The sequence below is a fragment of the Phocoena sinus genome, chromosome X (assembly GCF_008692025.1).
Source record: "Phocoena sinus isolate mPhoSin1 chromosome X, mPhoSin1.pri, whole genome shotgun sequence".
Lineage (NCBI taxonomy): Eukaryota > Metazoa > Chordata > Mammalia > Artiodactyla > Phocoenidae > Phocoena > Phocoena sinus.
The window spans coordinates 24,255,025-24,543,382 of record NC_045784.1 but is presented as its reverse complement, the minus strand read 5'-3'; the positions used below and the strand labels follow the sequence as shown (position 1 = coordinate 24,543,382).

The window sequence follows — 288,358 nt, the reverse complement described above, 5'->3', positions numbered from 1 at the left end:
CTTGATCCCCAGGAAAAAATACAATGTAAACATAAAAATTTAAAAGTTTTCAACATGGGAGGAGACATCAAGTTGGCCATTGGTAACTTTTCATAGAAAATATATTACTACAATGACCAAAAATAAAATTAATGGAATTTATCATGTAAAGAAAGTGTGTGGGGGTTTCCCTGGTGGCGCAGTGGTTGGGAGTCCGCCTGCCGATGCAGGGGACACGGGTTCGTGCCCCGGTCCGGGAAGATCCCACATGCCGCGGAGCGGCTGTGCCCGTGAGCCATGGTCGCTGAGCCTGCGCGTCTGGAGCCTGTGCTCCGCAACGGGAGAGGGCACAACAGTGAGAGGCCACAATAGTGAGAGGCCCGCGTACCACACACACACACACAAAAAGTGTGGTGAATCATTATATGACTCACTAAAAGGCAATATAAACAGCCACCTTTTAACATGGAGGTAATTATTTTGTAATTTTGGGTTTTCTAAGAGTGAAGAAGCTGTTTGCTTCTGCCTTCTGATAAAAGCTGATGATATTAATTTAGCACTTCAGAAGATCATGCTCTTGGTTGCATTCCAGTTAATCTGTCTTGTGGGCACTGATTCAGCAGTTGAAGTAACTGTGGCATTTAAGTTCATAATAATTTGACCTTCAATACTAGGTGTCTCCAATGAAGTGTTTCCATTTATGGAATTCATTTTTTCTCCTGAATTGGTGAAAGCTAGATCTATTTTAAAGCTTGTAACCTCCATATCCATCATATTATTCAGAGATGTAAGTGTGTGATGGATCAGAATGTTAAAGAGTACTGTTTTATAATTTAAAGTTGGTTGATGTGATAGGCTGAATAATGGCTCCTAAAGATACCAAGTCTTAATCTCTGGAACCTGTAAATATGGAAAAGGTGTTTTTGTGTATGTGATTAAGTTATGGATGTTGAGATGGGGAGATTATCCTGGTTTATCCAGGTGGAAACTAAATGTAATCAAATGTATCCTTAGAAAGAAAGCAAAGGGAGATTTGATACAGACAGAAGAGAAGGTAGCATTCTAACTATGGAGGCAGAGATTGGAGTGATGTAGCTGCAAGCCCAGAAATGCCCAATGAATTCTAGCAGCCACGAGAAGATGGAAGAGGTAAGGAATGGATTGTCCCCAGAGACTCCAGAGAGAGTGTGATCCCATCAACACCTTGATTTCTTCCTAGTGATAGTGATACTAATAAAAAAACATTAAAAGATATCTGAGCCTTTTTATTCACACAGAATATTTTCAGACTATTTATGAAGTTATTTCTCATTTAGGCCCAAGGTTTTACCCCTTGAAGTTGTTTCCCACTTTGTCTCTTAAATTTTTTTTTAAATTGTTGAGGTATAATTGACATATAACTTTATATTAGTTTCAGGTGTTCAACATAATTTGATATTTGTATATATTGTGAAATGATCACCAAAATGTCTAGTTAACACCCATCAGCTGACACAGTTACAAAAATTATTTTCTTCTGATGAGAACTCTCTTAGCAACTTTCAAATATGCAATACAGTATTATTAACTGAAGTTACCATGCCGTACATCTCCATGACTTATTTTATAACTAGAAGTCTGTACCTTTTGATTCCCTTCACGCATTCACTCACCTCCCTCACCTCTAGCAACCACCAATCTTCTGATCTTCTGTATCTACGAACTTGTTTTCTTTTTTAGATTTCACATATAAGTGAGATCATACGGTATTTGTTTCTCAGACTTATTTCACTTAGCATAATGCCCTCAAGGTCCATCCATGTTGTCAGAAATGGCAAGATTTCATTATTTTTTATGGCTAGATAATATTCCATTGTGTATATACATGGATATACACAATTGATACATCTTTATCCATTCATACGTCAGTGGACACTTAGGTTGTTTCCATATCTTGGCTATTGTAAATAATGCTGCTATGAACATGGGGGTGCAGATATATTTTCAAGTTAGTGTTTTCATTTTCTTCAGATAAATACCAAGAAGTGGAATTGCTGGATCATATGGTAGTTCTATTTTTAGTTTTTTGAGGACCCTCCATACTGTTTCCATAGTGGCCGCACCAATTTACATTCCCACCAACAGTGAACAAGGGTTTCCTTTTCCCCACACCCTCTCCAGCATTTGTTATTTGTAGACTTTTTAATGATGCCCATTCTGACTGGTGTGAGGTGACAACTCATTGTAGTTTTGATTTGCATTTCTCTAATAATTAGTGATGTAGAGCATCTTTTCATGTGCCTGTTGGCCATCTGTATGTCTCCTTTGGAGAAATGTCTATTTAGGTTTTATGCCCATTTTTTGATTGGGTTGTTTTTCTGTTATTGAGTTGTATGAGCTGTTTGTATATTTTGGAAATTAAGCCCTTGTTGGTTGCACTGTTTGCAGATATTTGCTCCCATTCTGTAGGCTGTCTTTTAGTTCTGTTTATGGTTTCCTTTGCTGTGAAAAAGCTTGTAAGTTTGATTAGGTCCCTTTTGTTTATTTTTGCTTTTATTAGGACTCAGAAGCTCTTGTATTCACAGTTATGATTTACTATAGCAAAAGTAATACAGATGATAGTCAGCAAAGGGAAAAGGCTCATGATGTGAAGTCCAGCAGAAAGCAGGTGCAAGCTGCCAAGTCTCTCCACATTTCACCCCCCACCCCCGTTGGAGTTGCACGTGATGTGCTTAATTCTCCCAACTCGTAACAACACATACAAAGTTGCACCAATCAGGGAAGCTCACCTGAAGCCTTGGTGTTCACGGTTTTTATCCAGGGTCACTGACGTAGGCACGTAGTACCTGCACATCTGACTTCAGCTACTCAGACTCCACACTCTCAGAGCAGAAACAGGTGTTTACTGTAAATCACACTGTTAGCATTAACTATAGGGTCAAAATGTACAGGTAGAACATTCAGTTCCCAGAGCTCAGATCCCAGGAGCTGGCCATGGGCCAGTCCTGGAAACAGGCCTTTCTTCTGAATGTGCAGAGTTTGAACAATTCAGACCTACTGAGTTAGTTCTTTCCTACACAGGAACACATCCTGTGACTACTGCTTTTGGAAACAACTTCATGAAGAACAATCCCCTAAATACTTAGCTCTTTCTTCTTCTGAGTTCTGTTTTCATCTTTCTTTAAACATCAAAAAGCAAGAACAAAAAAGAAGAAGGGCATTATCACTCAGCTCTATGAAACCCTATCACTATCATTCTTCTATAAACAGGGATGTGTAATTAATCTTCTTTTAAACAAGAGAAATTACCTCCTCTTCCTCAGAAGGGTAACTGTTTGTCACCTAAGTTGTACAATCACTAATGTAATTATGTCTGTCCTTTTAGCAATCATTCTGTTATGGTATGACATATTAAATTGTTTCTGTTATTATCCATACAGTTTAAATACTAGAAACAATTTTGTGAAAAAATAGTTCTCTTTTAAGCCAGGGCTTGAAACAACTCTGCATAAAACTCACTGACTTCAACTGCATTTTTAAATCAGCTTTTTAAAATGTTTGTGTATATGTGTCATTTCTTTGATTACAGAATTCAAACATCACGAAAGAGTAAAAATTTTGAAAAGTATAAATAGTGCCTTTGCCTCTCATCCGACTCTTGAGACTTAACACTTGTATCAAGGATGGGTTGCCTAACTTTAAAAATAATAGTAATAATAATAACACCCCCCCCAAACCCCCCCTAGGTGGTAGCTTAAATATCCAGGGATTTAATTATCTTTCAAAGCGAAAAACAGAGGTAGGTATCTAAGTACTGGTGCTGTTGACATAGGATGCCATGAGAGGCCAAGCACATTATTCTTTTTCTTACTCTATTGTGTTGGTTCTAGTCCTTAATGCTTGCTACCTCATGGTCACCAAATGGCTGCTTCACCTCCAGGCTTCAGAGTGGTATTCCAGGCAGGGTAAAACAAGAGGAAGAGGCAGCAGTAGTAGACTTCTGATTATAGATTATTAGCCATAACTGTTTCACATGCTCAACCTTAGCTGCAAGGGAATCTGGGAAATCAAGTTTTTATCTTTTACAGCCTCCACAGGAGAGGTAGGTAGAAGAGTTGAAAATGAGGTCAGATAAGCCAACATACAATGACAGCTATACAGTTTCTGTATATAGCTTCTACATGCTATACACACAATGAACACATGTAGATACATGTATTTAAATATAGGACTTATTCAAATGATAGCATACAATATATAATTTTATAACTTGGATGGACCCTTAAATATTAGACATCTTTCCTAATTGGCCACATGCAAATTTTCTTCATGCTTTAAAAGGCACAGATTATATGGATATATCATAATTATTTTAACCAGTTCCTGATTGATGGGCATTTATACATTTAGATATCAGTACTATTATCAATGTGCTATAGTGAACATCTTAGGACATATATCCTTTTGCACTTGTGTGAGTATATCTTCAATATAAATTTCTTGAAGTGTAATTGCTAGATTAAAAGGTGTGCACATTTTAAATTTTAAAGAGAGAGAAAACGTGGTTTCACAATTATAATGGGAAGTAATATGTCCAATTTTATATTAGCTACAAAGGGCAGTTTCTAGTGAAAAATTCAGTAGCTTCTAGTATAACCTTGCATAGTGAAAAATGAAATGCAAGTTGTTTCAAAACGTAAAATTCTGGGAGACATAAGGATGATATAAAGTGGTAGGGGGAATATGGGTTGCAGGAGGAGCTTATTTATGACAGATTTAGAGAATGCCAACATATCTGTCTCGGGTATTGGTCTTTTAGCCCAGACTTTAAGATGCATACAAATCACCCGTTAAAATTCAGGCTCTGAGCCTGTAGGTCCAGAATATGGCCTGAGATTCTGCATTCCTAACAAGCTCCCAGCTAATGCTGATGCTGATGCTGCAGGGGACAAGGCTTTAGCCAACCTTCATGGATCAGAAGTTGAGTTCTAAGGCAAGAGGAATACTAAGCACAAATTGTGGTTTGCTCAAGGTAGCTCTCTGGGGAGCACCACGTCAGGTAGGGGCCCCAAGCTACACACACCTCATTTTGTCACTGACACAGTGCCAACTCTAGATCACATTGATTGATATCAGCACCAGCATTAGGAAATGACAGTGGTAACAGTGGCTTATGTGTTCATATAACATAATAGGCTTCTTGGGCTTAGGGTGAGATGTCATTGAAGCAAGAGGGGAAGGACTTGGAAGATACTCTGTGATTGCTGACAGAGTACTTGCATAATCTCACATAGAACAGCCATATGGAACTACCATATATAACTTGGGGTAGGGGGAGATGGTGGAATTTGTAGCAGGGTGGATGTCTATCATAGCAGCTTGTGGAAAGCGTTATAGAAATATGAGTAGTTACTGTTTTTCTGATACCATTTAAACCCTGGGCAAATATGACTTCAAGAAACACAGGTTATTCTCTCCTTGGAAACCTGTGTCTGAAATTCATTAATTAGGGGTTCCATTTAGCACAAACATTTATTGGAAAAGGAGAGTCAAGGTGTGGACATCACTTTCTGGAACTGAATTAGGAATACTTAAGGATGTACCTTAACTTCTCATTGCTCCTACTAATTCCCTCTCAGTGCCCTCATTTACTGTTACCAAAATATTGAGAATGGACAAAGTTTTGTCAGATATAGGCTCTCTTTACTCAAGCATTCCAATGGAAATACAACACAGGGAATAACAAAAGTCAGAGGATATTGTATCCCTCATTATATTTGGACAAACCCATGTAGACTTTCTCTACCCCACTGACATGTTCATTACTGCTGATCTAAGGAAATTAGACATGTATGCTCCATTATTCTGGCTTATAAGCCATTAATTTTAATTGACGTCACAAACTGGCAACCAGATAGGGCCTACAGTCCTCTTATTTGGCCAGTATAATTTATTTTTTAATTTGCATTTGTAATCAACTTTTAGAAATGTGGATAGGCCACATGAGCATCTAAATTTTTACATTCTTTTTGAAAAATAGTGTATCTGACAACATTGTGTTTGTATACCTACATGATAATTAGCTAAGGGAAAAATGATAGCTGTCTCTTTCGGCTGGGGCATTTTTACCACAGTCTCCACCACTCCTTATCCTTCACTCTATGGTGAGATTCACTCACTTAAGTGAAATGCCTAGCCTGGGTAAGCAATTAAATTTGTGGCACACTTTATATGTTCTAAATTCAGCTCTTTATGTGTGTTACATCCTCTTATTGAGTACCTTTGTATAAGGTACCTTTACTTATACCTGTGTATACTTCTGTTCAAAAGAGCCTCTTTGTTTTCACTCCACCAGTCGTTAAATAATTACAATACATGCAGCGTATGCTTACGTTTTAAAGGCACATATCTTGGTTGAAAAATGTGCTGAATATTCATACATTCATTTGTACAACATACATGTGTATGTTATATCTTTTGGTTAATACTTTAATTAGTGAAGATAAGTTTAACCAACTTGAACCCAGGAAAGGATAAGAAATTGACCAAAAGTTTCTCTGTACACACAAAATGGCATGTAGCATATATGTATTATATGTATTACTTATCTGTGTTTTTTCCTTTCCCCCTTGAATCTTTTTTTTTTAACATTTTATATTGGACTATAATTGGTTAACAATGTTGTGTTAGTTTCAGGTGTACAACAAAGTGACTCAGCCATACATATATCTATTCTTTTTCATATTCTTTTCTCAATTAGGCTGTTAAAGAATATTACTTATCTGTTGCTGAATGCATTACCATAACCTTAGCAACTTAAACCCATTTCTTATTTCACAGTTTCAGTGGGGCAGGAATCTGGGCGTGGCTTAGCTGTGTCCTCTGCTCAGGGTCTCACAAGGCTGCAATCAAGGTGCTGACTAGGGTTTTGGTTTCATCACAAGGATGACTGAAGAAAGATCTGCTTCCAACCTCCTTTGGGTTGTTGGAGAAATTCATTTTCTCCCCGCTGTAAGACTGACAGCCCCAGCGTTTTTGCTGGCTGTGAGCTACCCTACGCCCTAGAGGCTGCCCGCAGTTCCTCGCCACATGGGCACTCACACTATAGGCCCTTTCACAACATGGCAGCTTGCTTCTTCAAAGCCAGCATTGGAGAGAGAGCCTCTAACTTCAGAGAAGGCCAAGTCCCTCTCATAAGGGATTTCACCTGATTAAGTCAGGCTCATCCAGGATAATCTCCCTTTTGATAGCTCAGAATCAACTGATTTATCGTCTTTAATTACATCTATAAAATCCCTTCACAGCACATTAATGTAACCTAATCAACGGAGTGGCTTCCTGTCACCTTTGTCATAATCTATTGTTTAGAAGTAAGTCACAGGTTCTGCTCACAGTCAAGAGGAAGGGAATATACAAAGACTTAGATACCAAGGTGCAGGGATCATGAGGGCCCCTTCAGAGTCTGTCCACCACAGTATGAGTTTATGTGTTTATGAGAATTCTCACTCAGAGGCACTTTTAGATATCTTTGTAATGAGTTTGGTTATCTAATTTCCAAAGTCACATAAGATTAGAAGCACAGGGTTTCAGCTAGAGGCAGGCACAGTGGCAGGATCAAGATCATACAATATGATACTAAGAAACAAAAGGGAAAAATCTATGGAAAAAATATACAAAGCCCTAAAGGTAAACATCCTGAGAACATGCAGTATAGGGACAATTTTTTCTACCAACTCCCACAAACCCTGACGGCATCAACCCATAAGAACACAATACAATAATTTCTTTTAATAATGGTGATAACCTACAGCCATTGAGTAAAATATAAACTATGTTCAGAATACTCTATTTAAGATGCTGAATTTCTATTTAATATAAAAATATTTCCTTAAAAATGTACATAATTTTGATTCTAAATTACTCCATGACACTAAACATTTGAGATGTTAATGCACATGATTCTGTTTGTATAAATATACTTACTTCAGAATGTAGTAGTATATAGAGAAAGGAAATGATCCTTTGACACACAAGAGGGTACCAAAGGGTAGAAGTTACAGGAAAGCTAATTTCTGGTCAGCGTAAGCTAGCATTGTCTAGTAACTGAAAGTATGAAACAATGAAATGAGGAACTGAACTCGTCCTCTCTGGAAAAGTACAATCACTGGTGGGTTTCTCACCTTCCTGGAATGTGTAAATTCAGATGTTAGTTTTGTTGGGTGGTTAGACTAGATGAGCTCTTATAGCCCTTCTGACTTTTAATCCCATTGTCGAAATGTTTGCCTTAGCAGTCCTTATAGATTGCAAAATTCCTTGGGGCAGAGGCCTGATTCTCTTGTACACTTTAGGCTACCTGTCTGGTACGTAATGGAGTTTTAGAGACCACAGGTGATAAAAACTACAGCTACACTTGGGAATGTCCAAGGCACTATAAAATGATTTTATATGGTCCAGGAGAAAATAAAGAATTAGGAAAGAATTCCATTAGCAGAGAAGGCATATTAGTCTTTCAACTGATTTCAGAGCATCAGAAGACAAGGAAATGGGCAGAAAGCAGAACCCAGTTGAATAGCCATTTTTAACCCAATTTCTATACCTCCTCCCTTTTCTCTTGAGCTGCTAAGAGGGCAGCCTGAGCATATGGAAAGGCAATATAGTATCTCCAACAAATTGTCTTGCTAATTTGGAGGAATCTAGATACATTTTATGATATTTTTGGCAAGACTTAGGAATACAATTTCCAGTCTCTCTGTGTAATTTATCTATATTGTAATGCATGAGTCTGGCCTTTTAATTTATTTATTGTCACTGTGTAAAATACACACATATAAGTTTCCTCTGCACTGTGCTCTGCCTTCTTTCTCTCTGCCACGGATGGCACACAAATGTCACAAATGTGGGAATTTTTGGAAACACACTTAAAACCAGTACATGCTTACAAACAATATCTCCCTTTGTAGCGTTCCACATCGTATGTGTATCTCAGAGTTGAGAATATTAACTGTGAACTTTAAATTTTTATGTTTTTATTTCTGTTTTTTGGACTACATAAACGGTTTAATGAAGAGAGAGCTTAGTTTCACTTAACTGTGTATTTATGAACCCATATATTTTCATGCATATACTGTTTACATTCCCATGCACTGAAGGCTCATCATTGCTACTGCTTTGCAAGGCTTGTCACTGTGAAATAAGTTAAACTCTGTGTGCTTTTTGGCTTAAAGAGTAAAGGGACAATCAAGTTTAACACTTCAGACTTTCTTGCTTTTAATATTAGTAAGATGAATAAAACTGGGACTTGGACAATTATCATATTACCAACATTTGGAAAATATTCAACTATATTTGATTTTCAGTCCTAAACAATACAAGTTAAAAACAAAATTAAGCAAACAAAGCTATTCTCCAAAGACAGAAAGCTCCTTGTCCCTGAAAATAGCATTTGTTTCTGATGTATTTTTATCATTTCTCAGTGTCTAGCATAGTGCTAGTACACAGAGTTCATTTTCATAAATTCCTTTTGGGAAATTTCTAAATATTTATATCTGAATTTCATGGGTGATTGCTTACTTGAATGAAAGAAAAGTGAGTAAGCCCATTTATTTCAACGTAAATTTTATTATGGGGGAAGAATGTTTAAAGATAAAGATAGAAAGATTGTGACTGGTTGGTACAAGTTTATTAAGAATCCATTACAGAGTAAGGAGTTTCAGCAAAGGATGGATAACTGAGGAGGACTAGTAGCAGGGAAACCAGTTGGAAGGCTATTGCAAACCAAGATGGGTATAAACAGTAATTTATGCATTGCAGATTTTAGGCCTGGTTCTATGCTATGTATTTTACAGGTATTATACCTCCATAAAATATTTCAGGTAATCATTATTATCTCAATTTTGCAGAAATGCAAATGAACAAAGAAATAAACAAATACACCCTGAGGCATAGAGAGGTGATGTAACTTGCTCAAGGTCACACAGCTCCTACGTGCCAGAATGAGATTCTAGTATTTGTCCATTAGACTCCTCAGCCTGTGCTTCTCCCACCTCACTCTGCTCCCTCCTATGAACTGTGAGTTTGCAGAGATGCAGGGGAGAGACTCTGTGAGCTGGCAATTATAGTACTTTGGAAGAACTATTTTGGCTTTTCATTTTTCTTGATTAAATTATTTTCAGATACATATTAGTGTCTTCTTTTTGTACAGAAAGCTAACATTTGACCCTTTCTAGGGTCTGAGACATTTTGAAAGCTTGCAAGTACAATCCTGAAGCAACAAGAGAAAGTTTTTAAATTGAATTTGCAAATTGTAGTAAAATAAAGTGTACATTATAATATCAAAAAGTGATTTTAATGGCTCAATAAATTAAGAATAAGGCAGACATACGAGTGCTTTATCACTACATAATGTTTTAAGAACACAAAGTCTGTGTTCATAATACTAAATTTATCTAGATGTTCTGTAATCACAGAGAGTACTTGGTGGTATTAAAATAATTCAAGTAGACAGGATGCTTACAGAGTTATCGTTTATGATATACAAATATGAGAAATCTTCAAATCAACTGGGGAGAATATTTGTGATCAGTAGACAGATTGGATTCCACTCCACCACTCGTTTTTAAAATCAAGTATAAAATTTGGAATTAGAGACAAAAAATTAAATAAATGAGAGATTCTAAGAAATGTTCAACCTATTTTTCCTAACACATGGCAGCTACTGGTATAAAAAGAATCTTTGAAAATGTATTAATATACTCCTATTCAATAAAGGATGCTTTTTAATTGAAGTATAGTTGATTTACAATGTTGTATTAGTTTCTGATGTACAGCAAAGTAATTCCATTATGCATATATGTATATATTCTTTTCCATTATAGGTTAGTACAAGATATTGAATATAGTTCCCTGTGCTATACAGTAAATCCTTGTTGTTTATTTTATATATAGTGGTGTGTATCTGTTAATCCCATACTCCTAATTTATCTTTCGCCACACTTTTCCCTTTGGTAACCATAAGTTTATTTTGTATGAGTCTGTTTCTGTTTTGTAAATAATTTCATTTGTATCATTTTTTTCTTTTAGATTCCACATATAAGTGATATCCTAAGTGTTTTTCTCTGACTTACTTCACTTAGTATCATATTCTCTAGGTCCATCCATGTTGCTGCAAATGGCATTATTTCATTCTTTCTTATGGTACCACATCTTTTTTTTTTTTTTTTTTTTGCAGTACGCGGGCCTCTCACTGTTGTGGCCTCTCCCGTTGTGGAGCACAGGCTCCGGACGCACAGGCTCAGCGGCCATGGCTCACGGGCCCAGCCGCTCCGCGGCATGTGGGATCTTCCCGGACCGGGGCACGAACCCGTGTCCCCTGCATCGGCAGGCGGACTCTCAACCACTGCGCCACCAGGGGAGCCCGAGGTACCACATCTTCTTTATCCATTCACCTGTCAGTGGACATTTAGGTTGCTTCCATGTCTTGGCTATTGTGAATCATGCTGCAATGAACAGTGGGGTGCATGTGTTTTTTTCAAAATGAATTACGGTTTTCTCCGGATATATGCCCAGGAGTGGGATTGCTGGATCATATGGTAGCTCTACTTTTAGTTTTGTTTTTTTTTTTCCGGAACGCCGGCCTCCCACAGCTGTGGCCTCTCCCGTTGCGGAGCACAGGCTCCGGACGCACAGGCTCAGCAGCCATGGCTCACGGGCCCAGCCGCTCTGCAGCATGTGGGATCCTCCTGGACCGGGGCACAAACCCTCGTCCCCGGCATCGGCAGGCAGACTCTCAACCACTGCACCACCAGGGAAGCCCTACTTTTAGTTTTTTAAGGAACCTCCATACTGTTCTCTGTAGTGGCTGTACCAATTTAAATTCCCACCAGCAGTGTACGAGGATTAAAGGATGCTCCATTAATTGGGGAAAACAAGAGCAGTAATAAGTGGTTATTTTACACACACCAAAATACCTATCTATCCACCCCCACAAACATATATAGCATATAATGTATAACATGCAGTAATATGTTATAATGTACAACAAATGAACTAATATGTTAACTTATAAGTGATATTAAAAATACAAATTATACGGGCTTCCCTGGTGGCGCAGTGGTTGAGAGTCCGCCTGCCGATGCAGGGGACACAGGTTCTTGCCCCGGTCCGGGAGGATCCCACATGCCGCGGAGCGGCTGGGCCCGTGAGCCATGGCCGCTGGGCTTGTGCGTCCGGAGCCTGTGCTCCACAACGGGAGAGGCCACAGCAGTGAGAGGCCCGCGCACAGCAAAAAAAAAAAAAAAACAAATTATGATATATAGTAATAAACAATTATATACCATACAGTGAATAATATATATTAATGAATATTATGTAATACTGTATATTTAGTATATAAAATTCGTCTATAATTATATGCACTATTTCATATAATGTATATAGTGATATACAAAATAGTACATTTTATAAAATGTATTCTACTTTTGTAATCATAATTTTTAAATAATCAGATCATAGTATATATTTTTCTCTAGAAACATTATTGGAAGATTATTTTCTCATTCTCTCTTTCACTTTAACTGACATTATATGAAAAGAATCCTAATCACATTTCACTTCAAAGTTTTTAGACCGCCTCTGCATTTCGAAAACAGTCTTAAATTCTAAATTGTTCCAGCTTTTAAATAGTCATACACACAGTTACTCTTTCAAACAATCCACAGAGTGTTACTGATGAGACTGAAAGAGAACAAGATATTTGAGCACCAGTTACCTGCTTGGTGATTTATGTAAGTAATCTTAGAATCCTCGCATCAATCCTGTGAGAGACATACCATTTAACCCTTTATAAATGGGTTATAATTACTTGGAAAATTACCTTTCTAAGTCTTGACAGGATTTGAACCCAAATGTGTTTACCTCAAATACGATTCTCTTTGCACTGTATTATATTGTTATCCTAGCATGGTTTATGTAACGTTTACTTTTATATATGAGGAATAACGCATAGCAGATCTTTCCCAAAATAAGCACGAAATAAATAATTTTCCAGACTGGATAAAGGAAAGCATTTCTACAGCACTGTCGACTAAAATTCTGAAGAAATACAGTATCTAAGGTGAGCTTACTTATACTCCCAGCACAGTAATTAAGCTGAGTTGTATGCTATTTGTCTATGAAGACTTTGCCTAATTTGTGAGTTTTATATTTTATCCGTAATTTGAAGAAATCAAGAGGAAGCTATAGATTCTCCCATTACCTTGAGTCATTATCATCCCATATTATTACGAAGAAGAATCTCAGAGATTCATATTAAACCTAAACTTTCTAACCTTGTGTTTTCATCATTACATAAGATTGATATTGAAGGCAGTTTTGAGAACTATCCAACCTTGTAATAGAAGGTTATTTTAGGAAGGTACGCTGTATTAATCCCAGCATGGGTTATTGATGTTAACGTCAGGGAATGGGGAAATTTAGGTAGGCATGACCTTAAGATAAAATGACCCCTCTGCTGCAAAGGGAATACCCTAGCAGAGCTCTTGCTTTAGGGATAATTACTGTGTAGAATAAATGATCTTGGTTTTAACCTTATATTCAGCTTTCATGAACTGTACTGCCCTTTATTTAGAAAACCAGAATAATAGTAAGTATCACAATTTAGGACCTGGCATCATATGAACATTTTCAATAAACTGTAGAAATGACAATCATCCCTTCATCATATTTGTATTGATAAAAACGAGGGGCTTTTAGAAACTTTGCTGCATTTCATTGTTCCCTTTGTGATGGTCTCAGTGTTTTTCAGATAGTTAACTTTAAAATATTCTAGTGATTTAATACCAATAATAAACTGAATTTTCCTATCGCTAACAGATTTTATAACCCCAAATCTATGTAATCACACTGATTAATTAATAGTTGAATAAACATTTATTATCTAAGTATTTCTTTTAGAAGTTAAAGGATAGGAGCTCTTTCAGTTTATAGTTGATTTATAAAATAAATTAGTTTTTCGAGATTATTTCTTTTTTTTGCTCCTTTACTTCTCCTGAGATTTTGAGCTCAGATACTCCCATCACTATCTGCTTTCATTCGTTCTTATGCACAGGTATAAAAGTGCAATGAATGGAGGCAGATGATAGATAGGTTTGTAGAATCATTATCAAACACACTGGCATTTTAAGATAGAGTTTTATTAAAAATTTTTTTTTAAAAATTGGAGTATAGTTGATTTACAATGTTGTGTTAATTTCAGGTGTACAGCAAGGTGAATCAGTTATACATATAGTCATTCATTTTTTAGATTCTTTTCCCGTATAGGTTATTACAGAATACTGAGTTCCCTGTATTATACAGTAGGTCCTTATTAGTTACATATTTTATATATAGTAGTGTGTACATGTTAATACCAATCTTCTAATTTATCCCTCTCCTCCCTCCTTTCACCTTTGGTAACCATAAGTTTGTTTTCTACATCTGTAACTCTATTTGTTTTGTAAATAAGTTCATTTGTACCATTTTTTAAGATTCAATATATAAGCAATATCATATGAAACTTGTCTTGCTCTGACTTACTTCACTTAGTATGATAATCTCATGGTTCATCCATGCTGTTGCAAATGGCATTACTTCATTCTTTTTTATGAGTGAGTAATATTCCATTGTATATATGTACCACATCTTCTTTATTCCTCTGTCGATGGACATCTAGGTTGCTTCCATGTCCTGGCTATTGTAAATAGTGCTGCAGTGAACACTGGGGTGCGTGTATCTTTCAAATTATGGTTTTCTCTGGATATATGCCCATGAGTGGGATTGCTGGATCATAAGGTAGTTCTAGTTTTAGTTTTTTAAGGAAACTCCATACTGTTCTCCATAATGGTTGTACCAATTTACATTCCCACCAACAGTGTAAAAGGGTTCCTTTTTCTCTGCACCCTCTCCAGCATTTACTGTTTGTAGATTTTTTGATGATGGCCATTCTGACTGGTGTGAGGTGATACCTCACACGTCACTGCAGTTTTGATTTGCATTTCTCAAATAATTAGTGATGTTGAGCATCTTTTCATGTTTTTTGGCCATCCGTATGTCTTCTTTGGAGAGATGTCTATTTAGATCTTCCACCCATTTTTTTTTTTTTTTTTGACATTGAGCTGCATGAGCTGTTTGTATATTTTGGAGATTAATCCCTTGTCGGTTGCTTCGTTTGCAAATATTTTCTCCCATTCTGTGGGTTGTCTTTTCGTTTTGTTTACGGTTTGCTTTGCTGTGCAAAAGCTTTTAAGTTTAATTAGGTCCCATTTGTTTATTTTTGTTTTTATTTTCATTACCCTAGAAGGTGGATTAAAAAAAAACATTGCTGCGATTTATGTCAGAGAGTGTTCTGCCTATGTTTTGCTCTAAGAGTTTTATAGCATCCGGCCTTACATTTATGTCTTTAATCCATTTTGAGTTTATTTTTGTGTATGGTATTAGGGAGTGTTCCAATTTCATTCTTTAAGATGGAGCTTAATTCTGTGAAATTATCTTAGAAATGTAACTCTGTTTTTTATTGAGGTATAATTGATGTACACCAAAAACTAATATAATATTGTATAACATAATGATTCAATATTTGTATATTTTGTGTAAATGATAACCACATTAAGTCTAGTTAACATCTATCACCATACATAGTTACACTTGTTTTTCTTGTGATGAGAACATTATAGATTTACTCAGCAACTTTCAAATATGCAATATAGTACTATTAACTACAGTGGCCATGTGGTGCATTACATCCCCATGAATTCTTTATTTTATAACTGGAAGTTTATACCTTTTGACTCCCTTCACCCATGTTGCCCACCCTACCTCAAAATCCTACCTCTGGGAACCACCAACCTGTCCTCTGTATCTGAGAGTGGTTTATTTTTTTTCTTGATTACACATATAAAAGATATCATATGGTATTTGTCTTTCTCTGACTTACTTCACTTAGCATAATGCCTTTGAGGTCTATCCATGTTGTTGCAAATGGCAAGACTTCCCTTTTGGGTGGCTGAATAATATTCCACAGTATATATAAACTACAGTTTGTTCATCGATTCATCCATCAGTGGACATCTAAGCTGTCTCCATATCTTGGCTATTGTAAATAATGCTGCAGTGAACATGAAGTGCTGGTACTCCTTCCAAATAGTTACTTTATTTCCTTTGGGTATATATCCAGAAGTGGAATTGCTGGATCCTATGGTAGTTCTATTTTTAATTCTTTGAGAAACCCCCATACTGTTTTCACAGTGGACATACCAACTTACAGTCCCACCAATAGTGTACAATGGTTCCCTTTTCTCCACATCCTCACTTATGTATGCAATTTCTTGTCTTTTTGATACTAGCCATTCTAGGAGGTGTAAGGTGATATTCCATTGTGGTTTTGATTTGCACTTACCTGACTAGTGATGTTGAGCATCTTCTCATGTACCTCTTGGCCACCTGTATATCTTCTTTGGAAAAAAGTCTATCCAGATTGTTCACCCATTTTTCACTTGGATTATTTTTTATCTGTTGAGTTGTATGAATTCTTTATGTATTTTGGATATTAACCCTTATCAAATATATGATTTGCAAATATCTTCTCCCATTTGGTAGGTTTCCTTTTCATTTTGTTGATGGTTTCCTTTGCTGAGCAAAAGCTTTTTATTTTGATGTAGTCCCACTTGTTCATTTTTGCTTTTCTTGCCTATGCTTTTAGTATTAATTCCAAAAAATCATCGCCAAGACTGATGCCATGAAACTTACTACTTATGTTTTCTTCTAGGCATTTTATGTTTTCAGAGCTTACATTCAAGTCGTTAATCCATTTTGAGTTATTTTCTGTGTATGGTATAAGATAGTGGTCTAGTTTCATTCTTTTGCATGTGGCTGTCCAGTTTTCCTAACACCATCTATTGAGGAGCCTGTCTTTTCCCCACTGTATATTCTTGGTTCCTCTGTCATAAATTAATTGACTATATATGTGTGGCTTTAATTCTGGGCTCTCTGTTCTGTTCTACTGACCCATGGATGTTTTTATTCAAATACCATACAATTTGATTACTATAGTTTTGTAATATAGTTTGAAACCAGGGAGCATGATGCCTCCAGCTTTGTTCTTCATTCTTAAGATTGCTTTGGCTGTTCAGGGCCTTCTGTGGTTCCATACAAATTTTAGGATTATTCTATTTCTGTGAAAAATGCCATTGGAATTTTGATAGGCATTGTGTTGACCTGTAGATTGCTTTGAGTAGTATGGACATTTTAACAACATTAATTCTTCCAGTCTGTGAGCATGGAATAGCTTTTCACTTATTTGTGTCTTCTTGGATTTGTTTCATCAGTGTCTCACAGTTTTCAGTGTACAGGTCTTTCACATCCTTGGTTTAATTTATTCCTAGGCATTTTATAGTTCTTTATGCAATTGTAAGCAGGATTGTTAATATCTCTTTCTGATTGTTTTTAGTGTACAGAAATGTAATAGATTTCTGCATGTTGATTTTGTGTCCTGCAACTTTACTGAATTCATTTATTCTAACAGGATTTTTTTTGGTGGAGTCTTTAGGGTTTTCTATATATAATATCATGTCATCTGCAAATAGTGACAGTTCTACTTCTTCCTTTCCAATTTGGATGCCTCTTTATTTCTTTCTCTTGTCTAACTGTTCTGGCTAAGACTTGCAGCGCTGTGTTGAATAAAACTGGCAAGAGTGGGCAACCTTATCTTCTTCCTGCTCTTAAAGGCAAGGCTTTCAGCTTTTCACTGTTGAGTATGATATTAGCTGTGGGTTTGTAATGATGGCTTTTATTATGTTGAGGTATGTTCCCTCTATACCTGCTTTGTGGGGTATCACACTGATTGATTCGTGGATGTTAAACCATCCTTCCATCCCTGGGATAAATCCCACTGCATCACGGTGTACAATCCTTTTAATGTATTGTTGAATTTGGTTTGCTAATATTTTGTTCAGGATTTCTGCATCTTTGTTCATCAGGGATATTGGCCTATAATTTTCTTTCCTTGTGGCATCCTTGTCTGGTTTTAGTATCACGGCTGTGCTGGCCTCCTACAGTGAGTTTGGAAGTGTTCCCTCATCTTCCTCTTTTTATTAGAATTTGAGAAGGATTAGTGTTAATTCTTTTTTGAGTGTTTGGCAGAATTCACCAGTGAAGCTGTCAGTCCTGGACTTCTGTTTTTGGAAGTTTTTGATTACTAACTCAGTCTCCTTACTAGTAATTGGCCTGTTCAGATTTTCTATTTCTTTATAATTCAGTCCTGGTTGGTTGTATATTGCCAAAAATATTTATCCATTCCTTCTAGGTTTTCCAATTTGGTGACATTTATTCATAGTAGTTTCTCTGGATCCTTTGTATTTCTGTGATATCAGTTGTAACTTCTCTTTAATTTCTGATTTTATTTGAGGTTTTTTTTTTTTTGGCGAGTCTACCTGAAGACTTCTCAGTTTTATCTTTACAAAGAAAGATTTTAGTTTCATCAGTCTTCTCAATTGTCTTTTTAGTGTCTTTTTCATTTGTTTCTTCTCTAATTTTTATTATTTCCTTCCTTTTACTAACTTGGGCGTTCATTTGTTGTTCTTTTTCTAGTTCTGTGAGGTGTAAAGTTGAGACTTTTCTTGTTTCATGAGGTAGGCATGTATCACTATGAACTCCCCTCTTATAACTGCTTTTGCTGCACCCCCCAAATTTTATTATGTTGTATTTCCATTTTCATTTGTCACAAAGTATTTTTCAAATTTCCCTTTGGATTTCCTCTTTAACCCATGGTTGGTCCACTGGCCTGTGTTCCCTAAGAGGAGCTCCACAGGCCCCTACTGATGTGCCAAAACAGAAGCCTGCCCCTAAGGACAGTACCATGGTACCCAGTAATGCAAGCCCCCAGGCAGCAGAGCTAGGTGATCAAGGGGGTGGGCCCTGGGTGGCATCTGCTAAAACAAGGTAACCAGATGTAAAAACCAGGGCACCAGACGTGTGTTGAAGCTCCTCTCCAAGAGATACTGGCAGAGGGACAGCATGGAGATGGCACTCACGGGCTGCAGCAAAGTACAGGTGAATTGTAAAGATGGCACTGGTTGGAAAAAGGAAAAGGAAAAAAAAGATGGTGCCTGCAGCTTTAGCAAGGCAGAGAGCAGGAAGATGGTCCCCACCAGCATCGACCCCCAGAGTATCCCAGCAGGCTTTGCCTCTCAGACCAATGCTTTAAAATTAGCAAAGGACCTTTTTTCCCATAAAACCTGGGTACATTTCAAAGAACTGCTTCTGTGCTGTGCCCTGGGGTGGGAGAGTGTGAATTCAGGCATTTAAACAGTTTCTCCTCACTTTGCCATAGCCTGGTGGGCTTACTGGGTGTGAGCCCCATTGGTCTTCAAAGCCAGATGTTTTGGGGGCTCAACTCTCATGTGCTGATGTTAAAAGTTGGGGTACCTAACGTTGGGTACAAAGCCAGAGCTGTTCAGGGAGAGGCTCTGGGTTTTGAGTTCTCTCCCAACTGTGGGTTGCTGTACCAGGGATGAGGTTTATGGCAAGACTGCGGGGCTCACCATTTTCTACCCACTTCAGTGTGATTTCCCTCTCCCTTGCTCAAAGTGAAGGGGTGGCTCTGCCAGGTTTAGTTTTTTTCCCAGAGGAAATTTTTCCATATATAGCTATAGATTTGGTGTGTCCGTGGAGAATGTGAGTTCAGGATCTTCCTATGTTATCATCTTGAACAGGAACCCTCAAAATGTACTTCTTTTTACAGGTGTATTTTAGATTGTTTTTAAGTAAAATTTGAATGTAAAGGAATTTTAATATTTTCCCAAAGAAACTTAAAAAATCACTTTTGAAGAGGCCAAAGAACCTTATAAAGAAGCCAAAATCATGTTTTGTTTTTTAATTAAAACTTTTTTCCAGTTTTATACAGAAATAATCGATGTTTAATTTTAAAGTGTACAGTATGATGGTTTAATTTACATATATTGTGAAATGATTACCACAATAGGTTTTGTTAACATCCAGCATCTCATATAGATACAAAAAAAGAAAAAACCAATTCTTGTGATAAGAACTCTTAGGATCTACTCTCTTTAAGAACTTTAAGTATCATACAGCAGTGTTAACTATAGTCATCATGTTGTAAATTACATCCCTAGTACTTATAACTGGAAGTCTGTACCTTTTGACCACCTTCCCCTGATTCCCCCTACCCCTACCCCAAGCCTCTGGTAACCATAGTTCTTTTTCTCTGAGTTTGGTGGGGTGTTTTTGTTCATTTTAGATTCCACAAATAAGTGAGATCATATGGTATTTGCCTTTCTCTGATTTATTTCACTTAGCATAATGCCTTCAAGGTCCATCCATGTTGTTGCAAATGGTAGGATTGCCTCACTTTTTTATGGCTGAATAATATTCCATTGTGTGGGTGTGTATAATATATATTTTATATATAGTAGTGTGTGTCTGTTAATCCCAAACTCCTAATTCATCCCTTCCCACACCTTTCCCCTTTAAGTAAACATAAGTTTGTTTTCAAAGTCTGTGAGTCTGTTTCTGTTTTGTAAATAAGTTCATTTGTATCATTTTTTTAGATTCTACATATAAGTGATATCATATGTCTTTCTCTTTCTGACTTACTTCACTTAGTATGATAACCTCTAGGTCCATCCATGTTGCTGCAAATGGCATTATTTCATTCTTTTTTTATGGCTAATATTCCATTGTGTGTATGTATGTATGTATGTGTGTGTATATATATATATATATATATACACACACACACACACACACATATACCACAACTCCTTTATCCATTCATCTGTCATTGGACACTTAGGTTGTTTCCATGTCTTGGGTATTGTAAATAATGCTGCTATGAGCACGGGGATACAGATATCTTTTCAAGGTAGTGTTTTTGTTTCCTTTGAATATATTCCCAGAAATGGAATTGCTGGATCATGTGGTAGTTCTATTTTTAATTTTTTGAGGAACCACCATATTGTTTTCCACAGTGACAGTACCAATTTATAATTCCACCAACAGTGCACGAGGGTTCCTTTTTCTCCACAACCCTGCCAGCATTTATCTCTTGCCTTTTTATAACAGCCATTCAAACAGGTAGTTGGTGACACCTCGTTGTAGTTCTAATTTGCGTTTCCTTAGTGAGTAGTGATCTCAAGCATCTTTTCATGTATCTTTTGGCCATTTGTATATTTTCTTTGGAAAAGTGTCTATTCAGGTCCTCTGCCCATTTTTTAGTTGGATTATTTGGGGCTTTTTGCTATTGAGCTGTATGAGTTTTTATGTATTTTGGATGTTAACCCCTTATCACGTATATCATTTGCAAATGTTTTTTTTTCCCATTCCATAGGTTGCCTTTTCACTTTCTTGATGGTTTTTCTTGTGTAGCTTTTTAGTTTGATGTAGTCCCAACTTAGTTCTGATTTTGCTGCTTGTACTTTAGATGCAATTTCCAAAAACATCATGACCCATCAAGGAGCTTTTTTCCTATGTTTTCTTCCAGGAGTCTTGTGGTTTTAGGTCTTCCATTTAAAAGACCTAAAACCACAAAGCCTTTAATCCATTTTGAGTTATTTTTTGTGCGTGGTGTAAAACAGAGTTGTAATTTCACTGTTTTGCATGTGGACATCCAGTTTTCCCCACACCATTTATTGAAGATGCTATGTTTTCCCCTTTGAGTATCGTTGGCTTCCTTGTCAAATTCTCTGGATTTTGTTCCACTGGTCTCTGTGACTGTTTTATGCAAGTACCACACTTTTGATTACTACAGCTTTGTAATATAGTATTAAATTAGGTAGTGTGATGCCTCCCACTGTGTTTTTCTTTCTCAAGATTTATTTGGCTATTTGTAATCTTTTGTGGTTCAACATAGATTTCTGGATGTTTTTTCTATATCTGTAAAAAATTCCACTGGGATTTTGATAGTGATTACATTAAATCTGTAGATTGATTTGGGCAGCATGAATGTTTTAACAATATTAGTTCTTTCAATCCATGAAAACAAGATACCTTTCTATTTATATATGTCTTCAATTTCTTTCCTCAACATTTTATAGTTTTTAGTATACAGATCTTTCACCTCCTGAGTTAAACTTATTCCTAAATGTCTTAGTCTTTTTTTTTTTTTAACATCTTTATTGGGGTATAATTGCTTTACAATGGTGTGTTAGCTTCTGCTTTACAACAAAGTGAATCAGCTATACATATACATATGTTCCCATATGTCTTCCCTCTTGCATCTCCCTCCCTCCCACTCTCCCCATCCCACCCCTCCAGGCCGTCACAAAGCTCCGAGCTAATATCCCTGTGCCTTGCGGCTGCTTCCCCCCAGCTATCTACCTTACTACGTTTGTTAATGTGTATATGTCCATGACTCTCTCTCGCCCTGTCAAAACTCACCCTTCCCCCTCCCCATATCCTCAAGTCCGTTCTCCAGTAGGTCTGCGCCTCTATTCCTGTCTTATCCCTAGGTTCTTCATGGCATTTTTTTCCCTTAAATTCCATATATATGTGTTAGCATACGGTATTTGTCTTTTTCTTTCTGACTTACTTCACTCTGTATGACAGACTCTAGGTCTATCCACCTCATTACAAATAACTCAATTTCATTTCTTTTTAAGGCTGAGTAATATTCCATTGTGTATATGTGCCACATCTTCTTTATCCATTCGTCCGATGATGGGCGCTTAGGTTCTTTCCATCTCCGGGCTATTGTAAATAGAGCTGCAATGAACATTTTGGTACATGACTCTTTTTGAATTTTGGTTTTCTCAGGGTATATGCCCAGTAGTGGGATTGCTGGGTCATATGGTAATTCTATTTGTAGTTTTTTAAGGAACGTCCATACTGTTCTCCATAGTGGCTGAACCAATTCACATTCCCACCAGCAGTGCAAGAGTGTCCCCTTTTCTCCACACCCTCTCCAGCATTTATTGCTTCTAGATTTTTTGATGATGGCCATTCTGACTGGTGTGAGATGATATATCATTGTAGTTTTGATTTGCATTTCTCTAATGATTAATGATGTTGAGCATTCTTTCATGTGCTTGTTGGCATTCCGTATATCTTCTTTGGAGAAATGTCTATTTAGGTCTTCTGCCCATTTTTGGATGGGGTTGTTTGTTTTTTTTGTTATTGAGCTGCTTGTAAATTTTGGAGATTAATCCTTTGTCAGTTGCTTCATTTGCAAATGTTTTCTCCCATTCTGAGGGTTGTCTTTTGGTCTTGGTTATGGTTTCCTTTGCTGTGCAAAAGCTTTGAAGTTTCATTAGGTCCCATTTGTTTATTTTTGTTTCTATTTCCATTACTCTAGGAGGTGGGTCAGAAAGGATCTTGCTGTGATTTATGTCATAGAATGTTCTTCCTATGTTTTCCTCTAAGAGTTTGATAGTTTCTGGCCTTACATTTAGGTCTTTAATCCATTTTGAGCTTATTTTTGTGTATGGTGTTAGGGAGTGATCTAATCTCATACTTTTACATGTACCTGTCCAGTTTTCCCAGCACCATTTATTGAAGAGACTGTCCTTTCTCCACTGTACATTCCTGCCTCCTTTATCAAAGATAAGGTGTCTGTATGTGCGTGGGTTTATCTCTGGGCTTTCTATCCTGTTCCACTGATCTATCTTTCTGTTTTTGTGCCAGTACCATACTGTCTTGATTACTGTTGCTTTGTAATATAGTCTGAAGTCAGGGAGCCTTATTCCTCCAGCTCCTTTTTTTGTTCTCAAGATTGCTTTGGCTATTCGGGGTCTTTTGTGTTTCCATACAAATTGCGAAATTTTTTGTTCTAGTTCTGTGAAAAATGCCAGTGGTAGTTTGATGGGGATTGCATTGAATCTGTAGGTTGCTTTGGGTAGTAGAGTCATTTTCACAATGTTGATTCTTCCCATCCAAGAACACGGTATATCTCTCCATCTATTTGTATCATCTTTAATTTCTTTCATCAGTGTCTTATAATTTTCTGCATACAGGTCTTTCGTCTCCTTAGGTAGGTTTATTCCTAGATATTTTATTCTTTTTGTTGCAATGGTAAATGGGAGTGCTTTCTTGATTTCACTTTCAGATTTTTCATCATTAGTATACAGGAATGCCAGAGATTTCTGTGCATTCATTTTGTATCCTGCTACTTTACCAAATTCATTGATTAGCTCTAGTAGTTTTCTGGTAGCATCTTTAGGATTCTCTATGTATAGTATCATGTCATCTGCAAACAGTGACAGCTTTACTTCTTCTTTTCCGATTTGGATTCCTTTTATTTCCTTTTCTTCTCTGATTGCTGTGGCTAAAACTTCCAAAACTATGTTGAATAAGAGTGGTGAGAGTGGGCAACCTCGTCTTGTTCCTGATCTTGGTGGAAATGCTTTCAGTTTTTCACCATTGAGGATGATGTTTGCTGTGGGCTTCTCATATATGGCCCTTATTATGTTGAGGAAAGTTCCCTCTATGCCTACTTTCTGGAGGGTTTTTTATCATAAATGGGTGTTGAATTTTGTCGAAAGCTTTCTCTGCATCTATTGAGATGATCATATGGTTTTTCTCCTTCAATTTGTTAATATGGTTTATCACATTGATAGATTTGCGTATATTGAAGAATCCTTGCACTCCTGGAATAAACCCCACTTGATCATGGTGTATGATCCTTTTAATGTGCTGTTGGATTCTGTTTGCTAGTATTTTGTTGAGGATTTTTGCATCTATGTTCATCAGTGATATTGGCCTGTAGTTTTCTTTCTTTGTGACATCCTTGTCTGGTTTTGGTATCAAGGTGATGGTGGCCTCGTAGAAGGAATTTGGGAGTGTTCCTCCCTCTGCTATATTTTGGAAGAGTTCGAGAAGGATAGGTGTTAGCTCTTCTCTAAACGTTTGATAGAATTCACCTGTGAAGCCATCTGGTCCTGGGCTTTTGTTTGTTGGAAGATTTTTAATCACAGTTTCAATTTCAGTGCTTGTGATGGGTCTGTTCATATTTTCTATTTCTTCCTGATTCACTCTTGGCAGGTTATGCATTTCTAAGAATTTGTCCATTTCTTCCAGATTATCCATTTTATTGGCAGAGTTGCTTGTAGTAATCTCTCATGATTTTTTTTATTTCTGCAGTGTCAGTTGTTACTTCTCCTTTTTCATTTCTAATTCTATTGATTTGAGTCTTCTCCCTTTTTTTCTTGATGAGTCTGGCTAGTGGTTTATCTATTTTGTTTATCTTCTCAAAGAACCAGCTTTTAGCTTTATTGATCTTTGCTATCGTTTCCTTCATTTCTTTTTCATTTATTTCTGATCTGATTTTTATGATTTCTTTCCTTCTGCTAGCTTTGGGGTTTTTTTGTTCTTCTTTCTCTAATTGCTTGAGGTGCAAGGTTAGATTGTTTATTCGAGATGTTTCCTGCTTCTTAAGGTGGGCTTGTATTGCTATAAACTTCCCCCTTAGAACTGCTTTTGCCGCATCCCATAGGTTTTGGGTCGTTGTGTCTCCATTGTCATTTGTTTCTAGGTATTTTTTTATTTCCTCTTTGATTTCTTCAGTGATCACTTCATTATTAAGTAGTGTATTGTTTAGCCTCCATGTGTTTGTACTTTTTACAGATCTTTTCCTGTAATTGATATCTAGTCTCATGGCGTTGTGGTCGGAAAAGATACTTGATACAATTTCAGTTTTCTTAAATTTACCAAGGCTTGATTTGTGACCCAAGATATGATCTATCCTGGAGAGTGTTCCATGAGCACTTGAGAAAAATGTGTATTCTGTTGTTTTTGGATGGAGTGTCCTATAAATATCAATGAAGTCCATCTTGTTTAATGTATCATTTAAAGCTTGTGTTTCCTTATTTATTTTCATTTTGGATGATCTGTCCATGGGTGAAAGTGGGGTGTTAAAGTCCCCTACTATGAATGTGTTAGTGTCGATCTCCCCTTTTATGGCTGTTAGTATTTGCCTTATGTATTGAGGTGCTCCTATGTTGGGTGCATAAATATTTACAATTGTTATATCTTCTTCTTGGATCGATCCCTTGATCATTATGTAGTGTCCTTCTTTGTCTCTTCTAATAGTCTTTACTTTAAAGTCTATTTTGTCTGATATGAGAATTGCTACTCCAGCTTTCTTTTGGTTTCCATTTGCATGGAATATCTTTTTCCATCCCCTTACTTTCAGTCTGTATGTGTCTCTAGTTCTGAAGTGGGTCTCTTGTAGACAGCATATATAAGGGTCTTGTTTTTGTATCCATTCAGCCAATCTGTGTCTTTTGGTGGGAGCATTTAGTCCATTTACATTTAAGGTAATTATCGATATGTATGTTCCTATTTCCATTTTATATATTGTTTTGGGTTCGCTACTATAGGTCATTTCCTTCTCTTGTGTTTCGTGTCTAGAGAAGTTCCTTTAGCATTTGTTGTAAAGCTGGTTTGGTGGTGCTGAACTCTCTCAGCTTTTGCTTGTCTGTAAAGGTTTTAATTTCTCCATCAAATCTGAATGAGATCCTTGCTGGGTAGAGTAGTCTTGGCTGCAGGTTCTTCTCCTTCATCACTTTCAGTATGTCCTGCCACTCCCTTCTGGCTTGTAGGGTTTCTGCTGAGAGATCAGCTGTTAACCTTATGGGGATTCCCTTGTGTGTTATTTGTTGTTTTTCCCTTGCTGCTTTTAATATGCTTTCTTTGTATTTAATTTTTGACAGTTTGATTAATATGTGTCTTGGCGTGTTTCTCCTTGTATTTATCCTGTATGGGACTCTCTGTGCTTCCTGGACTTGATTAACTATTTCCTTTCCCATATTAGGGAAGTTTTCAACTATAATCTCTTCAAATATTTTCTCAGTCCCTTTCTTTCTTTCTTCTTCTTCTGGAACCCCTATAATTCGAATGTTGGTGCGTTTCATGTTGTCCCAGAGGTCTCTGAGACTGTCCTCAGTTCTTTTCATTCTTTTATCTTTATTCTGCTGTGCAGTAGTTATTTCCACTACTTTATCTTCCAGGTCACTTATCCGTTCTTCTGCCTCAGTTATTCTGCTATTGATCCTATCTAGAGTACTTTTTATTTCATTTATTGCGTTGTTCATCGTTGCTTGTTTCATCTTTAGTTCTTGTAGGTCCCTGTTAACTGTTTCTTGCATTTTGTCCATTCTACTTCCAAGATTTCGGATCATCCTTACTATCATTATTCTGAATTCTTTTTCAGGTAGATTGCCTATTTCCTCTTCATTTGTTAGGTCTGGTGGGTTTTTATCTTGCTCCTTCATCTGCTGTGTGTTTTTCTGTCTTCTCATTTTGCTTATCTTACTGTGTTTGGGGTCTCCTTTTTGCAGGCTGCACGTTCGTAGTTCCCGTTGTTTTTGATGTCTGTCTCCAGTGGCTAAGGTTGTTTCAGTGGGTTGTGTAGGCTTCCTGGTGGAGGGGACTAGTGCCTGTGTTGTGCTGGATGAGGCTGGATCTTGTCTCTCTAGTGGGCAGGTTCACGTCTGGTGGTGTGTTTTGGGGTGTCTGTGGCCTTGTTATGATTTTAGGCAGCCTCTCTGCTAATGGGTGGGGTTGTGTTCCTGTCTTGCTAGTTGTTTGGCATAGGTTGTCCAGCACTGTAGCTTACTGGTCGTTGAGTGAAGCTGGGTGCTGGTGTTAAGATGGAGGTCTCTGGGATATTTCCACCGTTTAATATTATGTGGAGCTGGGAGGTCTCTTGTTGACCAGTGTCCTGAAGTTGGCTCTCCTACCTCAGAGGCAGAGCCCTGACTCCTGGGCTGGAGCACCAAGAGCTTTTCATCCACACGGCTCAGAATAAAAGGGAGTAAAGGAAAGAGAATTGGTAGAAGTATGAGGAAAGAAAGAGGGAAAGGAGGAAAAGAAGGAAGGAAGAAAGAAGCAAAGAAGGAAAGAAAGGAGGGAGGGAGGAAGGAAGGAAGGAGGGAAAGAAGGAAAAAAGACAGAAAGAAAGAAGATACAGTAAAAATAAAATAAAGTATAATATAGTTATTGAATTAAAAAATATTTAGAAAAAAAAAAAGGGACGGATAGAACCTTAGGACAAATGTTGGGAGCAAAGCTATACAGAGAAAATCTTACACAGAAGCATACACATACACCTTCACAAAAAGAGGTAAAGGGGGAAAAATCATAAATCTTGCTCTCAGAGACCACCTCCTCAGTTTGGGGTGATTCGTTGTCTAAAGGAGGGAGGGAAGGAAGGAAAGAAAGAAAGAAAGAACGAAGGTAAAGTATAATAAATTTATTACAATTAAAATTAATTATTAAGAAAAAAATTAAAAAAAAAAACCATGGCCGGATAGAGCCCTAGGACAAATGGTGGAAGCAAGAGTATACAGACAAGATCTCACACAGAAGCATACACGTACACATTCACAAAAAGAGGAAAAGGGGAAAAAATCATAGATCTCGCTCCTAAATTCCCCCTCTTCAATTTGGGATCATTCCTTGTCTATTCAGGTATTCCACAGATGCAGGGTATATCAAGTTGATTGTGGAGCTTTAACCCGCTGCTCCTGTGGCTGCTGGGAGAGATTTCCCTTTCTCTTCTTTGTTCTCACAGCTCACAGGAGCTCAGCCTTGGATTTGGCCCTGCCTCTGTGTGTAGGTCGCTGGAGGGCGTCTGTTTTTTGCTCCGACAGGACAGGGTTAAAGGAGCCGCTGATTCGGGGGCTCCAGCTCACTCAGGCCGGGGGTTGGGGGATGGGGGAAGAAGGGGCACTGCGTGCGGGGCGGGCCTGCGGCGGCAGAGGCGGCGCAACGTTGCGGCAGAGGCCGGCGTGACGTTGCACCAGCCTGAGGCCCGCTGTGCGTACTCCCGGGGAAGTTGTCCCTGGATCCCGGGAACCTGGCAGTGGCGGGCTGCACAGGCTCCGCGGAAGAGGTGTGTGGAGAGTGACCTGTGCTCGCACACAGGCCCCTTGGTGGCGGCAGCAGCAGCCCCAGCGTCTCCCGCCCGTCTCTGGGGTCCGCGGTCTCAGCCGCGGCTCGCACCCGCCTCTGGGGTTCGCGCTTTTAGCCGCGGCTCGCGCCCGTCTCTGGAGATCCTTTAAGCAGCGCTCTTAAACCCCTCTCCTCGCGCACCAGGAAACAAAGAGGGAAGAAAAAGTCTCTTGCCTCTTCGGCAGGTGCAGGCCTTTCCCCCGAACTCCCTCCCGGCTAGTCGTGGTGCACTAACCCCTTCAGGCTATGTTCAAGCCGCCAACCCCAGTCCTCTCCCTGAGCTCTGTCCAAAACCGAAACCCGAGCCTCAGCTCGCAGCCCCGCCCGCCCCGGCGGGTGAGCAGACAAGCCTCTCGTCAGCCGGTCAGCACCGATCTTCTGCGCAGGAATCTCCCCGCTTTGCCCTCCGCACCCGTCGCTGTGCACTACTCTGCGGTCCCGAAACTGCCCCCTGCTCCTCCCGCAGTCTCCGCCCGTGGAGGGGCTTCCTAGTGTGTGGAAACTTTTCCTCCTTCACAGCTCCCTCCCACTGGTGCAGGTGCCGTCCTTATTCTTTTGTCTCTGTTTTTTCTTTTGCCCTACCCAGGTACGTGGGGAGTTTCTTGCCTTTTGGGAGGTCTGAGGTCTTCCGCCAGCCTTCAGTAGGTGTTCTGTAGGAGTTGTTCCACGTGTGGATGTATTTCTGGTGTATCCGTGGGGAGGAAGGCGATCTCCGCGTCTTACTCTTCCACCATCTTCCCCAGGATCTGTCTTAGTCTTTTTGATGCTATTGTAAATGGGATTATAGATTTTGATATGACTTTTTATATGGCAGGTGGACAAAAAAGCAATAATATATCAGGAAAAGTGCTAACAACAAGCTTGATCTATTGAACAGACACAGAATTCTCCATCCAACAATAAGAGAAATCACATCCTTTTTTAGAACCCATGCAGTATATTCTAAACTGGTGATTTTCGAAAGATTAGGGATATTTTCTGTGCATTTTGATCTCTATAAGTAAAGTTAATAACAAAATGACATAAAAGCCCCCAACATTGGAAATTTAGCATAATGCTAAACAATCATAAAATTATAATGGAAATTTTAAATAAAATAGATAAGTAGTAATGAAAATACTACACAGCAAAACAACATAAGGCAGTGAAAAGTGCCGTATTGAGGGAAACTGAAAAACTTTGAAACTCATAAGAGAACACAGGCTCAAAACTAAGAAGGCAGAAAATAGTATTATGCTAAGTGAAGTAAGTCAGAGAAAGACACATACTGTATGATATCACTTATATGTGGAATCTAAAAAATACAACTAGTGAATATAACAAAAAAGAAGCAGACTCACAGACATAGAGAACAGACTAATGGTTACCAGTGGGGCAATATAGGGGTTGGGGGGTGAGAGAGGTACAAACTATTGGGTGTAAGACAGGCTACAAGGATGTATAATATTGGCTTGGCCAAAAAATTCGTTTGGGTTTTACCATGAGAGGTTACGGAAAAACCCGAACGAACTTTTTGGCCAACCCAATACAATACAGGGAATATGGCCAATATTTAATAATAACTGTAAATGGCGTGTAACCTTTAAAAATTGTATTAAACATTTTTAAATAAATAAAAAGGTAGATGATGAACAAGAGAATATCTTCAAAAACAGAAGGAAGCAGTTATTTTATAATAGAATAATTCAATGAAAGAGTAAAACAGAGAAATCAGTTTTTAAAAACCTGAAGTTCTTTAGAAAAAATAAAAACTTCTAAAAGACTGATTGAGAGAGGACACACACAAAAATATTATGATTAAAAAGAAGACCTAATTATAGATAGTGTAGAAATTGAAGTGATAGTAAGAGAATTCTTCCCACTGCAATATGTCAACAATTATGAAAATGTGGACAAAATCTGTACAAATTATTACTTCTATAATAATTAAATCAAAAAAGTATTTCAGGAAAAACTTTACCAAACATTCAAATTTATGTCAATCTTGATAGGTAACCAACAAGGACCTACTGTATAGAACAGGGAATTTGGCTCAGTATTAGGTAATAACCTAAATGGGAAAAGAATTTGAAAAAGAATAGATACTTGCATGGGTATAACTGAATCACTTTGCTGTACACCTGTAACTAACACATCATTGTTAATCAACTATACTCCAATATAAAATAAAAATTTAAAAAAAAGGAATAGAGCAAAACAGAACAAAATAAATTCATGTTACTCTTAAGCAAAATCTTCTGAGAGTAAAAGGGTTATCAGTCCTTACCTAATTTTACAAAACCAGGATAATCTTCAGGCCAAAACCAAACAAACAAAGGTATTACAAGTAAACAAAGTTGTTAGGCCTTTTTTCACTCTTGTAAAATCCTAAAAGCTATATTAACAAATCAATTCCAACAGTTCATAAAAATATATACATACTGTGTATTCAACCTGGTTTTATCTTGGATATATAATGATTTAATTTTGGACAGCCAATTTATTGATGGATTGGAAATGAAAACAATCACTGTTTAAATAGATGCAGAAAAATATACTTGATGAAATTCAACATAAAATTTTAATAAGTCAGTAAATTAAGAATAGAAAGTAATTTCTATAACTTGATAAAGATATTTTTTAAAAAACTAGACAACAGTTACTTTGGGTCAATTTTAGAAACATTCCTTTTAAAACTCACTATTACCACTTCAATTCAATATTGTGCCGTAAGTTGTAGTCAGCAAAATACAGCAGTCAAGAGATATTAGTGACAAAAGTCTTAGAGAGGAAGAAATACAACTGCCATTATTTAGACGTGATATAATTAATTATTTTACAGAAAACTGCCATTATTTAGACGTGATATAATTATTTACAGAAAAAATTCAAAAAGTCTTCAGATGACTTAGAAAAAATAGGTGAGTTTAGCAGTTAGCTTGATATAAGATTAATTTACAGAAGTCAATCACACTGCATATATAAAAAACTCAAAAATGTATTTTTAAAAATATATATTCAAAAATATATGCTACTTACACTAATATCATACAATATCACATATGTAGGACTAAAAATGCAGAACTTTTACAGAAAATAATTATAAAATTATTAAGTGACATTAAATTAGACCCAAATAAATGGAGAAATATGCTATATTCATGGTTAGGAAGAGAGTATCATTAAAAAAAAAAAGTTCTTTAGTTCGATTTCTAGATTCAAGGGAATTCCCACCACATCCCAACAGCAATTTCAAATAAATTCTTTCAGAGATTTTCACAGAATTTAATAACCTGATTATAGTATTTATAGAAAAAGACATTGCTGAAAATGAGAAGTTAAAGCTTGCTCTAACATCTCGTTAGTCATTACAAACCTATATTAATTAAATATATTAGTGGCATGGGGATAGACGTGTTCACCAGTAGAGTCAAACAGAAAGTGCAGAAACCGAACACTCTTGAACGGAACTTTGGTATATCAGAGGTCTTAGACTAGATCAGATTATAGCAGAGTGACTACTCAATAAATGGAGCTAAAAAATGTATCCACATATGATAAAAAATAAAATTGCATTCCTACCATACACCGTTTAAAAACAAATGAACTCCACATAGATGAAGGATTTAAATGTCCAAAATAAAACTTAAAGCCCTTAGTAAAATACAGTGGTAACGATTTACTAGACCTTGGAAAAGAAAAGGATTTCTTTGCAAACAATACAATCACCCATAACAACAACGAAGGTAAGATTTTTCAGTCAGGATAAGCTAGGATTTAAACAACACACTAAATTTGTCCAGTTTTGCAAAAGAGCTGTGCTCCTTACTCAGGGACCCAGGCTGACCAAAGCTTCATCTTAATTATAAGGGCAGGGAAAAGAAAACAAGTTTAATTTCATGCTGCCTCTTAAATATTCTGCATGGAGTGACAGATGTCACTTCTGCTCTCAGCTGACTGAAATAAATCACACGACAATGAGTAAATTCACCAGGATAGTGATATATAATCCTTTCACTTGAAGGGCATCAAGTATTTGGGAAAATAATGTAGTTTCTTACAAATACTAACTATATATTTGACTATATTAAAATTATGATGTTAAAATTATGCAAAAGTAAAATAATTAAGGGATAGCTGTACCACATTAAAATATGACATAAGCCTAAATTATCAAAGAGCATGGTACCAGTACATGAATACATAGATTAATGAAAAAAATAGTCCAGAAATGTATGAGCAACACCTCCAAGTAGCAAAAAGCACAATACCAGATCTTGATTTCTAAATACCATCCTTCATGAAAAGGAACCAGATCTTTATGGAGAAATGGATTATTATAGGTCTTGGTCATGGAAGTGTAAGGTAAGCCTCAGATTCCTTTTTAGCCAAAACCAAAGAAATGCTCAAAGTCTAATGGTCTCATGTCAAAAGACAAATGGTGACTTGGATGAGCTTCTACTAACCTAATTTGGAACAATTTGAAAACTGAAAGGTATACTAAACTAATAACAGAGGATCAAACTACACAAAAACTGATAGAACTGCAAGGAGAAAAGGATGAATCCACTATCAAAGCTGGAGAATTCAACACCCCTCTATTAGAAATAGATCCAGCAGGCAGAAAACCAGTAAGCAAAAAGTTGAACTCAACAATACAATCAACTGAATATGGCTGACATCTATAGACTATTTCATCCAACAACAGCAGAATTCACATTTTTCTCAAGCTCACTAGGAACATTCACCAAGAGAGACAACATTCTTGGCAATAAAACAACCTGAGTAAATTGAAAAGAATTGAAATTATACAGTGTCTGCTTTTGGACCACAATAGATTAAATGAGAAATCAGTAACAGTGTGACGGCTGGAAAATCCCCAAATACGTGGAGATTAAACAACACACTTCTAAATAACACACAAGTTAAAGAATAAATCTCAAGAAATTTTAAAATATTTGAACTAAACGAAAATAAAATCAAAATTTATGGGATTCAGTGAAAGCAGTGCTTAGAGAGAAATTTATAGCGTTGTATGCATTCATTAGAAAAGATCTAAAATCAATAATTAAGTTTCCACCTTAGGAAACTATAAAAGAAGAGCAAATTCAAAGTAAGAATTAGAGCAGAAATCAATGAAGTTGAAAACAGGAAATCAACAAAACCAAAAGCTGGTGTTTTGAAAAGATCGATAAAAACAATAAGACATTAGCCAGGCTAACTAAGAAAAAAACAGAGCCACAAATGATTAAAATCAGAAATGAAGGAGGGGACATCACAAAAGATTCCATGGACATTAAAAGGATAATAAAGGAACACTAATAACTCTATGCCCCAAAATTTGATAACCTAGATGAAATGGACCAATTTCTTGAAGGACACAATCAGCCAAAATTCATGCAAGAAGAACTAAACAATCTTAATAGGTCTATATCTATTAAAGATATTGAATAAATAATAACTTTCCAAAACAACATGAACCAGGCTCAGATGGGTTCACTGGTGAATCCTACCAAACATTTAAGAAAGATATTATTCTTATTCTCTACAATCTCTTTCAGAGGATTAAGCAGAGGGAATACTCACTAACCCATTCCAGGAGGCCAGCATTACCCTAATAGCAAAACAAGATAAAGACCTTAAAACAACACTACAGACCGATATCTCTCATGAACACAAATGCAAAAAACCTCAACAAAACATTAGCAATCAAATCCAAAAGAGTATGAAAAGAATTATACACTACAACCAAGTGGGATTTACTACAGTTATACAAGGCTGGTTCAACATTTGAAAATCAATTAATGAAATCCATCATATCAACAGACTAAAATCACATGGTCATATCAATGATGCAGAAAAAATATCTGAAACAAGTCCAACATTCATTCATGATAAAAATTCTCAACTTCATAAAGAACATCTAAAAAACACCTACAGCCAATGTCATACTTAACAGTGGGAAATGTAAAGTTTTCCCGCTAAGATCAGGTACAAGGCAAGGATGTACCCTCTTGCCAATCCTTTTCATCGGCATATTGGAAGCACCTGCTAATGAAATAAGGCAAGAAAATAAAAGGTGTACAGATGGGTAAAGAAGACATAAAATTATCTTTGCAAATGACATGACCACATGCAGAAATCTGAAAGAATCAGCAAAAAGCCTCTTGGAAACTAACAAGTGATTATAGCAAGGTTCCATAATACTGAGTTAATACACAAAAGTCAATTGCTTTCCTATATTGCTTTCCTATATTGCTTTCCAACACTGAACAAGTGGAATTTGAAATTAAAAACAATACCATTTACATTAGCACCCCAAAAAATGAATACTTAGGTATAATCTATATACAAGATCTGTATGAGAAAACTACAAAACTCTGATGAATAAAGTAAAAGAGCTAAATAAATGGAAAGAAAGACTCAATATTGTCAAGATGTTAGTTCTTCCCAACTTGAGCTATAGAATCAATGCAATTGCAATAAAAACCCCAGCAAGTTGTTTTATGGATATCAACAAACTGATTCTGAAGTTTACATGGAGAGGCAAAAGACTCAGAATAACCAAATAATACTGAAGGAGAAGAACAAAGAAGAACAAAATCTTAACTTTGATGTTTTGACTGATGCTTCCTGACTTCAAGACTTACAGTAATAAAGACAGTGTGGTATTGGTGAGAGAACAGACAACCAGATCAATGAAACAGAATAAACAGCCCAGAGATAGACCCATGTAAATATAATGAACTGATATTTGCAAAGGAGCAAAGGCAATACAAGGGAGCAAAGACAGTCTCTTCAACAAATGGTGCTAGAATACTGGACATCCATGTGCAAAAAAATGAACCAAGACACAGCCCTTACACTGTTCACAAAAATTAACTCAAAATAGATCATAGACCTAAATGTAAAACACAAAATTATAAAACTCCTACTAGAAGGGAGGCATAATAAAAATGGCAGAGTAGTAGGACATGAGGCTCACCTTCTCCCACAAATGCATCAAAAATACATCTACATGTGGAATGATTCTCACAGAATATCCACTGAATGCTGGCATAAGACCTCAGGCTGCTGAAAGGGCAAGAAAATCACCATGTAACCTGGTAGGAAAAAAGAAAAAAAAAGTAAGTGAGAAAGGAATCAGGATGGGACCTGAGCCCCTGAGAGGGAGCTGTGAACAAGGAAATGTTCCTGCACCCTGGGAAGCCCCCTCAGGAGTGGGGAGATCGGCCCAGATAGAAGGGGAGCTTCAGAGCCTTGGAGGAGAACACAGCAGCTGGCTTGCAACAGCCAGAGTGGAGGGAGAACTGCACAGTCAGTCAGTGCTGCCGCCCTGCACTCCCCAGTCTGAGGTGTGGGTCCGCTGGTGCAGGTGGGGGCTGGGTGCTGTAACTCGGGCTTCAGAGATCAGACCCGGGGACAGGACTGGGGTTGGCTGTGCAGAAAACAACCACCACCGCCCTCCTGGATGCCAGGATTGGTTGTGATCCACCACTGTCACCCGCCTGGACTCCAGAAGTGGTTGCAAGCTGCCTCCACCCCCATCATGTGCTCTGGGGGCACGCCTGAGCTGCCACCACTGCTGAGAACCCCAGGACCAGGAACTAGATGCTGCCTCTGTACACCCTCTATTGAAGGGATAACAATCAGCACATGCTGAAGAAAGAGGCAACAGTTATCCATACTAAAAACAGTCCTTTCATCAAATATATTAAACTCACACAAGCTACACAGGGATGCCCCCCACATATAAATAGTCCTCCAAGACCACAGTAGATAATTGTTTCTCCTAAACTCACAGAGTAAGAGAAATATAAGTAAAATGAAGAAGCAGATGAACCACTCCCAGTTAAAAGACCAAGAGAATTCCCCTGAAAGAACAAAAAATGAAACAGACCTCTTCAGTCTAACAGACACTCATTTCAAAAAGGAGATAATGAAAATACTGAAGGCATTAAGAAAGGCTATCGACAGAAATGGGGAGTACTATAAAAAAAAGAAACTAGAAATTATAAACAGGAACCAAGAAAATTAGAAAACTCATTGCAGAGACAAAAGCTGAGCTAAAGGCAATGAATAGCAGAATGAATAATACAGAAGAAAGAATAAGCGACCTGGAAGATAGAATAAAAGAAATCACCAAATCAGAAGAGCAGACAGAAAGCCAAATGAAAAAAAAAATGAAAGCAATATAAAAGACCTATGGGATAATATAGAGCATGCCAATTTATGCATACTAGGGATTCCAGAAGGGGAAGATAGAGAAAGGGGGATTGAAAATGTATTTGAAGAAATTACGGCTGAAAACTTCCCAAACCTAAAGAAGGAAACAGATATCCAGGTACAAGAAACACAGAGGGTCCCAAATAAGATAAACCCAAACAGACCTACACCAAGACATATTATAATAAAAATGGCAAAAGTTAAAGAGAGGATTCTAAAGGCAGCAAGAGAAAAACTAAGAGTTAATTACAAAGGAACCCCCATAAGGCTATCAGCTCATTTCTCTACAGAAACATTGCAGGCCAGAAGGGAGTGGCAAGATATATTCAAAGTCCTGAAAGGGAAAAATCTGTAACCTAGGATACTCTACCCAGCAAGATTATCATTTAGAGTAGGAGAGAGAAAGAATTTCTCAGAGAAGCAAAAACTAAAAGAATACATCAATACTAAACCTATGCTAGAGGAAATATCGAAAAGTTTTCTCCAAACAGAAAAGAAGAATCTACAAGAAAGAGAAAAATCACAATTGGAAGGTAAATCACCTAAATAAGCCAGTACGCAGATTAAAAAGAAAAATCAAAATATTTCTGCGAAAGTGATAATAACCACAATGAACAGCAGAAGTATGAACATGAAGCTGTAAAAGAGGATATCAAAAAAAAAAAAAAAAAAAAAAAAAAGAGGATATCAAAATCATAAAATGTGGGGGATGAGACTACAAAAGCGTAGGGTTTTTTTCTCTAGAATGTGTTTGAGCCTATATGACTACCAGTCTGAGGCAAGTAGATACAGGGAGGGGTTAACGTACTTGAAAAACAGGGTAACCACAAATCTAAAACATACAATAGATTCACAAAAACCAAAAAAGAGGAGAACATAAGTATAATACAAAAGAAAATCATCAAACCACAAAAGGAAAAACAAAAAAAGGGACAATGAAGAAATATAAAATCAATGGGAAAACAAGGTTTAAAATGGCAATAAATACATATCTATCAATAATTACGTTAAATGTCAATGGACTAAATGCTCCAATTGAAAGACACAGAGTGGCAGACTGGATAAAAAAACAAGAGCCTACAATATGCTGCCTACAGGAGACCCGTTTTAGGGAAAAGGACACACATAGATTGAAAGTGAGGGGATGGGAAAAGATATTTCATGGAAATGGAAATGACAAGAAAACGGGGGTTGCAATACTCATATCAGACAAAATACACTTCAAAACAAAGGCCAGAAAGAAAGATAAAGAAGGACACTATATAATGATAAAAGGATCAATACAAAAAGAGGATTTTACACTCATCAACATACATGCAGCTAATATAGGAACATCCAAATACATAAAACAAGTACTAACAGACATAAAAGGAGAAATTGACAGGACACCACACTCACATCAATGGACAGATCTTCTAGACATAGAATCAATAAGGCAACAGAGACCCTAAATGATACAATAGAACAGTTAGACTTGACTGATAATTTCAGGACATTACATCGAAAAAAACTAGAATACACATTCTTTTCGAGTGCACATGGAATATTCTCTAGGACTGACCACATACTAAGGCACAAAACAAGCCTCAACAAATTTAAGAATACAGAAATTATCTCAAGCATCTTTTCTGACCACAATGACATGAAAGTAGAAATGAACCAGACAAAAATAAGAAAAAAACGATTACAGGGAGACTAAACCACATACTACTAAAAAACCAATGGGCCAACGATGAGATCAAAGAGGAAATTTAAAAATACCTTGAGACAATGACAATGAAAACACAACCATACAAAATCTATGGGATGCAGCAAAAACAGTTCTTAGAGAGAAGTTCCTAGTAATACAAGCCTTCCTCAAAAAACAAGAAAAATCTCAAACAACCTAACCTACCACTTAAAAGAATTAGAAAAAGAAGAACAAACAAAACCTAAAGTCAGCAGAAGGAAGGAAATAATAAAGATCAGAGAGGAAATAAATAAAAGAGAGATTTTAAAAAAACTATAGAAAAAAATCAATAAAAGCAAGAGCTGGTTCTTTGAAAGGATAAACAAGATTGACAAACCTCTGGCCAGGCTCACCACTTATATGTGGAATCTAAAATATGACACAAATGAACCTATCTATGAAACAGAAATAGAATCACGTACATAGAGAACAGACTGGTGGTTGCCTGGGGGAGGGGGTTGGGGGCAGGATGGAGCAGGATATTGGGGTTAGCACATGTAAGCTTTTATATATAGAATGGATAAACAACAGGGTCCTACTGTATAGCACAGAGAACTATATTCAATATCCTATGATAAACCATAATGGAAAAGAATATTTTAAAAAAGTATATGTGTGTGTGTGTGTGTGTGTGTGTATATATATATATATATATATATATATATACACACTTTTTAAAAATATTCTTTTCCATGATGGGGTGTGTGTGTGTATGTATGTGTGTGTGTGTGTATATATATATATATATTAAACAGAATCACTTTGCTATACAGCAGAAATTAACACAACATAGTAAATCGACTGCACTTCAGTAACAACGAAAACCCTAAAAAACTCCTAGAAGACAACATAGGAGAAAACCTAGATGACCTTGAGTATGGTGATGCTTTTTTAGATAGAACACCAAAGACATAACCCATGAAAAAAATAACTGATCAACTGGACTTTATTAAAATTAAAAACTTACGTTTTACCAAAGACAATATGAAGATAATTAGAAAACAAGCTGCAGACTTTAAGAAAACTTTTGCAGGACACATGTGATAAAATACTGTTATCCAAAATATGCAAAGAACTCTTAAAACTCAACAAGAAAACAAACAACCCAAGTAAAAAATGGGCCAAAGACTTTAACAGATACCTCACCATAGAAGACAGACGGATGGCTAATAAGCATATGAAAAGATATTCCACCTCATATATCATGAAAACAATGCAACACAAAACAATGAGATTATCACTATGCACCTATTACAAGGGCTATAATCTGAAACACAGAGAACGCCAAATGCTGGCGAGGCTGTGGAGTATCAGAAACTCTAGTACATTGCTGGTGGGAAAGCATAATGGTTCAGCCACTTTGTAAGAAACTGCCAACCTATCGTCCAAAGTTAAACATTCTCTTACCACACAATCTAGCAGTTGCACTCCTTGGTATTTACCCAAAGGAGCGGAAAACTTACAGAGAAACAAAAACCCACATGTGGATGCCTGTATCAGCTTTATTTATAATTGTCAAAACCTGGAAGCAAACAAGATGTCCTTTAGTAGGTGAATGGAAAAACTAAGTGTGGTACATCCAGATGATGGATTATTCTTCATCACTAAAAAGAAATGAGCTATCCAGCCATGAAATGACAGGAAAGAACCTTAAATGCTTAATAAGTAAAAGAAGCTAATCTGAAAAGGCTATATATTGTATGATGACATTCATTTCCAGTACGTGACATTCTGGAAAAGGCAAAACTATGGAGACAAGAAAGATCAGTGGTTTCTAGGGGAGGGAGAACAGAGAACAGGGAAAGCACAAAGGATTTTTACAGCAGTGATATTATAATGATGCATATATGTCATTATACTTTTGTCCAACCCACAGAATGTACAACATCAAGGGTTCACCCTGAGGTGAACTATGGACTTTGGATGACTATGACATGTCAATGTAGGTACATCCTTAGTTAAAAACAAATGCTACAGGCTTCCCTGGTGGCGCAGTGGTTGAGAGTCCGCCTGCCAATGCAGGGGACACGGGTTCGTGCCCCAGTCCGGGAAGATCCCACATGCCGCGGAGTGGCTGGGCCCGTGAGCCATGGCCGCTGAGCCTGCACGTCCAGAGCTTGTGCTCTGCAACTGGAGAGGCCACAACAGTGAGAGGCCTGCGTACCGCAAAAACAAAACAAAACAAAACAAAAAACAAATGCTACCACGCTGGTAAGTGATATTGATAATAGGAGAGGCTATGCATGTGCAGGGGCAGGGGGTATATGAGATATCTCTATACCTTCCTCATTTTTGCTGTAACTCAAACTGCTCTAAGAAATTAAGTCTTCAAGTGCTAAAGGAACTTCTCTAGGCAGGAAACACAAGAGAAGGAAAAGACCTACAATAATAAACCCAAAACAATTAAGAAAATGGTAATAGGAACATACATATCGATAATTACCTTAAATGTGAATGGATTAAATGCTCAAACCAAAAGACATAGATTGGCTGAATGGATACAAAAACAAGACCCATATATATGCTGTCTACAAGAGACCCACTTCAGACCTAGGGACACATACAGACTGAAAGTGAGGGGATGGAAAAAGATATTCCAATCAAATGGAAATCACAAGAAAGCCGGAGTAGCAATACTCATATCAGATAAAATGCCCTTTAAAATAAAGACTATTACAAGACAAAAGAAGGACACTACATAATGATCAAGGGATGAATCCAAGAAGAAGATATAACTATTGTAAATAATTATGTATCCAACATTGGAGCACCTCAATACATAAGGCAAACTAATAGCCATAAAAGGGGAAATTGACAGTAACACAATCATACTAGGGGACTTTAACAGCCCACTTTCACCATTGGACAGATCATCCAAAATGAAAATAAATAAGGAAACACAAGCTTTAAATTAATTGATATTTATATGACACTCCATCCAAAAACAGCATAATACATATTCTTCTCAAGTGCCCATGGAACATTCTTCAGGATAGATCATATCTTGGGTCACAAATCAAGCCTTGGTAAATTTAAGAAAATTGAAATCGTGTCAAGTATCTTTTCTGACCACAACGCTATGAGATTAGATACCAATTACAGGAAAAAAAAATCTGTAAAAATACAAAAACATGGAGGCTAAACAATGCACTACTAAGTAACCGAGAGATCACTGAAAAAAATCAAAGAGGAAATCGAAAAATACCTAGAAACAAATGACAATGAAAACACAACAACCCAAAACCTATGGGATGCAGCAAAAGCAGTTCTAAGAGGGAGGTTTATAGCTATACAAGCCTACCTTAAGAAACAAGAAACATCTCAAATAAACAACCTAACCTTACACCTAAAGCAATTAGAGAAAGAAGAACAAAAAACCCCCAAAGTTAGCAGAAGGAAAGAAATCATAAAGATCACATCAGAAATAAATGAAAAAGAAATGAAGGAAACGATAGCAAAGATCAAGAAAACTAAAAGCTGGTTCTTTGAGAAGATAAACAAAATTGATAAAACATTAGCCAGACTTATCAAGAAAAAAAGAGAAGACTCAAATCAACAGAATTAGAAAAGAAAAAGGAGAAATAACAACTGACACTGCAGAAATACAAAGGATCATGAGAGATTACTACAAGCAACTCTATGCCAATAAAATGGACAACCTGGAAGAAATGGACAAATTCTTAGAAATGCACAACCTTGTGAGACTGAACCAGGAAGAAACAGAAAATATGAACAGACCCATCACAAGCACTGAAATTGAAACTGTGATTAAAAATCTTCCAACAAACAAAAGCCCAGGACCAGATGGCTTCACAGGTGAATTCTATCAAACATTTAGAGAAGAGCTAACACCTATCCTTCTCAAACTCTTCCAAAATATAGCAGAGGGAGGAACACTCCCAAACTCATTCTACGAGGCCACCATCACTCTGATACCAAAACCAGACAAAGATGTCACAAAGAAAGAAAACTACAGGCCAATATCACTGATGAACATAGATGCAGAAATCCTCAACAAAATACTAGCAAACAGAATCCAACAGCACATTAAAAGGATCATACATTATGATCAAGTGGGGTTTATCCCAGGAATGCAAGGATTCTTCAATATATGCAAATCAGTCAACGTGATACACCATATTAACAAATCGAAGGAGAAAAACCATATGATCATCTCAGTAGATGCAGAGAAAGCTTTTGACAAAATTCAACACCCATTTATGATAAAAACCCTGCAGAAAGTAGGCATAGAGGGAACTTTCCTCAACATAATAAAGGCCATATATGACAAACCCACAGCCAACATCATTCTCAATGGTGAAAAACTGAAACCATTTCCACTAAAATCAGGAACAAGACAAGGTTGCCCACTCTCACCACTGTTATTCAACATAGTTTTGGAAGTTCTAGCCACAGCAATCAGAGAAGAAAAGAAATAAAAAGAATGCAAATAGGAAAAGAAGAAGTAAAGCTGTCACTGTTCGCAGATGACATGATACTATACATAGAGAATCCTAAAGATGCTACCAGTACTAGAAAAGTACTCGAGTTAATCAATGAATTTGGTAAAGTAGCAGGATATAAAATTAATGCACAGAAATCTCTTGCATTCCTATACAATCATGATGAGAAATCTGAAAGTGAAATTAAGAAAACACTCCCATTTACCATTGCAACAAAAAGAATAAAATACCTAAGAATAAACCTACCTAAGGAGACAAAAGACCTGTATGCAGAAAATTATAAGACACTGATGAAAGAAACTAAAGATGATACAAATAGATGGAGAGATATACCATGGTCTTGGATTGGAAGAATCAACATTGTGAAAATGAGTATACTACCCAAAGCAGTCTACAGATTCAATGCAATCCCTATCAAACTACCACTGGCATTTTTCACAGAACTAGAACAAAAAATGTCACAATTTGTATGGAAACACAAAAGACCCCAAATAGCCAAAGCAGTCTTGAGAAAGAAAAACAGAGCTGGAAGAATCAGGCTCCCTGACTTCGGACTATACTAGAAAGCTACAGTGATCAAGACAGTATGGTAATGGCACAAAAACAGAAATATAGATCAATGGAACAGGATAGAAAGCTCAGAGATAAACCCACGCACATATGGTCACCTTATCTTTGATAAAGGAGGCAAGAACATACAGTGGAGAAAAGACAGCCTCTTCATTAAGTGGTGCTGGGAAAATTGGACAGCTACATGTAAAAGAATGAAATTAGAACACTCCCTAACACCATACACAAAAATAAACTCAAAATGAATCAAAGACCTAAATGTAGGGCCAACACTATAAAACTCTTAGAGGAAAACAAAGGCAGAACACTCTACGACATAAATCACAGCAAGATCCTTTTTGACCCACCTCCTAGAGAAATGGAAATAAAAACAAAAATAAACAGATGGGACCTAATGAAACTTAAAAATCTTTTGCACAGCAAAGGAAACCATAAACAAGACGAAAAGATAACCCTCAAAATGGGAGAAAATATTTGCAAATGAAGCAACTGACAAAGGATTAATCTCCAAAACATACAAGCAACTCATGCAGCTCAATATCAAAGAAAGAAACAACCCAATACAAAAATGGGCAGAAGAGCTAAATAGACATTTCTCCAAAGAAGAAATACAGATTGCCAACAAACACATGAAAGAATGCTCAACATCATTAATCATTAGAGAAATGGAAATCAAAACTACAATGAGATATCTCACACCTGTCAGAATGGCCGTCATCAAAAAAATCTACAAACAATAAATGCTACAGAGGGTGTGGAGAAAAGGGAACCCTCTTGTACTGTTGGTGGGAATGTAAATTGATACAGCCACTATGGAGAACAGTATGGAGATTCCTTAAAAAATTAAAAATAGAACTACCATACAACACAGCAATCCCACTACTGGGCATATACCCTGAGAAAACCATAATTCAAAAAGAGTCATGTACCAAAATATTCACTGCAGCTCTATTTACAGTAGCCAGGACATGGAAGCAACTGAAGTATCCATCAACAGATGAATGGATAAAGAAGATGTGGCACATATATACAATGGAATATTACTCAGCCATAAAAAGGAACGAAACTGAGTTATTTGTAGTGAGGTGGATGGACCTAGAGACTGTCATACAGAGTGAAGTAAGTCAGAAAGAGAAAAACAAATACCATATGCTAACACATATATATGGAATCTAAAAAAAAAAAAAAAGAAAAGAAAGAAAATGGTCAAAAGAACCTAGGGGCAAGACTGGAATAAAGATGCAGACCTACTAGAGAATGGACTTGAGGACATGGGAGGGGGAATGGTAAGCTGTGACAAAGTGAGAGAGAGGCATGGACATATATACACTACCAAATGTAAAACAGACAGCTAGTGGGAAGCAGCCGCATAGCACAGGGAGATCAGCTCGGTGCTTTGGGACCACCTAGAGGGGTGGGATAGGGAGGGTGGGAGGGAGGGAGACGCAAGAGGGAAGAGATATGGGAACACATGTATACGTATAACTGATTCACTTTGTTATAAAGTAGAAACTAACACACCATTGTAAAGCAATTATACTTTAATAAAGATGTTAAAAAATTGTCTTAAAAAATATTGAGAATAATTGATATCACATTAAATATTTAAAGAAAATAGATAAGCTCATAATGATATATGTTTTTAAATGTGGTTGGGGTGAAGGTTTTGTTTTCTTTTTTTCTCTTTTTACAGAAGTTGCTAGCTAATAAATTTAGAAGGAATAATATAATTAAGAAATCACCAACTCGCAACATCTAATATAGTAACTATAAGAAGTGATTGATGCTAAAACCACTGGGGTTATTTAGTACTGAAGTACAACTATTATCATTATCACAGATTATTTACTAAATGCAAAGAGAAAGGTATTATTGTTACAGTGGAGCCATCTGGTCAACAATTCACTGACTAGGCAGAACGGAGGGTGCTATAACAGATAACAGACTAGATTCTTCAAAAATTTAATACTATGAGAAACAAACAAATGTAAAAAATAAGCAACTAGACAATCAAAAAGGCAGAACTGTTTGAGATTAAAAATGACATAAAAACAAAAATAAATTTGTGAACTTTGGATATTTAAAATCTCTAGAGGACAACTTGAGGACAACTGGGGATATCAGAGTATTGCCACTATATTATGTAATATTACAGAAATATATTTCTGTTATTTTAAAAGTAATAATAATGGTATTGTGGTTATATAGGACAATGTCCTTATTCTTAAGAGATACATGGTGAAGCAGTTAAGGATGAAGTATGATGTCAACAACTTTCTTTCAAGTGGCTTGGCAAAATAATATACACATAAACATATATGTTAACACAGAAAATGTGGCAAAATGTTAAAAACTGATGAATCTAGGTGAACAATGGTGAACAACTGGTATCCACTGTACTATTCTTTTAACTCTTCTCTAGTTTTGAAAATGCCATCAAGAGATACCAAAAAGAAGTAGTCAAGTTACAAACTGGGAATGTATTTGTCATCACACAAATGACAAACAATAAATATTAGCAATATGTAAAAAACTTCTACAAATCACTAAGGAAACCAGAAACAGAAAAATGAGGGAAAATAAAGAACAGGCATTTGACAGATGATAAAAAACTGTGCTAATAAATTTGAAAATATGTGTTCTAATAAGTGAAATGCAAATCAACATCAAAGTGAAATATAACTTTTTTCCATTTAGACTGGTATAAATTCAAATAAAATTTCTAGCAATACCACATGTTGGAGCGAATATATTGGGTTGGCCAAAACGTTCATTTGGGTTTTTCCATACCGTCTTAACGGAAAGCCCGAATGAACTTTTTGGCCAGCCCAATACATGACAGTATTTCTAATAGATGGCAGTAAGAGTCTAAATTGCTACAACTACTTTGAAAAACATACGGCACTCTCTCATAAAATTGTACACACAGACATTATCTATGACTCAACAATTCCACTCCCAAGAGAAACTCATATACTTACATTCAGAGACGTATGTTGGAACATCCATAGTGACACCATTTTTAGACAGCAAAAACCTGGAAACAACCCAGTATGCATCAAGAGAATAGATGAATGAACTGTTTATGTTCCCACAAAGAAATATTGTACAGCAGTTAAAATGAATAAATTACATCAAGATATGACAATATATGTAAAACTCAGAATTTTTAAGTTAAAAAATCCTAAAAGATAACAAATATGCATATTTATAAAATACATATAAATATCTATAAAAATCTAAAACTCTATATATCCTTGCATACAATTTTTAGGAATACATATAGTTTATGCAATTTAACCTAAGGAAATGATGAACACAGGATTCAGATGGCAATTCCATTATGTGAGTGGCGGGCAGGAGAATGGTTTGTATAAAATCAAATACGTAAATTTATCATCCAGGTTCTGTTTTTCACAGTGATGATTTCCCAGGTTCTTATTATATTATAAAACATAGATAAATTAAAAAACAGACAAATAGAAACATATGCATATCTAACTAAGTGAATAATAAAAGAAGGTCATGCCTGGGCCAACAATGATTGAACCAAGGATGAAGATTAATCCTTAATCTTGTGCCTCTGCAATTAGGTGGTATGATAAGCATTTGCTGTGTGAAGCCCATATGCATTGCTATCAGCAACAGGCAGTAGGAATACTGAGAAAGTCCGATGGCAAACTTTAAAGAACACTGGGGGTGAATTAAGTAGTTCTTTGTCTTTACTGTGTACCTCCTTAAATACTTTATTGATACTTTGCTCTTTATTAATTCCATAAGGTTCACTGAATATCACTTTGCCTCAAACTTCTGCAAAAATCTACTGGCTGTGTGGGTTGATCTATTCCTGGGAGTATCAACACTCTAATAAACCTGGATGTTTTGAGCTGTTTGTAAGAGCAATTGGGCATGGTTTGAAAACCCTGGAGGAGGAAAGAGCAAATTAAGTTTAGAAGGTATTATTACCTTTTTTCTCCAAGTACAACTCCTAGACTATGAAGGAGTCAGATACTTCATCTTCCTTCCCACTTTCCTGGGTGATGAGGAAAATTTAAAGTGTGTGTCTCAAAACAAAGCTTTTTCTTTTAAAAAGTTTAGGTAATTCTCTGGGAGGTAACATACAAAGGTAGATGTATTTCTGTAGAATAACAAGCATTCCTAAAACTATTCGTGAAATAAAACTATTTGTGCAATAATTATCATTGTAGATAGCAACTAGAAAGGTGATTTTATTCTGGAAAATTTTCATATTTTAAAACTCAGAGAGATAAATAAAAGATACATGCTTTTATTCATACCATTCCTCCAATCTACTTGTTGGATTATTATTCATCCTTTTGAGTGTAATGCTCACAGGTGCAAGGTCAACTGTGGACTGGCTAGACGGCTGTGTTGAACTTACCTGTGTTTAGTCACGTCCGGAATCAGCTGACTCTTCACTAGGGCGACTACTCTCATCCACATTTCTCATCCTGCAACAGGCTGGCCAGGGCATGTTCCCATGGTGACAACAGAGGCCTAAGAGGAAAGCAGAAATACGGAAGACTCAGTGGCGGCACACCAACAGCTGGCAAGTCACATGGCCAAATGCAGCATTAATGGAGAACAGCATGACAATGTGTAGATACAGGAAGAGGAAATAATTGGGGCTAGTTTTGCAGTCTACCGCTGGCACTTATGTCTGTAACCTTAACCAGTGGTCTTTGAATAATAAGGCCAATTTTTGCCACCTCACATCCCTTCCCACTTCATCATAGTAGTTTAGGTTCTCTCACCTAATCCCCATGAGAGTTGTTTCACCCTCAAGGCCTGAGGGAAAGAATTCTAGCAGTGTGTTGGCTAGGTTGGTAAATACTGGCATCTATTTCTAACTCGACAAGCATCACTTAATTTTTGTATTATGGGTGGTCATTATTTCAGATAAGTATGTCTTCTTCAGAAATGATATATCTTGAGGTTAATAATATGTTTTAAATATCTGAATTTTTCTCATAGAATTTAACTTGCTCATAGTAGGTGCTCAATAATCAGCAGTTGTTTAATGGATATGTCACTTCTGAGGTGAGCAAAGAATCTTTTATTTCAAGGATAAAAGTCCAGGCTAAAGACAGAGTATTCAAATATGGACTTTCTAGAGGCAGTACAGAAACATATTGGTTAAGAAAAAAGACTAAAGCATTTAATTATTAATTTCTTTTTTTCTCGATGGAACACTTTTTTAATTGACCTAGCAGAAGCTTATTATGAAGCTTAGAAAAAGCAACTGCAGTTATTTTAAAACAGTGGTAGTCTATGCTGGCTTCAAATTATACTCACCTGGGGAGGTTTTTAAACAATACCAATGCCGGGGATTCACCCTAGATCAATTAAATCAGTACTTCTGGAGGTGAAGTCTAAGGATGGATATATTTAAAAGCTCCCTAGATGATTCTAATGTGAAGCCAAGGTTGAGGACAGATGCTTTGAACTCTTCTAAAAATACCAACAAGAAAGTTTGGAAATTGAGCAATACACCTGGAAGCAACACATGGCTGTTAACTTGGAGACTGCTAAACAATCCTGGCAGATGAAACAGTATCCTAATTAATTGGTCTTCCTAAGTCCATTATGGGCCTTCACCTGGCAGCATTTTCAAAACACAGATTTTGGAAATGCTGAATTTCAGTTATTATAAAGTAGTTCATAGATGCTGGCCAAGCAAACTTACAATTTGACTTGTACTGTGATATAAAATTGATTTGATATCACTGGGATGTACATCTCCTGATGAGAGCTGACAAAGGCCAGCTGAGGCTTTAGCTAAATGATGTGAGAGCACTGGAAGACAATTGGAAACTAACGAGATGATAAAAGCTTTCAGGTATGTGAGTTTATCAGCTACCTGCTGAGACGCTCTCACTGTAGAAGAGAACTCCCTGGCTCAAGGCCCTCTCTTCCATCTTAGGTGCAATCAAGGGAAGTGATATTCTGTTAAGTATCGTCTCCGCTTATTTTTGGAGGTGAAGTTGGAGAAAAGTGGGGGCCAGTAGGTGTATCTTCCATCCCACATTTATATATACTCTGGTCTAAGAAGTATTCTTATTCTCACTTGCATATAGTGGCACAGGCATGATTTATTAAGGGAGTTTGGGCCATACCTTGAAACCCTGTGGCCACATGGGATTGTACTTACTGCTCCATAAACTGCTGACCCTGACTGAAATTCCCTGACCCCATCTCTGGCCAAACCTGGCCACATTCTACCTTTTACCCAGAGCAGAGTGGCTGTGGTAGGAGAAACGAGGTATGAGGCTATACTTTAAAGTCAAGGTAAAATCAGGTTTTAAATTCTAAAAAATTCAATTGGATTTGGCAGTTCCAACTTCAGGGAATTCAAAATACCTTATGATGAGACGGTATCAGACTGGAATGGAATATTTTGGCAAAATATAAGTGCGTAAATAAAACAATCAAGGGTTATTGAGCTATTGAAAAGTGTGAACAAATTAAATATTCCACTAAGACTGGACTAGAGAAATGATTCTCCACATCAGCCTCAAGAAATTCTCCAGAGAACAAATGTCCCTATGTCATATACATATAGAAAATGCTGCAAACCACACCCCCTTCTTAGAGTGTCACTGTATAGATGATCAGAGTAAAGGCCCAGAGATATAATACAGTAAATAAGAAGGTTTGAGCTTGCTTATTCCGGAGTTTAAAGTGAGAGCACTTTGTCATATGCTGATTACATCTTGGAGAGCACTGAACTGGTACTGTTCATGTAATTAATCACAGAGAGGTATATAACTTAAATGAACTACAAAGCCACACACTATGAGTAAAATTGGATAATTTACCCTTTTTTGAAATTCAGCAACAAATTTTAGGTGTGGAGATTATTTCATTCTTTTAGTTTTCACCATCCACAAGAATATAGCTACTAAGCTACACTGCTAGATTTAAATCTAGGTATAGTTCTCAGGCAGTTCTTAGGGCAGAAATTCAAGAGTATGATATACAGGGCACCACCTTTGAATGTAATCCAGGTTTTCAGTGTCACTTGGCAAATATGGCACTTAGAATTTTACAATACTCTTTGTGCAGTTAAGCCAGAACAGGTCATCCATAATACAACTACAGTTGTCTGGTATCTGCAGGGGATTGGTTTCAGGACCCACTGTGGATACCAAAATCCACATATGCTCAAGTCCCATAGTCGACCCTCCATCTGTGAGTTCCACATCCACAAATTAGACCAACCACAGATTGTATATTAAGTTTGTGATCTGTGGCTCGTTGAATACATGGTTGTGCAACCATGGATATGGAGAGCCGACTGTATATCAAAAAAACCCCAAAAATCCACACATAGGTGGACCCATGCAGTTCAAACCCATGTTGTTCAAGCGTCAACTGTATTTCTTTCTATAAAATAGTTTTTTCTCTCTCTATCCCTTCCTTTTTTCTTTCATTCTTGTACCCCTTCTGGTTTCCTTTCTTTCATTATTTTATGTCTTCTTTCTTTCTAAAAATAACCTATTTTACAACATCCTAATTCAAATCCTTTAGGCTCAAATCCTTTAGAAATAGGTTCATTTAGATTCTGTTTTACTCGAAACCTGTTATTTCAAAATACAACTGTTGATACTAAAGTGGATTATTATAGTGTTTCTGTAACACTTAGCTTACTCCACGTGTTACCACTAGAAATAATTACTTAATATTGATGTAATTTCACTAATAGCATTTGAATATGAATGTGTAGTAAATTCTTTTACCTTGCAGATAAAGAATGAGGTTCCAGCTCAAGATGGTGACTAGGAAGATCCTGAACTCACCTCCATCCCTGGACAGACTGGGTGTACAGCTACCTATAAAACAACTTCCTCCTTAAAAAACCTAAAGGCTGGCTGAGTGATGACAATACACCAGGTAGATGAAGATGAACAACAAATCAAAGTCGGTAGGAGAGGCTGGAACCCAATCTCACCATAAACCCCACCCCCTGGCATGGTGACCCACAACCAGGAGGGAACGCAAAACCCAGAGCTTCTCCCCGAGGAGGGAAAGGTTTGAACCTCACATGGGGCACCTCAACTTTTAAGATCTTCACCTGAGAGACAAGCCCCAGAGTTTTAAAACCAATGGGACTTATGTCCCAAGACATATAAGACTCTAGTGATCTCAGAAGCTGCTCTTACAGGGTTCGCATGCTCAGACTCACTGACCCCAGGGCCCAGCTCAGAAGCAGCTGATCGTGCCCAGACCTAAAATGAAGAAGGCTCATGTGCTCATATTAAAGTGTCGGCCTCAGGGGCACACATCTAATTAAAGAGACACATCTAGGAGCCTGCTGGAACACTCTCCAGGACAGAGATTGGCAGGTGCCATCTTTGCACTCTCCCTTTGCTGTATCTCCTGGTAGGGAGCTTTTACATATCTGGTGTAATGATTTTTGTGGCTGCCACCCAGGGGACACCTCTAGACCATCTGATCCTGGAGGTCAGGGAGCTTGCATTCCTGGTCTCATGGGATTGTAATAATCAGTATCACAGAGAAAGGAGTTCATACCCCTGTCTGGTGCCCCGATTTTTGCGGTTGCTGCCAGGGGATACCTCTACATTGCCTGGCTCTGGTGGCCAGTGGGGCTTACGCTTGTGGGTCCAGTAGGACTGCAACCAATGGAGAAAAGGTTCTTAAACAGCTACCATCCCCAGGCCACAACAAGAGGAAAGAGACCCAAGAGCTCTGTCTTTCTGTGAGAAAGGCCTATTAAGTAATCATGGCTGTTGCCTGAGGGTCAGGCTTCAGTTTTGGCACACACTGGTGAAGCCGCTGTGGAAAACAGTATGGAGAATTAAAAATAGAACTACCATATGATCCAGAAGTTCCACTTCTGGGTATTTATCCAAAGAAAACAAAAACACTAACTCGAATAGATATCTGTAGCCCCATGTTCACTGTATCATTATTTATAATAGTCAAGATGTGGAAACAATCTGAGCTACCATTGATGGATAAAGTAATTATATTACATACACACACACACACACACACACACACACACACACACACACACACACAGTGGAATATTGTTCAGCCATAAAAAAGAGAATGAAACTTGCCATTTGTGACCACATGGATGGTCAGTGAGGGGATTATGGCTAAGTGAAGTAAGTCAGGCAGAAATAGACAAATACCATATGATGTTTATGTGTAGAATTTAGGGGAAAAAAACCCCAACCTCATAGATACAGACTGGTGGTTGCCAATATCAGGGGTGGTGGGTGGGAAAAGAAAAGAATCCTATAAGTCTCACTTATTTCATTTCTAGCACTCCATCCTAGGGAAAAAAATGATGAGAAATGTTTTTACACTAGACTATCTATTATACATATCTACATTATCACTTCAACAGGGCAGTTTTGATAATAAACCACTCTTCGGATGTTATTTAGAGGAAGGGGTATTATAAAAGGCCATGGGATGACTTTTTAATGTCTGACAGAGTGGCATCAGTCAACAGGCAGAGCATAAATAAGTCTTTCTAAATGAATGTTAGGCAAAGGTAAAAATATAAGATGTGTATATAACATCATAGTAGTATACACACACACATCATTGATAAAAGTGATTTCTGATTTAATATGTTTCTAATAAACACTATTCCTTTGGTAAAAAGTATATGATAACATCGAGAACTAATACACTTGTACAAACTACAAGCCTGACACTGTTTCAGATGCTTGGCATGTAATAGTTTAATATCCAAAATGCTTTTATGAGCTATAAAGAATATCAGTCCCCTGGCATCGCACCACTAGTCTACGCCAGTAGTGGTAGCAAAGATTTTTGGTGTGACCCCCTAGGTGGGACCTGAATGCAGACATAATAAATCCATAGACCATAAACTCACCCACTACACTATACTAGCTTTTGCTTTGAAAGTATATGAAGGATACAGACCTACCATTAAACACCCCAGCCATTGCTTCCGTAACTATACTGGTACTTGTAATCACATCTCAAATTCTGTTTCCAAAATGTCACAATATGCGAAGAAATGTTTCTCTGCCTGCAGCTTTTACTGAAAGCGATATTTATATTGGTGCTTAGTCATGGTGACGCTGCAACCAACAATTTTATATAGGTACAAAACACTGAAATATATTTCGGCTGAAATCTCAAGAAATAAGGGACTTATATTACTTGAGTGGAAGATATGTTACATTTTATGATCAAACCCAGAAATTTTACATACACAAATTACATTAGTTTTTAGGAAAAGGGAATTTTTGATTTCTATAAATATCTAGAAACTTATAAAACTCTGGGTTGTAAAACTGCAATTTTATGAAACAAATGTGATTTAATTCATAAAGACAAAACAACAGGAAAATTCATTTTGCTTGTAAATGTGGTAATTGAGAGAAATTTTGGCATGAATGATAAAAATCCCTTGATAGCAAGGTATTTAAGTCACTGGTATGTGAAACAAAAAGATTCTCTTTGGACTTTAAGGCTCTTTAATCAGAAGGCAGGTAATATAATACAATTAATGAAAAAATTTGGTAGGAAAATGTATTTGAATCAAAATTAAAGGAATTGACTGAAACATTTCACATAAGAAAGTAGAATTCACTGGTTTGAAAATGTATATGTTAAAGAATATGTTGCTTATACTTTAAACATTCTATGATTCTAGGACTGGGAACATTTTAAAAATCTGTATGGTAATAAAGTTTTTAAAAATCCAAAACATGTTTTCCTACTGATAATGAGAGTTATTTAAAGAAGAATACATGGAAATACATTTGTCTTAGCATAAAATGAAACTTAGAACTATTAATGCACAGATCATTTATAAACAAATGCCTGTAGATTTTGAAAAATCCTAATTTTCTGATTATAATGATTCTTTATTCTGCAATGACTTGATGAATTCTACTACTGAATTAGTGAAACACAAATAATTTAGATAAGCGAAGTTTTTGGTCTCAGTATATTTTCTTATCTGTCCCAATTTCCAAATTCCCTATAAATTCAATGCTGAAAGACTTTCCTCCAGACTCTACCTTCTTAATTTCAATTAAGATACTTTGATTTATATATAAAGACAAACATTTATACAGTGAACCTACTTTTTAAAAAAGTTTCCTAAATAGTACAGTTTTAAAAATTATAAAATGATAAAAGCCATCCCTCATTGTTTCAAAAAATATGAGAAAATCAAAGTAGTCAATAAAATATTGACCATCATTTCTCAAATCTACCAAATTGATGAAATAATTTGAGGAAGACTGAATCATTTTATTAAATGACATATCCTTTCATAATTTAATGGAAGACTACTATAACATGAAAAATGAATACTGATGGAAATCCTGTCAATGAAGCTCCAAGAAACTATGGTTTGTATTTACAAAATACAAAATAATGCAATTATCTTTAAAAACTAGTCATGGAGGGATAAAGATAGAATTTTCCAGAAAATGGCATGGTCTCCAAACTTTTCTAAGGTCCCTAGCCTGTCAGAAAGTGACCTTTCTTACTACCTGTGAGACTGGGACCTTATAAACCAGATACCAAGTCAGTTTTCTTAGGAGGGCTTCGTAGTCATTTGGTCAACATATGAAGTCAATACTTGTTCTTTAAGAGTGGGCTTATTATGCCTGATTTGATGAGAGTCACTTGCAAATATGATGTTCTAAGTATGGCCATGATTGCACAAGCAATTTGTTCAATTATATATCTGGGAATAAAGGAGGACAAATTCTTATTGAACCTGTACAAATAAATAAATAACATTGCTATGAAAGGTAAGGGCACTCAAGTAAAAAGTACTATTTGTTTCTGAACTGTGAGAGGCCAGTGAGAATCAAATAACATTAAAACGTTTCATTTTGCTTTACAGAAGCACAGTCTACTAGATTAAGTGTTAGGAACAGCTTAAGAAAAAAATGCATGAGACTTCCTTCCATAACATTAAAAATGAAACATTAAAAAAATAATTCCAATAATATTCCAAACAAATAACTATAATAAGATTGTTTTCCTCAGTCTTAAATGATGAATTTTGTTTCATTGGGACTCAAGTCAGCAATCTGCTTTCACAAAGTCTGTTTGCTTCTGGACTAAAAAGGGTCCTAGAAATCCTGACTTACTCCATAGCATAAACTCAAAGTTGTTAAGCAATGCCAACTGGGCAGCTTGTAACCAAAAGTCTATTCTCTGATGTATCAATAGTTCAGAGTACCTGTTAGAATCCTTTCCAAGAGGCTCTAAGACTGTCCTTCTTTGTTGAAGACACAAATTTTAGCTTCTAGATTATACCAGAGACTTGAGGCAAACACCTAGGAGCAGAAAAGCATTTGATGAGACTGAGAGGCTGTGGTTAATTTAACACAATGCTAATAATATCATAGTTTTCTATTGGGGTACAGTAAATATTTCATAAAGATTTAATCAATAGTTCCTCTAAGCATAAGAATGCATTATGGCAGCATAGGCATTGGCAAATCTCTAAGCCTTCCCATAAAATGTAAAATCTCTATAATATTTACATTGATAATATTTTAACTATAAAAATTTAACCTTAGGAAAACCAAGTATCTCTTCTGATTTGACAGTTTTGTTCACATAATTCTTACAATAATGTTAATTAAGATGGAGTTATAAAACAAACCTATTTATAGCATCTTTTCTTTTATAAGGTAAATAATAAATCCTTGTGATTTTCCAAGGGCCTCCTGGAGAATCTGTAAGATCTCTTTAAATATGAATGTTAGACTTGAAGTTTTTTTGTTTTTTTTGCGGTACGCGGGCCTCTCACTGTTGTGGCCTCTCCGTTGCGGAGCACAGGCTCCAGACGCGCAGGCTCAGCAGCCATGGCTCACGGGCCCAGCCACTCCGCAGTATGTGGGATCTTCCCGGACCGGGGCACGAACCCGTGTCCCCTGCATCGGCAGGCAGACTCTCAACCACTGCGCCACCAGGGAAGCCCCCAGAGTTGAAGTTTTATTTATTTTTTCTCAACTTAGATCCTATCTTGGGCAAGTAAAATCAAAGGAATTGTCAAGATCTGATCAATTGTTTAAGATAGGATGATGGATGCCTGAGAAACAATACCTGGTTACCTATTTAATCAAAGTGAGTAAAATATTTTTAAATAATTATTTAAGAAGGTAACACAGTTGTAAGGAACTTTATCTTTTTGACAATTGAAGAATCTGTGCTGCTTTCGTTGTTAATTAAATAATAAAGCAAAACGAAACTATTTTGGTGAGACAGGGATTACCTACAGAAGGTAAATAATAACCTTTATCACTTCCTGTTAAGATCTCTAACACACCTTAATCATTTTAACAAAGGTAAAAGTCACAGTATACTCTTGCATTTACATTTTGGGCAGCAGAAGTTTCAATGTTCTTTTTTTGTATAAATAACCTCATCTAAAATGAGCCAACTTTGGCAAAATTTTAATACATTTCATTGTTCCTTTTCATGCTGAATTATTATAAACTAAGTTGAGTAAAAACTACCTTTCTTTAAACCTTCTACAATTTTCTATATCTGTTAAGATTTTGTCACTCACTAAACCGTTTGACATTCTGGAACAACTGGAACCTTTAAAACAAAATGACCCTCTTTTTCTCTTGATAAACAAAACCACATCCTATTACCATACATACTAAGTATATTTATCTTGGTACTCTTCCTCCTAATATAGTCTCAACCAACCAAAATAATCGTAACTTTTAATAAAGAAAATGAACTTCTATTTCACAGAAAAATACTGAGAGGTCTATTATTTGAGAACTCTCTATCAAATACCTTAGCAGACTAAGAAAACTCATTCCCTGCAGCCACACATAGCACTTTTACACCTTCATAAAGTACCTTAAATGAACATGTTTATTAACATTACCCAAAGATATAGCCACTGTAAGGCATATAAAATAATAAGTAACAGAATATAAACTTAAAATTATGTTTAGTAAGCAATGTTTGAGTATTCACTTTTACTTAGAAATTATCTAGGCATCTAATCATTAGCTATTAATTAACTCAATTTAATGTTAATCCAAATTTGTAAATTATATTTAAACTGAAACACTACAACACATAATCACTGTTGATATAAAAAAGTGTCAGAATAATAATTCAATTTAGCCACACACAAACTAATCTCTTTCATAATTGTAAATGTTTTCCAGGAGTAATATTAACTTATTTGATCAGTAAACCAATAATAAGAAGCCTAGAAGTTCAGATCAACTTGTCACTTCAAGAGAAAGCAAATCCAAACAAAAACAAAAACAAAATGCTTGGATTATAAAGCATACTGATAGATTCAAGGAAAAGACAAGAGAGTTACTATTTATTATTTTAGCCAAAACTACTAACCCAGTCTAATTTGTCTAAAGATTCATCTTAATTATGTAAACTTAGATTAAAAATGTTTTTAAGCCAGCAATTTCTGTATTTTTCTGGTGTGCATTGCACATTTAGAGTTATTAGGTCAGGTGTTTTTTTCTTCCTATGATTTTAAGGAAGAACATTAGATTTATATAAGGGCTCTTTTACCTCTATAAACAAATCAGAATAGAATTCCTTTAAGTTTAAGGGACATAATAATAGAACTTATTAATTCTCTATTGAAGTAGGAAAACATTTCACACTGACTTCATGAAAGATAAAGTCCTTTTATCAAGTACAGATGCATAGACACAGAGAGTACCTATAGCTTCTGTTCCATAACTTCAGCCACAGGGGAACATTAAACACCAAAACTCCCCAGTTAAAATCTCAGAGAGATGTTTTTCCTTCTAATTGGTACAAAATTCTTAATTGACATAAGCTCACAAACAGACAAACAAAAACCCAAAAAGATTAACAAACTATATTCTCCATTATCTCTCTCACATCAGAGAATACATTTCTATCATTGATCTAACCTATATCACCAAATGATCAGACCATAAGACCAAATTTCCAATCGCTGCTGTCACCAAGAGAAAATAACTTATCAGTTGAGTGCAAAACAGAAACAAATATAAAAACACAAAATCAACAGAAAGGGAAAAAAAGCAACTTAGAAAAATCGAGAGTCAGCAAAGTGGAAGTACTATTGTTATTTGGAATCCAATCCAGGAGTCAGGAGAAGACAGGCCTGGAACTAACCAGCCCACATGGTTTAGTTTACTTGTCTCCATCAGGTCAGTCCACTGGGGCATCTCAGTGAAACCTCCAACATGGTTCAGGTATAATTTTCAAAAAGATAAAATCATTAATCTAAGGCAAATAGCCCAAAGATCATTTGAAAAGTTAGAAAGATAGGCAGTTTACCAAAGAAATGATAGAATTAGATTCTTGGGTGAGATACGAAGCTTGTTAATGTCTAACATGGCCATAAACCATTAGGGATTATCTGTTCCAACAGACAGAAATGACTTTCATCTCTACCAGTTAACCTGCTCTACAAAACTATAAAATAGCCCAGATGACAGAAGGGCAAGCCCCGTAATATCTTTTCCCCATTTTCAAATTTCAGAGAATTTTCCTGACAGATTTCACCTATGTTTACCTCCACTGGTTGAGAAGAGAGTTAATATAATTTCAGGAAAGAAGCCAATGAAGCATGGGGCATGAGAACTTAGGGTAACTGTCTCTATCTAAAGCCAAGTTACCAAGGCTCCACCTGGATTTGAAGGAACAATTTACAGCATGTGAGGAATACCCTCACACAATTCTTAGAGCTAACGATCGGCTGAGCTAATTAAAAGAAGACTAAGACATTTTACAAACTAACTTACTCTCTTTAGAGTTAAAGAAAGTTAAGGAAAAAATAATGTCTATAAAAGTCCTAGAACATCAAGTCTACCTTCCTTGGACCTATAACAAAAATAATATACCCCCATATATTATATTTCTTCAGAAATTTTATGCATTGAAATATTAACCTCCTCACAACTCCCAACACCACCACTACTTGCTAAGGTCATCTAGAAAATTATGATACACTCAAGACCTATACCAATTCCTGGAAGCTTCTGGCCCTCTTTCTCTGGCCACCACTATATCTGAAAGGTAACTGGATTAGAAAAAAAAAATGTGAACATTATACTTAGTATATAGCTCTCATATAGAAACTCTGTGACAAGCAGGTCTCAGATATATTGGGAAAGAATCAAAGATCATTCATACACATTAAACGAGAGCAAATAGATGGTATTCATGGAACTTCCCACTACCTTACTTGTGGATAAGGTGAAATGAAATATATATGCAAAAATCAAAAAAATTGGAAATTCAGGAGCATAATTTGAAAAAGAGGGGAAAAAGAGAAATAAAAATTATGACATAACCAACCAGCCAACCCAACAAAATCCCCAGAATAAATGATCTGCACTACAGAATAATTTTTACGAGCTTTACCAAGGCATAATTAACAAAAAAGGTATATATTTAAAGTGTATAACAAGATTTGACATACATAGACCTTGTGAAATATTTACTAGAATCACGTAAATTAACACATACATTACCTCACATTTCCCATTTTTGTGTGTGTGATTAGAACACTTAGGATCTACTCTTTTAGCAAATTTCAATTATACACTATTATTAACTATAGTCACCATGCTGTACATTAGATACTTAGAACTTATTCGTATTCTAGTTTCAGGTTTGTACCATTTGATCAACATTTCCCAAGTTCCCCCAACCCTCAGCCCCTGGAAACCACCATCCACCATTCTACTGTTTCTCATAGGAAAAGAGATGAGATTTGTGGTTATCAGAAGTGGGGGGTTGGAGGAGGGGGAATTGGGGGAAGGTAGTCAAAAAGTACAAACTTCCAGTTATAAGATAAAGAAGTATTAAGGATGTAATGCAGAACATGATGACTATAGTTAATACTGCTGTATGATATACAGGATAGTTGTTAAGAGAGTAGATCCCAAGAGCTCGCATCAAAAGGAGACTTTTTTTTTCTTTTTATTGTATCTATACAAGATGATGAGTGTTAACTAAACCTATTGTGATAATCATTTCACAATATATGTAAATCAAACCATCATGCTGCATACCTTAAACTTATACAGTGATGTACATCAATTACTTCTCAATGTAACTAGAAAGAAAATAAAAATAAATAAAATATTAAAAAAAATATCAAGATCACAGTACAGAGTTTAACAAATGCTTAGTGAAGACTGAAGATAAATGAGGGATCGGGAGGTTAAGGCCTAAGGATAATATGAAGAACACAGAGAGAGAAATTTATCTCAGAAACAATAAAGTACAATTAGAGTTGCATTTGTTTACATTTTTGGAAAAGAATAAGTCCCAGTTTCACCTAAGTATTTGAGTGACCTATTTAAAACTGTAGAAACATTTTCTATGTGATATCTCAAGTCTCTAACTTAAATACTGTATTGGAAGTCACCCATATTATAATCATGATTCCTTTAATTTTTATTTGATTTGTCTATCAATTCTCTGATTTCCACTGCTACCAATTATCTTCCATGTGATTGATCTAAAATACTTACAGCTTAGCAGATTTTATGTTGTTACTGAATATGTATATAACTTTTATTGCAATTTATTTTTTTTAAATCTTGTTTCACTGTTTTACAAAGAATTTTAACTTTTAAGCATGTCTCAATGTTTCATTTGTTTTCACTTACAATAAGATATACTAATGTCAGGTATATCTTTTGTAGATCAAAAGCAAAGCTAGATAATTAATGCATCCATCACCTCATTCAACAATGTCTATCAAATCATCACATTATACACTTTAAATATATACAATTATATTGGTCAGTTATTCCTCAATAAAGAAAAAAGGGGAAAAGTAAAACATTCCAGACACAAAAAAGCTAATTAAAAATAACAATTTAAAAAGCATCTCACGGGACTTCCCTGGCAATCCAGTGGTTAAGACTCCACACTTCCAATGCAGGGGACACGGGTTCGATCCCTGGTCAGGGAACTAAAGATCCTACATGCCACATGCGTGGCCAAAAAAATTTAAAAATTAAAAAAAAAATAAAATAAAAAATAAAAAGCACCACTGAAACTATAGCCTACCAAACACTGTATCTTACCATGCAGTGCTTTTTCCAAATTTGGTACCTTGGGTTTTATCTAAATTATGAGTTGCCTGAATGCATTAATAAGCACAAAAACCATGAATAGTTCCTCTCTAACATTAGGCACACTTCAGATGTGTTTCTTTTAATGGTAGTGTCAAATGTATAGCAATACTAATCTTACTTTTTACCTTTATTTCTTAAATAAAGACCTACAGAAACAAATCCCAAATAATTAATGAAATGGCAGTAAGAACACACATATTGATAATTACCATAAACATAAATCTATTATATGCTCTAACCAAAACAAACAGACTGGTCAAATGGATACAAAATCAAGACCCATATATATGCTGTCCACAAGAGACCCACTACAGATCTAGGGACACATACAGACTGAAACTGATGGGATGGAAAAAGGTATTCCATGCAAATGGAAATCAAAACAAAGCTGGAGTAGCAACACTCATATAAGACAAAACAGACTTTAAAATAAAGACTGTTACAAGAGACAAAGAAAGACACTACATAATGATCAAGGGATCAATCCAGGAAGAAGATATAACAATTGTTAATATATATGCATCCAACATAGGAGCACCTTAATATATAAGGCAAATACTAACAGCCTTAAAAGGAGAAATCGACATAACACAATAAAAATGGGGGACTTTAACACCCCACTTTCGTCAATGGACAGATCATCCAGACACAAAATCAAGAGGAAACACAGACCTTAAGTGACACATTAGACCTCTTGGACTTAATTGATATTTATAGAGCATTCCATCCAAAACCAGCAGAATACACATTCTTGTCAAGTGCACATGGAACATTCTCCAGGACTGATCACATGCTGGGCCACAAAGCGATCCTCGGTAAATTTAAGAAAACTGAAATCATATCAAGGATCTTTTCTGACCACAACTCTGTGAGATTAGAAATCAACTACAAGAAAAAACCTAAAAAAAACACAAAAATGTGGCGGCTAAACAGTATGGTACTAAACAACCAATGAAGAAATCAAAGGAGAAATCAAAAAATACCTAGAGACAAATGAAAATGACAGGATGATGATCCAAAACCTATGAGACGCAGCAAAAGCAGTTCTAAGAGGAAGGTTTATAGCAATACAATCTCACCTCAGGAAACAAAAAAAATCTCAAATAAACAACCTAACCTTATACCTAAAGCAACTAGGGAAAGAACAACAAACAAAACCCAAAGTTAGTGGAAGAAAAGAAATCACAGAAATCAGAGCAGAAATAAATGAAATAGAGACAAAGAAAACAATAGAAAAGATCAATGAAACTAAAAGCTGGTTCTTTGAAAAGATAAACGAAATTGATAAACCTTTAGCCAGACTCATCAAGAGGAAGAGGGCTCAAATCAATAAAATTAGAAATGAAAAAGGAGAAAGTTACAATGGACACCACAGAAATACAAAGGATCATAAGAGACTACTACAAGCAACTATATGCGAATAAAATGGACAACTTAGAAGAAATGGACATATTCTCAGAAAGGTACAATCTCCTAAGACTGAAGAAATAGAAAATATGAACAGGCCAATCACAAAAGTATTGAAATTGGGGGGCTTCCCTGGTGGCACAGTGGTTGAGAATCTGCCTGCCAATGCAGGGGACATGGGTTCGAGGCCTGGTCTGGGAAGATCCCACATGCTGCGGAGCAACTGGGGCCGTGAGCCACAACTACTGAGCCTGCGCGTCTGGAGCCTGTGCTCCGCAGCAAGAGAGGCCCACGCACTGCAATGAAGAGTGGCCCCCACTTGCTGTAACTAGAGAAAGCCCTCATACAGAAGTGAAGACCCAACACAGCCAAAAATGAATAAATAAATAAATAAAAATTTTAAAAAGTATCGAAATTGAAACTGTTATTTGCAAACTTCCAACAAACAAAAGCCCAGGAACAGACGGCTTCACGGTCAAATTCTATCAAACATTTAGAGGAGAATTAACACCTATACTTCTGAAACTATTCCAAAAAACTGCAGAGGAAGGAATATGCCCAAACACATTCTATGAGGCCACCATCACCCTGATACCAAAACCAGACAAAGATATAACAAGAAAAGAAAATTACAGACCAATATGACTGAGGAACATAGACGCAAAAAACCTCAACAAAACACTTGCAAACAGAATCCAACAACACATTAAAAGGATCATACACCATGACCAAGTGGGGTTTATCCCAGGGATGCGAGGATTTTTTCAATATCCACAAATCAATCAGTGTGATTCACCACATCAACAAATTGAAGAATAAAAACCATATGATCATCTCAACAGATTCAGAAAAAGCTCTTGACAAATTTCAACACCCATGTATGATGAAAACTCTCCAGAAAGTGGGCATAGAGGGAACATACCTCGACATAATAAAGGCCATATATGACAAACCTACAGCTAACATCATACTGAATGGTGAAAAGCTGAAAGCATTTCCTCTAAAATCAGGAACAAGACAAGGATGTCCACTCTCACCACTCTTATTCAACATAGTTTTGGAAGTCCCAGCACCCACAATCACAGAAGAAAAAGAAATAAAGGGAATCCAAATTGGAAAAGAAGGAGTAAGACTGTCACTGTTTGCAGATGACATGATATTATACATAGAAAATCCTAAAGATGCTACCAGAAAACTACTAGAACTCATCAATGAATCTGGTAAAGTTGCAGGATACAAAATAAATACAAAGAAATCTGTTGCATTTCTATACACTAACAACAAAAGATCAGAAAGAGAAATTAAAGAAACAACCCCATTTACCACTGCATCAAAATGAATAAAATACCTAGGAATAAACCTACCTAAGGAGGCAGAAATCTGTACTCTGAAAACTATAAGACCCTGATGGAAGAAATCAAAGACGACACAAACAGATGGAAAGATATACCATGTTCTTGAATTGGAAGAATCAATATTGTCACAGTGACTATACTGCCCAGGGCAATCTACAGATTCAGTGCAATCCCTATCAAATTAACAATGGCATTTTTCACAGAACTAGAACAAAAAAATCTTAAAATTTGTATGAAGATACAAAAGACCCCAAATAGTCAAAGCAATCTTGAGAAAGCAAAACAGAGCCAGAGCAATCAGGCTCCCTGTCTTCAGACTATACTAAAAAGCTACGGTCATCAAAACAGTATGGCACTGGGACAAAAACAGAAATATAGAGCAATGGAACAGGACAGAAAGCCAGAAATAAACCCACGCACCTGTGATCAATTAATCTATGACAAAGGAGGCAAGACTATACAATGGAGAAAAGACAGTCACTTCAATAAATGGTGCTTGGAAAACTGGACAGCTACATGTAAAAATATGAAATGAGAACATTCCTTAACACCATACACAAAAATATACTCTAAATGGATTAAAGACCTAAATGTAAGGTGGGATACTATAAAACACTCAGAGGAAAATATAGGCAGAACATATTTGATATAAATTGAAGCAATATCTTTTTTGATCCACCTCCTAGAGTAATAAAAATAAAAACAAAAATAAACAAATGGGACCTAATTAAAGTTAAAAGCTTTTGCACAGCAAAGGAAACCATAAACAAAATGAAAAGATAACCCACACAATGGGAGAAAATATTTGCAAACGAAGCAACCAACAAGGGTTTAATCTCCAAAATTTACAAACAGCTCATGCAGCTCGATATCAAAAAAACAAACCATCCAATCAAAAAATGGGCAGAAGACCTTAATACACATTTCTCCAAAGAAGACATACAGATGCCCAAGAGGCACATGAAAAGATGCTCAACATTGCTAATTATTAGAGAAATGCAAATCAAAACTACTCACCTCATATCAGTCAGAATGGCCATTGTCAAAAAGCCTACAAAAAATAAATGCTGGAGAGGGTGTGGAAAAAAGGGCAACCTCTTACACTGTTGGTGGGAATGTAAATTGGTACAGCCACTATGGAGAACACTATGGAGGTTCCTTAAAAAACTAAAAATAGAGCTACCATATGATCCAGCAATCCCACTCCTGGGCATATATCCACAGAAACCCATGGTTTGAAAGGACATGTGCACCTCAATACTCACCGCAGCTCTGTTTACAATTGTCAACATGGAAACAACCTAAATATCCATCAACAGATGAATGGATAAAGAAGATGTGGTACATATATACAATGGAATATTACTCAGCCATTAAAAAGAATGAAATAATGCCATTTGCAGCAACATGGATAGACCTGCAGACTATCATACTAAGTGAAGTAAGTTAGATAAAGACAAATATCATATGATATCATTTATATGTAAAATCTAAAAAGAATGCTACAAATGAACTTATTTACAAAACAGAAACAGACTCACAGACTTAGATAACAAACTTAGAGTTACCAGGGGGAAGGGTGGGTGGGGAGGGATACATTGGGACTTTGGGATTGACATGTACACACTGCTATATTTAAAACAGATAACCAACAAGGACAGGGAACTCTGCTCAATACTCCTTAATAACTTAATACTCCTTAATAACCTAAATGGGAAAAGAATTTGCAAAAGGATAGATACATGTATATGTATAACTGAAACACTCTGCTATACACCTGAAACTAACACAACATTGTTAATCAACTATACTCCAATGTGAAATAAAAATTTAAAAGATAAATAAATTTTTTAAAAAAGTCCTAAAACTGACATTTAGGAACCGACATTTGGGAGATCTATTAAGAAAATGTGGACTTGACATCTGGAAGCCCAAGAGTTAAGCTAACCAAAAGACAGGCTTTTGTAGTGTCTCACTCTTAATTTAAAACAACTGCCCCAAATTAGTAGGCATTTGATGAGTCTCAATTTTGGAAGTAAAAAAAAGAAGAGAAAATCGGAGGAAACAGAGACAACATATACAGAAAAAGAAAATTGAATATATTAATATCCACAGAGCACAAGATATTTCATCCAAAAATTAAAAACAGAATTCTATTAAAATAGGAAAAAAGTTAGAGAACTTGATAATTACAAAGAGTTCTTCATAATAATAAGATATTAAGAATTAAAAATTAAACAGAAGGGCTGAAATATAAAGTTGAGAAAAATCTCACAAAAAATAGAATGAGACAGAGATGGAAAATAAGATACTAAAAATAAAAAAATAGGTAAACAATTGACTCATTCTAACATATGACTAATTGCGGTACCAGAAAGAGAGAATAGAGAAAACAGATGGAGGTAAATTATCAAAGAGTGAAATTTCCAAAACTGAATGATAAATCTCCAGATTTAAATGGCTCTCCAAGAGCCTAGAACATGAATGAAAGGGACTTGTGTCATGTCAAATCATTAGGAATGTTCAGGATTCCAGGAAAAAGAGAAAATCCTAAAAGCCTGCAGTAGAGGTCACACGTAAATTAATTGTAAATAAGTAAATATATTAAGAATATGAAACAAGAACAATCCTGAATTCAGTAGAATTATTAGGGCATAAAATCTATGATCATTGAAATATGGAACACAATGGGTGTGTTTATGAGGTAGAACAACAAAGAGAATTACCTTTCCTGAAAACAGAAAGAATAGAGAGCATGTGCAAAAGAAAAGTTTAAAAATACAGAATACAGAATAGTAGCAACACATACCAGGAGAAGCAGAGGAAAATTTTTAGAGAGAGAGAAAAGAGAGGAAGGGACGAGGGGAGGAGGAGGAGGGAAGCGGGAAGAAGTAAGGTAGAAAGGGAGAGAGAGATTTGAAGAAATAATAAAGATAAAATTGCCAAATTAAAGGTGAAATCATCCACAGATTATAAATACTACACTTAGATTGAAAAGGTACATAAAAGGCCAAAGGAAAAAAGATAAATGCCAGGAAAAATGAAGATGAACTTCAAAGAACCAAGAACCAGATTGATATCTTAGTGTATTTGGATGTACAAAGACAAGAGAATGATGTGATATTTTTAAGGTACTGAAGAAAAAGATTTTTTCATCTAGATATATATAACCAAATTGAAATTCATATGTAAGAGTATAATACATCATTAGGCATTTTAAAAAATTAATTAATTTTTTAATATATTTATTTTTGGCTGCGCTGGGTCTTCGTTGCAGTGCGCTGTCTTTCTCTCGTCGTGGTGAGCAGGGGCTACTCTTCGTTGCGGTGCGTGGGCTTCTTTGTTGCGGAGCATGGGCTCTAAGCACACGGGCTTCAGTAGTTGTGGCACGCAGTCTTCAGTAGTTGTGGCTTGCGGGCTCTAGAGTGCAGGCTCAGTAGTTGTGGCACACGGGCTTAGTTGCTCCGCGGCATGTGGGATCTTCCTGGACCAGGGCTCAAACCCATGTCTCCTGCATTGACAGGTGGATTCTTAGCCACTGCACCACCAGGGAAGTCCTCATTAGGCATTTTTTAAAAGCTATAGAAGGTTTGTTACAAAAAGCCCCACATTAAAGGGGGGGAAAAGTTTGGGAGATGCTAAAAGCCATATGGGACTTATCACAGTCCCTGACAAGAATAGGTTCTCTGTAAATGTTTGCTTAACTGATGTAAACTGAGGTGGTGTTAATGGAGAAAGCGTCCTGAGCAATTGGAAAGCTCTGGAATTGAAAGCATAGGGACAAAGTAAAAAGTCCAGTCTAACGGAGGCATCTTTGCAGGTTAAGGTCTTCTCATCCTCTAGTCCAATATGACTTTCTTTATTGATATACACAATGATTTACATTCCAGCTAGGGAAAATGTCTGTGAGATTTACAGAGAGGAATAAAAGGATATCAAATACCCAAGACACCAAAATCTCTTTTGCATCAAACACACAAAAACTGCTAACATATCAAAGGCATATGTTTTTATTAGTTCATAGGTGGAAAGCCATTCATGGAAACGAACTTTGCTTTTAAAAGGGATTGATAAAGGTCTGCCTACATTCTCAAAGAACTAATCACTTGTGGAAGAGCTACTACTCTAATGAATACAAAGATAAGTCCCTGAACAGAAAAGAAAGGGTCTAATTATCTCATCTGCCTACAGCTTATATTCATTCCTTCATATTATAACAATGTGTCTTCAGCTTTCCGAGGTCTGGAATCAATTAAGATAAACCTGGACTCTTTTTATAATGGGTTCTAGGGAATAATAGCTTATTTCCTTTCTTCCTAATGGTGAATATATGAAGAAACGTAAATTTTCCCAACCGTCTTAATGAGTAATCTTTTTATTATTTTATTTTTATAAACCTTGAAGATACAGTATTCATTGATCAGATTCCTTTCTTATATATGCATAAACTCAACTTGAATTAACTTAAGCAAAAAGGCTAACGCACAAGTTCAGTTAGCCACTATGATAAAAATTAAAAATAGAACTATCATATGATCCAGCAATTTCCTTTGGGACTATATCCAAAGGAAACAAAAACATTAACTTTAAAAGATATCTGTACCCCCATGTTCATGCCAGCATTATTTACAATAGCCAAGACATGGAAGCAACCTAACTGTCCATTAATGGATGAATGGATATGAAGTTCTGGTATGTGTGTGTACACACACACACATATACATACTATGGAATATTATACAGCCATAAAAACGAAGAAATTCTACCATTTGCAACAACATGGATGGACTCTGAAGGCATTACATTAAGTGAAATAAGTCAGACAAAGACAAATACTGAATGATCTCAACTTATGTGTGGCATCTAAAAAAAACAAAAATAAAAATAACCAAACTTATAGAAAAAGAGATCAGACTCCTTGTTACCAGAGGTGGAGGGTGGGGGAGGAGGGGGAATAGGAGGAAAGTGGTCAAAAGGTACAAAATTCCAGTTATAAGATAAATACTAGGGATGTAATGTACAACAGGATGGCTATAGTTAACACTGATGTATGATATATGGGAAAGTTGTTCAGAGAGTAAATCCTAAGGGTTCTTATCACAAGGAGAAAAAATTTATTTTTTCTTTTGTTTTCTTTTTATTTTATCTATATGAGAAGATGGATATTAGCTGAACCTATTGTGGTAATCATTTCACAGTACGTGTAAATCAAACCATCAGGCTGTATGCCTTAAAATTATAAACTGATGATGTCAATTATTTTTCCATAAAACTGGCAAAATATTTTACAAAAGTAAAGTTGCACTTAATGTAAAGTTTTATTTAAAATAAGGTTCAAGACTGTGATAACAGAGAATTAACCCAAGTATGGGGCCCTGCTAAGTGAAATGCCTTGTGCAACTGCACAGGCTGTACACCCAAGAAGCTGGCTCTGCTTCTCCTTGAGGCAAAGGTGCTTCAAGGAGATGTGATATCACTGAAATCTACTGTCCATGCCTGGCTTCCCTGGATCCATGGAGGAGGGCAATTACCTTAACCTTCTCCCCTTCCTGTAATAGCATCATTATTTAGAAAACTTTGCAGGCAATCCAGTTCAATTCTGTGCGTGCCTGAATATGTTCTAAAAAGGCCAGATCCAGGATTTCTGACTCTTAAGTTTCCAAAGGCCACTGTCTTATGAGACAGTCTTCCAGTTTTGTATGATTGTACTCCTGCCTCCTGAAAAATCTTTACCAAATTTACTAAGTATGTTCTGTTTTAAACATCTGTTACCCTAACACTTACGTTTAATATAATTCATAGTTCCTGTAGCACCTTTTGCTTTGAGATTACTAATGTTCACTAACTCATCACATTTGAGAGAAATATTCAGCCTCTGTCATTATTACTCTCTTTCTCTAAGTGAAATGTTCAATAGCCGTGGGGTCTTGTACAGCAACAAGGTATAGTCAGCCTCTTCTTTCCACATAGCTTATCTTTGAGGTGCTCATTTCCCAACTCCGTAAGCTGCCTCAGGTCCAAAAGTTCTGCAGCTTTCCTGCCATGTTTGGTACACATCTTTCCCCAAGACTATATGCGTAAAATTTAGAAAGCATGGTTCAACTTCTTCAACAAACATGAGAAAACCATATCAATATGATGGGGAAGAATACATTACTGTTATTTTGCCTTCAACAGCATTACTGTTTGCCCTGACTCTTCATAGCAGAATCAAACTAAAATGAGTCACTGCACACTAACTTTTACAACACCCTTTTCACCTGAACTCTAACCCCATGCTTGCTATTTCCTCATTATCCTGATACTCTGAATATACTGCTTTTATTTGCTAAAATAGAACACCCGGATACCTCAGGAACCTTAAGAGCCCACACAAGGCACATCAACTTATGACTCCCGCTATCCATTTTCCATTACTCCACTCTTTCCACAGGCCAACTTTGGTCATTGGTTCACATGGAACAATCATGAGAACCACCTGAAACGTGCTAACATGTGGCAGGGCCTTACACTGGGCAAACCTGAGAAAACACTTAATCTAGCTCAAAGGAGAGGATAAGCCCTTCTAGTCTAGGCTTCTTTGACTGAGACTCCGTGTTGAGATAGGTCTATGGTAGAAGGGACTTTAAATGGATTAATTTTTCATCTCCTCCTCCTCTTCTTCCTTACTCTAACAAACTTTTTTGAACACTTATTCTTTTTCAGATACCACTGAACATGACTTTAGTTGGATTATCTTATCTCAGAATGATACCAAATCTATGCGAAAGGCATTATAATTTCCTCCATTTTTCAGATGAAGAAGAAAGGCACTGATAGGTCAAGTAGCTTATATAGGAAAAGGTGGGTCTGAGATTCACTTAAACCCCAAAGTCAAGCACAAGTTGATGTTGTCTGTCTGCACAGCTTTTTAAATTATAAATCTAATTACATATATATATGCTTATTGTAAAAATCCAAACAATGTACAAAAGAGTAAAGAGGCAGGTGAAAATTCCCCCAACTCTGACAGTCCGACAGAAAACTGTTAGCATGAGGATGAATATCATTCTTGATGTGCTCATGCATATATATACGCATAGAAATAGCTGTCTAAAATATATTTGTATAATTCAGATATATAGTAGATATACTGCTATCAACATCATAGGATATCAAAATAATATTCTGTTCTATTATCTCCCTTTTCACTCTCTAATATGTGTAGCTGCATAGTAATTCAAGGTATGGGTATACTATAATTCTTATCATATTGCATTATAATTTTATGATGTATGTGCCCTTCTCACAAGACAAGTATTTATTGAGAACAGAGAATTCTAGACGTATTTGTTTTTAATAGATCTGTTTTTTTAATAGCTCCCCCAGAATGAACACAGCACCTAGTAGATGGAAAAATATTTGAATGGATGGATGGACAGAAAGAAAGGTGAGAAGTATGGTGGATGTCTAAAGAAACAAAGAACTATTGGGTTATTATTGACACAGTTCATGTGAGAAGAGTAAAGTAATAAGAGCCTAAAGTAGGGTATCAAACATAGTAATGGAAGGAGGTGAAGGGTCAGTAAAGCTATTTTGAATAGCTATTTTTTGCTTTTAAAAACATTTATCTCAAATTTTTAAGAACATGGCTTTAAAGTAACTAAATAGTACACTGGTTTCCTGTGGGTTATTGACTTTTATATTTTATCTTCAAATTTTGACTTACTATTGAATTTTGTCAGGGTTTCATTTGTATATTGGATAATTATATTACGTATTCCTTTGACTACCTTTCCCACCATGATTCTAAGTTTAATTGTGTGGTGACTCACCAACATTGATTCTTGCAGGAGTTTCTGTTCATCATCCAGCACAATGTTCCTCATAGGTTCTAGAAATAATTGCTACAGAAAAATAATTCCTTTGAGCAAAACCTTTACTCCATTTCTTATTCCAAAGAAACATTCTATGATTGAAGAATAATAATGATAATGATTTATTGAGTGTCTACAATGTCATATACAACAATAAGTGATATATACAAGTATTATTTTAAAAATAATTTAATCCTCACAACTATGAGGAAGTTAATAACATGACAAAGTGGCCAGGTCATCGTATAAAACCGGTTCAATATGACCTCAAAGCTTATTCTTTCCTTTCCTGGGAGGAAATATTACTCTATAGCCTCTTTTTATGACCATCTTCCTCAAATCTGTAGGGTTTTGACCTTCATTTAAAACTTTAGCTTAGTTCTGTTTCCCTGGTCAGGTAACTTGTAAAGTGGCAATGATCAGACAAAACATAAAAGGTCTTTCCTCTACTTAAGTCTACTTCACTGTGTGGGTTCACTGCTCTCCTGCTTGCCTGTAAGGGGGCCTAATCCTGTGTCATTTCTTGAACAAATATGTGCTTACTGGCCAGAGTATTGAGTCTCTATACATCCCTCACTTTTTCCTTCAGGCTGTCCTCAGGCTGCTTTGGGATTGAGTCCACAGTGTTTGGTAACTGAACTAGCAAGGATGTCCCTAATTCCCTTACTTTAACAAACATCTGGAAAGTAAATCTGATTTTATCTTCCACCATACACATCAGTATTGTGTCCACTTTCTGTGGGGTGACTGAAAGGCCCACTAAAATGTGGTCACTACCAACTTCTCACCTTTTTCTCCACTTGTACAGTCCTCCTGCATAGTAGCTGAATTTCCTAATCAGCCAACACCCTTTCTGAAGTCTGATTTGCACACGTGGCTCCCCACAACTTGATTTTCTTTTACCTACAAAGTGTCTCCTTGGTGAATGCCAACTCATTTCAAAATATTTCATCTTTGGGAATGTTGTCTGACATGTTTAGGTAGAGTTGAATACCTCAGGGAACAAACCTCTACTTGACGTCAGACTTCAGTTGACATGAGTCACAGCTGAAGATTGCTACATCACCCCTTGGAATGAGTTTCCCAGCAGTCCTACCTGCTCCCCACTGTAGAGCAATGATTTTGTGCCAGCTCTATCTCTTTAAGAGAGTGATTGTCAAACCTTGCCCCAAATACTGGAAACCACCAAGGCCAGAAGGCAATGGGATTACATATTCAAAGTGCTAAAAGAAAAAGACTGTCAACCAAGAGTCCTATATTTGGCAAAACTATTCTTCAGAAATGAAGAAGAAATTACAACATTCCCAGATAAACAACAACTAAGAGAATTAGTCACTAGGAGACCTACCCTATAAGAAATACTAAAGAGAGTCCTTCAGGCTGAAATGAAAGAACACCAGAGAGTAACTCAATTCCACATGATGTGTTGATTAAAGGGTACACAGTTTTACTTACGCTCACAAAGAAAAAAAAATGACAGGGAGAAAAATTTTAGAAGTGATAGTTCAGTTTATGGTATTGTATATGGTGATGGTTTCACAGGTGTATGTTTATCTTCAGACTCATCAAGATGTATATATTAAACATGTGCAGCCTTTCTGTATGTCAATCATACCTCAATACAAAAATAAAAAGCACAAGGTAAATCAGTAAATATAAAAGACAGTATAAATGTATTTTTCTTAATAACTCTTTTCTTCTCCTATATGGTTTAAAAGACAACAGCATAAAGCAATAATTATAAAATTGTATCAATGAATTTGTAAGGTATAGTAAATATAGTGTATAACATATGCATAGTATATAATGCATAATAAAGGTGTAATTTGTATGACAATAACAGTATGAAGGAGGAGGTGGGAAAGGAGCTATACTAGAGCAAAGTATACTATTGAAATTAAGTTAGTATTAATCTGAATTAGGTTGTTTTAAATTATGATGCTAATTTTAATCCCCAGGGCAACCAGCAAGAAAATAACTCAAAGCAATATTGTACTGCTAAAGGCTAGATTGTACTATCTGGAGAATAAAAAAGATTATTGACTACAGCTGAAAGCAGAAAGAGAACTATTCTTTCTATATATGTAATTTCTCAATTTGTAAAAGATTGTGGCTTTAACTCTGTACATGAATTAGGTAGCATCTACACAGTAGAAAAACATCTAGGTTAATTGTTAATTTAGTCAAATAACAGTTAAAAACCACAGTATACTGCCCCAAAGTAACAGAGTCATTTTATTTCACAGACCTGTTCTGTTGTTTACGCATATACAGTTGACCCTTGAACGACATGGATTTGAAATGTGCAGGTCCGTTACATGCAGATTTTCTGCAGTAAATACAGTCAGCCCTCCATATCTGCAGGTTCTGCACCTGGGCAGATGCAGAATCCATGGATACAGAGGGCTGACTATGGAACTTGAGCATCCAGGGATTTGGTATCCATAGTGGGTCCTGGAACCAGTACCCTGCAGACTAATAGACAACTGTAGTCACATTCCTGATCAATTATGTCCCTAATTATTTATTTTGTTTAAGCATTTCCAGTGGCTGCAAATTACCTCTTAGTCTAGAATATATATTTGTATTACAAAAAGAGAGTACTTGACTCTGATGATGTAATCGCTTTCTGAAGTGTTTTATAAGATTAATAGAAGAGAATACTGAGCCGTATGTGGGCTATATTGATAAGGTTCATGTGCAAATGAAATAATGTTAAGGCAAAAAACTAAAAAGCTGGACACACAGAGTGGCTATCATCAAAAAGTCTACAACTAGAGCTCACTTCAGCAGCACATATACTAAAATTGGAATGATACAGAGAAGATTAACATGGCACACAAATTCGTGAAGCATTCTGTATTTTTAGACCTAAATTTAAGACCGGACACTATAAACCACTTAGAGGAAAAGAAAAGAAGAACACTCTTTGACATAAATCACAGCAAGATCTTTTTTGACCCACCTTCTAGAGTAATGGAAATAAAAACAAAAATAAACAAATGGGACCTAATGGAACTTAAAAGCTTTTGCACAGCAAAGGAAACCATAAACAAGATGAAAATTCAACTCTCAGAATGGGAGAAAACATTTGCAAATGAAGCAACTGACAAAGGATTAATCTCCAAAATATACAAACAGCTCATGCAGCACAATATCAAAAAATCCAAACAACCCAATCCAAAAATGGGTGGAAGACCTAAATAGACATTTCTCCAATGAAGACATACAGATGGCCAAGAAGCACATGAAAAGCTGCTCAACATCGCGAATTATTAGAGAAATGCAAATCAAAACTTCAGTGAAGTGTCACCGCATAGCAGTCAGAATGGCCATCATCACAAAATCTACAAACAATAAATGCTGGAGAGGGTGTGGAGAAAAGGGAACCCTCTTGCACTGTTGGTGGCAATGTAAATTGATACAGCCACTATGGAGAACAGTATGGAGGTTCCTTAAAAAACTAAAAATAGAATTACCATATGACCCATCAAACCCACTATTGGGCATACACCCAGAGAAAACCATAATTCAAAAAGACACATGCACCCCAATGTTCACTGCAGCACTATTTACAATAGCCAGGACGTGGAAGCAACCTAAATGTCCATCAACAGAGGAATGGATAAAGAAGATGTGGTACATGTATACAATGGAATATTACTCAGCCAGAAAAAAGAACAGCAACATGGATGGACCTAGAGATTATCATACTAAGCGAAGTTAAGTCAGACAAAGACAATTATTATATCACTTATATATGAACTCTAAAAAATAATGCATATGAATCAATATACAAAACAGAAACAGACTCACACACATAGAAAAAAAACTTATGGTTACCAAAGGGGAAAGGAGGGGGGAGGAGGATAGATTAGAAGTAGGGGATTAACAGGTACACACTACTATATATAAAACAGATAAACAACAAGGATTTACTGCATAATATTTTTAATATCCTTTAATAACCTATAATGGAAAATAATCTGAAAAAATATATATAATTGAAAATAATCTAAAAATATATATATAACTGAATCACTGCTGTACACCTAAAACTAACACAATATTATAAATCAACTATATTTCAATTAAACAAAAGCTGGACACAAAATGAAATGTGTACATTAATAACAATTATGTAAAAGTACTGTACATATTAGTGAAAAAATAAATGAACTCAGAGGGTAAAAATAAACACTAAGGGAACTCTAGATTCATATGACTAAAAAACTGTGAGTGAGAGTTTGATTATTATAGAAGAAGGAACAAAGCCATTTTGGACAGAAGGAAAATGATAAGAAAGTGAGGGTAGAAAGAAGAAAACAAAAAACATGTAAAATTTCAAATAAACAACCTAACCTTCCATCTAAAGGAATCAGAAAAAGAAGAACAAAGAAAGCCCTAATTCAGCAGAAGGAAGGAAATAATAAAGGTCATAGAGGAAAGAAAGAAAATAGAGAACAAAAAAAAGAAAGAAAAAGAAATCAATGAAACCAAGAGCTGGTTCTTTGAAAAGATAAGCAAAATTGACAAACCTTTAGCCAGACTCATCAAGAAGAAAGTTTATCTTATTATAAACAAAATAAGAAATGAAAGAGGAAAAATAACAATTGATACCACAGAGATACAATTAATCAACTATGAACAGTTATATGCCAACAAAATGGATAACCTAGAAGGGACAAATTTCTAGAAAAATACAACCTTCCAGGACTGAATCAGGAAGAAATACACAATCTGAACAGACTGATCACTAGTAGTGAAACTGAATTTGTAATTAAAAAAAAACTCCCAGCAAACAAAAGTCCAGGAATGTATGGCTTCAGAGGGGAATTCTACCAAACATATAAAGAATAGCTAATACCTATCCTTCTCAAACTATTCCAAAAAGCTGAAGAGGATGGAATACTCCAATATTCATTCTACAAGGCCACCATTACTCTGATATCAAACGCAGACAGATACTACAAAAAATAAAATTATAAGCCAACATCTTTGATGAATGTGGATGTAAAAATCCTCAACAAAATATTAGCAAACAGAATCCAATAATACATAGAAAGGATCACACACCATGATCAAGCGGGATTTATTCCAGGGATACAAGGATGGTTCAATATTCATAAATCAATCAATGTGATACACCACATTAACAGAAGGGATAAAAATCACATGATCATCTCAATGGATGCAGAAAAAGCATGTGACAAAATCCAACTTACATTCATGATAAAAACTCTCATCAAGGTGGGTACAGAAGGAACATATCTCAAGATAAAGACCATTTTTGACAAACCCACAGCTAACATCATACTCAACAGTGAAAAGGTGAAAGCTTTTCCTCTAAAATCAGGAACAAGACAAGGATGCCTACTCTCACCACTTCTATTTAACATAGTACTGGAAGTCCTAGCTAAAGCAATCAAACAAGAAAAAGAAATAAAAGGTATCCAAGATGGAAGGGAAGAAGTAAAACTATCACTATTAGCAGATGACATAATACTATAGAAAGAAAACCTTAAAGTCTCCACCAAAAAACTATTAGAATAAATGAATTCAGAAAAGTTGCAGTATACAAGATTAATATACAGAAATCTGCTGCTTTTCCATACACCAATAATGAACTATCAGAAAGAGAAATTAAGGAAATAATTCCATTTACAATCATATCAAAAGGAATAAAACACCTAGGAATAAACTTAAATAAGGAGGTGAAAGACCTATACTCTGAAAACTATAAAACATTAATGAAAGAATTTGAAAATGATACAAAAAAGTGGAAAGATATCCCATGTTCTTGGATTGGAAGAATACTGTTGAAATGTCCATACTACCCAAAGCAATCTACAGATTTAATGCAATCCCTATCAAAATACGCATGACATTTTTCACATAACTAGAACAAATAATCCTAAAATTTATATGGAGCTATGAAAGACCCCGAACTGCCAAAACAATCTTAAGATAAAAGAACAAAGCCAGAGGTATTGTGCTTCCTGACTTCAGGTTATACTACAAAGCCACAATAATCAAAACATCATGATACTGGCACAAAAACAGACACAGAGATCAATGGAACAGTATAGAGAGCCCAGAAATAAGCCCACCTGTTTATGATCAATTAATCTTCAACAAAGGAGGCAAGAATATACAATGGAGAAAAGACAGTCTCTTCAATAAGTGGTGCTGGAAAAACTGGACAGGTACAAGTAAAAGAATGAGATTAGAACATTTCCTCATGCCATAAACAAAAATAAACTCAATATGGATCAAGGACCTAAATGTAAGACCTGAAATCATAAAACTCCTAGAAGAGAACACAGGCAGAACACTCTTTGACATAAATCGTAGCAATATTTTTTTTTGATCTGTCTTCTAAGGCAAAGGAAATGAAAGCAAAAATAAACAAACAGGATCTAATTAAACTTAAAAACAAATGTTGGTGAGGATGTGGAGAAAAGTGAACTCTAGCACACTACTGGAGGGAATGTAAACTGGTTCACCCACTATGTAAAACAGTATGGAGATTCCTCAAAAAACTGAAAATAGAACTACCATATAATCCAGCATTTCCAAGGCTGGGTATACATCCAAAGAAAACAAGAACACTAATTAAAAAAGATACATGCACCTCAATGTTCATAGCAACATTATTTACAATAGCCAATTATGGAAGCAATCCAAGTGCCCATCAACAGTCTCCCACTGATGTGTAGCATGAGGGCTGGGTGGACGTGTATGCTCAGTTTCTCACTGGACCCCACTGACACCACCCTGACAAAAGTGGGGCACTGACTCACACTGCCTCATGAGAGATGGGTGTAGTATAAGTTCAGCTTCCCCCTTAAACTCTAATGACTCCTTCCTGGCTAAAGTTGGGCCACGGAGACTTTGAAGTTGTTGTCTTATCCTAGGCTATTCTGATTCTAACTGCATTACCTTATTAGATGTCAATCTCCTAAGCAGAGAAAACCAAGAGAGATACGATTTCCAATTAGGAAATGAAAAAACTAAACGAAGTAAATTTACTTTCAGCTTTCAAGAAACATTTTACCTAACAAATCTTTATTAATTATCCACTGTACACAATGCAGTTTTCATTAACTGGTTTTACTCGATTTATGAGTTTATTTTTCATCACATACAAGGAAGACGAAATTAATTTCCTAACTTCACATGGGTCCACCTCATGTGTTAGAATAAAAGTTGATTAACAGAATACAACATGAATAATAAAACATGAGTAAAAATCGAGATATTTTATCATTTCAAATGTATTGACTTGCCAAATATATGATATAGATTAGTTATTGCATGTTTCAAGTTTTCTGTCTACTCTTATTCATTGAACTTACTATATAGATATTTTTGAAATGAATAAATTATGTACTTATAAGAACTGAATTTTTTTGGTTATATTGTATACCTTTGAGCCTAAGTCTTTTTATTTATTTATTTTCTGACTTAGAGGAGAAATAATATACCTCCAACCTTAGAAAAGATGATCTTCCTTTTATATACTTCCCAATCCTAAGCAATTTGCTTTTGTAGCAGAACTGGCTAGTACAAAAGATATTTGAACAACTCCTCCTATCTTATTCTAGGTTCATAGCTTTTTGGATGGGACTGATTGTGAGTGCAGATTTCCCCAGCCCTGACATATGAGACGTTTTCCTATTGCTAAACTTTAGTCAAAAGGTACCAGTGATTTGTGGGGCTAACTGACCTACATATCTAACATTGATTTAATTAAATTCAATCCTGCTAATGACTCTGTTATGTGGATCAACCCTAGAAAAATAATTGCACGGGGTCAGCATATTTACTTTTCTCTACTCTTCTCCTGCTTTCTATTCCTTTCCAGCACCCCTTCCTCACCCCAAGGGACCACTGTTCTCTCAATGTTTTATGACAGTAAATGGAAAAAGCACTGGGCCGGAGTCAGAAGTCTTAGGGATTAGTTCTGGACTTGTGCTTAACTAGGTGTGTGAGTCTTAACTAAGCCTCAATTTTATCATCTGTAAAATGCACTGTTTGGACTAGATGATGTTTCATTTTCCTTCTAATCGTAAATGTCCTTCTAATATTAAGTTTCTAGAACTGTAATTTATTTAAAATGGAAAATAGACAAAACTAAATCATACTAAGTTTTTATTGTTTTAATGTACCACTCTTTCTAAAATAATCTGCATTAAAATAGGCTTGGAAAAGGCCATGTTTATAATAAAGAAACATTTCATCACAGAACTTTAGGCAATGCTATTTAGGATGATATTTTGGGGTTACAGGAGCTCTCATACCTCATGTAGACTGTGTCCATCATCTACATGAAAGGACAAGATTATTCAGGCCAAATGTTAGAGACACATGGGTTAGAAACACATGGGAGCCCTGCCAGTATAGAGTGGTATTGTACCTGTTTGTGTTAATTTGAGAAAAATGGGACTCATCCCACCTTCCATCAGCCACATGCCCATTCTCCTCTCTGTCACATCCAATCTTCCAAGCATGAGCAGGGTCTACACATGAGCCCTTAACCACTTTATTCCCTATGGAGAAACCAGATAATTCATTTTTTAACACTTTGCCTTAGAGTCCTCCACTAAGTCCCAATAATGGAATCATGGACCCTTCCATCCTTGACAAAAAAAATCAATGTGGGAAAAGAGGCCAAAGACTGTATTTTCCAATGGTATAAAGCTTATTTTCCACAATACTCATCCTGCACTGATAATAAAATAGATTTAAGAATAGGGAAACCCAAATAAATGTGCCTGTGAAGGAATTCTATAAAAAAATTAGGACAGTTGTGACAGAGTTTGTAGAGAATTTTATAACTAATGTACATGATTCTAAGTATTATTATTAGAGGAGAAGTGAGTATATCAATATTCATTTAATTCACATTTTATTATGCATTCTTGGATATAGATAAATTTTAAGTAGAAATTAATTCAAAATCAAGTTTTCTAACATAAATTTATCTGTTATCTAGGACTGACCTTATTTAATCCGGGAGCTATCACAGCGACTGACCTTATTTAAACTGGGAGTCATCACTGCTTAAATTCATACCTTTTAAATGTAAATATAAAATGCTAATCACAACATATAAGCAATCACTACTGTCTGCTGCAGTTACTTTTTTCTAAAGTGCACTTCATTTTGCAGATGGTGAGAGTTCTACTAACACATCTATTGTTAGCATGAAAGTCAAGCGATCATCTGTGTAGGTGGTTGTGTGGGAGCAATGCTAAGATTTACAAGGATTTCTCCCACATTGGCAATCCGCACTGAACAGAGAGCCATATGAAACAATCTTCTGTTCTCTGGCATTGTTAATCATTCACCTAGTTTGTAATAATATAAAAATTCTCAATAAAGGGTTGCCATTTTTCCACTCAGATATTTTCTTCAGTTTTTAGAAGTATATTTTCTTTTTGTAATTTTTAAATTGGGTATCTATCTATTGAGGAAAAAAACTTTGAAAGTTTATCAAAGGTAGAAATTCTGGGAAGAAATTAGTAATTATGTTCATCTTGTCAGTTCTAAGATTAAAAACTTTCTTAGGCATTTATATCAATAATTATGTACTTGGACTTAAAATTTGAAGGGGAAGATTTTTAAGAGATATTGCTCATCAGTTTTATAACCCTCCTATATAAATCTGTAGAAGAAATGCACAATAATTCTAACATCTTATTTTTTCATTATTAATATATTTGTCCCAATTTAGTTATTAATTATCTCAAGGGAAAGAGCCATATATTAAAGCCCCACATTAAAAAAATTCTAGTACAGGAGTCTTAGAGTATCCAGTTATTAAGCCATAGCAGACAAAAATTCCATTGGGTAAACTTGCCTTTTTTCTTTGTAAGGCTCCTCCCACCACATTTTTTTCTCTTCCTGCTTTGGTGTCACCAATATTTGGACACAGGACAAAACCATGGCCGATTTGATTCTCTTAGAACTAGAGTGTCTGTGATACAAAGTTTAAAGAAATCTTTGGGATTTATTGGCTCTAGTGGTGAAGGATGTAGAGCCCATGCTCTGCAACAAGAGAAGCCACTACACTGAGAAGCCCACACACTGCAACGAAGAGGAGCCCCCATGCACAGCAACGGAGACCCAACGCAGCAGTATAAATAAATAAATAAAGCAAGCAAGCAAGCTAGCTAGCTAGCTAGAAACCAGATTCCAGTCTGGACCACACCTGGTTCTTTGCCTTTCCCTTCAAGACACTGAATTCTTCCAGTATCCTTCCAATGCATTATACTTAGGTGATCCCACTTTTTAAAACTTCTTTCAGCAAAAAAAATCCATGGCTGGTATAGTATTAAATAAAGGTAATCTATTTGATCTGGGGGAAGCGTCTTTAGAAATTTATCAAATCCCTTTTATTAGAGTGAAAAATACCCAGGCCTAGAATTAACATGACTTGCCCAATGAAACTAGCAAACATGGCATTGGAACTGAGCCTCAAAAGTCTGGTCTTTCAACATAAAATTCATTGACAGGCTAATCAGGCTAATTTGATTTATTTCTAGGAACTCATGATATCTTTCTTTTGCATTCAGGTCCCTGAAAATTAGGTAAGTTTTTTTTTCCTGATATCTCAGTATTTTTAGAATTTTCATTCCTGCATTCCTCAAGTAGCTGCACTTAACAACATTCTTGAATTAAAAAAAGAAATCTTCTGCTTAAACTTGACTTTTGCATTTTTCCTTTGTGACTTTTCCATTGTGACCTTTAGCAAATTACTTAACCACTTTTTGACTTTTTTCCCACTGTTGTGAGGATTACATGAGTTAGTGTACATGAATACTTAGAACAGTATAGAGCTCATGATAAATGCTACACAAATGGTACCTAATAACACTATTATTGTTGTTGTTGCTATTGTTATTTAATAGTGTAACCATATAAATCACTATTCCTCTTCCCTTTTGGTGTTATTCTCCTCTTACCATGTTTTTTTTTTTTAACTTAGACTATGTTTCTGAAAATATTCTCTACTTTGAAAAATGAAAAAAACTATTGTAGCTGGTAAGATAGATAATTCAGTTTTATACAAATAATTTGGAATGGGGGAGGACAAACAATCAGCTTAGCAAACAAACAAAAAACTTATCACCAAACAAAAGTAATAACAAATGAAGGGTGACAAAAGCAAAATTGAAAGATTTTAAGGATGGTTTATGTGGAAACACCATTCATATTATATTTTGTTTTAACTCAGATATACTAGTACGATGGGAAATAGGAATTTAAGATTATAATAAATAAAAACTGAAGTCAATTTAAAAATCAAATTACTATCACCCTTTTTGTTAGACTGACTCTTCCAAGGTTGACACAGACAATAAAGCTACCAGTTTGGGACTTCATTGAAAGATATATACAGTCTCAGTTGATTTAGAAGCGTTTGATTTTATCACTAAAAACAGTCTATAAAAGAACCTTACCTTAATTTTGTGACTTATATCCTGAATTCACTTAGCTTTACATCTGCAAACGTCCAAATAAAATTTCAGTATTTATTAATAAACAATTAAGATGGATTACATTAAAATAATAATAATAATAAATATGTAGAATAGATAAATCACATTTCCTTCTTTATTTGGGCATTAGAATTACTGAAGGGATGGCAACTTTGTGATTCCTGGCCCCAAAATATAAGACTAAATAGCTCTTAAAATAGTCAGGTACTCCATATTAATGTAATTGAAGCCGCCATAGCTGTGTCTCCTTTCCAGGTCAGTTCAGAAGTGATCCCTCAATTCAAGAGCCTAGTTTATATCATCGCTAAAAGTAACAGCATAACTTTTTCTCCCTAAAGTCGATTTAGGGAACAAATGTACTGTAATAATTACAGCCATTATTTGTGACAATTTTCCTGAAATGTCCTGAAATGAATGCAAATATTTAGGAACAGGGATCATCGAGTCATCCTGGAGAACTATCTGACACTTTGACTTTGGAATGCAGTATGCTGTTTTTCACTTTAGTTGGTGTTATGTTAGAATGGAGGACAATATAAATAAGGATTCATCTAAAAGTTACAATTGTAAGAAAAGGATAGGAAAAGCTATCAAATATAGAAAAAACTATCCATTATCTCAGGTGAAATCATATTGCAGTGTTCATCAATGCAAACAAAAATTGGTATTTGGATTATTATCGGGGGGGACCTTGAAGATGGCGGAAGAGTAAGACGCGGAGATCGCCTTCCTCCCCACGGATATACCAGAAATACATCCACACATGGAACAACTCCTACAGAACTCCTACTGAAGGCTGGCAGAAGACCTCAGACCTCCCAAAAGGCAAGAAACTCCCCACGTACCTGGGTAGGGCAAAAGAAAAAACAGAGACAAAAGAATAAGGACGGCACCTGCACCAGTGGGAGGGAGCTGTGAAGGAGGAAAAGTTTCCACACACTAGGAAGCCCCTCCGCGGGCGGAGACTGCGGGAGGCGGAGGGGGGAGTTTCGGCACCGCGGAGTAGTGCACAGCGACGGGTGCGGAGGGCAAAGCGGGGAGATTCCTGCACAGACGATCGGTGCTGACCGGCACTCACCAGCCCGAGTGGCTTGTCTGCTCACACGCCGGGGCGGGCGGGGCTGCGAGCTGAGGCTCGGGTTTTGGTTTTGGACGGAGCTCAGGGAGAGGACTGGGGTTGGCGGCTTGAACATAGCCTGAAGGGGTTAGTGCACCACGACTAGCCGGGAGGGAGTTCGGGGAAAAGCCTGCACCTGCCGAAGAGGCAAGAGACTTTTTCTTCCCTCTTTGTTTCCTGGTGCGCGAGGAGAGGGGTTTAAGAGCGCTGCTTAAAGGATCTCCAGAGAAGGGCGCGAGCCGCGGCTAAAAGCGCGAACCCCAGAGACGGGCGCGAGCCGCGGCTGAGGGCGCGAGCCCCCGAGACGGGCGCGAGCCGCGGCTGAAAGCGCAAACCCCAGAGACGGGCGCGAGCTGCGGCTAAAACCGCGGACCCCAGAGACGGGCGGGAGACGCTAAGGCTGCTGCTGCCGCCACCAAGGGGCCTGTGTGCGAGCACAGGTCACTCTCCACACCCCTCTTCCGCGGAGCCTGTGCAGCCCGCCACTGCCAGGTTCCCGGGATCCAGGGACAACTTCCCCGGAAGTACGCACGGCGGGTCTCAGGCTGGTGCAACATCACGCTGGCCTCTGCCGCAACGTCACGCTGCCTCTGCAGCTGCAGGCCCGCCCCGCACGTAGTGCCCCTCCTACCCCCATCCCCCAACCCCCGGCCTGAGTGAGCCGGAGGCCCCGAATCAGCGGCTCCTTTAACCCCGTCCTGTCTGAGCGAAAAAACAGACGCCCTCCAGCGACCTACACGCAGAGGCAGGGCCAAATCCAAAGCTGAGCTCCTGTGAGCTGTGAGAACAAAGAAGAGAAAGGGAAATATCTCCCAGCAGCCACAGAAGCAGCGGATTAAAGCTCCACAATCAACTTGATATACCCTGCATCTGTGGAATACCTGAATAGACAAGGAATGATCCCAAATTGAAGAGGTGGAATTTAGGAGCGAGATCTATGATTTTTTTCCCTTTTCCTCTTTTTGTGAATGTGTACGTGTATGCTTCTGTGTGAGATCCTGTCTGTATACTCTTGCTTCCACCATTTGTCCTAGGGCTCTATCCGTCCATGACTTTTTTTAAAAAATTCTTTTTCTTAATAATTAAGTTTAATTGTGATAACTTTATTATACTTTACCTTCGTTCTTTCTTTCTTTCCTTCCTTCCTTCCCTCCTTTAGACAACGAATCACCCCAAATTGAGGAGGTGGTCTCAGGGAGCAGGATTTATGATTTTTCCCCCTTTACCTCTTTTTGTGAAGGTGTATGTGTATGCTTCTGTGTAAGATTTTCTCTGTATAGCTTTGCTTCCAACATTTGTCCTAAGGTTCTATCCGTCCCTTTTTTTTTTTTTTTCCTAAATATTTTTTAATTCAATAACTATATTATACTTTATTTTATTTTTACTGTATCATCTTTCTTTCTGTCTTTTTTCCTTCTTTCCCTCCTTCCTTCCTTCCTCCCTCCCTCCCTCCCTCCCTCCTTTCTTTCCTTCTTTGCTTCTTTCTTCCTTCCTTCCTTTCCTCCTTTCCTTCTTTCTTTACTCATACTTCTACTAATTCTCCCTACTTTTTCTCCCTTTTATTCTGAGCTGTGTGGATGAAAGGCTCTTGGTGCTCCAGCCAGGAGTCAGGGCTCTGCCTCTGAGGTAGGAGAGCCAACTTCAGGACACTGGTCAACAAGAGACCTCCCAGCTCCACATAATATTAAACGGTGGAAATATCCCAGAGACCTCCATCTTAACACCAGCACCCAGCTTCACTCAACGACCAGCAAGCCACAGTGCTGGACAACCTATGCCAAACAACTAGCAAAACAGGAACACAAACCCCACCCATTAGCAGAGAGGCTGCCTAAAATCATAATAAGGCCACAGACACCCCAAAACACACCACCAGACGTGAACCTGCCCACTAGAGAGACAAGATCCAGCCTCATCCAGCACAACACAGGCACTAGTCCCCTCCACCAGGAAGCCTACACAACCCACTGAAACAACCTTAGCCACTGGAGACAGACATCAAAAACAACGGGAACTACGAACGTGCAGCCTGCAAAAAGGAGACCCCAAACACAGTAAGATAAGCAAAATGAGAAGACAGAAAAACACACAGCAGATGAAGGAGCAAGATAAAAACCCACCAGACCTAACAAATGAAGAGGAAATAGGCAATCTACCTGAAAAAGAATTCAGAATAATGATAGTAAGGATGATCCGAAATCTTGGAAGTAGAATGGACAAAATGCAAGAAACAGTTAACAAGGACCTACAAGAACTAAAGATGAAACAAGCAACGATGAACAACACAATAAATGAAATTAAAATCACTCTAGATAGGATCAATAGCAGAATAACTGAGGCAGAAGAACGGATAAGTGACCTGGAAGATAAAGTAGTGGAAATAACTACTGCAGAGCAGAATAAAGAAAAAAGAATGAAAAGAACTGAGGACAGTCTCAGAGACCTCTGGGACAACATGAAACGCACCAACATTCGAATTATAGGGGTTCCAGAAGAAGAAGAAAGAAAGAAAGGGACTGAGAAAATATTTGAAGAGATTATAGTTGAAAACTTCCCTAATATGGGAAAGGAAATAGTTAATCAAGTCCAGGAAGCACAGAGGGTCCCATACAGGATAAATACAAGGAGAAACACGCCAAGACACATATTAATCAAACTGTCAAAAATTAAATACAAAGAAAGCATATTAAAAGCAGCAAGGGAAAAACAACAAATAACACACAAGGGAATCCCCATAAGGTTAACAGCTGATCTCTCAGCAGAAACCCTACAAGCCAGAAGGGAGTGGCAGGACATACTGAAAGTGATGAAGGAGAATAGCCTGCAACCAAGACTACTCTACCCAGCAAGGATCTCATTCACATTTGATGGAGAAATTAAAACCTTTACAGACAAGCAAAAGCTGAGAGAGTTCAGCACCACCAAACCAGCTTTACAACAAATGCTAAAGGAACTTCTCTAGACACGAAACACAAGAGAAGGAAATGACCTATAGTAGCGAACCCAAAACAATATATAAAATGGAAATAGGAACATACATATCGATAATTACCTTAAATGTAAATGGACTAAATGCTCCCACCAAAAGACACAGATTGGCTGAATGGATACAAAAACAAGACCCTTATATATGCTGTCTACAAGAGACCCACTTCAGAACTAGAGACACATACAGACTGAAAGTAAGGGGATGGAAAAAGATATTCCATGCAAATGGAAACCAAAAGAAAGCTGGAGTAGCAATTCTCATATCAGACAAAATAGACTTTAAAATAAGGACTATTAAAAGGGACAAAGAAGGACACTACATAATGATCAAGGGATCGATCCAAGAAGAAGATATAACAATTGTAAATATTTATGCACCCAACATAGGAGCACCTCAATACATAAGGCAAATACTAACAACCATAAAAGGGGAGATCGACAGTAACACATTCATAGTAGGGGACTTTAACACCCCACTTTCACCCATGGACAGATCATCCAAAATGAAAATAAATAAGGAAACACAAGCTTTAAATGATACATTAAACAAGATGGACTTCATTGATATTTATAGGACACTCCATCCAAAAACAACAGAATACACATTTTTCTCAAGTGCTCATGGAACATTCTCCAGGATAGATCATATCTTGGGTCACAAATCAAGCCTTGGTAAATTTAAGAAAACTGAAATTGTATCAAGTATCTTTTCCGACCACAACGCCATGAGACTAGATATCAATTACAGGAAAAGATCTGTAAAAAATACAAACACATGGAGGCTAAACAATACACTACTTAATAATGAAGTGATCACTGAAGAAATCAAAGAGGAAATAAAAAAATACCTAGAAACAAATGACAATGGAGACACAACAACCCAAAACCTATGGGATGCGGCAAAAGCAGTTCTAAGGGGGAAGTTTATAGCAATACAAGCCCACCTTAAGAAGCAGGAAACATCTCGAATAAACAACCTAACCTTGCACCTCAAGCAATTAGAGAAAGAAGAACAAAAAAACCCCAAAGCTAGCAGAAGGAAAGAAATCATAAAAATCAGATCAGAAATAAATGAAAAAGAAATGAAGGAAACGATAGCAAAGATCAATAAAACTAAAAGCTGGTTCTTTGAGAAGATAAACAAAATAGATAAACCACTAGCCAGACTCATCAAGAAAAAAAGGGAGAAGACTCAAATCAATAGAATTAGAAATGAAAAAGGAGAAGTAACAACTGACACTGCAGAAATAAAAAAAATCATGAGAGATTACTACAAGCAACTCTATGCCAATAAAATGGACAATCTGGAAGAAATGGACAAATTCTTAGAAATGCACAATCTGCCAAGACTGAATCAGGAAGAAATAGAAAATATGAACAGACCAATCACAAACACTGAAATTGAAACTGTGATTAAAAACCTTCCAACAAACAAAAGCCCAGGACCAGATGGCTTCACAGGTGAATTCTATCAAACGTTTAGAGAAGAGCTAACACCTATCCTTCTCAAACTCTTCCAAAATATAGCAGAGGGAGGAACACTCCCAAATTCCTTCTACGAAGCCACCATCACCTTGATACCAAAACCAGACAAGGATGTCACAAAGAAAGAAAACTACAGGCCAATATCACTGATGAACATAGATGCAAAAATCCTCAACAAAATACTAGCAAACAGAATCCAACAGCACATTAAAAGGATCATACACCATGATCAAGTGGGGTTTATTCCAGGAATGCAAGGATTCTTCAATATACGCAAATCTATCAATGTGATAAACCATATTAACAAATTGAAGGAGAAAAACCATATGATCATCTCAATAGATGCAGAGAAAGCTTTCGACAAAATTCAACACCCATTTATGATAAAAACCCTCCAGAAAGTAGGCATAGAGGGAACTTTCCTAAACATAATAAAAGCCATATATGACAAGCCCACAGCAAACATCATCCTCAATGGTGAAAAACTGAAAGCATTTCCACTAAGATCAGGAACAAGACAAGGTTGCCCACTCTCACCACTCTTATTCAACATAGTTTTGGAAGTTTTAGCCACAGCAATCAGAGAAGAAAAGGAAATAAAAGGAATCCAAATCGGAAAAGAAGAAGTAAAGCTGTCACTGTTTGCAGATGACATGATACTATACATAGAGCATCCTAAAGATGCTACCAGAAAACTACTAGAGCTAATCAATGAATTTGGTAAAGTAGCAGGATACAAAATTAATGCACAGAAATCTCTGCCATTCCTATATACTAATGATGAAAAATCTGAAAGTGAAATCAAGAAAACACTCCCATTTACCATTGCAACAAAAAGAATAAAATATCTAGGAATAAACCTACCTAAGGATACGAAAGACCTGTATGCAGAAAATTATAAGACACTGATGAAAGAAATTAAAGATGATACAAATAGATGGAGAGATATACCATGTTCTTGGATGGGAAGAATCAATATTGTGAAAATGACTCTACTACCCAAAGCAATCTACAGATTCAATGCAATCCCTATCAAACTACCACTGGCATTTTTCACAGAACTAGAACAAAAAGTTTCGCAATTTGTATGGAAACACAAAAGACCCCGAATAGCCAAAGCAATCTTGAGAACGAAAAAAGGAGCTGGAGGAATAAGGCTCCCTGACTTCAGACTATATTACAAAGCAACAGTAATCAAGACAGTATGGTACTGGCACAAAAACAGAAAGATAGATCAGTGGAACAGGATAGAAAGCCCAGAGATAAACCCACGCACATATGGACACCTTATCTTTGATAAAGGAGGCAGGAATGTACAGTGGAGAAAGGACAGCCTCTTCAATAAATGGTGCTGGGAAAACTGGACAGGTACATGTAAAAGTATGAGATTAGATCACTCCCTAACACCATACACAAAAATAAGCTCAAAATGGATTAAAGACCTAAATGTAAGGCCAGAAACTATCAAACTCTTAGAAGAAAACATAGGAAGAACACTCTATGACATAAATCACAGCAAGATCCTTTCTGACCCACCTCCTAGAGTAATGGAAATAAAAACAAAAATAAACAAATGGGACCTAATGAAACTTCAAAGCTTTTGCACAGCAAAGGAAACCATAACCAAGACCAAAAGACAACCCTCAGAATGGGAGAAAACATTTGCAAATGAAGCAACTGACAAAGGATTAATCTCCAAAATTTACAAGCAGCTCATGCAGCTCAATAACAAAAAAACAAACAACCCCATCCAAAAATGGGCAGAAGACCTAAATAGACATTTCTCCAAAGAAGATATACAGAATGCCAACAAACACATGAAAGAATGCTCAACATCATTCATCATTAGAGAAATGCAAATCAAAACTACAATGAGATATCATCTCACACCAGTCAGAATGGCCATCATCAAAAAATCTAGAAACAATAAATGCTGGAGAGGGTGTGGAGAAAAGGGGACACTCTTGCACTGCTGGTGGGAATGTGAATTGGTTCAGCCACTGTGGAGAACAGTATGGAGGTTCCTTAAAAAACTACAAATAGAATTACCATATGACCCAGCAATCCCACTACTTGGCATATACCCTGAGAAAACCAAAATTCAAAAAGAGTCATGTACCAAAATGTTCATTGCAGCTCTATTTACAATAGCCAGGACATGGAAACAACCTAAGCGCCCATCATCGGATGAATGGATAAAGAAGATGTGGCACATATACACAATGGAATATTACTCAGCCTTAAAAAGAAATGAAATTGAGCTATTTGTAATGAGATGGATAGACCTAGAGTCTGTCATACAGAGTGAAGTAAGTCAGAAAGAAAAAGACAAATACCGTATGCTAACACATATATATGGAATTTAAGGGAATAAAATGTCATGAAGAACCTAGGGGTAAGATAGGAATAAAGACGCAGACCTACTGGAGAACGGACTTGAGGGTATGGGGAGGGGGAGGGGTGAGTTTTGACAGGGCGAGAGAGAGTCATGGACATATACACACTAACAAACGTAGTAAGGTAGATAGCTGGGGGGAAGCAGCCGCAAGGCACAGGGATATTAGCTCGGTGCTTTGTGACAGCCTGGAAGGGTGGGATGGGGAGAGTGGGAGGGAGGGAGACGCAAGAGGGAAGACATATGGGAACATATGTATATGTATAGCTGATTCACTTTGTTATAAAGCAGAAACTAACACACCATTGTAAAGCAATTATACCCCAATAAAGATGTTAAAAAAAAAAAAAAAAAAATTGGTATTTGCTTGCTAACTGTAGAAGCAGTCAAAATCCCTGGAAAACACTGTTATAAAAATACCAGCTGATAATCATTCCAGAAATCCTGGGATGTAATAAAAACTGTGTAAATATTGAAACTATATGCACAGAAGTTAAAAATATTATCGACTTACTAACTTTAGATGGAAGAATAAAATTGGAACAGATATGAGTTGTTCAGTATTCACTCTAGCATAGAAAGGTGCTTAATGTTTTTAAACAAATAAAAATATATATCATGATATATAAATAACATATATATGACATATAAATCTTAAGGTCAATAAAAGACTTTTGGACTACCTCTATGTCTTTGTGTGGAAGTTTCCGTGTCTCTCACAATAAATGCCAAGGCTTTATGGTCTCAAAACAGGTACTTTTTTTTCCCCCTGAAAAACTAAGGAGTCTACTTCTAGAGAATTTGTCAGCAAGATTATCTGACATTCTTTATCATTGTGAATTAGCGTGGACCTTTTAATCGCTTCTCTTGAGTTCCTTTTCAGTCCACTGCCTTTTCTCCTTTTCATTGTTTTCAGATAGCACAGCATATGGGAATCTGGTTTACACCTACAGAAAATTAGTGTTTATAGAATCATTTGCCAAAATCTAGGAAGTGGCTAAGCAGGCACTGACTGAAAGTCACAATCTTTAAGAAGCAAAAAGTCCTGGATTAAAAGCAAATTTAGAAAGGGAAAGGCTTCTAAGAAAGAAATTGGAATTAATTAATAATGTGCTTTTCCTGTAGTAGGTGCTCAACCAATATTTTGGAATGTTGAAGGCATTAGGCTCAAAAATATCTTCTTTATCATTAAGGGAAACATTAGGTATTAAATAAGATAGTGACCCAAATTCTGACCTTGCCCTCATAGCGTCTCAAACAAGTTAAGTTTTTCAGAGAATCAAGTGAAATGTAATAGTCGGGAAGGCTATTTTAAAAACAGATATATTAATGCCGCCTGACCAGGATGTCATGCAATCAAATCGCCCAACTTATAATCAAATGTCTGCCTTTATAAAGTTTCCCAAGCCCATCTTGTGAAGGGGCTTGCTGCTCAAACACAAGCAAGCTATTAGATTTCCTATTCCTTGTGGATAAGAATATTTAAATTGTATTAGAAATTTATTTCTCCTTGAGGCACAAAAAATTTTTTCTATGTGCCATTTCATTTTGAAGTATATGTTACTTCCTACATTCTCTCAATGTGAGGAGACTTTGTTCAGTTTTAGTACTCTTCCTAGTTAAAGAAGTGAGGGAATAAATGCAGTATTACACTAAGATAAATATTTTTTGCATAACTGAAACTGTTATTAAACTTATAAACAAAACACAGTGAAATACATCGGCCCTTTTGTGTAAGTCTTTCCATATTCTGCCAAAGTTAAAACATTTAGTTTGGAGGTTGTGAATGGAGGAGGATAGCAAAGAGGGAAGGGACTTGTGAAACAATTTTTGAAACTTATCAAATACTAAAAATCAAGGAGTAATTAAGAAAGTGAGTGGACCACATATTTTTAAGATTTATGTATCTGTACCATAAAAGTGGTACTAAAACTTTTGAGTCAAGGTGGACGACTGAGCACATGCATTAATTTCTCTCTCCAATTCCAAATACACAAGCAAAGATCAGAATTCTCAGAGTGTTGGAAATAAAGAAAGTAACACAAAACAGACATTGGAAGCTATGGTGTTAATGCCTGCTTCATGATAAAAATGGAGGCCACAAGCCCCAGTGCTGCTGGAAGTCAGAACAGAATTCCCTGCAGGAAGCCGAAGCCCAGTCTATGCTTCTTGTTCCTGAGAAGTAACCTGCAAATCTCTGCCAATTAACTGAGTGGCTTATTTGCCAATCAAAAGCTACCTGCCCCATATCATGGGTGAAAAAAATCATCTTTGGATGAATGGGAATTTTAAGTTTGTGACAATGCTGTAGGTGTGGCCCAGCAAGTACTGTCCACTTTGTGTGGAAATGCAGGCCTGAAATATAAAAAATTGAATTTCTGGGTATTTCCAGCTACTCCCATAAAAAGATTCCCACTCAGATCACACAAAGGAGAAAAGTTCTGTAGAATGATAACTTTAGCGGAAGTTGAGCTCACTGACAAGAACAGTAACAGATGTGGGGCTCAATGCCACTAAAGAAATTCTGCAGACCCAAAAGTTCTATTAGTGTTTGTATCAATAAAGAGTACGTCTACAGCAGCACGTTTTTAAAATGGATATCACTTAAGTCATCTGTGTATTTTACTTTTGTCAGAGAATATTTATATCATGCATGTTAAAGATGCATATATATACTTATTTTGTGACTCTGGAGAAGTTATTTATCTTTTCTGTAGGTCACTTTCCTTATCTGCCAAAGGGCCTTTGTGAAGATTAAATAAATGACCATATTTGAAGCATTTTAATAGCTTCTGGAGCATGGTAAGCAATGTGTAATGTACAATAAATGTAAGTAATTAGATAGACAAAAACTGTTAACAATTATCTCAAGAAGACGGGCTGTGGCAGAAGGGGACTTTTAGTTCTTACTCTTTGTCCCTTATATGACTGCTTTAATTCTTTTCGTTTTGTGCAAGTTTTATTACTTTATAATTATAAACAATCTGGTTAAAAATAAAAAGAGAATCACAAAACAAAGAAAGAAAAACTCCTCCCACTGTACACTTCCATTTCACAGTTAATTAAGGGAGAAGTTAAAGGAAGAAAAGGAAGGTAACTGGGGAGAAACAAAGAGGGTGACTGCTGGCCCTATAAGGACACGTGGATAGAGTGAAGATGGAAGACAAGTCAGACAGTGAGGCTGACAAAAAAAGAAGTCAGTAGGCTCTGCAATGTTGGTAACACTGTGGTCATGAACAACTGTTCACTAGAGCTGTTTGTTTCCCTATTCTCACACCTGAACAGAGTACTTTGAACTAGTAGTTAGTCATAGCACATATCGGTTCTAACTCTTCCTTATCTTTAAAGTCTCGAGCTATTTGACAGAAACAGAAAAGGGATTTTTAAGTCCAAAAATATCAGAGGCAGCAGAGAAGGCACATCTCTGCACCAATAAAAAAAAAAAAGAGCAGGTAAGTTTCTAGATGTCTCCAATAATGGCCAAAGGGGCCTGGACATTGGGACAGTTACAAGAAATACTGAAAATGTTGAAAGGGCTCAGCAGGTAAGTGCCAAGGAGGAAAGGGTGTCCGTTGTTTTGACAGGCAAGTTTGCTAATCTTTGTTGGAGATGTTGAGGACTCCAGCCTTGAAACTCATTTCTAAAAAGTAAAAACTCTCCTTGACACTATTTCCACCTTCACTGGCAGTTTCTTCTCAGTCTTACAATTTCTTCCTTCTCTTCCAGACTTCAACAGAATGGGCCTTCCTTAGGTTTAGCCCTGGACACTGCCTCAACTCTATCTGCCGTGTTTCCCAAGATTTAATTCTTTAGTCCCATGGCTTTGAATGTTGTCACTAATGTGACAACTTCCAAATATACATCAAAATCCCTGACCTCTCTCTGGAGCGCTAGCTCTATAGAGGCAACAACCCACTTCACATCTCCACTTTGTTATCTAATTGGTATGGGCTTGCCAGAAATAGCAATATTTGGGGCACACTTACACTAAAAAAATTATTCATCATTTATTTGAAAGCCTAATTAAACTGGGCATCTTGTATTTTAATTTGGCAAACCTAAACAGGCATTTCAATCTTAATATACCTAAATCAAATTTCTCACCTGTATTAATAAGAGCTCTTGGTTACATGCAAGAGAAACCCAACTCATATCATCTCAAGCATACAAAAACTAATTTTTGGAACAGATAACTGAAAGTTCCCGGAGCCAATTTCGCTTCAGGCATGGGGCTTTAGGGGATTAAAAACACCATCAGGACTTGGTTTCTCACTCTACCATTTGGCCTGGTTTGCCTCTGCACTGGCCTCATTCTCTGGCATGCTCTCCCAGTGTGATAACCTCTAGTTGTTCCAAAATGAAATCCTCCTAATTTACCATTCACTTTGGAAAAAGAGCACCTTCTCTCTTTTAGCTCAATCCAAAGTCTCAGGGTTGCATCTGACTGGGCCAAATGTGGTCACTAAGTCAATCACTTTGATGGAAGATTTGAAAACACTGACTAGCCAAGCTTGCATCTCATTACCCATATCTGAGCTAGGAAATGGGGGAACGCCCATACAAATAACATGATTCAGTAGGAGGAGGGAGAATGCTCAATGAAAAATCAGGATGCTATATTTAAAAGTGGGAGTGGAAGTTGAATGGGGAAAAAAGTAATGGTTATCCTCTACATTTCCCCAAAGTACATGTGTCAGTAAGAGGCACGGTTCTTTAACTAATTGCTCAAGTAAAAAATTTAGCCATCTTTTTGTATTCTTATGTTTTATTTACCCAGTAAATCAATCCATCTACAAATGCTATCTATTCTACTTCCAGCATTTATCTCAAATGAGTCCAACTCTCTCCTAGTCTAGGTGACCATCATCTTATTCCTGAACAATTGCCACAACCTCTTATTGGGATTCCTGCTTCCATGCCCTAAAATCCATTCTTCTTATAGCAGTATGAGAAATTTTTTGATAACATAAATTCAATTGTATCATATTCTTGCTTAACATCCTCTTATGACTTCCCTTTATACTCTAAGACCCTATGTGATCTGGTTTTGGTCTAACCCTAGACATCCTGCTTACTACCCCCTAGACACACTGGCCTTCTTAATGTTCCTGAATATGCCTAGAGTATCCCTTCCTTAGAGCCTCTGCATTTGCTAGTTTCCTCTACTTAAAAAATTTCCTTTTTCTGTAGCTGACTTTTCTCATCCCTCAACTCTAAGATCAAAGACCACCTCTTCAGAAATGCCTTCCCTAAACAACCTATATAAAGAAAATGTTTAGTCACTATCACATTTCCCTGTATACGCTACACAATACATAATTGCAAGACATCTTGTCTATTTAGTTTTCCATTTTTTGTTATTTACCTTTAACTACTGGAATGTAAGTTCCAATGTGGGAAACTTGTTTTGTTTTTCTCAACACTGAATCTCCAGACTAAAACTAGAGCCTGTTCTGTAGCAAGACTTGAAAAAGTATTTGAATAGGCACATTAATAAATGAGTGTAAGAACTACAGTTAAATTGATATTTTGCATTTTGTGTGTTGGTCATATATCAAAATAGGATGGGTTCCTGCAACATTAATTTGGAAGAGTGCTCTAAGAAAAACTTAAACTGACAAATCCAAATGTGTGACTTGATGATACAGGTGGCCTAGCAATGTGTTACAAAATAAAGGAAAAATTTCCCCTAAATTTCACTGTGAAATATCCAGTGTAAACCAGAGGACTGTGATTCTATTAATCTATTTACTCAGCAGAAGATAAAATGGGAGAATAGGAGTTAGGACTATAAATTAGTAAAACTGGTTGCTGAAAAATATGTGACATTATATAAGTGATCTTCAAAGAAGATTTATCTCATGATGTTGCAAAGGAGATAAAGTTATGAAGAGAATAAATTCTGTTGCAAACTACTTTATTATCCAACTAGTAGAGATTTACGTAAAGATGCAATTCATTAACTCAGTAAGGTTGGAATCCTTTTGAATATGCTCTTGTATGAGGGTCAAATGCAAGAGTTAAGTACTGGGTAATTAACCTAAAGGAAGTAACCTTGACAGAGATTAGGGATCAGTTGAGTGTGCCCCCAATTATAAACATTTTCTGATAAAATTGGGGTCAGTACTGAGGCAAGAAATCTTTCCTATTTAGAAGAGCATCCCAGACCTTAGAAAACATAATGTAGATAGTGCACCCTCCATAATTATTTCTAGGAGAGAGGGCTGTATATTTTAGAATATTAATGAGAGCAGGTCTTATAAATTTGGTTAAATTCTTCCTTGTTTCAGAAAAGTAAACAAACAAACAAATAACATGACAAAAAGATTGGGTAGAGAAGTCTAGTATACTTACTTATTATCAATCAAATTGAAAATTATAACTATTAGACTTTAGGAGTTAGAAGCTTTATACAAAAGAGAGAAGCAAAATACAAAATTCTATGTATGATAAATAAAACTAAAGCTATTTGACAGTTTCTCTTGATCTCACTGAGTAATTCACTTATTCTCTGTAGAATAAACTTTTATTGATTGCCTAGGATCTGGGGGCACTGTGCTAGGGCACAGAGGAAGAAGGTTAGAAGAATGACAAAATTTCTGTACTCAGGATCATTTACACCACAATGGAAGACACGTATAAGCAAATAATTGCAATGAAATAATACATCTAGGCTCAGAATAGAGTTAAGACCTTTTTCTGGGGATTTGGGGGAAATATTAAAGGAAACTGTGCCATTTGAATAGAACCTGTCTTCAAGGATTTTAGAAAAGAACATTATATACAAACGGAGAAATTTATGTTAAAACTCACAAGGAAAAACATAGTATTGTGGCATGTATTGGGGAACATACTTTAATTTGATCTTTTGAAAAATTTTTACTCAACACTTAACTATGTGTCAGGCACTATTAGAAGTCCCAAGGACAAAGCAGAGACTATTATAGATGTGAGGCATTCAACATTAGTCAGCCATCTCAGTGGGACATAATGACACAATGGAAGTGGGATGGGAGGGAAAAGACAAATGAAGGATGAGCTCAGTCACAACAGCAAGAGTAGTTTTCTGGGAAGAAGTAAAAATGGATCACAGTTCTATTTAGCTTTGTTACTAACCTCTACATTTGGTATATCAAAAAGTCAAATTACTCTTTCTATAATTAACACATTCCTACTAAAATTTAAAAATTATAAATAGCACCATACTCTCATTTTTATTTTTTCTAAATATTCAAAATAAACCAAATAATATTCATTCCTTCTTGTCCATTAGCCTCTCCTGCTCCATTCATTAACTGGCTATCTTTGCTTTGGAACTGCCAAGTCCCTGACCAAGAATGTCAATCTTACCTCTTTCAATGTTCTTATTAAGATTGAATCAGTAATCAAAAATCTCCCAAGGAAGAAAAGCCCAGGACCAGATGGCTTCACTAGTGAACTTTGCCAAACATTTAAAGAAGAATTAACACCAATACTTTTCAAACTCTTCAAAAACAAGAAGAAGAGGAGGGAACACTCACAAACTCATTTTACGAGGCCAACATTATCCTGATACCAAAACCAGAAAAGGGCACTACTAGAAAAGAAAACTACAGGCCAATATCCCTGATAGAGATGCAAAAATTCTCAATATAATACTAGCAAACCCAATTCAGCAGCACATTAAAGGATCATTCACCATGATCAAGTGGGATTTATCCATGGGAAGCAAGGATTGTTCAACATATGCAAATCAATGTGATACTTCATATTAATAGAATAAAAGAATCATATGAGCATCTCAATAGAGCTGAAAAAGCATTTGATAAAATTTAACATCCATTCATGATAAAAACTCTTAATAATTTACGCACAGAAGGAAAATATCTCAACATAATAATGGCCATATATGATAAGCCCTCAGCTAACATCATAATGATGAAAAGTTGAAAGCTTTTCCTTTAAGATCAGGAACAAGACAGGGTGCCCACTCTCACCACTCTTACTTATTTTATAATATATGTAAATAAAACCATCATGCTGTATGCCTTAAACTTATATAGTGATGTATGTCAATTATTTCTCAATAAAACTGGAAAAAAATCTGAGGTTAAATTTCTTAGTTTCCTTAGAGCATAGCTCTAACAAATTATGATGCTATAAACATTAAAAACCCAGTGCTTAAGTGTGATATCAGACAGTACCACTGAAACTGTAGTAATCTGTGATTTTTGTTTTTTACTAATCTACAATGAAGTAAGCACAGAAATTGAGACTAAATCTTAGGAAATTTTATAGCACTTTGACAGAGTAATTTTATACTTGTTGAATCTAATAATAATTTAAGAATAGATTTGCAGTTTTTATGTTTCTTTTCAATTATTTTTATAAATTCAGTATTACTCTATTAAAAATTATCCACCTGTGAAAATTTGGTAATGATATTTAAAAAGTGAACAAGCAAATAAATAAAAACGACTGGTCCTCTGCTTAGAACACTTAAAAAAGCACCAGTATAGGACACTTTATTGACACTCAGAATATGGCAATTCTTCCAGAATGCCTATTAAATTCTGATTTTCTTCTGGAATTACAAGTTGCAATAAATTATGGGTAAATACACACTTCATATATCTATCTTCTCTCTCTTAATTTATGTTGAGCTTTAGCATGTCCTCTGTGAACATTCATTTCTCTAAAATTACCTATAAACATACAAATATAATTAAAGCATGATATTGAAATTATTATTGCTTTAGAAAAATTTATTTTGAGGACCTGGAGCCGTATTTTATAGTACTAATATTAATAATTACCAATAAATGTCAGAATGTACATTTGATTTTGTCTTTCTGTTGTGCATATTTATACTGTCACAAAAAAAAAAAAAAAAAAAAACCCCAGAAATTGGGGCATGAGTGTCATGGATACTATTTTGAAGGCACAGACTCCATCCTAAAGGCCCTGCATTCTTCATGTTTTCACGTGGGAACTAGGAAAACACCGTTAGCTTAGCTTTTAAAAGGCATGCTCATCAGAGTGAAGTTGTAAGGCTTATGTGGTTTCAGGTGTAAAGCACGTGGGAAAGCTTGCCAACAGGAAGACGATGCAGAGAGATGATGGTGAAGTGTGCATTCAGAACCCAAACAGCAACAGTTGTTCAGTCCTGCTGCAGACTGCAGTGTCGATTTCAGGTGATACTCAGTCAACACAAGAACAAATAATGAAAATAAAAGACTAAGATGTGAGAAAATCATTACTAAAGACAGTAATCACAAACATTTAACACTGATAAATATTTGATTTTGTTTTTGCTTTTTTAAATAAAGATATTTTGAACCTTTAGTGTGTCTAAGAATCACCTGGTCAAATCAATACTCAGATATTCTGATGCAGTGATTGCAGGGTGGGTCTGGAATTCTGCATGTTTAACAAGTGCCACAGATGGGACAGGGAAGGGAAACACCATGAGTCAAGCATGTGGGAAGTAGAATGACCAAGGCCTCCAAGGTATTATAAGCAGGACTGAGGCTCACTGCTAGGCCATATTGTTCCTTGTTGGGCATAATCTCAAACACCAACATCAGACTAGGTTACTCTGAGGCCAGGAATAAGTGAGATATAAACAAGTTCACTGTGTCATCCACAGAATACTGAACAACCCCCTGTCTTGGCTAATATGAGTGACTGTTGCGTCTTTGCCTATTACAGCTTTATTCTACTCTGGTCTGCTATACCTACAGACAAGATGTTTGAGATACCCAATCACAAAATTACCCTGGCTTACTGACAGCACCCAATCTAGAGTGAGTCTCTACTATTTTAGAGTTTGCCCCAAATTTCCTAGCCAAAACCCAAATCCTATAATAAGTCTCCTAACAACCTCTTACTGAGACACCACATATTTCCCATGGTGTGTATTCTCCCTCACTACAATGAATAATAAACTCAATTTGTTCCACTATAGTTACTTTCTTGGAGGTCTTTGGCTAAAGGGCATTAATGTTTGTGTCATAAGTACAAATGTGGTATGAAATATTATTATTACCAATAAATAGGACAAATATAAACAGGATTGCTGTACAACCTAAAAATGATTTTAAAAAATCTTCAGAAGTCTAAAGTTCACTTTTACTAATAGACATCTGGCTTCCTTATGACAGGGACAGTGCCTTCAGTATCTGCCTAGTGTCTTCGACTAGGTGCCTAGTAGGTGATCAGGAAATATATGTGAAAGAAAAAAAAGAAATGAAAAGAATTTTTCACAGTTGATAAGTGTACTGGGAAATAACCCCCCTATGGTAGGCAGAATAATGTCCTACCCCAAAGAAGCCCATGTCCCAATGCCTAGAAGCTGTGGATATGTTACCTTACATGGCAAAAGGGACTTTACAGGTGAGATTAAGTTAAGGACCTTGAGATGAGATTATTTTGGATGACCCAGGTAGGCTTAATATAACCACAAGGGTCCTTATAAGAGGGAGGCAGGAGGGTCACCGTCAGAGAAGGAGATGTTAGGACAGAAGCAGAGATTGGAGAGGGGGATAGGGAGAAGGAAAAGGAGAAGGAGGGAGAGATTTGAAGATATTTGAAGATAGAGGAAGGGGCCATAAATCAAGGAATGTCATTGGCTTCTAGAGGCTGGAAAAGGCAAGAAAATGGATTCTTCCCTAGAGGCTCTGGAAGGAGCACAGTCTTGCTAACATCTTGATTTTAGGACTTCTTACCACCAGAACTGTGAGATAATAAATTTATGTTATGTTACGCTGGTACATTTGCAGTAACTTATTACAGCAGAAAGAAGAAATCAATATACTCCCAAATAGGAGAAAACACTTTTTAGATAGCATTCTACTGTATGTATTAAGACATATCTGCCCACCAGCCTTCTCATGGTGGGCCTTGGAGTCTTGGTTATAAAGGTGATGAGGTCAATCTGAGATTCTTATGTAAAAGTAATATGGGGCTTCCCTGGTGGCGCAGTGGTTGAGAGTCCACCTGCCGATGCAGGGGACACGGGTTCGTGCCCCGGTCCGGGAAGATCCCACATGCCGCGGAGCGGCTAGGCCCGTGAGCCATGGCCGCTGAGCCTGCGCGTCCGGAGCCTGTGCTCCACAACGGGAGAGGCCACAACAGTGAGAGGCCCGCGTACCGCAAAAAAAAAAAAAAAAAAGTAATATGAAAAAACTCTCTTAGTCAGGACTTATAATAATAACAAGCTTTAATAATAACAGGAGCTTAATATGATATTAAAAAATACATTCAAGAAATTAAATATCTATAATGACCTAAGTAATTAGCTGAATCATAAATTCAGATGTACAGTAAAGTGTAGATTATATACAGATATAAACATGGTGTGTGGCTCTGTTTAATTTTATGTGGGTACAAGTGATGATATATTTCTACCAAAAGTTTACATGACAGTGTTAAAATTAAACACAAAACTGAGACCAGACTTAAGAATTCCCTGAGCAGACAAAACCATTGAAGCCATGTAAGTAAAACTAAATCTAGCTTATTTCATGAACATAAGTGAAATTTAACTTAGATTACGTCTTGTAAATGCCTCTGATAATCATAAAAGAAACAAGTCGTCTTCCTAAAAATGGTATGAGAAAATCACTTTTAACCAATCCACGGCCATCTGGAAACCCCTACAGTAATAACCAATCATTGAAAAGGTTAAAAGCTTCCTCATTTCTACTTTATAAGCCATGCTGTAAATTAATGTCCCTGAGCTTCATATCAGTCTTTGAGTTCAGAAGCTCCCAGTTTGTGAACTGTTCTTATGTGTACAATAAACACTTACTTAAGTACTACTCATTGATTTGTTGGTTTAAATTTTGCTATTTCTGGATTTTTGACACTTTCTGGCATCAGAAGTGGGACCCTAAGACCCTCAACAACTCTGAGCAAAAGGTGCTGGTACCCACAGGGCTCACTGAGCTCACTGCTTTATGCCAAACCCGGAGTTTGAGGGTAGTCTCTCTTGGATCTGAGCTCTGCTCTCTTTGCCTTTTGAGCTCTCTGACTTTATTGTGCATAGCTGTATTTTGTTTGTTGAAGTTTCTTGGTAAGTCATCCTTCTGTCTATAAAGGGAGAAACCTGTGATTCCCTGGGTTTTAGGGAGCAATAGGATTACCAGGCTCCACATAGGTTATTTGGGGTTTAGGAAATCTAAAGGCAAAGATGGGTTCCACCTGGTCTAAAATTCTCTACTTCTCTCAAAAATTCCTGCTTCCTATATCTATACTCACTATGAACCAGGATCTTGTGCCTTTTTAGAAAATGGGTGAACTTTTGGATAATTTGCAATTATAGTGGCCACTGTGGGGAAATGTTAACTTAGGTAATTCCACATTATGGGGCACCCTTCAAAAGAGAGGATCTTAAACATTAAAGAGACAATGAAATGCATTCTTTGATTGGTATGCAGAAGCTCTACATAGACAAAATGCTCCAAAAAAAGTTTTTCTAAAAAATGCTTACAGCAGTCAAATACAATTCTTTAGCAAAAACTCTGGCCTTCTGAGCAGGTAACCTTAACTTAGTCTATCTGCCAGAAACATAATTTGGATCCATTTATTCTTTTTCATTTTGTATTATTATACCTGAGACATTGACGAAATTTGTAAGTGAAAGCTATAAGATCTCTGTATCAGTCTATCTATATGTTTATGTATATATAAATATATATGTATGTATATTATGTATATGTGACATTTTTAAGAGTTCTATTTAGAGACAAGATGGCAGAGAAGAAGGACGTGAGCTCATCCCCTCACAAAAACACCAAAACCACAACAAGCTGCTGAGCAACCATTGACCAAAAAACCTGCTAGAACCTACCAAAAAAGATATCCTGAATTCAAAGACAAAGAAGAAGCCCAAAAAAGACTGTAGGAAGGGTGCAATTGCAAAAAATCAAATCCCATACACACTGGGTAGGTGACACACAAACTGGAAAATAATTATACCATAGACGATCTCCCACAGGAGTCAAAGTTCTGAGACTCACGTCAGGCTCCCCAGCCTGGAGGTCCAGCAATGGGAGGAGGAGCCCCCAGAGAATCTGGCTTTGAAGGCAGCAGGGCTTGATTGCAGGAATTCAACAGGACAGGGGGAAAAGTGAAACTCCATTCTTGGAGGGCACACACAAGTTCTCATGTGCACCAGAATCCAGGGAAAAAAGTCTGGGCCTAACCTACCTGCTAGTATTAGAGGGTCTCCTGCAGGATAAAAAGCAGCTGTGGCTCACTGTGGGGACAAAGACACTGGTGGTAGAAATTCTGGGGAGCATGCATTGGTGTGAGCTCTCCTGGAGGCCGCCATTTTCTCACCAAAACCTGGCCCCACCCAACAGCCTGTGGGCTCCAGTGCTGAGATGCCTCAGGCCAAACATCCAACAGAGTGGGGACACAGTACCACCCATCAGCAGAAAGACTGCTTAAAGTCTTCCTGAGCACACAGCTGCCTGATAAAAACAACACTTGACACAGCCCTGCTCACCACAGGGACAAGATCCAGCTCCACCCACCAGTGGGGAGGACCCAGTACCTCCCACCAAGAAGCCTACACAAGCCTCTCAGACAGCGTCATCCACCAGGGGGCAGACAGCAGAAGCAAGAAGAACTACAACCCTGCAGCCTATGGAACAGAAACCATAATCACAGAAAGTCAGACAAAATGAGAAGGCAGAGGAATATGTCCCAGATGAAGGAACCAGATAAAACCCCAGAAGAACAACTAAGTGAAGTGGAGATAGGCAACCTACCTGAAAAAGAATTCAAAGTAATGACAGTAAAGATGATCCAAGACCTTGGAAAAAGAATGGAGGCACAGATGGAGAAGATACAAGAAATGTTTGACAAGGACCTAGAAAAACTAAAGAACACATGAAGAGACATGAAAAATACAATAACTGAAATGAAAAACACTAGAAAGAATCAACAGCAGAATAATTGAGGCAGAAGAACAGATAAGTGAGCTGGAAGACAGAATGGTGGAAATCACAGACACGGAACAGAATAAAGAAAAAGCAATGAAAAGAAATAAGGACAGCCTAGGAGACCTCTGGGACAGCATTAAACACACAAACATTTGCATTATAGGGGTCCCAGAAGGAGAAGAGAGAGAGAAAGGACCTGAGAAAATATCAGAAGAGATAATGGCTGAAAATTTCCCTAACATGGGAATGGGAACAGTCACCGAAGTCCAGGAAATGCAGTGAGTCCCAGGCAGGATAAACCCAAGGAGGAACACACAGATACACATAGCAACCAAACTGACAAAAATTAAAGATAAAGAAAAAAAATACTGAAAGCAACAAGAGAAAAGCAACAAATAACACACAAGGATATTACAAAAGGTTATCAGCTGATTTCCCAGCAGAAATTCTGCAGACCAGAAGGAAGTGGCACAATACATTTGAAGTGATGAAAGGGAAGAACCTACAACCAAGAATACTCTTCCCAGGAAGCCTCTTATTCAGATTCGAAGGAGGAATCAAAACCTAAGAGAATTCAGCACTACCAGACCAACTTTGCAACAAATCCTGCAGGAGCTTCTCTAGGAGGAAAAGAAAAGGCCACAACTAGAAACAAGAAAATTATGAATGGGGAAGCTTACTTGTAAATGAAAACATACAGTAAATGTAGGAAATCAAACACACACACAAATATCACAACCAGGAATTCTGAGGAAAGTACAAATGGAAGATATTGGAAATGCATTTGAAATTAAAAGACCAGCAACTTAAAACAGTCTTGTTTATATACAGACTGCTATATCAAAATCTCATGGAAACCAAAACCCCAAAATCTACAACAGACAACACACACAAAAGAAAAAGGAATCCAAACACAGCACTAAAGTTAGTCATCAAAACACATGAGAAAACAAAAGAGTAAGGGAAGAAAAAAGACCTACAAAAACAAATCCAAAACAATTAACAAAATGGCAATAAGAACATACATATCAATATGTATTGTAAGGAATCAATAGCAGATAATTACGTTAAATGTAAATGGATTAAATGTTCCAAACAAAAGACATGGACTGGCTGAATGTATACAAAAACAAGACCCATGTATATGATGTCTATAAGAGACCTACTTCAGATACAGTGACACATACAGACTGACACTGAGGGTATGGAAAAAGGTATTCCATGCAAATGGAAACCAAAAGAAAGCTGGAGTAGCAATACTCATATCAGACAAAATAAACTTTAAAGACTGCTACAAGAGACAAAGAAGGACACTACCTAATGATTAAGGGATCAATCCAAGAAGAAGATATAACAATTGTACATATATATGCACCCAACATGGGAGCACCTCAATATATAAGGCAAAGACTAACAGTCTTAAAAGGAGAAATCGACAATAACATAGGGGACCTTAACACCCGACTTTCATCAATGGACAGATCATCCAGACACAAAATCAATGAGGAAACACAGATCTTAAATGACACATTAGACCAGATGGACTTGATATTTATAGAGCATTCCATCCAAGACAAGCAAAATACACATTCTTCTCAAGTATACATGGAACATTCTCTAGGATTGATTACATACTAGGCCACAAAGCGAGCCTCAGTAAATTTAAGAAAACAGAAATCATATCATGGATCTTTTCCGAACACAACACTATGAGATTAGAAATCAGCTACAAGAAAAAAAGACTGTAAAAAAACAGAAACACATGGAGGCTAAATGGTATGGTACTAAACAACCAATGGATCACTGAAGAAATCAAAGCAGAAATCAAAAAATACCTAGAGACAAATGAAAACAAAAGGAAGACGATCCAAAACCTTTGAGACGCAGCGAAAGCAGTTCAAAGACTGAAGTTTACAGCAATACAATCTCACCTTAGGAAACAAGAAAAATGTCAAACAAGCAATCTAACCTTACACCTAAAGCAACTAGAGAAAGAACAAACAAATCCCAAAGTTAGTAGAAGGAAAGAAATCATAGAGATCAGGGCAGAAATAAATGAGATAGAGATAAAGAGAATAATGAAAAGATCAATGAAACTAAAAGTGGTTCTTTGAAACGATAAACAAAATTGATATACCTTTAGCCAGACTCATCAAGAAAAAGAGGGAGAGGGCTCAAATCAATAAAATTCAAAATGAAAAAGGAGAAAGTTATAATGGACACCATAGAAATACAAAGGATTATAAGAGACTACTACAAGCAACTATATGCCGATAAAATGGACAACCTAGAAGAAATAGGCATATTCTTAGAAAGGTACAATCTCCTAGGACTGAACCAGGAAGAAAAATAGAAACTATGACCAGACCAGTTGACAGTAATGAAATTGAATCAGTAATTTTAAAACAACCAGCAAACAAAAGTCCAGGACCAGATGGCTTCACAGGCGAACTGTATCAAACATTTAGAGAAGAGTTAACACTTATCCTTCTGAAATTATTCCAAAAAATTGCAGACGAAGGAATACACCTCAACTTATTCTATGAGGCCACCATCACCCTGATATGAAAACCAGATGAAGATACCACAAAAAAAGAAAATTACAGGCCAATATCCCTGGTGAACATAAATGTAAAAATCCTCAACAAAACACTAGCAAATAGAATCCAACAACACATTAAAAGGATCGTATACCATGACCAAGTGAGATTTATCGCAGGGATGCAAGGATTTTTCAATATCCAGAAATCAGTCAGTATGATACATCACATCAACAAGTTGAGGAATAAAAATCATATGATTGTCTCAAGAGATGCAGAAAAAGCTTTTGACAAAATTCAACATCCATTTATGAAAAAAACTCTCCAGAAAGTGGGCATAAAGGGAACATTATTTTAACAAAATAAAAGCCATATATGACAAGACTACAGCTAGCATCATACTCAATGGTGAAAAGCTGAAAGCATTTCCTCTAAGATCAGGAACAAGACAAGGAGCGCCCCTCTCACCACTCTTATTCAACATAGTTTTGAAAGTCCTAGCCATGGCAATCAAAGAAGAAAAAGAAATAAAGGGAATCCAAATTAGAAAAGAAGTAAAACTGTCACTGTTTGCAGATGACATCATACTAAACAGAGAAAATCCTAAGGATGCTACCAGAAAACTACTAAAGCTCATAAATGAATTTGCTAAAGTTCTAGGAAATATAATAAATACACAGAAATTTATTGCATTTCTATACACTAACAACAAAAGATCAGAAAGAGAAATTAAAGAAACAACCCCATTTACCACTGCATCAAAAGGAATAAAATAGGGCTTCCCCGGTGGCGCAGTGGTTAAGAGTCCGCCTGTCAGTGCACGGGACACGGGTTTGAGCCCTGTTCTGGGGAGATCCCACATGCCGCGGAGCAACAAAGCCCGTGTGCCACAACTACTGAGCCTGCACTCTACAGCCCTCGAGCCACAACTACTGAGCCTGCCTGCCACAACTACTGAAGCCCACACGCCTTGAGCCCATGCTCCACAACAAGAAAAGCCACCAAATAAGAAGCCTGCGCACTGCAATGAAGAGTAGCCCCCACTTGCCGCAACTAGAGAAAGCCCATGTGCAGCAACGAAGACCCAACGCAGCCAAAAATAAATGAATTTAAAAAAATTAAATACCTAGGAATAGACATACCTAAGGAGACAAAAGTCCTGTACTCGAAAACTATAAGACCCTGATGGAAGAAATCAAAGGTGACACAAACAGATGTAATGATACACCACGTTCTTATGTTAGAAGAATCAATATTGCCAAAATGACTATGCTACCCAAGGCAGTCTACAGATTCAATGCAATCGCTGTCAAATTACCGATGGCATTTTTCACAGAACTAGAATAAAAAAATCTTAAAAATTTTTTTTAAAGAAGATGTTATTGGTAGGAGTTTATTAATTAATTAATTTATTTTTTGCTGTGTTGGGTCTTCGTTTCTGTGCGAGGGCTTTCTCTAGTTGTGGCAAGCGGGGGCCACTCTTCATCGTGGTGTGCAGGCCTCTCACTACCGCGGCCTCTCCTGTTGTGGAGCACAGGCTACAGACACGCAGGCTCAGTAGTTGTGGCTCACGGGCCTAGTTGCTCTGTGGCATGTGGGATCCTCCAAGACCAGGGCTCGAACCCATGTCCCCCACATTAGCAGGGAGATTCTCAACCACTGCGCCACCAGAGAAGCCCCTTAAAATTCGTATGGAGACATCAAAGACCCCGAATAGCCAGAGCAATCTTGAGAAAAAGAAATGAGCTGCAAGAATCAAGCTCCCTCACTTCAGACTATACTACAAAGTAATCAAGACACAAAAAGAGAAATATAGATCAAGGGAACAGGATAGAAAACCAGGAAATAAACCCACGCACCTATGGTCAATCAACCTACAATAAAGGAGGCAAGACAACACATTGGAGAAAAGACAGTCTCTTCTATAAGTGGCGTGGGGAAAACTGGACAGCTACAGGTAAAAAAAAAATGAAATTAGAACATTCTTTAACACCATATACCAAAATAAACTCAAAATCGATTAAACACCTAAATCAAAGACCAGATACTATAAAATTCCTAGAGGAAACATAGGCAGAGGGGAGACCTTCAAGATGGCAGAGGAATAAGATGTGGAGATCACCTTCCTCCCCACAAATACATCAACAATACATCTACATATGGAACAACTCCTACAGAACACCTACTGAATGCTGGCAGAAGACATCAGACTTCCCAAAAAACAAGAAAATCCCCACATACCTGGGTAGGACAAAAGAAAAAAGAAAAAACAGAGACAAAAGAATAGGGATGGGACCTGCACCTTTGGGAGGGAGCTGTGAAGGAGGAAAAACTTCCATGCACTAGGAAACCACTTCACTGGTGGAGATGGGGGATGGGCAGGGTGGGGGGGAAGCCTCAGAGCCAAGGAGGAGAGTGCAGCAACAGGGGTGCAGAGTGCAAAGCAGAGATTCCTAACCCACGGGATAGGTGCTGACCAGCACTCACCAGCCTGAGAGGCTTGTCTGCTCACCTGCCGGGGTGGGTGGAGGCTGGGAGCTGAGGCTCGGGCTTTGGTCGGAGAGCAGGGAGAGGACTGGGGTTGGTGGCATCAACACAGCCAGCAGGGGGTTAGTGTGCCACGGCTAGCCGGGAGGGAGTCTGGGAAAAACTCTGGACCTGCCTAAGAGGCAAGAAACCATTGTTTCAGGGTGCGCGAAGAGAGGATTCCCTCTCTGTCTGCCCACAGAAGGCAGAGCACCACCTAAATGAACTCCAGAGACGGGCACAAGCCATGGCTATCAGCTCAGACACCAGAGTCGGGCATGAAATGCTAACGCTACTGCTGCAGCCCCCAAGAATCCTGTGTGCAAGCACAGGTCACTATCTACACGCTGCCTCCCCCAGGAGCCTACGCAGCCCACCACTGCCAAGGTTCCATTATTCAGGGAAACTTCCCCGGGAGAACTCATGGCACGTCTCAGGCTGCTGCAGTGTCATGCTGGCCTCTGCCACAGCAGGCTTGCCCCACATTCCAATTATAACTACCATAACCCCTCCCTCCCCCTGGCCTGAGTGAGCCAGAGCCCCCTAATCAGCCGCTGCTTTAACCCCATCCTGTCTGGGTGGGAACAGAAGCCTGAGGGCAACCTACACACAGAGGTGGGGTCAAAACCAAAGCTGAACCCCAGGAGCTATGTGAACAAAGAAGAGAAAGAGAAATTTCTCCATGCAGCCTCAGGAGCAGCGGATTAATCCCCACAATCAACTTGAGGTACCCTGCATCTGTGGAATACCTGAGCAGAAAACAAATCAACCAAAAATTGAGGCAGTGGACTTTGGGAGCAACTGTAGACTTGGGGTTTTCTGTCTGTGACTGATTTATTTCTGATTTTTATGTCTATCTTAGTACAGTTTTTAGCGCTTGTTATCATTCGTGGATTTGATATTGGTTTAGTTGCTCTCTTCTTTTTTTTTCTGTTACTTTATAAATATTTCATTTTAATTTATTTTATATTTTTAATTTTTTTCTGTCTTTTTCTCTACCTTTTCTTCTGAGGCGAGTGGTTGACAGGGTCTTGGTGCTCCAGCTTGGTGTCAGGCCTGAGACTCTGAGATGGGAGAGCTGAATTCAGTACACTGGACCACCAGAGACCTCCAGGCCCCACGTAATATCAATCAGCAAGATCTCTCCCAGAGATCTCAACCTCAACACTAAGACTAAGCTCCACCCAATGGCCAGCAACCTCCAGTGCTGGACGCCCCATACCAAACAACTACCAAGATAGGAACACAAACCCACCCATTAGCAGAGAGGTGGCCTAAAGTCATACTAAGTTCACAGACACCCCAAAACACACCACTGGACAAGGCCCTGCCCAACAGAAGGACAAGACCAGCCTCATCCACCAGAACACAAGCACCAACTCCCTCCACCAGGAACCCTACACAAGCCACTGAACCAACCTTACCCACTGGGGGCAGACACCAAAAACAATGGGAACTACAAACCTGCAGCCTGTGAAAAGGAAACCCCAAACACAGTAAGTAAAGCAAAATGAGAAGACAGAGAAACACACAGCAGATGAAGGAGCAAGGTAAAAACCCACCAGACCAAACAAATGAAGAGGAAATAGGCAGCCTACCTGAAAAAGAATTCAGAGTAATGACAATAAAGATGATCCAAAATCTTGGAAATACAATGGAGAAAAGAAACGTTTAACAAGGACCTAGAAGAACTAAAGAGCAAACAAACAATGATGAACAACACAATAAATCAAATTAAAAATTCTCTAGAAGGAATCAATAGCAGAATAACTGAGGCAGAAGAACGAATAAGTGACCTGGAATATAAAACAGTGGAGATAACTACTGCAGAGCAGAAAAAAAGAAGAAAGAATGAAAAGAATTGAGAACAGTCTCAGAGACCTCTGGGACAACATTAAACACACCAACATTTGAATAACAGGGGTCCCAGAAGAAGAAGAGAAAAAGAAAGGAACTGAGAAAATATCTGAAGAGATTATAGTTGAAAACTTCCCTAACATGGGAAAGGAAATAGTCAATCAAGTCCAGGAAGCTCAGAGAGTCCCATACAGGATAAATCCAAGGAGAAACATGTCAAGACACATATTAATCAAACTATCAAAATTTAAATAAAAAGAAAAAATATTAAAAGCAGTAAGGGAAAAGCAACAAATAACATACAAGAAAATCCCCATAAGGTTAACAGCTGATCTTTCAGCAGAAACTCTGCAAGCTGGAGGGAGTGGCAGGACATACTTAAAGTGATGAAAGGGAAAAACCTACAACCAAGATTACTCTACCCAGCAGGATCTCATTCAGATTCGATGGTGAAATTAAAACCTTTACAGACAAGCAAACCTTAAGAGAATTCAGCACTACCAAACCAGTTTTACAGCAAATGCTAAAGGAACTTCTCTAGGCAGGAAACACAAGGAAAGGAAAAGATGTACAAAAGCAAACCCAAAACAATTAAGAAAATAGTACTAGGAACATACATATCAATAATTACCTTAAATGTAAATGGATTAAATGCTCCAAACAAAAGACACAGACTGGCTGAATGGATACAAAAACAAGACCCATATATATGCTGTCTACAAGAGACCCAATGCAGACCTACAGACACACAGAGACTGAAAGTGAGGGAATGGAAAAAGATATTCCATGCAAATGGAAATAAAAAGAAAGCTGGAGTAGCGATTCTCTTATCAGACAAAATAGACTTTAAAATAAAGACTATTACAAGAGATAAAGAAGGACACTACATAATGATCAAGGGATCAATCCAAGAAGAAGATATAACGATTGTAAATATTTATGTACCCAACATAGGAGCACCTCAATACATAAGGCAAAACGCTAACAGCCATAAAAGGGAAAATTGACAGTAACAGCATCATAGTAGGGGACTTTAATACCCCACTTTCACCAATGGACAGATCATCCAAAATGAAAATAAATAAGGAAACACAAGCTTTAAATGACACATTAAACAAGATGGACTTGATATTTATAGGACATTCCATCCAAAAACAACAGAATACACTTACTTCTCAAGTGCTTATGGAACATTCTCCAAAACAGATTGTATCTTGGGTCACAATACAACCTTGGTAAATTTTTAAAAATTGAAATCATATCAGGTGTCTTTTCTGACCACAACGCTATGCGACTAGATATCAATTACAGGAAAAAAAAACTGTAAAAAATACAAACACCTGGAGGCTAAACAATATGCTACTAAGTAAGCAAGCGATCACTGAAGAAATCAAAAAATACCTAGAAACATATGACAATGAAAACACGACGACCCAAAACCTATGGGAAGCAGCAAAAGCAGTTCTAAGAGGAAAGTTTATAGGAATACAAACCTACCTCAAGAAACAAGAAACATCTCAAATAAACAACCTAACCTTACACCTAAAGCAATTAGAGAAAGAAGAACAAAAAAACCCCAAAGTTAGCAGAAGGAAAGAAATCATAAAGATCAGATCTGAAATAAATGAAAAAGAAATGCAGCAAACAACAGCAGAGATCAATAAAACTAAAAGCTGGTTCTTTGAGAAGATAAACAAAACTGATAAACCACTAGCCAGACTCATCAAGAAAAAATGGGAGAAGACTCAAATCAGCAGAATTAGAAATGAAAAAGGAGAAGTAACAACTGACACTGCAGAAATACAAAGGATCATGTAACATTACTACATCAACTATATGCCAATAAAATGGACAACCTGGAAGAAATGGACAAATTCTTAGAAAAGCACAACCTTCCGAGACGGAACCAGGAAGAAACAGAAAATATGAACAGACCAATCACAAGCACTGAAGTTGAAACTGTGATTAAAAATCTTCCAACAAACAAAAGGCCAGGACCAGATGGCTTCACAGGCGAATTCTATCACACATTCAGAGAAGAACTGACACCTATCCTTCTCAAACTCTTCCAAAATATAGCAGAGGGTAGAACACTCACAAACTCATTCTATGAGGCCACCATCACCCTGATATCAAAACCAGACAAAGATGTCACAAAAAAAGAAAACTACAGACCAGTATCACTGATGAACACAGATGAAAAAGTCCTCAACAAAATACTAGCAAACAGAATCCAGCAGCACATTAAAAGGATCATACACCATGATCAAGTGGGGAATTCCCAGGAATGCAAGGTTTCTTCAATATACACAAATCAATCAATGTGATATACCATATTAACAAACTGAAGGATAAAAACCACATGATAATCTCAATAGATACAGAAAAAGCTTTTGACAAAATTCAACACCCATTTATGATTAAAACTCTCCAGAAAGTAGACATAGAGGGAACTTACCTCAACATAATAAAGGCCATATATGACAAACTCACAGCCAACACCGTTCTCAATGGTGAAAAACTGAAACCATTTCCAGTAAGATCAGGAACAAGACAAGGTTGCCCACTATCCCCACTAGTATTCAATATAGTTTTGGAACTTTTAGTGACAGCAATCAGAGAAGAAAAAGAAATAAAAGGAGTCCAAATCGGAAAAGAGGAAATAATGCTGTCACTGTTTGCAGATGACATGATGCTACACATAGACAATCCTAAAGATGCTACCAGAAAACTACAATAGCTAATCAATGAATTTGGTAAAGTAGAAGGATACAAAATTAATGCACAGAAATCTCTTGCATTCTTATACACTAATGATTAAAAATATGAAAGAGAAATTAAGGAAACACTGCCATTTACCACTGCAACCAAAAGAATAAAATACCTAGGAATAAACCTACCTAAGGAACAAAAGACCTGTATGCAGCAAACTATAAGACACTGATGAAAGAAACGAAAGATGATACAAACAGATGGAGAAATATACCATGATCTTGGATTGGAAGAGTCAACATTGTGAAAATGACTCTACTACCCAAAGCAATCTACAGATTCAATGCAATCCCTATGAAACTATCAATGGCATTTTTCACAGAATTAGAACAAAAATTTTCTCAATTTGTATGGAAACACAAAAGACCCCGAATAGCCAAAGCAATCTTGAGAAAGAAAAACGGAGCTGGAGGAATCAGGCTCCCTGACTTCAGACTATACTAGAAAGCTACAGTAATCAAGACAGTATGGTACTGGCACAACACAGAAACATAGGTCAATGGAACAGGATAAAAAGGCCAGAGATAAACCCATGTACATATGGTCACCTTATCTCTAATAAAGGAGGCAAGAACATACAATGGAGAAAAGATAGCCTCTTTAATAAGTGGTGCTGGAAAACTGTACAGCTACATGTAGAAGAATGAAATTAGAACACTTTCTAACACCATACACAAAAATAAGCTCAAAATGCATTAAAGACCTAAATGTAAGGCCAGACACTATAAAACTCTTTGAGGAAAACATAGGCAGAACACTCTTTGATATAAATCACAGCAAGAATCTTTTTTGACCCACCTCCTAGAGAAATGGAAATAAAAACAAAAGTAAAAAAAAGGAACCTAATGAAACTTAAAAGCTTTTGCGCAGCAAAGGAAACCATAAGCAAGATGAAAAGACAACCCTCAGAATGTGAGAAAATATTTGCAAATGAAGCAACTGACAAGGATTAATCTCCAAAATATACACGCAGCTCATGCAGCTCAATATCAAAAAAACAAACAACCCAATCCAAAATGGGCAGAATATATAAATAGACATTCCTTCAAAGAACATATATAGATTGCCAACAAACACATGAAAGGATGGTCAACATCACTAATCATTAGAGAAATGCAACTCAAAACTACAGTGAGGTATCACCTCACACTGGTCAGAATTGCTATCATCAAAAAATCTATGAACAATAAATGCTGGAGAGGGTGTGGAGAACAGGGAACCCTCTTGCACTGTTGGTGGGAATGTAAAATGATACAGCCACTATGGAGAACAGTATGGAGGTTCCTTAAAAAACTAAAAATAGAACTACCATATGACCCAGCAATCCCACTACTGGGCATATATCCAGAGAAACCCATGGTTTGAAAGTATACATGCATTCCAATACTCATTGCTCTGCTGTTTACAACAGCCAGGACATGGAAGCAACTTAAGTGTCCATCCACACATGAACAGATAAAGAAGATGTGGCACATATATATAATAGAATATTACTCAGCCATTAAAAAGAATGAAATAATGCCATTTGCAGCAACATGGATGGACATGGAGATTATCATACTAAGTAAAGTCAGACAGAGAAGACAAATATCATATGGTATCGCTTTTACGCGGAATCTTAAATAAAATGATACAAGTGAACTTATTTACACAACAGAAACAGACTCATAGACTTAGAGAACGAACTTATGGTTACGGGGGTGAAGGGTGGGGAGGCTGGATAGATTGGGAGGTTGGGATTGACATACACACACTGCTTTATTTAAAACAGATAACAAGGACCTACTGTATAGCAACGGGGAACTCTGCTTAATATTCTGTAATAACCTAAATGGGAAAAGAACTTGAAAATAACATACACATGTATATGTCTAACTGAATCACTTTGCTGTACATCTGAAACTAACACAACATTGTTAATCAACTATATCCAATATAAAAATTTTTTTAAATGAAGGGCAAATTATACATTAAAGTCACATCAATCTAGCAGAAGAAGGAAAGAAAATATTAAATTGAGGAAGTAGAAAGAAAAAATGTGTTTAATTTCTTTATAGTACCTCTTTCACGTTTCACTGAATGAGTTGCTTAATAGTACTAAAGTACCAAATAGAATGATCAAAAGTCAGGGCAATTATGAGTTAAGGATTGCAGATGCCACAACCTATGTCTGCCACAGAGTTGGCTTTTCAGTCCATGGACACATGTTACCTCACTAAGAGTTTAAGACAAGAAAAAAAAAGTGTCCTACTTAATTGGGATAATCACATGATTGGGATCACCTTTGATAAATAAAAGTAGTTTAAGTTTGTTGGGTTAATAAATACAGCCATGTTTTCAGAACTGTCAATATTAAATGTAATGCAAACATACAACTTTTTCTACCTGGGTTTATCAGTCAAATAAGCTCATGCTATCTCCATGTTACAGAATTTGTCAACAAGAAAAATAACTTAAGATGATGGTTAGCTATTTGATGTCTAAACTAAGCATAACTGTTAAAAACGAGTAATTTAAATAAATGTAAATAGAAGTTTATACCAAATTAAACTACATAATGGGTATTCATGGCAAATTTAAATCCTTTCCAAATAATATAGCGAGACATTGATTGCTAAACATAAGTTTAAATTTATCTATTTTTGGCTTTTTAATTTTTACAGAGACAAAATATACTAGAGTCTATTAATAAATGTCTTTTGCCACACTGAAAAACTGTGCTATGAAAAACAAGTCTCTAAAAATTTTAAAGTTTATAATTATGTATTTATAAATTTGTTAACCTATTACTGATGTTAATATATGATAGACAGTTCATAACTGCCTGCTTCCTAATTTTCCCTGGAAAGTAAAGGTTACTGATAGTTAAATTTTATAATCAATATATAAAAATGATAAGGCTAAAGGAAAACAACTTTGTATATACAAAATATGAGAATAAAATGAGATATAGTTTTATATGAAGAGTATGCAAGAAATACAGGATGTGTTTTGTTAAGGAAAAAGACAGTAAAGTTGTCTAAATAAAATGACAGGTTGTTCCAGAATAAGAAAGGAAAAAGAATAAGACAAAACCTCAATGTATGTAGAAAGTTGCAGGTTTGAGGAAAAGAAATTTTATGTTATTATGACATAGCTGGCTAAATTGAATAAATTTATAAGGGTTTTTTAAATGAACTCAATAATGTACTAATACAAAAGCAGAGTTTAATTTCCTCTTGGTTAAAATCACAAAATTTCTTAGATTATCAGTCTGGTCTTAATAAAAGATTATAAAAGGTTTTTCTTTACCTTTGCTGTAAATTGCTTGGAAAACAAAGATTCTGTGTCTTAGAAAATAATTCCTGTGATCCATGTCATCTTCATCAGATATTTGATTATTTACGAAAAGTCTTCTCAATATTAAAAGAGCAAAGGTTTTTTAAATACAACTATGTAACTTTCTGTATTTACCTTTGGAATTCTTTAGTTGTCACTATGGTTGACTGGATAACTAAGTACAGCTTCCCAGTGACCTGTGATCCTGCTTGATCAAGTGTTTTAAAACTTGTGACATTTCGAGCAAAATTCCCCAAATCAAATTCTGAATGAAGTCTTTCTGACCTTGAACTAACTAACTTTGGGATTTTCCAGAGGGTCCCTGGGAGATCTCAAAAGAGATGCTCTTTTTCCTTATGAAAAGAGAAATGTTATTTATTTAGGCTTATTTGTTATGTTAATGTGGAGGGGAAACACTGCCAAATAAAAAGTAACATTTAATATTCTTAGAGCAAGTTTATATGTGATATATATCATTAAAATAAGTAATTCAGAAATTATATGAAATTCCTAAAAATCTTATATGTCCTGGAATCATGTTACCAGTAATTTGATTCATTCAGTTGCTTAAATCTTGGCTCCTGTGAATATCTGCTCTGGGGAATTTTTCAATCCTTGGCTATTATTTTCCTTATAGTCATCGTAGGAACCATTCTGGTGTGTTGTATCCTCTCAAAGGTTTTAAATGCCTTTTGGCAGCCACTCACACATCAAATGACAGCCATCAAGATTAGACAACTTGAGGAACTCAATGATTTGACCGTCCATGTCCCTGGTGAGGATGCAACTGTCAGTAACAGCAATCACATGGCCCTCCATCCTGACTACTCAACTAGCGGAAGCACTGAATATGTGATTTTTCAGCATAGCTACATCAACAGTGGTAACTGAGAGTAACACAATACTAGTTGGTTACACTCTCAGCTTGCTGAATGACCAAAAGGGGGAATTGTTAAAAATTAAATACAAAACAGTGATCACCAATTTGTGTTTAGCAGGACATCCACCCTCTTAAAAGTTCACCCTCCAACAAGCCTTTTATTCCTCTCCAGTGGATATCACCTAACTGGTAAAATTAAAAATTAAGTCAGGGCCAACTGACACAGCTACTGCCACTCCAGACTTGCTAAGGTTATCTGTTTCCTCCTAAGGTTCTACTCGGTGGTCCATCTCCTTCCTCCCAGGGTTGTCTCCTCTCATAAAATTACAAAATCCTCAAGGTATTAAATATGATCATTGGAGTCACATTATATTCTTTTATATTCTTCCAGAAGTGTGAAGACTGTCCATTTTTCCCCCCTTTCTTCCAGAAAATGAAATTCTCATGGACAAAATCTATTACAAATAGAAGCTGGATACAGGGAGAAGGGTTCATGGCCCACTAGTTTTATAGACAGCTTGACTCTGAATCCCAGGGTGGCTCAGCTGTAGTGCTCCACAGTAATTCATAACCCTTCTCTCTAGATGACTGTTGAAATTCTTGAAATTGTTTTAAATCTTTCTAATCCAGCATTATCCATTTATGTACTTTTGAGTCCCATGCTGATTATTACTGGGCCACGTTGGACCCCTGACTTCAATGTATCACAAATGATCTACTCTTACTGTCTCCAGTCTCTATGTCTGCAATTTTACAAAGTTATCTTTTAACTGCAGAATGCTGTAAATATTTTCTAGTGATCTAGTTATTTCTATTCCTATTTATAACTGCTGAGATTCATTTAAATGTAGACACCATTCTTCCAGCTCATTATGCCCTCTAGTCTCTTCATCTTTCCCCCCTCAACACACATACAGACAGATACACACACACAATTTCCTCCAATCTATTAACTGCTTTCTAATTTAATTCTTCTTTCCTATCTATCATCTATCATGTGATCCATCATTGCCATCACTCTCTTTCCCCTTGTTCTTCCATCATCCATAACTTGTACAATTCCAACCTTGGACAACTTGACATTTCCCCTCTCTATACTTGGACCACTGATGGTTGCTGGAGAAGCACACTCAATTCTTTATGTTGATTATGCCATAATCCCTGTCCTCAAATTCACCTGGGCTCTCCTCTGTTCCCCAATTACAGCTTCCTTTCACTTACAGCAAATTACCTCCCCTGTTTTACAAAAATAACGGAAACCACCAGGCAGAAAAATTCCCCAACCCCTTAAGATCTTCACCACTGACCTACAAATTCTGTGTAGACATCCACTATTATCTACATCCCCAACTCCACCCCAGTCATTTATTAAATAAACTTTCAGCTTGGTCTGCTTAGAGAAATTACTCCATCAAACATCCTTCCTCTTTCTCTTTCCTAAATCTTTGAGTTTTCCATTTTTATGCATTTGAACACTTTTCCCATCCTCCATCCATGGGCTAGAATAAGGAATCTAACTTCTTTATGCTCCTGTATATACCTGTTCATTTCTATTTTAATATTTATTACATGAAATTGAATTTATCTCTTACTAGATAGTCAGTAAACTTGGAACATGTGATTACTTTCCTGTTCCTCCTATAGATTGTGAGCACTGAGAAAGACCATGCCTCAAACTCTGCATTCCCATGTTCCTAATGCCTAGGACATAATACTCTTACAAGAATGTTTACTGATGAAATATTGAATATATTAATTCACATATGAATTTAACTCTTCAAGAAATGCCTACCTGCTTCAAAATACCTCCCCTGACCCCTTCTATAGGATGAATTTTACAGACCGACCTGTTGTTAAGAGGGAAAAAAAACATTCAAATTTTAGGGGTCCTTGTTTATGTGTTTACTTAGTGCACTCAGTACATGAGGGTGTGTTTTCCTTAAAAATTTGAAAAATAGACAAATATGGTTTTCAACATCAATATAAAATTGGTCAGGCCAGTAACCTCAAAGAGAGACAACCAGCTTGCAAAATTTGACTTTAACATGATTCAATATATTAATGTATTTAAAGAGAGTCAATCCAAATGGGATTTAGTTAGACATGAAAGTATAAAATGAGAATGAGAGACAGTGAGAGAAAGATACTGAAGAATTCATCGGTAGTACACATTCAAGCACCACGGAGGGGAAAGAATTACCCACGGAAATTAAGGATTCTATCCCATTGACAAGGTTTTTACAATTTTAAGTTGTATGTATCTGGGTTTAATTAGCTTGAGCCATTAAACATCAGATATATATGAAGTTCCTTTGTTTGGTTTCAATCAATCTAGCCAATAATTTGGCTTCCCTTGGCATGTTTGAGCACTTCAATTTCTGTGATGATATTTAAAGCTAATATGTTAGAATTCTGATTTTATACATCAGTATTATAACCCCTGGGAACATGAATGTATACTGCAAATTATGGACCTTCTCCCAGTATGCTTAAAAACTTAGATTTCTTAACCTACAACTGGCCTCTTAATGGTACCAAGGAGATGCAGCCTCTTATAATATTGCCTGGCTTCTTTCACCAGGTGACATGGACCTCTCTGAGTCACCTTGTGCGTCTTCTCATTTTGTAAGCCCTAAAAATTCTTCTCTCAGTGACAACTCACCTGCAGCTTCATCTCCTTTTTGCTTTGCTGAGTGTCAGTATTTAACTCTTCCATGCCCATCTGTTTGTGTTGCTCAAGTTCATCAATTTTTAAGATTGTTCTTTTAAGTTGCAGAAATCAGGATCATAGCTTTGAAGGTCTAGAAATATAAAAAAATAGGTGAATAAAATTTAGTAAAACGTAGTTTATGCCAATCATTTGATAACCATAATACTAGGACATTAAACAAAGAAAAGCCAGGAATGTGACAGTTGAATTAAAATTGCCTCTTACTAGATATACTACTTTCATAATAGTACCTTAAAAGTAAATCACCTTTTTCTTAAATATGTTGCATTCAGGCTTCATATATGTTAATGGTCATATATATTCATTTATCTTGGGTACACATTTTCAGCTTTAACAGACACTGGAAAACACTTTTCTAAAGTGGTTGAACCAATTTACAATCCCATCAACTATGGTCAAGAATTACAATTTCTTCACACGTTTTCTAACATTCTGTATTGTCATTTTTTCCCACACCATGGTAAGTATATAGTGGTATCTCACTGTGCTTTTTTTTTTTTTTTTGTAGTACGCGTGCCTCTCACTGTTGTGGCCTCTCCCGTTGTGGAGCACAGGCTCCAGACGCGCAGGCTCAGCGGCCATGGCTCACGGGCCCAGCCACTCCGCGGCATGTGGGATCTTCCCAGACCGGGGCACGAACCCGTGTCCCCTGAATTGGCAGGCGGACTCTCAACCACCAGGGAAGCCCCTACCAGAAACTTTTGACTGATACACATTCCTGGTGCTCTTTGGTATCTGGTGTCCATTTAAATCTGGGTCTCTAAAAGTCAAGGATTATTTCTTATAGGATCTGAGAACTACTTATAGAGGCCTGTGGTAAATAAATAAATGCCACACCACCTTCTTGTGTTGGGTATTTTCTGTGACATACTTTACAATCATTATTTCAGTTAATATTCATAAAATAGAAACTTGATGTAGCATTATCCCCATTTCACTGGTGAAGAAACTGAGTTTCAGTGAAGTAGTTATCCTCAAAAAGCTGTCTGATGTTAGAATTTTCCAGTACATAAAATCTGATTGACTTCTCTCCAATTATATCTGTAATTTAGGCTAAGGACCCAGTCATCTTCAAGCCCTTACCTAAAAAAAGGTAATGGAGGATGCATCCCTATTTTATACCAAATTATTTTCTTCCTGAAACTTCCATGTATAGATTTTAATAATCTATAAAATAATATATTTGATTTAAATGCTTTAAAAGGATTTAAGAGAAATGATTAAAATGCTTTAAAAACTACATGTGCTCTAAAATAGATTCAGGCAATTTGACAGGATGAAACTGTCAGAAACTAATTATTATTAATTTTTATTTGTATTCTGTCTGAATAACAAACATCAGGTTTATTCATGCAAACAACTGAATCATCCATTGTAATAAATTTACTTAGGAGAAAATAAAAGTGGGTGAGATCGCTATTTTACAAAGAGTGGATTATATTAACATAATGGTCTATTATTCTCTATTGAGAATTGGCAGCTATAGTTCCACATAGCTTCAATATTGCCAATAACCTGGTGTGTGACAGTATAAATCATTTTAACTCTATCTGCCTCAGCTTATCAACTAAAAAATTAAGAGGTCTGGTCAAGATTACCTCTAAGGTCACTTAGAGTTTAAAAAATTATCTAGAGCTTTATGTATTTATATTTGCATAAATCAGTGTGATACACAAACAGCAACGCCCTGTGTATGTGTATTCAATTTTACCCCCAATAAAGAATTCCACAAGTAATGCAATATAAGTACAAGATTTAATTCCTCATTGTCTGTAGGAATGCTGCATAAATAAGGAGCTCAACTACAGCATGGGAAGACACATTAAGTCTTCAAAAAGTAGGTATTAGCTAATGTTTTTGGAGTAGCAGAAATGTAGTTTTACATCATAGAACATAGATAAGACTTGGTCTAGAGATCTTATGACCTAAATGCTTAATACAAAACACTCTTAATCCAGCCAGGCAATTTCAGGTGTCTTATAATCAAAACTAAGAAACATTAGATATTTTAATAGCCTTATGAATTTAATAGCCTTAGGAATGTCTATAATTACCCATGTTAGCAGCCAAGAGGCCTCTCAGCCAGAGGCACTCAGCCTTTAATAGGCAACAAGCCACTTTGAATAGGGCTGAAAACACTTTTAAACCTTTTGGGGTTATTAGGGATAATTAAAAGTGGTTGAAAGTATATAATATCATTTATCAAAGCACTAAAAGCTGTGCCATAAGAAATATATCACAACAGTAGCAAATGCAATTCATATAACTTCATCATTGGATAAGACATAATCAAATAAAATAATCTAAGAAACCTAAGTAAATATGTAATTGTATTTTAATACATATATAACTTAGGTTATATTAGATAAAACCTAAATAAAACATAGGTAAAGTATAAACATGTGGTCATATATATTTAAGCAATATATATGTATGTACAAATATATAAATTATATATTTATATGTAAATTATACAATATGAATATATATGTCTAAATATATATTAGATTTTATATGTGTATAATATGTAAAATTATATATATACATATAAATAATACCTAATGCTAATTGCCCAAAGTTACAAAGCTAGTTGACCTCCAGGAACACTGTCTTAACCAGCAATGTCTCATAATATTGTCACCGTCATGCCATATATACATATATATACACACACACACACACACACACACAGACAGATAGTCATTTTACCTGCGTAACTTCCAGCTGAACAGCTAAAAAAAGCGTCTACAGATTTTACCCCCAGTCATGGCAGCATATTCTGGAAAGTAGAGCCACTATTTCACTTTGACCTAGATTGACAAGGAAAGCCTGCCTTGCAATGAGTCACTGTCATTATTTGTGGTGACTTTAGTGCTTCTCATTGTTTTACTCAGGGGAAAATTATTATTTACAAAATAATTTTTTAAAAAAACTTGAATACTACAGGATTAAGTTGCCTGACATAACCTATAGTTTCAAGGTAACCACCAGTGTGGCTTCAATATATTAAGCATTAACTTACAGTTGGTTCCAATTTGCAAAAAGTTAAAAATAAAAAGGATTCTAAGGTTATCTGCAACCACATTTTTTAAAAGATTTTCATGATTTTCCTATCATAATTTATTCCAGACTTAGAGTCCTCTTTTTTTTTATAAATCTATTTATTTTTATTTATTTATTTATTTTTGGCTGTGTTGGGTCTTCGTTGCTGTGTACGGGCTTTCTCTCGTTGCGGCAAGCATGGGCTTCTCATTGTGGTGGTTTCTCTTATTGCAGAGCACGGGCTCTAAGCGTGCGGGCTTCAGTAGTTGTGGCACACGTGCTCAATAGTGTGGCTCACGAGCTCTAGAGCACAGGCTCAGTAGTTGTGGCACACGGGCTTGGTTGCTCCGTGGCATGTGGGATCTTCCTGGACCAGGGCTCAAACCCGTGTCCCCTGCATTGGTAGGCAGATTATTAACCACTGCACCACCAGGGAAGTCCCTGCCACCACATTCAACATATACATTTACATTAAAGGGAATTACTAAATAATAATTACTAAATAACTTAAAACTGATATGAAAAACAGTTGCATGGTGATGAACAGCTCCGGCATTAGTCAACCAAAACAGGGTTGATGTACCTTTTCCTTTCATTGTATCATCAACAAAATATTTATTTGGTCTTCTTCCTCATGGCTTTCTAGAGCTATAAAAACTTCAGAAAGCGAAACATACAACTGAATGGGACTAAATTCCTTATAAAGTACTTGAGTATTTAGATAGCTGTCTCAGCTCTCAGCTCACAAAAAAAGTACACCCCATTATAATTTGATTTACAGTTTAAAACTCAAATTTTACATACCTAACCAAATGATAAGGTTGATCAATGGTTAATTCTTTGAGTGCCAGCATCTTTCTAAACCCTCACAGGTTTAAGTAGCAATTTTCCTTTCACTACATCTCCAAAGTCAGTATTTCTACATATCCAGTGCCCTATATCACACACTAAGCCTGCTCTTAATCAGAAATTAGCAGGCCAATTGTGTATGAGTAGAAATTACCTAAATAGGGCCTTTTAAGGGGCAGAGGAAATGGCCCGCTCCTCGCAACCAAACTTTTAGAGATACTTTTTTCACTGTTGCCCCACAGCCCTGAATTTCACCAAGAGTTTCATGTTTTCATATGCAAATATTTAGAAGGATTAAATAAACTGTTCCCACCTTAAAGTCAAAGTGTTTGATTTCATCACTAGAGCTGAGACCTACAGCTCTGAGGAATGGAAAGAGAGCCAAGGGACAGAGATAGAACAATGGGGTGCGGGTTTTGGCATGCTGGTGGAAGTCATGGGAAAATGAGAGTGAGAGAGTGTCAAAAAGAAACTGTGTACTACAAAGTCACCCTGGAGACATCCTTGTAAGCAAACAACTTTTCATTTATATATTTCTAAGACATTTTCAGGAGGAGATCCAGACACACTTATCAACAAATTAAACAGAATGGACTTTGTCTAATACAGTAAATATGCTAGAGATACTTAGTGTTCCTACAACATCTATAGTACTCCGTGCATTGCTTATTATCTGGGCAATAAGTCTTTTGAATTATTAGAAATAATCACCCAAAAAGCTTATTTAGAACTCTTTCTGTTGGGAGTTTTGTTATTTACATTCAGTGGCCTTAGTGAGATAACATTTTCTAATATGTATCTGATCCCAGGGAAATAGCTCTTCTGTAAGAAAGGAACCAAGCATGTAGGGAAGCATGTGTGAGTTAGAGATAATCTTCCAGAAAACACTCATCTCAGAAGATAATATTTTCACTTGCCTGAAGCCAGGATATTTTGTAACCTTCTGAAAACAAATGAAACACACTATACTTAGAGCAGGCAGAGTAAAAGGGCCTTATGCATTAGAAACCTAATAGTAACTGCTGTGTGTGTGTGTGAATGTGTATTTTAAAAGCAAATAGAGGGACTTCCCTGGTGGAACGTGGCGCAGCAGTTAAGACTCCACGCTCCCAATGCAGGGGGCCCGGGTTCGATTCCTGGCCAGGGAACTAGATTCCACATGCATGCCGTAACTAAGATTTCGCATGCCACACCTAAGGAGTCCGACTGCCACAAATAAGGAGGTAGTGAGCCGCAACTGAGAAGCCTGCCTGCCGCAACTAAGACACGGCACAACCAAATAAAATAAATAAATATCTTCCCAGAAATCAATAAAAAATAGAAAGTTAAAAAAAAATTAAGAAAAAAAAAGCAAATAGAAAAAATAATCTATCCACAACCAAACAAAAGGGAGTATTTCTGAGATGGTCTTACAACTTCAAAGACCAAATTTTGGTCAGTGGCATAAATAATTGAGATGGTGCTCTAGATGGTGTGAGGCGCCACTCAGCTCCCCCCTTCAGGACTGAAGCACTCATTCTTCCTGCTCTTGGGAGTTACCTGATGGCAGCTTATAGTAGAGACCCTCCCTTTGCTCAAAGAGAAATACTTCACCTAAGGTTACAGCTGGGGCATTCAATGACTGATCTACGCACCATTTGAACAACACTAAAGGGCCATCCCAGCTCCAGAGCTCCCCAAGGGTGGTGAGGAGGCTTCTCCAGTGACAATGCAGTTTATCTTCTCCTTCTGCCCCTTGAGGGTATCCGCACTACCACTTCAGGTAGTGATTCTAAGAGCATTCCACAATCGATGTCTTGCCAGCAAAGCTCCACGGCAGAATCAATTCCAGGAAACATAACCTAAGGCATAAAGCTTGAAACTGGCCTATAGCTACCAATGTTAAGACTTGTCTGATGAACTAGCAGCCAGGGATCAATAGCCATGGATCAATAGACATCTACGTGGATGAGGATCTGAGGTTCTAAGAGAGAACTCAGCATTAGGGAAGAGATGATCGAGACGCAGCTTGATCCAGTAAAAACCTTTAATGGAGTCAGGGGAGAGGAGCAATTCTCTGTACTCTGTAGTATCACGCACTTTCCCATCCCTTCATCAGAAGTGGGAAACATGGGAGCAGTACCCTCTTAGAGGCTAAGTAGCCTGAGACATAGACATAACTAGTGGATACACCTATGCACAGCAAAAGAAGGGAAAGACAAGAGCAGGGGGAGCAGAAATGCACCATGTGCACTGCATTGTAGAAGACCAAATACGTTTATGGGAATGTGTAAGGCACTCCCTTGGGACTCCAAGAAATTCTGAGGAATAGAGGAGACCACTTGAGCCAGAGAACAATATCTAGCAGGGACAATAAAGAAACAGAACAGAAAAAGGATCTGGCCAAAAATGATACTTTTATCTTCCTTGATGGAGAGCCTTCTTGATATCCTCTTAAGGATTAACATAGTTTCATAGTTTACCATATAACAACACAGGCTCAACCTGCATGTTCTTTATATATGTTATCAGCAGGGAGATGGGTGCTCAATTTATTCCTACTGTGCATGCATTTCCGTACTAAACAGAGGAGGAAGACAGGATAGTAGAGTGGTTAAAAGCATGGACTTTGAAGCCAAAATGACTGGGTTTGAATCCCAGCTCTGCTACTTACAAGCAGTTGTTAGTTCTTATGGTTGTTTGTGGACCCAAAGTATCAAAACTCTTAAGCACTCAAAATGCTGAACTTACCAATTAAGTATTGGTAAGGGCTTGCTGGCAGCTGTGAGAAGTGTGGTCAACAGGTAGCCTCCAGCTGGCAGCCCATATTCAGGGTCAGCCTCAGCTGCTGTGAGCTGCCTTGTCTGAGGCCATTCTCTTCCCAGGGGCAGCATGTGCCCACTAACTGAGTCAGGCAGGGGTGTAAAGGCCCTGTGGGATGTAAAAGCCCTGCCATTTCAGCCCAGAGTGGGGTACTCTGATGGGCTGTACTCACTCCAGTCCCCTCACTGGGCTGGCCAAAGCTTTGTCAGGCCTGTATCACAGAAAAGCTTCTCCTTCTCTCCAGCTCTGGCTTCTTCCTCTTCCTTTTACTGGTACTGATTCCAAATAAATATTTTGTCTCCCACAAACTCTGTGTCACCATGTTCAGTAGAACCTGTAAGTAAGCCTGCATCATACCACTTCATCAATTTATATTTATATATGAATGTCCTTTATAAACCTAATGTCAATATAAGGAACTGTATTATTATATAAAATATTCATAAACTGTGTTAATAGTGGCAAGCATAATAACATGTCTGAAATAAATTTGAAATACTATTAGAATACTATATATTTCAAATCTGAAAATTGTTATTTGGAAGGTTCTAGAACCATTACCACACCACCAAACAAATTACTCAGTAATTCAAGTGACCAATATCTACTGAGTACTAATTATGTACTAGCCCTTGTGCTACACACAGTAGATAAAGCTGAAATGATCCCTGCCATCATGGAGCTTATGGTCCAGTGGGGAAGAAAGATACTGAAAAAACAATACATGTACATATAATCTAATAATATCCAGGAAAGGTACTGAGTCCTATAAAAGCATACAACAGGGTAAGCTTACTTAGTCTAGAGAGCCAAAGTATGTATTTAAGCTGAGCTGTAAAGGATGAGCAGGTATTAACCACACAAAATGGGTAGGAAACAATGTTCCAGGTACAGAGTTAGAAGCGTCTTTGCAAAAAATTCCTTTTCACGGAAGGGAACAGGGCCAGTGCTTTCCCTGTCCACTTGGGCACCGGGGAGCCTCTTGGGCTCCAGGGCCTAATCCTCTGCCCTTGGAGCCTCCCTCCTGCCGCGCAGAGCCCAAGCCCCGCCCCTACACCCCCACCCAGGGCCCCACCTCTACACTCAGGCACCCCCTCCAACACACTGGGCCTAAACCCCACCCACACACCTTCACTCAGGGCCCTACCTCCAAACTCCGGAACTCCACACTCCAGAGGCCCCCTCTAGATGTGCTGCCCCTCCCCTTCTGCACAGGTCCTAAGCAGAGGCCCTGCCCCACACTTGAACGTCAACCTCCTGAAGCCCCACCCAAAAGGCCTTTTCCAGCTGCCTGCGTCCTGAGCCCAGGCCCCACCACACACCTAAATGTCAGCCCGTGCCTAGGCCCCGCCCCACCCTAAACCCCACCCTTGCCTAAGTTCCACCCTCCACCTAAGATCAGCTGCCCCATAGCCAAGGCCTTTCTGGCCTCTTTTTTTTTCCCTTCTTTTAGGTTGGGGTTCTTTTTTTATCTTGCTGTTGCTGATTCATTTATATTTTTATTTTTTCTAATAAATCTTTTATTTTTCTAATTTTATTTTATTCTTTACACTTTGTTATTGTTCTGTTCCTTTTGGCTTCTTCCTCCGCTGCCTTTTTCTTTTTTCTGTTGTGGTTTTACCTTGTTGCAGTTGCTTCAATTATATTTTTATTTTTCCTAATATATTTTTATTAGGAAAAATCTATTTCTTTAAAATAAAATCTATTTATTTAAAAGATTTATTTAAAATCTTTCTAATTTTATTTTATTTTTTATTCTTTGTTATTGTACTGCTCCTTTTTCTCTTTTTTTTTTGCCACGCCACACAGCTTGCAGGATCTTGGTTCCCAGACTGGAGGTCAGGCCTCAGCTCCTGTGGTGGGAGCACTGAGTCCAAACTGCTGAACTAACAGAGAAACTCAGAGCCCAGGGAATATTAATTGGAGTGAGGCCTCCCAGAGGTCATCATCTCAGCATCAATACCCAGCTCTACCCATTTGCCAGCAAACACCAGTGCTGGATGCCTCAGGCCAAACAACCAGTAAGACAGGAATACAGCCCCACCCATCACACAAAAAAATGAAATGACAAAAAATATGTTATAGACAAAGGAGTGAGGTAAAAACCAACAGGACCAAATAAATGAAGATGAACTAGGCAACCTAGTTGAAAAAGAATTTGGAGTAATGATATGTAAAGATGATCCAAAATCTCGTAAACAGAATGGAGAAAATACAAGAAACATTTAAAAAGGACCTAGAAGAACTAAAGAGCAAACAAACAGTGATGAACAACACAATAACTGAAATTAAAAATACTCTAGAAGGAATCAGTAGCAGAATAACTGAGGCAGAAGAACAGATAAGTGAGCTGGAAGATAAAATGGTGGAAATCACTGCCATGGAGCAGAATAAAGAAAAAAGAATGAAAAGAATTGAGGACAGTCTCAGAGACCTCTGGGACAACATTAAATGCACCGACATTCAAATTATAGGGGTCCCAGAAGAAGAAGAGAAAGAGAAAGGGTCTCAGAAAATATTTGGAGAGATTATAGTTGAAAAGTTCCTTAACCTGGGAAAGGAAATAACCACTCAAGTCCAGGAAGCACAGAGTCCCATACAGGATAAACCCTAGGAGAAACACTCCAAGAGACATATTACTCAAACTAACAAAAATTAAATTCAAAGAAAAAATATTAAAAGCAGCAAGGGAAAAGCAAAAAAAAAAAAAAAAAAAAACAAGGAAATACCCATAAGGTTATCAGCTGACTTCTCAGCAGAAACTATACAGGCCAGAAGGGAGTGCAGGATATATTTAAAGTGATGAAAGGGAAAAAACTACAACAAAGATTACTCTACCCAGCAAGAATCTCATTCAGATTCAACAGGGAAATCAAAAGTTTTAGTGACAAGTAAAAGCTATGAGAATTCAGCAACACCAAACCAGCTTTACAACAAATGCTAAAGGAATTTCTCTCAGCAGGAAACACAAAGGAAGAAAAAGACCATAAAACAAACCCAAATCGATTAAGAAAATGGTAATAAGAACATACATATCGATAATCACCTTGAATGTAAATGGATTAAATGCTCCAACCAAAAGACACAGAGTGGCTGAATGGATGTAAAAACAAGGCCCTTATATATGCTGTCTACAAGCAACCCACTTCAGACCTAGGGACACATACAGACTGGAAGTGACAGGATGGAAAAAGATATTCCATGCAAGTGTAAATCACAAGAAAGCTGGAGTAGCAACACTCATATCACACAGAATAGACATTAAAATAAAGATTGTTACAAGAGACAAAGAAGGACACTACATAATGATCAAGGGATCAATCCAAGAAGAAGATATCACAATTCTAAATATATATGCACCGAACATAGGAGCACTTCAATATATAAGGCAAATATAGCCTTAAAAGGAGAAATCGACAGTAACACAATAATAGTGGGGGACTTTAACACCACACTTTCTTCAATGGACAGATCATCCAGACACAAAATCAATGAGGAAACACAGGCCTTAAATGATACATTAGACTAGACAGACTTAACTGATATTTATAGAGCATTCCATCCAAAACCAGCAGAATACATATTCTTGTCAAGTGCACATGGAACATTCTCTAGGAATGATCACACGCTGGGCCACAAAGAGAGCCTTGGTAAATTTAAGAAAACTGAAATCACATCAAGGATCTTTTCCGAACACAACGCTATGAGATTAGAAATCAACTACAAGAAATAAAAAAGACTGTAAAAAACACAAACACATGGAGGCTAAGCAATATGCTACTGAACAACCAATGGATCACTGAGGATATCAAAGAGGAAATCAAAAAATACCTAGAGACAAATGAAAATGACAGGACGAGTATGCAAAACCTCTGAGATGCAGCAAAAGCAGTTCTAAGAGGGAAGTTTACAGCAATACAATCTTACCTCAGGAAACAAGAAAAATCTCAAATAAACAACCTAACCTTACACCTAAAGCAACTAGAGAAAGAACAATAAACAAATCCCAAAGTTAGTAGAAGGAAATGAATCATAAATATCAGAGCAGAAATAAATGAAAATAGAGACAAAGAAAACAATAGAAAAGATCAATGAAACTAAAAGCTAGTTCTTTGAAAAGATAAACAAAATTGATAAACCTTTAGCCAGACTCATCAAGAAAAAGAGGGAGAGGGCTCAAATCAATAAAATTAGAAATGAAAAAGGAGAAAGTTATAATGGGCACCACAGAAATACAAAGGATCATAAGAGACTACTACAAGCAACTACATGCCAATAAAATGGACAACCTAGAAGAAATGGACATATTCTTAGAAAGGTACAATCTCCTAGGACTAAACCAGGAAGGAACAGAAAATATGAACAGACCAATCACAAGTACTGAAATTGAAACTGTGAATAAAATACTCCCAACAAACAAAAGTCAGGACCAGATGGCTTCACAGGAGAATTCTATCAAACATTTAGAAAAGAGTTAACACCTATCCTTCTGAAACTATTCCAAAAAATTGCAGAGGAAGGAGCATTCCTAAATGCATTCTATGAGGCCACCTTCACCGTGATACCAAAACCAAAGATAACACAAAAAGAGAAAATTACAGGCCAATGTCACTGATGAACATAGACACAAAAATCATCAACAAAATGCTAGCAAATTGAATCCAACAATACATTAAAAGGATCGTACACCATGATCAAGTGGGATTTATCCCAGGGATGCAAGGATTCTTCGATATCCATAAATCAATGAGTGTGATACACCACATCAACAAATTGAAAAATAAAAACCATATGATCATCTCAATAGATTCAGGAAAAGCTTTTGACAAAATTCAACACTCATGTATGATAAAAACTCTCCAGAAAGTGGTCATAGGGGGAACATACCTCAACATAATAAAGGCCACATACAACAAACCTACAGCTAACATCATACTCAATGGTGAAAAGTTAAAAGCATTTCCTCTAAGAGGAATAAGACAAGGATGTCCTCTCTCGCCACTTTTATTCAACATAGTTTTGGAAGTCCTAGCCACGGCAATCAGAGAAGGAAAAGAAAAAAGGGAATCCAAATTAGAAAAGAAGAAGTAAAACTGTCACGGTTTGCAGATGAAATGATATTATACATAGAAAGTCCTAAAGACGCTGCCAGCAAATTACCAGAGCACATCAATGAATTCGGTAAAGTTGCAGGATACAAAATAAATACACAGAAATCTGTTGCATTTCTGTACACTAACAACAAAGATCAGAAAGAGAAATTAAAGAAACAACGCCATTTACCATCACATCAAAAAGAATAAAATACTTAGGAATAAACCTACTTAAGGAGGCAGAAGACCTGTACTCTGAAAACTATAAGACCCTGATGGAAGAAACTGAAGATGACACAAACAGATGGAAAGATATACCATGTTGTTGGATTGTAAGAATAAATGTTGTCAAAATGACTATACTACCCAAGGCAATCTACAGATTCAATACAATCTCTATTAAATACCAATGGCACTTTTCACAAAACTAGATCAAAAAAGTCTTAAAATCTGTATGGAGACACAAAAGACCCCAAATAGCCAAAGCAATCTTGAGAAAGAAAAATGAAGCTAGAGGAATCAGGCTCCCAGACTTTTGACTATACTACAAAGCTACAGTCACCAAAACAGGATGGTGCTGGGACAAAAACAGAAATATAGATCAATGGAACATGATAGAAAGCCCAGAAATAAACCCATGCACCTATGGTCAATCAATCTACAACAAAGGAGGCAAGACTATACAATGGCGAAAACACAGACTCTTCAATAAATGGTGCTGGGAAAAGTGGCCAGCTATAGTTTAAAAAATAAAAAAGTGAAATTCGAACATTCTTTAACAACAACCACAAAAATAAACTCCAAATGCATTAAAGACTTAAAGGTAAGACCAAATACTATGAAACTCTTAGAGGAAAACATAGGCAGAACACTCTGACATGAAGCACAGCAGTATCTTTTCTGATCCGTCTCTTAGAGTAATAGAAATAGAAATAAACAAACGGGACCTACTTAAACTCAAAAGCAAAGGAAACCATCAACAAAACGAAAAGACAACCCACTGAATGTGAGAAAATATTTGCAAACGATGTGACTGACAAGGGATTAATGTCCAAAATTTACAAACAGCTTATGCGGCTCAATATCAAAAAAACAAACAATCCAATCAAAAAATAGGCAGAAGACCTAAATAGAAATTTATTCAAAAAAGACATACAGATGGCCAAGAGGCACATGAAAAGATGCTCAACATCACTAATTATTACAGAAATGAAAATCAGAACTGCAATGAGGTATCACCTCACACCGGTCAGAATTGCCATCATCAAAGAGTCTATAAACAAGAAATGCTGGCAAAGGTTTGGAGAAAATGGAACCCTCCTACGTTGTTGGTGGAATGTAAATTGGTAGAGCCTATGGAGAACAGTATGGAGATTCCTTAAGAAACTAAAAACAGAGCTACCATGTGATCTAGCAATCCCACTCCTGGGCATATATCTGGAGAAAAATATGGTTCAAAAAGATACATGCACCCCAATATTCATTGCAGCACTGCTTACAAAAGGCAAGACATGGAAGCAACCTAAACGTCCAACGACAGATGAATGGATAAAGATGTGGTACATATATAAAGTGGAATATTACTCAGCCATTAAAAAGAATGGAATAATGTCATCTGCAGCAACATGGATGGACCTGGAGATTATCATATTATGTAAGTCAGAGAAAGCCAAAAATCATATGATATTTCTTATATGTGGAATCTATAAAAAATAATAAAAATGAACTTATTTACAGAACAGAAATAGACTCACAGACTTAGAGAACGAACTTATGGTTACTGGGGGGGGGGAGGATGGGGGAGGGATAGATTGGGCAACTGGGAATGACATATACACACTGCTGTACTTAAAATAGATCACCAACAAGGACCTACTGTATAGCACAGGGAACTCTGCTCAATACTCTGTAATAACCTATATGGGAAAAGAATTTGAAAAAGAATAGATATATATATAACTGAATCACTTTGCTGTACACCTGAAACTAACACAACATTGTTAATCAACTATACTCCAATATAAAATAAAAATTAATAAAAAACATAACCACTGATTTTGCTGAAATGAAGAAAACGTTGTAGAATAAATGAATGGTTTATGAATTTTAAAAAAAGCATCTCTTTTACATTATGGTCACAATTCAATAACAGAAATAGAAGTATACTGTCTGAACGTGTAGATTTTCATCAGAAGAACACAAATATTAAAAACAGCTTAACTTTTTAAGTGAGTGAGACTTAAAAGGTTAAAAGTAGGGGGTTCTCATTTGATTAATTTTTTTACCTTGTTTTTATTACTCAGATAAAAAGCATAACAAAACAACCTTCCCCTCATTCTGATTTCCCCTAAACCTGTGGCTCCATCCCATTCCCATGTACTTCACTTTTAAATGTTATTAAAAGGAACATCCATCTCTTTTGTTTACACTTACTCAGTGACTTGCTTTCTAATTTCTAAAGAAACTGCTCTTAAAAAGCCGAAATTTAGGTCTAATCAGTGCACCCAAAAGTCCCCAGACAGCCTTCAAATTATTTGGTATTTATCTGTACACTTTCTCATTATTCAAAGTTCTGTTTCTTTGACTTAGGGCACTTACTTTTATTGATTTTTTTTTTTTTGCGGTACGCGGGCCTCTCACTGTTGTGGCCTCTCCTGTTGTGGAGCACAGGCTCCGGACGCGCAGGCTCAGCGGCCATGGCTCACAGGCCCAGCCACTCCGCGGCATGTGGGATCTTCCTGGACCGGGGCACAAACCCGTGTCCTCTGCATCGGCAGGCGGACTCTCAACCACTGCGCCACCAGGGAAGCCCTTTCTTGAATTTTTTATTGCTATCATCAGTACAATTTTTTTCACTGCTTCCTCTTCCCACCTCCACCTCAGTATCCTCCCAGGGTCCCAACATTTACCCTTCTTTTCATTGTATACCTTGGCCTCAGCTCTCTTTTTCATTTATTACTTATACTCCATTCCCAAGTAGATATTTGTATCTGATAGAAAGGTCTGTCTCCAATTCACTCAACGTACCTAAAAACAAGCTATTTATTCTTTTTAAAAATTCCTGCTCTTCTCCATTTGTTTTAGCTTTATTTAAGGCATTACCATACTCTGCGTAACCAAAGCTAAAATCTTCATGTCATCTCTCTCACCTTCCTTCACTATACACATTTGATGGTCCCCAAGTCCTTCAATCATAGTTCCGATGGCTATTTTCCCTGATGCTTAAAGTTTTCTTGTTTAATGCTCCTGAGAGGAAATCTAAGATTGGGACTGAACATTTCCACTGGATTTACCCAAATGGAGATCTTCACTGACTTCAATCAGGATAATTTCATTGAAATTGTAGGGACAGGAAAATTATTGAAATATGAATGGTAGGTAAGGAAGTAAATTCAGCAAGCACAGAGAAGCAAAACAAAAACCATTTTTACTAGCCAACAGGAAGGATCCAGTAAAAGTTATAAGACTATATACAGAAGATGGTAGTTAAACATAAGGATGCTGAGAAAGCGAGATGTCAGAGCATTAAAGCAGTATTGGTGAATCTAAAATCATGTTCTAGAAATATTTTGCTGACATCTTTTATCATATTCCACTGCCTCTACTGATTAGCTATGTCACAATATAGATCTTTGGTTGTAAGATAGGCCTGCAAGAGAGCGCAGCTGAGTTAGGTAAATCTGTTACTGCTCTTGGAAAGTTCAACAAGTACATGCTGTATAAGATGGTGAACTACTTACACATGGCACATATGTGGCACTCAAATGCCTAAAGAACAAATTAATGAAGGCAATTTTGATGACGTCATAGAAACTTTGACTTAACCCAATGAGGATTATTGTTTCTTGAGTCTGGTTGTTCCTCACCTACAACACTTAACTGGCTAAAGGTAACAGTCTATTTCTGCTTTCCTTCTGTCCTTTCTTGCATGCCAACGTGATGCAGTATTTTGACACATTTACTACCTTAAATTTTTTGTCCAGAATTATAAGCCAGAATCAATGAAAGAAACATCGATAAAAGAAAGAACATTAAATTCATTTAGGATTCTTCATTTGAGTAAAGGACCAGCTTCAACCACGGCAGTACAGTATCATGAAACTGTCACACAGATTTATGGAGATTCTGAGGATGGCTTATCACCTCTTAAAGTTTGGCCACCAAGTCAAAAGGACTAAACCTCTCCTCTTAAGGTTGCCATTTAAGAAGGGAATCCTAGTCAAATGGCTTTTTCTTCCAGAGAGCAATCAATTAACATGCTGTGCTTCTTATATTCACTTTTAACTGGGCAAATATTTAGTTTATATGCTCAAGTTTAACCTGGTTAAGAGTCGGAATAAAGCATTATTTAACATCCTTCAAAGTACACGCCAGTTATCACCACATGTATTAGGCATCTGTCCATACTTGAATTAAAGCTAATACAATAATGTATGGCTTTCATATTTTCAGAGATGTCCAACAGTTTTAACTGTTCAATAGTTAATGTACACTTGGAAACATAACTCTACAGGTAACTGATAATGCTGAAGATCAGGAAGTAGAATGCTTGAAGGTCCTTTCTGTATTTTGCCCCATTTAGCCACAATTTCTCTTTAAAATTCAGTACCAACAATTCTCTACCTTTTTATGTTCAAAATTCAAAAAAACATAGAACTTGGTCTCATCTCTGAGAAGGAAAGCCATAAATATTATAAAAGCTAGATACAGGTGCTGTTATGCTTCCCCAATATTCTCTTTCCAAATACTCTGCAACTGAAAGATTATGTCTCTCTGACTCAAAAGTAAATAATAGGCACAGAATGGTGATTCCCTCTCTGGACTACATGTTTATTTAAAAAATAAACAAGTCACAGGCCAGCAGTTATGTTCTATAGCTTGCTGAGTGTGTTTTCCTTAGGAAGATAAAATACAACCATTGACTCCACCAGTTGGCAGTCGGCCATGACAATTGACAGCAGCCCTGATTACAGTAACACAGAGACTTACATGAAATTTGTTGACCTGAAGAATGCGGCAATGCCTACCACCTCCCTTCCTGCCACAGGCTGGCAGCCATCTTAGGCCTTAAGAGAAATCATTTCTGTTTCTAAACTTAAAATCACAATCAAAATGCTTATACATTATTTGTTTTTAACCACCAAAGGCACCAAAAAATTTCATATCTATGAATGACATATTGGACATATATTCATAGTTTATTAAACTCAAAAGTTTTTTATGTGATCAAAAAAGTAGCAATTGAATGTGAAACTCAGGGGAAATGGTACATAAATCCCGTATATGTACTGACTCTGTGTGTGCGTGTGTGTGTTTTGCTTTAACACCAAATACTGAACTTCACTACCAGTTACCTGTTATCCTATATAAAAATATAGTTATTGTATTTTCTTCCTGACCATATTAAAAGTCCTATGAGAGGATAAAAGTAATTTTGCATTAACTAAAATAATAGTCAAATTGGGAGATACAAGGTAAAGGGAAGCCAAAACTCTTAATGTGCAAATATGTTTAAATTAGTACAATTTACTTCAAAATGAAAAAAGATATGGCACATAATTTTAAGAATGGGAAGAATGCAGTGATTCTTTTAAAGAAATGAAGATTATATATATAGTGGTGGGAAATATTACCATTTTTAATTTTATTTTGTTGCTAATTATAAAGGAGTTATTGAAAATTTTTAAAGTTAAAATCTTATAAGTAATATATTTTCTTCAATCCACATAAAGTGTGCTCTCACCTATGTAGAGTATTACTTTAGAAAATGTAGACCTCTTCATAGGAAGTAGAAAATAGAAACCTTATCTTCCAGGATATAACAGTATAATAACAAGACATATCAACTCTCTCTTTTCACTTATACAAACAATATAGATGCATTTATACTTATATGTAACTGTATACATTTATAAATATATTCATATACAAACTCAAATTTGTTCACTCATACCCACACCCCCCACATATATATTCATATAAAACTTACTATTGATGAAGTTTCAAGTTTAGCATACTATTCAGCAGATTTCATTTATTGGCTCTTCTTTTTTTTTATAAATTTATTTATTTTTGGCTGTGTTGGGTCTTCATTGTTGCACATGGGCTTTCTCTAGTCGTGGTGAGCGGAAGGCTACTCTTCGTTGCAATGCACGGGATTCTCATTGCAGTGGTTTCTCTTGTTGCAGAGCACGGGCTCTAGGTGTGCAGGCTTCAGCAGTTGTGGCTTTCAGGTTCAGCAGTTGTGGCACACAGGCTTAGTTGCTCTGTGGCATGTGGGATCTTCCTGGACCAGGGCTCAAAGCCGTGTCCCCTGCATTGGCAGGCAGATTCTAAACCACTGTGCCACCAGAGAAGTCCCCTATTGGCTCTTTCACTTAATTAAAATATCAACAAGTGTCTGCTATATGCCAGGAAAGTATACCAGTTACTGAAAAATATTCAGATAAATAAGATATGCCTCCTACCACTTCTGAGGTCAGAGTTGGCATAAGGAATGAAATATGAAGCCAAGTACTTTATCAATTCTTGAAAATACTCATATGATAAAAGAAGCATTTTTGTTCAAGCATTTCAGGTCCTGGGCATCACGACAACTACATTTCCTGATCTGGAATTGCATGCCCCTGGAGTAACCCATTGTTTTCCTTAGATTCCACTAATTTTTAATTATAGGAAACTGAATCATTTTTCTACCTCACCAGAACCCATTCCCTTACTTTTTCAAGAAGAGATCCAGTCCTCTTTCCCTTCCCATTTCTACAGCAATGAGGAAAAGGCTAAACTGGTATATCTGGGGGACTCTATTACTGCTACATGAAATTGCTGTTTTAAGCACTGTCCTGATCACAGTTTATAAAATTGGAGAATAACATTATATATTAAAAAAAACCTTTTATAACACAAATTATCAGGGCTGGACTTTTCCATTTATTGATGTTCTTGCTTACTCATCATCCCTGACAGTGGGAACAGTTCTGAAATAAACTGAACAAAATAGTTTACAATGAGAAGGTGTACTGCTCTGATGCTATTTCCATTCTCCCTCCTCTCTTATCAGAGTTCATCGTGCAGACCTACCTATTATTTACAATCTTTGTCTATTTGAATTGTTACAAATTTCCAGTGATTCATCCTTAATCAATTACCTGGGAGATGAAATTTGGACCTATCAATAAAGACAAGGACTTAATACCTTTCATTAAAGAAGGAAATAGTGATTCACAGAGGGATGTGTCTTGCTTATGCTGACTCACACAATAGGACCCCATTATGTAAAAAGAATTATGAAAGATTTCTGTTTTGCATATTTCTGAAGGGAGGAAAATGAGTGCTCTTTTAAAAAGCTAGTCAGATAATCGCCACGTTCGACATAATGGAAACTTTCCATCTGAGCTAGAAACAGCTAAATGAGGACACATACATTAGAATACTTTAGTAGTAAAATATATGCTATGAACTTGGATAGAAAAGCCAGAAAAAGGCATCCATGGAAGTTTAAGAGACTTGACTTGGAAGATGTAGAAATAAATGCATATTAAAGATGTTTAAATACAATATAAATCATTTTATATAAACTCCAAATGTTGTTATAAACTCCAAATGTTGGAGCTCTGTTATACTTCTGCACTCAAAAATATTATACATTCTTTTGCATAGCTCCCAAATTAAATGTTTTAAAGTATGTTAAGGGACCTAAGAATGGACTTCAAGGGCTGTGGGAACCTCCTGAAATTAACTGCACCATCTGCACTTGAGTTTAGCAGAATTATATTGGATGTTGTTAGTGGTGGGAATATATGAAAATTTGAAAATTAGATTCAAGCCAGGCTATGGGGGCTGGGAGATGGTTCTTGAGCATTAGGAAAAAGAATTACAAAACCTTTCCAAATAATATTGGTGGCTAATACAAATGGACTATTTATTATATTACAGGCACTATTATAAATGTTTACTTGAATTAATTCAATTGATCTTCATAACAACCATATGATGTAGGCAGTATTATTACCTATAATTTACAGATGAGGAACAGGCACAGGGATGTTAAGTAACTTTTTCAAGGTCACAGCAGGTAAGTGGTGGCACCTACCAGGTGATGGCAAAAAAGGAAGAGGGTATCCTAAAGTAGATTCAGAAAAAAACAGGTTTTGTTTCTGTTGTTCCATTCATTTTGTCAAAATCAGATCATAGGTTATAACCACCTTGAATTCATTTTTAAAAAAGATTTATAGGGCCTCCCTGGTAGTGCAGTGGTTGAGAATCCGCCTGCCAATGAAGGAGACAGGGGTTCAAGCCCTGATCCGGGAAGATCCCACGTGCCATGGAGCAACTGGGCCCACGCACCACAGCTGCTGAGTCCGTGCTCTAGAGCCCGCATGCCACAACTACTGAAGCCTGTGTGCCTAGAGCCCATGCTCCACAACAAGAGAAGCCACCACAATGAGAAGCCCACGCACTGCAACGAAGAGCAGCCCCCGCTCTCTGCAACTAGAGAAAGCCCGCGCACAGCAACGAAGACCCAGTGCAGCCAAAAAGAAATTAATTATTTTTAAAAAGAGAAAAGAATCAAAATAAAATAATAATAATAAAAAAATGCTGTATAAGAATTTTGTTTTAATTTTTAGTTTAACAGAAATGACCCCAGAAGATAGGGTCTTTTGGAAAGGTGTAAAGGACTAACATTTATTGATCATCTGTTATGTGCCAAGCATATATGGTGCCTAGTTGAATCATCAGAATATCACTGCATATTATCAGGTGTTAATCCCTTTTTACAAATGAGAACACTGAAACCAAGAAAAGATCAGTAACTTGTCAAGGGCACAAGCAAATGAAGGGCATAAGTGGAATTCAAACACAGTGTTAACTGACTCTAAAACCTGTCTTTCTGCAAACATGTCATTCTGCTACCCGAAGTACAAAGCAAATTTCCTTAGTCAAAATAATTCACAATGAAGACAAACATCTTCCAGAATTTTGAAATAAAATTACAAGAAGAAGAAAGAATTAAAACAACACTTTAATGAGATATCATCTCACACCAGTCAGAATGGCCATCATCAAAAAATCTAGAAACAATAAATGCTGGAGAGGGTGTGGAGAAAAGGGAACACTCTTGCACTGCTGGTGGGAACGTGAATTGGTACAGACACTATGGAGAACAGTATGGAGGTTCCTTAGAAAACTACAAATAGAACTACCATATGACCCAGCAATCCCACTCCTGGGCATATACCCTAAGAAAACCATAATTCAAAAAGAGTCATGTACCAAAATGTTCATTGCAGCTCTATTTACAATAGCCCGGAGATGGAAACAACCTAAGTGTCCATCATCGGATGAATGGATAAAGAAGATGTAGCACATATATACAATGGAATATTACTCAGCCATAAAAAGAAACGAAATTGAGCTATTTGTACTGAGGTGGATGGACCTAGAGTCTGTCATACAGAGTGAAGTAAGTCAGAAAGAGAAAGACAAACACCGTATGCTAATACATATATATGGAATTTAAGAAAAAAAAATGTCATGAAGATCCTTGGGGTAAGACAGGAATAAAGACACAGACCTACTAGAGAATGGACTTGAGGATATGGGGAGGTGGAAGGGTAAGCTGTGACAAAGTGAGAGAGTGGGATGGACATATATACACTACCAACGTAAAATAGATAGCTAGTGGGAAGCAGCCCCATAGCACAGGGAGATCAGCTCGGTGGTTTGTGACCACCTAGAGGGGTGGGATAGGGAGGGTGGGAAGGAGGGAGACGCAAGAGGGAAAAGATAGTGGAACATATGTATATGTATAACTGATTCACTTTGTTATAAAGCAGAAACTAACACACCATTGTAAAGCAATTATACTCCAATAAAGATGTAAAAAAAATTGGCTAATAAAGTGGTCACAATTACTAGCTATTATCAAAAGACATTTTTAAGAGGCTACTTCCATTCAACACAGGCCATGCATTGTGTTAAATTCCAGCTGGTGATATTACTGAATTTTTTCCAGCTGAAGAACAGACATAATTTTAGTAATTTTAAACATTCCATTCTTGCCTATAACTGAATATACCTCCAGGAAATATATCTACCCACAGTATGAACATTTAAAATATAGTGGGGACTTCCCTGGTGGTCCAGTGGGTAAGTCTCCACACTCCCAGTGCAGGGGGCCCGGGTTTGATCTCTGGTCGGGGACCTAGATCCCACATGCGTGCCACAACTAAGAAGTCCACATGCCACAACCTCAACAAGCCCACACACCGCAACAAAGATCCCACATGCTGCAACTAAGACCCGGCGCAGCCTAAATAAATAAATAATAGTGGATGATGATAATGCCATTAATCTCTACAGTTTTGTACATTGGCTTGAAAAATGGACTCTGCTGTTTTAAGACCTGATTAATTATAGGGAATTTAGGGGCATTGGTAAACACTCGTCTCACCTGAACGTAAGATGCCAATGATGAGTTTTACCTTCTACTTAAAAGAAAATTACATATCAAATTAGTTCTGTTAAAGACTAACAGTTTATCTAGAATTGTGGGATTGTGTACAGCTGCTTCACTAAACAGATTCCTGTAAAACCTCTAAAGGAACTGAAACTTCTGAAAGTTGTTGCCAGGGAGTTGGATCTTTTGTCTCCACTGTCAATGAAAAAAGAAGAGTATCACTCATCATTTAGCAATACAAGGGTTAAATTGCCACCCACTGCAGTTGCCCACACCCACCAACAGTGCCAGTGTGCCCTGAAGGAAATTCAAAATGAAAAAAAGTGAGATGAAGCATTCTGTGCTTTGGATAAACTGGCCCCTAGATGGTTAAGATGCATATCTTAGGATGAATATCAATGACCCCAGATTCTTGCATCTTCCCATACATAGAAAGGTGCTAAAATCATTAATACGAGATATCTGTACTTTATAATTAGCAGTAATCTTTTACCAAGATGTATGCTTGACTACATGTATTTCCTAGCCAAAAATTCATATATATACCAGTTCCTCCCCTACTCCTCAGAGCAGTTCCTCAGGGCTATCTGAGAGGCTATTTCCCGGATTATAGTACTTAGTAAGTTAGTTCCCTGAATAAACCTGAAACTTAAAAAAAAAAAAAAGACTAAGAGTTTACAGTAAGTGCAAAAACATTCAACAAATTCAGTTAAGGCATTAATCTGAATCACCATTATTAAGTCATTTAAATACAGAAAGAATATACACACTTTTATATGTTATAGCATCTCTCTTCTTCTTTTTACTGTTTTATACAAATCTTTGAATATTAAAACAGGTCCTAGAATTTGAATATAACTTCTACCTTAATTAATTGGATAAAATGAGATCTAGTTGCGTGAATCTTATATATAATACAGTTTAACATCTTACTACTAATCAAAATTCATATATATTTTATAGATACCATTATAGGACTTAACAGAATATTTGTGTTCCATCACTGTCTGCTATAAATCAATTTGTAAGTGAATTATGGTTTTCCATGTACTTCCTTTATAAAATTAGAGAAAAACTTCTCTTGAAAAGACTTGAAACAGTAGATACAATTGAACTAAATTTAAAAATTCAGGGGAGTATAGAAAAGTCACATATTTAACAGAAAAATGATAATGTTCAAATAAATATTACTACTTATTACTTATTGCTACTATTACTATTACTATATTAATTTCATGAGCAATACACTCATACTGTTATGTTAACTGAGGAGTAACTTTTTTAGATTAACAAGAATCATGAGCTTTAGTGTGGTGGTTTTAAAATATGTAAATTCTCTGACAGTCTTCGCATCAAAAGGCAGAATCTAATTCCTCTCCTTTTTAATGTGAGATGGTATAAATAATCATGTCTAAAATATAGAATGTAGTGGCAGTGATGGGACCTCCAAGGTTAGGTCATGAAAGGCATAGCTTCTGTGTGGCTCTTTCTTTTGGATGGCTCACTCTGAGAGAAGCCAGCCTCCATGTTTTGAGAACACTCAAGCAGCACTGTGGAGAGGCCCCTGTGAAGAGGAAATAAGTTCCCCTGCTGATAGCTAGCACCAAATTGGTGGCCATACAGTGAGCCACATTGGAAGCCGATCTTTTAGCCCTGTTAATCCTTCAGGTGACTGAGATATTAAAGATCTGGGTCGAAATATCCAGTTGCAGGAGGAACAAATGTAAGGTCTCAAAAGGGCAACATATCTTGGAATGTAAAGAGTGTTCAAGAGGCCAAGAGATAGTCAGTATGACTGGAGCGTAATGAAAAGCGAGTGAACTGGATTGTGAGGTAGGCTGATGAGTTGAAATTCAGTTATTATCACTTTGAGGCAACAGTGCCCATCTCAGTTCTAATAACTTGGTGTCTCAAAAAAATACTGCTTTAATCATGAAAGCTAAAGAAACAGCCATTTCTACTTATTTAGAACATTTCTGGAAGGCACATTCACATTGCACTTGCTTGACATTTAATCAGATTTTTAGATTGGCAAAATGATAGGTTGAAGTTGCTTGTGGTAAGTCATAACACCTCATTTGATAGCTTGCTGAATAACAGATGAAGGTATTACCATATCAATTCATTCTTTCAATTCATGTCCATGAGTATCAACTAAAACATGATTGCTCTTACATCCAAAAAAATGTATAACCTCTACAATTCTATCAGATCTTTATTGCTATTACTTTTCTAAGATATGAACTGAATAACTCCTTATGTGTTTCTTCCTCTTTCTATCACTCATATTTATGGAGAGGAAAAAAATCATTAGTTAAACACCTAAAGATATATTCAGGTTCAAAATGAAAGATACATTAATGGTTTTACAAAAGTAAAAGTGCTTTCCATTTGCATTCTCATTTTAAAATCAGGGATGCTGGAAAATAAAAAGTGTTGATTCTATCCCACTTTATTACAGAGGCCCTGATTCTCCTTTCTTAAAATAGGGCCGAATGAGGGGAGAAAGCCCTTCACTTCCAGGTATGTTAAGTCTTGTACATGACTGAAGTCATGAAGCCTTACATGTCATCATATTCAAGATACATTTTAATTAGGTTGTTTAACGGCTTTTTGGGAAAAGATGAAACTTGAAAATAAATAAAGCCCTGAAATTTAATCTATAAATAAGCCCATAATGAAGCTCACAGGGGATATATAAAACTAGTTTAAATATTAGTACAGCTCCTTGTCTTGATTAAAGGTATTTGCTTTTCTTTCTTTCTTTTTTAAAAGGGACTTGACTGGAGGTATTGAGTTACATGAAGAAAAAAATCGGTTAGGTTGAAGTTGACCAGCAACTAAATTAAGAGTAGAGGAGTTGAAGAATGAAGTATGTGCAGAATTCACCCAAGCACTGTCTAGGTTAGAGTGAGTCTTGATCATAAATATTATTATGGTTCCATTATGAGAAAGAGTTCTTAAACTACCTTATAGTTGAAGGACACTTCATCAGATTATCTATCTTCTCTCATCAGATTCTGAGCTTCCTTAGCAGTGTTTTGGTTATAGTCTGGCTTCTCACTATAGATTTGCCTAAAGGAAGAAACTATATTGGTCATGTCAACACATGTGCTCTGTTGCATATGAACTCTGGAATACAGATATGGATAAACAGGTAGATACACAGATATATTTATATTTTAGTTTTATAATTTATTTTTTAACATCCTTATTGGAGTATAATGCTTTACAATGTTGTGTTAGTTGCTGCTGTATAACAAAGTGAATCAGCTATATGTATACATATATCCCCATATCCCCTCCCTTTTGTGCCTCCCTCCCACCCTCCCTATCCCGCACCTCTAGGTGGTCACAAATCACCAGAGCTGATCTCCCTGTGCTATATGGCTGCTTCCCACTAGCTATCTATTTTACATTTGGTAGTGTTTATATGTCAATGACACTCTCTTACTTCGTCCCAGCTTACTGCTTCCCCTCCCTGTGTAAAAGTTTTTTCACACAATTCTAAGCTTGGTGAATATAAATCTGATTTTGAGTGATGAATCTGTTATTGTTATGCTCTTGAGATCTATTATCTGAACCACAAAGCCCATAGACTTGAGTCCGGACAATGGTAAATTAACCAAACGAATGTCCCCTGTTTGGTATTTTTTGTAACCAAACAAAGCCCAGACCTTTGGGGAGATGGGATTTCATCACTTTTCACACATCTACATTGCTTTGTCTTTCTTTTGAATTTATAAAGAATCCTTTGACAAATAATTCTCAATGGCTCTCCTTTGGGTTCTTTCTCCTTGGGAGGGGCTTCTACCCCCCACCCCAAACACTCCCTTCCCCCTTTTGCAACAGAGCAATTATGGGCAACCTACTAAATGGGAGAAAGATTTGCAAATCATATATCCAAAAGGGGTTAATATCCAAAATACATAAAGAACTCATATAACTCAATAGCAAACAAAAACAAAAACCCACAAAAACAAGCAATCTGATTAAAAATGGGCAGAGGAGCTGAATAGCCATTTTTCCAAAGAAGACATACAGATAGCCAACAGGCACATGAAAAGATGTTAAACATCACTAATTATCAGGGAAATGCAAATCAAAACCACAGTGAGATATCACCTCACACCTGTTTAGAATGGCTATCATCAAAAAGACAAGAAATAACAAGTATTGGCAAGGATGTGGAGAAAAAGGAATCCTTGTACAGTGTTCGTGGGAATGTAAATTGGTGCAGCCGCTATGGAAACAGTACAGAGGTTCCTCAGAAAATTAAAAATAGAACTACTATATGATCCAGCAATCCCACTTCTGGGTATCTATGCAAAGAAAACGAATATACTGACTTGAAAAGTTATCTGCATCCCCATGTTTATTGCAGCATTACTTATAATAGCCAAGATATAGAAACAACCTAAGTGTGTCCATAGAGAAATGAACAGATAAAGAAAATGTGGTGTATGTGCTGTATACACATACACACACACACACACACACACACACACACACACAGGAATATAATTTGGCCATAAAAAAGAATGAAATCCTGCCATCTGCGACAACATGGATGGACCTTGAGGGCATTATGCTAAGTGAAATAAGTCAGAAGCATACAAACACTGTATATGATCTCACTCATATGCGGAATCTAAAAAAACAAAACAAAACAAAACCAACAACCAAAAAACCAAGTTCATAGATACACAGAACAAATTGGTGGTTGCCAGAGGTAGGGGGCCAAGGAGTGGGAGAAATGCATGAAGGAAGTCAAAAGGTACAAACTTCCAGTTATAAAGTAAGTCAGTCTTGGGGATATAACATACAGCATGGTGACTATAGTTAATTATACTGTATTTCATATTTGAAAGTTGCTAAGAGAATAAGTCATAAAAGTTCTCTTCACAGGAAAAAACAGTTCTGTAACTATGGCAACTAGGCTTATTGTGGTGATCATTTTGCAGTATATACAAATATTGAATCACTATGTTGTACACCTGAAGCTAATATAATGTTATATATCAATTATACCTCAATAAGAAATTTTAACAAAAATAAAGCAATTATAAAATTAGCAAAAGGTTGGGTGTTTTTTACTTGCTTTGGAAATTTTAGGATGATATACATCTCAATATGTTTTCATATCGTTTTGCTGAACCGATTATACTTATGTTATACTTATAATCAAAAAGATGCTTCCAGGGATTTTGGTTGCCATCTTTGGAATATATTTTACCATAGGGTGTATTAAAATTAACATTACTATGTAATAAAATTCCATACCACAAGCCATGGGTTATTTAGATAATTGTAACCAGCTATTCTTAAACTGTTTACCTATTCAAGATTAAAAAATTAAATGTGGTAGTACAAGGCAGTTTTTTCAGTGTAATGGAGGTCAATATTAAATGGCAATAATCCAAAGTTTTACACATCCATTTTCCCTTCTCTAAATAATAAGGCATTTTTCCCTTTAAATATAAATATCTCTATGAGCAATTCCTCTTGGTGGTTATAACAAGGGCAAAACGTCTCTATCCTCTTGCCTTAGTACATTTCCTTTAGGCAATAAAAATACTAAGATGCTTCAGGTGAAATTTTGAGCTTGGTTGCTATAGCTTGCATTTTCTGATATAATACTCCCATTGATCTGAATACTCTTTTCTTTGTTGCTCAGTTTTATTGTATGTGTTTATTGTAATCCTCCTCAAAATGCTTTCTGAAAGTAGCAAACAAAATATAATCATTCTCTTCCTTAGGATATAAGAGTGTTCATTTCATGACCTATTTATCACTAAAATGTGCTATAAAATATACTCTTCTACTAACAATTGTTTTAACATCATTTTATGTTGCAGAAAACATGGTCACTATTATTTTTTGGCTTTTAAAGGCTGTTAGTATAAAGTTCTGTATTCCTTGACTCTAAAACTGCCATAATTGAATTGTGATCTACTGTTTTCTCCTCTCCAAGGGGACTTCGTATTCATTAGTTGTCTCTTTTAAGATATTCTGCAAGATCTGACACATGGATATGTTTATTAAACTAATGAAAAGAAAAGTTCCCAGGCAGAACCTTGAAATGCCAGATATCTGCTAAGGGAAAAAAAAAAGAAAGACACCAGCAAATAGATGCCTGAGAAAAACAAAGCTGGATACTGAAAGACATTTGGTGGCCAACATAAGTGTAAAACAGGAAAGGGCCTGACTACCATGATAATGACCCGATCACAGCTTTAGCAGTGGAAATGGTGTTGTATGATTAAGAAACTAAATCTCCAGCCAAATCTTCGTTATCATAAAATAGTCACACCATAGAGCAAACATTTTATTAATACCTGAAGTAATACCCATCCTTCTGATGACATATTAACCTGATATTATAAGTCAAGCTGAGAATGTATGAAATGTGCAAGGATTCCCTAACTTGTGTACAAGGAAAGGGATCATTTCCTTTCCCTGAAACCTTGAGATGAAACAGTCTGTCTGCTGTAAGGATGGCATGAAATCCCATGTGATTCCAAACAGAAAAAGGGAGATTTAGTGATCTTGATTTAAGCTCTAGTTCCATCAGATTTTACCAGCCAACCAAAGAGAAGATTAAATGGCAACACAAACTGATTTAGAAATCTACCAGTTAAGGCTTTGGGAATTGGCCCAATACCTAAAGTTTGCACCTTGAAAATACAGAAAGATTAATCATGACCCCAGAGACTGCATTAGTCCTTGAGTCATATCAGGATGCATGTGCTGGTAAATATGATGGTTCTGAACTATTTTATATGGTAATATATTAAAGAACTTGATTTTGAATCAAAATAGATTGCCCAAATCATAGACAACTGAATCATCTCATCCAAACAGCTCATCTATGAAGGATAAAAGGAAGAGAGCTGGCATTTACTGAGTATCCACCATATCATGTTAGGCTTATTGCTATTCCTTTTCACATACTCAATTTACTTTAAAACTCAGAATATCTCTAAGTGGAGGGTGCTCTTGGTTATAGAAAACAGAGCTAACTGAAGTGCATGGAAATGAAGTAAATTACCCACGCTCTGCTTTGCTGTACCTCCACCCACCTCCAACCTGAATTTCTTCCACATGTTTAAAATCATCAAAAAATTTCCTGTTCCTCTCTGCAGAACAAATAAAAGAACAGGTATGAACTAAATGAGCATGTGTAGGATTTGAATTGACACCAGATTGTATTTATAAAATGGTTTAAAATTTGGAATCTTTAAAACAGTCTTCCAATCCAATAATAAAACACATCTAAGTTTTTTTTTAAAAAAAAAACTGTTCTTCTGTAGAGTTCAGAAAACTGCAGTAGCAAAGGTATTGATTTTAACATTCTAACTTTAATTAGCCAACTTTCTGAATGCTCTAATAATTCTTAAAAGTTTTGTTATTGTCTATTCTGTAGAATTTTTCAGGTATAGAGTGGTATGATGTATCAGTTAAGGTGTCTGTCACCTTTTCAATATTCATAACTTCTATTGTTTCTCTTTTTTTTGCTAGCGTTTCTAAACGTTCAAAGTAATAGTTTTAAGTAAAAAGTTCAAAGCATTCAAAGCATTTCATTCCTTTCCTGAATTTAATAGAAAAGTTTCTGGTCTTTTATCATTTAGTGTGTTTCTACTGATATGTGTGCATGCATGTGTGTGTGTAAATATTGATGTAAACAACACATACATTTATTACATTAAGGATTATGGAAGTATCCTAATATTTTCCTTTCAGTAAGGAGTTTTATTATTAGGAATAAATATTAAGGTTTATCAAATGCAATATTAACTTCTATAAAAATGATCTTATGATTATTTTTGGCATATTAAAATTCTCATATCAATGATTTTTAAGCTGTAGTATGAATACCTGTTTGTCTTGAAGTATTAATCTTTTAATGTGATTCTGATTATATTGACTAATATTTTATACAGAATTTATATGTGAAAATAAAGAAGCAATAGTCGTGTTGATTTGATATAGCTATTTTCTAGCTTAATATAAATATCTTTATAATGGTTCTTTATTCATTATGACTTGAAAAACTAGTGGTATACATTCAATCTATTCCCAAAGAGTTGAAAGAAATGATATATATAACACCTGGCCAGGTTTTGAGAGAGTAGTTCATTTGACTACAATCTCTGTCTTCCATAGTTAATTGGTTTACTGTGGTTTCCTAACCGTACTTGAGTCAATTTCAGGATTTTATATAACACTAGAAAATCTATTAACCTTGAGCTGCAGAAAATAGCCCCCTATAATCCTTTCATTTTCACATGCATTTGTTACTTTCCCATTTCTCACATCTAATTTTGCTTAATCTATTTATCAAATGACTACCTCTTAGAGTTTTCTATCAATCTCCCTCTTCTCTTTTCCTTTCATACTTTCCTTACCTTTTAAAAAAAATATTCATCAGTTTCAAAATATTTCATTTAAGGTATTTCTAGTCTCACTGTTGTCACAATGAATCAGTCAGTTTAACCAGAGAAGCAGAACCAGTAAGATATAAAAATATTTATATAGATATATAAAAATATCTACATATCTACCTATCTACCTACCTAATAGAGAGATTACAAGCAATTGGCCTACATGATCATGGTGGCTGGTTAGTACAATATCTATAGGGTAGGGAGTCAGGAAGGGACAATCATGAACAGGTTGGAATGTATGGACATGGGCCAAAGCTCTGTTCAGAGGCCGTCAGGAAAGAAAAATTTTGAGCATGGTGAAAGTTGTCTATGGCATGGGTGGACACTACCGTGCATAGTTGGAATATCTTCTCTCTCTCAAGAAAGCCTCAGCTCTGCTTTTAGGCCTTCCAACCGAATAAGTCAGACTGAACCTGACTGAAAGTCAGTTGATTAGAGACTTTCATTATATCTGAAAAACCCCTTCACGGCAAAACTTAGTGTTTGAATAAGTGAGGACTGTAGTCTAGCCAAGTTGACATATCAAAAAAGCCATCCAACATATCCTTTTCTGTATATCCTGTTTTCCTTCTTTTCTCTTTCCTAGTGATTTCTAAAATAAACAGTCTGTGTTTAGCTTGACTTGAGATTTTTATAAATATAAACATCTTATTCAAACTTATGTTTCTCAGTTAATTTGTGAAAAAAACCCTGGTAATTAATTTTTTTCCTCTCAATTTGCATTAGAGTAATTCAGTGTTTTACTGATCCTTCAACTAACTGCCTCTGGTATTTGTGGTAAAATAAATTAATTGGCATCTAATTCCTGGTTCGGCCCTTCCTACACTTGGATGTTCTGTTGTCTCTTGTCCCTCTCACTCTAAGCTCTGCTTTGGGCTTGACAAGTCAAACTCACCATAGATCTGTTTCCTTCACTGTCGTATAAATATAAGGCTGATGCATATAACTGAGATTTCCTAATGGTTTGGAATAATATAATACAGGGGAATATAAGCCAGCACAGGACAGAAAGGATCTTAGCAATGCTGTTCACCAAGTCCCTGAATTCATGTCATCATAAAAATGTTTATCTTCTGGATCTAATCCTTGCCAAAGTGAACGTTTTGGCATATATAAGGTGTGTGTGTATATGTATACACATATATATTCAAATATATAAAATATACATATAATATACAAATATTATATACACATAGTTATTATATACATGCATAATCTACCAAAGGAAATTTTCAATCTGATCATACTTTATTGCACAGAGCAATTCAGCTTGATTTATCCAAGCCATAGCCTTATCTTTCCTCCATCATGAGGGAAATTAATTTTTTTCAATAAAAGAATCATTTCTACTAGCAAAAATTTATGCCTGCATCCATCCCCAAAGCAGAAGCAGCTAAGGCCAGTTTGTGTTTCCCTTTTCTTCTACTATAGGAATATGCTGACTGGTATTTTTGTTTAGTCTACTGGAGTTATATCTTAATTATGCATACATAGCTTTTGTTTCAGGAGTTACAATTTGTATATTATCTTCTATAATAATATGAACCAAAACTATTTAAGCTTCCCTGTATTTATATGGATACAATTTTCATTGCAACATTTTCTGGATACAACTTCCCCAATTGTCTTTTGTTTATTCAATAAGAGTTCTCTGTAAGAGTGCAAGAATGATAAATTTCCAAATCACTTGCTTTTAAAAATTTTTCACCTGCATTTGTAAAAGGCAGCTTGGTTGAACTTAGAATTGTAGTGGATATATTTCTCCGTGGAAAAGTACTAGATAAGAGTTCTAGCAGCAGAGAGCACCTGAAGAGCAGCCACTGAGAATTCTGGGACTCAGGGGCCTTTCCAGCCATTATTTAACCCTCATATGGTTGTAAAAATCAAGAACAAATGGAGAGCAGCCTTGAAAATTCCCTGAGCAGACAAAACCAGTTTAGTCAAACAAGCAAAGCTCAATTTAGCTTATTTTACAAGACTAACTTAACCTGGGTCATTTCTTGTTTATGCCTCTGGAAATCATAAACAAAACTTAAACTCTTTCCCAGGATCGAAAGGAAGTAACTACTGACCAATTCCCTATCATTTAAGAAAATTCCAATATTATAACCAATCACTGTGCAAAATAAAGTCATTGTCTTCTCACTATATAAGCTGCTTTATAACAACATACCCCTGAGCTTCATTTCATGTTTTGGTTTGAATGCTCCAGTTTGCAAACTGTCTTTTGGTATGTGCACAATAAACTTTTACTAATTACTACTTTGATGATTCATTGCCTTTAGTTTTGCTATTTCTGATCTTTTGACACAATGAACCCAGAAGACGACAGGCTAAAAAAAGACTCCTCATAGGCACCAGCCTGACCACACACTGGGAACCAGGGGTACCTTTCAACCACCTTACAGCTCTCCAGATACAGCCTCAAAGACCCGTATGGCCACCAACCAGCCTGTTCATGAACTGGTGTCCCAAAGGCCTTTGAATCTTAGGCTACAAATTATTGGCAAAGGAATCTAGGGTCCTATCAGCAACCATCCCACGCGCATGGTAGTGCCTCTGGGACCCTTTCCGAAACCCAGTGCTGTAAAATCCACAACTCCTACTAGGCCATCAGCAGGGCTAGCGCTTCCTGCCTGAGTCCACCTCACCCTCTCAGACCCCAGAACTCTACTGAAAACCTACCTGTCAACTCGGTGGTGCACGGGAGCACTTCCAGACGCTTTCTGCCCTGGCGATGGTACCCTGAGGGTCCTTTCTGAGACCATACTGCACATAAACTGTGTTCCAGGGTAACCTTATGGTAGCCAGTTCCCTTGCTGTGGAACACAAGGATCTATTGGCAATCATCCTTCCACGGCGGTAGAGCTTCGGGCGCCCATTAATTACATGACGCTAGCGCAGCTGGAAATCTTCCGGCCACCAAACTTCCTACCAGCTAGGGATCTGGGATGCCTTCAACCCCAGCCTGTGTGAACGCTGAAGAACCCAAGGTTCTTTGGCAATCAGCCTGCCCCTCTGCTAAGGAAAGGAGGGCACTTTCAGTCCTCTGCATCCAGCAGAGGTAGCAGGAGTCCTTCAACCTTCAGTCGGCTCACAAGTTCGGGAAACATGAGCCTTCTCGGCCACTGTCTCTCCCTCGCGCAGGTGCCCCGGAACCTTCCTGCCAGAAACCTGCCCCCTCGCCAGGGTTCCGCGGATCCTTCAGGCCCCCTGATGGTCCTTATAAGGCGTAAATCCGAGCAATTCATATAAGGCCGTCAACAGGTCTTTCGGTCTGGAGACATCTTTCCCAATCAGACAGCTGGACTCTTATCACTTCACTGGGGTCACGGGAGAGAGGCACAGGGCTGTGGGAGGCACTTCTGCAACTGGAGGCCCTTTTGGCGACTAGACTTACCACGCACAGTTGTGCCAGGGGCCCAGCCCAAAATCCTTGCTGTGGAATATGGCCCTTTTGCGAACTAAACTTCCAGCTCCCTGGAGCCCTTCTGGCAGCATACTTCCATCGTATTGGTGTCATAAGGGCCCTTCCACCCCTAAGCGTTTCAGGGAGAACTTTCCGTCCACAGTTGATACTGTGCACCTGGAGATTTTGACTATAAGTTTGCCCCACTGCTCCGGATTCCTTTTTGGCTTAGTAACCTGAGCCATTTCGGCCACCATCCCTACCCACTCCGCCCTCATCGACCTTAGTACCCTGGAGAACCTTCCAACCATCAATTTAACCCCTCACTAGAATTCCAGGCCCAAAGTCATCAAAAAAGTATATATCCTTGAGACCACAGGCTACAGAACAGAGACCTTTGGCATCTAGGACTCCTGGAGTTCTTCCAGACACATGCGGTCCAGGGCACTGGCACCCTGAAGCACTTCCAGACACCTTCTGCCCTGGCGCTGGTGCCCTGCGGGTCCCTTATCAGACCATGCTACCCGCATACTGGGTTCCAGGAGAGCCCTTATGAGCACCAGCTTGCTCTACTGCTAAGGAATATGTGGCCTTACAAACACCTATCGAGAACACTGTTGCAAGGGGATCCTTTTCACCACCACACCACCTTCTGGGCAGTGCCCCCGGGAAACCTTCCGGCCACCAGACTTCCCAACAGCAGGAGATCCGAATTCCCTCTGGAATCCTTAGTCTATATATGCGCTAGTGAGTCTTGGGTTCTTTAGTGACCAGACAGTCCGCCTGTGGTGGAAAGGAAAGCACTTGGTTATGGCACTAGCCACTGGCTGGGGAGGGGTAGGCCTCAACTGCTCCAAGTCAGCAAAGTGATGAAGTAAGATCCCTTGGGGCCACCGTCCACCCATCCAGCTGGTGCCCCAGGGTAACCTTCCTGCCACCAACCTGCCTCCTCCATAGGGTTCTATGGATTCTTCACACCCCTCAGTGGAAGCACAGGCTCCTCCTACCAGCACTTCAGCAGGAGGCAGAATTTACGCCTTGGGCCCAGGAAGCCATAGCTCCCGCTCACAGCCCAGGACCCTACTGTGTACATGCCTGACACCTCAATGATGCCTTGGTGGGGTACTTCTGGACACCATTTCCCCTGACATGGTGACCCTTTTGGCAACTAGACTGTCAGTGCACTGAGGTCCTACGAACTGAATTAAGAATCCTTGCTGTGATCAAGGATTTACTGTATAGCACAGGGAATTATATACCCAGTACCTTGTAATAACCTATAAGGTAATATAAGCTGCACTGTGCTGTACAGCTGAAACTAACACAGTATTGTCAACTACAATAGAAAAAAAATCCAGTATTAGACTCATTTACCTGTCTAGTTCAGCAACATTTTTTCCCTCCTGTGTCAGAGAGGGATTTTGATATAAATATTTGATGCTACAAAAATGCAAATAACTCTAATAAAGATAAGAAGTAACCTACAGAAAAACAAAAAAGAAAAGAAAAAGAATCCTTGCTGTGGAATATATGACCTTACTGGAAACCATACTAACAGTTTGTTGGTGCCTGGGGTCCCCTTTGGCCCCAGTACTCCCATCCTGTTAGTGTCATAAGGGCCATTCCAGCCCTAAAAGTTTTTGTGAGGTCCTTCCTGCCCACAGTCCAATGGGAATCACGGGCTGTCAGCCAAGTTTGACGGCCTGCGTACTGCTGAAACCGGAACACATTCGATCGAGGTACAGGTCTCTGACCGAGATACCCCGGGCCCTTTAAACTAAGAAATCTGAGTGCTTTCGGCCACCATCCTTCCCCGAGCTCAGGTGCCCTGTAAAATCACGGACCACCAACAGTACCCTTGCTCTAAGGTTCCAGCACTATTTCCAGCCTGCTATCATTCACGTGCCCGGGAACCGAAGGTTCTTATGCCACGAACCTGCCCCCGTGATGCAGAATCTAGAACCCTTTAGGTCACGAGTTAGGCCCAGCTGTGGTGAGCCAATAGCTCTTCCAGTCCTCCGCTAGCTCGTGTGCCATGGAACTTAGAACCCTTTCAGTCACCTGGCTTGCTCGCGAGTGTCCCTGGAGACTTTCCGATCACCAGCCAACCCAGCACCTAAGGTTCCTAGGGCTTTTATGGCCCCTAGTCTCACCGTTATTTGGGGGCACAGTGTACCCTTGTGACCATCACCCTCACAATAGGCTGCAGAACTTGGAGCCCTCTGTGTGTCTCATTCATTTTGATCGGTAGGAACCAAGGGGGTTCCTCCGGAATCATGCGGCCCTGGCCACTGGCACTCAGAAAGGACTTCTGGACACATTCTGCTCTGGTGTTAGTGACCTGTGGGTCCTTTCTGAGACTACACTACCTTTGCGTAGGGTTCTAGGAGAGCCCTTATGTACACTAGCCTGCACCCTTGCTTTGGAATGGAGTTCTCTACTGGCAATCACCCATCCAGAAATCTGAAGCACGGGGCTCCTTTTTGCCACTTCAAATACATCTGAGTGTTGACCCAGGAAACCTTCCGGCCATCAAACTTGATGCTATCTAGGGTGCCGGATTTTCTCTAGGCCCACACTCTGTGCACGCTCCGGGGAACTAAGTGTTCTTTGGCGACCTGCTGGCTTGTCTGAGGTGGAAAGGAGAGTATTTTCAGTCACAGAGCTGCCACCCTGCAGGGGAATCATGAGCCTTTCAGGCCATCACTCAGCCCTCAATCTCAGGAGTCCTGAGCCCTCGCGGCCACCATCTGTCTCTTACACAGGTGACCAAGGAAACTTCCTGCCAAAAATCTGATCACTCACTGGGGTGCCAGTGATTATTCAGACCCCCATATTGTCTTTATACAACGCAATCATGAGTTCCTCTTACCCGGCTTTCAGAAGGACTAGCTCTTTTTGTCTGGGTCATTCTCACTTTCTCAGCACCGCCCCACCCCATGACTCCTCGGGATGCCTACTTAACACTGGACTGATGCCCGAGTGAGCACTTTCAGACACCATCTTCCCTGGCTTGGCTGTCCTGGGGGTCCTTTTGTGACCAGACCGCCTGTGTACTAGAATACTATGGGCCAAAGTAAGAATTTGTGTCGAGAATATACGCCCCCTACTGGAAACCATACTTGTACTCTCATGTTAGTGTCATGAGGGCATTTATGTTCCCATAAATTTCTGGGAGTCCTTCCTACCCACAGTACACAGTCATGTCCGGGTCCTGGGGATTTCTAGCCATCAATTTGCCTATCTGCTACTGAAACCGAATCATATTCAGTCACAGTTTAGGACGCCTTCTGGGATATCGTGGGCCTTTTCGGATCCAGAATCTGAGCCTTTCAGACACCATCCATCCTCCTCTTTCCCTAACCCCCACTTCCCCCGGCTCCTCACTTGGTTACCCAGGGAAATCTTCCAAACACCAACATGGCCTCTCACTAAGGTTCCAGGGCTCCTGGCCCCGAGTCATCACATGTACCTAGGAACCAAATGGTATTCTGATACCAAAATGCCAGTATGGTGGAGAACCCAGAACCCATATGGTCATTGGACAGGCCTTGAACTGGGTAACTAATGGCCCTTTCAGTCCTCAGCTGCTCTGTTTTCAACAGAACCTATAATCCTTTTTGTTTAGGGCTTCCCACGAGATAGTGTCTCTGGGTACCTTCCCATCACCATCTGGCCCGGCCTCCGGGGTTCCATATGTCCTTATGGCCCCCAGCCAGCCTGCGAGGTAGGGAATCACATACCTTCTGACCACCATCCGCCCTGCAGACTATGGAACCCAGAGTCCATTGGGGATCATTACTAACCTGGAGGTGGGTTTCCTGGCACGAGCTGTCCAGGGGCGCTGGCATGCCGGGAGCACTCCCGCGCGTATCTGCCCCAGTGCTGGTGTCTTAGGAGTGCTGAGACCAGGCTGCCCACACACTAGGTTCCAGGAGATCCCATAAGGACATTAGGCTGCTTAATGCTGTGGAACACAGAACCCTATAAACAACCATCCATCCAGATCCCTGGGGCGAGAGAGCCCTTCTGCATCACCGTACCTCTATCTAGCTGGTATACCTGGAAAGCTTCCAGCCTCCAGACTTCCTAGCAGCTAGAGTTCCGGGATAGCCACCGGCCCTCAGCCTGAATTTGTTCTGGGGAGCCAAAGGTTCTTGGACAACCAGCCTGCCCATCTGCAGTGAAAGGAGAGGATTTCCCCTCACGGCACTAACACCCACCAGGTGGAACTGTGAGCCTTTCAGGCCTTCAATTAGCTAGCAATCTTGGGATTAAATGAGCCCTCTCGGCCACAGTCTGCCCTCTTGTGGGTGCCCCAGGAAATTTTCCTGCCGCTAAATTTCCCTCTCACCAAGGTTCCGGCGATCCTTCAGGTCCACAAACTGTACTCATGCGGTGGGAACATGGGCTCCTCTCATTCAGCCATCAACCTGATGAGCCCTCAGGCACCGGGACTCTTCTGGATTCTTGCCTGCTACCACGCTGGTGCCGCAAGGGGCACTTCCGGACACCATCTGCCATACAACTGCTGCCTGGGGGCCCTGATTTAGCCAGATTGCCAGTGAACTGGTGTCGCGTGGGCCCTCCCCAGATCCTGTGATGTGGAATATATAGTGTAATTGGAAACCACACTTCCAGTACTCTGGTGGCCTCGGTCCCAATTAGGCACCGTACTCCACATCGCATTAGGGAAGTTTCCAGGAGTTCTTACTGCTCAGAGTACACTGACATGCTCAGGAGCAGGGGGATTTCTGGCTATTACTTTACCTGTCAGTTTTTAAAACTAGAGTGTTTTTGGTCACAGTATCAGACTTGGGATTATGTACTGTGAGCCCCACAGCTAAGGAATCTCAGCCTTTTCAGACACCGTACTTCCCACCAGCATGGATGAACCAATGAACTTTCAAGCCAACGACGTATCTCCTCCCTTAGATTCCGGTGTTCCTTAGTGTCTAGAATTGTTCGGTTTCCCTGCAGACCTAAAGTTATTAGGTCACCAGCTTGACACTGTGATGCAGAAATCAGGGCCTTTCCAGTCACCAGCCTGGCCTGGCCTTGGGGATGGTCCTCGGCTATCCCATTTGAAACAGAACCTAGAACCCTTTCAAACATGGAACTCCACACGAAGGTGCTTGGGCACCTTCCAAGCACCATCTGGTCCGGCACCTAGAGTTCCACGTGTCCTTATGGCCCTAGCCTGTCCATAAGCTGGAGAAACCAGATACGCTTCACATCATCACCGTCTTTGTAGGCTGTGAAACTCAGAGCCTGAACTCTAGGTCCCTTAAGACTCTTCTGGACACGTTTGGTCCAGGGCACTCACACCAAGGGAGCACTTCCGGACATGTTCTGCCCTGGTGCAGGTGCCCTGTGCGTTCTTTCTGAAGCCAAACTACTTGTGCACTGGGTTCCAGGAGAGCCCATATGGGCACTATCCTGCACTGGGTTGTGGCACACGCTGCCCTACTGGCAACCAGCCACCCAGAGATCTGGTGCAAGGGGCCTCTTCTCCACTGCATCTTTTTTTTTTTTTAATATTTATTTATTTATTTGGTTGTGCTGGGTCTTAGCTGAGGCTTACAGCCTCCTTACTTGTGGCACGCGAACTCTTAGTTGCAGTGTGCATGTGGGATCTAGTTCTCTGACCAGGGATCGAACCCGGGCTCCCTGCATTGGGAGCGTGGAGTCTTAATCACTGTGCCACTAGGGAAGTCCCTCCCCACCGCATCTTGATCTGTAAGTGCCCAGGGAACTTCTGGCCATCGGACTTCTTGCTAGCTAGGGTTCTAGGTTTCCTACTGGCCCCCACTGGCACATTCATGAGAACCAAGGATTCTTGGTGAACTGTCTTCCTGCCTTAGGTGGAGACCGTTTGGGGTCACAGCACTATCATCCTGCAGGGGAACCGAGAGCTTACTAGTTGGGGAATCATGAGTTCTCTCGGCCACTAGCTGTCCCTCTTGTTGGTACCCCAGAGAACCTTCCTGCCAACAACCTGACTGCTCAGTAGGGTTCTGATGATAATGAAGGCTCCTACATTATCCTCATGGGATGGAAACCTGGGTTCCTCCAATTAGACTGAGAGCAGAACAAGGTCTTTTGCTCTTGGGCTATGTTGCCCTCTCATGCCTGGGACATCTCCATGCCCCTCGCTGGTAGCATGGGCATTACTCCTGGACAGCATCTGCCCTAGTACTGCTGCCCAGCTGGCCATTTAGGCAGAAACAATACCTGCATACAGGGGTCCCATCAGCCCTAGCCGGAGGCTGTGCTGTGGAATATATAGACCTATTGGGAACCATACTTGTAAAATGCTGGTATTCCAGACCCATTTTGGCACCCAAACTCTACCACATTAGTGTCATGAGGGCCTTCTTCACCACAGAGTTTCAGGGTAGTTCCCATCTACAATGCACCAGTGTGCTTGGGACCTGGGGACTTTCCAGCCATCAGTGTGGCTGCCTACTGTTGAAATGGGAGCACTTTCAGTCACAGTACATAACACACTGAGGTAACATGGGTACTTCTGGTTCAGGTACGTGGCTCCTCGCTAGGGTTCCAGGTTTCTTTCCTGGAAGTCTTGTAGCATGCCTGAGAACTGAAGGCTCTTTGGCCACCAGCCTGCCTGCATGATGCAGAAACGATAATTCTTCCAGCCACTGGTCAGGCCTAGTTCTAGGAATATTTGGCCCCTCCAGTGCTCAGCTACACCATTTGCACATACCCTTCCCACAATCAGCCTCCCTATAGGCTGTGGAACCCAGAGCCCACTGAGCATTGTTTTCCATCCTGACATCCGGGAACAAGGAGGTTTTCAGGACACTTGCACTTGGAGCACTTCTGGTGACTTTCTGCCCTGGCGCTGGTGTTCTTGGGGGTACTTTCTGAGACCAGGCTGCCTGTGCACTGGGTTCTATAATGACAATAGGCTGCTTAGTGCTGTGGAACACAGAACCCTATAAGTAACCATGTATCTACAACCCTGGTGCAAGATAGCCCCTTTTCGCCACTGTACCTTCATCTGCACAGTGCCCTGGGGAACCTTCCGGCCACCAGACTTGCCACCAGCTAGGGTTCCAGGATTCCTGCCAGCTGCCAGCCTGTGTGCACTCTGGAGAACCAAGAACTGTGTTGCTCTCTTGGACAACCAGCCTGCTCACCGGTGGTGGAAGGAGAGCATTTCCCCTCATAGCACTATTATACCCCAGGGGAACTGTGGGCCTGATGTTGAAACCAGAACACCTTTGTTCACAGTACAGGCCTCACTAAGGTATCATCTGTACTTCCAGCCCAGGAATCATGAACCCTCTAGGCCACCATCTGTCCTTCCTGTGGGGACCCCAAAGAATCTTCCTGCCACCAACATGTCCATTCACTAAGGTTCTGGGGATCTTTCAGGCTCCTAATCACACTTATGCGGTAGAACCCAGGTTCCTCCTATTAGTCTGTCAGCAGGACAAGACGTTTTGGTCTGAGTCCATCTTGATTTTTCAGTCCCTGGGATTCTTCTGGATATGTGCCTGCCACTGTACTGGTGCCATGGGAGGCAGCTCAGGACACCATCTGACCTGGCACTGCTGCCCTGAGGGCCCATTTTGCAACTATACTTCCTAAAACCTAGGGTCCCATAGGTCGTGGCCAAATCTTGTGCTGAGGAACACGTGGCCCTACTGTGAACCATACTTTCCAGTATGCCTGTGCCCCTGGTCCCATTCAGGCACCTTACTCCACGTAACGTTAATGTCGTGAAGGCCCTTCTGGCCCTAAATTTGTAATCAAAGTCTATTGGTGTGCTGGGTACCTGGGTGATTTCCAGCCGCCAGTTTTCCCACACACTGTTGAAACCAGAACATTTTCCGTCGTAATACAGGCCTCGCACTGGAATACACTGCGTAATACAGGCCTCGCACTGGAATACACTACATTCCAGTGGAATACACTGGAATGGCACTTTCAGTTAAGAAACCTGAGCCCTTTCAGCCAGCATACTTCCCCCCAATGTGGGTGCACTGATGAATTTTCTGACCACCAATGTACCCCTTCGCTATGCTTCCTGGGTTCCTTCTGGCCTGGATTTATCCTGCTTGCCTGGGAACCAAAAGTTCTTTGGCCACAAGCCTGATAGTGTGATACACAAACTAGAAACCTTCTGGTTACCAGACAGGCATGGGTTACTATGGCCCTTATAGTCCTCAGCTGTCCCATTTGAAATGGAACCTAGAATCCTTCTGTCAAGAGCCTTTTCAGAAGTTAGTGTACATAGCACATTCTGATCACCATCCACCCTAGACCCCAGAATTCCACGTGTCCTAAGATCTACTAGTTGGCCTGCAAGCTGGGCAACTGTGTACCCTTCTGACCTTCACTCTGCTTGTAGGATGTAGAACCTGTAGGCCTTGGGCATCCTGTCCATCTTGATCTCTAGGTTCCTAAGGGCTCTTCCAGAATGTGCTGGCATACTGGGAGCACTTCCAGACACTGTTAGCCTGGATCCTGGGTCATTTCTCAGACCAGACTGCCTGCACTGGGTTCTAGGAGAGCTCATATGGGCACTAGCCTTGTCCAGTGCTGTGGAACACAGGGCTCTACTGGAAGCCATCCAACCAGAACTCTGGTGCAAGGGGGCCCTTTTCACCACTGCATCTCCATCTGGGCTGTGCCATAGGGAACCTCTGGTCACCAGACTTTCTAACAGCTAGAGTTCCACGTTTCCTATTAGACTCCAGTCTGTGTATGCTCTGGGGAACTGAGGATTCTTTAGCTACATGCCTGCCTACCTGTGACTGAAATGAGAGCATTTAGTTTATGACCCTAGCATCCCAAACAGGAATAGAGGGCCCTTCAGGCCTTCAGTCAGCTTGCAAGCTTGAGAAGCATGAGCCCTCTAGGCCATCGTCTGTCCTTCATGCGGGTTCCCCGGCAAAACTTCTTCCCCTCTTCCTAGGGTTCCGGGGATCCTTCAGGTCCCCAGATTGTCCTTAAATGATGGAACCATAGGGTCCTCCTACTAGGCTATCAGCAAGATGAGGCCTTTCTGCATGGTTTCAATTGTGCCCTCTCAAGTTCTGGGACTCTTCCTGTCACTTACCTGCTACCTCGCTGGTGCCACAGGTAGAAATTCTGGATACCACCTTCCCTGTGGGCGCTTTTGGTCACCAGACTGTCCGTACACTAGAGTCCCACGGACCCTTAAAGGCTCTAGCTAGATCTCATGCTATAGACTATATGACCGTTTTGAGAACCACATGTCCAGCACACTGGTGTCCCTTTGGCCCCTGTTACTTCCATCATGTTAGTGTCAGGAGGGCCTTTCTGGCTTTCAGGAATTTCTTTCCGCCCACATTCTCCTGGCATGCTAGTGACCTGGAGGTTTTGTGGTTATCATTTTGCAACTCTGCTGCTGAACCAGAGCATGTTCAGCCACAGTACAGACCTCAACTGGGTTACCCTTGGCCCTTTGGCTCAGCTGTCTGAGTCCCTTTGGCTACCGTAAGTCCTGCCCTCCCCACTTGTTGGTGCCCTGAGGAACCTTCCAACCACAATCAGGTCTATTCTGACCTCTAGGAACCTGGGGCTCTTCTGGACATGTGCCAGCCAGCATGTTGGTACTCTTGAGCACTTCCAGACATGTTTTAACCTTGCACTGATACGCTATGGGCCTTTTCTGAGACCAGACTGCTTGTGTACACTTGCCCACTATAGTGCTGTGAAATATAGGGACCTATTAAGCAATCATCCTTCCAGCACAATGGCACTTCAGGGGACCCTTTCAGCCACCATACCTCCAGCACACTAGTGCATTGGGGAACCTTCTGGCTACCGTCTTCCCACCATCTAGGGTTCAGATGTTCCTGACTGACCCCAGCATATCCTCAGGCTGAAGGACCAAGGGTTCTTTGGCCACCAGTCTGTCCACTTGCAGTAGAAATCAGACCATTTTAGGTTATATTATTGGCCTTCCCCAAGGGTACCATAGGGCTTTTTGGACCTTGGTCAGCCCACAAGCTGACAAAGCAAGAAACCATTTGGCCACTGTCTGTTGAGCTTGTGCCTCAGGGAACATCCTGGCCACCAGACTTCCCACCAGCTGGGGTTCCAGCCTTCCTCCTACTACAGCCTGCTGGCATGCTATGAATCCAAGGGTTTTTCTGTTATCGGCCTGCCAAACTGTTGTGGAAACGAGAGTGTATTCAATCACATAAAATGCCTGGAGCTGGGGAATACTGTTCCCTCTGGCCTGAAGCCAACCCACAAGCTCAGGAAGCTTGAGGCTTCGGCTATCCTTTGCACAGGGTTTCCTGGAGAAACCATTAGACCGCCAACATACTCACTTGCTAGGGCTGCAGGGTTCCTTCCAGCACCCAGTCAGCCTGAATGTTGGGGAACCAAAGGTTTTTCAGACATCAGTCTATCCTTGTGATGTAGAAACCATAGCCTTTTAGGTCACTGAACAGGCTTTGCACTGGGGAACTGAGGAACCTTCCAGCCATAATCCAGCACATGTGTGTATAACATAGAACCCTTTTGGGCACTGTCCCCTTGGCACATTGGTATCTTTGAGGACCATGTGACAAATAGCCTGTTTACCTGCTAGCATTTATTGAGTTCTTATGGCTTTCAGCTAGCCCTGGGGCTGGGGAACTGAGGGGTCATAGGCTATCAGCCAGCCTACGTGCTATGGAACTAGAGCCTTTTCAGCCTTGTTCTATCCCACCCTCTAAATCCCCATGGCCCTTCCATACATGTGTCTGCTAACACATTGTTGTCCTGGGGAGAATTCCAGATATTTCTGTCTTTGCACTGATGCCCTGGTGGCCCTTTTAGCAACCAGACTGCCTGTATACTGCTGTCCCCACTGTCCCCAGCAGTGTCCCCATACACTGCTGTCCCCAGGGGCATTACAGACATGAACCAGATCCAGTGCTGTGAAATATATGGCCCTATTGGCAACCACCTATCCAAAATTCTGGTGCTTCAGGTCCCCTTTTGCCAAGCTTACTGCCAATACATGCTGTTGCCTTAGAAAACTTCAAGGCAGCCACTTCTCTCCAGTTCGGCTGCCAGGAGTCCCTCCAATCCCTAGCAGGTCCATGTGCTGGGAAACTGAAGATGCTTCTGCAGTCAGCCTGCCTGTCTGTTATGTTAGTGTCAATTCAAATTAGATTTTGCTATTACTTGAGGATGTTAAATGCAATCCCTATGGTAACCACAAACAAAATATGGGTAGAATATATACAAAAGGAAATGAGAAAGGAATAAAAATGGTTCACTACAAAAAATCAACTAAAATAAAAATAAGGTAGTAATAAAGATACAAGACATACACAGAACACATAACAAATTGGCAAAAGTCAGTCTTTATCAGTAATTCCCTTAAATGTTAATGGATTAAACTTTCCAATCAAAAGGCAGAGATTTGGTAAGATACATTTAAAATATGACCCAACTATTTGATCTACAGTGGGTCTACAAAAGACCCACTGTAGATCAAAAGAAACAAATATGTTCAAAGGGAAAAGAATGATATTGCAAAGATATTCCATGCAAATAGCAACCAAAATAGAGAAAGGTCACTACACTGATATCTTTTAAAATAGATTCTAAGTTAAAAAATACTATAACAGACAAAGGAGGGCACTGTACATTGATAAAAGGGTCAATTCATCAAGATATACTAATTATAAACCTACATGCAACAAATAGCAGAGCCCCTAAATATATGAAACAATGATGGACAGAATTGAAAACTTCAATACCCTACTTTCAATAATGGATAGAACATCTAGACAGAAGAGCAATAAAGATATAGAGGGCTTGAACAACACTATAAACAAACTAGAGATAACAGGTATTTATAGAACAGTTCACTAAATAACAGCAAAATACACATTCTTTTCCAATGCACATAGAACATTCCCCAGGATAGACCATATATTGGCCAGAAAACAAGGTTAATAAGTTTTAAAAGGTTAAAATAATACAAAGTATCTTCTCTTACCATAATGGAATAAATCTAGAAATCTATAACAGAAGAAAAATTGAATAATTCACAAATTTGTGTAAATTAAATAACACACACTTAAACAACCAATGAATCAGAGAAAAAGAGAAATTAGAAAATACAGACAAATGAAAATGAAAACACAACACAGCAAAACACATGGGATGCAGTAAAAGCACTGCTCACTAAAAAATATTATACCTGTAACTGCATACATTAGAAAAGATGAAAAAGACTTCTTGTCTCTGGTATGGCATGTAAGGAACTTTGAAATCATCACTCTCATTCTTACAACAAGAAAAAACTGAACAAATTGAAAATCAGCATCTCTTTTTAGATCTATCAGAGATGAGGTAATACAGAAAACTGCTGTTCTCCAAATTTTAGTGACACACAGAAAGATACAGAGAGCTGGCAGAAGTCCAGGAGCACAAACAACCACTGGAGCAACTTTCAGTTCCTTTTAATCGGCACATAATGGTTGGCTTTCAACAGAATAATTATAAGCCATACTAAAAGACAAAAAACACAACTTGAGGAGACAGATAAAGTATGAGAATCAGATTTAGAGTGGTAAAGATTGTGGTAGTATCACACCAAGAATTTTAAACAAATATGATTACAGATGGGTAATGTAAGCAAAGAGATGGAAATTCCAATAAAAAATCAAAAGACAATGCTAGAAATCAAAAACACTATAGTAAATGAAGAATGCCTTTGATGGGCTCAGCAATAGACTAGACATGTAGGAGGAATGATTGAGTAATCTTTAAGATATGTCAAAAGAAACTTCCAGGACTTCCCTGGTGGCGCAGTGGTTAAGAATCTGCCTGCCAATGCAGGGGACGCAGCTTCGACCTCTGGTCCTGGAAGATCCCACATGCTGCAGAGCAGCTAAGCCCATGTGCTGCAAATACTGAGCCTGCATTCTAGAGCCTGAGAGCCACAACTACTGAAGCCCGCCTGCCTAGAGCCTGTGCTCCACAACAAGAGAAGTCACTGCAATGAGAAGCCCGCGCACCGCAACAAAGAGTAGCCCCTGCTTGCCTCAACTAGAGAAAAGCCCACACACAGCAACGAAGACCCAATGCAGCCAAAAATAAATAAATTAATTAAAAAAAAAGAAACTTCCAAAACTGAAATGCAAAGAGAAAAAAAAGAATGTAAAGACAAAATGAGATATTCAAGAACTGTAAGACAATTACAAAAGGTGTAACATACACATAATGAGAATAACAGAAGAAGAAAAAAGAAAGGAACAGAAGAGATATTTGAAGTAATAATGACTAAGGATTTTCAAATATTAACAACAGACACCAAACCACAGATGGACGAAGCTGAGAAAACACTGATCAAGATAAATACCAAAAAGTCTACTACTAAGCATGGCATATTCAAACTGCAGAAAATCAAAAACAAAGAGAAAATATTGAAAGAATCCAGAGTGGGTGAAAACACTTTACCAAAGAGGAGCAAGGATAAGAATTACACTGATCTTCTCTTTAGAAACCATGGAAACAAGAAGAGAGCAGAGTGAAATACTTACAGTGCTGAAAGAAACAAAAATCCATCAACCTAGAATTCTATAGCCAGAGAAATTATCCTGCAAAAGTGAAGGAGAAATAAAGACTGTCTCAGACAAACAAAAATTGAGGTAATGTGTAGTCAGCACATCTGCCTTGCAAGAAATGTTACAAGGAGTCCTTCAGAGAGAAGGAAAATTATATAGGTAAGAAACCCAGATCTATATAAAGAAAGGAAGGCTGTTAGAGAAGGAATAATCACTTTAGACATCATGTTCTAAATACACCAATAAAAAGAAAGAGACTGGAAGAGTAGATAAAGAAGACCCAACTATATATCCGCTACAAAATCCCATTTTAAATATGAAAACACAGATTGATTAAAAATAAAGAGGTAGGGCTTCCCTGGTGGCGCAGTGGTTGAGAGTCCGCCTGCCGATGCAGGGGACACGGGTTCGTGCCCCGGTCTGGGAGGATCCCACATGCCGCGGAGCGGCTGGGCCCGTGAGCCATGGCCGCTGAGCCTGCGCGTCCGGAGCCTGTCCTCCGCAACGGGAGAGGCCACAACAGTGAGAGGCCCGCGTAACGCATAAAAAAAAAAAAAAAAAAAAAAAAAAAAAAAATAAAGAGGTAGATATAGATATTACATGCTAAAAATAATAAAAAGAAAGCTGGAATAGCTATATCAATTTCTGACAAAGCAGGCATAAGAGCAAGGAAACTTATCAGGGACAAAGAGAGGTGTTAAATAATGATAAAGGGGTCAATTCTCCAAGAAGACATTACAACTCTTAATGTGTAACATTAACTACCAACAGAGCATCAAACTACATAAGCCATAAACTGACAGAACTTCAAGGAGAAATGGTCGAATCTGCTCTTATAGTTGGAGACTTCAACACCCCTCTATCAGTAATTAATAAACTCAACAGGTAGGAAACCTCTAAAGACAGAATTCAACTGAACAGTACCAATCAACTGAATCTAACTGACCTTTATATAATAACGCATCCAACAACAGCAGAATACACATTTTCATTATGTTGACACTGAACATTAACAAAGATAGACCATATTCTGGACTACAAAGCACAACTTAACAAATTTAAAAGAATTAAAATAATATGTACTATGCTCTCAGATCACAATAGAATTAAGCTGGAAACCAATAACAGAAAGTTAGCTGGAAAATCCCAAAATATTTGCAGATTAAACAACATGCTTCTTGATAACACACAGGTCGAATAACAAGTCTCAGGAGGAATTAAAAAGTATTTTGAACTTAGAAATATTTGAAATGGAAATGAAAACATAACATCAAAATTGTGAGATACAGCAAAAGCAGTACTTAGAGGGAAAACTATAGCATTGAATGCAGCTATTAGGAAAGAAAATCTAAAATGAATAATATAAGCTTCTACCTCAGAAAACCAGAAAAATAAGAATAAATTAAATCTAACATAAGCAGAAGAAAATAAGTAATAAAAATTAGCAGAAATCAGTGAAATTGAAAGCAGGATATCAACAGAGAAAATTAACAAAACCAAATGATGGTTCTTTGAAAAGGTTAATAAAACTTACAAACCTCTAGACTGGCTAAGTAAGAAAAAGAAAGAAGACAGAAATCACTAATATCAGAAATTTTTATTTCTGATATTAGTGATTTATTTCTGATATTTCAGGAGCCAATTACTGCTGATTCCATAGCTATTAAGAGGATATTAAAGGATTATGAGGAACAGCTCTATGCCAACAAATTTGATAACCTAAATGGAATGGACCAATCCCTTCAAAGACACAATCTGCCAAAACTTACACAAGAAATAGATCATTAATAACAACAAGAAGAAATCTGGAACTAATAATAAGCAATTATAGCAGATTTGCAGAATACAGTGTTAATACACAAAAGTCAATTGCTTTCTTACATAACACCAATGGACAATTGGAATCTGAAATTAAAAACATAATACTATTTACATTATCACCAAAAATATTAAATACTTAGGTATAAATGTAATAAAATGTGTCCAAGATCTATATGAGGAAAATGATAAAACTCTGATGAAAGAAATAAAAAGAAATTAATGGAGACATATTCCATGTACATGAATAGGAAGACTCAATTTTGTTAAGAGGTCAGTTCTGAGACTTCCCTGGTGGTGCAGTGGTTAAGAATCTGCCTGGCAATACAGGAGACATGGGTTCGATCCCTGGTCAGGGAAGATCCCACATGCCGCAGAGCAACTAAGCCCGTGTGCCACGACTACTGAGCCTGCACTCTAGAGCCCACGCACCACAACTACTAAAGCCCGCGTTTTGCAACTACTGAAGCCTGCGTGCCTAGAGCCCATGCTCCTCAACAAGAGAAGCCACCACAATGAGAAGCCTGTGCACCACAACAAAGGGTAGCCTCCGCTGGCCGCAGCTAGAGAAAGTCTGCACACAGCAACAAAGACCCAGTGCAGCCAATAAATAAATAAATAAATAAATAAATAAATAAATAAATCAGTTATTCCCAACGTGATCTAGAAACTCAATGCAAACTCAACCAATATCCTAACAAGCTATTTTGTGGACACTGTCAAAACTAATTCTTAAGTTTACATAGAGAGGCAAAAGACCCATCATAGCCAACATAACATTGAAGAAGAACACCGAGGAGTGACACTACTCAACTTTAAGACTCACTGTAAAGCTACAGTTATCAAGATAGTGTGGTGTTGGGGAAAGGATAGAGGAGATAAATGCAACAGAAAAGAGAGTTCATAGTAGACCCACTCAAAGTCAACTTATCTTTGATAAAGGAGCAAAGGCTATTCAATAGAGAAATAATAGTCTTTTAACAAATCGTGCAGGAACAATTGGAATCTATGCAAAGAAATGAGTCTAGACATAGATATTATATCCTTCACAATATTTAACTCAAAATGGATCAAAGAGCTAAATGCAAAACACAAAAATATAAACTCCTAGAATATAACATAGGGAAGCATCGAGATAATTTTGGTATTGGTGATACTTTCTAGATACAACACCAAAAGTATGAGCTATGAAAGAAAAAATTGGTAAGTTGGACTTCATTTAAATTAAAAACTTCTGCTCTGCAAAAGACACTATTAAGAGAATGGAAAGAAGCCACCAACTGGAAGAAAATCTTTGCAAAACACATATCTGATAAAGGATTGTTATCCAAAACATACAAAGAACTCTTAAAACTCAAGATCAAGAAAACAAACAACTCAATTAAAAATGAGTAAAAGATATAAACAGGCACCTTACCAAAGAAGCAACGCTGATGGCTAACAAGCATATTAAACATGCTCAACATCATATGTCATTATGGAATTGCAAATTCAAACAACAAGAACCACTACACTCCTATTAGAATGGCTAAAATCCAAACCACTGACATCGTCAAATGCTGGGAAGGATGTAGAACAACAGGAACCTTCTCTCATGTTGGTGGGAGTGCAAAATGGTACAGTCACTTTGGAAGACAGTTTGGCAGTTTCTTACAAAACTAAACATGCGCTTACCATACAATTCAGCAATTGCACTCCTTGGTATTTACTCAAATAAGTTGAAAACTTATGTCCACACAAAAACCTGCAAACAAATATGTAGAGTTTTAGCTTTGTTCACAACAGCTAAAACTTGAAAGCAACCAAAATGTCCTTTAATAAGTGAATGCGTAAACAAACTATGGTACATCTATATAATGGAATATTATTCAGCAACAACAATAAATGTGCTATCAAGTCCTGAAAAGACACGGAGGAACCTTAAAAGCATATTAGTAAGTGAAAAAGCTATGACATTCTGAAAAAGGCAAAAATATGGCGAGTATAAAAAGACCAGTGGTTTCCAGGGGTTCAGGGGAAGGGAGGGAGGAATGAATAGGTGGAGGACAGGTGCACCTTACTAGGGCAGTGCAACTATCCTGTATGATACATGGCATTATACATTTGTGAAACTCCATATAATGTACAACACCAAGAGTGAACCCCTAATGTAAATAATGGATTTTTAGTTAATAATAACATACCATTATTAATTCATCTATGACAACAGTTATACAACACTAATGCAAAATGTTAATAATAGGGGAAACTGTGTGCAGGGGTAGGGGGAGAACAGGTATATAAGAACTCTGCATTTTCTGCTCAGTTTATCTGTAAACCTAAACCTGCTCTAAAAATAAAGTAATAATTTAAAAAAGAAGAAATATCAAATCAAAACCTAACTTCACACCTTGAGTAATTAGGAAAAGAAAAGCAAACTAAAACTAGATCTAGCAGAAGGAAGGAATAGAAATAAATGAAACAGAACAGAACAACAATAGAAAGAATCAGTGAAACCAAAATTTGGCTCTTCAAAAGGATTAGCAAAATTGACAATCCTTTAGCTAGACTAAAAAAGAAAAATAAGAAATGATGCAAATAACTAAAATTGTAAATGAAAATGGGAGGATTATTAATGACTTTTGAGGGAAAAAATGTATTATAAGAGAATAGTATGAACAATTGTATGCCAATAAATTAAATAACCTATTAAAAATGGACAAATTCCTAGAAACATGTAAATTGTCTAAACTGACTAAAGAAAAAAGAGAAACCTGATAGACTTAAAACATGTAAAGAGATCGAATCAGTAATCAAAGACCTCCAACGAAGTAAAGTCTATAACCAGAAGCCTTCACTGGTGAATTCAACCAAATATTTAAAGAATTTACACTAATCCTTCTCAAAGTCCTCCAAAAAATACGAGAGGGAACATTTCCTAACTCATTATTTGAGGCCAGCATTACCTTGATACCAAAGTTGAATGAAGGCATCACAAGAAAGAAAATTAGAGATCAATATCCCTTATGAATATAGATGTAAAAATCTTCAACAAAATACTAGCAAACAAAATACAACCAAACAAAATACAACAGGATTGAAAGCATTAAAAAATTATATACCATGATCAAGTGGCATTTAATCCAGGAATGCAAGGTTGAACATAAAATCAATCAACATAATACATCACACTAATATAACCAAGGGAAGAAAATAACACAATCATCTCATTCAACACTGAAAAGGCATTTGAGAAAATCTGATACCGTTTCATCATAAGAACTCTCAGAACACTAGAAATAGAAGGGAACTACCTCAACATAATAGAAGGCGTGAATCAAAAACCCACAGCTAACAACAGACTGAATGCTGAAAGACTGAAAGCTTTCCCACTACGATTGAGAACAAGACAGGGATCCCTACTTTCACCACTGCTATTTAACACTGCACTACAATTTTTAGCCAGAGAAATTAGACAAGAGAAATAAATAAAAGACATTCAAACTGAAAAATGAAGAAGGAAAACTATCTCTATTCACCAATGACAAGATCCTCTATGTAGAAAATCCCAAAGAATACAGAGGAAAATTATTACAGTTAATTTAAAAATTCAGCAAAGTTACAGGGTAAAAAATCAACACAAAAATTCAATTATATTTCTATATCAGAAATGAAAACTCAGAAAAGAAAATATAGCAATTTCATTTATAACAGCATCTAAAAGAACAAAATACCTGGGAATAAATTTAACCAAGGAATTACACAATGAAAAGTATAAAACAATGCTGAAAAAAATTAAAGAAGGCCTATATATTCCTAATATAAAGTAGAGTGTTCCTCTGAAATCTTTTGTAAACTGAAATGGTGTAAAGCAAAGAAGCAGCTACCTGAGGACACATCTTGCTAATGGATGCACAAAATAAATTGAGGTAAAGCACAGATATTCACAGACACAGTTCAGAGCTATGGCAACTTGATGCTGAGTGTATTTCCCAGGGAAAGAGCTTGGTGGTGCCACTCTCACTGCTCAGGGAGCTTGCCGCCTCTATAACAGCTCCCTGCAAAAGAAATGCTGAACACTATTTTTGCTTTTTGCCTTTTCTTGTAAAAGTGAAACTTCTCTTCAGATTTCTTTTGGTTAGCGAAAACAGGTAGTAATGTAGGTATTTCATAAAAATGAAGTGGCATAAAGTGAATTTTTGAAAAGTTGGGGATACCTGTACTACCCAAAGCAATCTACAGATTCAATGCAATCCCTATAAGTATTTGAACAATCTTTTTTTTACAGAAGTGCAAAAGCCAAACCTCAAATTCACATGGAAGTGCAAGGGGCCCTGGAGAGCCCAAACAATCTTGAAAAAGATAAACAAAATTGTAGGACTCACACTTCCCAATTTTAAAACAATGCAAAGTTACAGTGATTAAAACAGTGTGGTACTGATATAAGGATAGACATATCAACCAATGGAATAGAATTAAGAGTTCAAAAATAAACCCATATATCTATGGCCAATTGCTTTTTTGACAAGAGTGGCAAGTCCATTAAATGGGGAAAGAATAATCTCTTCAATGGATGATGGCTAGGAAAACTGGATTCCTACATTCAAAAGAATGAAGTTGGACTCCTACTTCACCCCATATACACAGATTAACTCAAAATGAAGCAACAACTTAAATATAAATAGAAAAACCATAAAACTCTTAGAAGAAAACAGGAATAAATCTTTATGACCTTGGATTCAGAAATGGTTTCTTATAAATGACACCAAAAGCATGAGCAAAAAAAGAAAAAATAGATAATGGACTTAATCAAAATTAAAGATCTTAGTGTATCAAAGTACATCATCAACAATGTGAAAAGACAACCTATGGGATGGGAAAAAATATTTGGAAATCATATACCTGATAAGGGTTTAATATCTAGACTATGTAACATCTACAACTCTACAACAAAAGGACAGCCAATTAAACAATGGGTAAGGGACTTGAATAGACGTTTCTCCAGAAGATATACAAATGGCCAATAAGCACACGAAGAAATGTGCAACATAATTGGTCACTAGAGAAATGCAAATCAAAATCATAATTATATACCTCTTTATACCTACTAAGAGGGCTATCATTTTTTAAAAAATGGAATAAGTGTCAGATAATATGTAGAGAAATTGGAACCCTCATACATTTCTGGGAGGAATGTAAAATGATTTAGCCACCATGGAAAACAGTTTGGTGGTACCTCAAAAAACTACACATATAATTAACGTATGGCCCAGTAAATCTACCCCAAGGTGTATAGCCAATGGAATTTAAAAGCAGATACTCCAAAATACACTTGTATATGCCAATATTCTTTGCAGTATTATTCACAATAGCCAAAAGGTGGAAACAGCCCAAGTGTCCATCAACAGATGAACAGATAAATTAAGTATGGTATACACATACAGTGGAATATTATTCAGCCATAAAAAGGAATGAAGTTCTGATACATGCTACAACATGGACAAACCTTGAAAACATTATGTTAAGTGAAACAAACCAGACACAAAAGGACAGATATTGTATGATTCTACTTATATGGGGTACCTTCAATAGATAAATTCACAGAGACAGAAAGTATAATAGAGGTTACAGGGGCTGGGGCAGGGGGGATGGGAAGTTATTGTTTAATGGGTACAGAGTTTTTGTTTGAGATGGTGAAAAGTTCTGGAAGTGGGTAGTAGTTATGGTTGCACAACATTGTGAATGTACTTAATGTAACTGAAATTAAAAATGGTTAAAAGGGAAATTTTATGATACATATATTTTTACCACAATTTAAAAAAATTAATAATGTACTATATCAAAAACCATTGAACTGTACACTTAGGGGTGTGAACTGTATGGTATGGGAATTATATCTCAATATAGCTGTATTTAAAAAAGACAGTTTTGAAGATCTTAGGTAACTGAAAACAGATTTATGCTAAATGATGTTAATTAACAGATATTCAGTAATATCTAGATCATTATAGATATAGATATCTAGTAATACCTAGATCATTATAAATGAGATAAAGTACTGAAAAATTAATTGCTAGGCATAATTTTAAGGTTGTACATATTTGGATTTATTAATGAACATGTTCACTTTTTTCCAATTTGAGAAATTTTACTGCAAGGACATACTACTGTATCCTTTGTATGATTATAAAAAGTTGTGAAATGTTTATTTGCAAGCTTTGCTAGTCTGCTATAAAATGCTAGTGTATGACAGTTCATAATTATCCACTTCTAAGATTTTTCTACATAACAGAAGTTACCAATTATTAAAATTTATAATCGATATAGTGTATGCAAGATATAGAGAGTATATTTTTATTAAGGAAGAGAAATAGTTTTGTCCTAAAGTAAAAGAACTGGTTGTTCCAGAATGAAAAAGAAAAAAGTGTTAGACAAAACCTGAAAGGATATAAAAAGTTGTAAAAGGTTCATGGATGAGGAATTTTGTTGTGGTCCAAGCTAGTTAAGATTGATAAATTTATTAATAAGATTTTAAAAACAGCTTTAATTCAAATATTATATTGATACAAGACTAGAATTTGGTTTTCTCTGTGTTAAATGACACAATTTTCTTAGATTATTGGTCTGCTCTTAAGAGGTTGTAAAAGGTTTTACTTTCTCTTCTGGTAATCTGCTTTGAAGGCAAATAGGCTATGTCTTATTAGAATAATTTCCTGTGCCTTATGTTGACTTCACCATGCCCCTGATTATTTAAGAAAACAAAATGTTCTCACTTTTAAAAGACGTAAGGTTTTTTACAATCATGTTAATTCCAATATTTACTTTTAAAATCTGTCTTTGTCACTGGCATAAACTAGGTAGCCAAGCGCTGTTTTACACTGACCCATGATCCCATTTAATTAAATGTTCAAACCTCCTGACAAGTTCTGACATTTTGCCTTCCTAGAACTGAATCCTAAATGTTATCTTTTGCACCTAAAACTGTCTCTGAATTTCCCAAAGGCCCCTGGAAATTTACAAAGGATTTGTTCTTTCACCTTATAAAAAGAGTTGCTAGAAATTATCTGATATGTTTTGAGTTATGTGGGAAGTGTTGTCAAATCAGAAGAACCACTTAGCCTTCCCTAGGCTAAATATGTATGGGTAAAATGTTATTAATATAAATATTTAAGAAATTGCTTGAATTTCCTAGAGATTTATCAATGTCCTTGCTGTCAATGATGTTTCCATTTATCAGAGTCCTGGTACTGTTCTTCTTGATATTAGACAACAACAGTATAATGTTATTAGTGATAATTTCAGTTATTTTTTAAAGTGTTAACTTGGTCACAATTTTATTTCTTAAAATTAAATCCAGCATGTTCTAGGCCAATGGTTTTCAACTGAGAATTCCCATCACTTGCCTATGGAGTCTCATTAAGATGTTCAGGACCTACTCCAGATTTGACATTCTTTACTTAATATTTTTGATATATTCTTGGTATACTCTAAATAAATGCTTGATGTATTCTTGGTGTATTATATGTCTCAGGATTATTACATGTTACATTTGAAGGTCTTTTTCACTGCAAGCATTATGTTCACCCATTTTCATAAATTAGATACCCATTCTTTGAAAATAGGGCTAACTGCTATGTTTATAGATATTTTGTCTAAAACCTTTTTGAATTGACTTTATTTTGTTTTGCATGCCACAAAACCAAATTTCCTGGTTAAATGCATTGTTTTTATAATGCACTCTCATCAGATCATTCATTTTGAAAGTTATCAGTAATAAGTTAACTACTGCCATTTTGTCTTCTGTCAATAGTTTTCTTTTTTTACTCTGATGCTTCCCTGAAAGCATTTGCCATCAGCTACAGGACAGAATGCTTGTCTTAAATAAAGGATTGTCTTAGAGACCCATGGAAAAGGACTATGCCAGCTGGGTATTCTTGGGCACAGGTTTCTAATAGCATCAAACAACTTTGAGGCCATACCAGTGGCCCAAATCAGGATTTCCAGAACTCTAGTAGAAAAGCAGATGGGTTCATGAAACTGGTAACCTGAAATCATGTGGAACAGGAATTAATTAAATAGGACTAAATGAAGTGATGAAGGATGATTATAGGTTTTGTTAGGAATATTGCTAGTACTTTAGTGCTCTATTTTCTGCATGTAAGCTATCTCTAACTCGTAACAATTTAGTGGACTATGCTTTTGTGAAAAGAAATGAAACATTTATCTTTCTCTCCCTGCCTGATCCCTCTATAATTTGGAAACTCTTATTGAGTATTCTTATTTTCATGGCAATATTAGTTATGTGCATAGATTCAATGAGTCTACCCTCCTTGTTAACAGAACGTAACTGGAAGCATCAGTTATGCAACCAAGGCTTTTTCTGGAATGTCATATTTGAGAATGAGATTCATTTAATGAGACTGACTAGACACTTTAAAGGAAAGGAACAAAGGTTGACTTTATGGAGCAAATGCTTACAAAGCCTTCTTAAGAAAACTGGCCTGATACCTTAGGTACAGGTTTCTAGTTTTATAAATGAGTAAGGAAAATCACTTCCTGAGAGGCAAGGAATCTTAAGATATTTTGTCGACCTCAAAAAAAGAGGGATTCAACCAAATCTACAGGTACTGAAGATAAAATGCGATGGCAAATTCTTGGCTTGCCTTCCTATCCTCAATAGGCTTTTTTTTTTTACATTCCAGTCTGAGAGTCCTCGTGAAAACTTACAGCAAACTTAAAAAGGCTTATATACAAAATCATTACTGCTGTTTCTATGTAAATAATCAGGCCAACTCTAATGAGATCAGCCTTATTCTGTGATCCAGAATAATATTTCTTTGATATTATTGTTGTTCAAAGGGGGGGGGGTAACTGTAGAAAAAAAAATGTTTCTGAAAAGGTACTCATCATCACTAATCATTAGGGAGATGCAAATCAAAACGATAGTGAGACATCACCTCACACCTGTTAGTATGGCTATCATCAAAAAGACAAGAGATAAATGCTCTCAAGGTATGGAGAAAGTGAACCCTTGTGCACTGTTTGGATGATCATACATTGGTACAGCCACTATGGAAAGTATGGAGGTTCCTCAAAAAATTAAAAATAGAACTACCATATGGTCCAACAATTCTACTGCTGGGTATATATCTGAAGGAAAGCAAATCACTATGTTGAAGACATGTCTGTACCCTCATGTTCACTGTGGCATTATTTACATAGCCAAGACATGAAAACATCCTAAATGTCCATCAAAAGACAAATGGATAAAGAAAGTGTGGTATATACATACAACAGAAATCTATTTAGCCACAAAAAAAGAAGGAAATTCTGCCATAGATGGTCCTTGTGGGCACTATGCTAAGTGAAATAAGTCTTACAGAGAAAGAGAAATACTAATGATCTCACTTATATGTGGAATATTCTTTTTAAAAAAACCTCATGGAAAAATAGATCAGATTTGTGGTTACCAAAGGTGGGGGTTGGGGCTGGGTGAATTGGATGAAGGTGGTTGAAAGGTACAAACTTCCGGTTATAAGATATATAAGTACTGGGAATGTAATGTACAACATAATGAGTATAGTTAACACTGATGTATGGTATATTTTAAAGTTGCTAAGACAGTAGATCGTAACAGCTCTCATCACAAAAACTTTTTTTTTTACTTTATCTATATGAGATTATGGATGACTAAATTCACTGTGGTAATTATTTCACAGTATATATAAGTCAAGTCATTGTGCTGTGTATCTTAAAATTATACAGTGCTGTATGTCAATTATATCTCAATAAAACTGAAAGAAGAAAACAAATGAGATATAAAAATTTTTTTGATTATTTTTCAATAAAAAAACTATAGCACATCCTTCTGGGTTATCAGATTCTGACCCTGTCAGTTTTCTTTGAGCTACTTCCTACCTCTTTGTGAATTGCAAGTAACTGATAGATATGAAAATTCTGTCTTGTCTGATAGAGATTTAAGTGACTTTCTCTCCCACTGTGGAAAAACCATTTTTGGCATCTACCTGTAAACTGGAATGAACCCTACTACCTTGTCCAAACTGTCAACCTGTACCAAATTTTTCCATCTTTCAGGTACTTTCAATATCTGGCTATATCCCTCCAAACTAACATTTCTAGGTTTTCTCTCTTTCTCTTACCTTGGAATCACCAAGAACTAAAACTTGACTACCAGATCCTTATAGTGACTCTAGGTGGCCTAATTGCTGGCTTTTTCTCCAGGATCTGAAAGAGCAATGTTTAGCTAAAGCCAGACCAACTTGATATATACCTTGAAGGATTCATCACTGTAGCAGACTATGCATGGCCTGATCTCTTCCTGGAGAAGTGTGTGGGTCACTAAGAAGTTCTGGTGAAATGCTCAGGCAATGCATGCCCTTATAAAAGAGGTAACAAAGACTGTTGACAACATCACCAAAAACTCAATGACCAGACATTTTCCGTAGCTTGGCCAAGAGGAGTAGGACGACTCTGAGCTCACTTCCTCTCATGGGCAGACCAAAATTACAACTATTTACAGAGAAACTACTTATGAGAAAGACCAGAATCTAGCAGAGAAGATCTTCTACAACTAAAGATATAAAGAAGGAACCACAACAAGACAGACAGGAGGGGCAGAGTAGCAGTATACTCAAATGCATACCCCAGGGTGGGCAACCCACAAACAAGAGGATAATTACAATTGCAGAGGTTCTCCCCAAGGAGCAATGGGTATGAGCCCCACATCAGGATCTCTAGTCCAAGGGTCCTGCAAAGGGACATAGGCCCCAGAAAGTATGTCACTGCAGGCCAGTGGGGCTTACTTTCGGGAGACCCAGAGGGCTGTGGGAAATCAAGGCTCCACTCCTAAAGGGCGCACACAAAATCTTACATGCTCCAGAACCCAGGGCAGAAGCAGTAATTTGGAAGGAGCCTGGGTAAGACCCACCTACTCATCTTGGAGAGCCTCCTGGAGAGGTGGGAGGCAACTGGAGATCACAATGGGGACACAGACATTGGCAGCAGCCATTTTCAGGAGCTCATTATACCACATGGACACTGATGCTGCCAAGAACCATTTTGGAATCCTTCATCTAGCTTATTAGCACCAGGACCCAGCCCTACTCACTAGCTTGTCTGTACCAGTAACTGGATGCCTCAGGCCAAGAAAGTAGCCTGTGGGGAGACAAAGGCCCACCCACCAGCAGGCAGACTGTCTTAAGAACTCCTGAGCCCACAGTGGCCCCAGGACATGGCCCTAGCCACCAGAGGGCCCAGGACCTGACCCCACACACAACTGCACAGGTGCTATTCCTGGGACCCCTGGGGCCTTGCAGCCTGAGACTCGCAGGACCCAGCTCTGCCCAAAAGTGGGCAGACACCAGCCCCAGGACCCCCTGAGTCCTAGCTTCACCCCCCAGTGGGCCAACACACCAACTCTGGGAAGCCCAGGGTCCTGCAGCCAGAGACCCTGGGATGTGGCTCTACCTGTCGGTGAGCTGACATTAGCCTCAAGGTCCCCTGGGCCTTTTTCCCACCCATCAGAGGGCCAGTACTAGCCCCGAGACCAGCCTCACACATGAGTGGGCAGGTACCAGCCCCAGGACCCCTTGGGCATCAGCCCAACCCACCAGCAGGCTGGCAGCTCAGGGACACCTTGGGGCCCTCAGTCAGCCATACCAGGATCCAGTTCCATTCACCATTGGGCCAATATCAGCTCCAGAACACCCTGGGCCTCAGCCCCACCCACTGGAGATTCAACACTAGCTCTGGGACCCGTAGGCCCTGCAGCCAGAGACCTCAGGACCTGTATCTGCCTGACAGAGGGCTGGCACTAGCCCCAGGACCTGGATGCACCCACTAATGGGAGTGCACCAACCCCAGGATCCCTGGGGCCACAACCCCACACAGACACTAGCCTCAGGGTCACTGCAACTCCACAGCCTGCATTTTCAAGACCCAGCCAACATACCAGCAAGTTGGCATAGCCCTAGGACCACCCGGCCCTGGCCCTGCCTGCCAGCATGCCAGTACCAGCTCTGGGACTCCTTGGGTCCGTCAGTCAGCATCACTGAGAGCCAGTTCCACGCACCAGTGGGCTGACCCAAGATTCGGGACCCCCGGGGCCCTGAAGCCTGAGACCCTGGGACCCAGATCCACCCACCAGTGAGCTGGCACTAACCCCAGAACCCCCTGGGACCTGGTCCTGCCCACCAGCAGGCCAGCACCAGCCCTGGAACCACCCAGGCTCCAACCTCACATACCAGCAGGCCAACACCAGCTCTAAGATACCTTTGACTCCTCAGCCTGTCACCCTGGGATCCAGCCACTCACCAGTGGGCCAATACCAGCTTTGAGACACCCCAGAATCCACAGCTAACCATGTCAGGAACCAGCCATACCCACTGGAAGGCCAATACTAGATCTGGGAACCCCAGTCCCATAACCATCCACCCCAGAACTCAGCTCTGCCCACCAGTGAGCCAGCTGTAACCCTTGGAGCCCCCAGGGTTCTGCGGCCAGTTGCCTCATGACTCAGCCATGCCAACCAGTGGCTGGCAGTCTCCACACAAGGCAGGGCCTGGCAAACAACTGGACAGGGGTCCAACCACACCTACTAGACTACTCACAGTAGTCAACCCACAACAGTAGAAAGCCGCATGCAGTCCACATAGGGGGAAACCCCCTGGAGCATATAGGTCTGGTGACCAGAGGGGAGTACACTGCTGCAATGAATAGGATGTCTTCTATAAAAGGCTACTTCTCCAAGGTAGCAGAATGTAACCAATCTGCTAGATACGTAGAAATAAAAACAGCAAATTAGGCAAAATGAAGAGACAGAGGAACATATTCCACATGAAGGAGCAAGATAAAACCCCAGAAAAAGAACTAAGTGAAGCAGAGATAGGCAATCTACCCAAAAAGAGTTCAAGGTAATGACTGTAAAGATGATCAAAGAACTTGGGAGAAGAATGCTTGAGCAGAGGGAGAAGTTAGAATTTTTTAACAGAGTTAGAAAATATCTGGAACAAACAAACAAACAGAGGTGAAGAATATAATAACTGAAATGAAAAATACACTAGAAGGAATTAACAGTAGATTAAATGATACAGAGGAATAGATCAGCAAGCTGGAAGACAGAGCAGTGGAAATCACTAATGCTGAACAGAAAAAAAGAAAAAAGGATAAAAAAGCTTTCAGCTATTACATTAAAGGAAACAGATATCAAGGTCCAGGAAGCACAAAGAGCCCTAAACAGGATCAACTCAAAGAGGATCACAGCAAGACACACTGTAATAAAATGGCAGAAATTAAAGATAAAGAGAAAATATTAAAAGCAGCAGGGGAAAAGCAACAAGTTACATTCAAGGGGACTCCCATATGGCTATCATCTGACTTTTCAGCAGCAACTCTGCAGGCCAGAAGGGAGTGACACAATACATTTATAGTGATGAAAGGGAAAACCTACAACCATATGAGGCAAGGTTTTCATTCATATTTGATGGAGAGATCAAAAGTTTTACAGACATGCAATAGTTGAAAGAGTTTAGCACCAACAAACCACCTTTACAAGAAATGTTAAAGGGACTTCTCTAAGTGAAAAGGAAAAGGCCACAAAGGAAACATGAAAATTACAAAAGGAAAAAGCTCATTGGTAAAAGGAAATTAACAGTAAAGGTAGTAAATCAACCATGTACAAACCTAGTAGGAAGGTTAAAAGACAAAAGTAGCAAAATTATGTATATCCAAAATAAGTAGTTAAGGAATACACAAAACAAAAAGTTATAAAATATAATGTCAAAAACAGTAATTGTGGAGGGAGGGTACTAAAAATGCAGGGTTGTTAAACTGTGTTTGAAATTAAGAGAGCAGCAACTTAAAATAATCATATATGTTTGTGTGTGTATACATATAAAAAAACTATGTATAAACCTCATGATAACCACAAACCATAAATCTATAATACATACACATACAAAAAAGAAAAATTAATCCAAACACAACACTTAAGGTAGTCATCAAATCATGATGGAAGAGAGCAAAAGAGGAAGAAAGGAGCAAGAAAGAACTACAAAAATTACCACCAAAAATTAACAAAATGGCAATAAGTATATACCTAACAATAATTACTTTAAATGTAAACAGAGTAAATGCTCTAATCAAAAGACATAGAGTGGCTGAATGGACACAAAAACCGGACCCATACATATGCAGCCTACAAGAGACTCATTTCAGATCTAAAGACACACACAGACTGAAAGTGAGGGGATAGCAAAAGGTATTTCATGCAAATGGAAACCAAAAGAAAGCCAGGGTAGCAGTACTTATATCAGACAAAATAGACCTTAAAACAAAGACTGTTACAAGAGACGAAGAAGGACATTACATAATGATCAAGACATCGATCCAAGAAGAAGATATAACAATTTTAAGTATGTATGTATCCAACACAGGAGCACCTAAATAACTAAAGCAAATATTAACAAACATAAAGAGAGAAATTTACAGTAACACAATAAGAGTAGGGGACTTTAATTCCACTTACATCACTGGATAGATCATCCGGACAAAAAATCAATAAGGAAACACTGGCCTTAAATGACACATTCGACCAAATGGTCATAGATATATAAAGAACATTCCATCCAAAGGCAGCAGAATACACATTCTTTTCAAGTGCACATGGAACATTCAGGACAGATCACATGCCAGACCACAAAACAAGACTGAGTAAATGTAAGTATTTTGAAAAAAAAAAGTATCTTTTTTGATCACAATGCTATGAGACTAGAAGTCACCTAAAAGAAAAAAAAAAAAATCTGCAAAATACACAAATACCTGGAAGCTAAACAATATGCTACTAAACAACAAATGGATCACTGAGGAAATCAAAGATTAAATAAAAAGATACCTGGAGACAAATGAAAACAAAAACACAATGATCCATAATCTATGGAATACAGCAAAAGAAGTTCTAAGAGGGAAGTTTTTAGCAATACAAGCCTACTTCAGGAAACAAGAAAAATCTCAAATAACCAACCTAACCTTATACCTAAAGGAACTAGAAAAAGAAAACAACAAAACCCAAAGTTAGTAGAAGGAAAGAAATCATAAATATCAGAGCAGAAACAAACTAAGAACAATAGAAAAGATCAATGAAACTAAGAGCTGGTTCTTTGAAAAGATAAACAAAATTGTTAAACCTTTAGCTAGGCTCGTCAAGAAAAAGAAAGGACCCAAATCAATAAATCATAAATGACAACACAATACAAATGACAACACAGAAATACAAAGGATCCTAAGAGCTTACTATGAACAACTATGTGCTAATAAAATGGACAACCTAGGAGAAATGGACAAACTCCTAGAAGTATACAATCTCCTAAGAGTGAAACAGGAAGAAATAGAAAATGTGAGCAGACCAGTTACCAGAAATTTTATCAGTAATTAAAAGAAAAAAAAACTCTCAATAAACAAAAGTCCAGGAACAGATTAATTCTGCCAAACATTTAGAGAAAAGTGAATTTTGCCAAAAATTTAGAGAAAAGTTAACACCTACTTTTCTCAAACTATTCCAAAAAATTTCAGAGGAAGTAACACTTCCAGACTCAGCCTCCGATGCCAGCATCACCTTGATACCAAAACCAGTCAAAGATATCACAAGAAAAGAAAATTATAGGCCAATAACACTGATGAACAAAGATGCAAAATTCCTCCACAAAACATGAGCAAACCAAACTCAATAATACATTTAAAAAAATCATACACTATGATCAAGTGAGATTTATCAGGGGAATGCAAGGTTGGTTCAATATTTGCAAATCAATCAATGTGATACACCATATTAACAAACTGAAGATTAAAAAATCATGTGACCATCTCAATAGATGCAGGAAAAGCTTTTAACAAAAATCAATATCCATTTATAATGAAAACTCTACACAAAGCAGATATAGAGGGAACACATCTCAATATAATAAGGGACACACATGATAAGCCTACATCTAACATCATAATCAACTGTGAAGTGCTGAATACATTTCCTTTAAGATCAGGAACAAGACAAGGATGCCTACTCTTGCCACTTTTATTCAACATGGTATTGGAAGTCCTAGCCACAGCAATCAGACAAGCAAAATAAATAAAAGGAATTGGAAAGGAAGAAGTAAAACTGTTTGCAGATGGCATGATTCTATACACAGAACATCCTCAAGACACCACCAAAAAACTATGAGAGCTCATCAATGAATCTGGTAAAGTTGCAGGATACAAAACCAACATACAGAAATCTGTTGCATTTCTATACACTAACAACGAACTATCAGAAGGAGAAACTTACCCATTTACCACTGCATCTAAAAGAATAAAATACCTAGGAATAAATCTAAGTGAGGAGGTAAAACACTTGTACTTGGAAAACTATAAGACACTGATGAAAGAAATTGAAGACAATACAAACAGAATGAAAGATATACTGTGTTCATATATTGGAAGAAATAATATTGTTAAAATGACCATACTACCCAAGGCAATATACAGACTCAGTGCAATCCCTATCAAAATACCAAAGGCATTTTTCACAGAACTAGAACAAATAATTTAAAAATTTGTATGGAAAGACAAAACACCCTGAATAGCCAAACAATCTTGGAAAAAACCCAAAAACACAAAGAACAGAACTGGAGGTGTCATACTTCCTGGCTTCAGACTATACTAAAAAGCTACAGTAATCAAAACTGTATGGTACGGGCACATATACAGACACATAAATCAATGGAATAGAATAGAGCGCCCAGAAAAAAACCCACACACATATGTTCAATTAATCTACCACAAAGGAAGCAAGAATATACAATGGAGAAAAGAGAGCCTCTTCAATACGTGGTGCTGGGAAAACTGGACAGTACATGTAAAAGAATGAGATTAGAACATTTTCTCACACCATATACAAAAATAAACTCAAAATGGATTAAAGACCTAAATGTAAGATGTGAATCCATAAAACTCCTAGAAGAGAACATAGGCAAAACACTCTTTGACATAAATTAGAGCAGTATTTTTTTGGATCTGTCTCCTAAGGCAAAAGAAAAAAAAGCAAAACTAAACAAACGAGGCCTAGCTAAACTTAAAAGCTTTTGCACATTAAAGGAAACCATTGATAAAATGAAAAGAATGGGAGAATGCAAATAATATGACCAATAAAGGGTTAATATCCAAAATATATAAACAGCTCATACAACTCAATATCAAACAAATGAACAACCTTGATTAAAAAATGAGCAGAAGGGCTTCCCTGCTGGCGCAGTGGTTGAGAGTCCGCCTGCCGATGCAGGGGACAGGGGTTCGTGCCCCAGTCCGGGAAGATCCCACATGCCGTGGAGCGGGCTCGCTGAGCCTGTGCGTCCGGAGCCTGTGCTCTGCAATAGGAGAGGCAAAACAGTGAGAGGCCCGCGTACTGCAAAAAAAAAAAAAAAAAAAAAAAAAAAAAATGAGCAGAAGACCTACACAGACATTTTTCCAAAGAAGGCATACAGATGGCCAACAGGCACACGAAAGGATGCTCAACATTGCTAATCATCAGAGAAATGCAAATCAAAACCACAATGATATCTCACCTCAAACCTGTCAGAATGGCTATCATCAAAAAGACCACAAATAACAAATATTGGCAAGGTTGTGGAGAAAAGGGAACCCTTGTACAGTGTCCGTAGGAATGTAAATTGGTGCGGCCACTGTGGAGAACAGTAAGGAGGTTCCTCAAAAACCTAAAAATAGAGTTGCCATATGATTCTGCAATCCCACTCCTGGGCATACATTCCCACAAAACTATAATTCAAAAAGATAAATGCACCCAATGTCATTGCAGCACTATTCACAATAGCCAAGACATGGAAACAACATAAATGTCCAGTGACAGATGAATGGATAAAGAAGATGTGGTACATATATACAATGGAATACTACTCAGCCATAAAAAAGAACAAAATAATACCATTTGCAGCAACATGGATGGACCTAGAAATGATCATAGTAAGTGAAGTAAGTCAGAAAGAGAAAGACAAACACCATATGATATCACTTATATATGTGGAATCTAAAAAATAAAACAATTAATGAACATTAAAAAAAAGAAACAGACTCACACATACAGAGAACAAACTAGTGGTTACCACTGGGGACAGGGAAGGGGGGAGGGGCACAGAGACACAAACTACTATGTATAAAATAAACAACAAGGATATATTGTACAGCACAAGGAATATAGCCAATATTTTATAATAACTTTTTTTTTTTTTTCTTTGCGGTACACTGGCCTCTCACTGTTGTGGCCTCTCCCGTTGCGGAGCACAGGCTCCGGACGCACAGGCTCAGCAGCCATGGCTCACGGGCCTAGCCGCTCCACGGCATGTGGGATCTTCCCAGACCGGGGCACGAACCCGTGTCCCCTGCATCGGCAGGCGGACTCTCCACCACCGTGCCACCAGGGAAGCCCTATAATAACTTTAAATGGAGTACAATCTATTAAAATTTTGATTCACTATGTGGTACACCTGAAATTAGTAAAATATTGTAAATCAATTATACCACAATAAAAAAAAATAAAAACAAGAAAAAAGTCAATGACCAATGTTACATAATCGAAAGATTTTCATCCACTGACCTCCTGGAATTCACTGGCCTGGATACCTTTAGTGCTTGATTCATGGCTCTTTAATATGACCTTTTATAATATTTATCTTTTGCATTTTGGGCATTGCTTTTTTCAGATGGCTCATCTTTCAGACCCTAAAACAACTGACCTCTGCCAGATGGTCCAACAGATGGTTCTACTGGTCCTCCAGGGACACCACCAAGAAAACTCTGACCCTGAGGAGTATTTCAGTTAGCCATCACCTACTTTAGATTAGCCTTACCTCTGAGTTGTTCAACGGCAGTAACACTGAGCCTTTCTTGAACAAGAGAAGGGACTGACAAGATGGATCAAACGTTTTGCTTGACACAGCTTTAGACTGGTTAGCCTAGGACAGCTATGCCCTAAACTTTATTTGAACTTCCTAACTACAACTTGTTTGTTCCCTTTAGGCCCAAACCTCTGACTCAGGTGCTTAAGCACAAATAAACATTTCCTGCCTCAACCTTTCCTTCAGTGCAATATTTGATATAGTTGTTAAGTTGCAGGCCCTCCTGCTTGCAGTTTTTAGCATCCTCCTTCCTCCTTCCACAGCCACCTATTCCATGCTCTGAGTATACAAGAGCTTTGCTTGCCCACCCCTTTCCTAAGTTGTTTCTGGCTTAGGCTTCAAACATCTCCCAGTGCAATTGCCCCTCTCCCCCTATGGCAACAGTCACTCAATAGTGTCCTTACTAATGTCCATACGTGCATTTTTTTTTCCTGTATAGGGCTTTCCAGTCACCAGCCTGCCTGCGTCCAGGGAAAAGAAGCACCCTTCCAGTCACCTTGCATGCCCCTCCCCCCAACCCCGGCGTGCTAGGGCTGTCTGGTTACCAGGTACTGGCCTGCCCCCATTCTGGGGTCTAAGGCTTTTCCTTTTGGCCACCATCCTTACCGCGTGCTGGTGCCCCGGGGTTCCTTCCAGTCACCAACCTGCCCACGTGGTATGGAACCTAGGGCCTTATCAGCAACCATCCTTGCCACACGCTGATGCAGTGGGGTCCGTTCCAGTCACTGGTCCGACCCTGAGCTCAGAACCCGGTTTCCCTTTCAGAGACTGTACAGTCTATGCAGTGAGGACCCTGGGGACCCCTCATGCCACCACCAAGCCCGCCCACTGTGGCACCCAGGCCCTTCCAGCCATTTACCTGCTTGAGCGCTGAAGCACCTTCCAGTCACCGTTCGGACCTCACGCAAACGACCCACTGCTCTTCCGGCCACTTCCGGCCTTTGAGCTGGTGCCCCCGGGGGCTCTTCCGATCACACGCGTGCCGACCCACAAGGGTTCCGGAAGCTCTGCAGTCACCAGCCTGCCCGTGCTCTGGGCACTGGGGACTCTTGCGCTGGTCTCCTCACGCGCTGGGGACCCAGCCAGTCCCAGAGGCAGCGACGGCCTGTTCCAGTGACCTGATTGCAGTGGTGGATGGAAGGCCTGTTACCAGGTCTGGAGAGTGGGTGAGGGGAAAGATAGAACAATGTACTGCCTTGGGCTAGCAGAGAGGGCCCAACGTTTTAAAAGATGTACTAGCCGTTTATAAAAGGCTTAATTCATATAGTATAAAAAGACTTCTCTCAGTTTTTCTCCCAACCTTTTAGGAGACAAGTTAAAATTCTTTTTGTGCTACATCGAGGCTTCTAGACCTAAAGAGGTTGCTGACACTGAATAAAAAATAGAGTTAGAAATCACAGGTCTTATTTATTTTTATTTTTGCTTGCGCCTGGCTGCATGAGGGATCTTATTTCCCCCACCAGGGATGGAACCCATGCCCTCTGCAGTGGAAGTGGGGAGTCTTGGACCGCCAGGGAAGTCCCTCACAGGTCTTATTAAGTGAACTTCTTGTTTAAAAAAAAAATCTTAAAAAAACAAATGATTTCTGGCATGACTTTCGGAAACGGAATCTTTCGGCCACCAACAGAATAGACACTAGGAGCAACACAGGACCACATTTATTTGGTGGGTTAGAAGGGTGGAGCAAAAGGTCTTGGAAAGAAAGAAAGGAAAGAATTCATATTTAGAGGATATTTTCATGTTATAACCATTGTTCTGTGTATGCATTTTATTTCCCTTCTGTATACGTAGTTGATAAGGTGATGCCCTTTTTTGAAATATCTTTCTTCATGTTCCAAATTTTCTGAGAGGCACAAACTATGTTAAAAGTAGAGGTAGTAAAAGAACATATTTTGTTACTATTTTATTAAAATTCGTATGAAGTCTTATCTTTTGGTTACAAAATGACTAAACCTCCTCTTTGAGCTGCATTTTGTTTTGCTCTGTTTATAGCCCATAACGGACAAATAAATCCCAGCTTGCAACATCTAGTATCCAGATGTTTAAGAATTGTACGAATTCTTAGTTGTATGAATAAAATTAGCCCATTTGTGTACTTTATATTGAAACTCATAGGAAATCTTGTCCTCCGTAAAATACTTTTGGAAATGAATTTGAATTTGTTCAGCTGCCTCTGAGCAGTATACTTGTCTATACTTGTCCACTGTATCAGTGGTATAGAGGAGGAGGTGAGAAGGACATGGTTGAGGTCCAGGAAGGTCACAGTGAGCAGTCACCTTGGACCATTATCATTTTGTTACATGTGAATTTTTGTTTAATGGTACTGTGTATAATGTGGACAAATAAGTTCTTATTTTAGATAGATAACTTTTCTAGATATTTAGAAATGCCCAGTGTATTTAAAGTAGTGGTAGTAAAATAAGACTTTTGAATAGCTGTGAAAATATTGATGGGAAATATTTTCTTTGGAAATGTAATTGCTAAAGCACTTCTGTGAGCAGTATACTATCAACTTTTGAGCATTGGGTTGAAGGACATTGGAAGAGAGAATTGCAAAGGCAAGATATTAATCCTCACTATTGTGTGTATAGTTGACTATGTTATGCCCTTCTATGAAATATCTAGTCTTTCTACATGTTCTGAGATGCACAAAGTATGTTAAAAGTAGAAATAGTAAAGTGACACACTTCATTAATATGTGGGGGGTTTTTTGGTTAAAATTTGCATGAACTCTGTTAAGGGAAGGGAATGGCTAAACCTTCTCTTTGAGCAGTACCTACTGTACTTAGGTACTGGGTCAGGCAAAGAGGGAGGAGAAGACTGATGTATGTGTGCATACTATATGAATACATTGTAAAGCAACTCAATAGAAACACCTTCTACATATTATTTTAATAGTATAGACCTGATAATTCTCTTATAAGCATTAAACTTATTGTACTCCTTTGCTTTGTGTTTCATTTTAAATTGAACATTAAGGGAATGCACTATTTTAATTGTATCTCTGCCAATATTTGTTTATCCAGAGGCTTGTCATTTAAGCAATATTTGACCATCAGAAAGACAAGATTGCATGTCTATCCTGATTGAAATTGGTGTATTATATTCTTGGTTATCCAAATAGTCATGGCCTTTGGGCTTTCAACTGGTAAATATCTTTATATGTGAAAAAGAATGATGCATACTATATGATCTCAAGCACAAAACCGTGTGTCACTGTGTAAATGTACAGACACACACACACACACACACACACACACACACAGGACTAGAAGTTCAAGTCAAACTGTAAACTCCTTGTGATTATGGATGTTTCTTTATGTCCTTTGCTTGTTGGGTTCTATAATGCACATATCAACTTTTAAAAGTTGGGGGGGCAATGTTACTTTTTTTAAAAATCCAGTAGATATTGCTGTTTTTACTTCTTAAGTCTAATGCTCTTGAATAGAACTAGTAGTCCATCTTAACATTTTTCACCAACTTAATGGCCTTATTTCTCTGACTAAAGGCTTATGGGGCTCTATCTTTGTTGTTTAGTCATTTCACTAGGATATATATTAGCACTAATATTTCTTATGAATTGTCTTGGTACACAGTGAACACTTTCAGATTGAGTATCTCGTCTTTTTTTATTATAGAAAAATTCCCTTACGTCATATTCTTAAAACATTTATTTTCTATTCCATGTATTCATTTTGTTTTTCAGGCCACCCGCTACCCTCTCTTTACTCTCTCTGTGACTTTTACCAATTCTTACTTTTAGGTCACTGATTCACTTCTTGGCAGCTTTGTTTTTGCTCTTCACTGCTTTGACATGCATTTTAAATTTCCATCTTTTCTTCTCTGTTTAATTCCTTAATTTTGGAAGTGCCCTTTTTATCTTATTCTGTTTTTACATTATCTTATAACTCATAGTCTTATTTTCATAGTGGTAGTTTTCCTTTTAATTTCCTTGAATCTGTGAAGGGTTGTTTAAACTTTTGCCTTTTATATTCTTTTCCTTTCGTTTTTTTTTTTCTTTTTTAAAAGAATACTTCTAGGGTGAGCTCCACTCCTCTGTCTCTCTTTTTCCTAATTTCTTCTGCCTTCCTGCCTTCCTTCCTTCTCCCTTCATCCTCTCTCTGGAGAATCCTCTACTTCTTCCTCCTCCTCCCGCTGCTTCTTCATCCTCTCTTCTCCTTTTATAATTTTACATAGTTCCCAATTTTATTTCCCCTACTTATCCATGAATCAGCATATGGATATTTCTTTGAGGAATACATGTATACAGTTATTTTTATTTATTTATTTATTTATTTTTGCGGTACGCAGGCCTCTCACTGTTGTGGCTTCTCCCGCTGCGGAGCACAGGCTCTGGACGTGCAGGCTCAGTGGCCATGGCTCATGGGCCCTGCCGCTCCGCGGCATGTGGGATCTTCCCGGACCGGGGCATGAACCTGTGTCCCCTGCATCGGCAGGCGGACTCTCAACCACTGCGCCACCAGGGAAGCCCTACAGTTATTTTTAAATGCTAGTTTGGGGAATTCTCTCTGGGCCCACTCCTGGCACCAAAATGGTGTAATAGGTTTCACTTTGGCTTTCTTCACTATCTACATGGATACTGGATGAATTTTCATCTTAGACCATGAGCTGAGGAGCTGAAAACAAATGGATAGAAAAAAATGTTATGGCTTGGTTAAACTTCTAGTGCAGGCTTAGAATTTCTCTTCAATCATTTCACACATTTTATCTTTCTCATTGCACTAGGTTCTGTGGGAAGACTTTCTGCCTAAGTTCTATGAGGAGGCATTGTCATGCCAAAAATATGCTTTTTATATTGGGATATATTAGTAATTTTTTTCTTTTTTGTTTACTCATTTACTTACTCCTCTATGCCTTCCTTTCTAAAAGTGGAGCTTTAGAATTTCATTGCCAATATAAACCAAATTGTTAAATTACATTCTCTAAGCTTGGAACCTAAGTTTTAAACTCCTTCCGTAGTTTTAGAGCTGATTACATACTCTCTTATTTTAGCTTCTTTTCATTCTCTTCAGTTGTTTTTCAAGAAAAAGTTGCTTTGTGCTTTCATGTACACCATTTCCCCCAGTTATGTATTTGTCAGCAAATGTTACTATATGCAGTGTAATAAGAGCTACATTTATAGAATGCCTACAATATGTCAGGCACAGATCTTTGCATAATTCTGTTTTAGGAGACAGATAACTTTTCACATTTTTCAGAGGAAGAAAAGGCTCAGAGAGATTTAAAAATTATCCTACTTGTAGACCTACTGCCCAAGATTTATCTCAGTTTGTTTGTTTAAAGCTGGTGGGGTTTTTTAACTATATGTTTTGTTTGGTTTGCATAATTGCTATGATACACTACCTGCAGCCAGAAACAAAGATCAAAAGTGTAATGTTTGCTTGACTTTAGAATTTTGGTCCAAAGGCCATGTATAACATCATCAGTAATATCAGTTCTCTATGTTTTGTTCTCAGAACTTGCTAATACATTTGGATTATACCTGTTCACTTTGTATGCTCTCTACCTCAAATGATCATTAGATTTTTGAAGGCAGACATATCTTTCTATAGAACATAAAACAGTGCCTCACATCTGAGTCCTTCAAAGAGTAATGTTGCCTAACTGACATGAAAACTCCAGAATGAATCCTTGATGATGCACTGAAGGCAGCCTAAAAGGGCTTTTATCCAATGTAAATGTTTAAGCCTATCTCTCAAGAGGTAGGGAGCAAATATATATTGTAGCCCTCCCTAATTCACTCTGTAGCTGTATCAAATAGAGATAGTCACAAAAATATGGGAAAATTGTTACCTCCATGACTTAATTTTATTTCTATAATTAACTTTATAGTTTTAATTAATTAAAATGTTAAAGGTGAAGTGATTATGAAATGCATAATACAAAATATGCAGTTTGGTCTAGAGCATACTAATTAAGCATTTCTCTTCTTTCCAGTGGAAAGCCCTAGAATAAACAATTTACGTATTAGCAAAGACCTGCCTTCATTTTGGCCTGAATCATGGAATGGCAGGCAGTATGGGCACAGATTCTCTATCACTTGGGCATTAGCAGCATATTTCTCGTTCTAGATGAAGATGTTTAAGGGATATCCTATTGTAACAAAAATATTTTGGTGGCTCTAATATCAACAATTTAGATTTCTACAGGTAATATTATTTTGAATATTTGCTAAATGTATTTTTTGCTATTTTTGATTAGTACCAGTTAATTTTGTAAAATTAATATTTTTAAGTTAAATTAAGCTGGATCTCTTTAGATTTATTATGAAGAAACTGTTTCCTTGCCCTGTTACAATTCTGAAATGCTGGCCACCATTTATGAGTAAAATAAATAAAATCTTGACAAATCTCATTAGTTTGCCTATTAAGATAGCTCTGGTTTGATGGATAAGAACAATAATACATCTAAAAGGCATTCTTGCAGTGGCTGTCGATCTGAAAGGAAACTACATTGTTATCAACACGAATAGTTCTCCGTGATGTGCAGTTCAACAAAATCATCCTTGGTATGAATGTTGTAGGTTTGAAGATTAATAATGTAAAAATGTGTTCCAAAAACCAGTGATTGACACACTAAAAATTAAGTGCCAACTAATCTTTTTTCTTTGTAACTTTCCCCATGACACTCTCCTGTTCTTATCACAGTACTTTCCACATATTCAATAGCTGTGGCATTTTAAATTATTGTATGTGATAATTTAATTATAATTTTTCCAGTGTATGTTTACTTAACTGCTTTGACTTTTCTATGAAGAACCCATTCACAATATGAAGAATGTGAAAGCTGGATGTTAAATGGAACTATTTTAATATTTGTGTCTGAGGCCACAGGATATTAAGTAGCAATAACCTCCTATTCCCAAATTAGGAGAAGACCATCTCTGCAGGGCTTTTAAAGGAGGTATGTAAATACCAACTTGCTCACCAGCTTCAGTGTATAAAAACAAGTAGAGGTTGCAGAAGCAGGGGTATTAGAGAGAATTTCATGGGGAATTTGTAAGGCATTTTTTTCTTTCCCCTAATGGTAGGACCGAAGCTCTGAAGCTCAAATTTTCAGCGGGGAGTTAGATAGTGGTGGAGAAGCAGGGAAAGTTCTTCTTCTCTTCTCCCTCCCAAGAAAACCTCATTGATTTCTGCCCATGGCTGTTTCCCACTATTCATGGAACTGGAATTTGAGCCATTTTATACTAAAAGAAAAGAATAACTTCTAAAAACGGGGTATTCCATAGGAGGAGATACATACGTTAAATTTAAGGGACTAGAGATTAAACACTGAATCCCTTAATTGGCAGCCAGAAGTGACAAAGTGTTCAAAATAAAAGATTCACCGTTACCTTTCTCACCAAGACACTGGCGGATCCTCAGAACCCAAAACTGCCCAGTTGTGCTTGACCAAATATTCACAATTGGCCATTTCTTACCCTCCAATTTGTCTTGACCAAACTTTAGTTAGGCTTATCTCCTTCCTACAGTCTGCTGAGCGCAGCTTGCTCCAAAGCCTTAGGAAGCACTAAAAAAATGGAACCTGTTCCCCTACCCCACACTTATCAGCTTCTCCTGGGAATCAGATGACCACAGGGAGACCCTTTTCCAATGAAACCCCACCAGTCATTTCTCCTTGCTTGTCCAGAGTCCCCTTAAAAGATTATGCTTGTCTCTGCTTACCCCTCCTTTACACTGTGGAAGAAAAACTTGCTCTGCTTGATTTTGAAACCCAGATTTCTGAGATTGGAGAGCTCTCACAACTGCAATTGTAATTCCTTCTAATTAAAATCGCTCCCTAAGTTCGGATTTGTTTATATTTGACATACTTTTTTTTTTAACATCTTTTTTGGAGTATAATTGCTTTACAATGGTGTGTTAGTTTCTGCTTTATAACAAAGTGAATCAGTTATACATATACATATGTTCCCATATCTCTTCCCTCTTGCGTCTCCCTCCCTCCCACCCTCCCTATTCCACCCACCCCTCCAGGCGGTCACAAAGCACTGAGCTGATCTCCCTGTGCTATGCGGCTGCTTCCCACTAGCTATCTACCTTACGTTTGTTAGTGTATATATGTCCAAGCCTCTCTCTCGCTTTGTCATAGCTTACCCTTCTGCCTCCCCACATCCTCAAGTCCATCCTCTAGCAGGTCTGCGTCTCCATTCCCATCTTACCCCTAGGTTCTTCATGACCTTTTTTTAAATTTCCTTAGAGTTCATATATATGTGTTAGCATACGGTATTTGTTTTTCTCTTTCTGACTTACTTCACTCTGTATGACAGACTCTAGGTCCATCCACCTCACTACGAATAACTCAACTTCATTTCTTTTTATGGCTGAGTAATATTCCATTGTATATATGTGGCACATCTTCCTTATCCATTCATCTATTGAGGGACACTTAGGTTGCTTCCATGTCCTGGCTATTGTAAATAAAGCTGCAATGAACATTTTGGTACATGACTCTTTTTGAATTATGGTTTTCTTAGGGTATATGCCCAGGAGTGGGATTGCTGGGTCATATGGTAGTTCTATTTGTAGTTTTTTAAGGAACCTCCATACTGTTCTCCATAGTGGCTGTATCAATTTACATTCCCACCAACAGTGCAAGAGTGTTCCCTTTTCTCCACACCCTCTCCAGCATTTATTGTTTCTAGATTTTTTGATGATGGCCATTCTGACTGGTGTGAGATGATATCTCATTGCAGTTTTGATTTGCATTTCTCTAATGATTAATGATGTTGAGCATTCTTTCATGTGTTTGTTGGCAATCTGCATATCTTCCTTGGAGAAATGTCTATTTAGGTCTTCTGCCCATTTTTGGATTGGGTTGTTTGTGTTTTTGTTATTGAGCTACATGAGCTGCTCATAAATTTTGGAGATTAATCCTTTGTCAGTTGCTTCATTTGCAAATAGTTTCTCCCATTCTGAGGGTTGTCTTTTGGTCTTGTTTATGGTTTCCTTTGCTGTGCAAAAGCTTTTAAGCTTCATTAGGTCCCATTTGTTTATTTTTGTTTTTATTTCCATTTCTCTAGGAGGTGGGTCAAAAAGGATCCTGCTGTGATTTATGTCACAGAGTGTTCTGCCTAAGTTTTCCTCTAAGAGTTTGATAGTTTCTGGCCTTACATTTAGGTCTTTAATCCATTTTGAGCTTATTTTTGTGTATGGTGTTAGGGAGTGTTTTAATTTGGTAAAGTAGCAGGATACAAAATTAATGCACAGAAATCTCTGGCATTCCTATACACTAATGATGAAAAATCTGAAAGTGAAATCAAGAAAACTCTCCCATTTACCATTGCAACAAAAAGAATAAAATATCTAGGAATAAACCTACATAAGGAGACAAAAGACCTGTATGCAGAAAATTGTAAGACACTGATGAAAGAAATTAAAGATGATACAAATAGATGGAGAGATATACCATGTTCTTAGATTGGAAGAATCAACATTGTGAAAATGACTCTACTACCCAAAGCAATCTACAGATTCAATGCAATCCCTATCAAACTACCACTGGCATTTTTCACAGAACTAGAACAAAAAAATTTCACAATTTGTATGGAAACACAAAAGACCGACCCCGAATAGCCAAAGCAATCTTGAGAATCAAAAATGGAGCTGGAGGAATCAGGCTCCCTGACTTCAGACTACACTAGAAAGCGACATTAATCAAGACAGTATGGTAATGGCACAAAAACAGAAATATAGATCAATGGAACAGGATAGAAAGCCCAGAGATAAACGCACATATGGTCACCTTATCTTTGATAAAGGAGGCAAGAATGTACAGTGGAAAAAGGACAGCCTCTTCAATAAGTGGTACTGGGAAAACTGGACAGGTACAAGTAAAAGTATGAGATTAGATCACTCCCTAACACCATACACAAAAATAAGCTCAAAATGGATTAAAGACCTAAATGTAAAGCCAGAAACTATCAAACTCTTAGAGGAAAACAGGATGAACACTCTTTGACATAAATCACAGCAAGATCCTTTTTGACCCACCTCCTAGAGAAATGGAAATAAAAACAAAAATAAACAAATGGGACCTAATGAAGCTTAAAAGCTTTTGCACAGCAAAGGAAACCATAAACAAGACCAAAAGACAACCCTCAGAATGGGAGAAACTATTTGTAAATGAAGCAACCGACAAAGGATTAATCTCCAAAATTTATAAGCAGCTCATGTAGCTCAATAACAAAAACACAAACAACCCAATCCAAAAATGGGCAGAAGACCTAAACAGACATTTCTCCAAAGAAGATATACAGACTGCCAACAAACACATGAAAGAATGTTCAACATCATTAATCATTAGAGAAATGCAAATCAAACTACAATGAGATATCATCTCACACCAGTCAGAATGGCCATCATCAAAAAATCTAGAAACAATAAATGCTGGAGAGGGTGTGGAGAAAAGGGGACACTCCTCCACTGCTGGTGGGAATGTGAATTGGTACAGCCACTATGGAGAACAGTATGGAGGTTCCTTAAAAAACTACAAATAGAACTACCATATGACCCAGCAATCCCACTCCTGGGCATATACCCTAAGAAAACCATAATTCACAAAGAGTCATGTACCAAAGTGTTCATTGCAGCTCTATTTACAATAGCCCGGAGATGGAAACAACCTAAATGTCCATCATCAGATGAATGGATAAAGAAGATGTGGCACATATATACAATGGAATATTACTCAGCCATAAAAAGAAACGAAATTGAGCTATTTGTAATGAGGTGGATAGACCCAGAGTCTGTCATACAGAGTGAAGTAAGTCAGAAAGAGAAAGACAAATACCGTATGCTAACACACATATATGGAATTTAAGAAAAAAAAATTTCATGAAGAACCTGGGGTAAGACAGGAATAAAGACATAGACCTACTAGAGAATGGACTTGAGGCTACGGGGAGGGGGAAGGGTAAGCTGTGACAAAGCGAGAGAGAGGCTTGGACATATATACACTAACAAACATAAGGTAGATAGCTAGTGGGAAGCAGCCGCATAGCACAGGGAGATCAGCTCAGTGCTCTGTGACCGCCTGGAGGGGTGGGTGGAATAGGGAGGGTGGGAGGGAGGGAGACGCAAGAGGGAAGAGATATGGGAACATATGTATATGTATAACTGATTCACTTTGTTATAAAGCAGAAACTAACACACCATTGTAAAGCAATTATACTCCAATAATGATGTAAAAAAGAAAAGTTCAAATAAAAATATTACAAAAAAAAGAAAGTGTTAGTAAGCAAAATTATTTTTCAAAGGTTTTGGAAATTCATGTTTTAGAAACACAATTATTGATTTGCATTTTGAAAGGCTGTGCTAGAAAAATAAACAGGTAGTTTTCCTTTAAAGCCTTAACATTTTGTTTACCAACTCATCTTCCCTTTGTCAGAAGGCAACTCTACCTAGAGGCATCCACTGAGATCCTGCTGGTTCTTAGATATTCAAGGCGTTCCACAGGCTGGGCAGCACTCCATACCCATGATAATTCCTTTCATCTCTCCTTCCCTCCCCCTTCAGGGTTCTTTGCTAAGGAGAGATGCAAATTTGAGAAAAAAGGTTAATAGCTGTTAATAGCTAAATGTGTTTCCTTTTCAGGGGTAAAATGCTATTATAGAAAACAACTCTTGTCCTCTGTTGCAGACGGTATGAGTTTTAATTCTTGTACTTTTGTGTACAGGCTTTGCTGGGCAAGTCATTTGTTCTCTGTGAACTACAATTTCTTTATCTGAAAAAGTAATCTTCATTCACTTTAGCACTTCTTAAGGGCCTTTGATGTTTCCAGGCCCAAGGATAACCAGTGGGTTCACAACTATGCCCCTGAACAATTCTTTTGTTCCTACCGCACAAAATTGTTATGAAACTCAAATTAGACCATTTATATGAAAGCGTTTGGACAATTACGTGTTATCATTAGGATGGTAGCATGTGAACACTTCCTTTGTTGCATTCAACCATAGAAAAAGGTAAGAGTGGGCATTTCAGGGAAAGAAATTGGTTAAGGATGGAAAAATCTTTTGTCAGAGATAACTTTTTAATTCCAAAGAAATTACTGCTCAAACCGAAGGACTGCTATCTCCATAGTTCTATTCATTAAAATGTAAACCAAAAAACTATTGTTCCCTTTATGTTCAAATTAAAGTATCTTATTCTTTCCTTCTAGCCTGCAACACCAATATGCTGTAGAGAGGGACAAATGAAATAAAACATAACCACATATTAGTTTTCTATGCTGTGTAACAAATTATCACCAATTTAGCAGCTTAAAACAACATATGCTTATTATCTCACAATTTCAGTGGGTTCGGAGTCCAGGTCTGGTTTAGCTGGGTACTCTGCTCAGGGTCACAACACTTCAATCATGGGCTGTGTCTAATTTGGAGGCCTGATTGGGGAAGAATCTGCTTCCAAGCTCATTCAAATTGTTGGCAGAATTAATTAATTTCCTTGCACCTGTGTGATTGAGGACTCTGGCTTTTTTGCTGGCTGTCAACTATGGGAGCCTCCCTTAGGTCCCAGAGGCTAATAACTGCATTTCCATGACTCATGGGTTTCTCCAACATGGCCACTTACTTCATCAAGCCACTCTGGGTCTAGTCCATATTAAAAGAGCATTCACCTGATTAAATCAGGCCCATCTTGGCTAATCTCCCTTTTGATTAATTCTGTATGGATTGATTTGGGATCTTAACTATATCTGCAAAGTCCCTTTATCTTTGCCATATTCTACGGCTAGAAGCAAGTCACAGGTCTTGTCCACACTCAAGGGGAAGGTATTTTACAGGGCATGAAATACAAGGGAGTGGGAATCATGCAGGCTACCACAATGCTTAAAAAGAATTAAAGAGAAGATCTTTTTTAAAAAAATCTAAATTTGATTTTTTCAAATCAAATGCACTGTACCATTTCCTTAACTCCTCTATCACAGTCGTTTTTGTTTTGTAAGCTGCTTTAGGAAATAGACCGGTATCCCTCCAGGGGAGATAAGAAGTGCATACACATAGTGGATGGAGAGAGTATGAGGGCTATATTGGTGATATTATCAATAATACTACTTAACAATTAACTATGGGCCATGAATTATTCAGAGTATTCTGCATGAATTACTTAATTTAATTCTCACAACAACCTTATGAGGTAGGTACTATTATTATACAAAGTAAAAATGTGATTATTTGGAAGATCTACATAGGAATGCCTAGTAATATTTGCGCCCTTCGTGCTTATTGTGGTGTATATGTAGTTGCTCAATCCAGATTTGTTGAACTAATAGCCTAAAATATTTATGATTAACATTTAGAGTCTACAGTACTTAACGCAGACATTAAACCAAAGGTTCTTGGCAAGTTGTAAACTACAAACAGCATGCTGGTTGTTAGGTGTTCTGGGTTTCTAAACTTGACCCTGCTTTTTCACTTACTGAGAACTTGAAGTAATCACTTTAACTCCCTAGATCCCCAAAATCTTTCCTTTAAAATAAGGATTTGAAACTAGATCACCTGTAAGAGTCTCTCTGTACTTAAGTAAAACACATTCAAAATGCATGGGGAATTTGTCACACAGGGTCCACCTAATAACCAAAACACATTTCTAAGTACTTTAACCACATATACTTATAGTAGGAATAATGCTAGGTGAGTGAAGTTCATATTTGGGCAAGGGTTTTGTGACAGGACAGACTTAGGTTTGTGTTCTAGCCCTAAAACTTATTAGCTGCAAGTGAGCCTCTTTGAGCATCAGTGTCTTCCCCTATGAAACTTCAAAAAGAGAACTTCCTTGCCAACCTGTTTTGGGAATCAATTAAGATAACTTACATAAAGCAATTAGTATAATGTCTGGTGCCACGATGCTGCTCATTTTCTCTTTTTCTATGGAAAAAAAGAAATATAAAAGAACAATCTGTAAACAAGACCAAATGAAATTTATCTTCATATAGCAATTCAAACTTTGAAAATATAAACTTCTTAAATCTTCCTTTGGATGAAATTTATCTTCATATAGCAATTCAAACTTTGAAAATATAAACTTCTTAAATCTTCCTTTGGATGTTTATAAACATATAACACCCCACAGTAAGGGTGTGTGTGTGTGTGTGTGTGCGCGCGCATGTGTGTATGTATGATGCTATTGTGTGAATAAAGTTCCCTTGTTAGCTGAATGAATCTTATAAGTTGGGAGGCTTGAATATAAAATGTCTCCCTTGGTGGTTATAAAGGAAAGTCATGTGTACATTTCTGAATGTTCCATTACACACACTTTAATTGCAGTGGTATTTTAATTGCACAGTGATTGCAGTTTCATAAGTGAGACTTATAAAAATAGTCTATGCTATACTATATTGAATGAAGCATTTCGGCGTTTAAGAAGATGATATAAAAAGAGTTGTAAACTACATTAAGCTCTTTTTTTTAAGGTGATTGCTCTTTAATTCCACCTTCACTGCCCATAGGCTGAAAACAGTTGGAAAACGAACATTGTAATTGACTAGCGTGGGAGATTTTAACACTTACTTGCAGTGTTGAGGGAAATCAGGTTCTGTACATCTTCTGAACTAAGCTAAAATCTCTATCTAGAGCATTCCTATTAAGTGGCCATCTTATCAACCCTCCCTTTATATGTTTCATTCTAATTTCTTTGTGGGATACCCTTGCTCATATAATAAAATATAAGCATGGATATGTTATGCTTTTAGGATCAAGCATGGCTCCTTTGATCATTCCTTTGTGGATATTCCAGGTATTAAGAACACACATGGTTGAAAAATTACATTTTTAGAAGTCCTATGCCCACAATATCTGCTTCTGTACTTTCATACTCTTATTACTTTCAATTTCCATTTTTTATCCCACTATATTCAAAGAAACTAATATCACCATGAATAACATGCTGATTCAGACAGATTTTTTAAAGAAATTAAAAAGACCAAAGATCACAGCAGCTGTTTTTCATCTAAGTTCCTTCTATCCAGGACCAATTTTCGAATGAGTGACTAATATTTATGAGGCTCTAGGCATCAGAATCTGCTGGGATTGAACCAGCTTTACTGAAAGATAATACAATAAATAGTTGTTTGAACCATTTTGCTTCTGAATGAACAGACTCAACTAATTCTGTCTCACATGTCCTTCTTGGCATATGTGCAGTTGACCCTTGAACGATGTGGGTTTGAACTGCGCAGGTCCACTTATAGGCAGATTATTTTCTATAGTAAATATTACAGTACTATGTAATCTGTGATTGGTACATCCACTGATGCGGAACCACCTATGTGGAACTGCAGTTATTCAAAGGTCAACTGTATTAGGAATAGTTTTCCTCCTAATTTAAAAGTACTATTTTTACATGTTTGTAATTTTCTCCTGTCCAGAACTGAAAATTGGCAAAATCTAGGACAAACAAATGTGATTCTGTCAGCTTCCTAACTTATGAAATAAGGAGGTTGGGAACTAATTGGCTTTTCTTCTGAGTCGTCTATGGTTTTAGTCTTCTAGGCTCCCACATTTCTTGCTCAGATAATTGAAAAAAAAATTGGTATCCTATGTTTCTTTTCTACTTTCTTCATATTCCAAGGGCTTGATTATTTAATGAGATTAGGAATACATGCATAAAATGGGGTCACCTTCTTCCCTGAAAACAGTTGAGAACAAACAGCATGGAAAAATAAAAACTCAAACAAACTTTGTGAAAAAACCCCACAAAAAAGCCCCAATCCCCAAATCCCCAGTGAATTAGAGTAAAATGGAACAAATCAAAATCTCAGCCCCAAAGAAATTACATGCCTTTCAGTTGTAGGGCATCTCTCTCACAGAGCTCTTCATAAGTCGGTAGCCTACTAAGCTGGCCATCCCTCCATTGAACCAAAAGGCCATTTACCACAGAGAGGCTAGAGAAGTGTGGCAAAACTCACGTGATACCAAGAAGTTCAGGGGAAAGTGATGATCAAAGAATTTGATAGACATATCATTATTGAAGGAAGCAGATTTTAGTTATGGCTGAGCTTACACACTTAAGCAGGTTGAAGCTAAAAATCTATAGTTGCTGATCTGGTTAACTGAAGAGCAGTGGGAGCTAAATCACCATATAAAAGATTATCAAAGTGCTGGATTCACTGAGAGTCAGGCCTTCTACCAACTGGTAGGTGGAAAATACTCTCAGCATTGAATGTCAGGGAGAAAGAGTTTTAATTCTATTGATCTAAATCTAAGATACTTACTCCTTAATTCATCCCCTGGGTCTTTCTACCTTACAGCATTTAATGAAAGCTTGGCAACAAGAGAAGCCACTGCAATGAGAAGCCCGCCCACTGCAATGAAGAGTAGCTACCGCTCGCCACAACTAGAGAAAGCCTGCGCACAGCAATGAAGACCCAACACAGCCAAAAAAATAAAAAATAAAAAGAACCTCAAGGGAATTCCCTGGTGGTCCAGTGGGGTTAGGACTCTGCACTTCCACTGCAGGGGGCACTGGTTTGATCCCTGGTCGGGGAACTAAGATTCCACATGCTGCGTGGTGTGGCCAGAAAAAAAAAAGTTAAAATTAAAACCTCAAAATCCTCACAGGAAACAACTCCTCTTGGAATATACTTTAATAAAAATGTTTCATATTGAGAGAAATTCTGCCAGGGTCTGAATTAGATGTATAAAATACTAAGAACACTGGATACATCAGCATTTGATGTGCAGCTAGACGGTGAGTGAAGACGTATTACTTAATTTTTGAGGATTCTTCTTATACAGAGTTAGAAAGTGCTTGTACTTAATCTTTGATAAATTCTAAGCACTTCCTTAAGATATTCTTTTCTGCCTAGGGAAATATATTCATTAAAAGAATATTTTAAGATGTAACAATGAATAAGAGCAAATATTCATGAGAGAGTAAGTTTCTATGTGTTTACTAAAATTTTAAATAAAAATTCACTTAAATCAGTTCAGCAAATATTTATTTCACATCTACTATATACAATGTACTAAGCTAGATGCTGTGCTTAAGTAGATAAAATGTCAAAGCAATACTGTACATACTAGTGGGAAAAACTTATTAACATTTAAAATGTAACCTTATTCTATTAACGTTGCTTTGCTATAGAATATGCTACAGATTTCCTCATACCTTATTTATTTGCGTGTTGCTGGGTTTTTTTAAGGAGTAGAATAACATATTTATATGCTCTTATTTTTCTTTGCTATTTCTTTCTTATTATTTTTAAAGTAATATCTTCATAGCAGTTTTCAGAAGAAATTTAGATTATAAAAAGAGAAGACACACATGTGTGGTAATATTTTTTATGCACACCACACAAATTTCACAGCTTATTAAATTTCTTCTTTGGTTGTTGCTAAAATGCACCTCTTAGCAAACCAAAGAAATTTACTTCATGACTCAAATTCTCTGTTCTTTGCAGAAGCCTAGCATGGGTGCCATTTCAAATTTTTGGCTCCATAGTTTTAAATATTTGATGTTCAAGAATGTTTCCTGCTGACCGAATAACTCTTTCACTCACAAACATAGGAAGGAAAAAAGTGGAAAAGAGAAGCTGAGGGAAACAAATTGTTCTTAAAATACAACAGCTGGCTGAATTAAATTGAGTCAATTACAGATTGCATCTTACATTGAAATACAGTTTTCATCAAAGAGACAATAATGTGATGATTTAGTTTTTGCATGAGATTCTCACTTATTGAACATGTAAAATAGACAAATATGACATTTATCAGGAAATACATGTTAAAATTTTAGCCCTCGGGGTTGACAGACTGTGTCATAGTGAAACTTTACAGTGACAGTAGGGCTAGAAGAAAATTTGAAGACTATATCTTTTTATTGCAGCAGTAATTAAGTGGGCAGATGTCTCAATTGTGGCGCAATTGGCCTACTTTTCCACAAGCTAAACTTCTTTGCCCATCTGGACATGGCCAATGACCTACTTTTCTCAATTCTGCCAGTATTGTATACTAACTCACGGAAGTGAAAAGTAATCTACATATTATGAAAGGAAATACTGTGGTCGAAATGATGTATGATGTTTAGCAATTACTCTTGTTTTCCTAATATATTTGTTCTGGGGTAAATATACTTTCTTATAAGCTATTTTATGTAGATTCCTAAATTTAACCTCAACATACAGCAGAAAGGTAAGCCTAGATGTGAACACACACACATACACACACATACATTTTGATTTTGATTTCACATTTTATTTTCACCTTTAAAATACTCTTTTGAACCTGTCTTCCCTTAGCTGGACTTGCTATGAAATCGGCATAAATTTACTGTTTCTTATACAAATTTCAGGGAGTGACCTTGAGCCTGAGTCTTGGGCACTGGTGCCTATGTCTTCCTTACGTGAAATTGTTCAGTATTAGATTTTACATTGATTTTAACTGGAAAATGGATATCTTTCTTGGACTTTTCACTACTATTCATTCTCCATGAGACATTGAACACACTTCTTCTTTTTGTTTCATTCCTATATATATTCATGAATACATATATGGCTTTAATACATAAATTCCTTAAAAATTATTATTATTATATTAATATTTTAAAAATTAATTTAGTTTATTTCTTTTTGGCTGCATTGGGTTTTCGTTGCTGCGCACGGGCTTTCTCTAGTTGCAGCAAGTGGGACATGGGCTTCTCATTGCGGTGGCTTCTCTTGTTGCGGAGCACGGGCTCTAGGTGCACAGGCTTCAGTAGTTGTGGTGCACGGGCTTAGTTGCTCTGCGGCATGTGGGATCTTCCCGGACCAGGGCTTGAACCAGTGTCCCCTGCATTGGCAGGTGGATTCTTAACCACTGCACCACCAGGGAAGCCCACTAAAAATTATTTATTAAGTCCCTATCCTGTGCTGAGTACTTTGCTGTTGTGGAAAATATGACTATCTTATAATGGATATTCAGAAACTTAGAATATTTTAAATCTTGAATGTTATGTCTACCTCTAAGTATAAAACATAACTTAATATTCTGAACTAAGTTCTAAAGATTTAAATAAAAGGAACATGCTATGGTAATTTGAGACATAGTTTGTCTCAGTCAGATAGACTAAGCTGTTCCGTAGTAACAAAAATTCCCCAATTCTCCAAAGATGATGATAATGGTAAAGTTGATATCTTGTTTATTCTACGTGTCTGTTCTGGGTCACTGGGAAGGGATAGGGGGAAGCACTTTTTGTTCATGGTAGTTGCACACGGAGTCAAGCTGACAGAACCACCACCATCTGGAATATTGCTGGTCATGAGGAAAGTGGAGAAAGGGATCTATGTATGGTAGCACATCTGCAATTTAATGAGCCAGCTCAGTAGTGACGAACGCTGCTTATACTCACAGCAGCAGCTAAAATCTAATCACACAGTCCTATCCAACTGCACAGAGAACAGGAAGTACAGTCCTATCATGTATATAAACGGGAAAATAACCAGAAATATTTGTCATACAGCACTAATAACTGAAGAAACAGTGGTGTTTGACAAACAGTCCCCACCTACTGATCATTGAATACTATTTGGCTCACCCTCTTTCTCTCATATAAAATACATCTATGTCTCCTCCCCAAGGAGATAAACCAAAAGCCTCTTTTAGGCAAAACATCAATTTCAGTGTCCAGGATCACAGCGTTACCTCTATCAGGGAGACTGACATGTGGCAAAATCTATGAACAAAAAGAAACACAAGGTATTTCCCTACTCCATCCCACCATATGCAATAAAGGAACAAGTTCAGTATAACTGCAGTAAACACTCCTCATGAGAAAATAAAGGATAGGGGACTTGTAGAGTTGGGTAGCAATTCTGACACGTCACTGGGAAGACATTTGAATGTGGGGACTATTCCTTGATTAGACTCCAGATTTTCTCCCTAGAAGGAACTCCCCAGCCATTGATTTTTAAAACCCTTTTCTGTGTCCGGTGGTAGGTTCTTACATTTTTATTACCATCTTTGCCCACATTTGAAATGAGATTTCAGACTAAGCTGTTCTTGAGGGCTGTTCAGCTTTCTCATCCTGCTTTGTCTATTCAGAAGTTTGAAAGCCCAAGTATTGCTTTGTGTCTCAAAGAACTGTAAAAAATTTTACTACAAATTTGTGTTTTCTTTCTCTTCTACTCCAGTTTGTTCCGTGTGTAAACACATACACACACACCTATTAGTTTTTTGTGTGACATAATATTCTTTACTCACTTTTACATGACATTTTTGACAAAGCTACTCAGCCCTCCTCCTATTACAACTTTTTCTTTAACCTTTTATTTTGAAATTAAAATTTACATAAAAATTGCAAAATAGTACAGAGAGTTCCCATATACCTTTCATCCAACTCCCACCAATATTAACATCTTATATAACAATAGTATAATTATCAAAACCAGGAAATTAACAATATTAACTAGATACAGACTTAATTCAAATTTTATCAGTGTTCCCACTAATGTTTTTCTTCTCTTCCAGGATCTAAGCCAAGACTCCATATTGTATTACTTGTCATGTCTGCTCAGTCTCCTCTAATTTGTGACAATATTTAACTTTTTATTTTTCTTTCATGACCTTGACACTTCTGAAGAGTACTGGTCAGGTGTTTTGTTTTTTTTTTTTTTTTTTTTTGCGGTACGCGGGCCTCTCACTGCTGTGGCCTCTCCCGTTGCGGAGCACAGGCTCCGGACGCGCAGGCTCAGCGGCCATGGCTCACGGGCCCAGCCGCTCCGCGGCATGTGGGATCCTCCCGGACCAGGGCACGAACCCGCGTCCCCTGCATCGGCAGGCGGACTCTCAACCACTGCGCCACCAGGAAGCCCTGGTCAGGTGTTTTGTACATGTTTCTTAACTTGGGTTTGTCTGATGTTTTCTCATGATTAGATTGAAGGTATTCATTTTTGGCAAGAATATCACAGGAGTATTATTCATAGTTATTTTTTGAGATCTCTCTCTCTCCCTTTCTTAACTGTGGGCACATTGTTGGAACAGTTTGTTTCCATGTCTGCTACCTAGTCCTCAAGCTAATGCCTCATATTTGAGACTTTTGTTATAGCAGTACCCCCTTTCTGGGAATCAACTTTGTGTCAGTCATAACAGACAGGTTATGTTATAGAAAGTACAACTTGCATATCTCAATGCTTAAAGAAACACATGCTTATTTCTCACTCACACTACATGGCAATCACTGGTTGCTAGAGAGGCTTCCTTTGCTCATGGTCGTGTCTCAGGTATTCAGGCTCATGAAGCAGCCACTATTTTCAATGTTTCTGGTCATAGCAGGCAGTATGTTACCTCAACAATTAAATGCCCCAGCCTGAAAGTGACACATCATGCTTCTGCTCTCAATTCAATGTTTTGATCTAGTCAGAGGTCACCAGGAAGTATATTCCTACCATGTGCTTAGAAGGGGGAGGCCAGAAATATTTGACAAACAGCATCAATGATGATCACATTCCTACTATAATACTTTATAAAATTTAAATGATTTTATAAAATTATTTTCTGATTTTGCATATTATGTGCAATGGAAAAATCTGAAAAGAGCAAAAAAGCATGAAGGATAAACATCACATTATTCCTAATTCAGCCCTCAAGAAATTATGCATAAGTGTTTATGCTTGTTTCCTTGCATTTGCTTTTCTGTGTGTGTGTGTGTGTATATGTGTGTAACCAGGATCACACTTCAGAAACAGATTTATATACTGCTAAATTTGACTTACTGTAAAAATTTTACTATTTCAGCAAAAATTTTTTGAAATGATCGTTTTATTAAATAACTATACTATTTCATCACATATATACAATGACATTTTCATTTATATTTTTCTCTGTTAGATATATTGCCGTTTTTAATATTCTACTATTCTAAAACTGCTATGATATAATCTATTTAAAATACATTCTTTCTGTTTTTCTACTTATTAGCATGGCAGATGAAAGCTGGACAGATTGTCACGAGATTTTGGAGGCTTATATATGGTGCTTGGTTTATTATTATTATTCCTGGATATTAGCTATCATGAATAAATAAAGTTCTTGCTGCACCATACCTTAAAGCACAGCACATGGAGTGTTCTCACTTACCTGCAAAGCAATTTTATCCTAATTCCAGAACATCAGCAGCCCCTCATATGAATTTTAAACTGTCGTTTAAATAAGAAATTTTTTGCTGTTAATCTTCTTGGGGTTTCCAAGCATATCTACAAATTCTCGTGGTTTTCTCTTATTTAAAAACTACACTGTGGCAGCCATGAGAATGAGTCTCTTAGATCTATGATTGCAGGGAGCATAATTGACAGAGATCCCCAGTTATTGCCCTCTGAAATCCGTCATGGTATTGGCACCGAGGTCACACTTCCCATGAGCTGCTCTCAGCCAGTGACTGAGCATGGCAGGGATACTAAGACAGACAGACCCGTCCTGGGAAACAGAACTCCTCTGACTCTTGATCTTGGCTCAAGGACTCCCCGTCAGCTTTGCTGAAACTTTTTTAGAACTGCACTGCATTTTTTTATTTTCTCTCTCTCCCACCTTTCCACTAAGAGGCATGCCAGGGATACTGGCCTGCTTTTGCTTTTCCTTGTTAGGGGGCAACTATGAGAAGAAACTCGTCAGTGTTCGAACAGTGTGGAAACCAGAGCATCAAGGTTGTCTGAGAAAGCTAGCTTCCCTGCCTCTGGAGACACTGAGGTTCATAACAGGTGTGTTGTCCCTCCTTTCAGTAAAAGGAGCTCATCTATCCTTGGAGAACTCATCCATCCATCTCCTCCTGCTGAGAGAAGATTGTACTCAGGTCTCAGGCAGCTCATTGTCTAACAAGCTGAAGTAAGTTCCTAGGGTCACATTTGGACACTTTTGCTCATTGCCCCTACCACACATTAAAATGTTTGCTGGTAGTTCAAGATACTATTTTTCATAATACAAAAGTTTCCTTCTTTTATATTCATAGAATTATTAATATTAAGCTATCTTTTCAATCCTGAGATAGCCCTATTTTTTTTCTCAGCAGTTAAATCACTTAATGAACAATTGAATTTGTTTTCATGAAATCAGGTATTCTCATTTGAATTTACTGGAGATTGGACTATTGTGGAACCATGGTTTTATGCAGATGTGTGCGTGTGTATGTCCACAATGAGCTTATGTGTGTCCATTACATTTGCCAATTATTGACAGCCTAGGTGTGTTCCATTCAAATACAAATTGCTTGGCTTTCCATTATTTTCTGTAAGAGTAAGTGGTTTACTTAGCATGGAAATTATCATAACAGAAAACAACACATCATCTTTACTTAGAACCTATTTGAAAACTTTGGTATATTTTTCCATTTCTTCCATGTTAATTTGTTGGTTCAGGTTTTGTCTACTTATATCAATTTAGATAATTTATGTTTCCATAAACATTTATTTTCTCAGATTGACAGAATGTATGTATTCTGTCTCTATATTTTTAAACAGCTCTGTAGGTTTTTCTTTCTTTTTGTTTCAAATTTTATTTATCAGTGTTTTCTATATTTAACTTGCCAATATTTATTTATGAAACACTTTAAGAAAACAAGTATTCTATTTGTTGTATTGTAATTGATTGTCCAATTCTTATTTATTATGTTTTAAGTGTTCTGATTTTTTTCTTGCTTTACTTTGGGTAATTTTTTCTTTCTAAAATTGAATTAATTATTTACTTAATTAAAATTATTTTTTCTCTAAGGAACATATTTAAACCTATGAATCTTTTTTCAATGAGTAGGGCTTTCAGCAAACCTCCTATGTCTTGATAAGTAATATTCTCACTATTTCATGGATTATTTGCAATGACATTTTCTTATGCTTTTGTAATTTACATATTTTAAATGTAAAGAATAATGCATGCTTGCCGTAACAAACTGAGCAATACAAAGATTTATAAAGAAATTCGATATCTCCTCTACCCTGGACCACCAATGTTATAATTTTCTCTAATATCTTTTTGCACCTTTCTTTGTGCTTCCTTCTATAGATTTTTTCAAATATCCATAAATGCATAGTTCTTCCCCCTCATCTATATGTTTACAAAGATGGGATCATTCTCTATATATTACTTAGCTATTTAAAATTTTTGTTTGTTTTTTCTTAGTGATATACCATACTTAGCCTTCCATTATAACACATGTAGAGCTAGCTCATTATTTTTCGATAATCGCTTAATATTCTGTGTTGAAGGATTTAGACTCAGGCTACGGATTATTTCTCTATTGAGCTTCATTACACTTTGTAACTAGTGAGATTCATTACAGGTTCGACCAGTTAGTTTTAGTTAATTTAATTTGGGGTATGTTGGAGTTTTTTGTGTTTTTTTCCTTTTTCCTTTGTCTTTGGCTCAGAAGACGTTATTTGGAAAAATATGAGAGAAGATATGTTAGCAATTTCAAGTCAGATCCAGCTTTAAGTTAGTAGTCTCTCTAACTTTTGTGTTATTCTTTTCAACAAGCCTTGCCCCTCCATCCTCTTCATTTATGACTGTTCGTTCTTTCTCAATTGGAAGTTAAAGCTAGAAATTAAATTTCTCATCAAGATATACAAAGACCTCCATGACATTTCCTCTCCTCTTTCCAGCCTCATCATCAGCCATTCCCCATCTCCAAACAGACACTATACAATCATTTTCAATCCTAGATTATTCTTTGCTTTTCTGGACCTCCTTATCTAAATTCATGTTTTTCCTTCTGCCTTGAATATCCTTTCTCCTTTTCCATTTCTGACTAATTCTTATACATCCTCAACAGTCAGTTTAGAAATCACCACATCTGTAAACCTCACCCCATCTCCACCCCATCCAATTTTAGGCCCATTTCTTTCTTTTGCACTGTCTATAATAGCACCTATCATCCTGTTGCTGCTGTATTTGACAGCCCTAAAAGTGTTTCCTGAGCTTCCCTGACTCCTCAAGTTCTCATTATGCATCTCCTCTTGGTTACCTGGAATAGCAAAACAGTAGCACCTACCACAAAATTTAACATTTAAACATAAATAATAAAGTACATGAAACACATATACATATGTATTTACTTATAAATTAGATAGAATACATAGAGATAACTTATCAATATGGACTTAAATCCCCAGATGTCTAAACACAGAATACACTGCTAATCAATGAATATACGTTAAATGACAGATGTACCTTTTTTACTTCATAGGGAAGAAATAACCTTACATGGTTTTATTCTCTTTTTAGATGATGTTCAGTGAAGTTTTTAATGGCTAAATTGTAAGAAAGGGCCATGGATGCTTTATACGATCATGAATAGGATAGACTTTTCTGCCTCTGAATGAAGACTATCCATTAATAAGAACAATTACAATTTACAGTCAGTTCTGTTTTCAATCTCTCTTCACCATCTCAACCCCCCCAAAAGATTTATATTTATAAGAAATATGTTTGTTACAAGCATCACACTATTTTTTATAATCTGGCCACTCGGTAATGTTGGGAATATAGTCCCAAACCACCTGTGTTTTGCCCTGTGAATTACAGGAGCAGCAGCGCCAACAATGTTCTATTGTCACCTTCTGCCCCAGTGGCCTGCTGGCCTCTCTGCTCAGCCCCCTGATTGCTCCTCATACAGAATGATCAATGCTAGAATTAGGATGGACCTTAGCACCAGCAATGGGAGCTCCCTTATGTTACTGATGAGGAAATTGAGGCCCAGAGGTTCAGTAGCTTGCTCATTAGTTTGCAGTGAGTCAGCGATAATGCAGACTCTTATCTCCTTGGCCAGTGCTTCTTTCTTTCTTTTTTCCCCCAATTTTATTGGGATATAATTGAATCCAGCACTGTACAAGTTTAAGGTGTACATCATAATGATTTGACTTACATACATCATGAAATGATTACCACAATAGGTTTAGTGAACATCCATCCTCTCATATAGATACATTAAAGAAATAGAAAAAATATTTTTCCTTGTGATGAGAACTCTTAGGACTTACTCTCGTAACTTTCATATATAATCTACAGCAGTGTTAATTCTCTTTATCATATTGTATATTACATCCCTAGTATTTATGTATCTTCTAACTGGAAGTTTGTACCTTTTGACTACTTTCATCTAATTCCCTCTCCACTCACCCCCTGACTCTGGCAGTCACAAATTTGATCTTTTTCTGTGAGTTTGTCTGTTTGTTTTTGAAGTATAACTGACCTACAACTCTATGTTAGTTCCTGGTACACAACATGGTGATTCACTATTTCTATACATTTCAAAATGATTACCATGATTAGGCTAGCTGTCCTCTGTCACAAAACAAAGATTTTACATAATTATTGGCTATATTCCCCACACTGTACATTTCATACCCATGACGTATTTATTTTGTAACTGAAAGTTTGTACCTCAATCTCCCTCACCTATTCGTTTCTTCTCCCAACTCTCTCCCCTCTGGTAACCACCTGTTTGTTCTCTGTATCTATAACTGTTTCTGTTTTGTTATGTTTGTTCACTTCCTTTGTTATTTAGATTTCACGTAAGTGAAATCATACAGTATTTGTCTTTGTCTGACTTATTTCACTTAGCATAATAACCTCTAGGTCCATCCATCTTGTTGGAAATGGCAAGATTTCCTTCTTTTTATGGCTGAGCAACATCCCATAGTGTGTATATGTATACATATATACACCACATCTTCTTTGTTCATTCAGCTGTTAATAGACACTTAGGTCACTTCTGACTTCCATATCTTGGCTATTGTAAATAATGCTGCAGTGAACATTGGGGTGCATATATCTTTTTGAATCAGTAATTTCATTTTCTTTAGATAAATACCCAGAAGTGGAATTACTGGATCGTATGACAGTTCTATTTTTAATTTTTTGAGGACTCTCCTTACTGTAAGGAGAGTCCTCAAAAACTGGCTGCACCAATTTACATTTCTACCAACAATGCACGTGGGTTCCCTTTTCTCTACATTCTCACCAACATTTGTTATTTCTTATCTTGTTCATAATAGCCATTCTGACAGGTGTGAGGAGATCTCACTGTGGTTTTGATTTGCATTTCCCTGATGATTAGTGATGTTGAAGATCTTTTCATGTGCCTGTTGGCCATTTGTATATCTTTTTTGGAAAAATGTCTATTCTGGTCCTCTGCCCATTTTTAATTGGGTTGTTTGATGTTGAGTTATGAGTTATTTATATATTTTGGAATATTAACCCCTTGTTGGATATTTCATTTACAATTATCTTCTCCCATTCAGTAGGTGGCATTTTTGTTTTATTGATAGTTTCCTTTGCTGTGCAAAAGCTTCTTAGTTTGATGTACTCCCATTTGTTTATTTTTGCTTTTGTTTCCCTTGCCTGAGGAGACATATCAAAAAAAAATATTGCTAAGACCAATGTCGAAGAGTGTATTGCCTATGTTTTCTTGTATAAGTTTTATGGTTTCAGGTCTTACATTTAAGTTTTTAATACATTTTGAGTTTGTTTTTGCATATAGTGTGAGAAAGTAGCCTAGTTTTATTCTTTAGCACATAGCTGTCTCTTTTTCCCAACACCATTTACTGTAGAGGCTGTGTTTTCCCCATTGTACATTCTTGCCTTCTTTGTTGTAGATTAATTGTCCATATAAGTGTGGGTTCATTCCTGGGCTCTCTATTCTGTTCCTTTGACTTATCTGTCTGTTTTTGCGCCAGTACCATACAGTTTGATTACTTTAGCTTTGTAGTATAGTCTGAAGTTAGGGAACGTGCAGTCAGTTTTATCTTAAGAAGAAGGTAATGTTCAGGATGATTTAAAAAACTGAAGTTTCATTTTGGAAAAATATATATGTATGAAAAGAAGAAAAAATTTTATATGGATATATATTTCTTTTTCAATTGTTTCTGTAGGCATAAAAAGAATGAGCATCAAGAAAAGAGAATTAGAAAAGTAGATAACTTTATGTATTATGTATGTATTTATTTATTGCCTTATAAATTATAATATAGAATTGAGGAAGATAATACAGGGTTTATAACAGTCAGCAAAGCTGATAAAATGACATGAAGACTTAGGCAAAGCTAAAAAGCTCCTTAAAAAGTCAAAAAAAATTAAATTAGTAATTTTTGAGCTTGGGGAAATATTGGTGGAGACTAATTTGAATGAAAATGTTGCTTACCTCTAGAAATATAATATGGAGTCAGAGAACTATCACTTCCCAAATTAGGCAAATTATCTGATTTCTGTGAGACTTAGTTTCCTTCACTATAAAATGGCACCAAATGGCATGCCTATCTCCCAGATTTGTTTGAGGAAGTGAGATAAATACACTAAAAGCCTTACAATAACACCGATTAGTATATAATCTGATTCTAAAGGGAGAAGGGGAGGGATTAAAGTCCACAGCACCAAAATCACCCATTGCCATCCATGTTTAAGCTGTACTTGCAAGTGATTCTTCTTGTATTTGCAAGTAATTGATGACTTGTAAATCCCTATAGAAATGATAATTATAATCCCATAGGATTTCTAATAGTGTCATTATTAGTTCTTTCAGGGATAAATTTTTGGTTAATAAAATCACTCTACTGAGAAAATCAAAGCAGAGGCTTAAAAGGTTTACTTTGTCTACAATGGTCAAATTAATTAAATTTCATTTTTTCTTAAATAAACATAGTATTGAGGTACTGTTAATGACAATGATCCCTTACATTTTTTAGTGAGAAGGTTGAGCCTAACAAAGGAAATTTAAAATTTTCAGGAGGTGAAATTGGAAAAGATCATGAATAATTTTCCAAAAACTGGAAACTGATAATTCAAACTATATCCATTTACATACCTAAGTGTAATGAACGTCATGAATCTTGTTCATCTCTGTTGTCTAGAACATAGCCTGGCGCATAGTAGGTGCTTAATAAATATTGGACGAATGAACTTTGTATTGCATTCTAAAGGAGAAGGAAATCACAAGGAGTGAAATTATTTAAATTAACCTCTGAGCAAGTACGTTGCTGTGTGCTTACCTTGAAAGGTTTGGATAGGATTAATACATTATGAAATGTGCATATTCTTTTATAGAAGACACACCATAGCTTCACTTGGGTAAGCATGTTTCTGATTTGCATGTAAATGTAAAATACCATTGGATTCTGGGACAATTCATTTAATCAGTCTAAGCCTCAGTTTCCTCATTAATAAGGTCAGGAATTTGGGTTGGATATTCATTCCAACTCTGGCAATTCTAAATTTCTGTAATTCTGGGTTTTACTTAAATAAAACAGGTTCATTAGATATCTGGGTTTTATGGCTATAAATGGGAAAACCTATACTTAGTTCACAGTATCAACAGTATATAATAAAAATAATTTATTTGGCTATGTCTTTTGTAGTTTGTGTTTTTCCTCCATCTTACTTTCCAGAACACATGCATATTTTCTTGGTATTAATTTTATTTTTTCTTGCAACTATACAGACAAAAAAAGTGCCAATTACTTTTTTAAAGGGTGTAAAAATGACTCAGTGCAGGAGACTTGGAAGTTATAACAATAAGGGGAATTTCTGTTTCTAAATCCAGTGTCTGTTATGGCTCCCGAAGGATTGAGAAGTGTTTTTAAAACACTGTGCAAGTTCATGCTCACGACTAATTGCTACGAAGAATATTGTGCTCATATAGTATCAGTATGTATAATACAGAAAATCTAAATTGAAGTTTGACAGTACTTATCTGTTTTTTTAATTGCCACAAAAAGCTATTAAATTTGCTGAAGCACAGTTTCTATGGAACCACTTCTCTGAGTTTTATCTCAGTTGTTGCACAGCACCAGCGAAGAGTATTATCTACTCCTCACACCGTCAACAAATCTAGCTTTGTGCTAGTTTCAAAAAGTTACACACACTATGTAAGGAGAAATTCATAGAAACTTAAAAAGAAACTTTTCATTTTAATGAAAATAGTGTCTAATAACTTGAGATTTTCTCTTTGTTCACCTGTGAGTCACAAAAGAAATTGGGGGGAAATTGTTCTTTTTATTTAAAATGACCTTTGGCAGGCATGTAAACCTTATCTGGATGTATTTTAGTTAAATTCCTTGAAGTAATTCACTTCTGGGCTAAGAGCAAGTAAGAAATTTCAGCCCCCAAAAGTAATTTTTCACGACAAATAACTGAAGCAAAGATTTGGAAGGAAGGTGCCATCTGAACTCAAGTTATAGCACTGATAATTTCAAGCCTGAGGAAAACTGATTATTGTGTTTGCTCATCTTAGAAGACAGGGAAATCCTAAGTAACGGGGTAGAAAAAAATGTAGTCTGAAAATCTAATTGACTGTCCATGCTTAAAATAAATAATGCAAATAATAAAAACACAAAATAGGCTTCTTTCGTTATCATAAAGTTATATAGTTTAAAATCTGAATTTGGACCCCTTGAAGTAACAGAATTTACTTGAGAAAATTCTAAGTACCTCTCTTACTACAGAGAGTCATAGCAGAGTCAAAAGTCCTAGCATGAAACTGCTGAAAGTGGCTAATCAAAGTGTTGTATGACTTGACAGAGATGATAAAATATGGGCCTGCCTACCTTTAAGGAGAGAGTGGTTCATTTTCATGTCTATTTTTAACCAAGTATGAGAAAATAATGTATTTTTAACAGAAATTCTGAAAGCTTTCGAAAATATAGAAAATACAACTTTAATGCTTCAATTTTAAGAAAATTGAATGACATTTGACTACCTCCCACCTTTTCCTTCTCCATTTTAAAGATCTGGAAACTGAGGATAAATGACCGGACCAAAGATTTCTGTTAGCTCATCTCAGGACTGGAATTTAATTTTATGATACTCTGCCATTGGTTTTCTCTCTTCACTGCATTGATTCCAATATTCAACGTTCCCTTTTTTTCTTACATAATTTATATGATTTTTCTCTTCACTACTTACTAGGAAGCCAGAGTAATTAACCAAGCATTTATGTTTGGTTTCCCAGATAATTCCCAGACGCTATGACTCTGTCCAGGATGTCAAGGTTTTACACAGTTCTGTGGGTCCTGAGAGAGGAACGGCCAAAGCCTAGATGGCAGGACCTTCTCTTTTGTCCTCCTCCAGCCTGATATCGTCACTTGTTCTGGGATTCCCATGGCTTGGGATTCATACCTGCCTAGTGAGCAAGATGCTGAGAAAACTCAGGTTGGGTTTTTCTGCCTGGGGATTACCTTCTGATGTTTTCATTGTTGATGCCTTGGGCTGACTTTTCATATCTGTCAACTTCCCGCAAATTTCTGCCAATGAACATAATAAATAAAATATTCCCAAACCAAGTGGCAGTGTGGCCCAACAGTGTAGTCTGGGGGTCAAGAGATGGGATTTTGGCCTTTCACTTGATTTCTGTTCCACCATTGTACATAGCTCTGGGATAACACATGGTTTGGAAAATAGTTTTTTGAGTTCATACACTGGGTTCAAAGCTAGCAATATGTTCTTGAGGGAATAACTTGGGAGCGCTGTGCCTGTTTCCCCATCAACCAAAGGAGATAAAAATAAAATATAGATAATAGAATTGTTGGGAAAAAATGGCAATTTATTTGAAGAGTTTAGAATTATGCCTGACAAACAGTGTCACTTGATAAAATGTAGCTATGATTATTAATATTACTGTGGTGACTTTCCACTATCCATTTAGTAAGTAGGACTGCCATCTACTTCCATCTTAGAAAGAGTTTATTGAAATCTGCTGTGTGGAGAAAGGATGGGTTTTTGAGTTAGATCTTACTTGCATTTGAAATAGCAATTATACAAGCTGAAATAGCAATTATACAAGCTACTAGGTATATAAACTCTGGATAAGTTATTCACTCTTTCACAGCCCTCGTAGTCCTCATCTGTGAAATGGGGATTGTATCAGAGAATTGCTTTAAAAAAATAAAATGAAAACTGATAGTGAGAGCAAGAGAGAGATTGATTGTGTTTTTGTCAAGTGGTGATGTGGAGGTAAGCCTTATGGAAAATGTGCGTGTGGGATGCGTTGGGGTTGGCGGGGGACTAATGCAATTGAGAATCCTGTAAGATTTTTAAGGAAATAATTTATTTCTGCGCATATTTGTGTATTTAGTAGTACTTCAGGAAGTTTTGTAGGTGTGATATAGAAAATAAATTGCCGAAATAAAAATTAACTAAGACATTATCTCTGTTACCCCTTTTAATGTAAAACAGTATCCTTGGCAGTTTGCAGCTGCTTGTGAGCATACTATGTGTGTTAAAAAGCCCAGAGGTCTTTGGAAATTTGAATCCTCATAGCTAATAAAGAACACAAATGGAAATGATAATGTTGCAGTTTCAGTACACTGGGTTTTGGATTATTTTATAATTATGATGTTATGGTTTTCTCTTACTAAAATACTAACGTTTCACTAGGCCAGAAAAGCCTAAGAAGTTGGTGGCATGCCAACTATGGTGAGCACATCGTTTGATTTGCTCCTATGGTTGCAGAGAATTTGAGTATTTCTGAAGCAGAAACAGAGAAAAGAAGGCTTATTTAAATAATAAGATCCAGAAGTGAAATAACGAGGAAAAAAAGAAAACTCTCCTGGTGTTCGGGGCCTGTGTGTCTCTGGTCCAAAATGCTCTCACCTATGAAGGCCCTCTCCAGAAGTATAGCTCCCAGGAGATGTTCAGAATGACACCATCAGTGATTACACTTGTCCAATGTTTCTTTTTTCAAAATAAAAATATTTCTCCAAAAGATAGTACATCAAGTCTCTTATATTGTTATTTAGTTTCTTACTAATTGATTTCCCCCCCAGAGCTAAAGAAAGGGGCTGAGAGAAGGGGAGCAGAGAAGAACCAGGGGATATTGTAGATTATATAACTGCTCGGAAATATTTACTTATTCTTGCCTCTCCTTTTTCAGGGGTGGAGTATATTTCCCTATCATTTGATTTTTGGGTTTATGTGACTTGTGTTGACCAGTAGAATGCAGTAAAATTGACAACATAACCGGCCTGAGCCTTGGTCTTAGAGGGCTTCATGGTTTTTTGCTTTCAGTCTTGTGGTTCTGCCATTGCCATGGGGATATTTCTGAGCTTGCCTGTCAGTTTAACAAGGAAAAAAAAAGATACATGAACAGAGCTTCTCCAGCCAAGTCCAGGTGATCTGTAGCTTAGCCATTTATGCATAAGGAATAAATGCATAGTATTGTATGTAACTAGGATTGAGTGTTATCCAGTGTGTCATAGCAATTGATAACTGATGCAGTAGGGCGTGCTAAAAACCAGTTTTGCCTTCGCCACAATTTCTCAAGTTCCCTTCCCCTCACATGAGGCCTGAAGAAAGTCGTTGAGGGAATATAGTATAGACATAACTCTACTAGAGTCTTTATTCATTTTCCAGGCCTAAGTAAAGCATCCATGATTACGTTTTCTCTTGAAGTAGATCAAATTGCCTCCTTAAAGCTTGCTGTTTTTAGTTGCATCTGTTGTTTTTAATCCACATCTTTCATGAAGAATCTTTTTAAAAAACAAATGATCAGTGAAGGGTGTTCTACTTGTCTCTTTTGCTCTGGTTTTCTTGAATCTTCTCATGGTGATTTATACAAACTGATTCTTTGTCTAGGATTGTCTATTCAAATCCCAGGTCCTTAGTCTTAATATTTAGTCTTCTTTAGCTCATTGTTATTTACTATTTTGTACTGTGTGCAGGAAAAATCATCATTATTGGAGATTTTAAAAAGTGGATGAGATGGAAAGAGAGTAAAGTATATTCATCTTTATTTTGATCCTTTCAGACATGCTCTTTCACTATTTGTAAAACTTAGAAGATTGAGCACATCTTATGAGGGCATCTCCAAACTCTCTTTAATCTCTATAAACGTACGTCAGTTACAAAATAAACCAATTCAGTCAGAACTGTAGGTAAAAACATTAGCTTACTCTTCCTCTCTTTAGTCAGGTGAATCTTGCCCTAGTTTTATAAAGGGAGACACTAGAATTTAGTCACTTGATAAGTTATGAAAAACTTTCAATATGTTAAGTGGGGTATCTTAGTGGAAAAAGCAGAACTTATGTAAGATTTTTTCCTACATATCTCTGGTATTTACATGGTTTATTCTAAAATTGACCCACACTTATTTTTCAAAACACAGTTTTCTCTTATTCAGGGCTCTTCCCTTTATGGTGTTATTATAACTTGACAATTATGAGTATTACAATAGTGATCCTTTTTTACTACCCAATATCAATTCTATTGGAGAACTTTTACATGCTCCAAAAAGCTCTTTCCTACTTCCACTTTTAAATTTGATCCAACTTTCATCAATCCATTCTCCACTTAATAATCAAAGTGATATTTTAAAATTTAAATCAGATTATCTCTTTTTCTTGGCTTAAATTCTTCAGTCACTTCCAATTTCACATGGAATAAAATTTAATGTCTTAAATGAGGTCCTAAATTCTCTATTTCTCCTGCTTTTCTTTTATGTCAGCCTCACTATATTCTTTTATATCCTCTGAAAACCCCTTTTCTGGAAAACTCTTTTCTCATCTCAAGCCTTAGCAAGTAGCATTTGCAAAAACATGGAAGTACAAGAATGTATGGAAAATTCAGGAAAGGAAAAATTGTTCATTATGAATGTGGCATAGGGACATATCAGGAGTGGTTACAAAGATTAGCTTGTGTTTGCTCACATGCTACAGAAAATACTTGTGTTTATGTCAGCACATGTGATAATATATGCATTACACAAGTGCATACATATCATGTTTTTCTTGGTAAATCAAGATAAAGTGTAATAAATTCAAGTTGGCAGGTGTGATCAAATGTCTTTACCGTACAGGTGATATAATTTAACGTCTTTGAGCCTCAGGTTTCTCATGCAAAAAAAGAAGAAGAAGAATACCTACTCACAGGGTTGTTGTATTTCAGAGATTTCTTTTTTGTAAGGCGCACTAAACACTTGGCACATTGGAGCTATTCTATGCACATCAGGGAGTTAACTGTAGAGAGGAATGTTAAACAAAAAAACACAGATTTTACTCCCAGTGAGATTTAAAACTCTCAGAACAGAAATCTTTACAGGGCAAAAGGGGTAAGTACCCATTAACCTACTCACCTTTTAATATAATGACTAAAAATAGTAAAACTTTCTGGACTGAGAATTCCATATCCCAAATGCAGAGTCCTGCCATGAGGTCACTGAGGAAAGCTTTGATGGTGAGTATTGACCTCAAATATTTAAAGAACTAAATTCACCATATTTGTGTGGCCAGGACCCGTGCCCCTTTAGGTTCAGACACTGTATATTTCTCTGTGATTAAGCACATACTACAATATCAACTAACATTTTTAACTTGATTGTCTTTTGGTAACAAAGCTTCCAGGAGCGCCTGAGCCAGCTACGTCATTCAGGAAAACAGCTTAAAATTACGACACTAGTTTAGTTCTAAAAATATTATGAACTGGGCTTCCCTGGTGGCGCAGTGGTTGAGAATCTGCTTGCCGATGCAGCAGACACGGGTTCGTGCCCGGGTCTGGGAAGATCCCACGGGCTAGGCCCGTGAGCCATGGCCGCTGAGCCTGCGCGTCCGGAGCCTGTGCTCCGCAACGGGAGGGGCCACAACAGTAAGAGGCCTGCGTACCGCAAAAAAAAAAAAAAAAAAAAAAAAAATATATATATATATATATATATATATATGTATATTATGAGCCAGTCAGGTAATGGAGACTATTGTAATGCCTAAAGGAAATGAATATAGAAAGCGTCTAAGAAAACAAGTTAAGAAATTTGTAGTCTATATATCACTTTGCAAAGAGCTCAAAAGTTTAGACTTTAAAAAATAAACCAAATCCTATCCTTTACAAATTTGTCACAAAACTTATGAGTACAGATTTTTTACCCGATTGTTAATGCCTCTTGTAACTACTGTAAATGCAACTTGTATTGTAATCTAACATTCTTCAAGGATTTTATTTTGTCCAGAAACCATAATTGGAGAAAAAGGTTATTAAAAACAAATTCAACCTCAAAATGTTGAAGATTTATTTTGATACTAACTGGGAAAGGCCTAATATAGTAGAATGCAAATATTAATCATGAGTTTATAAACTACGTAACATATTCAATAATAATTTCATCTTACAGAAACATTGTATTTTGATTCAGTTTATGCCAAACCACAGACTCAATCCAAGGAATTTTCTATGGCGCAACTACGCACTTGGAAATACAAGGTTTCTCTAGAAGAGAAGCTTAACTATTATATTCTCACTGATATTTGATTGCTCTAAATGAGAGAGAAGTAGAGATAGAATGAATATAGCACTGGCTTAGTTCACTACATTTGGTGTGAAATGTAGGTTTAAATACAGGGTAGTAGTTTTTACTTTAAAACTAACTTAGTAGTCCAGTTAGTACTACTGGACAAATTACTTAACTTCTCCACGTCTCAGTTTACTTCTGGGGATGATATTAATGGTCCTCAAAATAATTTGATGAGATGATAGCTAGAAGTGTGTGTGTTGTAGTAGCAGATTGAATTCCCCAGAAAGCTAACTCTGACTTGAAGATTAAGTTCATTATGGAGTATTCTTGGGATAAACACTGTGGAAGGGAATATGCAGAAATGGGATTAGGCAGAGGTAGAAGCTAAGCGGCAATGAGCTATCAGTGGAAGCCTCAGACAGCCCATGGAGAGTTCTGTAGATAGGATGAATCTTCAGAGGAGTCCTGAGTTTGGATGAGAGGAATGAGTCGTTTTACCCCCTCATAGATCAGTCATAAGATGAGGGCCATCTGGAATGGTGGAATGACCTTGGCTGAGGCTGTTCACTTCAGCTGAGGCAATCATTGAAGAGGGCTTGGTAGCTTGAGGGCTGTCAATCATTAGCAGTACTTCCAGCACCTGGGATAATTGACCCTTCCTTTCTGAAGGGGATCTGGGCAGCACTTCAGTGTCCACTACAGTTAGTCACAAAGTCAACTCTAAGTGTTTAACAGTATATGTTACTACGAGAAGGGTCATCTTTCATATTTCAAAGAGACTTTAGAAGTTCCCTCCCGCCTCTTTTTATTCAGTTGCACTATTTTTGTATTTGAATTTGCTCTTCTATATTGGGTCAGGCACCCTATGAGGTATCTTGCATGTCTTTTATCATTTAATTTTCATAATAACCTGGTAAATTGGTATCATCTTCAACAAGTTACTAGAGGAAACTGTTGTCAAAATTGAGGGTATAAGCGTTTTAATTTACAAATCTAATATACAATGAAATATGAATTCAACCCCAATATTTTTTAAAATCTAAACCCTATATTTTATTGAGGACTTTGGTGTGGTTAGACTTTGCTATAATTTATAACTTAAGCTATTTTGACAAAATCTTTTAATGCCTATAAGGATTTTAATTTAGCATATGCTGTCGGCAACAATTATCATATTAAGATTAAATGTAAGATCTTTTAATTTTTTATATAATTTTATAAGTAGGTTAATTACATGAATTTAGTTTAATTATTAAAACTTGTGTTTAATTTGGATAGACAGGTAAACCTAGAATTTTCATGAATATCTGACAAATAGTCTCATATCTTATATAAAATATTTTGGCGCCATAATTTCTTACTGTGCTATTCACTCATTTTGACCTAGAAACACAAGTGAACTGATTAAAATAAGGATTTACCTAACTGTTAAATACCAGTGTCCAAAATAGAATGAACCAGAAATATCACAAGATATAATGACACACACATAAGGTGGTCTTCAAACAAATACACTTTGTTCTTTGAGATACATTAGTTAGAGGAGCAGAAGCAGTACACCATGAGAACAGCTGGGTTTTTCAAGTAGCTCACTCATGAAAGGCAGGTGAGTGGGTGGTACATTCAGTTAAGGGATTGAGGAGTTAAGGACCTTTCTCTATAACCGAGGGCTCAGAGAAAAGCCTTGGAGGTACAGAGAAAGCGAAAAGGAGATCCAAGTGAGAAAAAGCACAATGTATAGTGGGCATACAAGTCTAGAAGCAGACAGATAACAGGGATCGCTTTTGATTTGGCCTGTGACCAAGGACTGCAATCATACGAAACATGTTGGGGTTGGCTATTTTATTTTATTAAAAAATTTATTTATTTATTTTTTTTGCTGCACCATGCACCATGTGGGATCTTAGTTCCCTGACTAGGGGTTGAGCCCATGCCCCCTGCAGTGGAAGCACAGAATCTTAATCACTGGACCGCCAGGGATGTCCCTGGGGTTGGCTATTTTAGAAGGCTTCCAAAAGCGTTATTCTCAGCAGTTTAGTGATAGAAAGAAACAGTATCAGCCTCCAGGTTATGGGATCAGAGATCAGCTGCATCACATGAGAGTTACTAGAAATTTCCCCCAGGTTGTGGCACCAGCTTTTTAGACAGTTTTAGCCTCTGCGAGTGGTATGACCTTTTCTTAAAAATCTTCCGTGAGTGTGTCTTCAAGGTATTTTAGAAGTAGATTGGAATTTACTGCATTGGGGCTTGGATGTAATAGTTAAGATGAATTTTAAACAAGAAATTCTTGGAGCGACATAGGTCATTCCCAACTTGGCTCCCCTTCCCAACAAGAACAACTAAGAACTATTCATGGACAAGACGCCACTGAAAAAATCCTAGAACACAGTGGTGAAGCTAAAGCACCCCCTGTATCACAGAGGCCAAGACAGAACCAATCAGAGGATGAGACGAGCAGTTACATGCTGACCTCAATGTCCCTCCTGCAGGCTGGCCCAGTGACCAAGCCCCGCAGATTCCCCCACAATCCCCATGAGGTAAGAGCAGAGTGGGGACTGCCAAGAAGCAACCGACAGGGCTAAGGAAGCTGGATGTCGGCAAGAACTGTAGGCTCAGAGGTCTCCCCTACAGTTCTTAGCCTACAGTTCTTAGCACTGTGGGTCACTTCTTGTCAGTCCCCACTCTGTTCGCTTCATGGGGATTGTGGGGGAATCTGCGGGGCTTGGTCACTGGGAACCTGATTGTGACTAAGAAGCGGGGAGGAGCTCACAACAACCAGCACTTAGATCTGGGCAGACCAAGTTCCTACCTACAGTACCCGAGTTGTAGTCCCAACCAGCAGCTATGCTCATCTGCAGAGCCAAGTGGGACAGTTTGACCAAGGAACAGGGAGGGGTGCGGATATGCCTGACTTGGGTCCTCAAAGGAAGAGCCTTGCTGGCCCTGGAGCCTGATCTGCCTCGCCCCCTGCCCACCCAGGCAGAGGAGGTGTCATAGCCTCACCCCTGCTGAGTGTAGCTCCCAGCCCTGCCCGACCAGAAATCCTGTCCGGAACATGTGGAAGCTGTGTAGCCCAGCAACACTCAAGTGGAGAGTCTGGAAGACAGAACTGATCTTCTGCAGAGCAAAGCCAGTGCCCCATTCAGCTAAGGAACTTGGGGTACTAGTCGGGTTGAGTCAAGACCGCAAAGAACCTCGCTAACTTTGGAGTCAGTTCTGCCAGGACAGGGAAACTAATTTGTAGCCCCACCTATGACTGAATACAGCCTTCAGCCCATCTGACTAGGGAACCTAACCAGAGCACACTGGAAGCTGCAGAGCCCATTCAATAGCCCTGCTTACGGTGTCACTTGAACAGAGAGGACTACCAGTGGCTTTCCCCATCTGCAGAACAAAACTGGTGTCCCCCTCTGGCTGGGGAATTCAGTGCATATTCTTGCTTGATTCAGGTCAGCGAACAGAGAGCACAGCAGGTCTTAGGGCTGTTTTGCTGCCCCCCGAGTGCAGGGAAACTAATTCATAGTCCCACCTACAAGAGTATAGTACCCAGCCCTATTATCTACGAAGCCCAACCAAAGAACCCAGACAACCATGGAGCCCATCCTACAGCCTCGCTTGGGCAGGGAACAAAGCCAGCAGGCAGTTCTATCCAACTGTTCTCAGCGAGTGGCACCACCCCAACTCCACCTCAGAGCTTGGGCAATGGCCTTGCCCCCAAATAGAGCCCATTAGTAAGCTCCACCTGCCCAAGGACATTACCAGCTGACACGTCCAGAAACCCAAAATGAGCTGCATGGTAGAGAACTGTCTCTGCCAAACACATTAGGGTGGTTCAACGTATGCAAATAAATAAATGTGATGCATCACATTAATAGAATGAAATATAAAAATCATATGATCACCTCAATAGATGCAGATAAAGTATTGGACAAAATTCAACATCCTTTCATAATAAAAACTCTCAACAAATCAGGTATAGAAGGAACATAACATAATAAAGGCCATATATGACAAGCCCACAGCTAACATCATACTCAGTGGTGAAAGGTTGAAAGCTTTCTTGCTATGATCATGAAAAAGACATGGGTGCCCACTGTTACCGCTTATTCGAAGTCCTGGCTGGAGTATTAGGCAAGAAAAAGAAATAAAAGGCATCCAGATCAGAAAGGAAGAAGTAAAATTGTCTCTGCTTGCATATGATATGATCTTATATATAGAAAAGCATAAAGACTCTACAAAAAGTGTTATGTCAACAAATTCAGTAATGTACAACCTGGTAACTATAGTTAATAATACTACATTAGTTAAGTACTTGGAAATTGCTAAGAGAGTAGATCTTTAATGTTATTACCAAAAAATGAAATGGTAATTATGTGAAGTGATGGAGGTGTTAACTAACCCTACTGTGGTAATAATCATTTCTCAATGTAAGTATCAAATCATCACATTGTACATCTTAAACTTATACCAAATTATATGTCAATTATATCTCAATAAAGCTGGAAAATAAATAAAATTCAGTTCCTCCCAAGAGGCCAATCCTCAATTAGATAAGGAGCTGAGCCAGAATGAAACTTAATGCACTGCTTCCTTCTTTGAGAAAGTCATATCATGAAAAATAGAAAGCTGGCTGAAAGAAATAGTGTGCTTAGTGATGTAGCTGAATTACATTTTGGCATAAGCTCCTTATCTCATTGTAGTCTAGTCATGGACAGGCAGCCATTAACTTGGTGTAGCAAAGTTTTACCTGTATCATTTAATTTAATCCTCAAATCTATGCTATGAGAAATAATTATTAATCTCATTTTACAGGAAATTCAGATCCAGAGAGTTAGTGTAATTCACTCTCGTGTCTGCAATTAGCAAGTGCTGGTCAAGGATTTTCAATGCAGACTGACTCCATTGTCCTCCTGTTTAATTATTGTGCTTTACTGGCATTTCGAATATAAATGGACTTCAGAAGCTTTTACACAATAATTTTTAAAATGAAATCTCATGTGTGTTCCAACACATAAAATAGATAAAAGTGGATGTATCTGGTTTGATTTGGGAAAGCAGGGAATTTGATATCTTACTTACTCAGACTCTATCAGCCCCATCTGTCTTGTTTTGTGTCTCTAGACACAGCTTGGACCCCTCTAGTCTAGATTATACTGGAGATTGGCATAGTTATTAGAGCACAGACAAGTTTTATTTTGTTCACTTGATAACATAACCAAGGTATGTATGTAGTACACAAAATACAATTTCATTTTGTGGATCAGACCTATAGAGAACAAAAGGAAGTCATTATTCAAAAGTCTGGGGGAACACTGATAGAATCAACCCAAGATCATCAATCTGGGAATATCTTATTCTTGTTTCAATGGCTCCTTTAAGTCTCCCTTTACCATGCTTTTATTGATGCAAACAATCATTTGGGAAACCCAAATGTGATCAAAGAAGCACAACTCCTCAGTCTATGCAGGTACATGTTAATTCCATTAAAAAAAAATTTTCAGAGGATGTTGAAAGCATATCAATACTTCTACCATTTTATGATGAACTCCTTGTTAGGGTCAGTTGCCTCAGGTTAAAAAAAGTGTAAATATGCTGTTTCTTTCAGTGAAATTAGCTCCTTTTAAGGCCTGGAGGGATAAAGTTTGAATTGCATCTATAATTCCTGATGTTTATGTACTGAAGTTTGCATACAGCTGAGGTTCTACATTGTATTAAGGGAATGATCAACAAGTCTGTTAAGATTACATTTCTTCCAGGCAAATCTTAGGATTAAAATGTAGAGTTAACAAAGAGACTTTGCAATGTGAAAATGTAGTATACGAAAATAACCATATTAACATAAAATATTTATATGTCCCAACCTTATTTTCAGTAAAATAATTTTATACCATATAACTATTCTTAATAAGTGACCAAGTAAAATAGCAGCCCATTGATACTAATTATTTGACTTATCTCCCTCAAAATATTTCTTAAAGTATGCTTCCATTACTAAAACCATACTAAAAAAGCCACAAGCATCATTCAAATAAAAATTTCTGATTATGCAGTTCACCAGCAAGAGGAAATGCATTATTAATTATCAGAGCATTTGCTAGTTCCACTCACATTCTGCTTGGTAGTAGTTACTGCCATTTGCCATTCCATAATTTACACTCCACTCAGACCTAATTGCTTGCAGCTTCTAAAACAAACAAAACTGTTTTTAATCTTGGGTGCCTGCTGACACAGTTCTTTTTATCTGGGAACCCACTCTACTTTTAATAGAGTAATTAATGCTCCCTGCTATAATAAAATTCCCACAATCTCACTGCCTTAACCTACAAAGATTTAGTGCATTTTATCAAATCTAAGCTGCCATCTATTGTAAGGTGCATTGTTTTGTATAGTGCCAAGGAAGAAAATGAATTCTCCCAGTTAAATTATGGTACCTTGCTTCCTTATCACTTTAAGAAGCATCCTGATTATAGAGAAATTAAAATGTAAGGAGGAAAAGTACCTGAGAATCAATGATACTGCTTTCTCCTTGTGCATAGTCTACTGAAGATCATCTAACTGGAAAGGGTCTCCATCAGGCTGTGACTAAGGCATCCTGGCTCTTTCCATCTTGAGGCTCCACTGTCTCCTGGCGACTTCTGAGTTCTCCATAGGATCCTGTCCATTGAGATTAGCAAGAAGTCATGAGAGAGAGAGAGAGAGAGAGAGAGAGAGAGAGAGAGAGAGAGAGAGAGAGAGAGAGTGAGGGAGAGAGAGGATGGCAATCGTTGTTTCAAATGTCAGGTCTAGGAGTGTCTTACATCACTATCACTCACATTCCTTTGGCAGCACTGATCACATGACATATCTAGATTTACGAGGAGGAGAAACGTATTTTTCCTGTGGTCCAGGAGGAAAATGAAATGGTGTGAATACCACATGGTATCACTACTCCAGTTCAGCCCCTATCACTTCCACTCATCTTTCACAACTTACCACAAGAATCACCTTTTCTGTTCAAGTTTTTCTTACTCATTACTCTTCCAAGTTAAAATGACTACTCTTCCTTTTGTGCTGTACTGATTTTCTTTTTTTTTAATTTAATTTTATTTATTTTTTATACAGCAGGTTCTTATTAGTTACCTATTTTATACATATTAGTGCATATATGTCAATCCCAATCTCCCAATTCATCCCACTACGACCACCCCACCACCACTTTTCCCCCTTGGTGTCCACACGTTTTGTACTGATTTTCTGATATAAAATTAATAACCCTGTATGTTTGCATTAGACAGTGTCATAGTCTGCTAGGGCTGCCATAACAAAATACCACAGACTGAGTGGCTTAAACAACAGAAGTTCATTTTCCCAAAGATCTGGAGGCTAGAAGTCCAAGATCAAGGAGCCAGTAGGGTTCCTTTCTGGTGAGACCTCTCTTCCTTGCTTGCAGACAGCTGCCTTCTCACAGTTTACTCATGAGTCCTTTTCTCTGTGCATGTGCACCCACCAAGAGAGAAATCTCTCTGGTGTCTGTTCCTCTTCTATAAGGACACCAGTCCTATTGGATTAGGGTTCCATCTTTATGACCTCATTTAACCTTAATTACCTCCTTAAAGGCCCTATCTCCAAATACAATGACATTGGGAGGTTAGGGCTTCAACACAGGAATTTTGGAGAGACACAATTCAGTCCATAACAGATACCAAGTCCTTTTAAATGAGTGGATCCCTTCTGCCTGGAAGAATTTAGAAAATTAATACATTTGTTTTAGTTTAATTGGAATTAAATTGGAAGATGATGAAGACGGGAAACTGTTGGGTTCTAGTTCTAGAATTTACATCATTTATCTATGTGATCTTTTTTTTTTTTTTTTTGCAGTACACGGGCCTCTCACTGTTGTGGCCTCTCCCATTGTGGAGCACAGGCTCCGGACGTGCAGGCCCAGCGGCCATGGCTCATGGGCTCAGCCACTCCGCGCCATGTGGGATCCTCCCGGACCGGGGCACGAACCCGTGTCCCCTGCATTGGCAGGCGGATTCTCAACCACTGCGCCACCAGGGAAGCCCATCTATGTGATTTTTAACCCTTCAGACACAAGTTTCTTCAACAAAAATTTTAGGGATTACAACAGATGGGTCTTTTAAGTTTTCTTGAATGCTAAAATTTTTAATCTATTTGACACCCACAACAAAAATCAATGAAAGATCTTAATTCTCAATCAGGGCTCACAATTTTGATATACATACATCTTTTAAAGCAACAGATCATATTCCTGTATTGGGTCACAATTTACATTTATGCAAATTCATGATTGAATTCATGATTCCTGACTTTGTAGCTATATCCTACCACATGCTGAAGACACATAATGCTATTCCAATTTCCCTTGCTATTGACTGGGTTGAAGTATAATATATTCTAATAATTATTTGCCATCAGGGAATGCTTTAGCAAATCTTTCCTCAGTTATTCCATTTCTGCAATAGAGATGGGGAGATTTTTCACTTTTCAAAACACTAGTGAATAAAATTCACATAAAGCTACCTTTCAAAATATAAAGAATTCATCTCATTTGAATCCTACCAAGGTCACCAGTGACTCTAAATGTTACTTGAAAAAACACATTTAAGTTAGAATGTGTTGTTAAAAAAGCAAAAATCAGCTCGAGCATTGTAAATGAGGGATAATGATAAACAATATTTCACCATATAGTTAGAAGTCATTAGCAGTAGTAAGTTAATACTATTAGCTTTGAGGCTAGTTATAGTTAGTATTTTTATAAAAATACATTAAGAAAACAAAAGAATGATAAGTTATTTTTCTAAGTAGGAAGAAGTTAGAACAAAATACAAATATTCAAAAGAAAAATGTATCACTTCAGATTTGAAAATGTTTCCAAATATATTCATTTCTCTGTAATTTAATTACATATTTTGGGACTTTCAAATGATACTTCTCTGTTGAAAGCAGGAAATAAAGAATATTTTAAAAAGTTCAACAAATATACATGGTAAGATTTGGGTATATATAGATATATATGTTATTAATGGCACCAATGATCAGAAGGTTTTTTTTTTTTAAAACAATTAAACTATTTTTATTTTTGCAGTATGTGGGCCTCTCACTGCTGTGGCCTCTCCCATCGCGGAGCACAGGCCCCGGACGTGCAGGCTCAGCGGCCATGGCCCACGGGCCCAGCCGTCCCGTGGCATGCGGGACCCTCCCGGACTGGGGCACGAACCTGCGTCCCCTGCATCGGCAGGCGGACTCCCAACCACTGTGCCACCAGGGAAGCCCCAGAAGTTTTTATTGAGCCTCACTATATACCAGTCACCATATTCAGTGATTTAAATATAAATCCTCACACTAAATGAATGAGGTAGGTACTATTAACATCCTGTTTTGTAAATGTGGAACCCAACCAAGGTACAGAGATTTAATGTCAAGACTATACAATTAGAAAGTTGTGGAGCCCAGACAATTTGACTCCAGAATTTGTGTTCTTTCCACCATATTCAACTATTTCTGATAATACTGGGGCATCAGTTATGTGATTCGTACCTAGAGTAAATAAAGTCTTAATAAATTTTGTACCTTTTTGTGTATGGTTGTAAAGTAACTTTTTATAGTACATAATTAAGAATGAATTAGAAGTATTTTTTTATTCTTGCCAAAAATGTACTAACAGAATCTAACCATGAAGAAACAACAGATAAGCACTGTACAAAATACTTGTATTCTTCAAAAACGTCAAGGTCAAGAAATACAAAGAAAGGCTGAGGAACTTCTCCAGAATAAAAAAAGACTAAGGAAACATGACAAGTAAACGCAGAGTATGATTTTGGATTGGATCCTGGACTGGTGATAAAAAGGAATATATATAAAGGGGATTATTGGAAAAATTGACTAGATCTGAATATGAGCTGAAGTTTAAGTAATAATGTATCAATGTTAAATTTCCTGTGTTGTGGTTATATAAGAGAATATACTTGTTCTTAGGAAATACACACTGAAGTACTGAAATGTGTGTGTGTTTGTGTGTGTGTGTGTGTGTGTGCATTGGTGGGGGGTGCACATGAAAGGAGAGAATAATAAACAAATGGGATAAAATGCAAATATAAATGAATTAATGAATCTGGTGAAGGCCATAAGGGGATTTTCTTGCAACTTTTCTTTAGGTTTGAAATCATGGAGAACATCATGCTAAGTGAAATAAACCAGACACAGAAAAACAAATGTTGTATGATGTCATTTATATGTGCAATCTAACATATTAAGACTCAGAATCAGAGAGTAGAATAGTGGTTGCCAGGAGCAGGAGGGAGGGGGAAATAGATGTTGGTTAAAGGGTACAAAGTTTCAGTTATGCAAGATATGTTCTGGAGATCAAATATACAGTATACAACATGGTGACTATAGTTAACAATACTGTATTGAACACTCAAAATTTGCCAAGAGGGTAGATCTTAAGTGTTCTCACCACAAACAAAAAGAAAAAAAAGAAAGAACATGGTGACTATGTGAGGTTATGGATATATTAATTAATTTGATTGTGGTGATCATTTCACAATGTATTCAAAAACATCAAGTTGTACACCATAAATATATACAGTTCCTATTTATCAATTATACCCCAATAAAACTGAAAAAAATAGGAAAAAACACACTAAAAGGATAGGATAGAAAGAAGTATGTTATCAATTGTTTAATTCATAAGCTTATAAAAATATAGATTAATAAGCCATCAAGCACTAAAGCAGACACTAAGGATCAAATGAAATTGAAACTAAGTATCTTCATCAGGAATGTAATTATCTGCGAAGAAATGTTTGAAAGTAATAAAAAACTTCAGTTAAATAGAGAATTGGGATATGTTAGTTTAATTGTTTTTTATTAAGAAAACTATCAAGAGACTAAAAAAATATATTCCAGATAATATTAAAATATGTTGGCTTCTTTCACAGGAAATATCCATTTTAATCATAAGAATGTTTCCTTTCTTGTGGATCTGCTTTGGTAACTTTTTTTAACTAAAATAAGTTAGGCACTTTCACATTTATTATTATTTTAATTCACAGAATCATTCTCTAAGTTGTGTTATTATTTCCATTTTTGTAGATGAGGAAACTGAGGCTCAGAGCAATTAGATAACTTGTTCAAGGGCACACAGGCGTTATGCTTCTTGGATTTCACATCCCCATCAGCCTGATTTTAATCCCATACTTTTTCTACCTTAACCCTCTGGCATTTAGTGAAAGGTGATTCATTAAAATATAAAGTAAATTGAAATAGCCAAGACCACTTTCAATGAAAAATGAGATGGGATCCTTCTTAGTGGCAAAATGGATTTTGAAACTTTGCTTTGTAATGAAATGCTAGCCCTTTACAAATTAGAAGTTGTTGATCTTTAAACCATGGCTCATTTCAGTTTACTGAAGGGGGAAAAAAAAGACTAAAATGGAAAGAAAGAATAAAAGAAATACTGCTTTTATCAATGTGTTAGACATAAAAATGACTGATTAATTGAAAAATTGTCACATAGCTTCTCTGATATTGAATACTTTCAGACACATTTGGCTTAAAACTGAATGATTCCTTAGAGACCTTTTTTCTACCCCCATAACTGCAATGCACCTTAAAAAACCCTTATTGGCAGGAGTCTCAAAGCTGCTGCAGCATTTTGTATGACAAAATATCTGACAAGAACTCTTCTCACTGGGACAGCCATTAGAAGCCCAGGAAATAATGCCAATAGAATAAGTCATCCATCAGCTAAAGAAGATGTGCCTTCTTGGCTTTTTCATTTTATTTTAAGGAGAATCATAAAATAAATATGTGCCATTGTCATTGATATCCAAAAGAATTTTTTGAAGTGTTACATAATTATTTACTGAACTATTAAATAATAAAGAAAATAAGTTATTGTGTTAATTAGTCAGTTATTTTGTATACTGTTGTTGCTCCACAACAGAGATTTTCAAAAGTGCATTAGAATCACCTGGAGGTCTTATTAAATGCAGACTGCTAGACCCCAAGCTTTGAGTATCTGATTTAAGATTGGGGCAGGGCTTGATAATTTATATTTCTAACAAGTTCCTAGGTGATGCTGATGCTGCTGATCTGGGGACCATACTTCAGGAATATCTGGTCTGGAATATATGTAAGATTTTTAGATTTCCAAACTAAGATTCTTCATTGATCATCTGGAATCACTTAGAATCCTTTGTATTCAAGAAAAGATTATAAATATGCAAACATAACTATCTTTAAAAGGCTCTGTTTCCACCTGGTTTGTTAATTGACCTTTGGACTTAGATCTTCACTGTCCAATATGGTAAACACTAGGTACATGTGGCTATTTAATTAATTAAAGCGAAATAAATTTAAAAGTTCAGTTCTTCAGTCACACTAGCCACATTCAAGTGTTCAATAGCCACATGTGGCTAGTGGCTACTAGAGTAGACAGAGAAGAACATTTCCTTCTTCTTTGGAAGTTGTATTGGATAGTTAATAGAGTCTTCCTTAACTTTTAAAAAATTTTTTTTGACTGTGTTGGGTCTTCGTTGCTGCTTGTGAGCTTTCTCTAGTTGTGGCAGGTGGGAGCTACTCTTCGTTGCAGTGCATGGGCTTCTCATTGCGGTGGCTTCTCTTGTTGCACAGCGCGGGCTCTAGGCACACGGGCTTCAGTAGTTGCAGCGCACGGGCTCAGTAGTTGTGGTATGCGGGCCCTAGAGTGCGTAGACTTCAGTACTTCCAGCGCATGGGCTCAGTATTTGTGGCACATGGGCTCTAGGGCACGCTGGCTTCAGTAGTTGTGGTGCACAGGCTTAGTTGCTCTGCAGCATGTGGGATCTTTCTGGACCAGGGATCGAACCCATTTCCCCTGCATTGGCATGCGGATTCTTAACCACTGCGCCACCAGGGAAGTCCCTTCCTTAACTTTTTTAAGTTAACATAACATAACATAAACAGAGCAGGCAGATCAGTGATGTAATTTCAGGCATTTGGTCTTCCTCAACATCCCCCTCCAGCTAAGATCATCTGTGCGTGCATACATGCACACTTACGAACACAATTTTCTCACTCAATATCTAAGATCTACAAGCTAACCTTCAAGTCTGGGATCCAGTTTAAAGACATACACATTGGGAAAGATTGTCCCTTACATGTTTTAATCATTTAAAATTCTGTAGGTTTTAAGAGCTTCCTGACGTTCTAATTTGAGGGCACAGATAATAGAGAAAATTAAAAGTAAAATTAAAATAGTAAAACATATTTTGATCCTGGGATGTTGGAACAGAGGAATGTACCATTCAGGAAGCATGTAAAATATTCAATTTTACTTCATTTTCTTCTAAATTGTCCTGCGTATTATATTGAATCCTCTCTATAGTGCCAATTTGGCTATGAAGAATAGAGAACAGGGGGCTGTGGCTTTCTATACGGAATGCTGTATGTCTATGTCCCCATTCTACTCACTTTTCTGTGACATTGTATGACATCATTGGATCTCAGTGCCTTGTTTATAAATGGAACCAACATGATTGTTGTAAAGAGGACATGAAGAAAGTATGTTTGAATGTACTTTGTATACTGTCAAAGCTTATGCAAATTCTGTCTATGGCATTTCTCTCATGCTAAAAGTTGATATTCTGGTTGTGAAAGAAAGCTGATAAACAGCTTCACGAGACAGTATGGCACTACAATCCCAGAAATTCTCATCTTCATCTCTGTGAAACAGGGCTGCCAACTCAATGCACTTTGCAGCACTGTGCAAAGATAAACAACAAAATATTTCAGCCTTTTAAAGCTTCACACATTCAACTTAGAAGTATAAGATGGATGTGATAAGTAGGATGCTAAGGTGTCTCTCAATGTTCTTCGCCCACTCCTATGAGATCCTCTGCCCTTGAGTGTTTGTGGGACCTGCGAATATAATCAGATATTACTACCATGATTATTTAAAATTTCATGGCAAAAGGAATTTTGCAGATGTCATTAAGATCTTAAATTAGTTGATGTTAAAATAGGGAAATCATCCTGGGTGGTTCAGACCTAATCAGATGAGCCCTTAAAAGGTCCTGAACTCTTCCTAATGCAAGAGATTGGAAGTGTGAAGGATTCAATGAGAGGGAAGGTCTCTGTTACTGACATTGAAGATGAAGGGGGCTACATGGCAAAGAATGTGGGAGGCTTCTAGGAGCTGAGAGTAGCCACAGATGATAGCCAATGAGGAAATGGGGACTTCATTCCTACAACCACAAGGAAGTAAATTCTGCTAACAACCTGAATGAACCTGGAAGAGAATCCCAAGCTCCAGATGAGAGTGCTGACATCTTGATCGCAGCCTTGTGAGATTATGAGCAGAGAATCCACTCATGCTAGCTCAACTTCTGACCTATAGAAACTGTGAGATAATAAATTGGTGTTTAAGCTGCTAGATTTATGGTATTTTTGGTACAGAACAATACAAAACTAACACAGTGAACTGGCACTTAGGAGGTTGCTTTTTAGTATCTATTATTTGAGAGAAAGAGACACTTTGACTGCAGCATATCTGTACATAAAGTATTTGAAATCATAGCATGTTGTTCATATTTAGTGTGGTTCAATTCCTCAGGAATCAGAGGACTTAAAGGGAGGAGAGTATGCAGTGAGTAGATGATTCCTAGGCTCTAATTCAGTAGGTCTGCGTGTGTGGCCTGCAGTTAAGACTACTAGGGAACATCTGTCAATGGTTACTGAGAAAAAGTTAATTAAAATCAAGGCCACTTGGTCCGTACAATGAATTTTATGGGCGTGCTGTGTGAGAATCAGGTAAGGTCCTTTTAAAAACTGACTTAGAGAGAAAGACACAATATATATATTTGTGATCACCAAAGTGTCAATAATATCCTAAGCCTTCTTACAGTTTTTCCATCTTCCATTCAAACTGGTAATAACATACAATATTCTAGAAGAAAGAGAGTAGAGAAAACCTTACCACAGAAGTGTCTGTGTTTTGAAACATCTGATACTCCTAAGTGATCATGATCCACCTTGTTCTCATCTTGGGCTGTACGGCCAACATTATTTTTATTGAGGATGATCAACTGCCTTACAATGTATCTTTGGTATGCAACTCAGTGATCTGCAAAGTCGAGAAACAAAAAGAGGTCATATTGAAGACTCTGCTTATTAACAGCCACCCTGCCTTAATATCAGAGCCACAACAATGATTGGAAAATTGAACATTTTTTATTCCTTCTCAGTTAATTACAAATTTCCTTCTGGCATTAATATTGGACTATCATATGTTTAAAATTATATCTCAACATCGATGAACCTATATTTTAAATAATTCCTTAATTTGATTCTATTACTGCTGGTTCATTGATCTACTTTTGAGAATCAATTGGAGAGATCATTGATAAAGAGCACTTACAGTGGCTGAGAAGTAATTTGATCAGACCTACTACCGTAGTCAAGATGAGAAAGTTACCAGTTCTGCCTATGGAATGAATCAGTATCGGTAGTGAAATCTAAGTATAGGGATTTATTCCTCTTGAAAATTATCTCCTAGGCATACAGTTCTGTTCCTGAAGATTGTTCCGTGGACCACCCACATCAGAATCACCTAGAAAGGTTGTTAAAATGTACATGCCTTGGCCTCACCTCTGGCCTATTCAGTTAGAGCCTTTGGTTTTACTGCCCAAGAGTCTGCATTTTAAAGAAGCTCCCTACAGGATTCTTAGGAACACCTAAGTCAAGAAACAGTGATAAATGGAGGCTAAGAAGTGGAGTTGTTTTGTTCCCTAGGTCTGGTAGAGTCCAGACCTCTTCAAACTTGGCATACCCTCTCTTCTGAGGTTCATGAGGCCTACCTTAATGGTCTCTGATCTCAACTATAATGACAAATCCTACCTCAATATTGAATGTCTTTGTACCCTCTGCCAACAACATATCTCAAGTAAGAGACTGTTTCTAACTTGTCTTTAGCTTTGCAAATCTCTCCACTTTCCTCCATTTTTATTCAAAAGAGTAAATCACCTAGAATGCCTTTGAATATGATGCTACTATTTCATATCAGATGAGTTAAGATGGTAGGCACATTTGGAAGGGGTTGTGCCCCAGGACTCCACAGTCATATTTTGAACCTGAAAACCTGAGACTTTTCATGCTTCAAGAGAAGTTATCTTAAAGCATGTCATAAGATCATGTGATGGGCCTGAAACTTCTGAGAATTTAAACAGGGATGATTAACTTTCGTGATCATGGATGAAAGAAACCCCTCAAAAAAGTCAGGAGGTGAACTTTCACCTACACTTTACATATGTATTTTGGGTCTTGGAGATGGATAGACCTCAAATTGTACTGCTACTGTGTTACATTCAAACCGTATGTGTCTGTTTTGTCTTCTATAAAGTTCATGTGTATATGTCTCAATTTTATCATCTATAAAATTCACCTGCCTTTAGGATAGAGTTTTCAGATAAAATATAGGACGTGCAGTTGAATTTGAATTTCAGATAAACAACAAACAATTGTTTCAGTATAAGTGTATCCCATGGAATACTTGGGACACATTTACATGAAAAATTGGTTTGTCCTGTATCTTAAATTCATATTTAACTGGGCATCCTACACTTTGCTAATTCGCACAACCTTAGTTTAGGGATTTAAATTGCATAAGTCTAAGGATTTTTGGAACAATTAAATGAGCTAGCACATGCAAAATGCAAAAATGAATGCTTGGTAAATATCTGACGTTGCTGTGTACATTTTCCTACTTCTTATCCGTACCTTCTGTTCCAGTTTGGGCACTTTGCATAGGTGGAAGCTCTGATAGGAAGAGATCTACTTGTCTTCAGATTTTTCCATCTGACTAAATAACAACGTTTATAGTTAAATCCGCTATTAGTTTTCATAGCTTAGCTATATGTAAATTCCTATATTCTACTTTGCAAAAATTAGGAGCACAGAAAAAATGGGCTCAACATTATTTTATCTAAGCCCTGGAACAGGTTAATACGTATATCTAATAACAATCAATGAAAAGTCCTTTTTATTGATATGAAACATATAGGTTAGATATGAGGTATAGTATATAGGAAGTAATTTCCTTTGGGTATATCTTAAAAATTTCTGAAAAACATTGTGAAATTGCATCAGTAACTTTTTTGATAATGCAGAGATGTTTCAAGAATCCAAAAAGTAAGCCAATTTCTATTCCACTTCACTTCTTTACAAATGAAAATGGTGTTTCAGTCTAATTCTAGTTGTGATTTTCTTGCCATGAATTTTCATAAAGAGAGAAAACCAATATGTATATACGCTAATTTTTAAACTTCATATTATATACTTATATAAGTAAATCCAGATATACTTAATAAAATAAAAATGGGAGTCTTGTTTATTATCATTTACATCAAGTTGGTGATTTGATTTTGAGTTGGGTGCTCTTCAGCAGATCAGATTAATTGGAACTTCTCAGTACAGTTCAGCAAGTACTGCTAAGTGATTTTCAACTGTTCGCAGCTGATGACTAGGAGGACAATAATTTGGGGGGCCTTTTTAGATCAAATACCACAATATTTTAGATTGAACATATCTAATGTTAAATAGCTGAGTACACTTTGCTTTGGCAGACAGCACAAAGGAAAAAGACACAATCTGCCTTTGGTAATTTTAACTCATCGAGGAGATAAGTTTGTATCTATTTCACTTTCTGTAGTTTCAAGAGTGTTCTTTAATTCAAGGTCCAAATTGGTTCTCCAAATATCAAGAGGCTTTTAATTAATAAGTGTGTAAAATTTTGGTAGAAATGCTGTATTGTTTATCACTAGACTGTGTGGTCCTCAATTTTTTCCCTATTCCAAAGTTTAGGGACCTTTGTGTGAGGGACAGGAGAATTAATGTGAAACAGGAAGCCTAGCCTGCTAAAGGAGAAACGGTTTGCTCAACGATTAACCACTTCAAATTGCAGTGTGGGTGGTTGCAATTAATTCGGGATCTCCCTTCTTTCCAGCAGAAAAGACTGTGTCTTCTAGTAGCAGCATTGTTCCTATCGTGTCATCCCTTGGCAATTCTATACCTGAGGAGTAAGAATGACTTAGGTATGTCAGAGGAATCATCTTGAAAGAGAACACAAAGTAATAAAAACAAACATTTATCGAGTGCTTCAATTTGCCATGCACTTTTCTAAGTTCGTACTCTACATATGTTACTGTTTATATTCTCAACAAATCTGAGGTGGATAGTATTATCCTCATTTAAAAGATGAGGTGATTGGGACACAAAAAACTTAAGTATCCTAACTAGTGTCACACAAGAATGAACTGGTGGAGTTAAGATTTGAACGCAGGTGGTCTGATTCCAGAGCCACTGCTCTTATGATTTATATCATAATTGTGGGGAGATGGTTAGTCCTTCTTCATAAATTCAGCTTTCTCCTATCAAGAAACTATTACTATTGAGTGGAGTTCAAGATAAATCTTGGAGCAAAATATTTAGCCTAAATTATTTTCTTCCTTATTGCCTGCCCCATGTCTGTAATTTCTCAGCACATTCAATCATTCAACATGTTTATTGAACACCCACTACATTTCGGGATTATTTGAGACTTCAAGGTTAAGAATGCAAATAAATTACAGTTTGGCATTAGAAGAAGTTAACTACTTAAAGTGCAAGGTCCGGGAGGTATCAGAAGCACCATGTATAATATGTGCTGGGGAACAGAAAAAAATAAGGTCTTGGATTCTGCCTGGGCCCTTAGGAAAGGCTTCCTTCAGATTTTCTCTCTAAAATTATATGGTTTTAAGATCAGCATTAACTTAAGATCTTGATTGCTAATGTCAAGGATCTACAGCAATCATACTCTGCCTTTATACCAAGACGTCAATAATGAGCTAAATAAAACGTTCTGTATTATAAAATATGATCTATTTATATAATTTTGGAACTTGCCTTACCAGTTCTCATTCATAGATCCTACTAAGCAAGCACATAACTATATATCCATGCTATTTAGTAGCGGCAATAATCTTTATCCAGGGTATGATGTCATCTTGATATCCCTCAGTGTTCTGCCTATATTATATCAACTTGACTCTGTATTTTAAAAACTGTAGCTGTGATCATTTGCTAATTTTCAGGGAAAGGGCCTTTTAACACTGACTAAGGGAAAGAGAAAATCAAATTCCCCTTTCTGTTCTTTTTATCCCTATACACTTTTTGGTGGTTAAGTTATGGATGGAGTATTATAGCATAGAATAAACACATTAAATGTACAGACTAGTGAACATACCTCCCCTCCCATCCGTAACATGTGCCTGTACGCATGCGAATACACACACACACAGGAAAATACAGACTCGGTAAATGGCCATTTATATCACATTTCATATAGAGCAGAGAAATACTCATATTTGGTTTTTTCCTTTCTAGTTTGCTTTTCTAAACAATTCAGGATATATAACAATGATATGACACAGATATATTACTCTGTGGAGATATGCGCATTCACGACATTGGCAAGTGGTTTGAGATTGATGACATAGAACTGCTCTAGCAGATGATCTGGCATTGTATGCTCTTCTCCTCTAATGAAAGAAGGAGCTACATATGGATCATAATTATCAAGAACTATCTGTTACTGTCAGTGACAAAAGGAAATCACATTGTTTCACTGTGTGTGTATTAGATATTACTGCTGAAGATTAAATAAAGGTAATGTATTATAGATGCAGAAGGAATACATTAAAAATTAGCTGAGATATTTATAAGATGCCACAATAGGAAGCAAGGGTTCATGGCATTATCCAAGGTAATGATGATTTTGGCATTGAACACGACTTACATATTTACGCAATGGTAAATGTCTTCCTGTATCAGAAGTTACTTTTTATAGAAAAAGGCAACAAGAATGTAATCACTGGTATTAAGTGCATTAGGGGAAGTAACTAAGCAGATGAAATCTTTCTGAACATTCTCCAGCATTGTAAAAATACACTTAATCATATGGCCATATCGCTGGTTACATGACCTCTTTTAAAAAAAAAATCTGAAGAGGAAGCACAAATATTTTAAAATATTTTTAGGGTTAAGAAAAGCAAAAACAAATACTGTGTTTTTGGCAGGGAATATTATCTAAGTTGTATAGATTAGGATGACTTTGCTCTGTTTTAAAAATCTAAGTTCAAAATTATTTAAAAGTGAAATGGAAATGATATACAGAAATACTATTTACGTTACCAGATATAAATTTTCAAATATTCGTAGTAATGGACGGGAACCTGGAAAATACTGGTTGCAATTAAATTTGGATTTGGAATTGTAATCACCTATTCACACCCTCAGCATTCAGCTAACTAGTTTTTCTATTACATTTTAAAATTATCTTAGCTATACCTACACAAATGTTAGAAGGCTTGAGTTTATAACTTAACAATTTACTAACTGAGGAGAAAGTAAGTGATCTTCTTTCACATTAATCAGTTGCTACAATTGATGACACTGAGCAGAAAGAACAACCAGAAATCAAGAGCTCTGGAATTCTCAAAGGCTACTGCTTGGTTTCATTGCAGCAGCTGTTCCACTTTGGCTGTGTGAATTCAGCAGCAGGGTTTGGTCTCCCTAACCACTCCTGTGGTTGTATATTCATGCTATACTCTGAAGTCCACTTTCAGAGAACCTCCACTTGCTGGTTTTTGGTTTATTTACTTACTTACTAGTGTGGCAATTAAAAATACGTTTCTTGTAGGTCTAGACAATAAATTCATGCATACTTGCTAGTTAACTATAAAAAAGAGATGAGCCATCAATACATGTTCTGTAGAGGCATTCCAAAACAGGAGTGCCTGGTATATTTAACACAGGGCTTAAGGTATTATAATAATTTAAAGACATGCTATGTTTGGTATTTTACTATTATTATTTTACTTTATGGTATTTTTGTTTATTTCCCCTTTTTGTTATTTTTCTGGACTAAGTTGCTCTACATGCTTTTTTTTTCTCTGTCACTTAGAAGGCAAGACTCTTTAAAAATTTTCTGTTGGTGATAGGATGACTGAAATGTTTGGCCTTATTAAGTATTATCAAGGATGTGGAATTTTTGAGCACTTACATTGCTAGTGATGATGTAAATTTGCACAGCTGTTTTGGGGAAAATACCTAAAATTACTTACTTAAGCTATGCAACAACTTAAGCAGCTTATTTTATTCCTGGATATATACCCAACAGAAATAATTCTTCATGCATGTACAAGGCATGCATGACAGTGATCACAGAAGTTTTATTCATAATAGTTGAAAGCTGAAAACAACCTAAATGTACATCAAAAGTTGAATCGGTAAACAAATTGTGATATATTTATGCAGTGGAACACTTTACAGCAATGAAAAAGAGCAAACTACCAATAGGTGCAACTAGATGGATTAATTTCAAAGACATAATATTCACAGAAAGAAGTCAGACACAAAAGAGCATGCACTGTATAATTCCATTCATGTGAAGTTAAAAATACAATTTGTTGTGATAGAGATTAGAATAGTATTTATCATTGTAGGGGGACGCTACTGACTAGTCAGGTGGACAGGAGAAACTTCTTGGGATGTTGAAGATGTTCTCTAACTTGATGTGGGTGGTGGTTACATACGTCAGTACATGTGAAAATCCACAGAAATTAAGATTTATTTTTTCAATTTAAGTAATTCTTCAGTTAAGAAAAATATACGGTACCAGTATATTATATACCAGTTGTATATAAATGTCAACTACTTTTGAGTTAATATTTCTTTCTTTTCTTTTAACATCTTTATGGTACTATAATTGCTTTACAATGCTCTGTTAGTTTCTGCTGTATAACAAAGTGCATCAGCTATATGTATACATATATCCCCATATCATCTCCCTCTTGCATCTCCCTCCCACTCTCCCTATCCCACCCCTCTAGGTGCTCACAAAGAACAAAGCTGATCTCCCTGTGCTTTGCAGCTGCTTCTCACTAGCTATCTATTTTATATTTGGCACTGTATATATATCAATGCCACTCTCTCACTTCGTCCCAGCTTACCCTTCCCCCTCCCCAAGTCCTCAAGTCCATTCCTTATATCTGTGTCTTTATTCATGTCCTGCCCCTAGGTTCTTCAGAACGATTTTTTTTCTTGTTGTTAGATTCCATATATATGTGTTAGCATACGGTATTTGTTTTTCTCTTTCTGACTTACTTCACTCTGTATGACAGACTCTAGGTCCATCCACCTCACTACAAATAACTCAATTTCGTTTCTTTTTATGGCTGAGTAATATTACATTGTATATATGTGCCACATCTTCTTTATCCATTCACCTGACGATGGGTATTTAGGTAGTTTCCACGTCCTGGCTATTGTAAATAGAGCTGCAATGAATATTGTGGTACATGACTCTTTTTGAATTATGCTTTCCTCAGGGTATATGCCAAGTAGTGGGATTCCTGGGTCATGTGGTAGTTCTATTTTTAGTTTTTTAAGAAACCTCCATACTGTTCTCCATAGTGGCTGTATCAATTTCCATTCCCACCAACAGTGCAAGAGGGTTCCCTTTTCTCCACACCCTCTCCAGCATTTATTGTTTGTAGATTTTTTGATGAGGGCCATTCTGACCAGTGTGAGGTGATACCTCATTGTAGTTCTGATTTGCATTTCTCTAATGATCAGTGAGGTTGAGCATTCTTTCATGCGTTTGTTGGCTGTCTGTATATCTTCTTTGGAGAGAGGTCTATTTAGGTTTTCCACCCATTTTTGGATTGGGTTGTTTGTTTCTTTGATATTGAGCTGCATGAGCTGCTTGTATATTTTGGAGATTAATCCTTTGTCAGTTGCTTCATTTGCAAATATTTTCTCCCATTCTGAGGGTTGTCTTTTGGTCTTGTTTATGGTTTCCTTTGCTGTGCAAAAGCTTTTAAGTTTCATTAGGTCCCATTTGTTTATTTCTGTTTTTATTTCCATTTCTCTAGGAGGTGGGTCAAAAAGGATCTTGCTGTGATTTGTGTCATAGAGTGTTCTGCCTATGTTTTCCTCTAGAGTTTTATACTATCTGGGCTTACATTTAGGTCTTTAATCTATTTTGAGTTTATTTTTGTGTATGGTGTTAGGGAGTGTTCTAATTTCATTCTTTTATATGTAGCTGTCCAGTTTTCACAGCACCAATTATTGAAGAGGCTGTCTTTTCTCCACTGTATATTCTTGACTCCTTTATCAAAGATAAGGTGACCATATGTGCATGGGTTTATCTCTGGGCTTTGCATCCTGTTCCATTGATCTATATTTCTGTTTTTGTGCCAGTACCGCACTGTCTTGATTACTGTAGCATAGTAATATAGTCTGAAGTCAGGGAGCTTGATTCCTTAAGCTCCGTTTTTCTTTCTCAAGATTGCTTTGGCTATTCGGAGTCTTTTGTGTTTCCAAACAAATTGTGAAATTTTTTGTTCTAGTTCTGTGAAAAATGACAGTGGTAGTTTGATAGGGATTGCATTGAATCTGTAGATTGCTTTGGGTAGTAGAGTCATTTTCACAATATTGATTCTTCCAATCCAAGAACATGGTATATCTCTCCATCTGTTTGTATCATCTTTAATTTCTTTCATCAGTGTCCTATAGTTTTCTGCATACTGGTCTTTTGTCTCCTTGGGTAGATTTATTCCTAGGTATTTTATTCTTTTTGTTGCAATGGTAAATGGGTGTGTTTCCTTAATTGCTCTTTCAGATTTTTCATCATTAGTGTATAGGAATGCAAGAGATTTCTGTGCATTAATTTTGTATCCTGCTACTTTACCAGATTCACTGATTAGATCTAGTAGTTTTCTGGTAGCATCTTTAGTATTCTCTATGTATAGTATCATGTCATCTGCGAACAGTGACAGCTTTACTTCTTCTTTTCCAATTTGGATTCCTTTTATTTCCTTTTCTTCTCTGATTGCTGTGGCTAAAACTTCCAAAACTATGTTGAATAATAGTGGTGAGAGTGGACAACCTTGTCTTGTTCCTGATCTTAGAGGAAATGGTTTCAGTTTTTCACCACTGAGAATGATGTTGGCTGTGGGTTTGTCATATATGGCCTTTATTATGTTGAGGTAAGTTCCCTCTATGCCTACTTTCTGGAGGGTTTTTATCATAAATGGGTGTTGAATTTTGCAGAAAGCTTTTTCTGCATCTATTGAGATTATCCTATGGTTTTCCTCCTTCAATTTGTTAATATGGCGTATCACATTCACTGATTTGCGTATATTGAAGAATCCTTGCATTCCTGGGATAAATGTCACTTGATCATGGTGTATGACCTTTTTAACGTGCTGTTGGATTCTGTTTGCTAGTATTTTGTTGAGGATTTTTGCATCTATGTTCATCAGTGATATTGGCCTGTAGTTTTCTTTTTTTGTGAGATCTTTGTCTGATTTTGCTATCAGGGTGATGGTGGCCTTGTAGAATGAGTTTGGGAGTGTTCTTCCCTCTGCTATATTTTGTAAAAGTTTGAGAAGGAAAAGTGTTAGCTCTTCCTTAAATGTTTGATAAAATTCACCTGTGAAGCGCTCTGGTCCTGGGCTTTTGTTTGTTGGACGATTTTTAATCACAGTTTCAATTTCAGTACTTGTGATTGGACTGTTTATATTTTCTATTTCTTCCTGGTTCAGTCTTGGAAGGTTGTGCTCTTCTAAGAATTTGTACATTTCTTCCAAGTTGTCCATTTTATTGGCCTATAGCTGCTTGTAGTAATCTCTCATGATCCTTTGTATTTCTGCAGTGCCAGTTGTTACTTCTCCTTTTTCTTTTATAATTCTGTTGATTTGAGTCTTCTCCCCCTTCTTATTGATGAGTCTGGGTGATGGTTTATCAATTATGTTTATCTTCTCAAAGAACCAGCTTTTAGTTTTATTGATCTTTGCTATTGTTTTCTTCATTTCTTTTTCATTTTTTTCTGATCTGATCTTTATGATTTCTTTCCTTCTGCTAACTTTGGGGGTTTTTTGTTCTTCTTTCTCTAATTGCTTTACGTGTAAGGTTGGGTTGTTTATTTGAGATGTTTCTTTTCTCTTGAGGTAGGATTGTATTGCTATAAACTTCCCTCTTAGAACTCCTTTTGCTGCATCCCATAGGTTTTGGATCATCGTGTTTTCATTGTCATTTGTCTCTAGGTAGTTTTTGATTTTCTCTTTGATTTCTTCAGTGACCTCTTGCTTATTTAGTAACGTATTGTTTAGCCTCCATGTGTTTGTGTTTTTTACGTTTTTTTCCCTGTAATTCATTTCTAATCTCATAGTGTTGTGGTCAGAAAAAATGCTTTACATGATTTCAATTTTCTTAAATTTACTGAGGCTTGATTTGTGACCCAAGATGTGATCTATCCTGGAGAATGTTCCATGCACACTTGAGAAGAAAGTGTAATCTGCTGTTTTTGGATGGAATGTCCTATAAATATGAATTAAATCTATCTGGTCTATTGCGTCATTTAAAGCTTGTGTTTCCTTATTAATTTTCATTTTGGATGATCTGTCCATTGGTGAAAGTGGAGTGTTAAAGTCCCCTACTATGATTGTGTTACTGTTGATTTCCCCTTTTATGGCTGTTAGTATTTGCCTTATGTATTGAGGTGCTCCTATGTTAGGTGCATAAATATTTACAATTGTTATATCTTCTTATTGGATTGATCCCTTGATCATTGTGTAGTGTCCTTCCTTGTCTCTTGTAATAGTCTGTGTTTTAAAGTCTATTGTGTCTGAAATGAGAACTGCTACTCCAGCTTTCTTTTGATTTCCATTTGCATGGAATGTCTTTGTCCATCCCCTCACTTTCAGTCTGTATGTGTCCGTAGGTCTGAAGTGGGTCTCTTGTAGACAGCATATATACAGGTCCTGTTTTTGTATCCATTCAGCCAGTCTATATCTTTGGTTGGAGCATTTAATCCATTTACATTCAAGGTAATTATCGATATGTATGTTCCTATGCCCATTTTCTTAATTGTTTTGGGTTTGTTTTTGTAGATCCTTTCCTTCTCTTGTGTTTCCCACTTAGAGAAGTTCCTTTAGCATTTGTTGTAGAGCTGGTTTGGTGGTGCTGAATTCTCTTAGCTTTTGCTTGTCTGTAAAGCTTTTGATTTCTCCATCAAATCTGAATGAGATCCTTGCCGGGTAGAGTAATCTTGGTTGTAGGTTCTTCCCTTTCATCACTTTAAGTATATCATGCCACTCCCTTCTGTGTTGTAGAGTTTCTGCTGAGAAATCAGCTGTTAACCTTATGGGAGTTCCCTTGTATGTTATTTGTCGTTTTTCCCTTGCTGCTTTCAATAATTTGTCTTTGTCTTTAATTTTTGTCAGTTTGATTACTATGTGTCTCGGCATGTTTCTCCTTGGGTTTATCCTGTATGGGACTCGCTGTGCTTCCTGGACTTGGGTGGCTATTTCCTTTCTCACGTTAGAGAAGTTTTCGACTATAATCTCTTCAAATATTTTCTCGGGTCCTTTCTCTGTCTCTTCTCCTTCTGGGACCCCTATAATGCGAATGTTGTTGCGTTTAATGTTGTCCCAGAGGTCTCTTAGCCTGTCTTCATTTCTTTTCATTCTTATTTCTTTAGTCTGTTCTACAGCAGTGAATTCCACCATTCTGTCTTCCAGGTCACTTATCCGTTCTTCTGCGTCAGTTATTCTGCTATTGATTCCTTCTAGTGTAGTTTTCATTTAAGTTATTGTACTGTTCATCTCTGTTTGTTTGTTCTTTAATTCTTCTAGGTCTTTGTTAAACATTTCTTGCATCTTCTCGATCTTTGCCTCCATTCTTTTCTGAGGTCCTGGATCATCTTCACTATCATTACTCTGAATTCTTTTTCTGGAAGGTTGCCTATCTCTACTTCATTTAGTTGTTTTTCTGGGGTTTTATCTTGTTCCTTCATCTGGTACATAGCCCTTTGCCTTTTCATCTTGTCTGTCTTTCTGTGAATGTGGTTTTTGTTCCACAGGCTGCAGGATTGTAGTTCTTCTTGCTTCTGCTGTCTGCCCTCTGGTGAGGTTATCTAAGAGGCTTGTGTAAGTTTCCTGATGGGAGGAACTGGTGGTGGTAGAGCTGACTGTTGCTCTGGTAGACAGAGCTCAGTAACACTTTAATCCGCTTGACTGTTGATGGGTGGGGCTGGGTTCCCTCCCTGTTGGTTGTTTGGCCTGAGGCAACCCAACACTGGAGCCTACCTGGGCTCTTTGGTGGGGCTAATGACAGACTCTGGGAGGGCTCACTCCAAGGAGTACTTCCCAGAACTTCTGCTTCCAGTGTCCTCTTCGCCACGGTGAGCCATAGCCACTTCCTGCCTCTGCAGGAGACCCTCCAACACTAGCAGGTAGGTCTGGTTCAGTCTCCCCTGGGGTCACTGCTCCTTCCCCTGGGTCCTGATGCGCACACTACTTTGTGTGTGCCCTCCAAGAGTGGAGTCTGTTTCCCCCAGTCCTGTCGAAGTCCTGCAATCAAATCCCACTAGCCTTCAAAGTGTGATTCTCTGGGAATTCCTCCTCCTGTTGCTGGACCCCCAGGTTGGGAAGCCTGACGTGGGGCTCAGAACCTTCACTCCAGTGGGTGGACTTCTGAGGTATAAGTGTTCTCCAGTCTGTGAGTCACCCACCCAGCAGTTATGGGATTTGATTTTGCTGTGATTGTGCGCCTCCTACCATCTCATTGTGGCTTCTCCTTTGTCTTTGGATGTGGGGTATTTTTTTTGGTGGGTTCCAGTGTCTTCCTGTCAATGATTGTCCAGCAGCTAGTTATGATTCTGGTGTTCTCACAGGAGGGAGTGAGAGCACGTCCTTCTACTCCTCAGGGGACATTTGTATCTGTACCTTCTCTCTGCTTGATGAGGACACTGCACCGTGATATGACTTGCTTGGGTTCTTGTCAAGTGCTGCCATCTTAATCAGGTAAGAAACATTATTTGAGGTGAATTTTCCTCACTATACCTTTGGATGATTTTCTGTTTTCTATTGCCGCGTATATCCTGGGCCTAACATTTATCTATTCTTAAGTGTTGCCTGACGGTCTAAGATATTAAAAAAGGATACCAAATGGCACCTTCTCTATCTGCCTAATAGCCTTTTTCCTTCTGTTTTCCCTTTTTAGTTTCTACAGATCCATACTTTATAAGATGAAATGCAAATTGTTTCTTGGTCTCTTTCTAAGATTTATTATCATCTGCACCACATTTAGCAGAAATAACTTTCATGTTTCTGCCATGTGTATAACCCCCTCCAGTAACTCACAGAATTCTTGCTGTCAATAAAACAAAAAAAATGAGCTATTCAGATGTAGCAAAGTTTTTCTGATCATGAGAACGATAGTGACTTCCCCCAAGGGCTCTCATAAGGAAAACATTGTATTTTGTTCTTTAGTGTGTAACACATTTGATAACTTAATCATCAATAAACATGTGAACTAATTTTTAAATTTTGATTTGGATCATTCTCTCTTCTGACCATCATTTTTTATCCATCTAGATAACTTACACCAGTACTCTTAACTCAGCAATTATTTGTCTTTATGGAAGCCTCTCATCTGGAGATTATCCATTGTCCATTGCCTGTGGATGTCTATATTCCCCTCTTACCCAGGTAACATTCCTGATCCATCATTAAAGTCACTCCTTTGCAATTTCTTGCAATATTCTTGCTCCACTCTTTCTCCCTTATACATGGCTGGCTAAAAGCATCTATCCAAATACTTTGTGCCTTCAGCCAGGAAGCTGAAATCAACATAAAAAATGCACACAAATATATTGGATATATTTTATATTCATGATCACACATTTAAAACATACACAATATTGCGAGACAAACTTTTTTCACTTTCTTAATTTGACTGATTTCCCATCCTTCAAATTATTTTTCGTAAGTTTTTCTCTCTCGTCAAAGAACCAATATTTTTCCATCTACTCCCTCTCTCTCAGATGATATTCTAATCTCACTCATCTCTTATGAGATAGAAACAATAAATGAGAAAACTCCCTCAGTTTCCTTTGACCAAGTTTATCATTGTGACTTCTTTTATATTCACATTGCCTGCCTTTCTTCCTTTGCAGTGCCCCTACTTCTAAGGCCAACCTCAACAATTGCTACTCTTGATCTCAACCTCCCTTATCTTATCAAGCATAATATTCTTGCAATCATATACTCTCTCTCTCTTGCTCTGTCTACTAGTCTATCTCTCTACTAGTGCATTTTCCAAAATACACAAAATGATACTTTGCCAATCACATTAAAAACATTGCTGGGATATTAGTCAGGACAGGCTTAGCTCTGCTGAGGTAACAATTGAAACTATTTATTTCTGGCCAAACACAAGAAAGGTTTATATTTTCCTGATGTCAGAGTCCAAGATGGGTAGCTTGGCTCTTCTTGGAAGCTCTCCTTAATACTGGCCCAGCAACCCAGGTTGCTTGCATATTGTGGTTACTGTTTCTGGGACACATGTCTTTCAAGTTTGCCACTGAGGGCAAAAAAGAAGTGGAAGACTGCATGAGATGTTTTCAAAGCTCAGTGCTGAGAAATGGCATGCATCATTTCTATCGACACCCCGTTTTTCAGATGCAGTTCCACAGTAGGAACCTAACTATGAGGAAGACTGAAAAATGTACTCTTCCTATGCTTAGGAAGAGGAAATGTTGTGAATACTAACATTTTCTCTGGCATAGTCACACTAATCCCACATGTCCCATCCAGCTATTGCTCTTATGTGTCTGTTCTTCTTAAGAACAAAATTTTTAAAAAGATCTCTCTATATTACCTATTTAAACATCCTTAAATTCTTTTTTCTCTTCAACATACAGCAATCCATTTTCCATGCCCACTAAATCATGCTGCTCTTATCAGTGATCTGAAAGGTGACATATCAAATGGTTGAATTTCTATTCTCTTAATACTACTCTCAACAATATTCCACACAGTTGGCCACTTCCCCCTTCCTGGTATTTCTTGATGTATATCATGTTTGGTGTCCATGAAACCATAGTGCTTGTCTTCTGCCTACTTTACTAACTTCCCCATCTCATTCTGCTTTGAGGTTGCTTCAACTCTTCCTCAAGTTTTTTTCGTAGGCTTTCTACTTTCTTCTCCAGAGGAGCACATCTGGTTTTGTGTTTTTAAATTCTTAGATGCCACTCTGTCCTAAATTTATATCTCCTGTCCCGTCCTCATTTCTTTTTTCTTAAAATTGAAATACAGTTGATTTACAGTGTTGTGTTAGTTTCTGGTGTACAGCAAAGTAATTCAATTATATATGTATTCTTTTTCATATTCTTCTCCATTATGGTTTATTACAGGATATTGAATATCCTGTAATTTATTTACAGGATATTTATTACAGGATATTGAATATAGTTCTGTAAGCTATGCAATAAGACCTTGTTGTTTATCTGTTCTACATATAATAGTTTGCATCTGACCATACTCATTTCAATGTGGCTTTTCATATTCAATGGCATTTGGTTTCTTTCTTTTCTTTTTACTGCCTTTCCATGTAATCTATCAGTGAGTCTTACTGGTTTCTCCTCAAAGATGTATCTTAGGTGTGAACCTTCTTTCCATCTCCACTTTTCCTCATTAAGAGAAGCTTATATTTTTCTCTCGTCTAGCCTAGTACAGTAGTTTTATAACTGGTTTTCTTGACTCCTTTCTGTTGGTTTGTAACTCTTGTCTTCATAAAATCTGTTCTCCAAAAAATAGCCAGAGATTTATTTTAAAAAAAATTATATCACTCTCTTGCTTAAAACCTTACAAAGGCTGATTATAATTATAATATAGGGCTGAACTCCTTAATATCACCTACACAGTCCTATAAAATATTTCTCTTACTTGCCACTTTGACATCATGGCCTACCACTTATTCACTCTACTCTAGCCACTCTGGTCTTCTTGGCACTCATTGAACATTGCTCACCTCAGGCACTTTGCAGTTGTTCTTGTTTTCACTAGGAACTCTCTTCCCCAGATCTTCCCATGGGTAGTAACCTCTTGTCATTTAGCTCTCATTTCTAACACTACCTTAGTGAGATCTTTCTTAATTACCCAATTAAAACTTTTGATTTCCCTCTCCTACTATGTTAGATTTAGTTTTCCCCAAAAGCAAATCTTAAGACAAGGCCTTGAATGCAGGTAGTTTATTTAGAAGTTTATTCCAGGAATCACAAACGAAGGAATGGGGAAAGTGAGTCAGGGGAGTAAAGAAAAATGAGGAGGTTGCTGTAGTGAGAAAATGGAGCTAAATCCTTCTAGGATACCCTAAGAAACTGTGGAACACACTTTAGAATTATCCCATCAGAGAAGGACACTGTGGTATTTATATACTAACTCTCATCCCCCATTGGTTGAGATTCAGGTGAACCCTGCCCTTTGCACTGCTGAGTTGTGCCTAGTCAGGCATACTACTGTGGTGCCAGAGAAAGTCCTCAGGCAGAGAAGCAGAAATATGCATGTGCTTCAGGTTCCAGATGGTGTTCTACCATAGTTGCAGGTGAATTCAACGTAGGCCATGGAAATACATGGCAGGACATTAATAGCATCTGTCACACACCTCTGTCCCCCAAACACACGTACACACTACCTATGCCTATGCTGCTTGTCAACTATTAATACATTTCTATATCTTCTCATTTATCATTGTCAAAGTTATCTTACATATTTGCCTTCTTATTTATGTTTGCTTTCCCCACAAAGAATGTGAATTTCATAAAAACAAGGTTCTTGTGTTTCTTATTCACTGTGACTTTCTGAGTGCCTCGGACAGTGATTGGAATGCACACAGCAAATATCTTTTAAATGAAGGAGAAAACAATATTCTCTGCAAATATTTCCTATAAGTACTGGGATCATTTTCTAGAACACTTTAAGTTAAGATTACCTTATCATTTTCTTATAAGTCTATGATTTTCCTTTTTTTCTAAAGGTGGGAACTGTGCTTTCTAAACCGTGACTGTCTTGCATTATTTACTGCTGGAGATGTCAGCATATTTTGTGCAGCTGATGACATTTCTTCTAAAAAAATGCCATCTTCCAGCCATATCAATCAGTAAGTGACAAGGCATATATAGAAAAATGTCTCTAAGCTCAAGTGACAAGAACATATAAGCATACACATCACCAACTGCATGCAGCTGTCCCAAGAAAGAACTAAGTGCTGTACATAAGAGAAAGTGAAAAGGAAACCAAAAGAAGAGAGAGAATGAATCATTAAAGTGATAGGAGTGATACATCCTAAGTAGGTTCTAAAGATGCCACCAGAAAACTACCAGAGCTAATCAATGAATTTGGTAAAGTTGCAGGATACAAAATAAATGCACAGAAATCTCTTGCATTCCTATACACTAACAACGAAAGATCAGAAAGAGAAATTAAGGAAACAATCCCATTCACCATTGCAACAAAAAGAATAAAATACCTAGGAATAAACCTACCTAAGGAGGTAAAAGACCTGTACTCAGAAAAGTATAAGACATTGATGAAAGAAATCAAAGACGACACAAACAGATGGAGAGATATACCATGTTCTTGGATTGGAAGAATCAATACTGTGAAAATGACTATACTACCCAAAGCAATCTACAGATTCAATGCAATCCCTATCAAATTACCAATGGCATTTTTACAGAACTACAACAAAAAATCTTAAAATTTGTATGGAGACACAAAAGACCCCAAATAGCCAAAGCAATCTTGAGGGGAAAAACCAGAGCTGGAGGAATCAGACTCCCTGACTTCAGGCTATACTACAAAGCTACAGCAATCAAGACAATATGGTACTGTTACAAAAACAGAAATATAGATCAATGGAGCATAATAGAAAGCCCAGAAATAAACCCATGCACCCATGGTCAACTAATCTATGACAAAGGAGGGAGGGATATACAATGGAGAAAAGACAGTCTCTTCAATAAGTTGTGCTGGGAAAACTGGACAGCTACATGTAAAAGAATGAAATTACAACACTCCCTAACACCATACACAAAAATAAACTCAAAATGGATTAAAGACCTAAATATAAGACCGGACACTATAAAACTCTTAGAGGAAGACATAGGAAGAACACTCTTTGACATAAATCACAGCAAGATCTTTATCAATCCACCTCCTAGAGTAATGGAAATAAAAGCAAAAATAAACAAATGGGACCTAATGAAACTTAAAAGCTTTTGCAAAGCAAAGGAAAATATTTGCAAATGAATCAACGGAAAAAGGATTAATCTCCAAAATATATAAACAGCTCATGCAGCTCAATATTAAAAAAACAAACAACCCAATCCAAAAATGAGCAGAAGACCTAAATAGACATTTCTCCAAAGAAGACATACAGATGGCCAAGAGACACATGAAAAGCTGCTCAACATCACTAATTATTAGAGAAATGCAAATCAAAACTACAATGAGGTATCACCTCACACCAGTTAGAATGGGGATCATCAAAAAATCTACAAACAACAAATGCTGGAGAGGGTGTGGAGAAAAGGGGACCCTCTTGCACTGTTGGTGGGAAGTAAATTGATACAGCCACTATGGAGATCAGTATGGAGGTTCCTTAAAAAACTAAAAATAGAATTACCATATGATCCAGCAATCCCACTCCTGGGCATAGACCCAGAGAAAACCATAATTCATAAAGACACACGCACCCCAATATTCACTGCAGCACTATTTATAATAGCCTAGTTATGGAAACTAGCTAAATGCCCATCGACAGACGAACGGATGAAGAAAATGTGGTACATATATACAATGGAATATTATTCAGCCCTAAAAAGGAAGGAAATTGGGTCATTTGTAGAGACGTGGATGGACCTAGAGACTGTCATACAGAGTGAAGTAAGTCAGAAAGAGAAAAACAGATATCATATATTAACGCATATATGTGGAGTCTAGAAAAATGGTACAGATGAACCAGTTTGCGAGGCAGAAATAGAGACACAGATGTAAAGAACAAACGTATGGACACCAAGGGGGGAAAGCAAGGGGGTGCGTGGTGCTGGGATCAATTGGGAGATTGGGATTGACATATATACACCAATATCTATAAAATAGATAACTAATAAGAACCTGCTGCATAAAAAATTAAATTAAATTTAAAAAAAAGAAAAAAAGAGAGAAGTCATAAAAAGGAAACACGTATTTCAATGAAATTTATAAGAAACATTAAGGACATGGGTTTATAGAAAAAATACATCAGGAAAAGGTAAGTGACGGTGCATTGAAGGTGAAGCAGAGATTTTAATATTAATTGTGGAAAGAAGAAAGTGGGCTTTGGAGTGGAGATCAGTGCTGTGAATCACAATCAGCTAAGCACCTTAGACACTAATATGGATGTTTATAAATGTTTCCAGCTGTGAAATGGCTCGGCTTTTTAGAGAACCTCAGTGGTGTTGGGGGATAATAGCTGTGAGTTCAGCACCTATAGCTTTTTCACCCCTAAAATCACTACCATGGTATTTTTAAATTTAGGATGAGTTGCTTTGCTGATTCTTGCCTTGAGCAGTCCTAGAGGGGACTAGGATAATGCATGATTATCTGGATTGGCACAGTGGACTAAACAGAGGCTATTTCTAACACAAACTAGTATCTTATTGATGAAGTGCAGGTTCCTGTTTTTGTAGATCACTCCTTGGCTTTGTGCTTCACCTTTGTTTCCAGATCAATCTTTAAATCTTCTGCCTTTAATGCATGAAACTATTTGGTGTGGGGCTTCGCTCGTGGCGCAGTGGTTGGGAGTCCGCCTGCCAGTGCGGGGGAGGCAGGTTTCATCCCTGGTCCGGGAAGATCCCACATGCTGCGGAGCAACTGGGCCCATGCGCCAAAATTACTGAGCCTGTGCTCTAGAGCCCACAAGCCACAACTACTGAAGCCCACATGCCTAGAGCTCATGCTCCGCAACAAGAGAAGCCACCAAAATGAGAAGCCCACGCACTGCGACAAAGAGTATCCCCCACTCGCAGCAACTAGAGAAAGCCCGCGCGCAGCAACGAAAATCCAACACAGCCAAAAATAAAAAAAAAAAATAAATAAATAAATAAATAAATTTATTTTAAAAAAGAAACTATTTGATGTAACATTTCTTTAGAAAGAAGAAAAATGGGGGATAAATTCCTTGAAATATTTTCTTGTAATATTTTATAAATCATTCAAGGTGGAGATTATTGGTAAAACGCCTAAAATGAAGATTCGAACTATCTTAAAAGAGACTAACAAGACAATATTTTTACACATTTCTATCCACATACGTGAAGGTTCATTTAGAGCATGAAAATATAAGCACTTCAAGGAAGATTAATAACTTTATATATCCTTTTTAATTTCACTGAAGTCAGTATCTGAGTGTATATATACAATCTCCTCTTTAAATACATGTGAAGAATCGATGTGCAGGGTGTGTAAACCATGACATAATGAAGCAGAAATGGCACTCAAATCGATTTTAGTATCTACCATATTACAGCCTAGCATGGTGTGTCATGATTGCAGATGGACGGGGAAACCACTGTAACCCGCCCTCTTGCTTGATGGACGCTTTTAATCCAAGGGATTCTCTGTTTGAGAAAAGATGAGAATACAACTGGGATGTTAAGAGAAGAGTTAAATCGTTTGCCACTTTTCCAGAGAATAGCTACAGATATGAATAGAGAGAGAAATTCCAGGGCACTCAGGGTGGAACGTCATTGGTCCTGAATTGCTCATGTCAGAATTGCTCAGGCCACACACAGATTCTAATTGCTGAGAATAGCAACAGCTTTAATAATGGAGGTTAATAATAAATGTACGAAATGGGATGGGCTGTTGATGTTCAAACCCACAATGAAAAGGCTCTTCCAAGTATTGGTACTGCTGCACTGGGATTGTTTTTTTGCAGTCATCCTCAAAAGTAAAAAATCACAACAGAATAATAATCTAATTTTTTAGAGGGGAGGGGATAGGCATAGTGGAAATTATACACAGCAAGAGAATTAAACAAGTGAAAATTAAGAAAGAAAAGAAAGGGCAACAGTGGATTATAGGAAAGAAGAAAGGGAGGGAAGGAAGGAGGGGGGAAGGAAAGAATGAACTAATATTCTTGGGATGATTATTGAATTTTGGACTCTTGGCTCTATACAAAGCAATTTAAAATTCTACTTAAAACTTTACACATAGCTCTCTAAAATATCTAATTTTATTTATGCAGTTTTTGTCTATAATTGGACTCTTCCACTAGTTAAGAAAGCTCTGTAAGGAAAAGACTTTGTCTTATTCATCCCTGTATCACCTGTGTCTAAAACAGAGTCTGACTCATTGAAGACCCCGAGGGAACATTTGCTAAATAAACAGTCTAACAAAATAGGAATTCTTTTCCAGAAAAGGTAATAACTGAAGGCTGAGCTGCTGGTGGCAGGATGCACAAGGGAAGAATTTTTCCACCAAAAAACTAAAAATCTGTGTAATTTTCTTCTATTTCTCCTTATTAAAGACTATTTTCATACACCTGATGTCCACTGTCAAGTTCAAGGTTCTATTATCCCTGAAAGAACAAGGTACATTCTTGTCTAGGCTCTAGATATATTTAATTCTGTTACAAACTTCTAAGGTATCAATTCATATTTTTAAAATATATCTGATGCCCCCATAATTGAGAAGGTATTTGAGGGCAGAATATATTTCTTTCTTTCTTTTTTTTTGAAAAACACATGGTAGCCTCTTAACTGTTGTACCAATTAAAATTTCATCAATAATGTGAGAGAGTTCCTTTTTTTTTTGCGGTACGCGGGCCTCTCACTGTTGTGGCCTCTCCCGTTGCGGAGCAACAGGCTCCGGACGCGCAGGCTCAGTGGCCATGGCTCACGGGCCCAGCCGCTCCGCGGCATGTGGGATCCTCCCACACTGGGGCACGAACCCGTGTCCCCTGCATCGGCAGGCGGACTCTCAACCACTGCGCCACCAGGGAAGCCCGAGAGTTCCTTTTTAATAAGTAACTTATACATGCTGTCAGAAAAGAGGGCAAATGGAGTTATATTGAGAGAGCTGCAACAGTTAGATTAAGGAGACAAATAAAATTTGTGTAAACATTTGATAAATGGGAAAATCATAATGGCCTTTTCAGAATAACCATTTGATTTTTTGTGGGTATTATTTGAGTGAAATTAATGAATTTTCATTTGAGCATGTTGGCTTTTTACTCATAAAGGAAAAGCAATTCAACCGAATAGTCAAAAGCAAAAACCTTTTAAAAATTTTACGTTCCAAGGGATGATTCAGCCCTCTTCTTTACTTCGTCACTTTGAACTAGGCTGCTTACATTTATCAAATTAACTAGATGCTTTACAAATCTTTGTATGTGCTGGATAAAACTGGCTGATGTCTGACGAACTATAGTCTACAATCTCCACATCAGTTGTTTGCAACATGCTTTGAGCTGAATTCTAATTTTCACTTCCCTATTTCTAATTTTTGATAATTGCACATTGCCTATCAATAATGTTCTCATTTAAACCCTTGCTGTAATAGATACATATATATCTAGTTCTTTTGCTCTTGTATAAGACATTGTGGCAGTTAATTCTATAGTCTAAGGACCATTTTGTAAAGAAATTTTGCTTGAATTGCTTATAAAATAATCCCCTTCTCAAACTTGATCGATAAACCTCTTGTTTTTCTAATTAGTTATTACATTGGCTCAAACAGCTTCCTAGAATCAATCTGTTCCTTTCTATTTCAGACTTCTGTGCCATCATTTCTTTAACTCTATCAGTCACCTCTGACTAATCTATCTTTATAATTCATACCCACAACCCTGAACTATTTCTCTGCCTTCTGACCTAACCTTTTCAATCTCTACTATCCTTTCCCTAGTTTAGGGAATCTGGAGGTAAGCCTGATATTTCAAAAATGATACTACTGGGCGTCCCTGGTGGCGCAGTGGCTGGGAGTCCGCCTGCCGATGCAGGGGACACGGGTTCGTGCCCTGGTTCGGGAGGATCCCACATGTCGCGGAGCGGCTGGGCCCGTGAGCCATGGCCGCTGAGCCTGCGTGTCTGGAGGCTGTGCTCCGCAACTGGAGAGGCTGCAACAGTGAGAGGCCCAAAAGATACTACCTCCCTTTGGTGGGACAGATTTAATAATTTTGTTATAAAATACTTTATGTTCTTTTTCCATTTTGTCCTCAGTTTGAGAATAATATGGCTTTTTGTTTGATCCATTTGTTGATACACTAAAGTCAAATTAAGTTATGCTTAATAAACCTGAAACTTTTATATGATTCAACGTGCCACAGTTGAGATTTATTAGTAACTGAGGACAAATTATCACATTAGTATATTTTATTCTTTCTAAATGCAATTTTATGTTATATGTCGTAAAATTCACTTTGTTGTGTACATTTTTATTAATTTTGGCACATTTGCAGAGTCATGTATCTACAGCCGAAGTCATGATACAGAACAGTTTTATCAAATCATAAACTTTCTTTATGGGTTTCCCTGGTGGCGCAGTGGTTAAGAATCTACCTGCCAATGAGGGGGAAATGGGTTCAAGCCCTGGTCTGGGAGGATCCCACATGCCGCGGAGCAACTGGGCCCGTGAGCCACAACTACTGAGCCTGCGTGTCTGGAGCCTGTGCTCCGCAACAAGAGAGGCCACGACAGTGAGAGGCCTGCACAAAAAAAAAAAACAAAAAAAAAACAAAAAACTTTCTTTGTGCCTCTCCTTGATAGTCAACCCTTTCCTCTACCCTGAACCCCTAGCAACCACTGATCTACTCTCCATCCCGATAGCTTTGCCTTTTCCAGAACATCATATAAATAGAATTATTTAGTTTGTAGTCTTTTGACCTGGCTTTTTTCAGTTAGCAAAAAGCATTTGAGATTTATGAATGTTGTTGCATGTATCAATAGTTTTGTGTTTGGTTTTTTTTTTAAGTTTTATTGCTGAATACTATTCCACTGTATGGATGTACTACAGTTTGTTTATCTGTTCACTGGCTGAAGAACATTTGGGTTCTTTCCAGTGTTTTGTGATTATGAGTAAAGCTGCTAAAAACTTCCACATACATGTTTTTGTGTGAACATAATTTTTCTCTCTTTTGGGGGGAAGTGGGATTTCTGGGTCACATGGTATAGGTGTGTTTACCTTTAAAAGAAACTGTTTCTGCTTTCCAAAGTGATCATTTTGCAATTTATGAATGTTCAAGTTGCTCTGTATCCTCACCAGCAACTGCTGTTGTTTTTTAGGCATTCTAATAAACATTTGGTAGTATTTCATAGTGGTTTTAATATGAATTTTCTTAATGACCAGATAAAATGAACATCATTTTATCTGCTTATTTGCCATCCGTATACCTTCTTTGATTTAGTGTATATTCAAACATTTTGCCCATATTTTTATTGTGTTGTTTACTTTCTCTTTGATGAGTTTTGAAAGTTCTTTATATATTCTGTAAACAAGTCCTTTGCCATATAGGTGATTGACAGATATTTTTGCCCTGTCTGTGGTTTGTGTTTTCATTCTCTTAACAGTGTGTTTTGCTGTCTCAGGTCTTCTACCAATCTTTTGGGGGGAAGGTAGGGGAGCGAGGCCCATGGAGTAAGTTAGGTGTTAAGAGTGGGTCTGAACTCCCTCCCTATGTATGATCCCCAAGGGATCCACATACTCTTGCCAGTCTCTACTTGTCCTTTACCAATTTGTAAATAATTCCAGCTGAACTCTTCTTAGATTTTGGTCTAGTTGGCTACCCTGTGACTGAGGTCTCTTACGGATCTAAAAAAAGTTGTAAACTTGCAGTTTGTCCAGCTTTGGTTCTTGTTATAAGGATGGATTAATGTTTTTTTCAGCTCTCTACTTCCCACGTAGAAACCATAATTCTCCTCATTCTGTTTTTCATGTGACTTTTCATTTACCTAAGTTGGGGAAATATTATTAGAAACAAAAATCGTTTGTTAACCTAGAAAACCCCTCCACAAAGGTAGAAAAAGAGAAAGAAAACAGTTTTATTATTGAATGAGCATTAAACTGGAGTGTGATACATAGCACAGGCAATCTAAAAAGAATGCAAAGACAGAAAGAAATCTTACCCTTTTATACAACCAAGCAGATACAACCCATTATATACTTGCTCCCAAGTAAACAATAAACAATAACAAGCCTCAAGTATGAGGACTTGACAGCACCCTTTCTCACACAAAGTTCATCCAAAATTCACCTGGTAATTGGAGTGACCATTTGTGTTTGGTAATGGTCTTTATCCAAAAGAAAAAAAATTTCCTGGATCTTTATGACAGGAGCTAGGTTTGCAACTTAGAGACAGATACCAGCTAAACGTAGGCTCCTGTCCTCCGTGGAAACTGGGAGATAGGGGTACTATTTTCCTTGATTATTGCATTTCAAATCATGGCTCCCTGGTCCTTGAGGAAACATTACTGGGTTGTAGAACTAAAAAAAGGCTTACTTAGCTTTTGAAAAGATTTACATACACTTCAAAGAGGCAGAGAAAGATTTTATAATTACTGAAATTCTAAAGTAAATGCTTTAAGAAAAGGAAGGGGGAGGAGCCTGTTTCCCTGTTTGCACCAGGGAGAATTGATTTTTTTTTCTTATTTTTAATTTGTATTTTTTCTTACACCTGTAAACATCAGGAATGCAGCCCACAGAAAGGTTTACACAATATATTTAAATGCTTTGGTTTACTTGAGATTTACAACAATCCTGTGAGGCAAGCCAGAAAGTAATTATTTCTATTGGTCCAGTTTAGTTGATGAGGAAATTAAGATGATGAGAAGCCAGTTGAATTGTCCAATTACACACTTCTAAGAAGAAATAAAAGCAAGGCCTCTCAAATCCAGCTTCTCTGGAGTTGTCTCCAGTCCTGCCACTCTATACTACCTTCTCAAAAGCTTATATATTAATAATCCCAAGTTTATGTTTAGGATCAAAGAGTAAACACATGCACACTTCGCAGGTCTCAACAAACGTTTAGGATATGTAATTCAGCCATATTAAATGTACCCTTGATTGGTTCAGTTGACAAGTAATTTGGCTGAGAGCAAAAGAGCCAACAGAGTTAATATTTATTGATACATTTATTATCAATACACACATCTCACCTCATTTATGCCTTCAAAGAATATTTATTGAATGTCTATTATGTACCACATATCATTTTAGGGGCTGGGGAAGCAGTAATGAATCAAACTGATCAAGTCCCTGCCCACATGAAGCTTATATTCTAGTGGGTGGAAAAGAGAATAATACTTAACACTACATAAAATATGTATATATATACACAAAGTGATTGCAATGTATACAGTGTAGAAAACCAAAGACCAAAACAAGAAACAGGGGACAATATGTGTTAGGAGGATATAAGAGCTTTTTTTTTTTTTTTTTGGCAAAGGCCTGAAGAAAGCTAAGAGTAAGCCATGATGATACCTAGGGAAAAAGCAAATAAATAGGGGAAAAATAAGTAAAATGTCCTTGAAGCAAGACTATGTTTGTGTATTCAAGTAACAGCAAAGAAGATATGTGACTGGTGCCGAGTCCAGGAGGAAAGAGAGGTGGAAGGGGCTAGGTTATTAAGAGCCTTGTAAGTGAGATCAGAAGCCTTTGTGTTTTGAGAAAAAGACGTTGATCAAACATTTAAAAAGTTCACTCTGGCTGAGAAGACACTATTGTGGGTCTAGGGCACCAGCATTGAGACCAGATAGGAAACTATTGCAATTCAGCTGAATTCATGGTACCAAATAGGGGGAAATATCCCTGCTTTATCTTATTGTTATAGTTTTTTTTTTTATTGTTATAGTTTTAAAATTCACTTTTTTTCAAAAATTTTTAAAAATTTATTACAGTGGTAATAGATTTATGATACCATGTAAATATAAAATATGGACTTTAATACATCAGAAGGGCATTTGCTTAGGAAACATTTCATTGACATTTCATGTAGAAAAATAACTTCACATTTGCCTAGGATAGGCTGAGACCATGACAGAATGAGTAGTAAGAGTGCTCCGAGCTGTGTTTTTCAAATAAGAATTTACTTGATAGTTTATCAAGTAGACAACATGTGGAGAGAAAGATAGAGTCTGCACATCCAAATTCATCTTGTAGTAACATTTGCGATTGTGATTAAGGAGAGACGTACTGAAGTAAATTCCTATCTGCTTAAGAACTGACAAAACTTGATTTACATCTGTCAGTTTCTCAGTATTACTGAAATATGTATTGGTCCACTAACAAATTATTGCAGAATATCTTCCACAAATTCAGTAACAGTTTTCCTGCATGGTGTCCCTATTTTTATTTTAAATGTGGCAAATTATAGAATATATGATTCCTCAACTTTAGGATAGTCTTCAAATTCCTTTGCATGTTAAGTAAATTTATTCAAAGGGCTTTTAAGTCGCTTTATAATTTTACTAAGATCTGAAATACAATTTCTAGGCTCTTTCTACTTTATTAGTTTGAAATAACTAACTGAAGGCTTTGGAAGAAAAATCAGTATCTAAAAATGTTTTCCCTTTTTCTATTGTTAGAGTAAAACAAAGTGTTGAGATCTCTTTGTCACCTATAGATTTCTCATTACCCTCATAGCATTCCATTGTTTGCTACATCCTTAATTGAAGGACTGTTATAAACACTCATGATCATCAATCTTAGTAAGCTCATGTAATTTAACAGACTTCTTGTGGGGTAGTTGTTCCTCAAGAAAAAGTTGCTCTTTATTGTTCAGTTTATTTTCACATTAATGGTTGTTTGAGAAGCTGCATCTATTTGTTTCTTTTCTTTTCTGACAGCTTTTAGCTTCTCCTCCTTTTTGTATTTATTTTATTATTATTATTTAAAGAATCTAGATACTACCCTCATCTTTTACATAGAGTTAACAATAAGAATGACTAAGGTAAAGATGTCACTGACATCCCCATGACCACAACATAAATTCAGTCCAAATTAAAAGCCATCATCTTCCAGGCTTCCATTTCTTTGACCTACACCTAGGTATTTTTCTTTCTCATTTGAGTATACAAAGCCAACCTTCTTCACTTTCATACTCTTTTTCTAAGGCCATAAAAACTTAAGTCCCTATTCCATAAATACACTCATTCAACACAATTTATATGTAGAATATATGAATCAGTGGTATCATCAGAAAAGGCAAAGGAATATGCATTGAATCTTGGGATCAGATAACACTGAGAGCTATAATTAACCTTCCAGATTATTTATACCAGCAATTTTATTTTATTGGTAAGCAAATTCAAAGGTCTGAGAAGTTAAGCAGCGTACTTCAGGATACACAACAAAGTGCAAGTACTGAATTGGAACACTGGTATCTTGACTGCCATTTCGTGTTTCTGCTACTACACCACAATGATTTTCACCTACATAAGTAGTCATAGTAACAGTATAATGAAACAATACTTCAAAAAGGAGAATTAAGATTATGTTGATGATAATTATATTACTAACCTGCTTGGATATGCCATTCTTTCTTTCATCCAAATTACTAAAACAGAATACAAAGCACTTAAAAAGATACAACTGCTATATTATAGTAACTTACAAAGAAGAAATGACCATGGTTATAATATAAATAATTTCCAGAAATGTACCTAATTATGGAACATTTTCAGAAAGTAAGCATTTGCTTTATAAAAAATTAAGTGGCAAGGTTTTCTCTGATTTAAAAGAGAAGAAATCAAAGGAGGTCAGGAAAAGTTGAATATGCACTTTTATTTTTGTTTAAAGGAGAGTAAAAATTTTAAGTGGATACTTTATGTGAATTTTTAATGTAGAAAGTTATAGAGGCATAAAGAGTTCTAAGAGAGAATCAAATAAAAAGGTAATTCAACAATGAACCCCGTTTATTACATTGTTACTATGTAACAGATGTTTCCTGGCTCTGGGTGGTAAAAGAAAATAAGACCTAGTTTTGGATCTTAGGAATCTCAAGACTAATATTAAAACAAATTTATACTATTTAGTAAACTACAATATAGGTAGAAATATATGTAGAAAACATGATACAGACGAAGTACAAAAAAGGAATTTGTTTGCTCGACCCATCAATGTCAAGAAAGGCCCTGCCAAGAAATGATGACTAATATTGGTGTCAAAAGTTAAGAGTTCATCATAGAGACATGAGGAATATTATATCTCAGCAGGGGAAGCAGTCTGTTTAATGGTTTGGGGACATCAAACAACATGACATGTTTGAGCAAGGGCCAAAATTTTTCCTTTTGGATTATGCTTAGAATGTTTCAGGAGATGAGGATATAGAATTAGATAGAGAGCAGGACTTGGGAAGCCTTACTCTACATAACACATCAAACAGCTTTTTCATAAGAAATGAAACATACGGAGAAAAAGAAAAACAAAAGAAATGTACAAATCTGGGTTTGTTTTGGTGAAATCTGTTGAAGCAAACCTCAGGATCATGATCTTATATATATTGTAGTGAAAAGTAATGCTTTGGGAAAGACAGAAAATCATCCACAATCGCATCATCATTTACCTTGACTTCTTGAAAGGTAGTAGCATCACACTCCCCTCTACATGCCCCTTCTCACTTTCGTTTCCATGAAGAGCCCCTCACTCCAACTTTTCTTCCTAGATATCTAAGCTCTTTGCTGCCATCATGCCCATAACTTTGTGACTTGAGGATGTAGTGGGATTGTAAAAAATTCCTCAGCAAATAGTAGTGCAGCCAGGGAAAGAGGAATGGGCAAATCAGTTAAGTCAGGGGAGAAAATAGTATGGTTAAAGGCAAGGCAAATTGAATAGGAGACTCATGTTTAAGTTGAGGAAAAATGAGGAGAAAGACACAGTGATTTGTGTGAAAAAGACTAGAGGGCTAGGGTCGAAATTAAAACCCTTAGAGCTGAATTTTAAACTAAATGTACAAAGTAATTTGAAGCAAAGCTAGTGGAGCAAAATATAGCAAAGAGTCCAAATTGTGCCTTTTCATAAGAAAAGGTCATGAACCAGTGGTATTTTCTTTGTAATAGGAACCCTATAGGAAATCTAAGATCAATGCTGGATGTAGGTTTACTTGCATTAAACATGCTGATTCTACACTATTTTTGAAAGGTTAAGAAAACATGTGAGGAGCCCAATACAATGAAAAGTGTTTGCATGATTTCTTTTTTGAACCTGAAGAGGCTGAAGCAAACCCTAGACTGAATCTGTAAGATGATAGTTGTAGCAGACACAGATGGCATCCCACCTCTCACCTTTACCATCTTGATTCATACTTGTGAACTTCAAACTGCCAACTCTTAAATTTATGTGTGTGTGTTGTTTTTTTTGGCCCTTGGGGCTTGTTTTGCAGCTAGACAGCAGACCAGAAATTATAGGCAATTAATAGCTCCCAGGACAGCTACATATAAAAGAATGAAATTACAACACTCCCTAACACCATACACAAAAATAAACTCAAAATGGATTAAAGACCTAAATGTAAGGCCACACACTATCAAACTCTTAGAGGAAAACATAGGCAGAACACTCTATGACATAAATCACAGCAAGATCCTTTTGGACCCACCTCCTAGAGAAATGGAAATAAAAACAAAAATAAACAAATGGGATCTAATGAAACTTCAAAGCTTTTGCACAGCAAAGGAAACCATAAACAAGACCAAAAGACAACCCTCAGAATGGGAGAAAATATTTGCAAATGAAGCAACTGACAAAGGATTAATCTCCAAAATTTACAAGAAGCTCATGCAGCTCAATATCAAAAAACAAACAACCCAATCCAAAAATGGGCAGAAGACCTAAACAGACATTTCTCCAAAGAAGATATACAGATTGCCAACAAACACATGAAAGAATGCTCAACATCATTAATCATTAGAGAAATGCAAATCAAAACTACAAAGAGATATCATCTCACACCAGTCAGAATGGCCATCATCAAAAAATCTACAAACAATAAAAACTGGAGAGGGTGTGGAGAAAAGGGAACCCTCTTGCACTGTTGGTGGGAATGGAAATTGATACAGCCACTATGGAGAACAGTATGGAGGTTTCTTAAAAAACTAAAAATAGAACTACCATACAACCCAGGAATCCCACTACTGGGCATATACCCTGAGAAAACCATAATTCAAGAAGAGTCATGTACCAAAATGTTCATTGCAGCTCTATTTACAGTAGCCAGGACATGGAAGCAATCTAAGTGTCCATCAATAGATGATTGGATAAAGAAGATGTGGCACATATATACAATGGAATATTACTTAGCCATAAAAAGAAACGAAATTAAGTTATTTGTAGTGAGGTGGATGGACCTAGAGTCTGTCATACAGAGTGAAGTAAGTCAGAAAGTGAAAAACAAATACCATGTGCTAACACATATATATATGGAATCTAAAAAAAAAAAAAATTCTTCTGAAGAACCTAGGGGCAGGATAGGAATAAAGAAGCAGATGTAGAGAATGGGCCTGAGGACATGCGGAGTGGGAAAGGTAAGCTGGGACAAAGTGAGAGAGTGGCATGGACATGTATACACTACCAAATGTAAAATAGATAGCTAGTGGGAAGCAGCCACATAGCACAGGGAGATCAGCTCAGTGCTTTGTGACCACCTAGCGGGATGGGATAGGGAGGGTGGGAGGGAGACGCATGAGGGAGGAGATATGGGGATATATGTATAGCTGAGTCACTTTGTTATAAAGCAGAAACTAACACACCATTGTAAAGCAATTATACTCCAATAAAGATGTTAAAAAAAAAGAATGCTAAGTGGTAAATTTTGAAATCTAATTTTATATTTAATATTTCAAAAATCTCCCTGTAACCAAAGGCTACCCCCATTAGAACAGTGGTAAGGATTCAGGTGTTATTATATTTCACTGATTCCTTCTTTACAGGATATTAGAGAATATAAAATATGCTTCATCAGAGAAGGAAATGGATGCTTATTATTGTGCCATTGACAAGCTGAGAACCTTGGGGTCAGAGCAATCAAGAACATCTACCTGTCACATACTAATGGTAAGTGTGTGTAAAATGTAAGAGGAAGGAAGATTTTTCCTAACCCTATAGCTTTCATTATATTCACCTATCTGTCCTTTATATCTTTGATTAATTCCATTTAGGGGCACATAGATGTTTTCACAGACAGTTTATTTTGATACACAAAATGGAAAAACAAAGGACCTTTTTTCATTTTGCTTAAGCTTTAACTTCTAATTGAAGAAACTCACCTGGAATAAGCTTTACAATAGTGAGTACATTTTGTGAGTCAATTGTCACTTAAAACATATAATTCCTGAAACAAATTGGTTTACATGGACTTTAATTTTTGTCCTACTGTTTACTTTCTCCCAATAAAATATGCACCAGATGGATGTTAAGAAAATGGATTGAGTGAGACAATACATTTTTGCAAAGGTGATTTCTCCTCAAGTAAATCCGTTCCTATTACTTCACCAAAAGTTTATGTCTAAGGAGGAGAAAATCGACTATACAAATGACTAACTATTAAACAGAACATATAATGTTTAGGGACAATTCTCTATGGGTCACTTGCAATTCTGCGTATCTTGTGAGGCAATGGCTGCCCTTTGTCTGATCTTTTCAACAAAGTCTGTGTATCAAACAGCCTTGGAAGTTATAAATAATGTCTCCAGAGCAGGGGGGAGGCATGCTTTCTGCCCATTATACAAAATTCAGGTTTCCTAAGCACAGGGCTCCTTTCCTGCAATGCAACTCACTGTATGTTCTGGTGTCACCTGGACCTCTCCATGTCACTCTCTGGTTACTGGGACTTGGGTAACCAGTGTAAGAAAATGCATATACTCTGGCTACTACTATTGCTTTGAGTAATAACGTTCTTTATCTCTTACCCAAGCGTCTTGTGTTTTCTGCCAGCATCCATGAAACTGTGACAGGCTAACTTGTTAGCTTGCAAGAAGAATAAAAATCTTAGCTTCTTCACAGCTCTTGACAGCAACCAAATACCTCTGTTTTCCTATTTGCAAAAAAAATATAACAAAATTAGCCTTTAAAATAGCATTTAAGGGCTTCCCTGGTGGCGCAGTGGTTGAGAGTCCGCCTGCCGATGCAGGGGACACGGGTTCGTGCCCCGGTCTGGGAAGATCCCACGTGCCGCGGAGCGGCTGGGCCCGTGAGCCATGGCCACTGAGCCTGCGCGTCCGAAGCCTGTGCTCCGCAATGGGAGAGGCTGCAACAGTGAGAGGCCTGCGACCGAAAAAAAAGAAAAAGGCATTTAAAATTTTCCTTTTGCTCCTATTTTTGTTTTAATATGTATCATAAGTCTGAATTTCTTCAAATCATTTAACTAGCTTCAAATATATGATTAAAATGTGAGATATGTAACATGATGAAGAGTGAAACTGTAAATCAAGGAATATAGTTTTGATATCAGTTATTTATGAAAGTGACGCTACAACCATTTTAACTTGTCTCCTTGTAGCACTGTTTTCTTTTTTAACAGAACATCAAATTCACTGAGGTTAAGTAATGATGATAAAATTGAACTCCCTATTGTTACATATACATTATTTTTACTTGTTTATATCCATATTTTTTACTTTAAATGTTGTCAGAACTGTAAGAATAACATATGTGTATATATTACACAGGTATATATTATTTAGATCTAAATTTATATACATTTCAGTATTATTTATATACTTATGTTATATATAAATTTATATATTTTTATTAACATACATTTGAGGAATATGTGTGAATATTTAAGCCACATCACTATAAGCTCCTTTGCTAATTACTTATCTAAACCTGAATTTCTTCTGTATTTAAGCAGAATAAACAATTTAAAATTGTAGGCAACAAATTAATTCTACTCATAATCTGCATTGATTATCTTATATACTTATCTAAAATAGTTGTACACAATGTTTGTATGGTGTTATATGTAAGAACATGGGGGAAACAAAGGTATTTAACTACTGAAAAATTTCATGACTTTCTGTCATATAGGCTTTTGTCCTATCCCCTTCCCCATGTATTTTCTCTTTTGAATTTTAAGTACTGCACAATTTCAAACATGTGCTCCTATGGAGAAGAAGGGACATGCAGTTTTACATCCAGGTGTGATGCAACAGATATCATCACTGAGTTCTGTATACACAGAACAGTATTACCAGTTCCATGTCATAGTTATCTATACTACTATAGTGCTTGCTAGAGCAGGGAATATCTTCTCCCTGGATTTCATCAGCATCAGGATTAATTTGCTGGCCTCAGTGTTGACCAGGATACTGGTGCTGGTGGGGTTAGAGATCTGGACATCATCACAAAGCTATTTCTATCACCAAACAACAAGGACTACCCTAAAGAATAGGCACAGTTTTAGTAAATCATTTTTATGCAGTTGCACTTGATGTCATTACGGGAAACTTGGAAGCTAGAATTAGAGGACATTTTTGATCCTTTAAGAAACTTTCCTAGCTCAGCAGACTATGAATACTGTTAAATCTCTTTCAGAGATAGTATCAGCATGATGGCGTACTTAGGATTGGACCCTAAAAACCCATATAAGTCAACATGAAAAAAGATTTTGGACATTCACTACAGTGCTATCAGTTTGAGAATGTTTGACGTCTGTGCTTCCTCTTCTATTATTCCTGTTTTTAGATTAGAAACTCGAGAAAGGCAATGCTAACATTTGTTCCTAATTGCTAGGCAGTATGCTAAAAAATAAAGATAAGCAGAAAATAAAACAAAAATGTTGATGGTTGTTATATCTAAGTTATATGATGATAGAAGTATTTTTTTTGTTCTTTAAAGCTAATTCTATATTGCCAAAAATCACAACTCATTCTCGAGCCTAATCCCTGGAGACAGATGTAAAAACAGAATTCATAATTGGTTAAGTCTTAAAGACTGGGGCAGAGATTAAGAATATGGTGAATATTAGCACATGAGATACTGTCCTAAGACGCTGGGTTTTTGCTGATGGGTAGAGGGTCACTGATGAGATATGGAGTTTAGGGATAACGGAAGTAGTAGAGATGGGGTAGGGATGCCTGTTACATGAATTACTTGCTAAAATAAGTTAGATCTTAATAGCTGGTTTGTGGTTAAAAAAAATGTGAATATCAAAATATGATCTACATGAGAATGACCATATCAAATGCCTAGGTAAAGCCCAGTGATCAATATGGTGAGCAGTCTCAAAGAGAAGTAGTCTATTTTGAGCAAAATACCACCGACCTGTGAAATGAACAGTCAAAAAGCTTATCTTTCTGTAACAGGGTATAGATAATATACAAATATCTCACACACTACATCTGACTCTCTTCTTTGGGGCTTATGCCTTGAGGCCACATAAACGTGTTTGCCATAAGTTAGTTTATTATTCTCTTTCATTTTAAGTAACTTATTGAATATTTCCTGTACTTTTATGGTAATTTTACAGTAATTTGCTTCCATTATGGTAATAATGAACGTTTATCAGCAACACTGTAAATAGTTAAACTACCTACATTTTTTTTTAACAGTCTGGCTTCAAAAATTGCTCACCTAGAACTTATCTAGCCTTAATTACAAAGCAATGTTACCTTGTTCTTTTTGTTATTGTGATATTTGGGATTGGGTTAATTATGACCAACAAATATTAGGAATCGATTCTAGATGAAGGAGTAAGATGGGCTCTGAAATGTCTAAGAGATAGAAAGATCAGTTGAAGGATGTATATACAATATCATCACAGCCATGTGAAAAGGGAATTCACATGGAAAATTACTCAAATACTTGGTGTATACAAAGCTAAGAAGGATTACGTAATACTTAACTTATGCTTCACCAATGCATTAAATAAAGTGGATAATTAAACATTATCAGTAAAACTTGGGTATTCCTGTTTTCTTAAAGTTCATGTTGTTCTATTCTGAATCATATCGTATTCTTATAATTCTTATACAATATTCATAGAGGCTATTCACAAAACCTAAATGTACAAATGCATACACATATGTAACCCATCCCCATCAAGATATAGTATTATTCCACCACCTCACAAAGATCAGTCATGCCTTTCCCAGCCAATTCCAATAGACCACCTCCACATCATTCCTCTTAAACAGTTCTGATTTCAACTATAGATTGGATTGGCTCATTCTAGAATTTTTAACAGCTTTATTAAGGTGTAACTGACATACAATAAACTGCATATATTGAAAGCACAAAATTTGATAAATTTTGGCATATGAATACATTCACGTAACAACCAGCACAAGCAACATAATGAATATATCCATCATCCCCAAAAGGTTCCTCATGCTCCTTCGTAATCTTTCACATCCCTCCCAGTCCACAGGCAACCACTGAATGATACTCTTTACGTCACTATACATTCGTTTTCATTTCCTAGAATTGCATATAAATGAAATCATACAGTATGAGTTATGTTGTTATGTGTTATGTTCTTTCACTCAAAATAATTATTTAGAGAGTCATGTATGTTATAGCATGTATCAACAGTTTGTTCCATTGTATGTATACACCAAAGTTTGTTTATCTATCCCTCTGTTGATGGACATTTGAGTTCTTTCCAGTTTTTCACTATTACAAATAAAGATGCTATGAACTTTCATATAAACATCTTTGCATGGATATAAGCTTTCATTTCTCTCAGGTAAATACCTGGTGGTATAATAGCTAGGTCATCTTGCAGGTATGTGGTTAACTTTTTAAGAAACTGCCAAACTGTTCTCCAAAGTGGATGTACCAACTTACATCCTCACCAGCAGTCTCTGAGAGTTCCTTCACATCCTTGGCAATACTTGGTATGAGCAGTCTTTTTACTGTGCATATTCTGATATGTGTGTAGTGGTATCTCATTGGGATTTTAATTTTTATTTCCCTAATGATTAATGATGTTGAGCATCTTTTCACGTGCTTCTCTGTCATTCTTAACTGTCTTTCAGTGAACTGTCTGTTTAAACCTTTTGACCATTTATATTGGGTTATATGTTTTCTTATTATTGAGCTTTAAAAGTTCTTTATAAATGCTGGGTAGCTTTTTACCATATATATGTTTTGCAAATATTTTCTCCCACTCTATTAGTTGTCTTTTCGTTCTCTTAGCAGTGTCTTTTTGAAGAACAGATGTTTTTAATTCTGGTGGAATCCAATTTATCAATTTGTTCTTTTATGAATTGTCCTTTAGAAGTAGTATCCAAAAAATCTTTGCCTAGCCCAAAAACCCAAAGGCTTTCCCCTACGTTTCCTTCTAGCAGTTTTATAGTTTTGGATTTTACATTTAGATCTGTGATCCATTTTTTGTTATTTTTCTTGTACAGTGAAAGTAATGGATCAAAGTGTGTGTGTATATTTCCAATTGTTCCAGTATCATTTTTTGAAACGACTATCTTTTCTTCACTGAATTGCCTTTGTACCACTGTTGACAATCAGTTGTTTATATATGTTAGAGTCTATTGCCAGTTTTTCTATTCCGTTCCATTGAGCTATTTGTCTATCTTTACAAAAATACCACATTGTCTTGCTTATCATACTTTATAATGTCTTGACATGAGGTAGTGTCAGTCCTCCAAATTTCCTTTTCTTTTTCGAAGTCATTTTGGCTATTCTTGTCCATTGTATTCCCACATAAATTTTAGAGTATATCAATTTCATTAAAAAAAATAAAGGTCTTCTGGGATTTTGATGGAGATTTTGTTGAACCTAGAGATATTTGGGGGAGAACTGACAACTAAATGGTCTCATTTTCCAATCTCTAACTCCTTTATTTCATTTATTTCCTTTTACTGAGCTGGCAGGTGTCTCTTTTACAATGTGGAATAAAAAATAGTGATAGTAGCTATTCTTATCGAATTCCCAATTTCCAGTGGTTTTCCACTAAGTATGATGTTTGCAATGGAGGGTATTTTTTTGGTAGATATCCATTATCTAGTTTGATAGCATCTCTTTTTATCATGAATCAATATTGATTTGTATAAAACAATTTTCTTTATCAACCTGTATATTTGTCTCATTTAATATGACATTGTGTTATGCCAGCCCTATACTTATTTGTCCTCAGAGTCACTCCTTACTCTTTCTTTGCTCTGCTCTGTAGTGTTTTGGAGATAACTCCCGCAGGCTGCAGCTCCTAGGTTCTCCAATATTTGGCTACTATCAAGGATCGGGCAACAAGGACACCAGCAGATTGTAGTCCAGGAGGAGAGAAACAGTCAGACATTTTCTCCTTCTCCCTTTCTCTCTCTGAATCAAGTGGCTTCTCCTTCAACGGTTACATCTTCTCTATGACTCTAGCCCCCAATATGTTGGTTAACCATGGTTCTGGATCCTGCTGACCCCAACTCCCAGTCTCCAGTAACACTACCTCGTCTCTTTGTCTCTCTATCCTAAAGATGGGAGTGATTTCCTCAAGTTGTGAAGTATTGGTTTTCCTGACTCTATTCTGTTTGGCTTCTCCCATTATTTGAGTAACCAATTTCTTGCATTAAATTCTACCTGAGTTATCGATTGAAAGTAACTTCTGTTTTCCTGAATGATCTCTGACAGTTGCATTTGTAATTATTTTGTTTGATTTTCTAATGTGAAACTCTCCTTTCACTCCTAGGAAAAACTCAATTCAGTCATAAGCAGTTAAATGTGTTCAAGTCCCTTATATCATATATAACCAAAACAAAACAAAGCAAAACACCCACTGGGACCCTGAAACCTCTCTAAATAATTCTCTGCTTCTCTCCTCCTCTTCACATCCTTCTCCAAAATAATTTTCTCCACTTACTAGTATTTGTGTGTGTTTGCATGTATATGTGTGTGTGTGTATGTATATATATGTATATAGATATTCAAAAAATTCTAAGAACATAAGGAATACAGAGACATTCAGCTTGTAAAAAATTCCAGCACTACACATAAAGCTCTATTAGCATTACTTGTGGGAAACACCCCAAGTGGTACTCAGAGGGATATTTATAGCCTTAAATAAATTTATTTTAAAAATAATGCAACTGCTATGGAAAACAGTATGGAGGTTCCTCAAAAAACTAAAAATATAACTACCATATGATCCAGCAATTCCACTTCTGGGTATTTCTTGGAAGAAAATGAAAATGCTAACTTGAAAAGATATATGCACCCCCATGTTCATAGCAGCATTATTTACAATAGCCAAGATATGGAAACAACCTAGATGTCCACCAATGGATGAATGGATAAAGAAAATATCATATATATATATGTATGTATATATATATACATAATGTAATATTATTCAGCCATAAAAAGAAGGAAATCTTGCCATTTGCAACAACATGGATAGACCTTGAGGGAATTATGCTAAGTGAAATAAGTCAGACAGAGAAAGGCACTTATATGTAGAATTTAAAAAAAAAAATGAACTCAGTGATACAGAGAAACTACTGGTGGTTGCCAAAAGCAGGGGGTGGAGAGTGGGCAAAATGGGTAAAGGTAGTCAAAAGGTACAAACTTCCAGCTATAAAATAAATAAGTCCCGGGGATGTAATGTACAGTATGGCAACATGGTTAATAATACTGTATGTGTATATTTGAAAGATGCTAAGAGGGTAGATCTTAAAAGTTCTCATCACAAGAAAACTTGTAACCATGTGTGGTGATGGGTGTTAACTAGACTTATCGTGGTGATCATTTCACAATATATACAAAAGTTGAATCATTATGTTGTATACCTGAAACTATTATGATGTTATATGTCAATTATAACTCAGTTTAAAAATAAAATCCATTAAAGAGAATAGAAAGCATAGAGACCATAGGAATAAGAAATTAGGGAAAAGAACAGGCTAATTTGAAAAAGAACTAAAACAATATCTGGAAATAAAAATATAGTTATTGAAATTAAAATCCCAATGGACAAAAAAATTAGAAATATTTAAAACATGCAAAAAATTTCAAGAAACTAGAGGAGCACCATATTAAACCCCCCAAAAGAGAATGTATGAAATAGTGTAGAAATGATTAATTAAAAGACAATGAAAAAAAAAAAAAGGGCTTCCCTGGTGGCGCAGTGGTTGAGAGTCCGCCTGCCGATGCCGGGGACACGGGTTCGTGCCCCAGTCCGGGAGGATCCCACATGCCGCAGAGCTGCTGGGCCCGTGAGCCATGGACGCTGAGCCTGCGCGTCTGGAGCCTGTGCTCCGCAACGGGAGAGACCACAACTGTGAGAGGCACGCGTACCGCAAAAAAAAAAGTCCTCTTGACCCATATTTCTGAATATCTCTGGTCGTGTTTTCAAAACCATCAGGGCTCCTGCCTGATATATCATGCCCCTTTAGATCCTAAGGCTATGACATGCCTCGGGGCCAAAAAACCAAAACATAAAACAGAAGCAGGGCTTCCCTGGTGGCGCAGTGGTTGAGAGTCCGCCTGCCGATGCAGGGGACACAGGTTCGTGCCCTGGTCCGGGAGGATCCCACATGCCGCAGAGCGGCTGGGCCCGTGAGCCATGGCTGCTGAGCCTGCGCGTCTGGAGCCTGTGCTCCGCAATGGGAGAGACCACAACTGTGAGAGGCGCGCGTACGGCAAAAAAAAAAAAAAAAAAAAAAAAAAGACAATGAAGCCAACTAACAAAAGCCTACTCTTTGAAAACGCTGATATAACTGACAGTTTTATAGTTATCATCAATTACAAAAGAAAGAAACAGAAGTAAGTGATATTAGTTGAATAATATTATACAAAATATAGGTGCAGAAGGAATTTAAATATTCTAAGAGAACAGTATAAATATTACCAAATGGAGGACAAGGATAGGTTTCTACATAAATATATATTTCATCTAATAAATTCAGAAGGAATAATAGAAAGAGAAAATTAACATTGTGTAACTCTCAATTAGTTAATGGATAAATATGCTAATCTTCAAAGACTGCAAACATCAACACAAATGGAGACAGACATTAGGTTCCTAGTAATATAAGTGCACAGTATCACCTATGGAGCAGTCTTTCCAGAAGAAGAAAGAAAACAAAGAGAAAAAAGTTAAACCTTAATCTGATCTAACTTCAACCGATTTAAAGAAATACAAGGGGAGAAGGACACCAGTGTTGGCATCAGCAAAATCCAGGCCATACGAAACTGGACTGAACATAAGATGAGGGTTTTTCCCCCCTGAACAACAGCAACAAAATGACAAGGAAAAAGAAGTAATGTATCTATTGGAGAGGGGGGAGGATAAGATCTATAAATTAATGGACATAAAAAACAATGACAATGAACAGACTTTACTTGACTCTAATTCAAGGATAAAACATTTAAAAAATATGTCAGGTAAATGTGAAAAGTAATTGGACATTTGATGATATCACAGAGTTAGTTTTTTTAAGGTAGAATATGTATAATCCTACCATATAAGGTTTATATTTCATAAAGAGTACTTATCTTTTGGAAACCGGCACTGACATATTTAAAGATGAAATGGTATTATATCCAGGATTTGTTTCTCATTATTTCAGTGGCAGAGATTGGAGTACCTATGGGTATAAATGGAACCAGACTGACTATGTATTGATAATTGTTGATTCTAATGTCAGATGTGTTGGTTTTACTACACTAGTCTCTCTATGTTGTATATGTTTGAGAATTTCTCCAATGAAAAGAATATACATGTTGCCATTAAATTTGAAACCCCAATGAAAATAGACCATTATTTAGAAAAAATATTAATTACCCAATTGATCCAAAAAAATAGAAAACTGTAATTGAGAAATACAAACTGAAACTCTCCTCAAAGCTCCAGCCACCTTCAAATGTTTCAGGACAAGGCAGTTCTGCCATATAATAAGCAAAAAATGAACCATTATCTTATGTAAACACATCCAAAGCATACAAAAAGATGGGAAATCTTTCAACTCATTTTCCCAGGCTAGCTCTCCTTGATAAGAAAACCAGCTGAGGACACCCCGAAAACAGAATACTTGAGCCAAGCTCACCCACACACAGGCAAAGATCCTAAATAAACCCATAGAAGTTTCAATACAGCAGTGAATTAAATGTAGAAAAACGAGGCTGAATCCAAGAAATGTAAAGATGATATAACATTAGGAAAAAACTGCCTAAAATATTACCACATTAACAGATAAAATTTTAAAACGCTTTGACCATGTACTGAAATGCAGAAAAAGCTTTTGAAAAGAACTCAACACTAATGCATAGTAATACCATTTAGCAAACTGACATTAGAAGGGAATTTTCATTTCCTAAAATCTACAGCAAAAGAACTGAAATGTGAAACGCAAAGTGTTAGTAGCATTCCCGTTAAGGTAAGGAAGAACACACAGCAAGCAGTATGCTACCAACTCTACTGTTCAACACTGGACTGGAATGCATAGCCAGAGGATAAGAATACAAAAATAAATAAATGTTAGGACTATTAAAAAGAAACAAAAGTTATTCGTTGTAAATTTGATCATCATTTTAGAAAATCCAAAGGATTTTGTACAAGTATCAAATGAAGGAGCCCGTTACCAAGGCGGATATGTTGAGAAATATAATACAGATGTACAAGAATCACTTCTATAAGATCCTCAGGAAAGCCTCTGAGCATTTGGAGCTAGTCTTTGGCCTTGACGTGAAGGAAGTGGATCCCAACAGGAATACTTATGTCCTTGTCAATAAACTGGAACTAAGCTATGATGCAAAGCCGAGTGATGACAGAGAGGTTCCCAAGACTGGTGTGCTGATGACTGTTCTGGGCGTGATCGTCAGGAAGGGCAACTGCGCCACTGAGGAGCAAGTCTGGGAATTGCTGAATATAATGGGGTTGTATGCTGGGAGGAATAACTTCATCAGTGGGGAGCCCAAGAAGCTCATCGCCAAAGATTTAGGGCAGGAAAGGTACCTGGAGTACTGCCAGGTGGCCAACGGTGATCCGCCATGCTCTGAGTTCCTGTGGGGCCCGAGAGCCCGCACTGAAACCAGCAAGATGAAAGTGCTGGAGATTCTGGCCAAGATCCATGATACGGTCCCCACTGCCTTCCCACCCCACAGTGAAGAGGCTTTGAGAGATGAGGGAGAGAGAGCCCGAGCCAGGGCTGCAGCCAGGGCTGGCATTGCTGCCCTGGCCAGCGCGCGCTCCAGGGCCATAGCCAGCAGCTTTTCCTGCCCTGAGTGAAGGCTGAGGAAGATTATTTAACATGTTCAAAGAGAACAGCTAATGTTCTCATTAGTGGAAGGTTGGGGCAGGGCTGGAGAAAACAGAGTATATAACATGTCTGTGCTCCTGTTCTATGTAGTAACTTGGATAAATTTGCCTAAATGTTGCTCCTTTTAGTAGAAAGTTTAAGTAGCTTCAGAATCTGAGTTTATGAATGATGTAAATCAGACATTTATTGATGTTTATGAGGTTTAAGAGTAAGAGTTTTACTATTTTATAGAATTGGGAAATTTTCCATCTCATTTAGTTATTTGGAACAAGATAACATGTCATTGGGTTAGGCATTTCCTTGGAAATGTGAAAAGAAATCAGCAGTAAAATGGTTGGGATCAAGAAATAGAGGAGAAAAAGTAAAAGGCGATAAATATTTGCATTCCCTTATCACGTTTAGTCTGTTGTTCTGTAAAATTAAGAGATATATACTTGGATGTGCTTACTTTATTCAAGAATGTAGAATTAATTACATCATAAGAAATTAGACCTCTTGCACACTGTCTCATCTATTTCTCAAACATTCCATGAGCATCTGCTCTTTGGCAGGCTCTGGGCTACTACTGGGAATGTCAGGAAAAACAAGACCAACTGTGCCCATAGAATTTTAGAGTCTAGGAACAGTTGTAAAGTAAGGAAGATAATGAGATACACCCTAAGACCTAAGGACAGGTCAAAAGGAGGAGAGGACATAGGAGGATCCAGAAGAGAGCAGTCAAGTGTAAATGCCCTGAGGCCAGTGGGTTTGGGAAGTGGCAAGTCCTTCAGTGTGAGTCAGTGCTGTGGTAAGCTGGGAGGCGGGTCAGATGAGGCTGTGGGAGTGGTGGGCAAGGGCCAGACCCTCAGAAGGTGTGTCCAGAGTTGAGAGACTAAAGCCTGAAATGGAAAACTTCTAGCAGTTACGTTTGAGTCATGGATAAACCAGAGAAAGTTCTCCACCTGGGATAAGAATGGAAGGTGACCTACATCCTTTCCAGTGTCCTTTTCCCAGTGCAGTTGAGCACAGCACATGAACTATGTGTTTTATGCTCATCATCCCCAGGGAATTTCTGAGAAATAGGGGTGATCATCTATGACATGCGTGTGGTCAGAAGCCACCATGCTAGCAATCTTTGCTCTGGCCTGGGAGAGACAGAGTCCACTACATTTGAAGTTCATCTTATTTAGGTTGTCTTGTGTGTAATTTGGCAAACTCCAGGTTAGGGCTAGATTTTTTTTTTTTTAGGGCTAGATTTTTAATGGGACTGAAATAATGAAAATAGAGGTGGTTTGAATGGAAGGACAGTTGGAAGGGATGGAAGGAGTTGGTGCTTGACACAAATTCTGGAATCCCTAAGTTCCACCTGGGGGAGATTCCCCTAGACACACAATAAATAACAAAACCTCAAAAACTTATGTAGTAAGTAATTTAGTTTTACTTGCTAAGCATCATGTTAGCTAATATGCCATATCATAGGGTGCCCCATATTCTCTGATATCTCTTGGATTAAAAAAATCACAGAGCAGATTTTGGTAGGGTCTGGGGTCAAAATAATAACAGTAATAACTGCGAATCATGAAAAGACTCAATACTTGCCAGACACTGTGCCTGGTGCTTTCATACATTACATACATCCCAGGAGTCCTACACAGCAGGGCTTATCAAACTCACTTCATAGAAAAGCCTCACAGAGCTTCGCAATTTTCCTGGCTTCACATGGCTCATGAGTGTCAGAACTGGGACTAGACCTCTGGTCTGAATTCATTTAGGGCTCTCACTGTTCCACTCCTTGAATAAAGCAGTTGCTCTGTCTCTTAATTCAGTTCTACTCTCAACACTCCACAATGTCTTTTAGGCAATGAAATGAAGGACCCTGTTGCCAATGTACTAACGCCAGGTATAATAAGTAAAAATTAAAATGAGAATTAAAAACAATTCAGGATAGGCTGTGAGCTTAGTTTACCTAGGCTCCTCCTGCCCCTACCCCCAGAGATCCTTGAGATCTGACTCTGCCCTAATCCAGCACTTCCAGAAATATATCACTCTTGGCCTGGGTCTTCCTCCTGTCACAATCTAGATCCTGACTTGCTGTCTAGTTTCCGTTCTTAAGGCTGCTGTCTGCTCCCAGTGGAAAAAAAAGCCCCGAATCACCTGCCTCTCCCCTGATTTAGAGCCTCCCAATCCCCACAGATATCCCCTGTCTGTCCCATCCTTGACTATGGAATCCCTCTGATAACAACAGCCCCGTCCATGTGGTTGTTCACTTTGGCAGTGAAGTTTAGACGTCTGCTCATCTGCTCTGGGCCCTTCCCCTACACTCAAAGTTTTTTCCAAATTGGCCTGTGAGTAGAGTCTGGTTTGGCACAGGATCTACGGGTTATTGGAAGATAACCCTGAAGTTAGGGAAGAGATTTTAGAAAGCGGGTGAGGTTAGTAAGAAAGGAGAATTTAACCTGGGATTTATTTGAGACTGACCACTGAATCCATACACTGAAGAGTGAGCTTAACTAAGTGGCCAAGAACCAAAGCTTCTTTCCTAAGTGGTAGATGAGGAAGGACCAAGGAAATCGCTATGTCACAACCATCTGCAGAGGCTGGATTCCTAAGAACTCAGGTTTTTAGGAGGATTTAGTATTTTTCTATTGCTGACAAACAAATTGCCATAAATTAAGGGACTTACAACAACACACATTTATTATCTCACATTTCTGTAGATGGGATATATGGGTGGGCTATGCTGTTTTCTTTGTTCAGGGCTACACAAAGCCCAAATCAAGCTGTTGGAGACTGGGTTCTAATTGGTAGGTGCTGAAAAGAATTGCATTCCACTCTTACTCAGGTTGCTCTCAGAATCCAGTTCTATGAAGAATTCAGTTCTTTGTGGTTGTAAGACTGAGGCCGTTTCCTTGCAGACTGTCAGCCGGAGATGCCATAGTTCCTCTAGGCCTTCCTTCAGTCCTTGCAAATGGGCCCCTGCT

The 288,358-nt window shown here is 37.4% G+C and overlaps 1 protein-coding gene, 1 long non-coding RNA gene and 1 pseudogene across 2 annotated transcripts; 2 read left to right on the top strand and 1 right to left on the bottom strand.

The window, feature by feature from the left end:
• Positions 1 to 46,843: 46,843 nt before the first annotated feature.
• On the bottom strand, positions 46,844 to 192,043 carry LOC116747763. Its single transcript, XR_004348109.1, has 6 exons — positions 191,968 to 192,043; positions 122,606 to 122,744; positions 60,933 to 60,976; positions 56,099 to 56,195; positions 48,263 to 48,378; positions 46,844 to 46,897 (listed from the first exon to the last, which is right to left on the bottom strand). It is a non-coding gene; the product is annotated as an uncharacterized LOC116747763 (long non-coding RNA).
• LOC116748163 lies at positions 75,405 to 75,494 on the top strand (annotated as a pseudogene).
• A 21,323-nt stretch (positions 192,044 to 213,366) lies between the features above and the next one.
• LOC116747030 (melanoma-associated antigen B10-like) lies at positions 213,367 to 285,367 on the top strand. Its single transcript, XM_032618869.1, has 4 exons — positions 213,367 to 213,562; positions 213,681 to 213,918; positions 274,125 to 274,248; positions 284,675 to 285,367. Exons 1-4 carry the CDS (start codon positions 213,367 to 213,369, stop codon positions 285,365 to 285,367), a joined length of 1,251 nt encoding a protein of 416 aa, XP_032474760.1.
• The last annotated feature ends 2,991 nt before the right edge of the window (positions 285,368 to 288,358 follow it).

What these genes read in the sequence shown, in the direction of transcription:
- LOC116747030 (XM_032618869.1), top strand. Translation starts at nt 213,367, where the DNA reads ATGATTGCAGGGAGCATAATTGACAGAGATCCCCAGTTATTGCCCTCT. An exon ending in TCATTGTCTAACAAGCTGAA is followed by an intron (nt 213,919 to 274,124) that starts GTAAGTTCCTAG and finishes CCTTCTTTACAG; the next exon opens with GATATTAGAGAATATAAAAT. An exon ending in CTACCTGTCACATACTAATG is followed by an intron (nt 274,249 to 284,674) that starts GTAAGTGTGTGT and finishes TCATCATTTTAG; the next exon opens with AAAATCCAAAGGATTTTGTA.